Source organism: Staurois parvus, unplaced genomic scaffold, assembly GCF_062004578.1.
Source record: "Staurois parvus isolate SC_StPar_1 unplaced genomic scaffold, SC_StPar_1.0 ptg002140l, whole genome shotgun sequence".
In the NCBI taxonomy this organism is placed as follows: domain Eukaryota; kingdom Metazoa; phylum Chordata; class Amphibia; order Anura; family Ranidae; genus Staurois; species Staurois parvus.
In genome coordinates this window covers 5,842,244-6,111,043 of record NW_028319936.1, presented here as the reverse complement: position 1 = coordinate 6,111,043, position 268,800 = coordinate 5,842,244, and the positions used below count along the sequence as shown (strand labels likewise).

Here is a 268,800-nt window from a genome sequence, read left to right as displayed (position 1 = left end):
GGCTGGGTGGTCTGGACAGTGTCAGTTTAAGAATGTAAGTATAGCAAAGCTGTACAGTGGTCAACAAGATCTTCATAGAAGATAACTGAGCTGCCTCTGCTGCAAGAACACAGTGATTAAATAACTGCTGTCAATAACCACATAAAAGATCCAACAGGTTGATTGTACCCAAGTCGTACAACCATCGAATTGTGTACAATAGGCCTGCCCAAAGGTGGTTTGAATCTAAGCCTGTCCCTGCTGAACTGACTGAGATTTGAAACATCTATGGCCGACATTAGTCAACCTACCAATGTAGCAGCTATTGAGATAAGATATCAGTTATTATGTAGCACTACCCCCTTGAGGGTTGCTTGGTAATTTTTGAGTTCCCTGTCAATTTGGACCTCTTGAAAGCCCAACCTCTGCTGACACCACTGTGCTCTTGTGACCAACATAAATCACACCTGTAAAATGGACTCACACACAAGTTAGTATAAAGCAATATGAAGTTTATATTGGAATTAAAGGTAACTTGGTCAAAAAGAACAAAATTACACTGATATATGCAGCAACTATAATCACTCTTGGCAATTATGAGCAAAGGTACCTACATTCACAGTAAAGCAACAATAACTGTTAGCAGGCCTGCTTTCAGAAATAATCTACTGCCTCCAATCCGAGGAGTCTGCCAAATCCCCAGTGAGCAGGAACAACTATCAAGCAAAGTAAAGTGAATTCTCATTTGGAATTGAGCCATGTCCCTTTAAGATCACTACGGTATCTTCTGCACGCTTGGTGGGGCCCAGTTGCTATGAAGTTGAATTGAGGTGTGTAATATAGTTCCAACACAAATATAGTGAGGGAAAAGGGGAGATTTAACACTTTTCCTCTTGGTGGTACTGAATTAATGCATGGTCCCTTTTAAAGCACTAAACATAGGGCAGTCTTGAAGTAATGAATACCAACAATTGGCAATAGTGTCTATGGACAAAGACAACTCCCTCTCTGAATATTAAGGCAAAATGAACAGTAGTAGGAATCCTGCTTAGTTGAAAAAGGGAAAACGTGTTGTTTCAGTTGACACTGCTGTATGCTGGCCTGCAACTGTATAACCTGCGGTAAGGTTGTATGGTAAACTGTAATGCAGATGTATCCCAATGATAGCGGCTGAGAGAACTAGGCCGCAAACTGGGGCAACTATATGTAATGTTCACAACTATGTGTAGGTAGATAGTTGAGGTGGCAAACTGTCAGTCTCTCACACGATCAAAGTAGTCTGGCAGATTGTAGTGCTACTTCTTTCCCTGCACAAAGGTCAGTCCACGGACTCTCCAGTTCAGACTCGGCGTTCCGGCCTGGTCTCCTGCTTTCAGATTTACCTGCTTGGCAACATGGCGGACTGGGTAGTCAGTAGGCTCTTTCCACTCTTCCTCTCTCTTCAACCCTGGCTCTGAGGCCTAGTTTAGCACTTCAGCCGCCAGCACACCTCCTTCTCCTTCAGTCTCTCCCTGCAGTCTCCTGGCCAATCTCCTTGGCTTTGATGGTTATATGCCCCCACCCACATGCTACCTTTCTTGGGAAATGTAGTTCCTGACTGCTCTGCTCACCAGCTCAGTCCTTCTGTCCATGTTAGTGACCCTGAATGGCAGGCCACCGCCATCTAATGTCCATCTTAATGTACTGCAAATATTAACATTTTAATGGGTTACACTTACAAATAACAACATTTTTTGCTTTTTGCTATTAAACATGTCTAGTAAAAAAATAAAAAAAAACTTTCATCATAAATTTAGGAAAAAATGTATTCTGCTACATTTCTTTGCTAAAAAAAATCCCAATACATGTAAATTAATTGTTTTACAAATAGCAGTATAGCTACTGGAATGTTTTTTTATTTACTAGTAATGACGGCGATTAGCGACTTATAGCGGGACTACAGGACTGAGGCAGGCATTCTGACACTGGGGGGAACTGACTTGGTATCACTGACAACCCCAGTGACACCAAACAGTGATCAGTACTAAAAAAAAGCACTGACACTGTACTAACGGCACTGGGCAGGAAGGGGTTAACATGATGGGCGATCAAACGGTTATCTGTGTGCTGGGGTGTTTTACTGGGGGGGGGGTCATGTGTTGTTGCTTCACTGTAAGCACACAGTTTTGGATGGCTATGCTGTGCACAGTCACCCAGAGCAGTGTGCCCTAGCCAACAGGGAGGAGGACTGTTAGTAAACAAAGCAGTCCTCCTCCCCATCGGAGATGCTTGGTAATCACTAGGCGCCGATGATTGACAGCAGCGGCCGTGAATGGTGGCACACCTGGATCGCGTGCGTCTCTTACCCGGAAATAGAAAATCACGTATATATGCATGATTTTGCACACCCCTACCGCCCTGTAGCAGTATATCTGCTATAGGGCAGTCGGGATGTGGTTAAAGGCTTGTTGGCCCTCGTTTAATAAAGAAAACCAAAAAAAGTCCACACAATGTATGTTTTCCACGCAGAGGTATCCACCATCAATGCAAAACAATCATTCAGTCTCCTGGCTCTCTTTAGCAGCACTGCTGCTCAGGCTTTATGCCTTGGTTTTCTTGACCATTCACATACAAAACGTGTTCCTTGGTTAGCACTCTTTCACAGCATTCCTGCTTCTCCAGCCCACAGGCTTGGGCCCTCTGTCTGCTCTGTCAGACTACACCGTGCCACCATACACGCTTGTGGCTGCTCCCTTGCACCCACATGGACTCCTAGGGAGTGTGGAGCCCAGAACCCTGGTCCTGACTCTAGAAGAGACCCACAAGCACCTGCACAATCGGTCTCCAGGCTATTCCCAAAATTTGGTCCCAGGATTGGAGATTTTCTCCCACCCAGATCATTGTGATATCTCCAGGCTCCAGGTCCCGAACCGAGGAAACTGTGGAGCCCTTCAACCTGTCTTGTTGAGATTCCTGGTCAACATAATATAATTTTTACATCATTACAGATCCCCACACTGTCACATTACCTATTCTGAAGCAGCTCCGGTCCCAGGCTGAGCCATCACCGATAGCTTCTGTGTAGAGCACGGGTGTCAAACTGGCGGCCCTCCAGATGTTGCTAAACTACAAGTCCCATGAGACATTGCAAGATTGACAGTTACAAGCATGACTCCCAAAGACAGAGGCATGATGGGACTTGTAGTTTCGCAACAGCTGGAGGGCCGTCAGTTTGACACCCTTGGTGTAGAGCAAAGGCAGCCACCAAGAGATGCCCCATAGTAAGTCCATGGGTGATGTCCTCTCCTATTAATTTCCCAACCCTTGTTGGCTTTCTCTCTCTCTACACAGAAGCCGCCACTGGGGAACAGACCGAAGCGGCTTTAGAATAGGTAAGTATAGCAATCTTTTCTTTGCAAGGTTAGATAGATTAGGCTTTAAATGGGGCTGGGAGAAGGTTTAGTGTTAGATTTGATCGGAATTCCACTTTAAGTAAAATTTCTGTAACAACCAAAATGTGATACAGTATGATCTACATTCCCTGACAACTCCTTTAACCACTTGCCGCCCTGCCACTGTAGATATATACGGCGGCAGGGCAGCACTGGCAGGCAAAACCACGTTTTAAAACGTGTGTTTTGTAAACAGCTCGGGGGCGCGCGTGAGGCGAGCCGCTACCCTCTCTGTCCCGCCAATCACCGCCGCAGATGTGAGTCGCCGGGTCACAGCCGGTCCTTACCGGCTATCTCCCGGCGATCGGCGGCAAACAGTGACAGACAGCACAGCTGCAGTAGCTGTGCTGTCTGTCACTTCCCTGTCAGCTTGAGGATGAGCTGATCGAGAAAGAACAGTTTCTCGATCAGCCTTGTCCCGTCCAGTACGCACCCCCGCCCCCTAGTAAAACACTCCCCTCACTCCTATAACCATTCCCTGCAAAATAAAGTTAACCCCTTCCTCCCCATTGCCATTAGTACAGTGTCAGTGTTTTTTTTTTTTGCACTGATCACTGTATTAGTGTTTTTGGGGATGTCAGTGACCCCAAGTCAGTACCCCCCAATGTCAGAATGTCCGCCACAGTCCCGCAGTCCTGCCATAAGTCGCTGCTCGCTGCCATAAGTCCCTGATCGCCGCCATAATTTGCTGATTGCCGCCATTATTAGTATAAAAAAAAAACTAAAAATCCCAGTATCTTTCCCGCCATTTTTAAAACGCTATAACTTTCACATAAACCAATTAATTTACACGTATTGGGTTTTTTTTTAGAAAAGACATGTCGCAGAATGCATTTTGGCAGAAATTTATGACTAAATTTGATTTTTGCATTTTTTTTTACTGGACATGTTTTATAGCAAAAAGTCCAAAATATTGTTTTTTTTCCTCAAAATTGTCAGCCTTTTTTTTTATAGCGAAAAAAATAAAAACTGCACAGGCAATCAAATACCACCAAAAGAAAGCTCAATTTGTGGGGAAAAAAAAGATGTAAATTTCATTTATGTACCGTATTGCATGACCACGCAATTGTCCATTAAACTAGTGCAGCTCTGTATAGCAGAAAAATGGCGTAAATTGCAGTATTTATACCATAGTTTGTAGACGCTATGACTTCCACACAAAGCAATCAATATACACTTATTGGGATTTTTTTTACCAAAAACATGTAGCAGAATACATTTTGGCCTAAATTTATAACCAACTTTGAGATTACTATATATTTTTTATAGCTGAAAGTAAAAAATATTGTTTTTCTTCAAAATTTTGGGCCTTTTTTTGTTTATAGCGTGAAAAATAAAAAGCGCACAGATGATCAAATACCACCGAAAGAAAGCTCTATTTGTGTGAAAAAAAAGGACATAAATTTAGTTTGGGTGCAGCATTGCATGACCGCGCAATTATCAGTTGAATTAGTGCAGCGTTTATAGCGTGAAAAATAAAAAGCGCACAGATGATCAAATACCACCGAAAGAAAGCTCTATTTGTGTGAAAAAAAGGACGTAAATTTAGTTTGGGTGCAGCATTGCATGACCGCGCAATTATCAGTTGAATTAGTGCAGCGCCGAGTAGCAAAAAGAGGCCTGGTCATTAAGGGGGGTAAATCCTCAGGAGGGCAAGTGGTTAACATTTTGAAAAGCTATTTTTCAATGTAAAACTCACATGTGCAATAAACATTAAGAGTAAAAAAAACAATGTTCATTGCTTAAAACAACAGTTGCTCAATTTGCAATAATAAAATGTCATATATTTTTTCTCCACAGAAATTTGTGAATTCGATGTGAAATAAAGGTGTGTATTAAAAGCTATCTACTCTGCCAGCTCGTCTGCCAAGTATTATAATAAAAGGTTTTTAGCACACTGTCCTGCAAGGATGTAATTAAAGGGGCCAGCTTTTAATTCACTCCTTTTGCAGAGTGTATTGGGATTTGCAGACTTTTACCATGAGAACAATAACACCTGAAATTCTAGCATTGTATAGACAGCTATCAGCCAATGATGTAATCAGTAATGATGATAATTGCATCATCATCATCATCATCAAAGACACAATACCAGTCTTTTTCTGAACAATAAGCAAATGGACATGGATTAACCTGAGTATATGCAACATGTAATAATTAATGCACATGTTTGTTACTTAACCACTTGCCCTCCTGAGGATTTCCACCCTTCCTGACCAGGCCATTTTTTGCGTTACGGCGCTGCCTTACTTTAACTGACAATTGCGCAGTCAGGCAATGCTGCACTCAAATAAAGTTTACATCCTTTTTTTTCCCAGGAATAGAGCTTTCTTTGGTGGTATTTGATCGCCTGTGAGTTTTTTATTTTTTGTGAAAAAAACAATATTTTTGACTTTTTGCTATTAAATATGCCCAGTAAAAAAATGTAAAATCAAATTTCATCATAAATTTAGGCCAAAATGTCTTTGCTAAAACAACCCCAATACGTATAAATTAATTGGTTTACGTGAAAGTTATAGCATTTAAAAATGGCGGTATAGATACTGGACTTTTTAAAAAAAATATTTACTAGTAATGGCGGCAATCAGCGACTTACAGCGGGACTGCGGCAGACATTTTGACATGGGGGGAACTGTCTTGGTGTCACTGACGTCCCCAGTGACACCAATACAGTGATCAGTGCTTAAAAAATAAAATACTGATGCTCTACTAATGGCACTGGGCAGGAAGGGGTTAATATGAGGAGCGATCAAAGGGTTAACTGTGTGCTGGGTGTGTTTTACTGTGGTTCTTCTCTGTAAGCACACTGCTGTGGATGGTTGTGCTGTGCACAGCCATCCAAAGCAGTGTGCCCGAGCTAACAGGGAAAGAAATGTTAGTAAACAAACCAGTTCTCCTCCCCATTGGAGATCCTTGGTAATTACTGGGCGCTGGCGAGTAATCACCAGCTGGGACCTGGTGATTGACGGCTGCGGCCGCGAAATGCAAAATCATGTATATATACATGATTTTGTGCACCCGTGCCGCCCTGTAGCAGTATTTCTGCTATAGGGCAGTCGGGAAGCGGTTAACAGAGGAAAGAATGAGAGTTGCCACTATTGCAATAGTATTGACCAAGGTTTGTTTGCACGTGTAGTGATGTTTACATGCCATCTTGCCAGGGCACTGATCTTGTGCCAATCAAATAATGTGTGATGGGGAAACAGCTCTCATTGTTTGAACACTGTTTGTGTGGAAGTAAATTAATGTTTTGACTGACATTCTGTGGTTTAGCCACAAGATATCACTGTTTTTCTAACACAGCCTCAGACTGCATAGATATTTGTATATTCATGAAGAGGTGGGGTTTTGCACACAGAGCTGGAGAGAACAGGAAGGAGAGAGAAAAGCCATGTTTTGGAGCATGGTGAATAAGGGGCCGTGTGAGCTGAGAATCTGATGACATCCAGGTGTGAAAGCCTCCCTCAGTAACCAGAGATTGCTGCCAGGAATGCTGATGAGATTGCTGCCAGGAATGCTGATGAGATTGCTGCCAGGAAGGCTGATGACAGCAGAGGAACTAAGCAACATATACGGCAAGACCGCATGCTTGTTGGAGAGACATTTGTTCTGTTCAGAGTCACCAGCAGATGCAAAAAAGGACCCAGGTCGGTAAGATTGTGCACGCACCTCATTTCAGTGTTGGCGCCTTGAGACTGAGTCCAGTCCTATAGTTAGTTAGTTAGGGTCTCTGTTTGTGTCAGGCCACAAGTGTTGTTACTTATTATTGGAAGGACTCCACAACTTAAAGTGACATTTCACATTAGAGAGCTGATAAAATCCTACAAACTCAAGCCAGACTGGCGTTTTGCTCAGAAGGAATACTCAGGCACGTGCTACAGGACCAGTTATGGGAGAGGGAATACTGTAGATTTGTGTAAGATTGTAAGCTGTTGTGCTCCACCACAGGCTAGCCCGTACCATACACCCATACACTGATTCCTGCTCTTTTAGGGTAATAACAGGTAAGGTGTGGCAGCTTAGTTGTACCCGCCAGTAGGTAAATTACTTCACTTTCTACCTTCATCCATCAGAAAGCGCCGTGCTGTGCAGCACAAGGGTCTCAGCCTTTGGGCTGGGTGTATGTAAATTTATTGTATGTTTCCAGCATTTGTGGTTGTGTTTATTTGCCACATCTAAGTAGAATTCTGTTGTGGCAAAAGCTGGTTTTGGGGTTGCTTTCATCGTTCGTGACTTCACTGTATCCTGGGGAGCCCACCCTGGTACACGGCTTACAAATGCCTGCATTGCCAAGCATTTTATGTTTGGAAGCCTGCAAGTTCCATTGTTCAGAGGTGTGAATCCCTCTATGCGATCATTACCTTCTCCACAAATACTACCACTGGCCATTGCTGAAAGACTATCCAGCTTTTTCAAATGGCACAGCTGTTATGCATGTTGCGGGGGGGGGGGGGTATAAGCGGGTGAAAGTGGACCTTACTTCATGCTTCCCAATTAACTCGTTGGGAACCAAGTCTGTGTCACATAAGAGGACTACTCCCTGGGGTGGGTTTTTCTGGGCTATGCTAGGCACCTGAGACAGGGTCACTCCACTAAACACACATGGGGTTCCTTTACTCTGTGCCGCTTTCACCATTGCCCTGGGACAAGACTGAGGTTACTATCCGGGAATACTCGACCTTAGGCGGGCCTCTACTGTTAGGGTCCTTTCACACAGGCGTTCCGTTTTTTCATCAGTACAATTACATTTCTTCAAAGAAAAAACATCAGTTTAAATCCCTTTTTCATCAGTTTACATGCATCTTTTTCATCAGTTTACATCCATTTTTCATAATTTTACATCCATTTTTCATAATTTTACATCCATTTTTCATCCAGTTTACATTCAGTTTCCATCCTTCTTTCATCCAGTTTACATCCATTTTTCATACGCTTACATTCATTTTTCATGCGTTTTTTGTCCCTTTTTTTGTCCGTTTACATCCATCTTTGTCTGTTTACATCCATTTTTCATCCGTTCCTTTTTTTTTTTTCACTGAAGAAAAATAGGGTTTTCTTTCATTCAAAAAAATGGATGTTAATGGATACAGGCATTAACGGACGTAAATGAATGATAATCCGCTTACATTTGCTAGTCCATAGAAATACATGGATTTCCGTTTTCATCCGTAAACGGACAGATGAAAAATGGACATATGGAACGCTGGTGTGAAAAAGGCCTTACACTAGGTTCACACCTAAGCATGGGACATGTTCACATCTGCGTGTTTTCACTCGATGCGTTTTTTGGAAAGGGTCAGGGACTGTTTTGAACTTGCATTTTTGGTTCCATAGAATTCAATGAAAATGCTGCAGAAAAGCATGTATTGTGTTTTTGCTATGTTTTTGCTGCTTTTGTTATGCGTTTTGCGTTTTAAATCTGCCTAGCAAAAAGCAAAATGTAAAAAAATTTAAAAAACCCAGCAAAAAAACATAAAAAGCAGCAAAAATGCAGGTGCAAAACGCAATGCACAAACGGCTCAAACGCAACCTGCATAGGTGTGAACCTAGCCTTAGAGATGAATGTACACAATGCACACTTGCACAACAACTGTCCTCTAGCTACTGTCAAGCATCTGTGTAAATGTACATCTTCAAACTGTAGCTTGCAAGTGGGCGTGCCATACCGAATGTTCGCCACAGCCACCTGTCCAACGTTTCACCACTACCGATCCTGGCAGCAGCATAGAACTCTGCCATACACATAGTGCAAGTTCCAAACGCGCACTTGACTTTAACTCTTGAACTTCCATACCTCTGTACAGGTTGGGGACCTCTTTAGTGCAGTTCCGCTCCTGTTTCTAGGGGGGGCAGAATGCGGCATAGGGAGTGCCAACGGCATCTCTTCTGCGGTTATGGTTAGAGGCAATTCCACCTATAACAGGTACACTGTTATGACAGTCATTGTCCCAAATCCTAACCAGGTTATGTGCTGCCCCGGCATACCTAGAAAGGGTAGAGTCCATGTGAATAAAGGTCCATTAGTGACATCCCCCATAGTAAATGAGGTGCAGCTTCACTTTGCAAAGAATACCCAATCACATGCAGGAGAAAAAAAACTGCATTTTTGCTTACATGTGATTGGATGATGGAAGTCTGCACAGCTTCTGCTCATTTACTAAGCTCTGGAGCAACTGCTCTTGCAGAGTGCAACTGCACTTTGCAAAGTGCACAGCCTATTTACCTTTAGCAAATCAAGCCCTTTAAAGTATACAGACAAAAAAAGCAGCCACTACCTCTTGCAGGAGGAGCATGGCTACAAACAATGTGAGCTTAAGATTCTCAACAACATTTGTTTAGTTTCATTTAATTTATTAGTTTTCAACCAGATTCAAAGATTTCCAAAGTATTCAAAGTATTCAAATTGAATTAGAATAGAAAATATCAAATCAATCCTACATTCTTTCTATTCCACTCTATTTTTTCTATTTTATTCTATTCCTTTATTTTCTATTCTGTTCTTTAATATTCTATTCTATTCTACTCTATTTTTTATTCTGCTTTGTTTTATTCTATTCTATTCTTTTCAAAATTTGAATTTGAAAAGATGGCTGTATTCTCTCTTTTTTTTATTCTATTCTAATTTCCAATAGATTAAAATTATTTGAATCGAAAATATCGAATTGATCCAAATTCATTTCAGAAGGTGGCTATATTCTATTTTATTCTATTCAATTCTTTTTCTATTACATTTTCTATTCTACTCTATTCTTTTCTATTCTATTGTCTATTCTATTCTATTTTATCCTATTCTTTTTTCGAAATTCGAATTTTGGAAGATGGTTATATTCTATTTTATTCTATTCTAATTGAAATTTGAATTTCATTCAAATTCTATTCTACTCTACTTCTTTCTATTCTATGTTTTCTATTCTATGCTTTTATTTTCTATTCTATTCTTTTCTGTTTCATTCTATTGTATTATTTTCAAATTGTGAATTTTGGAAGAGAGGTATATTCTAATACTAATACACACAGTCTTTGAAGGAAATCAGCTACAGTTAGTAATATGTTTACATTTCAAATTTATTTTCAAATTCAATTTCTTTTCTAATTAATTTCAAAAAGTTTAGAATTTGATTTGAATTCAGATAATTCGTTATTTTGGACAACATTTTGTTTCGTTATTTCGGATTCATTTACAGTTGCAAGAAAAAGTATGTGAACCCCTTGGGATTACTTGGAGTTTTGCATGAATTGGGCATAAAATGTGCTCTGAACGTCATCTAAGTCACAACAATAGAAGAACACAGTCTGCTGAACATAATACTACACAAACATTAGATATTACCATGTTTAATTGCACATAACATGTAAACATTCACAGTGCAGGGAGGACAAAGTATGTGAACCTTTGGATTTAATAACTGGTTGACCCTCCTTTGGCAGCAATAACCTCAACCAAATGTCTCCTGTAGTTGCAGATCAGACCTGCACAAGGATCTGGAGTAATTTTGGCCCACTCCTCTTCACAAAACTGTTTCAGTGTAGCAATATTCTTGGGATGTCTGGTGTGAATCGCTCTCTTAAGGTCATGCCACAGCATTTCAATCGGGTTGAGGTCAGAACTCTGACTGGGCCACTCCAGAAGGCTTATTCTGTGCTGTTGCAGCCATTGTTTTGTTGAATTACTTGTATGCTTTGGGTCATTGTCCTGTTGCATCACCCATCCTCTGCGGAGCTTCAGTTGGCAGACAGATGGTCGTACGTTTTCCTGCAAAATGTCTTGATAAACTCTGGAATTCATTTTCCCATCAATGACAAAAATCCGTCCAGGCCCTGAGGCAGCAAAGCAGCCCCAAACCATGATGCTCCCTCCGCCATGTTTTAGAGTGGGGATGAGGTTTTGATGTTGGTGTGCTGTGCCTTTTTTTCTCCACACATAGTGTTGTGTGTTCTTCTCAAACAACTCAATCTTGGTTTCATCTGTCCACAGTATATTTTGCCGCTAGTGCTGTGGAACATCCAGGTGCTCTTTTGCAAACTTCAAACGTGCTGCAATATTCTTTTTTGGACAGCAATGGCTTCTTCCGTGGTGTCCTCCCATGTACTCCATTCTTGTTTAATGTTTTCCTTATTGTAGATGTGTTAACAAAAATGTTAGCATGTGCCAGAGATTTCTGTAGGTCTTTAGCTGACACTCTGGGATTTTTCTTTACCTCATGCAGCATTCCGTGCTGTGCTCTTGCAGTCATTTTTACAGGACGACCACGCCTAGGGAGAGTAGCAACAGTGCTAAACTTTCTCCATTTGTAGACAGTCTGTCTTACCGTGGACACATGAACATCGAGGCTTTTGGAGATACTTTTGTAACCCTTTCCAGCTTCATGCAAGTCAACAATTCTTGATCGTAGGTCTTCTGAGAGCTCTTTTCTGCGAGGCATGGTTCACATCAGACAGTGCTTCTTGAAATCAGTAAATCCAAAACAGGTGTGTGTTTTTTAAGGGCAGGACAGCTGTCAGCAACACATCCAATATCATCACACTGATTGGAGTCAAGGTTGGCTCACTCCTGGCTCCAATTAGCTCTGGGAGAAGTCATTAAGCTAGGGCCTCACATACTTTTTCCTTTCTGCACTGTGAATGTTTACATGTTATGTGCAATTAAACCATGGCAACATCTAAAGTTTGTGTAGTATTATGTTCAGCAGACTGTGTTCTTCTATTGTTGTGACTTAGATGACGTTCGGAGCACATTTTATGCCCAATTCATGCAAAACTCCACGTAATCCCAAGGGGTTCACATACTTTTTCTTGCAACTGTAAATTAATTATTTTTGTAATTCGGAAATTCGGATACATCCAAACTCCAAAGAAAATTGAATTCGAATTTTGTTTTGGAACAAAACGAACCGCATATGTCTAATCCCCAGGTCAGGGGAATCGCTAGTAAAAATTGTGAACAGTGATTGAAAGGGTTAATAGTTAACTAGCTTTAGCTTTGTGCCTACTAACTGGTTTATTTTTCATACAAGATGTTCCCTTGGGATTGAAATGCTGTTATCTATGCACACACTTCTTTTGTTATGACTAGCCATAGAGTAGTTTTCTGAAATATTTTTTCTGTATTCTGATTGGTGCTTTATGGAAACCGCCTGAAATACAGTTGCCATGGTTTTTCTTGCAACTGTATGCTGTGTTATCATTAATTATTTAAGGCCTGATCAATATTAAAGAAGTTGAATTCTGCCTCACACATCTAGGTGTTTGTGCCTCATTGTTCCCAAAGTACTTTGAACTGCATGTTTATTGTATGGAGAAGAGGGCTCTAAATTGCTAACAGTGATTGTAAAGAACTTTGGTTAAGTGTTTGAATAGTTGTAAGTGTGAATCTTATCATTATAGATAAGGAGTAAAACCTACTCTCCATACTTGAGTTGTACTTAAGGACCTTGACAAAAGAACTGCAAAGTTTGTATTCTTCTCTTCATCTTAATTACACCATTTAGTAAATTCCTGGGTAAAATTAGGAGGAAAAGGAAAGATTTCAAATGCATATATAGGTCTTCTAGAAGAGCTTAGTTGTCAATACTTGGATCTGTCCATACTCTGCTGATTTTTGGGAACCTTTGATGACCACAGTGGTAACTAATTTGGTCTTTCGGTAATGCAAGATGAACAAAAGTAAATCACCAAATTCTCCAGCACGCTAGACAGTTCTTGATAGGTGCACCAGACATTTGTAGCTTGTGTGGGGTTGTTGGCTTTTCCAGTGTGCTTAATTGTCACAAGCGATGCCTTGATGTTGGTTCACACATGGTTGCAAAGCATTGCAGGTTCCGATGCAAAAAAACAATAAATGCACAGTTTCAAAGAAAGAAAAACGTCATGTGCTGCCACAAGGATGACAATAAATATAAAATAAGCTGCTGCACGCACCTAAATGTGCTTCCACATAAATTAGGAAAAAAAAAAGATCTATTAAAGGTGTGAACACCTAAATTAATCAGTGCATCAACCCCTTGGAATAAAACCACCGCCAGTGGTCTAATGCAAAGACCGACCAGAGCGCGCACACGCACACATACATATATTTATACATATACATCAGGTTGAGTTCAGAACTCTGTACAGGCCAGTCAAATTCCTCTTCCTCAAACTCGCTCATCCATGTCTTTATGGACCTTGCTTTATGCACTGGTGTGCAGTCATGTGGGAACAGGAAAGGGCCATCCCCAAACTGTTCCCACAAAGTTGGGAGCCAAGCCCAACCCCTGAAAAACAACCCCACACCATGATCCCCCCTCCACTAAACTTTACACTTGGCACAATGCAGTCAGGCAAGTACAGTTCTCCTGGCAGCCACCAAACACAGACATGTCCATTGGATTGCCAGACAGAGAAGTGTGATTTGTCACTCCAGAGAACATGTCTCCACTGCTCTAGAGTCCAGTGGCGGCGTGTTTTACACCATTGCATCAGACACTTTGCATTGTACTTGGTGATGTAAGGCTTGGATGCAGCTGCTCGGCCATGGAAACCCATTCCATAGAGCTCTCTATGCACTGTTGTTGTGCTAATCTGAAAGCCACATGAAGTTTGGAGGTCTTTATCTATTGACTCTGCAGACAGTTGGCAACTTTTGCGCAGTGTGTGCTTCAGCATGCGCTGACCCCGCTCTGTCATTTTATGTGGCCTACCACTTTGTGGCTGGGTTGCTGTTGTTCCCAGTCGCTTCCACTTTGTTATAATACCACTAACATTTGACCGTGGAATATTTAGTAGCAAGGACATTTCATAGATGGACTTATTACACAGGTGGCAACCTATCACGGTACCACGCTTGAATTCACTGAGGTCCTGAGAGCGATCCATTTTTTCACAAATGTTTGTAGAAGCAGTCTGCATGCCTAGGTGCTTGATTTTAGACATCTGTGGCCATGGAGGTGATTGGAACACCTGAATCCAATGATTTGGAGGGGTGTCCCAATACTTTTGGCAATATAGTGTGTGTGTGTGTATATATATATATATATATATATATATATATATATATATACACACACACTGCTCAAAAAAATTAAAGGAATACTTTTTAATCAGAGTTTAGCATCAATTCAACTGCTAAGATATTGATCTGGTCAGTTAGGTAGCAGAGGGGGTTGTCAATCAGTTTCAGCTTCTTTTGTGTTAATGAAATTAACAACAGGTGCACTAGATGGGCAACAATGAGACAACCCCCAAAACAGGAATGGTTTTGAAGGTGGAGGGCACTGACATTTTTTCCTTCTCATCTTTTCTGACTGTTTTTAACTAGTTTTGCATTTGGCTAGGGTCAGTGTCACTACTGGTACCATGATGCAATACCTGGACCCTACAGAGGTTGCACAGGCAGTCCAACTCCTCCAGGATGGCACATCAATATGTGCCATTGCCAGAAGGTTTGCTGTGTTTCCCAGCACAGTCTCAAGAGCATGGAGGAGATTCAAGGAGACAAGTAGTTACTCTAAGAGAGCTGGAAAAGGCCATAGAAGGTCCTTAACCCATCAGCAAGGCCAGCATCTGCTCCATTGTGCAAGGAGGAACAGGATGAGCACTGCCAGAGCCGAACAAAATGACCTCCAGCAGACCACTGGTGTGAATGTCTCTGACCAAACAATCAGAAACAGACTTCATGAGGGTGGCCTGATGGACTGGCGCTCTGTGTTTTTCACAGATGAGAGCAGGTTCACCCTGAGTATGCTGAGTACGTGACAGATGTGTAAGGGTCTGGAGAAGCCGTGATATGTTATGCTGCCTGTAACATCGTTCAGCATGACCGTTTTGTTGGTGGGTAAGTGATGGTCTGGGGAGGCATATCCATGGAGGGATGCACAGACCTCTACAGGCTAGACAATGGCACCCTGACTGCCAGTAGGTATCCTTGGACCCATTGTCAGACCCTACGCTGGTTCAGAGGGTCCTTTTTTCCTCCTGGTGCCCGGCCTCATGTGGTGACAGTATGTATGCAGTTCCTGGAGGATGAAGAAATTGATACAATTGAATGGCCCCCATGCTCGCCTGACCTAAATCCAATAGAACATCTCTGGGATGTCATGTTTCGGTCCATCTGACGCCACCAGGTTGCACCTCAGACTGTCCAGGAGCTCAGTGATGCCCTGGTCCAGATCTAGGAGGAAATATCCCAGGACACCATCTGTCATCTCATTAGTAGCATGCCCCGATGTTGTCAGGCGTGTATACAAGGACGTGGGGGCATACAAACTACTGAGTACCATTCTGAGTTGCTGCAATGAAATTTCAGCAAAATGGACTAGCCTGCTGCATCATTTTTTCACTTTGATTATCAGGATGTCTTTGATTTCAGTCCTCTGTAAGTTGACCATTTTCATTTCCATCAAATGATGGGGCATACTTAGGTTCCTAACACATTGCCCAGTCCATATCAGTATAGATATCCAGCATGATATTTTTCTCCATTGAGATCTGATGTGTTTTCAAAGTGTTCCTTTAATTTTTTTGAGCAGTGTATACAGTATACACACATACATAAATGCATTGGTCACAAATTGGTGCCCTGATGAGCTAGATGTAAGTTCACAGTGTGAAGCAATGTAAAACAATGTGAAACAATATAAAACCATATGATACTATATGAAACAAATTGACAGATAAAGCTTACAGTATGTAAGCTAGATAACATGGGTAGCCCAGAGTGCTATACAACACACTGCTAAACTAACTCTGGAAGTGCTGCTTCATTCTCGCATTGGTGTGCTGTGTGGCTGTAGAAGACAAAAAGAGGGGAGGGGGAGAGGAAATGCAACAACCATAGTGTAGCATGCAAAGTGTGCTTTTAATGGAAAGTGTAAAAAAGCACTTGCACACTTAAATAGGAGCTGAGCATAACAGTTAGGTAGCCTCTGGGACAGAGATCGAATAGACAACCAGGATGCCTTTCCTTGGCCACTGACAAGGGAGCGGAGATGGAATGGAAGCAGGAACTGCTGTCATTGGAAAGCCAAGGCCGTGGGAGGATATGAAACCACCTTATGCTGGAGAATGATGGAGCTGGAACAGGAACGTGTTTCAAAGCCTCTAGGGGCTTAAGAATAAGCAAGGTTGCTTTGAAACCCATTCCTGTTTCAGCTTCCATATGAAGGTGGCTTCATATCCTGGGCCCTGTATTCCGCCCATGGCTTTGGTGGGTGACAGCGGTTTCTGCTTCCATTCCATCTCACCTCCCATATGGACAAGGAAAGGCATCCTGGTTATTGTTAAATATTGTTTTTTATCAAAATTTTCATTTTTTTCCCGTTTATAGCGCAAAAGTCAAAAAACCCAGTGATGATCAAATAGCACCAAAAGAAAGCTCTATTTGTGTGATAAAATGATATAAATTTAATTTGTGTACAATGACCATGCAATTGTCATTTAACCCCTTTGTGCCAAGAGTATGTAAATATCTGGCCTCTTGGCAGGTGAGCCTTAACGTACAGAGACCGCATATTTGTGTACCCAAATGTACAAATAGTCCTGTGCAGTTAGCGGCGCAGAACGGAAAGGTATCAATTGGGATCTTTCCGATCATGTGACAGCTAATCACGGCAGTCACAGGTTCATAAATCCTGCTCTGCATCCCGGCATCAGAAACCTTTTAAAGTGCAAGGAGGAACGGCTTTAAGGGGATAAAGTAACGCAGTACTGTATAGCAAAAAATGGCCTGGCCATGAAGAGGGTAAAATTCCAGAGGTCAAGTGGTTAAAGTGCGACTTCAAAGTAACGCTGATAAACAGTAGACAGGTGTGATTTCAGTGCAATTTACCTTATGCTCTCTGACAGTTAAATTGCACTGAAGTGGTGAAACAGTAATGCAGGAACTATTTTTCAAATCATCGTCTCTTGAAATCACACCTATTCAGGGGCGGACTGACAACCCATGGGGCCCCCGGACAATAGGGGATCATGGGGCCCCTGTGTCCTCGCCCACACTCAAAGCACACCCAAAACGCGTATAAAAAAAAGGTGCCAGGGGCATTTCATGGGGCCCCCTACTGACCCCGGGCCCTCGGCCAGTGCCCGAGTGCTCGAATGGTCAGTCCGCCCCTGCACCTATTAAAGTGGTAGTAAAGCCACTTTGTTACTTTTTACCTACAGGTAAGCTTATAATAAAGCTTACCTGTAGGCAAAAAGAATATCTCCTAAACGTGTGCTGTTTAGGAGATATTCGGGTTTTTCTTACAGCACTCTGAAGGAATGGCATACCCTTGCCATTCCCTCAGAGCACTGTGCCATATCCCGAGACTCCTGTGCGCAGGCACAGGAGTGACATCATCACGGCTCAGCCAGAAACATGGCCGGAGCTCACGAACCTGGAAGGAAGACTGGGTGAAGATGGAAGCCTCTGCAGTGGTGACATCATCGCGGCTCAGCCAGAAACATGGCCGGAGCTCGCAAACCCGGAAGGAAGACTGGGTGAAGATGGAAGCCTCTGCAGCGGTGACATCATCGCGGCTCAGCCAGAAATATTACCGGAGCTCGCGAACTCGAAAGGAAGACTGGGGGAAGATGGAAGCCTCTGCAGCGGTGACATCATCGCGGCTCAGCCAGAAACATGGCCGGAGCTCGCAAACCCGGAAGGAAGACTGGGGAAAGATGGAAGCCTCTGCAGTTGTGACATCATCGCGGCTCAGCCAGAAACATGGCCGGAGCTCGCGAACCCGGAAAGAAGACTGGGGGAAGATGGAAGCCTCTGCAGCGGTGACATCATCGCGGCTCAGCCAGAAACATGGCCGGAGCTCACGAACCCGGAAGGAAGACTGGGGGAAGATGGAAGCCTCTGCAGTTGTGACATCATCGCGGCTCAGCCAGAAACATGGCCGGAGCTCGCGAACCCGGAAAGAAGACTGGGGGAAGATGGAAGCCTCTGCAGCGGTGACATCATCGCGGCTCAGCCAGAAACGTGGCCGGAGCTCGCGAACCCGGAAGGAAGACTGGGGGAAGATGGAAGCCTCTGCAGCGGTGACATCATCGCGGCTCAGCCAGAAACGTGGCCGGAGCTCGCGAACCCGGAAGGAAGATTGGGGGAAGATGGAAGCCTCTGCAGCGGTGACATAATCGCGGCTTAGCCAGAAACATGGCCGGAGCTCGCGAACCCAGAAGGAAGACTGGGGGAAGATGGAAGCCTCTTCAGCGGTGACAGTGCACCGCTGGAGGGCTTCATTGTTTTGCCTTTACCTTGTAGGAGATTTTATTTTTCTAGATGCAGTTTACTACCGCTTTAGGTGCCAAAGAAATACATTAGATGTGACTTCAGGTGTGATTTGTAAATGTCGCACCTGAAGTCGCAGTGCTGTGAACCTCTTTTTAATGCAAAGGCCATAGATCAGAAAGTTTATTTCACCAATCCATTTATTTCTCATTTCTAAATTGTACAATATCCAAACTTTAGATCAAACAACCAACTATACAGCTGAATTAACATTCTTTTGCAAGAATAAAGTTCAACTGCAATGTGTTGTGCAATCGAAAAAAAAAAAAGTAGAAAAAATAAACACTAATAAAAGTTAATTATTTACAAGAATTTCCAGGAGGGCTCATTGGATAAAATGTTATGTAATATATAACCGGTTTGAGCAAACTAAGCATTTACAGAAGAAATGTTGCACTAGAGGAGATAAAATATACTCCGTGCTATTTATATAGGACAGCTTCCAATTCCAGGCTTTCTCATTACACCCACTCCTCCAGCAGCCAATCCTATCACACTCAGTTCCTTCTGTTATAAGCAATTGCTGGCTGTGCTAGAACAATAAAGAGGATATCACTCACCTCTGACAGTCTCAGCCTGGAAAAGACACTCTTGCATGCTAACCAGGAGTCCTGGGAAGAGGAAAACAGAACAATGAGGGACGCTTATGATGTGATCGTCATTGGTGGAGGCATTTCAGGTCTGTTATTGCAGAATGTGTGCTTTGTTAGAGACAATGTGGAATAGCTAGGTATTCACTGAAAATGACAAAATTAGTAAAATGACATGCATACTAAAAGTACTTCTACATATCCACTGTGAATATGTATAAGATAGAATGTTTAGATGAAGGATAATGCTGATTTTATGGAGCATTTGGGAAAGGTGGGTGTGTCTAGTGCTGAAGAATACAGCAAAGCCCATTTCCATTTATGTACATTTTAAGTATTGCACTTTGTGCTAGGAATAGAAAGGGTGTACAACATTGTTTTCTATCCATTTATAGTTATAACAGTATATCGGAAGTGTAACTATTGGCAGCACAAATTGGGTGAAAGTTCCAAAACCCCAGAGGTCAGGATGTCTAATCTGGCCCGTTAGCTCCCTGTAAACTCATGACATTCTTTACAGGATAAAGGAGGATTTCTTTTTCCCTTTTGATGGAGAAACTCTTGAGGTTTCAGTAAAATTTTGACTGCTGAAACTGAATTGAAAAGTAGATGTATTTATTATACAACCATAAAAAGAGACCTGAAAGTGATACTAAAATCTTAACAAAATTGGTGCTGCACTCCCCATATAATTAAATAAAAAATGAGGTTTCAATTCCACCCCTAGTGAATCCTCCTGTGTGTAATTATCCCAAACTCAATTCTTCATATTATTATACAAACTTATACAGTGATGTTTGATAAACCATATGAAATAAAATATAAATGTGCAAAACGCATAAAGACACAATACATAAACCCACTTGTGTCCCTAAACAGGATGAAGTCACAAACATGTGTTAAACCACACGTGATAAAACACTTGGCATAAATAAATGTCCAAAGGTGCAGTGGAAATAGACTGACAAATGGCACTATTGTGCCTATAAAACAAACAATAGGATGGTCAGGGATAAATTTAACCTCACTATAAAACAATCTCAAATCCTTCAACATAAATGATGTACCAAAGTATAATTGTCGTGCTCTTGTCCCTAAACTTGGGACTATACTGCTATATAAATAGCAGGAAGAAGAAAAAAATAAAACAAAATAAATAAAATAATTTAATAAAATATTTATTTATTTCAGGTACTTATATAGCGCCGTCCATTTACGCAGCACTTCACATATATATTGTACATTCACATCAGTCCCTAACCCTCAAGGGGTGTACAATCTAAGGTCTCTAACTTACATTCATACATACACATATTAGGGCCAATTTAGACAGGATCCAATTAAACTACCAGCATATCTTTGGAGTGTGGGAGGAAACCGGAGTACCCAGAGGACACCCATGCAGGCACAGGGAGAACATGCAAACTCCAGGCAGGTGATGCCATTGAGTGAATCCACAAATGAAAATCCAGTGACATTCTATGATAAACACATAACTTAAATTTATAACAAAGTCCACAAAAACACGTGCCACAAATTATTAATAAACAAATCGTCCATGTGTGTAATCTTCAATATGGCTGGATATATAGAAACCTCCAGCGATCAATATAAATCTGGCAGGTAAACAAAAAGTGTAATCCTTCACCGGTAAGATTGCCCCCTCACCTTCATGAAGCGACCACACTGGGTCAAACCATTTTTTTTTTGCTATTAAGCACAGCCAACCACTCAATCCTCCACGTCAGATTCATTATCACAGTATTTAATTATTTTTTTTTTTTTTTTGTTTTCTTCCTGCTGTTTATATAGCAGTATAGTCCCAAGTTTAGGGACGAGAGCACGGCAATTATACTTTGGTACATGTGGGCACTTGTTGAGTGGTGGTCGCACATTTATGTTGACGGATTTGTTATAGTCCTTGTAGTTTGTCTGATAGTCAGGGTTAATTTATCCTGACTGTCATATTGTTTGTTTCTATAGGCACAATAGTGCCATTTGTCAGTCTATTTCCACTGCACCTTTGGGCATTTATTTATGTCAAGTGTTTTATCACGTGTGGTTTAATACATGTTTGTGGGTTTATGTATTGTGTTTTTATGCGTTTTGCACATTTATATTTTATTTCATATGGTTTATCAAACATCACTGTATAAACTTGTATAATAATACGAAGAATTGAGTTTGGGATAATTACACACAGGAGGGTTCAATAGGGGTGGAATTGAAACCTCATTTTTTATTTAATTATTAATATGTGTGGGAGCGCAGCACCAATTTTGTTATAATTTTGATCCCATTCTATCCAGGTGTATAGCCAGGTGTCAGCGGCAACCCATTCCTAGAATAATAGTGTATTCAGGGTAGCGCAGGTGGTTCTCCATTGATCCTAAATCTTATTTTTTTTGTTTTATAAATAACAAACATGTCATACTTACCTGCTGTGTATAATGATTTTGCACAGAGCAGTCCGGATCCTCCTCTTTTTGGGTCCCCCGACAGCGCTCCTGGCCCCTCCCTCTTGTTTGGTGCTCCCATAGCAAGCAGCTTGCTAAGGGGGCACCCGAGCAGGCATGCTCCTGAGCTGCGGCTCTGTTTGTCAATACACACACAGAGCCGCAGCTCGGGTCCACCCCCTCCCTCGCCTGATTGGCTCAATTTTTTTTTACATTTTCCTTGCACCTGATTGGGCATTCTTTACAGAGTGAAGCTTCACCGCAATACATTTACTAAGAAAAAAAGAGTGCAATTGCACTTGCAAAGTGTACAGTCTATTTGCTTTTAGTAAATCCACCCCATAGTATTGAATTCAAAAAGATAGCTAGGATGGGTGGTTGGTAAGCTAACTATTTAACTGTTTTGAAATTCCATCCCTGCTTTTGGTGGAATTCATTGAGATGACAATAATAATCTCCACCTTCCCAATGATAGCTGTACTAAGATTCAGCCAGTGAAATGTTGACAGATTCATTGGAGGCTTGTAGCAATAATGACCTATGGTACACCTGCATGAAGCATTCTGGAAACTATCCAAAACTTTCCCTTCTGCACAATGGTCAAGGTTGTAACTGAGGAGGTGTGCTGCTGTCTGTGAAATCACTGCTTACAATGGCAAGTGACAACTGTTAAATTATTATAGGTGCTTTATAAACTAACTATACATGGTAGTACTAAAGTGATAGTAAACTCTCATTTTTAACTTGTATCTGTAGTATATTGTGTGTAATATATATATTGAAGACATTGAAACACATACTGACAGGCCAGTGATAAGACCACTTTACACACCAAAAGGACACTTTACTATGTTAATGTATGCAGGAAGTAATTACCTTCCCTTTGTTGTGTTGGGTTAACCTGTTTTTGGGTAAATATATGGAGAGTCAGAGGAAGTTTCTAGGTCTAGACACATAAGATCAAACATGCTACTAAAAGTGGCCAATCAGACTGCTTGCCATTGTACTGAATGGGGAAAATGGTCAGGATATGTGGGATAGAATACAGGTTGCATTAAAGCTACCTAGTTGCATATTATAGATTGGACATATGCTGGATGGTGTAGTATCTCTATGCTTGATATGAAGTATCTTGAATGGGACTTTGAGAGCTGTTGTTCATTGTAATCTTTACAAATATTCAGCTGGATTTCTGTCATCTGTAGCAAATATCTTTAGCCGAATAAATGCATCTCTCTGGAAAAGGACTATTGGTTGCTGCGGGAATAGTACATAAATACACCCTGGTCATCCGGAGAAGGGCTGGATCTCCATGCTTGATATGAAGCTTCATTATTTTAAGACAACAGTACCTACGAGTAAGCTTATATTAATTCTTACTTGTAGGTACCATGAATATCTTTATTTTGGGAGATATTCACATTCAGTGGTTCCAGCCATTAACATCACTGCATAAGCACAGTGTTCTCTGCATTCAGGGTACACTCAATGTACCCTGAATGCAGGGAGTGCAGTACCATGATAGTGACTCCCATGCGCATGAGCGGCGTCACTGTGGCCTGGCCATGTAAACAAACCCAGTAGGAAGGCTGGATGAAGATAGACATACAGTACAATATAAACCAATATATCCCCAAAATAAATATAAAAAACTAATAATAGCCCTTAAACCACAGCAAAATGTTTTAAGTAGGGCTTGCTGCAAAAAAATATTTTGACCTAAAATAAAGGTCCTAACAACAAATAATTAAAATATATTCCCCTCCAAAAATAAAACATAATACCCCCTGAAGCTTTTTAAGGAAAGCCAAGGCAACATCTCACATTTTGAGGCCCCTTACACAGCTTTAGGCCTGGCTCCCCCTGGGCCTGACCACCAACATTCCCCAGGGCCCACCCACTGTCCATCCCACTGAATCTGCCCACTGACCGTCCCACCAAGTTCTTCAGTGCAACCACTTTTATTTTACCACTCTTACAACCTAATATATGAAAATGTATTCCAAGTCATCAGTGCTTTCAAGGTTTAACAGTAAGGAATTATATTTTTGGCCAAAAAATATAAAGCCTGTCATACTCAACAATGAGACAGCCCAATCCAGCAGAGTCAGCCCAATCCAGCTCAGCTCACTCATGATTGATAATCAGCATTACAGGTGGGGGAGATTATACTATTTCACCCTCCTGGGAGGGTCGGCAGGCGGTGGCAAAGTCCAGACTGTCATTAGTAACTGGGCCACTGTCGCTTAGCAACTGCTGCCACTTCAGCTCTCCCAGCTCCACCCCCAAATGGTCAGTCTTTCCCTGGTGCTAATATAAAGAGACGATCTAGTGGGGGGTCTATAAGGGCAGTACTGTTGACTGCTGATTTAATGGTTGATCACCAACCATTAGATTAGCAGTCAGCATCCCCCAGTAGAGACCCCCGTTAGCTCACAGTCCCTTTATATCAGTGCCCTCACTTCTTTAGAAACCTCCAGAAAACTTCTTTAGAAACCTCACTTCTTTAGAATCTCTCACTTATATCAGTGTCCCTTGCCCTCTTTAAGACCTCTAAGTTGCCTTACCGTCACGACTCGGAAGTCACTGCAAGCAGAAAAGTGTGAGAGCCAGAGTTGAGGGGGCGGAGCTGAGAGGTGGAGTGGCTCTAGGGCTATTTTCCTCACATTATGCAGTTCTTGCACAGAGTGATAAGTGATGGCTGCATTATGAGTTCATCAAGCGATCATCGAGGTAGTGGAGAAAGAGAGCCAGAGAACTGAACGCAGAGAGCACATGCTGGGGCAGCTGGCAAGAATCCTCACTGGATTGAGGATACCACACTGAGAAGAGCACAGTGCCAGAACCAGGGGCAGACTGACAACTCATGGGGCCCCCAGGCAATAGGGGATCATGGGGCCCATGTGTCCTTACCCAAAATCAAAAAAGCCTATGAAAAAGGTACCAGGGGCGTCTCATGGGGCCCCCTACTGATCCCGGGCCCTCGGGCAGTGCCCGAGTTTCCAAATGGTCAGTCCGCCCCTGGCCAGAACTTGCTGTGGCATTGGCTTCATACCAAGGAGCCTCTCATGGTTACCCTATACTGGCCAGGTGCCTGATGGGTCGACAACTCGTCGGTTGGGGCCTGGGCTCCTCAGGATCCCGGGGCCCCTATATGTGTGTGGGGTCCCCCCCCCCGATTAACCTAAGATAAAGGCCCTATCAAAATCAAATAAAACTAGGGATGCACCAATACTACTGTTTGAAGACCAAGTATGAGTACAGATACATTTTTAAAGTACTCACCGATACCAATTACCGATACCTATCACCTAGGAAGAGTAGGTAGAGGGGTGGTTTGGGAGGTGGGGGTTGGAGTTAGGGAGTTGGGTGAGGCTGGGGTGAGATCGGGGGGTGAGTGAGGGCTGGCCTAGGGTCTTTTAAAGCTCCTACACCTGCAAGCTACAGCAGATTGACCCTGTGTTCTGTGTTGGCATTGACCTTGATTTGTCAAATAGTGTCACAATGAGATCAATCTATTAAAGAGGACCTCTCCATCAGAAGGACAAACCCTTATGTTACAGAATGTTTGGATCTAATGTCTGGAGCTCTGTGCTTTAGCTATTTATTTATCTTGCTAGGTATTTTTGTAGCTTTTCTCCTCAGCATTTGGACTCTCAGGTCTCCATCTGTAGCCTCCTTCTAGCCCCTTAAGTCAAGCCCCTTCATTCAGCTGTTCCTCTTCACCCTTCAGGTATTACTGTTCCCCAACTGTGCATCTTCTCATGTTTGTTTGGGCTCCCCACATCCTGGTTTCCCACATTCCTACACTAGTAGCAGCCTATCCTTGGAAATCGTATCCCACTCAAACTCACACTTCTCCCCACTGGGGGGAATCCTTTTCCTTTACATGTGGTTGCACCCTTTGTGATGCCTAAATCTCTTCAGTCCTATGCCTCTCCTGAGGGAGCTCTTGATCTAAAAGGTCAACAAAGATCAGTCCCTTTGGCTTGCAGAAGGGCCTGACTCTTCTGTGTCCTTCAACTGTTCCAAAGTCCACTCAAGGTATTGGTCTTTATGTACACCCTAGTGCTTTTCCTGGAAATCCCTTGTGGAACACTCAGGAGACATTCTCTGAAGATAGTTTCCTGGATTCTCGAAGTTCTAGAAATGCTGAAGTTCTTGCAATACAGAGGATCCTATTATCTGTAAATCTCAACTAGATTTGAATCGCCAGCTATTTAGTGCTAGTAACCCTGTGGTTCCTTTTGAATGGAGCTGTTCAGCTCAGGCCCTCCCTAAGAAAGTCCTCTCCCTGTGGACCTTCTTCTTTTTCCTTAGGTGTGGCAGACTTTTTCCCCATCTACCCCTTTAGAGTTTGTGCTATTGTTGTTGAATCCCCATTTAGCATCGTCTCCCCTTTTTGTGTGGTCTCTCAGTTATTTTAAACCTCTCCCTCTGGGTTAGAGAGTATGACATTTGGGCAAGACATCAAGATGGTCTTTTTGGAGCACGTCCCAGACACTATTTGGTGTCCTCTGGCTGGATAGGAGACGGTCCTGTCCAGTCATTCTGGGAGCATGCCCCTCCCCTTCCCGAGTGGGTGTATCTCCTTACCTGGCAATTGAGTTTGATTCTCTAGAACAGACAGTTCCCAAGTCATCAAAGAATCTCTATGTGCATTGGCCTTCTAACCTGACCTCTGCTAGACATCATCTAAATACTGCAGGGCTTTACCCTCTGAAAAAGGTTTGAGAATTCACCTTACGATAGATTGGGTGATTTACTCAACTATGTTGAACAGCATTAAATTAGTAATTTCTGACAGCACTACCTTTCCGAGAGTCAAGGTATTTTCATTGTAGAGTGAGAGTTCAGCTCTTGTGTGCCCCTCTTTTCCTCCTTGGAAGGAAGTGTCACTTCAGGGTCCTGTACTCCCCTGAATGGTCAGCAGACAGGACAAATGGGGACCCTACAACAGATTCCCCCTAAGGGGGATAGTGTAAGTCTGGAGGCCATTGTAGAATCTGATCAATGGTGGATAGGTTTACTTTCTGTAGCCAAGCTGCAGTCGTCTGAGGAAGTCTCCTTAATTTCTTCCTCTATTATCTATCAAGAAAAACTTCCTAGTACTAGTACGCCTTCTCCTTGTTCCTCAGTGAAGGATCATGATTCATACAGATGTAGGTTGAATGATTCCTAGAATCATATTCAGTAGTTAGTAAGGGTTAGGCAGTTTTGCAGTGTGGCTATCACACTCCTAAAACATATATGAATGTTGTAAGGAGTCCTGATCATCATTTTGGTACTGGTGTTCTTATACACCTGTCAGGAATGGACTCAGTACTGGTGGTGGGACTCACCTGCCGTGTGGGCTGCAGTACCAGGGCTGACCAGCGGGTGCTCTCAGCAACCAGAAGCTCACTCCTGCAGTCAGCCATCAGCTGAAGCTGATTGCAGGAGGTGTATTTAAGTAGGACCAGGCCTGTGATCAGGGCCTGGGTGTATGTTTCCCATGAGCCCCTGTACCTGGTATCCTCTGTTCCTGCTTATCTGCCTAGTTGCTGACCCTGCCCTCTGCTGACCGTCTCCTGTTGAACCCCTGGCTTGCCTGACCATCCTTCTGCCTGATCCTCTGTACCACGCTGCCCGTGAGTTACTGAACCCGGCTTGTGACCCTGACTATTCTCTGCCTGCTCCTCCGGTACCTCACTGCCCGCACGTTGCTGACCTGGCCTGCCTGACTACGCCTGACGCTACCCAGACGATCCATCCATCTTGCACGGATCCAGTCACTACTGTCCAAACCTGCCAGCCCCTTCACATCAGGCTTTCCCCCGGTACATACCCTCGGCAGACCTCTCTACCACAGTTGGGTGCACTCAGGGGCCGTGACCTGGTCTCAGTCCTGCGCCAAGTCCATCCCCACAATCAGGGGCTCTGGTGAAAAGGCAGACTGGGGCTTAAACTCCGCGCCCTGGGGAATCCTGGTCTGTGGGTCGCTAGAGATCCCGCCGGGCGGTGCCTGGCAGTACCTTACGGCCTGCCTGACCATTCCACCTCTCCAGCCCTGACTACGCCTGTGTTCCTGAAGCCTGCTACTTCCCTGTGTCAGTCCACACATTTCTGGTCATACCCGGATCCCTAACAACACCAGTTTGGGTTACAGTACATCCTCACCTTCAGGAGGGTTCAAGGTTAGTACCCTTGATTTTTTTTTTCCAGCTTAGAGTCATTCCCCTCTATCCAAATACATCTATGCCTGCTTTTCAGGAGCTTGGTTGTTTGTTTATTCAGGTAATATCTTTCCTTATCATGGACCTCCCTTTCCCTGAAGTCAAGGCTTAGGGGTGTTTAGCTTAGGTCTCATACTATTGACTGACTGGTCCTTTCTCCTGACCTACTATGTCTTTCGAACCTCCTTCTCCTGAAGTTAAGGGTTAACTATGCTAGGCTTCAGATACTCTTTTGCAGAATTGTCTTCACACCTCTTGGACCATTTAGTGACTCCTGCACACTCCTCATTTGGACTTCTTTTGGATATCCTGACAGTTTAAGAACTCCTGAATACCTATGTCCCTCAATTGGTGATGCAGATAATAAAATGTTTGTGCTTTACTGTACGTTTTCTTGAAGTTCATTGAGAGATGCATATCCTGCCCCTCTTTGTTATTGGCTCTGTGTACCTCCTGCTTACAAAGCTGAGGTATGACGGTTGGAGGGTTCCATAGGGTTCAATCTTGAGTTGGTCAACCCTTTGCAGCTACAACAGCTTCAATTCTTCTGGGAAGGCTGTCCACAAGTTTTCGGAGTGTGTCTATGGGAATATTTGACCATTTTTCCAGAAGCGCATTTGTGAGGTCAGGCACTGATGTCAGAAGGCCTGGCTCACAGTCTCTGCTCTAATTCATCCCAAAGGTGTTTTATCAGATTGAGGTGCAGACCAGTCAAGTTCCTCCACCCCAAACTAGCTCATCCACGTCTTTATGGACCTTGCTTTGTGAACTGGTGCGCAGTCATGTTGGAACAGGAAGGGGCCGTCCCCAAACTGTTCCCACAAAGTTTGGAGCATGAAATTAGCCAAAATGTCTTGGTATGCTGATGCCTTAAGAGTTCCCTTCACTGGAACTAAGCCAAACACCATAATCCCCCCTCATAATCCACCAAACTTGGCACAATGCAGTCATGCAAATACTGTTCTCCTGGCAACCGCCAGAGCATATGTCTCCACTGCTCTAGAGTCCATGCTTTACACCACTGCATCTGATGCTTTGCGTTGTACTTGGTGATGTAAGTGCTTGGTGCTTGAATGCATCTGTTCAGCCATGGAAACCCATTCCATGACGTTCTCTACACACTGTGCTAAACTGAAGGCCACACGAAGTTTGGAGGTCTTTAGCTATTGACTCTGCAGACAGGTGGTGACCTCTGTGTGCTTCAGCATGCGCATACCCTGCTCTGTCATTTTACGTGGCCTACCATTTCGTGGCTGATTTGCTGTTGTTCCCAGTTGCTTCCACTTTGTTATAATACAGCTAACAGTTGTATTTAGTAGCAAGAAAATTTCACGGATGGACTAATTACACAGGTGGCAACCTATCATGGTATCAAGCCTGAATTCACTGAGCTCCTGAGAGAGACCCATTCTTTCACAAATGTTTGTAGAAGCAGTCTGCATGCCTAGGTGCTTGATTTTATACACCTGTGGCCATGGAGGTGATTGAAACACCTGAATCCAATGATTTGGAGGGGTGTCCCAATACTTTTGGCAATATAGTGTGTACATAATATACTGTATTTTTCACTCCATAAGACGTACTTTTTCCTCCCAAAAAATTGGGGAAAATGTCTGTGCGTCTTATGGAGCAAATATGGAGTGGCCAGCACAGAATTTCCACCTCTGCCATGTTAGAATACTGGGCCGGCCGCTCGGCTCTTCTGTGCTCCTCAGTCCTACCTGTTCCTCGGTCCAGTGCTGTTCTCATCGTCTTCTCTCCTGGGGCCGGCATCTTTAGTATGGGTACCTGGCTGTGACAGCTTGCAGCATCACATCAAGGTACCCACTGCGCATGCTTGAGAAGCGCTGTACTTTGTGAATGGTCCGGCAGTCTTCTGGGTCCTGTCATGTGTCCCAGATGATGGGGAGGGAGGACAACTCTGTGGAAGTGGGGGCGCCTACCTGTCAAATTTGGGTACCCCCTCCTCTACTCCCCAAAGGTCTGCAGTGTTTTGTCATCCCCTTTACTATGTATGCAGTGGCTGGTCATCTCCTGTAGCATGTCTGCAGTCTCTGGTCATCTCCTGTACTATGTCCGCAGTCTCTGGTCATCTCCTGTAGTATGTCTGCAGTCTCTGGCCATTTCCTGTACTATGTCTGCAGTCCATTGGTTCAGAACATTATTTTTATTGTTTTCCTCCTCTAAAACCTAGGTGCGTCGTATGGTCAGGTGCTTCTTATGGAGCGAAAAATACGGTGTATATATATATATATATATATATATATATATATATATATATATATAGATATGATAAGATATTCACTCCACTGTTTTCTGTGTGTGGATTGGTTATTATCAGATCTAGAAAACAGAAGGGGCAGATCACTTCTTTGTGTCAGTTGGTATACTGAAGTGCTATATGCTGTATGTATTCAAGATAATTTTCTCAACTGTGAAATACAATGTTTTGTTTCTATATGAACTATAAAAGGACAGCACAGTTCAAAGAGAGGCATGCTTGGATTTTTTCATGCCCTGAGAAAGCTGTGTTAGCATCCTTCCCACGTATGTAAAACATTCGATAAAAGCTTTGCTTCCAGCTCACCACTTGATATTGGAATGGATAGTGTTTGGCAATAATCCTAACTGCCTAATTATAAGTTGGTTTCTGTAAAGGAAATAAACAAGCAAACATTTTTTTTTCCTGTCAGGTATACACTTGCACTAGAAAACATTGGTCTTTTTTATTTCAAATACTTTTATTTTTATTATGGTGTCTTATGTTAAAGGTTTACCATAAGCTTTTAACATTTATAAAGGATTTACATAGTCTATAACTGGATTACACAGAATATAACTGGATACTAACATTTATAGGTAAAGCTGATCCAGGGAATATTCGATTGCCTCTCGGGGGATCAGGAAGGAATTTTTTTCCCAGCAGGTGCAAATTGGATCATGTTTTGCTGGGTTTTTTTTGCCTTCCTCTGGATCAACTGTGGGTATAGGATTATAATTTTTTTTTTAATGGTTGAACTGGATGGACTTTTGTCATTTTTTGCTGCTCCCTAAAGACTTATGATGGTTTTTAACATTCTAAAGATGTTATAAACCTCAGTTTTGTTCATAAAAAGGAGACATTTAAAACATTCATTTTAATGTTTAAAAGTCCAGTTGAGTCACGGAAATATATATATGATCATACAGTGTATAAACATGGTATAGTAGTTGTGCAGGATGTCTAAATAGAGCTGTGCAGTCCAATAGACATAAGAGATAAGCTGGGTATACACAATCAGTTTTTATTTGTTCAACCAGCGTGTTGCAGCTGTGTGATTTATTTATTATAGGTACTTATGTATATAGCAACGTCAACTCGCACAATGCTTTTACAAATATATTTTGTACTTTTACATCAGTCCCTGCTCTCTAGCAACTTATAATCTAAGGTCCCTAACTCACATTCATGCATACACATACTAGGGCTAATTTAGACAGGAGCCAAATAAATTGGTTGTAAAGGCTCAAGGTTTTTTTCTACCTTCATGCATTCTATGCATGAAGTTATAAAAAACCTTCTGTGTGCACCAGTCCCCTTAATACTTACCTGAGCCCCATCACGATCTAGCGATATGCACTAGAGCCTCAGCTCCTCGGGCACTCTCCCTCCTCATTGGCTGAGACAGCAGAAGAAGCCATTGGCTCACGCTGTAGACCTAGTGCACTTGGTGGTCTGTGTATATGAGGGGTGTGGCGGTTACTCACCTCTGCCAGTACAGAGCACCGAGTTGTGAGCCCAGAAAGCACAATTTTCATTGAGAGAAAAGGGCACATTATTGAGTTTCTAAACAAATATCACTTACAAATAACAACATGTGGATGCAAACAACTATAAAAAGAAATGAAAGGGATGAGATTTTAATTGTGACCTATGTATAATAACGATAGTTAAGAAAAAAATATACCTATGCCTCAATAACACTTTAACTATTTGCACAGTGTTGTTGCGCATTCAAATATTCTGATAACTTAGCACACCATGTTCCGATTTGTAAATGCCATAAATAATATACAACCTTTTTAGAGTATATTTTCACTTTTTAGATATTGAAGCAAATCACACATTTTTAGATGTTAATAGTTAATTTATGCCAATTTTTGATTTAGGACTTTCTGCTGCTAAACTGCTCAAAGAGTCAGGAATTAATGTGCTGCTATTGGAAGCTCAAAACAGAGTTGGTGGACGAACACACACTATACGAGTAAGTGAAACATTCATGTCTCCATTATATTTTATACAGTAGTTTTGGGGTTTAGCTTAATTCCATCATTTTTTTTTGGTTGAAAATGTTTTCTTTGCTTGACCTATTTGGTATTTGGAATTATACCTGGAGTAATAGCAAGGTTTATTAAGTTAAAGTCCTGCCAGTTACTGCTCTTCCCATTGCAGTCTTATTGCTTCATAGTTATCAGCAAAGTTATGATCTTGCCATGAGAGTACCTTCAGTCTACCTAGAAAGGCTATTGGATAGGCAGCCTAATAGCCAATTGGAAAAGCTCACATGGCAGGTTGACAACGCTGCTGCTAATTATAAGGCAATGGCTTAAATTCTGGGTCTCCGTTAAAAAGCTAATAAACAAACTCCAGTCAGAATTTTTTATTTTATTTATGGAAAGGTTTCTTCACAGTAAGAGCAGTGAAAATGTGGAATAGACTCCCTCAAGAGTTCTGGCCAGCTCAGGGGATTGCTTTAAAAAAGGCCTGGATTCTTTCCTAGACACACAGAATATAACTGGATACTAACATTTATAGGTAAAGTTGATCCAGGGAATATCTGATTGCCTCTCGGGGGATCAGGAAGGAATTTTTTCCCCTGCAGGAGCAAATTGGTATATGCTTTGCTGGGCTTTTTGCCTTCCTCTGGATCAATTGTGGGTGTAGGATTATAACTTTTTTTTTTTTATGGTTGAGCTGGATGGACGTCTTTTTTCAGCCAGACTAACTATGTAACTATGTAATTATTTTGGATAGGATGGGAAGGGTTAAGTCTTTTGTCAGGATCTTCTCTCCATCTGTGTTCCTACAGGGGATATTCTCCTTCAGTTCCTGTCAGGACAGGGAATGATGTGAAATTTGCTATGTAGAAATTACTTTTCATTTTTACATTTATGCTGCTATTGTTGAGTAAGCAGCTGAAAAGCAAAAATAGCTGACTATACAGCAAAACCTTCGCACCCAGGAGTGGAGATGTGCATGTCAGAAAATACTGTTTCATTTTGTTTTGGATTTGTTCATTAAGTTAATAACTTTGTGTCGTATGTGTTATGTTATTATGATTCGTTTTCAGAATTAATTTCATATATTCAGATTCGTTCCATATATTCTTTATTTTCAACGCAATTTGAAATTGAAATTCGAAATCTGAATTTCGAAAGACAGTTATAGTTGTGCTATTTTATTCTAATCTATTCTATTTTATTCTTTTCTATTGTATTCTATTCTTTTATATTTTGTTTTATGCTATTCTTTTCTATTTCTTTCTTTTTTATTCTGTTCTATTCTATTTTTTTCTATTCTATAAAGCAGCCTAAGTAGGATTATTCGTCTTATTTCACTTTTATACCTTACTGTATTTATTGCAATATGTTTCCATTTCAAATTCAAATTAATTTTCAAATTCAAAATAATTTTCAAATTCATATCATTTGTTTTATTATAATTTATTTTGGATTTTTTTTAAATTAGTTACTCTTGTGATTTGGAAATTCAGATACATCCGTATCTCTTAATAACAAAAATGTCGTCAAAATTTAAACTCACAATGAAACGAAAAGCACATACCTACTCAGAAGCACTCAACACCAGTCTGTGCATCAACACTGTCTATAATTGTTTAGAACGGCTGAACACACAATTCATTTTTGTGCAGCTTAAAGGAACCATAAAACCTATAGTAACTGCCATATGTTCTCATTATATAGTGTTCAAGCACTGCTTTTCAGTACTACTCATAGTTTTTGTGTCATGGGCCTGAATTATACTGAATTAGGGACCTTTTGTGCTATCTACACTTTCAGAAGGATGTGAGCCCTAAAAAGGGTCAAGGTACAGAGTCTTAATACCACCAGATCTTTACCAGAAATATGATGGAGGTTATTGAAGGGTGATCCAAGGTTGTGCCAACCTGTGCAGGTGGCAGCAGAACCAGAGCGTGGTACAGAGTCAACAGGCAGACACAGAAACAGGCAAAAACAGGGCACAGCACACTATTGGCATAGTTATCACTTTTAAATGTAATTAAAGCAATAGAATAAAATGAATGCACAAGAAGGGAGTAAAAGAATACTTATCTGTGATTCAGAAGTCATTCCTATGTCCAGACCAGAAAACTTTCAGCTGTGACCATCTGAAAGGTGTCTAGGATGCTGGGATTGGCTCAGTGGGATCCACATTGTTAGATGGAAGGTTTGGCATGCAGCGGCTGAGAGGAGTGAAGTTCCTCTCACTCTCTGGGTCACCATGGGTTGCCAAGATGATGCGTTTTTTTGGGTTTTTTTGGGGGGTGGGTATTTTCTTAAACCTAAAAAGGCAGCTTGAGAAATCTCAGCAGGATTTGTATTGGATCTACACCTTATCATTCTAAATGTTAGCAGAATGTTAACCTGTTCTTTTGCACTCTGGATTTTTACCTTTGGAGCTACAACAACAGGGACAGTCCAAAGGTCAGGACAGGCAGCAAACAAGTGCATAAAAGATGATGCTGGTAGCCAGAGAAGCTGGAATGCAGGAGCTTACAAACTGGAGCCTTGGACTTGGAAGTTTGCCTGTTGTCAAGTAATCGGTGTTGGCCTGAGTTCAGCAAAATAGTGAAATTGAGTGAAAGGCTGGGCAGGGTCTGGTTGTGTTGCTGCTGTAATCTGAACACAATTACCTCTCAGTTATGTGGATCAGAGTAGGCTACAGTACAATGTAAGTGAGATTACATGGTAATAGAACTAGATAGAGTTGCAGATCAGCTTTGCTGCTGATCTGTGACATCATTATTTGCTGCTTCTCACAATTCTATAGGTTTTTGTGCTAATGGAATAGCATATATTTATTTGCTGAATTTTCAGTTCGCTATCATGCTGTAATTACCTTGCATATCCATTCATTTGCAAAGAAAATTGTTTTACTTTTTTTTTTAATTAACAAAATCATGTAATATGATGACTGGATCAGAACAGTTTCACTTCATTCACTAAGCTAAGTGAAATTTTACTTTACTAAATAAAGAGTGTATGCTCCTTAAAAGAGCAGTATGGGTTTTTTCTTCCCCAAATTATACTTATCTAGGTGGATGGTGCTTCGATCCCCCACTGGCTCTAAGTGTGAGAACTCAGCGATCACATGACCGCTGATCACTGATTGATCGCTGAGTTCTCACCGCCTCTCTGAGCAGAGAGCAATGACTGTCAGATGGCTGACAGGTTGAGCCGAGGCTGCTCCACTGGGGTTGGATCCCAACTTTAAAGTCGAGATCTTTCCCCAGCTTGGAAGAGATGAATGATATCAGTCGACAGCGGTCTTTACCCTGCTGTCAGCTGAAACAGGGTCACAGGAGTGAAGAACGAACTGCACTCCTGTGAGCTTTGGCTGTACTTTAAGCTAATAAACCCTTATGAGTTGGCTGACTTGTTTAAGCCAATGCCTGACAATTGTTAAAAGACAAACAGTAATTGCACTGTTTCACTGGAAGCTCCATCCAGTTGTAATATAATGGAAGAACAAGCTTCTAAAAATGTAAACCTCATATAAAAAGTTAATGCAGGGAATCACTGCAAAAATAACTAAAAAACGCCCTATACATTCCATTAATGCAAACACTGACAGACTCGGTGAAAAAGAAAAAGATGGTGTATCTAATGATGAACTGCTGCACATGCTTGCATCCCTTGGCAACAGATTACCTATTTGGTATTGATCATATAGGTGGAAAAAAGCATCTGTGAACCTTCTGGAATTCTCTGGATTTCTGCTGGAATGGTTACTAAAATGTGGACTGATCTTTATTAAAATTACAATAATAAATACAGACATTCTACCAACATACAAAAACTTTTCTATTGACATACTTTAAACAATTGGTTGTTATACTAAAGGAGTTGAGAATCTTCACACAATAAATTGTAGGAATATTCACTTTAAAGTGTTAGTTCACTTTTACCAAAAACTGCCTTTGTAGGTAATCAAAAATCAATTAAAAAACAAACTGTGCAGCTTTTGCTAAACTTGGATAATGACTTTGCTATAGAAGCCCTGTCAGTAGTGATAGCGCACCACTGGACGACTTTGTTCTAAGGTAAGTATTTCATAATGTGCTAGTATGCAATGCTTAACCACTTGCCCTCTAGAGGATTTACCCCCCTTCCTGACCAGGCCATTTTTTGCGATACGGCACTGCATTCATTTAACTGATAATTGCACAGTCATGCAATGCTGCACCATAATGAAATTTATGTCATTTTTCCCACAACTGGAGCTTTCCTTTGGTGGTATTTGATCGCCTCTGTGTTTTTTACTTTTTGTATTTTTTTTAGCTTTTGCTATAGAAGTTGTCCAGTAAAAAAAAATGTAAAAATCAAATTTTGTTATAAATTTAGACCAAAATGTATTCTGCTATATGTGTTTGCTAAAAAAAATCCCACTACATGTAAATTAATTGGTTTTACTTGAAAGATATAGCGTCTACAAATGGTGGTATATATACCGGAATTTTTTTTATACTAGTAATGGCGGCGATCAGCGACTTATAATGGGACTGCAGGACTGCGGCGGGCATTCTGACACTGGGGGTACTTGGTTTGGGCCCCTTTTGCAGCAATTACTGCCTCAATGTGGCATGGCATGAAAGCTATCAGCCTGTGGCACTGCTGAGGTGTTATGGAAGACCAGGATGCTTCAATAGCGGCCTTCAGCTCTTCTGCATTGTTCGGTCTTATGTCTCTCATCTTTCTCTTGTCAATGCCCCATAGATTCTCTATGGGGTTCAGGTCAGGCGAGTTTGCTGGCCAATCAAGCACAATAACCCCACGGTCATTGGCCTTTTCCTGACAATCCTCTCCAGACTGCGGTCATCCCTGCTGCTTGTGCACATTTTTCTTCCACACTTTTCCCTTCCACATAACTTTCTCTTAATGTGCTTTGATACAGAACTTTGGGAACATCCAACTTCTTTTGCAATTACCTTTTGAGGCTTTCCCTCCTTATGGAGGGTGTCAATGATGGTTTTCTGCACAACTGTCAGGTCAGCAGTCTTTCCCATGATTGTGATTCCTACTGAACCAGACTGAGAGACCATTTAAAGGCTCAAGAACCCTTTGCAAGTGTTATGGCTTAATTAGCTGATTAGAGTGGGACACTTTGAGCCTAGAATATTGCACCTTTTCACAATATTCTAATTTTCTGGGATTGTGGATTTGGGGTTTTCATGAGCTGTAAGCCATAATCATCACAATTATGACAAATCATGGCTTGAACTATCTTGCTTTGCATGTAATGAGTCTATCTCATATATTAGTTTCACCTTTTAAGTTGCATTACTGAAATAAATGAACTTTTGCACGATATTCTAATTTTTTGAGTTTCACCTGCATGTATGTACTGTACATATATATATATATGTGATTTTGCACAGCCCTGCCGCCCTGTAGCAGTAGTTCTGCTGTGGGGCGGTCATTGCCATTGCCTTGCAAGGGATTTTTTATTTTAAAGAACGCAGTTTTCTACCAATTTATTGGTAAGGCAAAATAGTGAAGCCACAGTGGGAATACATTGCATTTTAATGTATGCCTTTGCTGTACTTTTCTCCTTCCTTAATCACCACAACATCTTGAAAGACTGTGCAGAAGTAGTTTACAGAACTATTTACTATTAATTACAATATATAATATTTAATTGCTGCATGTCAAAAGCCTATGATGTATTTTTCCTTTCTGACAGAACAAGGAAGTTCAATATGTGGATGTTGGAGGTGCATACGTGGGACCAACTCAGAATCGATTATTACGAATGGCTAAAGAACTGGGTGTGCAGACATATAAGGTGTATTTAAATGGCCACCTTATACAACGTGCAAAGGTAAGATTGCTATATCTGAAATATTTTAGCCATTAAAGTGATACTAAACATACAATGTTTAATTGCCATCATACCTTCTATTTATAAATAAAGATAATGAGGTTGCATGATGTTTCCCAGGTCTTTTCTGTCCCCATGGGAAAGGAAGGAGTTTCAAGTACTCTGCTGATGTTTAAATCTGCATTTGCACAGCGCTGATTGGTGCTGTGCATGTCACATGACATTAAAATAAAAGCTTCCAGACTATAAAATTAAAATAAATAATTTATATCAACAAAGTGTTTTAATGCTTCATTTCCTTTGAAACTATATTTCAAAGGAAATGTTTATTATTTTTTTGCCATAACATGGTGTAGATGGAGTTTAAGTTGACTGACAACAGCTTTCACTTTGCAATGTGGAGGAAGTTCTGCCAATCACTAGTTGTGTCACACCCCTAAAGCCTGTGTCTATGGTGTGTATTTGCTGGGACTAATAGGAAGGTAAAACCTCCCTCAATCACCATCTTATATTCCGCCCCCATAGTGTTTAGCAATATGGGGAAATGGAGGGAAGGGGAGTGTCATGTACCACTGTGTATACACCCACATGTGTGACAGTTGCATGGGATGCCCAGATAAGAAAGAGAAGGAAATGAAAAGCTTACAAGGGACCTGAAACTGGAGCATGCTCAGTAGATTTCAACAGCTGGTTTACTCAATCTCAGGCTGCAGTAGGGACACAGAAAAGGAGAGAGGGATAATGAACAGCAGGATCAATCATAATTTTTGCAGTCTACACAAAATAAATGCCCTTGTGTATGAATGAGTATGAACACAATGTAATATAATATAATATTTATTGACAGTTTTTGATGATTAGAGTTTAATGATACTTTAGGTGTAAAATACATGAATAAATATACAAAGAATCCCCCTGCACTCCACAGAACCTCGTAACCAAAAGTTAGCTGCTATCACCTATTCTTTATACCTTAAGATATGTGCAAACAAATTATATATATTATGATGAAGCGCTCAACTTATATAAAGTGAAAAATACCTCCTTCCAAAATTATTATAAAATAATCAAAATATACAGAAACTAAATTATCATCAATCTATATAAGATAACTAGTGCAAAATCCCCACACACAAATTATAGGCCCCCTAGTGGTAAATTGTGATAATCAACTAATAACACTTTAACTGTGCAAAGTGATAAATATATCCAATTATATAAAAAAACAATTCAAAATCAATTCAGAAAAATTTGTGATGCCACACTGTGCAAAATAATAAAAGTGTTCAATACACGGTGGTTATAACTTCACTCCATGCTGCAATTGTGCTCTTCGTGATACTCTGATGTGACTCCCCAGAATTTAGCCAAAATGCCCCCTCACCTTCCACATTCGACCCTTGCGGGTCACAAAGCTTTATATATGTAATATATCTCTGCCAGGTTTTTCATCCTCCACTGCCTCCACCGACTTAATTAAGATCCTCCTCCAAGCAATGAATTCCTCTCAAATCACTTCCCTCACAATATGGACTCAAACACAGGGCGTATATGCAAGAAAAAGACAGACCTCCATAGTGCAACACTATGCATCTTCTCTCTGTTGGAGGATATGTGAGTGCGATTTTGCTTTCTATCTTTAAGTGCATTAAAACAGTGTTGCACTATGGAGGTCTGTCTTTTTCTTGCATATACGCCCTGTGTTTGAGTCCATATTGTGAGGGAAGTGATTTGAGAGGAATTCATTGCTTGGAGGAGGATCTTAATTAAGTCGGTGGAGGCAGTGGAGTATGAAAAACCTGGCAGAGATATATTACATATATAAAGCTTTGTGACCCGCAAGGGTCGAATGTGGAAGGTGAGGGGGCATTTTGGCTAAATTCTGGGGAGTCACATCAGAGTATCACGAAGAGCACAATTGCAGCATGGAGTGAAGTTATAACCACCGTGTATTGAACACTTTTATTATTTTGCACAGTGTGGCATCACAAATTTTTCTGAATTGATTTTGAATTGTTTTTTTATATAATTGGATATATTTATCACTTTGCACAGTTAAAGTGTTATTAGTTGATTATCACAATTTACCACTAGGGGGCCTATAATTTGTGTGTGGGGATTTTGCACTAGTTATCTTATATAGATTGATGATAATTTAGTTTCTGTATATTTTGATTATTTTATAATAATTTTGGAAGGAGGTATTTTTCACTTTATATAAGTTGAGCGCTTCATCATAATATATATAATTTGTAAAATACATGGCCCACAGTTTGGATATTTGTTATTTAATGAGACAAAACAATTCCAAGAAACCTTATAGCTTACAGCGAACACTGTAATGTACCTACTTTTACCTCTGTTGTCTAGGAATTCTCTACTGCTCTTCTGATTTGCTGTACGACTAAGGGTTATACTTCCCCGACTTTGATGTAAAACTTCACCCTTCTCTGATTTGACAGTGGTTCAGTGCCTGGACAAGATTTAGCTCTAAAAAGTTGATATGTTTACTTTAAGTTTGATTTATAAATTTTTTGGTCACTATTTTCATTTTTCAGGGTAAATCATACAAATTTAATGGAGCTTTCCCACCTGCATACAACCCTTTGGTATATTTGGATTATAACAATTTTATGAGAACTATGGATCAGTGGGGAAGTCAGGTAAAATGTTTATATTTCTTCTTATTTTTTGCATATGTTTGAGTACTATACAGTAATATAGCTAATTGTAATAGTATTTTTTTACATAAAGTGATACTAAAGTCTTGTTTTTTTTTTTAAATAACATATTGTCATATTTACCTGCTCTGTGCAGTGGTTTTGCACAGAGCAGCCCGGATCCTCCTCTTCTTGGGTCCCTCCTTCCTGTTAGGTGCCCCCATAGCAAGCAACTGTGTCCATTCACACACAGAGGATGGCCCCACCCCATCTATTTCCTGATTGGCTCACTAGCTGTGGCTCCCATTGCTGTCTCAGCCAATCAGGAGTTAGAACCGAGGCTCTCATGAAAATTACTGGATTGGGATGGGGCTCAAGCAAATGTTAGAGTGGGCTGCTACACACAGAAGGTTTTTTTACCTTCATGCTTAGAATGCACAAAGGTAAAAAACCTTAAGCCTTTATAATCATTTTAATAGGAGAAAAAAATAATTAAACTTAAAGTGGTTGTAAAGGCTCAAGGTTTTTTTACTTTTGTGCATTCTGTGCATGAAGGTAAAAAAAACCTTCTGTGTGCAGCAGCTCCCCCAGCCCTCTCAATACTTACCTGAGCGTCATCGCGATCCAGCGATGTGAATGACAGCTTCGGCTGTCCCGGGTCTCTGCCTCCTCATTGGCTGAGACAGCAAGCGGGAGCCATTGGCTCCCGCTGCTGCCAATCACAGCCAGTCAGCCAATGAGGAGAGAGGGGGGACGGGGCCAAGCTGTGACTCTGTGTGTGAATGGACACACTGAGCAGCGGGTGCCCCCATAGCAAGCTGCTTGCTGTGGGGGCACCTGACAGGAGGAGCCAGGAGAGCTTGCGGAGGACTCCAGAAGAGGAGGATCCAGGCTGTTCTGTGCAAAACCACTGCACAGAGCAGGTAAGTATAAATATGTTTGTTATTTTACAAAAACAAAAAAAAAATGAACCTTTAGAATCACTTTATCCACTTGCCCTCCAGAGGATTTATCCTTCCTCCTGACCAGGCAATTTTTTGCATTACGGCACTGTAGTATATTGTGTGTTTTTATATATATATACATATCTATATCTATATCTATATATATATATATATATATATATAGATATAGATATAGATATATAGATAGATAGATAGATAGATAGATAAATTGATTGACAGATATTGAAGATATTGAAACACATTCTTGGACAGGCCAGTGACAAGACCACTTTGCACATCAAAATAACTCTTTGCTCATGAGAGCTACCTAGGTGCATATTATAGATTGGACATATGCTGGATGGTGTTGTATCTCCACGTTTAATATGAAGTATCTTAAATGGGACTCTGAGGGCTGTTGTTTGTTGTAATATTTACAAATAATATAGATTGGATTTTTGTAATCTTGCAAATATCTTTATCAGAATAAATGCATCTCTCTGGAATAGAACCGTTGGAATAGTTGCTGCTGGAAAATACATTTATAAATACACTCGTCATCTGTCATCCACCAATAAATAAAGGACAACAGGCGCTGCATTACTTTAACTGACCTGACAATTGCACGGTCATGCAACAAATTCAATTTATGTCCTTTTTTCCCACAAATAGAGCTTTCTTTTGGTAGTATTTGATCGCCTCTGCATTTTTAATTTTTTTGCGCTATAAACAAAAAAAGACCAACAATTTAAAAAAAAAACCAAAACAATATTTTTGACTTTTTGCTATAAAACATGTCCAGTAAAAAAATTAAAAACATCTAATTTCTTCATAAATGTAGGCCAAAATGTATTCTGCTACGTCTTTGCTAAAAAAAATTCCCAATACATGTAAATTAATTGGTTTACGTGAAAGTTATAGGGTCTACAAATGAAAGTATATATACTGGAATTATTTTTTTTATACTAGTAATGGCGGCAGTTAGCGACTTTTAGAGGGATTGCAGCAGGAATTCTGACACTGGGGGGGACTGTCTAACTGCCACTGACATCCTAATGACACTAATAGTGATCAGTGCTAATTCAAAGCACTGACACTATACAAATGACACTTGGGAGGGAGGGGTTTAACATTTGGAGCAATTAAAGGGTTAACTGTATGCTGTGTGCTGTTTTACGAAGTGTGCTGTATGTGTTTTACTTGGGAAACATACTGCTGTGTATTTCTCTGCTGTCCTCAGAAATACACAGCAGCATGTTACTTTTGGCAGGAGAGAGACCTGTGTTGTTTATACATAGGTCTCTCCCCTGTCAGTGATTCTTGGCGATTGCCGGGTGCCGGCGGAGAATCTCCGGCCGTGACCTGGTGATCGACATCTGTAGCTGCTAATGGCCCGCGCCCCCTATGTGGAATTGCAAAATCACATATATCAATTTTGCGCAGCCCTGACGCCCTGTAGCAGTAGTACTGCTATAGGGCGGTAGGGAAGCGGTTAAAGTGGTATTGCACCCAAAATGTATTTTTTGCAGCTTACCAATTAGGGCTTGTTTACACAACCAGCCAGGAAGTGGTACATTGAAATGCAGCTGCTCAGTTCTGTACACATGCTTATGCCGAACATGATCCCTGACCCATGAAGGTCTATGGGGTGGCATTTACAGGGTTATATCAATCAATGAGGAGGTGACATTCCCACCAACCATAAGCATATATGCAGCCTTATGGAAGTTGGCTTTTATCCGTAGGGCCACATATATGCGTATCTTTCTTTGTGCTGGGAGCACACCACACAGCACAGAGACCGGACTCTCACCAAGAGTTCCAGGTCTTATACTAACGATCAGGACCTGGGACTCATGGTTCGGGTCACCTGATCGCTGTGATAGCCTCTGATTGGCTATCCCATTGATTAGTCACTGTGCAGTCTACCCATATGTTTACTCCTCTTATCTTTCTGTCCTTGCAGGAGAGAAAAATGTAAACAAACAAAAGCGAAAAAAAAAGTAAAGAAAAAGCTAGATCTAGGTTAGTGTTAGGGTCAAGGTAAGAGTCAAAGGTCAGGGTAAGTATATTTTGGGTAGGATTTAAATTTTACATTTCCAGCAGCAGGTGGAGCATTAGGGTCCTTTTTAAAGGCTCAATAAATCAAGCTGGAATACACAGTGGGATGAATCAGAGCAATAACTCCCACCCCTTTCTCCCCCTGTTTAGATAGGGATTTTTGACATTTCGTTTTTTAAAATTCTGTAAATGAGCCACTGGTGCACCATGCAATAAATGTTTATTTGTAAAATAAATATTTTTGTTTTTTTTCTCTTGTCTTAAATAGATGGTAAGTTTTTTCAGCTCTAGCTCAACAATCTTATTTTATGTATATAAAAGCAAACAACATTCCTTGGGATAGCATGGGCCAAGAAAGGTTTTCTTTATTGGGAGATCTGGGGTCTATTAGACCCCATCTCTCCCCTTTGTCCTTGAAAGCAGTTGATGAAACGGAGATCAGTTTGATCGGCTGCTTTACAAACTGGTAACGACTTGTATACAACAAACAGAAACTGAAAGCGACTAAATCGCTAAGTGTCTTCTCTGATCTGCCCCTTCTTCCACAGACCCCAGTCCATCTGTTGATAGAACAGAACCTTGGAGGCAAGCTGCACATGCTCAGTTTGGTGTGTGTTGCTAGATAGTTTTGTCTTTTCTTGGGACAATTCATGTGATCAGCACAGGATCAATCAGTGCTGTCCAGACAGAGGGTCAGGGGTCCTGCAGCCTCTTAGGGAACAATGTAAACTCCTCCTACAAGCTTTAACCATTGCTCTGCTGGACATTGATAGAAGTCACAAGACTGCTATATACTGCTGATAAGAAAAGGTATTTAGCAGTGTATATTTACTAAAATAATTGCATTTCTATGTTCTGTGTACTGTGGGAGACCAGATATAGTGAATGCAGGGTCCTTGGTTTAGTAACACTTTAATGTTGCCAATGAATTATATAGTGTTCTTTATAGGTATGTATTGCATTTCAAATAATTGTTGAACACTTACTGCTTTTTATAGATTCCTGCTGATTCTCCATGGAAAGCACCACATGCCAAAGAGTGGGATAACATGTCAATGAGAGAATTTATAGAAAAAGTGTGCTGGACAAGGTACATTGTTACAAATTATTTATTTAGGTTGAAAAAGACAAGTGTGCTAGTAACTCCACTTTTGTTGCAATAAAAGCATTCCTCTCTGGGGGATCTATATACATTGCAGGGATTTTAGCACACTTTGTAGATCCTTACCATTTGTTATTCTGAAGAAATGGCTGTTTGTCCGTGTCCATGTACAGACTGAATCTGTATAGGAGTGATTTTATAACTATCAATCAGCTGCTACTCCTGCAGGGATCTATAGAGAAAAGTGGCAATGTCTGCACCCCTTTAGAAGTGATTTCCCTTTGGGAGTATGCCCAAATATGTATATATAAAGCCCACAATAAAGACCAATTGTGGGCATTTGTATGTCTTGTGCACACTTATATCCACCATCTTTGGGTGTATTTGCGGAGCTGGAGTCTTACTTTGGAAAGTTCTGTGATTGTGACAGAATGGGCCTAATCCTATTATCTGGTACACCCATATCTCTTTTCCTTGTTTGTAACTGCTGATTGAAGGGTCTTCTGGGATTCATATGATCATGGCTCCTTGGTTGCCTCATGGAAAATCAGATGCCATCGTCTAAACTATGTGTGAAGCAGTCTTTTGTTCTGCGAAATGCGTAGAAGAAAATTTCTAAGACATTACATACAAGCTGTACATACACCCATTGTACTGAATATGGGAATCTTTTTGAATATTTGGTAAACAAGCTTGATGGTTTTTTTAGTCACAATATGTAATAGCTTTTATACACTGAGTTATATTCATGTTCAAATGTCCTATTTCAATTGTGTTTTTAATGGTGTTTCATAAAGCTATACATCTTTTACAATTTGTGTATGGAGTTTTGTCGATATGATGCCCGATAAAGCCCCAGTAGTGTCTTTTTTATTAGGGCCCTTTTTTCAGTGTCTTTTCATTAAGGGGTTTGGCACCAGTAAAATTCATTATAAAGGGTGGAGACCATTGTATATATATGAGTCTCTCTCTCCCTTTTTCTCTGTAATAATGGTTATGGATTACCCTACTTTTCTCGCCACCATCTCACTGCCATCCATAAAAAGCACAAAAAATAACCAATCCTATACAGCTTCACTTGGTAAAGCATACTCCTCTTGTGGATATTTAGGAAAGCATATAGTTCTTCTTGTGTATAACTCTATATATTTATTTATTCAGTCAAGGCAGGAAGTTTGCAGAGCTCTTTGTAAATTTGGTTGTGACAGCCGAGACTCAACAAGTTTCCACACTTTGGTTTCTATGGTATGTAAACATCTGTGGAGGAACAGCAAGAATTTTTTCAACAGACAATGGAGGACAGGTAGGTATTAAAAGCTCACTACAAATTCAAGATAATATTGATATCCATAGTCCCAGTTTGTAATAAAAAAATAAAACTGAATTGTCTATAATTATAAAACAGAGATTCTAGCACAATTTTTAGGATCTGAAGGCATGGACATTCTTTAGAAGGTGTAGAAGAGGTTAAAGCCCTCTCCCAACTCATTTCTGTCCCAAATTCAGAATAATTATTTTCTATTATCATTTAAACTGTAAATTTGGTGCAGCCATCAGCATTTAATATAATTTGTGGCTTCAGTTTCTTTCTCGTTTGTCTTACAGCACAAATATTAACATTGTCCTCCTCCTGTTTAGAATGTGATGGTATGAGCCATCATCTGAGCACCAGAGGCGTTCCACAGATTTCAGTCATTAGCCCTGACCAACAGCTTGAAGCACAACTAAAGTTGTCTACAAACATTAGATAACAAGCTCCCATTCCAGCTATTTTTCCTTTAACCAGGCAGAATCTATAGAGAAGAGCATGCAGATAAGCATTCTCCACGTACAAAAATAAAAAAAAAAGAGAAAAGTTTGTCTTATTGATTCATTACTTACTGATACCTCTCAATTTCCCTAAATGACAAATCATAACTGGAACATTACTTTTGTAGCCAGAAAAATAACTCAGCGCACAACTTAAGATGACATAATCCAGGGAAACATTGATGTTTGATATTTTTTAATTGCAAAATAATGAGGTTGATTTACTAAAGCTGGAGTGTGCAAAATCTGGTGCAGCTCTGCATAGAAACCAATCAGCTTCCAGCTTAATTGAACAAGTTAGAAGCTGATTAGCTACCATGCACACCTGCACCAGATTCTTCACTCTCCATTTCTAGTAAATCAACCCCAATAACCATTAGGCCCCTTTCACATGGGCGTTCCGTATGTCCATTTTTCATCTGTCCGTTTATGGATGAAAAACGGACACCCATGTATTTCTATGACAAATAATAATGGAAGTGAGCGCTCTTAAAATAAGCAGCTGAACACACAAGGAAACCAGATAAAACCTCATCAAATATATAAAAATGGTGCAGAGCTATGAATAATACAAAATTAATCCAATTAAAATGTCCTAAATGCTAAATAAAACATGAAAGTGTGACAGTCTATGTAGTGTGAATAACATAGAATCTTCAATCCAGTGTTGGGGCTCCCAGTGGTAAAGTAAGAATTGCACACTCACCAGAAGTATAATGAAATATCGCGGTGTATATATCAACAAGGGTCCCCTTCACAGGTCTGGGTCTGGGCTGGAACATGAGATGATTCCCCCTTCAAGAATAAGGATATGAGCCCTCAAGGAATGTGAATGGATCCAGCAAGCCAGGGGTCCCTTTAAGGGATAGATGGGTATGGATGCCTGTTTACAGGTGCTTCCCTCACTGAATGGATGGACTAAAGGCTGGATCGCGACAAGGCTCTATAAATGATAAAGTCTGTACAGTCGTCTGGAATGAAGTCCTCCACCGCCACGGAGTGACCAGGTTTGAGGCCAATGTTACAAAAGAAAAAATGTATTATCTGCCATCCTGCTTCCTTATCAGAGACACTTGTCTCTTCAAAACGGATGAAAAATGGATGAAAAATGGATGTAAACTAATGAAAAACGGAAGTAAACTGATGAAAAACAGATTGAAAAATGCATTAAAAATAGCAGTAAACTGATGAACAAAACGGATGAAAATGGAGGAAACATGGATGTAAACTGATGAAAAACTGAAATGAACTGATGAAAAACTGATGTGAACTGATGAATAACTGATGTGAATGGGTGAAAAACTGATGTAATCGGACAAAATGGATGTAAATGGATGAAAAACAGATGTGAATGGAAAAAGCAAACAGATCTAAACGGACAAAAAAAGGATGTAAATAGATGAAAAACAGATGTAAACTAATGTAAACGGATGTAAACTGATGAAAAACTGATGTGAGCGGATGAAAAATGCATGTAAACAGATGTAAACGGATGTAAACTGATGAAAAACTGATGTGAGCGGATGAAAAACTGATGTGAACGGATGAAAAACTGATGTAAATGGATGAAAAACGGATGAAAAACGGATGAAAAATGGATGAAAAACGGATGTAAACTGATGAAAAACGGATGTAAACTGATGAAAAACAGATTGAAAAATGGATGAAAAACGTCTGTAAACGGATGAAAAATAGATGAAAAATAGATGTAAACTGATGAAAAACTGAAGTGAACTGATGAAAAACTGATGTGAATGAATGAAAAAACTGTTGAAAAATGGATGTAAAATGAATTAAAAAACGGATGTAAACTGATGAAAAACAGATGAAAAATGGATGTAAACTGATGAAAAACTGATGTGAACTGATTCGTTTTTCTTGGAAAAAACGTGACTGAAATGATGAAAAAAACGGAACTCCAGTGTGAAAGGGGCCTAAAGTTTAGTGACAAAGCCAAGTCTAAAATGGCCTATTTCTAAAAGATTCTAAAAAAATATTTAGCTTGACTCAAAATCTTTGCATATTTCACCAATCCATCATGAAAACCTTCAAACTCGCTTTGGAAAAAGCTTTTTTCTTTAACTTAAAAAAAAATATGCATTTAGGTTTCTTTTAAATCCATCAATAGAAAAAACTCATGTTTTATTCAAAGTTCTGCCTAATTATTAGAACCCTGTGGGATTAGCTTCCACAGATGTCTACGCCTTCAATAGCCGATATCATGAGATTTTGATGAAAGGTACATCTGTGTGAAAATAAATAAGTTAGATAGACAGGGGTATACAAGTACATTTTGATTCCTTTGACTAATAGCAATGACATTTTGAATTCTTCCGACTAATAGCAACCTGTCTGTCAGGTTATATTTCTGTATAACATACAAAAATAAATTAAAGCCCTAATGTAGTTTTGCCATAAACTATAGAAATGAATCCATGCTGGATCATAGATCAGTAGTAATTATCTTACCATATATAATGCTGTCTTCTCTGTACAGCAATCTAACACACTCCCTACCTTGTCACCACTGCTGCTCTGCAATCATTGGGCATATAGACCACTATTCTGAGACCACTGTCTTCACACAGAGCACAGCAGTCCACAGCTGCACACTCCTGTCAGTCGTATGGGTTTTCTTCTGGGATCGGGGAAAAAATAAACAGTAAGAAAATAGGCATACCTAGAACCTTCATGGCCCCCATGCAAAAAAACATGAAGGGCCCCTCTGAATCCCCCTTTTCATCGGTAATGAGGCCCTTGAAACTGATCCCGGGCCCTTGACACTCTCTTACAATTGGTCCTGGGTCCCTTTCCATTGGTCCCCGGACCTTTCCCTCTGAGCTTTGGGCCCTTCCCACTAATCCTGGGGCCCTTTACTTCCATCATGGGAGTATTATGGTCCCGCAGTGAGACCCTTTCACATGTTCCTGTCGTCTTGGGGCTCCCTCATGGTGGCGGAACTCCAGCAAGTGAGACCTCTGTGACCCTGGTAGTTCCACCACTGAGACATTTTGTACCTTGCTTTTTGATCCAGCCTGGCTTAATTTCTATATTTTATGGGAAAAATACAATTGGGCTTTTGGTGTTTTACTCTCAAAAGTGACATTTACACATCTTTTTTACTTAGGAGAGAAAGTTTGTTGGAGGCTCTGGACAGATAAGCGAGAGGATAATGGCTCTCCTTCAGGATCGAGTGAAATTGGAGAGACCAGTGATTAGGCTTGATCAGTCGGGGGAAAATGTAATCGTGGAAACCTTAAACCATGAAATCTATCAGGTAAAGTTTAGATACATATACTTGAATATTAGATAAATCATTAGAGCAGGAAAAAAATGACATACTATGCAGATCAGCAGTTTAAAGCCCTACTCCAGTGACAAAAAAAAATTACTCTTGCAGTGGGGCTCGCACACTGCAAGGATTAAGGCTGGGTTCACACTGATGTGGTGCGGAGTCCGCAGCGTTTTCTGTGCAAATTTCGCACCACATCACAGAATTGCACCCCGTTCATGCGAACCGATGCGGGTGTGTATGTTAAGAACACCCCGAAATCAGTCCGCAAAACGCGATGCGATGTACAGATTTGGATCGCATAGGTGTGAATACCCATGCGATCCGATTCTAGTGCGGACCCAAAAAAGAGTTCTGCTCCTTTTTGGTGCGGGTGCAGTATGATTTGAGCCATACATAATGTATGGCTCCAATCGCACCACACACAAATTGCATGTGATTTGCACAGGAATGTGGTGCGGTTCCTGTGCGAATCACATGTGATGTACTGCACCGCATGAGTGTGAACTTTGCCTAAATGCTCATTAACAATTCGCCCTCCAGAGGATTTACCCCCCTTCCTGACCAGGCCATTTTTTGCGATACGGTGCTGCGTTACTTTAACTGACAATTGCACGGTCATGCAATGCTACACCCAAAGGAGATTTATGTAATTTTTTTCTCCTCAAATAAAGCTTTCTTTCGGTGGTATTTGATCGCCTCTGAATTTTTTATTTTTTGCGCTATAAACAAAAAAAGATCGACAATTTTGAGAAAAGAACAATATTTTTGATTTTTTGCTATTAAACTTGTCCAGTAAAAATGTTTAAAAAATCTAATTTCATCATAAATTTAGGCCAAAATGTATTCTGCTACATATTTACTCAAAAGTCATAGCGTTTATAAATGGAAGTATATATACTTTTTTTTTTACTAGAAATGGCGGCGATCAGCAACTTATCGCGGGACTGCGGCAGGCATTCTGACACTGGGGGGGAACTGACTTGGTGTCACTGATATCCCCTCATTGACACCAATACAGTGATCAGTGCTAATAAAAAGCACTGACACTGTACTAATCGTACTGGGCAGGAAGGGGTTAACATGTGGGGTGATCAAAGGGTTAACTGTGTGCTGTGTGTTTTACACTGTAAGCACACTGCTTTGTATGGCTCTGCTATGCAGAGCCATACAAAGCAGTGTACAAGAGCTGACAGGGGACAGATCTTTGTTGTTTATACACAGGCCTCTCCCCCGTCGGAGATACTTGGCAATCACCGGATGCCGGTGAATAAATCACTCTACCCGGAGCTGCAAAATCACATATATATGTGATTTTGCACATCCCTGTCGCCCTGGGTGGTGTGGAAGCGGTTAAGTCTAGAGGTGGAAAAATAAGGTGTAATATTTACCTTGTTCATTGCCCAGGCAGGCTCCCTCCATCTGTGTATCCAAGCCCCTCGAAGTCTCCTCTCTAAGGTACTCCTGGCCATGGTCATGAGCTTAGCTCTTTACAATGCATGGCTAATAGCCCTGCATTGTTCATGATGCAGAAGGGCTGCCCATAATCCAGAGAATCAGAGAGAAGTGGAGAGTGCAGGAGCAAGGGGGTACTACAAGGTTGTTGTTTTTTTAATGCCAGAGATGGGCTTCAAAGCTGAAATCCAGCCTTTCCTTGAGTCTTGCAGAATTGTACAGGCTTCTCTCCTGTACTGAGAATGCTTACTCTTACGCTTAACTGCACACTAGAAGCAGACTTTGCCTAATTTCCTGGTTGAAGGATGTCCAGTATCTTCTAGATCTTTCCACTCCAACCTGACTGTGTCTGGCCTGCCCCTTTCATTTATTGGGTTTTAGTTATTTTAATCATGGAGGCTCAGCATCACATTTGGGTATTACTTAGGTCAGTCTGCATACAAATGCAGCCTGTCTAGAAACACCCACTCTTCCAAATTAACATCCATGCTTCAATGCATTTTGATATTTACATAACTACTCCCAAGCGGTAGTTCACTGCTTGCATCAGGGCTGAGAGCTCTTTAAAGGCATAGGTAGGGCGCAAAGATGTTTTCAGGAGACTTTGTATAGCAAAAAAGGGGGGAACGTGAAAAGAGATTCACAGAAAAGTGATTACATTATGGACAGAATGCGATACTAGAAGTAGTTCCAAAAATTATGCTTTATTTCACAATACCCATGTGGACAATTAAGGTAAATACCTTGATTCACCATCACCTCAGTATGAGATAATACAAAAAACAGACCTAAAATCACATAAAAGCAACGTCAGGACCGGTCTTAGTAATGGTGTGCTGCAGATATAGTGACAATGGTCTAATACATTTGCAGCACTGACACATTGGTTACACCACCATGCATGAGGTGTATCACAAAATTGTACCATATAGGCAGAGCATACATTGCAATAATGGCTAATAACAAGTACCAAGTGATAATGATAAAGTTGCCCATAAACCTGACCAGGTAATGTGGGTAAAAAGTATACATATAGGGATGTGGTTAGCCTCTGTGATAACCAGATAAAGTAATGGCAAAAGTTAATGGCAAGAGTAGGTGGTGAAAAATAAAGCTACAATGAACATGTCCATATTGCTTGAGTATGTAATCAGCAGTGTAATCAGCAGCAGCCACCATCGGGACAGTTATCCAGCGGGCTCTGCTCCCACCTTGTGCTTGTACAGCCATGCACCGCTCGTGGCCAGCGTGTATGGCTGACTTCCTTGATGGTCAGCGTGTATGGCGCCAATGCGTGCGGCCGGAAGTGACGTATCTGACGTATGATGTCAACACGTTTTGCCGACCAAGTCCTGACGAAGCCGAGTGAGATACACCCATTGGCGAAATGCGCTGACATCATACGTCAGATGCGTCACTTCCAGCCGCACAAATTGGCCATCCCTTATATTTACCTGAGCCACATCTCGATCCAGCAATGTGCATGAGAGTTGCAGTTCTTCTGGGTCTCTACATCCTCACTGGCTCACAAGGCAGTGGGAGCCATTGGCTCCCACTGCTGTTAATCACAGACCGTGACCCAGTCACCCTCTGGCTCTATCCTACACTCTCTAACTCACATCTTCAATCTCTTCCTCTTTTCCGGCATCTTCCCCAACTCTCTAAAACATGCACTACTCACCCCCATGATTAAAAAGCCCACATTAAACCCGGGCAATCTTAACAACCTATGATCCATCTCCTTACCCCCCTTTTCCTCCAAACTCCTTGAACGCTTGGTCTACAACCAACTGAGCGACCATCTTAATAAGAATAACCATCTTGACCTCCTTCAGTCTGGATTTTGCGCTCAACAGTCCATGGAAACTGCTCTCTTTTAACTCACAAATGATCTACTAACAGCTAAAACTAATGGACACTATTCTGTTCTACTCCTGGACCTCTCTCCTGCCTTTGACACAGTGGGCCACTCTCTCCTCCTCAAAAAACTATACTCCTTTGGTCTTCGTGTGTCAGGGATCTCCTCGATCCCCGCCGCGATGGTCCCGGCGCAGGCGCAGTGCACCGCCCTGTGCAGGGACACGGGCACTAGGTCCGGGCCGGCCGCGGCGTTCGAGTTTGCGCATGCGCAGTAGAAGCCGCGGCCGCCCGCTGGGCACCAATGGCAGCGCAGGGCGGGATATTTAAATGGCCCTGAGCTGTCATTCAGTGCCTTCTGGTCTTCCCTGCATCCTGTATCCTGTGAGCCTGTACCCTGTAAGTTTTTGACCCGGATTGTACCTGACCTTGCTGTTTTCTCCTATTCTGACCCTTGCTTTGCCTGACCTCTCTCCTGAATGCCCCTTATTGGATTTGACCTGCTGTTGCTGACCTGGCGTGTGACCCGACCATTCTATGCCCGCTGCCTTGTACCTTGCCGTCCTCTCTGTTACCGACCCGGCCCGTCTGACCTTGCTCATCCATCCATCCATCCCTTGCAGTGGGGTCTTCTGACCTCCTCATATCAGACTCTTCCCCGTGGGAGCCCTTGGCGCATACCACTACCACTGACAGACGCACTCAGTAGCCACGACCTGGTCTCGGGGGGCTCCAAGTCCATCCCCACCATCAGGGGCCCTGGTGAACAAGCACCCTGGGACTTAGATTCCGTGCGCTGGGGATGCCTATTCAGTGGAGTGCTAGTGGTACCGCCAGGCGGTCCCTTACAGTACCAGAAGGCCATGACTGAGTCTAGAGGAGGGCCCTCGCCGCTTGAGGAGATCTGCAGGCACCTGTCTAATTTGACACAGGCCGTATCGGCCCTGCAGGATAGATGTCAGCAGATTGAAACCCAATTCCAGACCTGCACTATATCCGTTCCTGCCCCACAGGCCGTGATTCCCGCACCCCCAGCCGTAGCAGCCCCTGTGCCGGTTTCTGGGGCGTCCGCACCACTCCTGGCGGCCGAACCCCGTGTACCCTTACCGGAACGTTTTCACGGGGACCGCACACACTTCAGGTCATTCCGTGAGTCCTGTCTTCTCTACTTTGAGTTACAACCCTGGACCTTCGTGACTGAATCCGTGAAGGTGGGGTTCGTCATCTCCCTCCTGCAGGGTGAACCCCAAGACTGGGCCCACCGATTACGTGGAAAAAATGACCCTTACCTTAGTTCGGTTGACAATTTTTTTGACGCAATGGCCATCCTATATGATGACCCACAGCGGGCAGCTTCTGCTGAAGCTACTTTGTACACGCTCCGGCAAGGCCGCCGAGCGGCAGAGGAGTACGCGTCTGAGTTTAGGCGCTGGATGGGGGACACACGCTGGAACGAGTTCGCACTCCTGCATCAGTTCCGTATAGGCCTATCAGAAGGCCTGAAAGATGAGCTCGCCCGGGTGGAGGTGCCTGAGACTTTGGAGGACTTAATAGCACTGACCATTAAAATTGACCGTAGACTGCGGGTACGCAGGTTTGAGAGGTCCGGCCAGGGTCATGGAAATCCCTGGGGGTCATTTCAAGGTCCCAGTCAAGCACCTAGGCCAAACATCCAGAACCGGCCACCCGGAGATATCCCTGAACCCATGCAACTCGGCCTGGCACGGCCTAAACTATCTCCAGAGGAACATCAGCGCAGACGATCCCAGAACCTGTGCCTCTACTGTGGTGAAGCTGGTCATATGGTACGATCCTGCCCGCAGAAACTGAGTAAGTGCACCTCTTCTTCCTTATCCATTGGCAATGTTGGTCCATCCCAATACTTAGTGGTGCCCCTTTCCTTTCAGCTTCCAGAAAGGACCGTGGAAGTATCGGCCATAGTTGATTCGGGGGCATGCAGCTGCTTCTTGGACATTAATTTTGCTCACCAGCAGGGTATTCCTCTCCAATTTAAACAGAAGAGGTTCAATATTTATTTGGCCGATGGTTCCCGAATAAAATCGGGGGTAGTGAACCAGGAAACCCCCTCCATCGCCACTGTCATTGCCGGCCAGCACCAGGAACTCCTCCGCCTGGATGCTATAGCTTCACCCCTCTTCCCAGTCATTCTGGGGCTCCCATGGTTACAGGCCCATAACCCCCAGATTGACTGGGAGACCGGAGTAATCTCGTTCCCTTCCCCATACTGTTGGGTATACTGCCGCACTTCGGGCCCGGGGGTCCCCCAAATTCTCCTGTGCTCTGAGGGGGAAGCTGAATTAAAACAAGTAATCCCTGCAGCCTACCATGAGTTTCTAGATGTGTTCAGCAAACGGGGAGCCGATATTCTACCCCCCCACCGCCTTTATGACTGTCCCGTTGACCTGTTACCCGGTTCAGAAATTCCTTTTGGGCGAATCTTCCCCCTTTCAGAGCTCGAATTGGGGGCCCTAAAGGAATATATCGAGGACAGCCTCCAGAAGGGGTTCATCCGCCCCTCCACTTCACCGGCGGGGGCGGGAATTTTCTTTGTTGAAAAGAAAGACAAAACCTTAAGGCCGTGTATCGATTACAGGGAATTGAACAGGGTCACGATAAAGAACCGTTACCCACTGCCGTTAGTACCGGAGTTGTTCCAAAGTTTAAAAACAGCAGTGGTTTTTACAAAGCTGGATTTGAGGGGGGCGTACAACTTGATTCGCATAAGGGAGGGGGACGAGTGGAAGACGGCCTTCCGCACCCGCTTCGGCCATTTTGAATATTTGGTCATGCCGTTCGGGTTGTGTAATGCTCCGGCCACGTTTCAACACTTTGTGAATGATATTTTTAGGGACTTTCTGGATGTCTTTGTTATCGTTTATTTAGACGACATTCTGATTTTCTCCCCTTCTTTGGGGGAACACAGAATACATGTAGCAAGGGTATTGGGGCGATTGCGGCAGCATGGGTTGTACGCCAAGGCAGAGAAATGTTGTTTTGAACAATCCAGCGTTGCCTTCTTGGGCCTGATTATCTCCACCGCGGGGGTCGCGATGGATCCCCAGAAAGTCGCTGCAATACTGGATTGGCCTGAACCCACGGACAGGAAAGGCGTCCAACGATTTATCGGTTTTGCAAATTTTTACCGGAAGTTCATCAAGAACTTCTCGGGTCTGGTCTCCCCCATTACTCAGCTAACCAAGCTGGGAACCCGGTTCAGATGGACACCAGAGGCACAGGAAGCTTTTGAAGCCTTGAAGAAGCTGTTCACCTCGGCGCCCATTTTGGGTCACCCAGACGCCGCCCTGCCCTATATCTTGGAAGTGGATGCATCGGAGAATGCGGTAGGTTCCATCCTCTCCCAGCGGAAAGGCACCAAGGAACTGCTCCATCCTGTAGCATTCTTCTCACGGAAGCTTACCCCAGCGGAGAAGAATTATGATATCGGTGATCGAGAGCTACTGGCGATCAAAACGGCGTTAGAGGAATGGAGGTACCTGCTGGAAGGTGCGGTGCACCCCATCTTAATATTTACTGACCACAAAAACTTGGAATATCTGAGAACCGCCAAGCGTCTACGCCCGCAACAGGCAAGATGGGCACTATTCTTTTCAAGATTCAACTTCCACATTACGTACCGGCCTGGATCAAAGAACACTAAGCCAGATGCGTTATCACGTATGTACGAGGACGCCAAGGAGATCCCAGTACCCGACACCATCCTGTCCTCGGGTAACTTCTTGGCCCTTCAGTCGGACCTTCGTTCCAAGCTAATGGAGGCATCCACAACCATCTCTACCCCAGGCGGAGGGCCGCTCCAGAACAAGGGGGGACTCCTATGGAGGGAAGATCGAATTGTGGTGCTGGAGGAAGCCCGAACCCTGGTCTTGGGGCATTGCCATGACCACCCGATGGCGGGGCACTTTGGCCCAGAAAAGACCCTGGAACTTCTCCGACGCTCCTTCTGGTGGCCGAACATGGCTAAATATTGTAAGGGCTATGTAAGGTCCTGTATCACCTGCCAGAAGAACAAGCCAGCAAGAAACAAAGTTTGGGGTCTGCTGCGACCCTTACCGATTCCTGAACGGCCTTGGCAAAAAATCTCGTTAGACTTTATAGTCGAGCTTCCGCCATCACTAGACCACACGGCAATCCTGGTGGTCGTGGACCGCTTGTCCAAGATGGCCCACTTCATCCCGTTGAAGAAAACCCCCTCGGCGGCAGAGACTGCGCGAGCCTTCATTCGTGAGGTAGTAAGGCTGCATGGGGTTCCCGAAGACATTGTCTCGGACCGGGGGGTCCAGTTCACGTCAAGATTTTGGAGAGCACTGTGCAAAGCCCTGGACATCAAATTGTCCCTCTCCTCTGCGTTCCACCCTCAAACTAATGGTCAAACCGAAAGGACCAATCAGACCCTAGAGCAATACTTAAGATGCTACACTTCGTTTACTCAAGATGACTGGATGCCACTTCTACCCCTAGCGGAATTTGCGTACAACAACACCCGCCACTCAGCGACGGGACAGTCCCCGTTCTTTGCCAACTATGGCTTTCACCCAGTCTTCCTACCGGATTTGGTCTCGGAATGCCCAGTACCAGCAACGCAAGATGTGGTAACGTTTTTCTCCGCGAACAATAAGAAGCTTCAAGAGGCCATCAGTCGGGCCCAGGAAGACTACAGGAAGGCAATCAACAGGAAACGGAGGGGAGATCTGGTGTTGCGGCCTGGGGAGAAGGTTTGGCTAGCAACGTCCAATTTAAAGATGCTTTGCCCGTCGAAGAAATTGGGACCCAAATTTATAGGCCCCTTCTGCATTAAACGGATGGTTAACGAAGTGGCCTACGAACTCGTCCTTCCTGACACGCTCAAGATCCACCCAGTCTTCCATGTGTCCCTGCTGAAGCCAGTAGACCCAGATGCCTTCCCTGACCGGGAATCTAGACCCCCGGAAGCCATAACGGTCGAGGGAGAAGAAGAATTTGAGGTAGAAACAATCCTGAAGTGTCGAAGGAGGGGAGGCCAGACCCAATTCCTTATCAAATGGAAGGGCTATGGCCCTGAGGACAATTCTTGGGAGCCAGCCCATAATGTCCATGCACCCAGACTTGTCCGGAGGTTTTTTCACGATCACCCATGGTGGAGAGATCGGGTGGGCATCCGGAGGTTGCCCGTAGGGGGGGGGGGGCAATGTCAGGGATCTCCTCGATCCCCGCCGCGATGGTCCCGGCGCAGGCGCAGTGCACCGCCCTGTGCAGGGACACGGCACTAGGTCCGGGCCGGCCGCGGTGTTCGAGTTCGCGCATGCGCAGTAGAAGCTGCGGCCGCCCGCTGGGCACCAATGGCAGCGCAGGGCAGGATATTTAAATGGCCCTGAGCTGTCATTCAGTGCCTTCTGGTCTTCCCTGCATCCTGTATCCTGTGAGCCTGTACCCTGTAAGTTTTTGACCCGGATTGTACCTGACCTTGCTGTTTTCTCCTATTCTGACCCTTGCTTTGCCTGACCTCTCTCCTGAATGCCCCTTATTGGATTTGACCTGCTGTTGCTGACCTGGCGTGTGACCCGACCATTCTATGCCCGCTGCCTTGTACCTTGCCGTCCTCTCTGTTACCGACCCGGCCCATCTGACCTTGCTCATCCATCCATCCATCCCTTGCAGTGGGGTCTACTGACCTCCTCATATCAGACTCTTCCCCGTGGGAGCCCTTGGCGCATACCACTACCACTGACAGACGCACCCAGTAGCCACGACCTGGTCTCGGGGGGCTCCAAGTCCATCCCCACCATCAGGGGCCCTGGTGAACAAGCACCCTGGGACTTAGATTCCGTGCGCTGGGGACGCCTATTCAGTGGAGTGCTAGTGGTACCGCCAGGCGGTCCCTTACAGTGTGACTGTACTTTTTGCTGGTTTTCATCCTACCTATTCCACCGCACCTTCAGTGTCACTTACAATTCTACTTTCTCTTCTCCTCTTCCTTTCTCCGTTGGGGTTCCCCAAGGTTCGGTTTTTGGACTCCTATTCTCGATCTACACCTCCTCTTGGGTCAGTTGATAGCATGCCATGGCTTTCAATACTCTACCACTCAGCTCACTCCATCAATCTCTACACGCATTACTAATCTACTAATAGATATATCAGACTGGATGTCATACCACTTCCTGAAAATCACCCTATCCAAAACTGAGCTCATAATATTTCCTCCCCTATTTGCCCCTTCCCCCAACTTCTCTGTCAAAATCCACAGCTCAACCATCAACCTGTCCCTGAATGCCAAGGTTCTAGGAGTAATCATGGACTATGAACTATCCTTTTGGTCCCACATCCAATCACTGTCCAGAGCTTGCCGCCACAACCTCTGTAACAACATACGCCCCTTCCTAACCAATGACACCACAAAGCTTCTTACTCAGTCCCTGGTTATCTGCCACCTTGACTACTGCAACTCCCTCCTCACTGGCTTACCTTTGCATAGGCTATCCCCCCTCCAGTCCATCCTGAATGCTGCTGCAGGGCTCATCCACCTCACCAACTATTCAGCATCTGCCACCCCTCTCTGCTAATCCCTGCACTTACTTCCACTAACCCAGTGAATTAAATTCAAGATACTTACAACAACTTATAAAGCCATCCACAACTGAGCTCCCAGTTACATCACTAACCTTATCTCAAAATACCAACCAAATTGTTCTCTTCGTTCCTCCTAAGACCTCCTGCTCTCTAGCCCACTTGTTACCTCCTCCCATGCTCTCCTCCAGGACTTCTCCAGAGCTGCTCCCATCCTCTGGAACTCCCTTGCTCAATGCGTTTGATTATCTCCTACTCTGTCCACTTTTAGACGATCCCTAAAAACTCATCTCTTCAGAGAGGCCTATCCTGCCCCCACCTAGCAAATGTACATTTATTTTCTCCTTCAGCCTACCCCCCACAGTTATTACTAGAGATGAGCGAATCGAACTAGGCGAACCGGAATTCGAGTCGAATTTCAGGAAATATTCGATTCGTGTCGAAACCGAAATTTTGCCTACTTCGGGTGCGCGAATCGAACATTTCCCGATCAGCCGGCAAAAGTGTCCCTGCAGTGAGCTCCGCTATTTCTGACAGTTCTCTGACAGAAGGAACACATGTTTAGCGGTTGAAACATTGTATCTATTAGTTTACATTTAGGATACAGATGTTTCAACCACTGTACATGTGAAGAAGTTGTGAGAGAACTGTCAGAAATAGAGGAACTCTGCACATACACTTTTTGCCGGCTTGGATTTATTCTTCTTTTCATCCTACTTCTTCTTCTTCTTCATCCTCAGAAGAAGAGGATGAGGATGAGGATGAAGAAGAAGAAGAAGAAGAAGAAGAAGAAGAAGAAGAAGAAGAAGTAGGATGAAAAGAAGAATAATTCCAAGCCGGCAAAAAGTGTATGTGCAGAGTTCCTCTATTTCTGACAGTTCTCTCACAGCTTCTTCACATGTACAGCGGTTGAAACATCTGTATCCTAAATGGAAACTAATAGATACAATTTGTATCTATTAGTTTCCATTTAGGATACAGATATTTCAACCGCTGTACATGTGAAGAAGCTGTGAGAGAACTGTCAGAAATAGAGGAACTCTGCACATACACTTTTTGCCGGCATGGAATTATTCTTCTTTTCATTATACTTCTTCTTCTTCTTCTTCTTCTTCTTCTTCTTCTTCTTCTTCCTCATCCTCATCTTCTGAGGATGAGGATGAAGAAAAAGAAGAAGAAGAAGTAGGATGAAAAGAAGAATAATTCCAAGCCGGCAAAAAGTGTATGTGCAGAGTTCCTCTATTCTGCAGATACACTTAGAGGAGCTCTGCAGATACACTTAGAGGAGCTCTGCACATACACTTTTTGCCGGCTTGGAATTAATCTTATTTTCATCCTACTTCTTCTTCTTCTTCTTCTTCTTCATCCTCATCCTCATCCTCAGAAGAAGAAGAGGATGAGGATGAGGATGAAGAAGAAGAAGAAGAAGTAGGATGAAAATAAGAATAATTCCAAACCGGAAAAAAGTGTATGTGCAGAGCTCCTCTAAGTGTATCTGCAGAGCTCCTCTAAGTGTATCTGCAGAATAGAGGAACTCTGCACATACACTTTTTGCCGGAAACCGCTGTATGGAGTGAATGTCCCAGAACTGTCAGAAATAGACTATTTATGACAGTTCTGGGACATTCACTGCATACAGCTGTTTTAACCGCTGTATGGAGGGAATGTCATGGAACTGTCAGAAATAGACTATTAATGACAGTTGTGGGACTGTCCTTCCATACAGCGGTTGAAACATTGTATGTATTTGTTTCCATAAATGGATCCATTTATGGAAACAAATACATACAATGTTTCAACCGCTGTATGGAAGGACAGTCCCACAACTGTCATTAATAGTCTATTTCTGACAGTTCCATGACATTCCCTCCATACAGCGGTTAAAACAGCTGTATGGAGTGAATGTCCCAGATCTGTCAGAAATAGACTATTTATGACAGTTCTGGGACATTCACTGCATACAGCTGTTTTAACCGCTGTATGGAGGGAATGTCATGGAACTGTCAGAAATAGACTATTAATGACAGTTGTGGGACTGTCCTTCCATACAGCGGTTGAAACATTGTATGTATTTGTTTCCATAAATGGATCCATTTATGGAAACAAATACATACAATGTTTCAACCGCTGCATGGAAGGACAGTCCCACAACTGTCATTAATAGTCTATTTCTGACAGTTCCATGACATTCCCTCCATACAGCGGTTAAAACAGCTGTATGGAGTGAATGTCCCAGATCTGTCAGAAATAGACTATTTATGACAGTTCTGGGACATTCACTGCATACAGCTGTTTTAACCGCTGTATGGAGGGAATGTCATGGAACTGTCAGAAATAGACTATTAATGACAGTTGTGGGACTGTCCTTCCATACAGCGGTTGAAACATTGTATGTATTTGTTTCCATAAATGGATCCATTTATGGAAACAAATACATACAATGTTTCAACCGCTGCATGGAAGGACAGTCCCACAACTGTCATTAATAGTCTATTTCTGACAGTTCCATGACATTCCCTCCATACAGCGGTTAAAACAGCTGTATGGAGTGAATGTCCCAGATCTGTCAGAAATAGACTATTTATGACAGTTCTGGGACATTCACTGCATACAGCTGTTTTAACCGCTGTATGGAGGGAATGTCATGGAACTGTCAGAAATAGACTATTAATGACAGTTCTGGGACTGTCCTTCAATGCAGCGGTTGAAACATTGTATGTATTTGTTTCCATAAATGGATCCATTTATGGAAACAAATACATACAATGTTTCAACCGCTGTATGGAAGGACAGTCCCACAACTGTCATTAATAGTCTATTTCTGACAGTTCCATGACATTCCCTCCATACAGCGGTTAAAACAGCTGTATGGAGTGAATGTCCCAGATCTGTCAGAAATAGACTATTTATGACAGTTCTGGGACATTCACTCCATACAGCTGTTTTAACCGCTGTATGGAGGGAATGTCATGGAACTGTCAGAAATAGACTATTAATGACAGTTCTGGGACTGTCCTTCCATGCAGCGGTTGAAACATTGTATGTATTTGTTTCCATAAATGGATCCATTTATGGAAACAAATACATACAATGTTTCAACCGCTGCATGGAAGGACAGTCCCAGAACTGTCATTAATAGTCTATTTCTGACAGTTCTATGACATTCCCTCCATACAGCGGTTGAAACCGCTGTATGGAGTGAATGTCCCAGAACTGTCAGAAATAGACAGAAACTGTCACAGAACTGTCCTTCTTCTCATCCTTCTCCTTCTTCTCATCCTTCTTCTCATCCTTCTTCTCATCCTTCTCCTTCTTCTCATCCTTCTCCTTCTTCTCATCCTTCTCCTTCTGCTCATCCTTCTTCTCATCCTTCTCCTTCTTCTCATCCTTCTCCTTCTCCTTCTTCTCATCCTTCTCCTTCTCCTTCTTCTCATCCTTCTTCTTCTGCTTCTCCTTCTCCTTCTTCTCATCCTTCTCCTTCTTCTCATCCTTCTCCTTCTTCTCATCCTTCTCCTTCTCCTTCTTCTCATCCTTCTCCTTCTCCTTCTCATCCTTCTCCTTCTTCTCATCCTTCTCCTTCTTCTCATCCTTTTTCTTCTCATCCTTCTCCTTCTCCTTCTTCTCATCCTTCTCCTTCTTCTCATCCTTCTCCTTCTTCTCATCCTTCTCCTTCTTCTCATCCTTCTCCTTCTTCTCATCATTCTCCTTCTTCTCATCCTTCTCCTTCTTCTCATCCTTCTTCTTCTCATCCTTCTCCTCCTTCTTCTCATCCTTCTTCTCATCCTTCTTCTTCTCATCCTTCTCCTTCTTCTCATCCTTCTCCTTCTTCTCATCCTTCTCCTTCTTCTCATCCTTCTCCTTCTCCTTCTTCTCTTCCTTCTCCTTCTTATCATCCTTCTCCTTCTTCTCATCATTCTCCTTCTTCTCATCCTTCTCCATCTTCTCATCCTTCTTCTTCTCATCCTTTTCCTTCTTCTCATCCTTCTTCTTCTCATCCTTCTCCTTCTTCTCATCCTTCTTCTTCTCATCCTTCTCTTTCTTCTCATCCTTCTCCTTCTCCTTCTTCTCATCCTTCTCCTTCTCCTTCTTCTCATCCTTCTCCTTCTTCTCATCCTTCTTCTTCTCATCCTTCTCCTTCTCATCCTTCTCCTTCTTCTCATCCTTCTCCTTCTTCTCATCCTTCTCCTTCTCCTTCTTCTCATCCTTCTCCTTCTCCTTCTCCTTCTTCTCATCCTTCTCCTTCTTCTCATCCTTCTCCTTCTTCTCATCCTTCTCCTTCTCCTTCTTCTCATCCTTCTCCTTCTCCTTCTTCTCATCCTTCTCCTTCTCCTTCTCCTTCCTCATCTCCAAGGGCATTTAAATTAAAGGTACAGTGTTCTGCACTAATTTAAAGGCTCTCTGAAGCCTAGAAACCCTTTAAATAAGTCATCTTCGTAGCGGAGAAATTCGCATCGAATCGAATTTCACACTGGAATTCGCCGAATCAGCCGAATCGAATTTTTCATTTCTTCGCTCATCTCTAGTTATTACCTTTTGTATCAAATGACCCTCCTTCTTAGATTCTAATCTCTAACAAGCAGGGCCTCTGATCCCTCCTGTATTAATTTGTATTGTAATTGTACTGTCTGCCTTTATGTTGTAAAGCACTGTGTAAACTGTCGGTGCTATATAAATCCTGTATAAAAATAATAATGAAGAGAAAGCAGGCAGCAGGGCTGAACCACGCTCTGTGTGTGAATGGACAATGTCCTTTGATAGGAGCGTGGCTTGGGAGCACACCTGTATGAGTTCCCCCATAGGAAGCGGCCTGCTACTGGGGGTACCCGAAAGGGGGGAGGAGGCAGGACCAATGGCAGGGTTGTTCTGTGCAGAATCATTGCACAGAGCAGATAAGTTTAACATGTTTGTTTTTTTTTTATTACAGCCTTTAACCACTTGCCCTCCTGAGGATTTACCCCCCTTCCTGACCAGGCCTCTTTGTGCTACTCGGCATTGCACTAATTCAACTGATAATTTTGCGGTCATGCAATGCTGCGCCCATATGAAATTTATGTCCTTTTTTTCACACAAATAGAGCTTTCTTTTGGTGTTATTTGATCACCAGTGCGCTTTTTATTTTTCACGCTATAAACAAAAAAAAAACAAAAATTTTGAAGAAAAACAATATTTTTTTACTTTCAGCTATAAAAAATATATAGTAAACTCAAAGTTAGTTATAAATTTAGGCCAAAATGTATTCTGCTTCATGTTTTTGGTAAAAGAAATCCCAATATTATTGATTGAAAGTTATAGCGTCTACAAACTATGGTATAGATACTGCAATTTACACCATTTTTTTGCTATACAGCGCTGCGCTAGTTTAACGGACAATTGCGCGGTCATGCAATACGGTACATAAATGAAATTTACATCCTTTTTTTCCCACAAATTGAGCTTTCTTTTGGTGGTATTTGATCACCTGTGCATTTTTATTTTTTGCGCTATATAAAAAAAAAGGCTGACAATTTTGAGGGAAAAAAAACAATATTTTGGACTTTTTGCTATAAAACACGTCCAGTAAAAAAAATGTAAAAATCAAATTTAGTCATAAATTTTGGCCAAAATGCATTCTGCGACATGTCTTTGCTTAAAAAAAATCCCAATACGTGTACATTAATTGGTTTACATGAAAGGTTTAGCGTCTACAAATGGCGGGAAAGATACTGGGATTTTTTTTTTATTATACTAATAATGGCGGCAAGCAGCGACTTATGGAGGTGATCAGCGATTTATGACAGTGATCAGCGACTTATGGCGGGACTGCGGTGGACATTTTGACACTGGGGGGGAACTGACTTGGGGTCACTGACATCCCCAGTGACACCAATACAGTGATCAGTGCAAAAAAAAACAAAAACAGACACTGTACTAATAGCACTGGGGAGGAAGGGGTTAACTTTTATTAGGTAATGAAAGGGTTAACTGTGTGAGGGGAGTGTTTTACTAGGGGGCGGGGGTGTGTACTTCACAGGAACATGCTGATCCCGAGAGATAAAGTCTTTTCTCAGGTTCAGCGTGCTCTGAACTGACAGATAGCAGAGCTGCAATGTAAACAATGCAGCCGTGCTATCTGTCAGTAATTACTTGTAATCGCCGGCACCCGGCGGGAAATAACCCGCCCGGGAGCCGGTGATGGACACCCGCTGCCGCGATTGGCAGGCCGGGTAGGGGGGGCACGCACCTCACGCGTGCCCCCTACCTGTTCTGCACAGCGACGATAAAAGACGGCGCTGTGCGTACAGGTGCCACCCTGCCGGAGTAAAAACACTGCGGCGGGTTGGCAAGCGGTTAAAATCACTTTAAATTGACACACCTGTTCCACAAAAAACTGTCTAAGAGGAGATTTATTTTCCGTTGGAAAGATCTCCTTTCACTTCCAATTGTGTTTATGGGACAGAAAGTGAAATTTCCCCAATGAGACACAAATGACAAAAGAAAAAAAAAAGAGGGATTTGAGCATTTCCTACACTACTTAATAAAAAAAAAGTTACTTCTCGCCTTAGATATTTTCAATGGATCTGCTGAGAACTGTATATTTATTTTTGCCATCATTTTATACATTAAATCATCATTAAATCATCTTCTTTTCTAATATTCAGAGTAAATTCGTCATTAGCGCTATACCGCCAGTGTTGAGTACAAAGATTCATTTCACTCCAGAGCTGCCTCCAATCAGAAACCAGTTAATACACCGTCTTCCAATGGGATCTGTTATCAAATGTATGGTTTATTATAAGGAAGCCTTCTGGAGGAAAATGGGTAAATGATTTAATATTCAATTATTATTAATATTATTATTACTAATAATATCATTATTAATATTATTTTTTATCAAACCAAAAATTTTCATTCATTCATTTAACACTTTATTTTCCTATGGAAGTAACTTTTGCTAAGTATCTCACAATGATAATGTAACATTTTATGTGTTCTAATAATATGCATTACCTTTTTTTTTGCTATACAGGCAGTCCCTGATTTACAAAAATCTGACTTTCATATGACTCATACTTAAGAATGGAGGCAGCATGATGTCATGCTGATCCCAGAAACCGCCAGGCAGCCATCTTTGCTGCTCACCGCATGCTGCCACCTACTGTCTGGCGGACCTTTAAGTAATTCCATATCACTGCATGGCCAGATAACCTTTTGCTATGCTATCCAAAACTAACTAAAAATATTTTTTTTAGTTACACAAAAAAAAAAATGTACCTGTTGTAACTTGCATACAAATTCAGCTTAAGAACAAACCAGAACCTGTAACCCAGGACTGCCTGAAGTAATTTTGATCAATATCTGACTTCTGTCAACAATCAACATACAGTATATTATTACATTTGATGGTTTTCCTTCTCCACCTATCAACAGTTCCAACTTGGTTATGACCATAGTCATTTTATGGTGGTATATCTAACACCTTTGTATTACATGTCAGTAGCATATTCAAAAAAATACTTACAGATACTTTTACTGCAAAATAAATGTATACAGGGAAAGAAACTGAAGGGTTACTGACCTGGAATAAGTATGAAGTATGATGAAATGCCTGAAAAAAAACCTCTTATTTGCACTCTTGTTGTGAGTGAGTGGCTCTGAGAACTGAAGCAAAAGCATCAGCTTGACAGATGGGCCATTAAGAATTTTAGAAGGAAAGATCAACAACAGCAACCTCCATATTTGTGTCATGACAGGTTTACTTTAAACTGTCTAAACTCATTTTAAGAGAATTGTGCATAGTTAAGATTCCTAGAGACTTTAGGAAATAGCTTCTCTTAGCTGTCATTTCAACTGTTCCTCTAACCTTAATTTCTGGACTGAAAAAGAGATACCAGATTGAGTAAAAAGCAGCTTACCATACGCATGCATTTTGTCATATTCCAAAGTTCAGGCAGATGGGTATAAAAGAGTAATACTGACCAAATCAGGATGGCCGCCGGGACTCCTCGTGGTGCCGGTGGTGTAGCGTCAATCAGCTGTAGCTATAACTGACGCGTTTCGAGCTATGGCTCGTAGTCATAGGGATTCAGCTTACCTGGCCATCCTGATTTGGTCAGTATTACTCTTTTATACCTATATGCCCTAACTTTGGAATAAATATCCTTGACATACTACACTATTGGCTTCCTCTGTTTTTTGAGCCCCTGTGGGAGCTCATCATGATTGCAGAGCGTATGCTATTGGAGTATGGATTATGAAGCAGTGGAGGCTACATGACCAGATCTGACCAGACCTATGTGAGGGCGCCTGATGTGTTTTTATGATATACAAATGCGCATAAAGATTGCGTATCTGGTGAGTGCGCAGTCTTTACCTTATTTTCTCACCTTTTTCACGTTTCCGGTTATTGGACGCCTGAAGATCATCAGCGATCTTGTTCACATTTTTTGGACTAATTTAGATTGGTTATAGATCTTTCACGATATTAGCCACATAATATAGTGGCATATATGCTTGCACAATGTCACCTTACTTATCTATTTATATACAAGGCTCATTAATTTGTGGACGTCTATGCGTCCGTCAGTGTTCAACCACACTGTCACCTTTTGGTATGCTCAAAATTTTTTTTTTTTTGCAATATTAGTCACAGATTCTAGTTGCATATGAATTTGCACAATGTCACCTTATTGATGATTAATTATCTATATATGAATTTAGCATATATACATTATATTTGTGATTTTTACCAGCGCTGCACCCTTTTAGTATATTACTGTTTACCTGAAGGTCTTATATGGTGCCTTTGGTGCATGGTCGCTATTCCCTGTGTTGATTGAGCGCTCACTTATTTTCAACTTCCTGTTTAAAATATTCATGCTATGCTCCTGTTAGCAGGTGGCAGGCTGCCGTGGGGGTGGCCATAGCAAGCAGCCGAGCCAACCACCAATGTTAACTGAACTTCATGGCAACATGATATCTTTGCCACAACTCTCCCTAATGTGTAGGTGGCAGGTGGAGGCCAATCTTCTTTCCAACCTCCTGCCTGGGTAGCTTCACCCTCTCACTTTCAGGGGCGTCAGGTGCTAGCCTGCCTTCTCAGGTCCAGGGGACACCAGTTCAAGCTTGGTAATGAGTAAATAAAGGCACCATGAGGCTGGTCCCAGACCCTGCTGGACGCTGCTCATGTTTCTGCAGATGGGTTCTCCTCCTGATAGGCCTGCTATTCTCCTTGGGCTAAGCAGGGGAGGGACTGAGGGTTAGACCAACAAGTCTTTCTTTGGGTTTGCACTAACCCGCTGTAGCTGTCTCTTATTTTTTCTTGGGGCTAGGATGGTGAACCCCAAGGCACCCTAACCTTTCTCCTGAAGGGGAAAAACAGGAGTGCAGCAGCTCTAGTCTCCTCCCTCTCTCTCTCTGGCCCTGTGTGGACTCCCATCCTTCTCCCATGGGGAGGAAGCACCTTAAAAAGGGTCTTCTCTGCCACCTGTTTTCACTCCCAAAAAAGTTTTCAGTCTATTGTCCCTACTGCAAACATAAGTACACATGAAGGCTGATTTTGGATGTATACCATGTGGATGAATGTGCATGTGCACAAAGAGGAAACCACATGCGTACAGGGTGAATATATAATCCCTATGCAACTTGTGTATTTGGTGAAAACGAAACTCAGAATCTGACCTCTGCCTACCTTTACTTTTCTATACTTCACCTGTAAAAAAGAAATATAGCTGAAAATCATGGGTGTTGTTTTTCATTTGTTGATAATGGATGCACTTTTGTATTTTTTCAGCCAGACTAACTATGTAACTATGATAGGAGACACACAATGAGTTTTCCTGGTGGAAAATATCTGGCTTGTTCAGACATTCATAATTCAGTTAGAAGAATAATGCTGCTATCTACAGCGTGATAGATCTTATCTCACTTTCTGCCACTTGGCTTCACTTTGTGGTGTAGTCAGCAGGTAAAAGTAATTGACACTACATCCCCCAATCACATATGAAGCTGTTTCAGTATATGTATCAAATTTTTTTCTCTGCAATTATCGCTTTTTACTGAATGTAGAGTCAACTGATGCAACTAACACAAAAGGTCTGATTAGGCTATACCTACATATAAGAACTTTCAAAGGTCCACCAAAAAAGAAGAGGACCACAAATGATGTATGATGCACGATGGATCATGAACTTCGCCAGGACTGTGCCACTCTCAACTGGGGAAGTTTTGTGAAAACTACAAAAAAAAACCAAACAAACAGGAGGGCGCAAACGCCTATTGCATAACCAATGATTTATTGTTCACAAGCCAAAGATACCAAATGGATACTCACAGAAGCAGAAAGTAAAATCACATAAAAACCACTAGATGCCACAACATAAGGACTCACTTGTGTCCAGGAGGCCTGGCTGGACTGGCAAGTTGACGTATTTTGGAGGCGTACCTCCTTCCTCAAAGCTATTCTATGTCTTCTTGAGAGGGGAGTAGATTTGTGCAGAATGAAAAATAAGTTCAATAAGTTGTTTATTCATTTTAGACTAGATTCCAAGTATTCTAAGTGAAGTCGAATTGATATTCTATTCGAAATTTGAATTTTGGAAGATGGTTATATTTATTCAATTCTATTTTTTTCTATTCTATTATTTTCTATTCTAGTCTATTTTTTCTATTCTATTCTTTTATTTTCTATTCTTTTCGAAATTCGAATATCGGAAGACAGCTATATTCATTCTATTCTATTCTTTTTTTTATTCTCTTCTAATATTTTCTATTCTGTTCCTTTTTCTGTTCTATTTTATTCTATTATTTTTCTTTGCAGTCTTTTCTTTTCTATTCTTTTATTTTAATTGATTTTATTTTCATTTCTATTCTATTCCGTTCTGTTTTACTTGATAATATGCTGTTTAATCCATTCTTTTCGAATGTGAGGAGACGCCTATATTCTTTCTATTTTATTCTATTCAGTTCCAATCTATTCTATTTTTTTTTCTATTCTATTAAAAAATATTCCATTCCATTAAAATGTTATGTCTTTATTATTTATTCTATTCTGTTTTATTCTATTCTTTTCGAAATTTAAATTTTGAAAGGCGGCTATATTCTATCACTAATACACATAGTCTGAAAGAAGTCAGCAATATGTTTATATTTCAAATTTGTTTTTAAATTCGATTTAATTTTCAAATTTGATTCAAACTCAATTCGATTCAAATTTCAGATGACATTTTTTTAGTTGTATTCAATTCATTTATATTAGTTACTAATGTAATTTGGAAATTCAGATGCATCTGAATCTCAAAATAACTAAAATTTCAATTTAGAATGAAACAGACTGCACATGTCTAGAGGAGAGTATGTTCTGACAGCTCTCTATCAGGGTGGAGTAAATGATGGATTCTCAAAATGCTTATGAACCCCACCCTCATTGTATCATTGTAATAAGCATTGCATTTACTTAATTTGCAGGAAGGACAACTATGAGTTCTCATGCACAATTGATGTTTTTACAGCTGCTGTTTTTGGCTTTTGACGTTTTTTTTATGTTTTTTTCTACAGCTAGTGTATCCTGTGTCCATGCTGTAAAAACACTGTAATGCTGAAAAACGTGGCAACTCACAGTAAAATGCCACAAACCGTCATTTTTGGATTTTTTTTTATTTTTTGGTAATAAAAACGCTAAAAAACGCAATAGTGGGAAAGCGCCTCTAAACACTAATACAAAAACACTAAAAAAAAGCTGAAAAACTCACGTTTTTAAGGTGACTTTACACAGCTATCGTTACCAGCGTTATCAAAACACCCAGTGTGCATGAAGCCTTAGACAGTGTAAGAATAGTCTTAAAAAAATATAGATGCAGAATATGCCACCTGAATTACAGCTTTGCCTTATGTCCCTACATCCAATCCCATTTAGTTCTGCTGCTGAATTTAGCAAACTGCAAACTGCCTAGACGTTTTGTTACTGCACACATGTTATGTTACTTTATATCAAAGTTTCATATGTGTTTCAGTAGTAATAATATGCACTACTCTTTTTTTATTTAGGGTTATGTGGATGTATGATGATTGAAGAAGAAGAAACACCAATTGGATTCACCTTGGATGACACCAAACCTGATGGTTCTGCACCAGCCATCATAGGGTAATAACATAAATAGGTGATAAACGTCAAATTAGTTTTTTCATATTTTATTACAATTGAATATTAGACATAAACATTTTTCATTTAAATACATACCTCAATAGCAATAATAGATATAAATCCACTTTGTGTGACTAAGGGATTGATTTACTAAAGGTAAATAGACTGTGCAAGTGCAGTTGCTCCAGAGCTTCATAAATGAGCAGCTCTTCTGACTTCCATTATCCAATCATGTGCAAGCAAAATGCTGGGTTTTTTTTATTTTCCTTGCAAAAAAGAAAATTTTATTTTCTTTGCAAAGTTAAGCTTTACCTCATTTACTACGCTCTAGAGCAGCAATGGGCAAACTATGGCCCGCGGGCCATATACGGCCCGGCGGACCTTTTAATCCGGCCCGCAGCCAGGGCAGGCAAACATTGGCTGTCAGGATGTGTGTAGGCGGGGCAGCGTGACGAACGTGAGGGGAGCTAGGCTCCTCTCACAGTCCGCCCTGAAGACCGGAACGGCGCGGGAACACGGCGAGAAGAACGCGCGGAGCAAAGGTAAGTGAATTGACATGGGGGACTTGGCTTACTACTTGGGGGGGAATAGTACTGTGGGGGATGAAATACTATATGAGGGATGAATTAATATGGGGGATGAATTAATATGGGGAATGAATTACTATAGGGGGGATGAATTACTATAGGGGGGATGAATTACTATAGGGGGGATGAATTACTATATGGGGGATGAATTACTATATGGGGGATGAATTACTATATGGGGGATGAATTACTATGGGGGATGAATTACTATATGGGGGATGAATTACTATATGGGGGATTAATTAATATGCTTACTATGGGGGAATATTACTATACTTACTATGGATGAGACATACACATCATTCATCTACTCTTGGTCCAGCCCCCGGGTCCAATATATGAACCCATTGCGGCCCTCGAGTCAAAAAGTTTGCCCACCCCTGCTCTAGAGCAACTGCACTTTGCAAAGTGCACAGACTACTTGCCTTTAGTAAATCAACCCCAATCTATTTGTCTTTAGTAAATCAACAGCAATCTATTTGTCTTTAGTAAATTATTATTATTGTTATTATTATTATTATACAGTATTTATAAAGCGCCAATGGTTCGCTCAACCTGATTAATTATTTAATTGCGGATCATTTCTGTACCAACTAGCATTATGGTAATGTGGGATATGGGTCATTAGAAAAGTGTGTTATGTTGCATGTACACATTCAATTGTTTTTGAATCTCAAAAGAGCATGGGCTTAAAAATGTAGCTTTTTTTGTGCAGATGTTGGGAATTCAGGGAAAAGTTAGAGCAAATTAGGTAAAGAGCATTTTTAAATTTTAAAATATTTAGAGGCATTTGTATAGCAGTGTTTTAAGATCCCGTTATCTATAATCTTTGATATATTTTAAGTTCTAAATCTCCCCACAGTACAGCCTGCTGGGGAGATCTAATTTATGTTCTGCAGTACTTTAAATAAAACATGATAGTGCTTTGTATATGTCTTACATACCTTACCTTGTTTTATCTCTGCTCATTCTGAATATAAAGAATAGAGAAGAGGACATTTTTAAAAATCTGCTGTTTGATTCAGTTTTACAATATGGTTTATAGCATGATAACCTGGATTTAATTGTGAATTTTTACATTAACGGTGTACACTTTTTTGGGTGTGTTTGTAAACCCATGGAATATTTTTCCCCTGGCTTTACACACACATTTCACACCAGTTTTGCTATGCCAATAATTTACATTTTTTTTATAATCTTTTTTGGGGCTCGTACTGGGGACAAAGAGGGTCACACTCACCTGTGCTTGCTCCAATGTTTTTCCTCTGTATGAAGTCACCAACCCATCGCCAATAAAAGGCTGCTGGTGTCGTAGCCATTCCACAGCAAGTTGCTGTCTTAAAGGATTATCACATATGCTGCTTGGCATTTGGGCTACAGTACACTAGCTGCCAAGCCCACTTATGTCTTCAGAGATCATCCTTTGATAATCCTTGTGACTTTCCACATTAAAACTCAGCACGCCTTTGTGTTTAGGCTCAGAGCTCCAGCATTCCTGTAGTTAGTGCTTCCTTAAGACTTCTATGTACTCCAGGAGAGCTTCCAGTGTTTCTATACCTGTGAGCCCTGTGTACTCAAAGAGGGGTTCTAGCATTCCTATACTTGTGTGCCCCGTGTACTACAAGAAATCATCAAGTGTTTCCGGTGTCTTCCTATGCACCCAGCACACCTTTATTTCCAGAGTCTCTCATATTCCTGTGATCACCGGACCGCAGTGCTTTTAGGGTCTCTAAATTTTGTGTTCCTGTGATACCAGCCCCCATTGTTTCCAGAGATTCTCTATCATGTGTTCCCATGATCCTGGGATCTCAGTGCTCCCAGAGAGTCATACTCCTGTGTTCCTTTGATCCCAGCACCTCAGAGATTCTCTATCATGTGTTCCTATTATCCTGGATCCTCCCACAGACTTTTTCTCCTGTTTTCCTGTGATCCTAGCACCCCAGTGCTCCCAGGGACTCCAGCAGGTGGGTTTCTGAGTATACACATGTATGAGTGTGTATTTCTGCACTCAGACACAGAAGGGAATATTCAGGAAAAAATGTATTTCACTGTATTCATCGCTATCTGCCATCAGTAGCTAAGGTGTTTTAGACCAAATTAAAAAATGTAGTGCAAATTCTGCTCAACTAACTACATTTTTCTTCCATGACCTAAAATACCTCAAATAATAATGACAGATGGAGATAAGTAGTGGTGAAACAATAGCACAGTGCTGGGTGGCTTAAAGGGTTTACCTGCTCTGCTGTGGTCCCAGTGCTCCAAGAAATTCTGGATGAACCCTCTGCACATTGCTATATACCCTGTCTAACAAACTTTGCAATGAAAAAACAGGTATTTTTGCTTCACACATATTGCAATACATGTTTAACCACCAGACAAGTTCACCCCCTTCCTGCCCAGGTTAATTTTCAGCTCTTAGCTCTGTCACAGTTTGAGTGTGATCACAGATCGTGTCACCTTGCACCTAAATTACATTTTTATCATTTTTTTTCACAAAAATAGAGCTTTCTTTTGATTGTATTTAATCACCACTGGTTTTTTATTTTTTGCTAAATGAGTAAAAGAAGACCACACATTTGGAAAAAGAACCCACCTTTTTCTTCGTTTCTGTTCCACAATTTTGCAAATAAATAATCTTTCTTCACAAATTTAGGCCAAAATGTATACTGCTACATTTCTTTGGTGAAAATAATCCAAATCAGTGTATATTATTAAGTCTGTAGGAAAGTTATAGAGTCCACAAACTAGGATATACACTCTATTGCCCAAAGTATTTTGACACTGTTCCAAATCATTGGATTCAGGTGTTCCAATCACCTCCATGGCCACATGGATGTAGGCATGCAGACTGCTTCTAAAAACATTTGTGAAAGAATGGGTCACTCTCAGAAGCTCAGTGAATTCAAGTGTGGTACCGTGATAGGTTGCCACCTGTGCAATAAGTCCATACTTGAAATTTCCTTGCTACTAAATATTCCACAGTCAACTGTTAGTGGTAATATAACAAAGCGGAAGCAACTGGGAACAACAGCAACTTAGCCATGAAGTGGTATGCCACGTAAAATGACAGAGCAGGGTCAGCACATGCTGAAGCACACAGTGCACAGAAGTTGCCTACTATCTGCAGAGTCAATAGCTAAAGACCTCCAAGCTTTGTGTGGCCTTCAGATTAGCACAACAGTGTGTAGAGAGCTTCATGGAATCAGTTTCCATGGTTGAGCAGCTGCATCCAAGCCTTAAATCAACAAGTGCAATACAAATTGTCAAATGTAGTGGTGTAAAGCACACCGTCAGTGGACTCTAGAGCAATGTAGACATGTTCTCTGGAATGATGAATCACAATTCTCTTTCTGGCAATCAAATAGACGTGTCTGGGTTTGGCGGTTGCCAGGAGAACAGTACTTATCTGACTGCATTCTGCCAAGTGTAAATTTTGGTGGAGGCGGGATTATGGTGTGGGGCTGTTTTTCAGGGGTGGGCTTGGCCCCTTAGTTTCAGTGAAAGGAACTCTTAAGGCATCAGCATATCAAGACATTTTGGACACTTTCATTTTCCAAACTTTGTGGGAACAGTTTGGAGATGGCCCCTTCCTGTTCCAACATGACTGGGCAGCAGTGCACAAAGCAAGGTCCATAAAGACATGAATGAGTAAGTTCGGGGTGGAGAAACTTGACTGGCCTCCAGAGAGTCCTGACCTCAACTCGATAGAACACCTTTGGGATGAATAAGAGCAGAGACTGCGAGCCAAGCCTTCTTGTCCGACATCAGTGCCGGACCTCACAAATGCACTTCTGGAAATATTCTCATAGACACACTCCTAAACCTTGTGGACAGCCTTCCCAGAACAGTTGAAGCTGTTATAGCTGCAAAAGGTGGGCCAACTCAATATTGAACCCTGTGGACTGTGACTGGGACGCCATTAAAATTCAAGTGCGTGTGAAGGCAGGCATCCCAATACTTTTGGCAATATGGTGTGTGTGTGTATATATATATATATATATATATATATATATACAGTGGGGCAAAAAAGTATTTAGTCAGCCACCAATTGTGCAAGTTCTCCCACTTAAAAAGATGAGAGAGGCCTGTAATTGGCATCATAGGTAGACCTCAACTATGAGAGACAAAATGTGAAAAAAATCCAGACAATCACATTGGCTGATTTGGAAAGAATGTATTTGCAAATTATGGTGGAGGCCAGTCAAGTTATATATAGATCAACCCTGATGTACTGTTTTTGAAGCTTGAAAATGCCAGAGCAGTACATATATCCCTCAAATGACGCCTTTTTGGAAAGTAAATAGTCCAAGGTATGTAGTAAGAGGCATGGCGAGTTTTTTTTTAATTTAATATTTTATTTGTCACAATTTTTTGAAAAATTAAGAAATTAAAAAAATTAATTTTTATCACTTTTTTTTTTATAATTTAAATATTTATTAATTTTCATTTTAAATACATTTCATCATCATGATATACCAACTTATATATAAAAATATACATTATAGTATCCAACATTTCTACTTTATTTACTTTATTCCAAATTTCCCCCCCCTCCTCCACCCCCACCCTAATCCCATCTTCCTACTTTTTCCTTTTCTCTGCGTCATTTTATATCGGCAAGTGCAGTTTTTCTATTATTTTCTTTATTCTTTCTTATATTTCATATATAACTTAGCTTTTTCCCAGTTCTCCTATTTCCTATTATAAATCTCCATCCTATCTTCCTGAATATGACACAACCTTTCCATCTTTTTAATCTGCTCAACTCTTTCAATCCAGTCTTCTTCCTTCGGCACCTCTATTTGCCTCCAGAACCTGGGTATCAGAGCTTTTGCAGCATTTATATAGTACCATATCCCTGATTTTTTATATTTATTGACTGATATATCCATGTTATGCAAAATACACACTTCTGGGTCTAAGCCAATGTCTATTTCTGTTATTTTTCTTATCAAATGGGTTATTGTCTTCCAGAATATCTGAATTTTTGGGCAACCCCACCATATGTGATATGTTGTGCCTATTTCACCACATCCCCTCCAACACCACGGTGAACTCTCTTCACACATCTTATTTTCAACGTTTACTGTAATGTGCCATCTTGTCAAACACTTATAGTTCACCTCTACTTCTCTCATAGAAATGTTTTCGTGAGTTAATCTATAAATTCTCCTCTGCTTCTCCTCATCTATCACAATTCCCATATCAGTTTCCCATTTTGTTATATATGTTGGCTTTGTGTTTGTATCTAATTCAGTGAGTATTTTATATACCTTAGCAATCGCGTGCTTCCCATCACCTTGTGTTCCCAATACCTTTTCAAACAAGTTCCAATTGTCTCTTGTCCTTAAAGGTTTTGGCAGACTTCCAACAAAACTCCTCAATTGAAAATACCACCACTCATCTAATTTAGTGAAAATCTCTCCCTCTTTTTTTTTCAATTCCCCAAATGATCCTATTTTATCCCCCACCAAAATGTCTCTTAATTGAACCTCTTCCTTTTTAAACCACCTACCACCTATTTCTTCTCTACCAGGGGGGAAAAACTCCGTGTTTTTTAGTGAAATCAGTGTTGAATTGAACGTCCATTTCAAACTTTTGTGTAAATTATCCCAAATTTTTAAAACATTCAAAGTGTATGTATTTACATTATCATTTAAACCCCTATACTGTGTTGGTACCCATATCACCTTACCCAAATCTATTCCACTGAGTTCATTCTCTATTCTCACCCAACTTTTTTTATAGTTATGTATCCAATCTATAGTTCTTGCCAATATTACAGCTTTGTGGTATCTTTTAAAGTCTGGGAGCCCTAAACCACCTCTTTCTTTCCTCCTACTCAACAACTCATATGACAATCTTGGTTTTTTATTCCTCCATATGTATTTTGTTATCAGTTTCTTAATTACCTTAAAAAAGATCTCTGGGAGTTTAATTGGTATCATTTGATATCTATACATGATTTTTGGTACTATTATCATTTTTACCAGGTTAATATGGCCTATCCATGTCGGAGTTCCCTCCTGCAATATTTTTAGCTCCTCTCTAATCTCGTTGATCAATGAAATATAGTTTAATTTATATAGATATGAAGCTGTAAGTTTTACTCCTAAGTATTTTATATCTCTATCTTTCCATTTAAAGGGAAATTCCTTTTGTATTTTTTCTTTTAAATTTTTTAAAATATTTATATTTAGAATCTCCGTTTTTGTTGGATTAATCTTTAAATTTGACAGTTCTCCATATTCCTTTAATAGCTTCATTAAATTTGGAAGTGTTATCCTGGGGTTTCCTACGTAGAACAACAAGTCGTCAGCAAAAGTGGCGACTTTATGTTCTGTGTCCCCTATCTGGATTCCCTTTATATCTCTATTCAGCCTTATTGTTGACAGCAGTGGTTCTAATGATATAACATACAACAGTGGGGACAATGGGCATCCCTGTCTTGTACCGTTTGACATCTCAATGGGTTCTGACCTCTCCCCATTCACCACAACAACTGCAGAGGGGTATCTGTACAACTTTCCTATCCACTCTCTCATCCTAGGCCCAATTCCCATGACTTCCAAAGTATCCATCATGAATCTCCAATTCACTCTATCAAACGCTTTTTCAGCGTCTATAGAGAGTAGCACCACTGGTTCTTTTCCCTTTTTACTTTTTTGGATCAACATCAATGATCGTAATCCATTATCTCTACTCTCCCTCCCGGGAACAAAGCCCACCTGGTCCTCATGTATCCATTCCGGCATTAGCTCTTTCAATCTATTTGCCAAGACCTTTGCATATAGCTTAGTGTCAGTGTTTAATAATGAAATAGGTCTATAGCTCGAACACTGTGAAGCATCTTTTCCCTCTTTTTGAATAAGCACCATTTGAGCTTGTAGCGATTCTTTTCTTACTTCCATCTCTCCGCCTAGTGCATTCATATAATTTCTAAGTTTTGGTACTAAGATTTCACTATATTTTTTATAATATCTCACAGTGTAACCATCTGGTCCTGGACTTTTCCCAGACACTGTACCCTTCAAAGCTAATTTTATTTCATCTTGTGAGATATCTGCATCAAGGGAGTTCAATTGGACTTCGCTTAATTTTAATAACCCAGCCATCTCTAGATATTTCTTTCTCTTTTGATTCTTCGCGCTTTCTATATTTTCTGATCCCTGCAGGGGATTTATATTATACAAGTCTCTATAATATTCCATAAAAACTTTGGTGATTTCTCTGTTTCAGTGTTTCAGGTTCCCCTTAACATCTTTTATTTTTTCTATATAATTTCTATTTTTCTTTTTCCTCAGGGCCCTCATCAAATATTTTCCCGGTCTTTCTCCCCATCTATATCTCTCACTCAAAACTCTATCACTTTTTTTAACCACTTGCCCTCTTGAGGATTTACCCCCCTTCCTGACCAGGCCATTTTTTGCGTTACGGCGCTGTGTTACTTTAACTGACAATTGCAGTCATGCAACGCTGCACCCAAATAAAAATTTTTTTTCCCATGAATTGTGCTTTCTTTTGATGGTATTTGACTGCCTGTGTGTTTTTATTTTTTGCACTATATAAAAATAAAAAACCGACAATGTTGAGAAAAAAACAATGTTTTTTACTTTTTGCTATTAAACATGTCCAGTTAAAAAAAAAAAAATCTAATTCTGTCATAAATTTACACCAAAATGTATTCTGCTACATGTTTTTGCTAAACAAAATTCCAATACGCGTAAATTAATTGGTTTCCATGAAAGCATTTACAAATGGTGGTATATATACTGGGTTTTTTTTTAATTATTATTTTTTACTAGTAATGGCAGTGATCAGCGACTTATAGCAGGACTGCGGCAGACTTTCTGAAACTGGAGGGGAACTGACTTGGTGTCCCTGACATCCCCAGTGACACCAATACAGTGATCAGTGCTAAAAAAAACCACTGTACTAATGGCACTGGGCAGGGGTTAATATGAGGGAGCAATCAACGTGTTAACTGTGTGCTGGGAGTGTTTTACTAGGGGGCGGTGTCAGTGTGCTTCACTGTAAGATGCCTAAGGTGACAGGGAGGAGAACTGTTAGTAAATAAAACAGTTCTCCTTGTCCGAGATCCTCGGAAATCACCAGGTGCCGGTGAGTAATCACCGGCTGGAACCCGGTGATTGACAGCAGCATGCCCCCTACCCAGAAATGCAAAATCACGTATATATACGTGATTTTGCGCACCCGTGCCGCCCTGTAGCAGTATTTCTGCTATATGGCAATTGGGAAGTGGTTAACATACTGTACCCAGTACAGTACATTGTCATCATATGTGGTGGTGATCATGGACTAGTAACATACTGTCACTGACTAGTGACAGTATGTTAAAAAAAAAAAATAGCAAACATTTTTAGTACTTTTTTTCAATTTTTAAAAATATTTTTTATTACATTTTTTCTTTTACAATTGTTTTTTGCATACTGTGCCCAGAGCAATACAGTGTTACCATAGCAACACTGTACTACTCTGGGGAGGTGATCAGGAATCTTTTTTTGCTTATAACAGTGATAATCACTGTTATAAGCAACCATTCCTTTTGAATGAAATCCATTCATTCAGTGTGTACTATTGTGATTAGCTGTGATTGGCCACTGCTAATCAAAGGGCATTGGCCCTGTCTATACCATGTGATCACTGTGACCAATCACAGAGATCAACACAATAGTACACAATGACCAGTATGAATAGAAGTCATCCATTGTGTACAATTGCCACGTGATCTGCCGTGATTGGTCACAGCGATCACATGGTACCGGCAGCAGCCCGGTACACTGATCTGTAATCTGCTGTGTCCAGTGGACACAGTGGGTGACAGCACCAAAGTATGGTCCAATCCTGGGTGGACATCATGCCGCTCAGCCATCATATTACAATAGGATGGGAAGTGGTTACCAATTGCATCAAAGTAATCCCTCTATGGTCTGCAAAATGTACATTTTACAGAAGGTATAGTGCCAATATGGGGCAAATAAACACAAGCTGGGGGAGAGCTAAAGCATTTGTCATGGCTGTATCTAATTAAAATCTACCTACAAGGGTTTTTGAGAACTACAACCTTAAAAAGCTTTGGTTGGAGTTCTGTTAATCATTTTGTTCAGTACAGTTTTCTGAATAATTTATTTTCACAAATGTGTTAGTTTGTTTAAGAACCCCTTTTATGGTACAATGCCTGTAGAGCTGCTTACATTCTACAAGTTATGTCTGGATGAATTACTGAAACCCCAAGGAAGCAGGCTTTGTTCCCTCTATGTGCTTCACAGTTTAATTACGTATTTTATTTCCTTCAGATTCATCCTCTCCAGAAAAGCATCTCTGCTGGCAAATCTGAGCAAGGAAGAAAGGTAAAGGAGTTTGCATGTAATACAGTATGTCTTTTCTTTCATGTACAGTACTTTAATATTATAGTCATCCCGCTAGGACAAGAGTAAAAATGACACCCTTTATTAAATCCCATAAATACAATAATCTATAATAACTTGTAGAGCCACTCGAGATGCTCGGGCACAACAGGTCCAGTGTTTCACTGGAAAGTAAGGGTGTAGGCCAGGGGCGGACTGACCATTTGGAAACTCAGGCACTGCCCGAGGGCCCAGGGTCAGTAAGGGGCCCCATGAGATGCCCCTGGTACCCTTTTCATAGGCATTTTTGAGTTTGGATAAGGACACGGGCCCCATGATCTCCTATTGCCCAGGGGCCCCATGAGTTGTCAGTCCACCCCTGTTGTAGGCTGTCAGATGTTTGATCCAGAGAGCTGTGTGCTATGGGGGATTGAATGATGCTGCAATCCACTGGCTCAGCAGATGAAGAGGAATGCAAACAGCCTCAGACTTAGACTCATTCTAAGCCACACATTTCACCCCACCTACCAGGGCTATGTTGTAAAGGTCCTCTATGACTAATCATCAGTGGGTGGGGTGAAAAAGTCTGAGGCTATTTACATTCCTCTTCGCCTATTGAGCCAGCGGTGTACGGTGTCCTTCAATCTCTCATGCCATTGCAAATAAAAATATGACGTGTCTCTAGTCAATATGGGCATTTAAATGGACATTTAAATCTGAAAGCGGTTAAAGAAAATCAACTTTTACAAAAACTGGTATCCTATAAAGATTATTTTTTTGTGTTTCTATATAGAACAATTTAGGCAGATAGTTGGAATTATGAGTATGCCATTGTTTTAACTTTTTATATGACATAAATAAAGGCAAACAAACAACCCAGGGAATAAAACAACGCTAACACCTAGTCAAAACAAAAAATATTTGAAAGTGTACCATGCCTTTAAATTAATTATTGTGTTTTAACAAATCAGGAAAAGAAAAATATGTGAATACTATGCCAAGGTCATGGGAACAGAAGAAGCACTCCATGTAAGTAATGAATATATATTGGAAATAATTAAGAGATTCAGTAACTGTCAATATTTGTCATGTCTCATCATTACTTTATAAAAAAATCAGAGAGAAATATTCAACATATTAGGCAGTAATTAACAGTTCTTTCCCAAGAAAACTATGATTGTATTTTTGGCATTGCCTGAGTATTACCCTGTGTAAAACCACTGTACAAATATTAAGAGTAGTTATTGCAAATCCTATGGTAATGCCCTGTGTAAGATAAGATGTTTAATGTCCTTATTGCTGTTTTGCATCATGCTTGGGGTATGTAACACCCTGTTATCAGTTACCGCCATTAATTCTCATCCCTTCAATTATACTAAGACATTTTTTCACTAATACTTATGGTCCAAGAATATAGATAACTGGTAATAAGAGAACAATCTTGAACATAACTGAAAGATACAAAAAAGCTATTGGGGTAGGTGTGATTTCCAGTATCTATACAAAAAAGAGAGAAAAGGTGCCATAAATTAGGGGTGTATCCACCCATCAAGAAGCATTTCCATGACTCACCATAATTGAGGTGTGGATTTTAAGACAAAAAGCTTATAAGAAAAAAGTTAGCAGCTGACAAGAGCAGACCTGCCAAAAAAGACGGTATATTATATGCGGAGTAAATATTCACTATAAATAGTGGATGCAAATATTTTTATTGAGATCAATTAGATCATGAAAAGGTAGGCATTTAAATCATGGTGAACACACTGTCAATCATGAAAATAAAATCATTAAATAAAAACAAAAAACAAAAAAAGCGTTCTGCGTTTTTACTTAACTGCAGGCTAGGAAGGCCAAAATAGGTATTGGGCAAATTAATCTTCTACAATTGGGTGTAGGAAGTCCAAAACAGTTGAATCCAAATTTAAGTAGATCTTCACTTCAAGGCTGGCCTTACAGAAGGGAGCAGAAGCAGATCTCCAGATGAGCATGTAAAAAAGAAATGTGGAGTAGGCGCCATTGAGTGTAGACTGTAAACACTTTATTACAAATCGATTAAAATTGCACTCACATTTTATGAGATGTATATAGGCACATCTTTGGTGTATGGCTATCTTCCAGGGCAGGTGTGGACTCCCTGTGGATGTAGACACTGCAGAAGCTGGATCTGGAGCAGGCTCGGAGCTGTAAAGGGTGAATCCAGGTCAGGCTGTAGTGTGGAGGAGGCCGGATTGTTTTGTCAGAAATACTACCTGTACCTTAAGCCAAACCAAAGAGGGAGCAAGAGATTACAGTAGTGCTGTGTGTGTCTAGAAACGCAGAGAGCCTGGCTTGGGAGTGCCACCATGGCAAGCAGCTTGGGGTTCAGTGTTAGGGGTGCTGGAAGGCAGGGAGGTTCAGAGTTAGGGGTGCAGTAGTAGGAGTGCTGGGTGGCACAGAGCTGCAAATTTAGGGTGCAGTGTGCCAGGGGTACTGGGTCCCAATGCAAAAGCACACTACTTTTAAGCCTGTAGAGAGGCTTCTCTGACTGAGCATCACCTGATATATTTTAGGCTCCTATACTATCTCACCCACTGATGTGGTTGGGGGGGGGGGTTGTTAGGATTGTTAGGATTAAGACAGTAGAGTAGGAAACAAGACCTAGACCCAGCATTTAGTGACAATGTGACTGATTTTCTCTAAACTTCAATATTCCCTGCACATAACAGCAATCAGCTTCCAGCACAGGAAATTCCCTATTGCTGATAAATTATATCCATCTCTCAGCAGATCATGTGACCTGTAGGAGTCACAAATAGGTTATTGGTGAAGGGAGATTTCCTGTGCTGGTAACTGATGGCTGGTATCTGCGAAGAGTGGTGCAAGTTGGAGGAGATATGCAGCGGGGTCACTAAGTGCCAGGTCTGTTCTGTCCCATCGTCCCAAAAATCCTATATAAATTCCATTTGTTGCCGATACAACTTCCGGGAGCCTATTTTAAAATAATTCATGTAGATTTTGGGATAACCCATAATGGTGCCAATGTCTGGGACATGCACAACAGGAGGTGAGTAATGATATTGTGTCATAATGACATCAACATTTATCTTAGATTGTACCCTCCTTGGGTACAATCTAAGTCAGCCACCAATTGTGCAAGTTCTCCCACTTAAAAAGATGAGAGAGGCCTGTAATTGGCATCATAGGTAGACCTCAACTATGAGAGACAAAATGAGAAAATAAATCCAGACAATCACATTGGCTGATTTGGAAAGAATTTATTTGCAAATTATGGTGGAAAATAAGTATTTGGTCAATATCAAAAGTTCATCTCAATACTTTATTATATATCCTTTGTTGGCAATGACAGAGGTCAAACGTTTCCTGTAAGTCTTCACAAGGTTGGCACACACTGTTGCTGGTATGTTGACCCATTCCTCCATGCAGATCTCCTCTAGAGCAGTGATGTTTTGGGGCTGTCGATGGGCAACACGGACTTTCAACTCCCTCCAAAGGTTTTCTTGGGGTTGAGATCTGGAGACTGGTTAGGCCACTCCAGGACCTTGAAATGCTTCTTACGAAGCCACTCCTTCGTTGCCCGGGTGGTATGTTTGGGATCATTGTCATGTTGGAAGACCCAGCCACGTTTCATCTTCAATGCCCTTGCTGATGGAAGGAGGTTTGCACTCAAAATCTCACGATACATGACCCCATTCATTCTGTCCTGTACACGGATCAGTCGTCCTGGTCCCTTTGCGGAGAAACAGCCCCAAAGCATGATGTTGCCACCCCCATGCTTCACAGTAGGTATGGTGTTCTTTGGATGCAACTCAGCATTCTCTCTCCTCCAAACACGATGAGTTGTGTTTCTACCAAACAGTTCTATTTTGGTTTCATCTGACCATATGACATTCTCTGGATCATCAAAATGCTCTCTAGCAAATTTCAGACGGGCCCGGACATGTACTGGCTTAAGCAGGGGAACACGTCTGGCACTGCAGGATCTGAGTCCCTGGCGGCGTAGTGTGTTACTGATGGTAGCCTTTGTTACATTGGTCCCAGCTCTCTGCAGGTCATTCACTAGGTCCCCCCGTGTGGTCCTGGGATTTTTGCTCACCGTACTTGTGATCATTTTGACCCCATGTGGTGCGATCTTGCGTGGAGCTCCAGATCGAGGGAGATTATCAGTGGTCTTGTATGTCTTCCATTTTCTAATTATTGCTCCCACAGTTGATTTGTTCACACCAAGCTGCTTGGCTATTGCAGATTCAGTCTTCCCAGCCTGGTGCAGGTCTACAATTTTGTTTCTGGTGTCCTTCGATAGCTCTTTGGTCTTCACTGTAGTGGAGTTTGGAGTGTGACTGTTTGAGGTTGTGGACAGGTTTTTTGATTGAAAAGATACTTTTATTACAGAAGCATCAAAAAACAACATGATACTTGTAATCGGGGTACATCTCACCCTGTACTGCGACGCAGCGCACCACATTGCAATACAGTTCCAAACATACAATAAATACATTCAGAAATAAATACATTCGCTCAGCGGTATGATGCCTGACGTGATGTGCGTGGAGGACAAATCTCCAGACCACCACGTCATGCATAACGCCGCTTACCCCAAAAACCGTAGCATCCTAATTAGAGATGAGCGAATCGAAGTAGGCGAAGTGGAATTCGAGTCGAATATTGGAAAATTTTCGATTCGCGCCGAATCCGAAAAATAGCCTACTTCGGACGCACGAATCAAAATTTTTCCTAAAATGGCGGCGGACATGTGCGGCGACGGAGCGGGGATGTCTGGGAAGGCGCGCAGACAAGGCGTGCTGACCCATAATGCATTCCTTAATGACATGTGATCGCATTAGCCAATCAGCAGCCAGGCAGCCAGCACTGTGTAATGGTCGAGCTATAAATAGCGGCCATTTTAGAATTCTTCATTTGCCTCCAGTCATTCAAGAGAGGCAGACCGCTCTGTATTAGGGACAGAGTTAGGGCCACAGAAACGTTACTTGGGGACAGAGAAACGTTACTTAGGGACAGAGAAGCATTACTCAGGGACACAGAATTGTTAATGAGGGCCACAGAATCGTTACTTAGGGCCAAAGAAACGCTAGTTAGGGCCACAGAATTGTTACTCAGGGACAGACAGAATTGTTACTGAGTGCCAGAGAATTGTTACTTAGGGCCACAGAAACGTTAGTTAGGGCTACAGAATTGTTACTCAGGGACAGACACAGAATTGTTACTGAGGGCCACAGAACTGTTACTTAGGGCCACAGAAACGTTATTAGGGCCACAGAATTGTTACTCAGGGACAGACAGAATTGTTACTGAGTGCCAGAGAATTGTTACTTAGGGCCACAGAAACGTTAGTTAGGGCCACAGAATTGTTACTCAGGGACAGACACAGAATTGTTACTGAGGGCCACAGAACTGTTACTGAGGGCCACAGAAACGTTATTAGGGCCACAAAATTGTTACTCAGGGACAGACAGAATTGTTACTGAGTGCCAGAGAATTGTTACTTAGGGCCACAGAAACGTTAGTTAGGGCCACAGAATTGTTACTCAGGGACAGACACAGAATTGTTACTGAGGGCCACAGAACTGTTACTGAGGGCCACAGAAACGTTAGTTAGGGCCACAGAATTGTTACTCAGGGACAGACACAGAATTGTTACTGAGGGCCACAGAACTGTTACTTAGGGCCACAGAAACGTTAGTTAGGGCCACAGAATTGTTACTCAGGGACAGACACAGAATTGTTACTGAGGGCCACAGAATTGTTACTTAGGGCCACAGAATTGTTACTCAGGGACAGACAGAATTGTTACTGAGTGCCAGAGAATTGTTACTTAGGGCCACAGAAACGTTAGTTAGGGCCACAGAATTGTTACTCAGGGACAGACAGAATTGTTACTGAGTGCCAGAGAATTGTTACTTAGGGCCACAGAAACGTTAGTTAGGGCCACAGAATTGTTACTCAGGGACAGACACAGAATTGTTACTGAGGGCCACAGAATTGTTACTTAGGGCCACAGAAACGTTACTCAGGGACACAGAATTGTTACTGAGGGCCACAGAACTGTTACTTAGGGCCACAGAAACGTTAGTTAGGGCCACAGAATTGTTACTCAGGGACAGACACAGAATTGTTACTGAGGGCCACAGAATTGTTACTTAGGGTCACAGAAACGTTACTCAGGGACACAGAATTGTTACTGAGGGCCACAGAACCGTTACTTAGGGCCAAAGAAACGCTAGTTAGGGCCACAGAATTGTTACTCAGGGACAGACAGAATTGTTACTGAGTGCCAGAGAATTGTTACTTAGGGCCACAGAAACGTTAGTTAGGGCTACAGAATTGTTACTCAGGGACAGACACAGAATTGTTACTGAGGGCCACAGAACTGTTACTTAGGGCCACAGAAACGTTATTAGGGCCACAGAATTGTTACTCAGGGACAGACAGAATTGTTACTGAGTGCCAGAGAATTGTTACTTAGGGCCACAGAAACGTTAGTTAGGGCCACAGAATTGTTACTCAGGGACAGACACAGAATTGTTACTGAGGGCCACAGAACTGTTACTGAGGGCCACAGAAACGTTATTAGGGCCACAAAATTGTTACTCAGGGACAGACAGAATTGTTACTGAGTGCCAGAGAATTGTTACTTAGGGCCACAGAAACGTTAGTTAGGGCCACAGAATTGTTACTCAGGGACAGACACAGAATTGTTACTGAGGGCCACAGAACTGTTACTGAGGGCCACAGAAACGTTAGTTAGGGCCACAGAATTGTTACTCAGGGACAGACACAGAATTGTTACTGAGGGCCACAGAACTGTTACTTAGGGCCACAGAAACGTTAGTTAGGGCCACAGAATTGTTACTCAGGGACAGACACAGAATTGTTACTGAGGGCCACAGAATTGTTACTTAGGGCCACAGAATTGTTACTCAGGGACAGACAGAATTGTTACTGAGTGCCAGAGAATTGTTACTTAGGGCCACAGAAACGTTAGTTAGGGCCACAGAATTGTTACTCAGGGACAGACAGAATTGTTACTGAGTGCCAGAGAATTGTTACTTAGGGCCACAGAAACGTTAGTTAGGGCCACAGAATTGTTACTCAGGGACAGACACAGAATTGTTACTGAGGGCCACAGAATTGTTACTTAGGGCCACAGAAACGTTACTCAGGGACACAGAATTGTTACTGAGGGCCACAGAACTGTTACTTAGGGCCACAGAAACGTTAGTTAGGGCCACAGAATTGTTACTCAGGGACAGACACAGAATTGTTACTGAGGGCCACAGAATTGTTACTTAGGGTCACAGAAACGTTACTCAGGGACACAGAATTGTTACTGAGGGCCACAGAACCGTTACTTAGGGCCACAGAATTGTTACTCAGGGACAGACACAGAATTGTTACTCAGGGACACAGAATTGTTACTGAGGGCCACAGAACCGTTACTTAGGGCCACAGAAACGTTACTCAGGGACACAGAATTGTTACTGAGGGCCACATAACCGTTACTTAGGGCCACATAATTGTTACTCAGGGACAGACACAGAATTGTTACTGAGTGACACAGAATTGTTACTGAGGGCCACAACCGTTACTTAGGGCCACAGAATTGTTACTCAGGGACACAGAATTGTTACTGAGGGCCACAGAACCGTTACTTAGGGCCACAGAATTGTTATTCAGGGACACAGAATTGTTACTGAGGGCCACAGAACCGTTACTTAGGGCCACATAATTGTTACTCAGGGACAGACACAGAATTGTTACTGAGGGACACAGAATTGTTACTGAGGGCCACAGAAACTTTAATCAGGGACACAGAATTGTTACTGAGGGCCACAGAACCGTTACTTAGGGCCACATAAAAGTTAATCAGGGACACAGAATTGTTACTGAGGGCCACAGAACCGTTACTTAGGGCCACAGAATTGTTACTCAGGGACAGACACAGAATTGTTACTGAGGGACACAGAATTGTTACTGAGGGCCACAACCGTTACTTAGGGCCACAGAATTGTTACTCAGGGACACAGAATTGTTACTGAGGGCCACAGAACCGTTACTTAGGGCCACAGAATTGTTACTCAGGGACACAGAATTGTTACTGAGGGCCACAGAACCGTTACTTAGGGCCACAGAATTGTTACTCAGGGACAGACACAGAATTGTTACTGAGGGACACAGAATTGTTACTGAGGGCCACAGAAACGTTAATCAGGGACACAGAATTGTTACTGAGGGCCACAGAACCGTTACTTAGGGCCACATAAAAGTTAATCAGGGACACAGAATTGTTACTGAGGGCCACAGAACCGTTACTTAAGGCCACAGAATTGTTACTCAGGGACAGACACAGAATTGTTATTGAGGGACATAGAATTGTTACTGAGGGCCACAGAACCGTTACTTAGGGCCACAGAAACGTTAATCAGGGACACAGAATTGTTACTGATGGCCACAGAACCGTTACTTAGGGCCACATAAACGTTAATCAGGAACACAGAATTGTTACTGAGGGCCACAGAACCGTTACTTAGGGCAACAGAATTGTTACTCAGGGACACACACAGAATTGTTTCTTGAGGGACACAGAATTGTTACTGAGGGCCACAGAACCGTTACTTAGGGCCACAGAAACGTTAATCAGGGACACAGAATTGTTACTGAGGGCCACAGAACCGTTACTTAGGGCCACGTAAACGTTAATCAGGGACAGACACAGAATTGTTACTGAGGGACACAGAATTGTTACTGAGGGACACAGAATTGTTACTGAGGGCCACAGAACCATTACTTAGGGCCACAGAATTGTTACTTAGGGACACAGAATTGTTACTGAGGGCCACAGAACCGTTACTTAGGGCCACAGAATTGTTACTTAGGGACACAGAATTGTTACTGAGGGCCACAGAACCGTTACTTAGGGCCACAGATTTGTTACTTAGGGACACAGAATTGTTACTGAGGGCCACAGAACTGTTACTTAGGGCCACAGAATTGTTACTCGGACAGACACAGAATTGTTACTCAGGGACACAGAATTGTTACTGAGGGCCACAGAACCGTTACTTAGGGCCACAGAATTGTTACTCAAGGACACAGAATTGTTACTGAGGGCCACAGAACTGTTACTTAGGGCCACAGAATTGTTACTCAGGGACACAGAATTGTTACTGAGGGCCACAGAACTGTTACTTAGGGCCACAGAATTGTTACTCGGACAGACACAGAATTGTTACTCAGGGACACAGAATTGTTACTGAGGGCCACAGAACCGTTACTTAGGGCCACAGAATTGTTACTCAGGGACACAGAATTGTTACTGAGGGCCACAGAACTGTTACTTAGGGCCACAGAATTGTTACTCAGGGACACAGAATTGTTACTGAGGGCCACAGAACTGTTACTTAGGGCCACAGAAAGGTTACTCAGGGACACAGAATTGTTACTGAGGGCCACAGAATTGTTACTTAGGGCCACAGAATTGTTACTCAGGGACAGACACAGAATTGTTACTGAGGGACACAGAATTGTTACTGAGGGCCACAACCGTTACTTAGGGCCACAGAATTGTTACTCAGGGACACAGAATTGTTACTGAGGGCCACAGAACCGTTACTTAGGGCCACAGAATTGTTACTCAGGGACACAGAATTGTTACTGAGGGCCACAGAACCGTTACTTAGGGCCACAGAATTGTTACTCAGGGACAGACACAGAATTGTTACTGAGGGACACAGAATTGTTACTGAGGGCCACAGAAACGTTAATCAGGGACACAGAATTGTTACTGAGGGCCACAGAACCGTTACTTAGGGCCACATAAAAGTTAATCAGGGACACAGAATTGTTACTGAGGGCCACAGAACCGTTACTTAAGGCCACAGAATTGTTACTCAGGGACAGACACAGAATTGTTATTGAGGGACATAGAATTGTTACTGAGGGCCACAGAACCGTTACTTAGGGCCACAGAAACGTTAATCAGGGACACAGAATTGTTACTGATGGCCACAGAACCGTTACTTAGGGCCACATAAACGTTAATCAGGAACACAGAATTGTTACTGAGGGCCACAGAACCGTTACTTAGGGCAACAGAATTGTTACTCAGGGACACACACAGAATTGTTTCTTGAGGGACACAGAATTGTTACTGAGGGCCACAGAACCGTTACTTAGGGCCACAGAAACGTTAATCAGGGACACAGAATTGTTACTGAGGGCCACAGAACCGTTACTTAGGGCCACGTAAACGTTAATCAGGGACAGACACAGAATTGTTACTGAGGGACACAGAATTGTTACTGAGGGACACAGAATTGTTACTGAGGGCCACAGAACCATTACTTAGGGCCACAGAATTGTTACTTAGGGACACAGAATTGTTACTGAGGGCCACAGAACCGTTACTTAGGGCCACAGAATTGTTACTTAGGGACACAGAATTGTTACTGAGGGCCACAGAACCGTTACTTAGGGCCACAGATTTGTTACTTAGGGACACAGAATTGTTACTGAGGGCCACAGAACTGTTACTTAGGGCCACAGAATTGTTACTCGGACAGACACAGAATTGTTACTCAGGGACACAGAATTGTTACTGAGGGCCACAGAACCGTTACTTAGGGCCACAGAATTGTTACTCAAGGACACAGAATTGTTACTGAGGGCCACAGAACTGTTACTTAGGGCCACAGAATTGTTACTCAGGGACACAGAATTGTTACTGAGGGCCACAGAACTGTTACTTAGGGCCACAGAATTGTTACTCGGACAGACACAGAATTGTTACTCAGGGACACAGAATTGTTACTGAGGGCCACAGAACCGTTACTTAGGGCCACAGAATTGTTACTCAGGGACACAGAATTGTTACTGAGGGCCACAGAACTGTTACTTAGGGCCACAGAATTGTTACTCAGGGACACAGAATTGTTACTGAGGGCCACAGAACTGTTACTTAGGGCCACAGAAAGGTTACTCAGGGACACAGAATTGTTACTGAGGGCCACAGAATTGTTACTTAGGGCCACAGAATTGTTACTCGGACAGACACAGAATTGTTACTCAGGGACACAGAATTGTTACTGAGGGCCACAGAACCGTTACTTAGGGCCACATAAACGTTAATCAGGGACACAGAATTGTTACTGAGGGCCACAGAACCGTTACTTAGGGCCACATAATTGTTACTCAGGGACAGACACAGAATTGTTACTGAGGGACACAGAATTGTTACTGAGGGCCACAGAACCGTTACTTAGGGCCACAGAATTGTTACTCAGGGACAGACACAGAATTGTTACTCAGGGACACAGAATTGTTACTCAGGGACACAGAATAGTTGAATTAAAGAGTATGTCAGACAACATGCAGAGGAGTGGCAGAGGAGGCAATGTTTTAGGAGCAAGCAGACATGGCAGCAGAGGAAGGGGTCGAGGCAGCACTATTCGCAGCCAGAGGCCAGTGCTCCCGGTGTCATCCAGCGGTCGTGTCTCCACCGACAACCCTGCCGTCGTCGATTGGTTGGCTCGGTCGTCTTCCTCTTCCCAGGTCACCTCTGACACCTACAGCCAACGGTCGGTGGGTACGTCAGACACAACCGTTAGTTGGCATGGCCCGGGACCAAGCCCACTGAAATCACGTGTCCTCTACCTGCCCCTGTCCTTTGGTGTTCCCTCACCAAGCGAAGTATCGCATGCTGTGGGCTCAGCCCCACTGTACAGTGAGGAAGAGCTAACAGAGGGCGGTCAGGAACGGGGGGAGACATCCGCCTTTTCAGCAGCCAGGCGAAGAAGTAGTGGCGAGGAGAGTGGCTCGGTAGCCGGTCTAGAGACAGGTCTGTCTCCTGACCCAGACGCAGCCGAGGGGGCTAGTAGTGAGGCGGAGACCCTACTTGATGATGAGGAGGTTGATCGCACTTGGCAGCCACGTCGTCATCAGGCAATTTCTTCCGCATCATCAGGAGAAGAGGGTGGCAGCTTGGCAGCGAGCGAAATAGTCGGTGGGTTGCCCAGGAGACAGCAGCAGGGTCGCAGCAGTGTCAGTGGAGCCAAACGGCCACGGAGTAGAGCACCAGCTCCACTGCAGCCTACCACCACGGCCAGTAGTGGTGCCGGTGTGCACGGAGGAAGCAGCAGTCAGCCAGTGAGGAGTATCGGGGGCAAAGTTTCCTACTCGGCGGTGTGGCAATTTTTTGTCAAGCCGCCCGAGGAAGTAAACGTAGCCGTATGTCGACTATGTGGCCAGAAAGTCAAGCGTGGCCAGGGGGCCCATGTTGGGACTACAGCGTTGTGGCAGCATATGCAGCGTCGCCATTTGGTGGCCTGGGAAAACCGTGATAAAGATACGGCGGTTCTGCCCGCCCCAGCCCCCGCTCCATCACCCGCTCCGTTACTTGCTCCGTCACCTGACGTCAATCGCCCTCCATCAGCCAGTCAAGGCTCCAACACCTCTGCTGAGGGGAGTTGTCGCTCGTTGGCATCTTCCGCTTGTTCAGATGCTCCTTCTCCTGCTACTCCTCTTCACGGATTCCGTCAGCAGTCTTTCTTGGAATCCGTTTCCAAGAGACAACAGTTTGCGAGCACGCACCCGACGGTGCAAAAGCTGAACGTCCTCCTGTCCAAGTTGCTGGTGCTGCAGTCCCTCCCTTTCCAAGTGGTGGACTCAGCACCTTTCCGAGAAATGATGGCTTGTGCCGCGCCGCGGTGGAGAGTGCCAAGCCGTCATTTCTTCGCCAAAAAGGCAGTGCCAGCCCTGCATTCACATGTAGAAGAGATGGTGGGCCAGTCTTTGAGCATGTCGGTCTCTGCCAAAGTGCACGGCAGCGCCGACGTGTGGAGCTGTAACTACGGTCAGGGACAGTACATGTCATTTACGGCCCACTGGGTGAACGTGGTGCCGTCACAGCCGCACCAGCAACTTGGACAGGTCACGCCGCTTTTGCCTCCACGTTTGCACGTCCTTGGTCCGGCAAAGATGTCCGCCTCTACCACCTCTTCTTCCGCCGTGTCCTCAGCCGCCACCCCCGTGCCAAGTCCCATTACCCGACCGGCATATCACATGTGCAGGGCGCAACGGTGTCACGCTGTGCTGCACCTGGTATGCCTTGGCGAACGTAGTCACACAGGGGAGGAACTTCTCAGTGTAATGAACAGAGAAATCGACAGATGGCTGTCTCCGCGCAAACTCAAAATCGGAACCATGTTGACCGTCAACGGAAAGAACATGGTGTCTGCTCTGCGTCAAGGAAGGTTGTGCCATGCGCCATGCATGGCTCACGTGTTCAATCTGGTTGTCAAGCGGTTCCTAAAATCCACCATCCCACTGCAAGACATCCTTAAAATGTCACGTAAACTTTGCATGCATTTCAGCCATTCCTACACCGCAAAGCACACCCTCCTTGAGCTGCAGCGGCAGAACGGAATTGCACAGCATCGCCTGATCTGCGACGTTGCAACAAGGTGGAATTCAACCCTACACATGTTAGACCGCCTTTACGAACAGCGAAAGGCCATCACCGATTTCCTGATGTTACAAGCGGATAAAGGTACTCCCCTGTGTAACTTTGATGTCAGCCATTGGCAGCTCATGCGTGACACCTGCCGCTTGCTCAGGCCCTTTGAGGAGGCCACGCTATTCGTGAGTCGGCAGGACTATGGGATGAACGACGTCATTCCTCTGTTGCACGTCCTGGAACAAATGCTGTTAACAATGGCTGGTCAGGGTGCGGTAGACGTGGCGCACAGATCTCAACGCCACATGACCCCTGTGGGGGCAGGACAGGAAGAAGAGGAGGAGGTAGAGGAGGACATTTGTGCTCAGGAATTATTGAGTGAAATGGGTGGTTTTTCCACTCAGCGGACAGGAGTGGAGGAGCAGGAGCATCTGGTAGAGGAGGAGGAGGAGGAGACAGAGGACCCAGACGCACCGTGGCAGTATGCTGTGGAGATGGAGGCAGGGAGTCCCTCGCATTCCTTGGCACAAATGGCCCATAGCATGCTCGGTTGCTTGCGTAGCGACAGCCGAATAATAACCATCAGACAGAGGGATGACTTTTGGCTGTCCACCTTGTTGGACCCTCGCTACCGTTCAAAAATGGTGGCCTTTTTCACACCTGCTGAGAGGGAGGCCAAAATAACGTACTATAAAAACCACCTATGTAGTCAGTTGGTCTCTGCCTTTGTGCGCCAACGTCCATCCTCAGACACTGTGGGCCCTGTGCGCTCGCGTTCCGCTGCCATGGCAGCAGGGGAGGGGTGGGGTGGTAGGAGCAGTGGCAGCTCCACCAGCAGCAGCTGCCTCAGTCTGCAGTCGATGATGAGTAGCTTTCTTCACCAGCGCAGTGAGGAAACTACTAACCAGCCGCAGCAGCAGCAGCAGCAGCATCAGGTGGACCTGGAGCAGGACCTCAAACAACAGGCTTGGGCCTACTTGGACAGCACCCTGCTAACCGAGGTAGACAATCCCCTTGACTACTGGGCAACGAAACTTGACCTTTGGCCCCAACTAGCTGAATTTGCCCTTGAAAGGCTGTCATGCCCGGCCAGTAGCGTGGCATTGGAGCGCGTGTTTAGTGTGGCAGGAGGTATTGTAACTCCGCGGAGGACACGACTGTCCACCCAAAGTGTGGAGAGACTCACGTTTGTGAAAATGAATCAGGCGTAGATTAGTCTGGATTTCAAACCACCAGTTCCTGACACAACTGACTAAATCCGCCATGAATCATGCCTCAAACATGTGCCACTTTCAGGTCTCCTCACACACTGCTGGTGTGTTCCATTTTTTGTCATAGGGTGCTGGCAGATTACGGGCCTCCCATAGCTGCTGCCAGGCCCCTAATCTGCCATGGGCCCCTATACCGCCTCCTCATGCTGCTGCCAAGTCCAGAGTCTCTCATGGGTCCCTGTACGGCCTCCCATTGCTGCTGTCTCCATCGCCACACTCTGCCATGTGCCACTTTCAGGTCTCCTCACACACTGCTGGTGTGTTCAATTTTTTGACATAGGGTGCTGGCAGATTACAGGCCTCCCATAGCTGCTGCCAGGCCCCTAATCTGCCATGGGCCCCTATATACCGCCTCCTCATGCTGCTGCCAAGTCCAGAGTCTGTCATGGGTCCTTGTACGGCCTCCCATTGCTGCTGTCTCCATCGCCACACTCTGCCATGTGCCACTTTCAGGTCTCCTCACACACTGCTGGTGTGTTCAATTTTTTGACATAGGGTGCTGGCAGATTACAGGCCTCCCATAGCTGCTGCCAGGCCCCTAATCTGCCATGGGCCCCTATATACCGCCTCCTCATGCTGCTGCCAAGTCCAGAGTCTGTCATGGGTCCCTGTATGGCCTCCCATTGCTGCTGTCTCCATCGCCACACTCTGCCATGTGCCACTTTCAGGTCTCCTCACACACTGCTGGTGTGTTGAATTTTTTGACATAGGGTGCTGGCAGATTACGGGCCTCCCATAGCTGCTGCCAGGCCCCTAATCTGCCATGGGCCCCTATATACCGCCTCCTCATGCTGCTGCCAAGTCCAGAGTCTGTCATGGGTCCCTGTACGGCCTCCCATTGCTGCTGTCTCCATCGCCACACTCTGCCATGTGCCACTTTCAGGTCTCCTCACACTGCTGGTGTGTTGAATTTTTTGACATAGGGTGCTGGCAGATTACGGGCCTCCTATAGCTGCTGCCAGGCCCCTAATCTGCCATGGGCCCCTATATACCGCCTCCTCATGCTGCTGCCAGGTCCAGAGTCTCTCATGGGTCCCTGTACGGCCTCCCATTGCTGCTGTCTCCATCGCCACACTCTGCCATGTGCCACTTTCAGGTCTCCTCACACACTGCTGGTGTGTTGAATTTTTTGACATAGGGTGCTGGCAGATTACGGGCCTCCTATAGCTGCTGCCAGGCCCCTAATCTGCCATAGGCCCCTATATACCGCCTCCTCATGCTGCTGCCAGGTCCAGAGTCTGTCATGGGTCCCTGTACGGCCTCCCATTGCTGCTGTCTCCATCGCCACACTCTGCCATGTGCCACTTTCAGGTCTCCTCACACTGCTGGTGTGTTGAATTTTTTGACATAGGGTGCTGGCAGATAACGGGCCTCCTATAGCTGCTGCCAGGCCCCTAATCTGCCATAGGCCCCTATATACCGCCTCCTCATGCTGCTGCCAGGTCCAGAGTCTCTCATGGGTCCCTGTACGGCCTCCCATTGCTGCTGTCTCCATAGCCACACTCTGCCATGTGCCACTTTCAGGTCTCCTCACACACTGCTGGTGTGTTCAATTTTTTGACATAGGGTGCTGGCAGATTACAGGCCTCCCATAGCTGCTGCCAGGCCCCTAATCTGCCATGGGCCCCTATATACCGCCTCCTCATGCTGCTGCCAAGTCCAGAGTCTGTCATGGGTCCCTGTACAGCCTCCCATTGCTGCTGTCTCCATCGCCACACTCTGCCATGTGCCACTTTCAGGTCTCCTCACACACTGCTGGTGTGTTGAATTTTTTGACATAGGGTGCTGGCAGATTACGGGCCTCCCATAGCTGCTGCCAGGCCCCTAATCTGCCATGGGCCCCTATATACCGCCTCCTCATGCTGCTGCCAAGTCCAGAGTCTGTCATGGGTCCCTGTACGGCCTCCCATTGCTGCTGTCTCCATCGCCACACTCTGCCATGTGCCACTTTCAGGTCTCCTCACACTGCTGGTGTGTTGAATTTTTTGACATAGGGTGCTGGCAGATTACGGGCCTCCTATAGCTGCTGCCAGGCCCCTAATCTGCCATGGGCCCCTATATACCGCCTCCTCATGCTGCTGCCAGGTCCAGAGTCTCTCATGGGTCCCTGTACGGCCTCCCATTGCTGCTGTCTCCATCGCCACACTCTGCCATGTGCCACTTTCAGGTCTCCTCACACACTGCTGGTGTGTTGAATTTTTTGACATAGGGTGCTGGCAGATTACGGGCCTCCTATAGCTGCTGCCAGGCCCCTAATCTGCCATAGGCCCCTATATACCGCCTCCTCATGCTGCTGCCAGGTCCAGAGTCTGTCATGGGTCCCTGTACGGCCTCCCATTGCTGCTGTCTCCATCGCCACACTCTGCCATGTGCCACTTTCAGGTCTCCTCACACTGCTGGTGTGTTGAATTTTTTGACATAGGGTGCTGGCAGATTACGGGCCTCCTATAGCTGCTGCCGGGCCCCTAATCTGCCATAGGCCCCTATATACCGCCTCCTCATGCTGCTGCCAGGTCCAGAGTCTCTCATGGGTCCCTGTACGGCCTCCCATTGCTGCTGTCTCCATAGCCACACTCTGCCATGTGCCACTTTCAGGTCTCCTCACACACTGCTGGTGTGTTGAATTTTTTGACATAGGGTGCTGGCAGATTACGGGCCTCCTATAGCTGCTGCCAGGCCCCTAATCTGCCATAGGCCCCTATATACCGCCTCCTCATGCTGCTGCCAAGTCCAGAGTCTGTCATGGGTCCCTGTACGGCCTCCCATTGCTGCTGTCTCCATCGCCACACTCTGCCATGTGCCACTTTCAGGTCTCCTCACACACTGCTGGTGTGTTGAATTTTTTGACATAGGGTGCTGGCAGATTACGGGCCTCCCATAGCTGCTGCCAGGCCCCTAATCTGCCATGGGCCCCTATATACCGCCTCCTCATGCTGCTGCCAAGTCCAGAGTCTGTCATGGGTCCCTGTACGGCCTCCCATTGCTGCTGTCTCCATCGCCACACTCTGCCATGTGCCACTTTCAGGTCTCCTCACACTGCTGGTGTGTTGAATTTTTTGACATAGGGTGCTGGCAGATTACGGGCCTCCTATAGCTGCTGCCAGGCCCCTAATCTGCCATGGGCCCCTATATACCGCCTCCTCATGCTGCTGCCAGGTCCAGAGTCTCTCATGGGTCCCTGTACGGCCTCCCATTGCTGCTGTCTCCATCGCCACACTCTGCCATGTGCCACTTTCAGGTCTCCTCACACACTGCTGGTGTGTTGAATTTTTTGACATAGGGTGCTGGCAGATTACGGGCCTCCTATAGCTGCTGCCAGGCCCCTAATCTGCCATAGGCCCCTATATACCGCCTCCTCATGCTGCTGCCAGGTCCAGAGTCTGTCATGGGTCCCTGTACGGCCTCCCATTGCTGCTGTCTCCATCGCCACACTCTGCCATGTGCCACTTTCAGGTCTCCTCACACTGCTGGTGTGTTGAATTTTTTGACATAGGGTGCTGGCAGATTACGGGCCTCCTATAGCTGCTGCCAGGCCCCTAATCTGCCATAGGCCCCTATATACCGCCTCCTCATGCTGCTGCCAGGTCCAGAGTCTCTCATGGGTCCCTGTACGGCCTCCCATTGCTGCTGTCTCCATAGCCACACTCTGCCATGTGCCACTTTCAGGTCTCCTCACACACTGCTGGTGTGTTGAATTTTTTGACATAGGGTGCTGGCAGATTACGGGCCTCCTATAGCTGCTGCCAGGCCCCTAATCTGCCATAGGCCCCTATATACCGCCTCCTCATGCTGCTGCCAAGTCCAGAGTCTGTCATGGGTCCCTGTACGGCCTCCCATTGCTGCTGTCTCCATCGCCACACTCTGCCATGTGCCACTTTCAGGTCTCCTCACACTGCTGGTGTGTTGAATTTTTTGACATAGGGTGCTGGCAGATTACGGGCCTCCTATAGCTGCTGCCAGGCCCCTAATCTGCCATGGGCCCCTATATACCGCCTCCTCATGCTGCTGCCAGGTCCAGAGTCTCTCATGGGTCCCTGTACGGCCTCCCATTGCTGCTGTCTCCATCGCCACACTCTGCCATGTGCCACTTTCAGGTCTCCTCACACACTGCTGGTGTGTTGAATTTTTTGACATAGGGTGCTGGCAGATTACGGGCCTCCTATAGCTGCTGCCAGGCCCCTAATCTGCCATAGGCCCCTATATACCGCCTCCTCATGCTGCTGCCAAGTCCAGAGTCTGTCATGGGTCCCTGTACGGCCTCCCATTGCTGCTGTCTCCATCGCCACACTCTGCCATGTGCCACTTTCAGGTCTCCTCACACTGCTGGTGTGTTGAATTTTTTGACATAGGGTGCTGGCAGATTACGGGCCTCCTATAGCTGCTGCCAGGCCCCTAATCTGCCATAAGCCCCTATATACCGCCTCCTCATGCTGCTGCCAAGTCCAGAGTCTGTCATGGGTCCCTGTACGGCCTCCCATTGCTGCTGTCTCCATCGCCACACTCTGCCATGTGCCACTTTCAGGTCTCCTCACACACTGCTGGTGTGTTGAATTTTTTGACATAGGGTGCTGGCAGATTACGGGCCTCCTATAGCTGCTGCCAGGCCCCTAATCTGCCATAGGCCCCTATATACCGCCTCCTCATGCTGCTGCCAGGTCCAGAGTCTCTCATGGGTCCCTGTACGGCCTCCCATTGCTGCTGTCTCCATCGCCACACTCTGCCATGTGCCACTTTCAGGTCTCCTCACACTGCTGGTGTGTTCCATTTTTTGTCATAGGGTGCTGGCAGATTACGGGCCTCCCATAGCTGCTGCCAGGCCCCTAATCTGCCATGGGCCCCTATACCGACTCCTCATGCTGTGACGTTGCAACAAGGTGGAATTCAACCCTACATATGTTAGACCGCCTTTACGAACAGCAAAAGGCCATCACAGATTTCCTGATGTTAAAAGCGGATAAAGGTACTCCCTGTGTAACTTAGATGTCAGCCATTGGCAACTCATGCGTGACACCTGCGCTTGCTCAGGCCCTTTGAGGAGGCCACGCTATTCGTGAGTCGGCAGGACTATGGGATGAACGACGTCATTCCTCTGTTGCACGTCCTGGAACAAATGCTGTTAACAATGGCTGGTCAGGGTGCGGTAGACGTGGCGCACAGATCTCAACGCCACATGACCCCTGTGGGGGCAGGACAGGAAGAAGAGGAGGAGGTAGAGGAGGACATTGGTGCTCAGGAATTATTGAGTGAAATGGGTGGTTTTTCCACTCAGCGGACAGGAGTGGAGGAGCAGAAGCATCTGGTAGAGGAGGAGGAAGAGGAGACAGAGGACCCAGACGCACCGTGGCAGTATGCTGTGGAGATGGAGGCAGGGAGTCCCTCGCATTCCTTGGCACAAATGGCCCATAGCATGCTCGCTTGCTTGCGTAGCGACAGCCGAATAATAACCATCAGACAGAGGGATGACTTTTGGCTGTCCACCTTGTTGGACCCTCGCTACCGTTCAAAAATGGTGGCCTTTTTCACACCTGCTGAGAGGGAGGCCAAAATAACGTACTATAAAAACCACCTATGTAGTCAGCTGGTCTCTGCCTGTCTGCGCCAACGTCCATCCTCAGACACTGTGGGCCCTGTGCGCTCGCGTTCCGCTGCCATGGCAGCAGGGGAGGGGTGGGGTGGTAGGAGCAGTGGCAGCTCCACCAGCAGCGGCTGCCTCAGTCTGCAGTCGATGATGAGTAGCTTTCTTCACCAGCGCAGTGAGGAAACTACTAACCAGCCGCAGCAGCAGCAGCAGCAGCATCAGGTGGACCTGGAGCAGGACCTCAAACAACAGGCTTAGGCCTACTTGGACAGCACCCTGCCAACCGAGGTAGACAATCCCCTTGACTACTGGGCAACGAAACTTGACCTTTGGCCCCAACTAGCTGAATTTGCCCTTGAAAGGCTGTCATGCCCGGCCAGTAGCGTGGCATCGGAGCGCGTGTTTAGTGCGGCAGGAGGTATTGCAACTCCGCGGAGGACACGACTGTCCACCCAAAGTGTGGAGAGACTCACGTTTGTGAAAATGAATCAGGCGTGGATTAGTCTGGATTTCAAACCACCAGTTCCTGACACAACTGACTAAATCCGCCATGAATCATGCCCCAAACATGTGCCACTTTCAGGTCTCCTCACACTGCTGGTGTGTTCCATTTTTTGTCATAGGGTGCTGGCAGATTACGGGCCTCCCATAGCTGCTGCCAGGCCCCTAATCTGCCATGGGCCCCTATACCGCCTCCTCATGCTGCTGCCAAGTCCAGAGTCTCTCATGGGTCCCTGTACGGCCTCCCATTGCTGCTGTCTCCATCGCCACACTCTGCCATGTGCCACTTTCAGGTCTCCTCACACTGCTGGTGTGTTCCATTTTTTGTCATAGGGTGCTGGCAGATTACGGGCCTCCCATAGCTGCTGCCAGGCCCCTAATCTGCCATGGGCCCCTATACCGCCTCCTCATGCTGCTGCCAGGTCCAGAGTCTGTCATGGGTCCCTGTACGGCCTCCCATTGCTGCTGTCTCCATCGCCACACTCTGCCATGTGCCACTTTCAGGTCTCCTCACACTGCTGGTGGGTTCCATTTTTTGTCATAGGGTGCTGGCAGATTACGGGCCTCCCATAGCTGCTGCCAGGCCCGTAATCTGCCATGGGCCCCCGTACCGACTCCTCATGCTGCTGCCAGGCCCGTAATCTGTCATGGGCCCCTGTTGTCGCTTGTTGGCATATTCCGCTCGTTCAGATGCTCCTTCTCCTGCTACTCCTCTTCACGGATTCCGTCAGCAGTCTTTCTTGGAATCCGTTTCCAAGAGACAACAGTTTGCGAGCACGCACCCGACGGTGCAGAAGCTGAACGTCCTCCTGTCCAAGTTGCTGCTGCCAGGCTCGTAATCTGTCATGCGCCCCTGTACCGCCTCCTCATGCTGCTGCCAAGTCCAGAGTGTGTCATGGGCCCCCGTACCGACTCCTCATGCTGCTGCCAGGCCCGTAATCTGTCATGGGCCCCTGTACCGCCTCCCCATGCTGCTGCCAGGTCCAGAGTGTGTCATGGGTCCCTGTACGGCCTCCCATTGCTGCTGCCAGGCCCGTAATCTGCCATGGGCCCCCGTACCGACTCCTCATGCTGCTGCCAGGCCCGTAATCTGTCATGGGCCCCTGTACCGCCTCCTCATGCTGCTGCCAGGTCCAGAGTGTGTCATGGGTCCCTGTACGGCCTCCCATTGCTGCTGTCTCTATCGCCACACTCTGCCATGTGCCACTTTCAGGTCTCCTCACACTGCTGGTGGTTTCCATTTTTGTCATAGGGTGCTGTATGGCCTCCCATTGCTGCTGCCTCCACCGCCACACTGTGGCTCCACACTCTGGTTTTGGCCCCGTGACTGCCCAAATGAGTGAAGTGTGCGGTGATTCTAAGATCGACGGCACTCATCTGCATGTCATACTGACTGACAGTATTATTTCTCTTCCCCAGCAGACTCCAAGGGCATTTAAATTAAAGGTACAGTGTTCTGCACTAATATTAAGTCTCTCTGAAGCCTAGAAACACCCTTTTTTAAGTTAAATTCACAGCGAATATATTCGACTTGAATCAAAATTTTTCCACGAATTCGCCGAATCAGTCGAATCGAATTTTTGAATACTTCGCTCATCTCTAATCCTAATACACAATACTTTTCCTAATGTCACAAAATCATGCAAAAACGAAAACCGAACGTTACATTCTACAATAGGCATCGGGTGTGTGGGGGGGGGAAGGGGGAAAAAAGGGAGAGACACAGGCCCGAAGCTTTATTGAAGGGACAAAGACACGCAAGGGGGAGTAGGGGGAAGGGGGAATCTTCAGACGTCCTCTTCCTCCTTAAAGTCCATCAAGGTATAGTCTCTGAGCAGACTGAGGATCAGTCTGTGGCAGTCCTCAATGGACATCCTCTCCCGCTGGTGGATGAGGCGCTTTCTGGCGCACCATAAAGCGTCCTTAAAACAACACAGCACCCGCCAGGCGCCGTCAATGTCCTCCAGAGAAAAAGTCCCACAGAATAGTCCATTCAACACCCCAAAGTGAGTGATGGCTGTCTGTGGTACAAAGTCCTTGAGTTCAGGTTCCAGGGCCCCCAACAGGGCCTGAGCAAATGAGCACTCCCAGAAAACGTGGTGAGACGTTTCCTCGTGGATGATGCAGAAGGGGCAGTGTCTGTATCTGCTCAGGTTCCTGGCATGCATAAATGTCCTGAGAGGCAACCCCCCTTGGATTGCCATCCAGGACAGGTGTCTTTTATACTGATAACAAGTTCAAACAGGTACCATTGATACAGGTAATGAGTGCAGGACAGAGGAGCCTCTTAAAGAAGAAGGTACAGGTCTGTGAGAGACAGAAATCTTGCTTGTTTGTACGTGACCAAATACTTATTTTCCACCATAATTTGCAAATAAATTCTTTCCAAATTAGCCAATGTGATTGTCTGGATTTGTTTTCTCATTTTGTCTCTCATAGTTGAGGTTTACCTATGATGCCAATTACAGGCCTCTCTCATCTTTTTAAGTGGGAGAACTTGCACAATTGGTGGCTGACTAAATACTTTTTTGCCCCACTGTATGTAAAGCTCTGCATAAATTGACGGCGCTATATAAGCACCTGAAATAAATAAATAAAATAAACATTTAAATGTAGACCAGCACCAACCACTGCAGCCATACCCAACATAAAACTCATCCAGAGTAGTCCTGCAACAGGTGTATCTTGATGTCTTGATGCCACAGCACTGGTGAATGCCTCAGAACTTGCTACCGTTGTTCCAATGGGTATTACTGTGCTTTCCACAACTGCAGTGACAACACACCCTTCCACCCTTTTTTTCAGCTGTAGACTTTTACAAGTAATATTTTAATAATAAACCTTTTTTTCTAATTTCATACAATCTGGAATGATTAGAACACCTGGCAACTTATTATTTCTGCCTCTTTCCCCATTTGGAAGTGTTCTTATTATGTTCAGTCCACTTTGATGGAATAGTAAATTAAGGAAAATTTATCCATATCCCACCTATTTGACAGGTGTCAGGTAGAAAAGGAAGTGAGGTGAAATCCTTAAAAAACTAAATTTTGTAGCAGAATGAGTAAGGTTTAGAACATCTGTCAGAATATTATAGCTGTTTGTGCCCCATGAGGAAAATTTTCCCCCACGTCCTGTTCAAGTGATGGGGTTAAGACAGGACAGGATGCAAAGAAAGAACTTTTCTATGAGGACAAAACCATTAGTCACACCAGCATGCTTAGTTTTTATTTATTTATTTTCACATTCAAGTTTTTATTTGGTTTTTCAGAGAAAAACAGAAAAAGAAATACCTTGAGATAGAACAGAATTAAAATATTATAATGTCTTAATAAAGGTGTTACAATAAAATTTATCAAACAAAGATAATTAGGTAATTCCTAATAGTCGTGAAAGTTAACAGGGTTAATCAATTGAAGCAAAAAGAATAGAGTCTTGCAGAAATATTGAATATAGCTTTTTTTTTTTTTTTTTCTATATTTCAATTATTTTTATTGAGTTTTTCAAGGGTAAACAGGGAAAAGATAAGTGGTTCAGTCATACAATATTACAATAGACAAAATATGATTGATCATTTTGTTGTAATTCCGTCCTTGGATGGATGAGGTGTTGGTCTTGTTTTAGCAATATCATTAGAGGTATTCGTGTATATTTGATGAACTTTGTTGGTGATTAAGAAGGGCAATTTTAGCGAGCGATGACTGGTACCTTGGGGTAAGAACCAGGGTAATAACAGGGGTAAAAAAGCCTTGCAAACAATGCAAGTAACATGCGTAGCAGTGTCTGCTACTTTGTAAAGTGGGGGCGTGAGAAAGCATGAGTCTTCCGAGAGCTCATGCTTGAAACGGACTTGGGCGATCATTATGTTCGATCGATCGGGGGCCGATTGCCAGCTAGTGTTTTAGAGAGTTGTGTCCAGGGAATTGAACGTGGAGGTAATATGCTTGATTGAAGGCTATGATCTTCCTGTTTCCATTTGTTGCAGTTGGTTGGATGTTGATTGATGGGAATCTGCTGGTATAATGCTCCATGTTTTCAGTAATTCGATGCCCCCTTCTAGGGAGTTGATTGTGAAAAATCTGCCTTGGTATTTGACATTCAGTTTCGTAGGAAAGCCCCATTGATATGCGATTTTGTGGTTTCGTAGTGCTTTGGTTATGCTGATGAGCTTCTTACGATTGGTTAGCGTTGCTTTAGAGAGGTCTGCGAACAATTTAATGTTTGCTTGGGCTGGATTAATGGAGGTCGGATGTCTGGCTGCAATCATTATTTTCTCCTTTACGTGGTAAAAGTGTATGCGTGCCAGTATATCTCTGGGAATCATCGCAGGTAAAAATGATGGTTTGGGGATTCGATGTGCTCGATCTATGGCCAATTCCACGTCAGTGAGGGTGGGAATGAGATTTTTCATGTATTGTTGTATGAAAGGTACAGTGGCATCTGTGGTGACGGTTTCTGGGATCCCACTGAATTTAATGTTGTTCCGCCGGGAGCGATCTTCTAAGTCTGCCAGTTTGAGCTTGATTTGTTCGATGTCTGTTGTATGATGTGTGTGTGCATCTATAAGATCGTTATGTGTGGTACACACTTCTCCCAGTTTGTTTTCGATATGGCGGATATGTTTATCTTGGTTTTGGACCGTATTAGAAATTTGGGATAATGTGGCAGTCAGGTCAATATGTAGCGTCTGTCGCAGGTAAAGGAGCATGTTCTTCATGGAAATCTCAGTGATAGGTTGGTCAGAAGCAGGATAGGAATCAATCAAAGATGGAGCAGAAGCAGATAGTGCACTGGTTGGGAGAGAAGGTAGAAGGCTGTCAGGTGTGATCCTGTGTCCAGCCTGGGTCTGGATTTTGCTGCTAGTTGTGGGAGACAGGTGGGGAGAGGACTTGACGGGGTCTCAAGGGGAGAGCTGTCCCTTCAGCCTGGGGTCTGGATGGTATGCAGCCTGGTGGTCTGTGTCCTCTCCTTGCTGCTGGGCAGACAAGCCTGTCAGCAGGGGGCCGGCGCCATCTTGGCTGCAGGGTGCGAGTGCAGGATAAAAGCTTGTCATCTTTGTGGGGTGGCCCGGTGCTTTTCTCCTGCGGGTCATAGCCCTTCCAGATGGCGAGGGGTTAATGGCTCTATTGAGCAGTTAATTACTCCCTGGTGTCGTAGTGTGCCGCGATCGTGCTGGCGGGTGGACGGAGCTCTCTTCACTGAACGTCCATCCCCGAAGCCAGCCACGCATGCGCCCCTTTTTTTTTCCTTTTAAGTTATGGTTTTAAACCAGTTGGACCAGGGTTTCCAATTTTTCTGAAATATGGTAATTTTGTCATTTATACAGCATGCTTAGTTTGTTGAACGTGTATGACAGTTTAATGCAATGAAATGTATTATATGGTTTTATTCCCTTTAAAAGCCTGTGCATTATGAAGAAAAGGACTGGTGTAAAGAACAGTACTCGGGTGGATGTTACACTGCATATTTCCCTCCAGGAATCATGACTCAGTTTGGAAGGTATGTCTTTACACTCAGGCTGAACATGTACACAGTGCACCATAAATATATAGTTAACCCTTTCGTGGCTGGGCAAATTGACAGCCGAGGCCAAGAATGCCAGCGTGGGTAAGGCGCGTGCACGCCCCATAACCGGAACTGCAAAATCATGTGTATATGCATGATTTTGCTTACCCGTGCTGCCCTGTAGCAGTATATTTGCTATAGGGCAGTGCAGAAGCAGTTAATTTTATTATGTACACACTTGTTTGTTTACATATTTCTCCCCTGCAAGGGAAGAAAGATACAATGTATCTTTCTCTCCATTTAGAACAGAAAGAGAACACAGCAATGAGTTGTATAGTGACTTATCACTATGATAGCCAATCAGAGGTGAATGAGAACCAGAAGTCCCAGGTCAAGTTTAGAACAAAACCCTAAGCTCTTGGTGAGAGCCTGGTCTCTGTGCTGGGAGTGTGTTGTGTGGCGCCCTCCCAACACAAAGAGAGGTATGCATATATGTGGTCTCATGTATAAAGACCCAAAAAAGAAAGCTCACATAAATACAGTTCATGTCCTAGAGTGAAAAAGCTTAGTTGCCATACTGTATCTATGTAGGAGAAGGGTTCTCACCCTAGGACAGGTCTACAATAACCTTCCTCTCTCCTTATCTCCCTAACATAGAGGAAAGGCTGCAAGAGGAAGAAGGGTCAGCCGCACACTGGAGGATAGATAAATATAGTGTGTATTTATTGATCCATAGGACACACAAAACACCAGGACATGAATACAGGACCTTTTAAGTGTTTCACAGGATCTCGTGCTTAATCATAACAAAGAAAACAACAAAAGTGCTGTCTTATATAGGTATTAGTTAACAAAGAACACCTGTCCTAATCAGCACTCCTGAATCCTGAGGGTATGCCTACTAATACATTGTAACAAGACATATAAAACCAATGTATCAAAAGTAGTGATCTCAAAAAACAACAAAAAAGGAAGAAAAGAAAAATGAAGTAAAATAAAAATATAACAAAGAAAGAGAAAAAGAAAAATGGATAAAAATAATTGTGAAAAAATAATTATGAAAAAAATTCTATAGAAAAAATTATGAAATTATTAAAAATAGAATAACAAACACAGGTAAAAGTGAGTAAATATCCCAAGAAGATATGGGCTAAGAAGCCACATTAGTAAATGATCAAAATGTAAATATAAATATATGCAAAAAACGCATACAAAAATGCATGGAAAAAAAATATTTTATCTTTTTATTTTACTTCATTTTTCTTTTTTCTTTTCTTCCTTTTTTGTTGTTCTTTGAGATCACTATTTTTGATACAATGGTTTTATATGTCTTGTTACAATGTATTAGTAGGCGTACCCTCAGGATTCAGGAGTGCTGATTAGGACAGGTGTTCTTTATTAGCTAATACCTATATAAGACAGCACTTTTGTTGTTTTCTTTGTTATGATTAAGCACGAGATCGTGTGAAACGCGTTAAAAGGTCCTGTATTCATGTCCTGGTGTTTTGTGTGTCCTGTGGATCAATAAATACACACTATATTCATCTATCCTCCGGTGTGCGGCTGACCATTCTTCCTATTGCATCATGTGTGGTGGCGAGCCAGAGCCTGCACCTGTTGTGGATTGATCTGGATTGTTTGCCTGACGGTATACCTTTTGTTCTTTGGATAGTTCTCAGCGACAGTTAGGATCAATGTAACTAATGACCGTTAACAGAGACAGAGAGCACAGGAAGTTATTTGCTCATAAGATTTCTGACATAACTGGCAGGAATTTATTTGAATTTATACAACAGATAGAGATAAACACTTTCAGTGATATATTTAAAGTGGTAGTAAACTCGTCTTTAATAATTTCATCGACAGGTCAGCTTATAATATAGCTTACCTATAGGTAAAATGAAGAGCTCCTAAACGTGAACCGTTTAGCAGATATTAGCCCTTTCTGATAGTTGGCACCTGCACTCTGAAGGAGTGGGATACCCATGCAGCTCCTTCAGAGCACTGTGCCGTGACCCGGGATGTCATCGCGGCTTGGCCAGTAAGCTGGCCAGAGCTTGTGAACCTGGAAGGAAAACCGGGTGAAGATGGAAGCCCCAGGGAGCCGTGACAGCTCTCTGCTGGAGAGCTTCATTTCAAGGTAAGTCTTTCATAATGTGCTAGTATGCAATGCATACTAGCACATTTCGCCTTTACCTTGCAGGTGGTGGGTTTTTTTTTTCCTTTTTATGTGCTTTACTACCGCTTTAAAGACCAAAATAGAAGTTTATTGTTAGGGTTTACATACATGCAGGGGCGGACTGACCATTTGGAAACTTGGGCACTGCCCGAGGGCCTGGAGTCATAAGGGGCCCCATGAGATGCCCCTGGTACCTTTTTCATAAGCTTTTTGAGTTTGGACAAGGACACAGGGGCCCCATGATCCCCTACTGCCTGGAGGCCCCATGAGTTGTCAGTCTGCCCCTGCATACATGTTATTTATTTATTACAGGTACCTTTATAGCACCGTCAATTTAAGCAGCACTTTACATATAGTGTGCATTCACATCAGTCCCTAACCCTCAAGGAGTGTAAAATCTAACTCACATTCATATACAGTGGGGATCGAAAGTTTGGGCACCCCAGCTAAACATTTGTATTAATGTGCATAAAGAAGCCAAAGAAAGATGGAAAAATCTCCAAAAGGCATCACATTACAGATTAGACATTCCTATAATATGTCAACAAAAGTTAGATTTTATTTCCATCATTTACACTTTCAAAATAACAGAAAACAAAAAAATGGCTTCTGCAAAAGTTTGGGCACCCTGCAGAGTTAATATCTTGTACTGCCCCCTTTGGCAAGTATCACAGCTTGTAAACGCTTTTTGTAGCCAGCCAAGTGTCTTTCAATTCTTGTTTGAGGTATCTTTGCCCATTCTTCCTTACAAAAGTCTTCCAGTTCTTTGAGATTTCTGGGCTGTCTGTCACGCACTACTCTTTTAAGGTCTATCCATAGATTTTCAAGTATGTTGAGGTCAGGAGATTGTGAAGGCCATGGCAAAACCTTCAGTTTACACCTCTTGATGTAATCCCCCGTGGATTTCAAGGTGTGTTTAGGATCATTATCCATTTGTAGAAGCCATCCTCTCTTTAACTTCAGCTTTTTCACAGATGGCATCAAGTTACCATCCAAAATTTGCTGAAATTTTATTGAATCCATTTTTCCTTCTACTCGTGAGATGTTCCCTGTGCCACTGGCTGCAACACAACCCCAAAGCATGATTGATCCAACCCCATGCTTAACAGTTGGACAGAGGTTCTTTTCATTAAATTCTGTGCCCCTTCTTCTCCAAACGTACCTTTGCTCATTCCGGCCAAAAAGTTCAATTTTAACCTCATCGGTCCACAGAACTTGTTTCCAAAATGCATCAAGCTTGTCTATATGTTCATTTGCAAAGTTCAAACGATGATTTTTGTGGTGAGGATGTAGAAGAGGTTTTCTTCTGATGACTCTTCCATGAAGACCATATTTGTACAAGTATCTCTTTATAGTGGAATAGTGTACCACAACTCCAGTGTCTGCCAGATCTTTCTGGAGGGATCGTGCAGTCAAACATGGGTTTTGAATTGTTTTTCTCACAATCCTGCGAGCTGTTCTGTCTGATATTTTCTTGGTCTTCCAGATCTTGCTTTAACTTCCACTGTTCCTGATGACTGCCATTTCTTAATTACATCAGTTTCAGTTTTCTAGACAACTGCTTAGAAGAACCCATGGTGCTGATTGTTGGGGCAAGGTCAGATGAGTCTGGGCATTTAAAACCTTTGAGATTGACATCACCTGGTCTTCCCAGATGATGATTGAGAACAATCCATGACACTGGCAGGTCTCAGCTTTGCAAAGGGGGCAGTGCATGCTATAAATTCTGCAGGGTGCCGAAACTTTTGCAGACGCCATTTTTTTGTTTTCTATTATTTTGAAAGTGTAAATGATGGAAATAAAATCTAACTTTTGTTGACATATTATAAGAATGTCTAATCTGTAATTTGATGCCTTTTGGAGATTTTTCCATCTTTCCTTGGCTTCTTTATGCACATTAATACAAATTTTTAGCTGGGGTGCCCAAACTTTTGATCCCCACTGTACATACTGGAGTCAATTAACCTATCAGCATGTCTTTGGAGTGTGAGAGGAAACCAGGGTACCTGGAGGAAATACACACAACAAAGGGAGAATATGCAGGTAGTGCTGTGGTTGGGATTCAAACCAATGACCCTGGTGCTCCTAGGTGGAAGTGCTAACCACTTATTCACTGTGCTGCCCCACTTTAAAAGGAAAAAGAAAAAATGAAAGCCGAATCCTAGGCAGAAAATATAGAGACTATTTTTACTGGCCTGTTCTGAGAAAGCTAGCTTCCTGACTACATAATTGTCCCAGGTCAGTGAATTGGAAACACTGAAGCTAGAGGGTCAGTATAACTACCAGATAAGTAGTATTTTCAGAGCAAGGACAGCAAATGCAGCCCCTGTTTATCTCTGTTGATGTGTCTGGTTTAATGCATGTTTTTACTGTACAACACCTATTTTATTTCTTATTAAACTTTTTTTATGGTAATGCACTAGGCCTCATTCAGTATATTTAGATTCCCCCGGTCTATTTGAGGGCAGCAAGGTGTGCATGTTCCAGGACATTCTTAATGTGGTTGTAGCCTGCATCGAGTCCATCCCCAAGCGCAGGAGCATTTGTGTTTGCTGGTTCAACATTCTAAACCTATTAGGGCTCATTAAGGCTCATTTGCTATGTGTACGAATGTGCTTGCAAGAGGGGAATACTAGAGGGATAACTCTTGTATTATTTATAACTTGTAAATGAAATCATTAGAGCAATAATGTCTCCCCTTAAAGTGTTACTAAACCCAGGACCCTGCATTCATTATATCTTGTCTCCCAGAGTACCAGGGATGGACTGACCATTTGGAAACACGGGCACTGCCCGAGGGCCCGGGGTCAGTAGGGGGACCCATGAGATGCCCCTGGTACCTTTTTCATAGGCTTTTTTGAGTTTGGGCAAGGACACAGGGGCCCCATGATCCCCTATTGCCCGGGGGCCCCATGAGCAGGGGTGGACTGACCATTTGAGCACTCAGGCAGTGCCCGAGGGCCCAGGGTCAGTAGGGGGCCCCATGAAATGCCCCTGGTACCTTTTATAGGCTTTTTTGGGTGTGCTTTGAGTGTGGGCAAGGACACAGGGGCCCCATGATCCCCTATTGCCCGGGGGCCCCATGAGTTGTCAGTCCGTCCCTACCCATGAGTTGTCAGTCCGCCCCTGCACAGTACACCGAACATGGAAATGCAATTATTATAGTAAATACAGTATACACTGCTAAATACCTTTTCTCATCAGCAGTATATACCAGTCTTGTGACTTCTATCTGTGTCTAGCAGAGCACTGGTTAAAGCTTGTAGGAAGAGTTTTAATTCTGCTCTAGGAGGATGCAGAACCTCTGACCTCTGTCTGGACAGTGCTGATTGGCTGTTGCTGTTCACATGCACTCTCCCAGGAAAACAAAAACCTTTATAGCAATACACACCAAACTGAGCATGTGCAGATTGACACCACACAATATTTCTTGTCAGGAGATAAGAGGGGGACACTGGAAGAAGGAGAGGATCAGAGAAGTCAGGATCTGACAGTGTTTTTACACAATACAGAGGATTAATCCCTTCGGTTGCACAATGAGTATAACAAGCATGCTTTACTGTATATACAGACTGATTTTACTGTTGTGGGTGTAGTAACACTTTAAGACCAGAAAGATGTGCAGGCCTGGGATCTCAAGCGGAGGAAATGTTAAGACTCAGTGTCAGCTCTACCCAGTTGTTTGTTGGTAAACTACTGAAACTTGTCTATTCTCTTTATCTGTACAGTGAGGGAATAACTGTTCTGTAGTGCAAGATAAGAATTGGGAGGTCTCTTTGAGATAACACAGTGTGCATAAGACTGTCAACAGCACTAAATTCCTAACACGATCAATACTTTTTTTTCCTTTTCGAAGTAGATACAATAAAATAATAATAATAATAATAATACTAAACAACTTTATTTGATATAGTGCCTTTAAATAGTGTGCTTCTTAAAGCTCTTTACAAAGACAAGAGAAACAACAACACAAGAAATACACAGAATAAAACAAAAGAAAAGAGGGTCAATTACATGAAAGCTTGTCAAAAGAAAATGTTTTTAGATTTGACTTGAATAAGTTTAGAGAAGATGACTCTCTGGTGTGCTTTGGAAGTGAATTTCACAGTTTTGGGGCATAGTAGGAGAAGGCTTTGTCTTCCATTGAGTGTAAGTGAGTAGGGGGGAAACACAGAAGACCAGAATTTGAGGAGCAAAGGTTATAGTTGGGGAGTAAGTTGATAAAAGTTCAGAGAGATAATAGGGAGCCAAGCCATGAAGAGCCTTATAGGTGAGCAAGAGGATCTTAAAGACTATGAGGGTAGCCAATGCAAGAACAAGTGCTTTTTGTTTCATTAACAGACCAAAGAGAAGAAAAAAAGAAATGTTCATTGCTGTGGGTTACATATAGCACATTTTAGGAAGCAAGGAACTTGTACAAAGTAAATACTATGAGTTGTAGTGATGTGCCTAAGATATAGGAGTGTAGTGTGACTCCTGACGTGATTGTTCTACTTAGCCCAGGGGTAGGCAACTGTAAACCTCCAACTGTTGTGGAACCACATGTCCCATGAAGCAAAGGGAGACTGCCATGCCATGCCAAGCTCAAAGTGTTAATAAGAGAAGGTGATGTTGTATTTGATGTGCTGATCATCATGTTATGCACCAAGGCTTCATAGTGAAAAGTTATGCTCATGACTGCTAGTTAGTACATTACATACATAATACTGCTAAATTGAAAAATAAAACTGTTCTAGTTTTCATTCCCATTCCCCTTTTTTGCTCTACAGCAAATATTTTTATTATTATCGTTTATTAATATTATTATTACTACTATATGTACTAATAGTAATAATAATAATAATAATCAACAACCATTTGTGTGTGTTGTTTTGATTGCTTCATTTATTCAGTAATAGTGTATGTTATATTTTACTTACTACATGCTATAGCTAATCTCTGTTAATATGCTTGGCTAGGTGCCACCTGTCTCCATAGAATGACATACTCATCATTTTAAATGTTCTAGCACGACATTATCCTGTGTTAATATACTTACCTATAGAAAACCACCTGTTGTGTCATCATTAGCAGGAAAGGTACAATGTGTTTGACTTGACATGTACAACACACATGAAACAATATGACCATGTTTTGAATTTAGTTTTCTTCTATAGACATTATAATATATATGAAAGAAAATCTGCATTGAAAAGCATCACTTTATTTTAAACTACAGCTAAAAACCTTGATGAAGAAGCATTGATCATTGTAATCAATCTGATCATTCCCACACGAGTAACAGTGTTTGTATGTTACTGTTTGTGATGCCAAGCGAAAAATCTAATTAAAGAGAAAGGGATATTTTATGTAAAACAACTTTCAATCAGATTAGAAAAATGTCCATAATTGTAGAGAAAAAGTAGGTAACATCCTTGTTCTAAGTTAGCTGGCATTTTGTCTAGAAGAGACTTGGTTGGCTAAATGACCCCTGTACTTTTGTAGGATTGTTAGAAAGTCATAACCTTCCAACAAAGAAAAAGAAGCCACTCTCCATCATAAAAGCCCGCTATGAAGATTTATTGGTATTCACCGGTACAGAGGTTGCTCCCCCTGCTCCTCTGCCCTCTAACGCATTTTACTCTGTGAAGCACTTAATTGTAGACTCATAGGGGTTTATTTACTAAAGCTGTAGAGTGCAAAATCAAGCTCACTTCTGTATAGAAACCAATCGGCTTCCAGGTTTTATTGCCAAAGCTTAATTGAACAAGCTAGAAGTTGATTGGTTTCTATGCAGAAATGAGCCTGATTTTTCACTCTCCAGCTTTAGTAAATAAACCCAATAGAGTCAACAATTAAGCGTGTGACATTGTGAAATGTGTCAGTGAGCAGAGGAGCAAGTGGAACAACTTCTGTACTGGAGAATAACAATAAATCGTCATAGCGGACTTTTATGATGGAGAGTGGCTACTTTTTCTTTGTTAAAAGGCTATGACTGTGGAGACGGTAGTGAGCCTCTTGAAGCCAGGAACTATTGACCGGTGGAGCAGGAGGATAAAGTGCTTTGAGCAGAACAATATAGTTTGTTTGAAAAGTAATTTGTGCACTGGAAAATATTACCTCCGACTTTACCAACCAGCCATTATTTCATGTATACATTACACCAGGAAATAGTGCTTTGAATAATGTAGGTTGTAGTACAAGACTTCATGCTGGCACAAATGTTGTTTTTGTAAAGATTGAGACTACACTTAAAAAGGATATGCAATACATATGCAATGCATAGGGCAGCACAGTGGCTAAATGGTTAGCACTTCTGCCTGACAGTACTAGGGTCGGTGATTCAAATCCCAACCCCAGCACCACCTGCCTGGAGTTTGCATGTTCTCCCTGTGCCTGCGTGGGTTTTCTCCAGGTACTTCAGTTTCCTCCCACTCTCCAAAGACATGCTGGTAGGTTAATTGGATCTTGTCTAAATTGGCTCTAGTATGTGTATATATGAATGTAAGTTAGGGACCTTAGATTGTACCTATCTTGAGGGTTAGGGACTGATGTGAATGTATATGAAAAACACTGTGTAAATTGACAGCGCTAAATTAGTACCTGTAATAATAATATGATAAACTGTATACTTTTTCACTTAATTTGACTAATTAGCATATATTAACCATGTTTGTTTTATATATTGAATTATAGTGGCTAACCAATGAAATCAGGGATCTGGCCAGAGAAAAAATACGTTTTTACAAATTTAAACACAATGTTGTTACCTCTTGCCATGATATACACTCACTCATGCTAGTAGCACCACATCCATTTAAAAACAAATATCAGCACAAGATAATCCTAACAAGAATATTCATTGCTTTGTCAAGTGTTCCAGCTGTATAATGTATTATATAAAAACCATGTCTTCCACAAGAAATTAAAAGTTTTAAGATTGTATTGTATACAGAGCTTATCAGCTGGGTAGATTAAGTCCCTTTAAAATCCATTCTCCAAAAGATCTTCCTGTATCCACATAGGAAGATACCAATATTTTACACAAAGTTTACCAGTTGAGTGATATTGCTCAAGTGGTTATAGATGCAGAATGGGTGCTTGTTTTATAGTGAACCCTGTGCCTATGGAGGATCTCCCCTGTGTATAAGGAGTGAGTACAAATACTCTTGCTCAATAGACTGTAACTTCCAGGGAAGATGGCTGTATCAAGTGAAAGTGTTCTGCACTTGTATGTTCACTGAATGGAACGTTATTAGAAGAAGGAGAGTGTTCTGCACTGTGAACCTCCATCAGTGAGACATGCACAGTGTATTGTGTTGCAATGTGCCCAGGGGCGGACTGACAACTCACGGGGCCCCTGGGCAATAGGGGATCATGGGGCCCCTGTGTCCTTGCCGAAACTCAAAAAAGCCTATGAAAAAGGTACCAGGGGCATCTCATGGGACCCCTACTGACCCCGGGCCCACGGGCAGTGCCCGAGTTTCCAAATGGTTAGTCCGCCCCTGAATTTGCCTGTAACCAACAAATTGTGCTGGAGTGATGCTTATGCAGTAAAGCAGGTAAAATGAAACTGGATTGGACCTTTATTAGTTCAGGGTAACAGACCTCAAGCCGGGAATATGTACGACACAAATATAGTTTCTCTAAAGCAACCTTTCTCAACCAGGGTGCCCAGGCGCCCTGGGGTGCCTTGAGGTTTCTTCAGGGGTGCCTTGGCAAGATGTCTAAAAATTAGCCAAAACTTGTATACTAGCCAGTGGGTGGAACAAGCCTGCCTTTTAGCATTACGACCATTACGACCTTCTAGCCGCTGGCATCCTGACGACCAATCACATCATCCGTTGATAAGGAGGATGTCGGTTGGCTGCACAACATCCTAGTTTGACCCTCCCCTGCCCCTCTCCTTTAGTGCTGGGGTCACATTAGTTGAGTGATGGAGAAAAACTGAGGGAGAAGAGAAATATTGGAACACTATTCTGTCCATAATTTTTAAAGGGTGCCTTAAATGAAAAAAGGTTGAGAAACACTGCTCTAAAATGAAAGGTGGGTGACTGTCTCATGTAAGAAGAGGAGGGGAGGATTTGGGGTCCACATGCGCCCACAGACAACAAGTGTATACCCCACTTACATGTTCAACAGATTTAATCTTCCTTGCCAATAAAGAGTCTGTATTTACTGTCATTAGAAACTGTTTTGTATATTCCCGAGGTACATCTATAAACTTTAAAGTTTAGATGTCAATGAATTGTCTGGTCAGTGCAGTGCTTGATGAAAGTTGTAAATAGATATTTTGATTAGACATGGACTGAATATCCCATTGGTTCATTTTATCTTATAAGGGATCTCTTTATCAATGTTTTTATATAAGATTCATACATTTCTCTAATTGAAACTTATGTGAAAATGTGTGCATCTTGGGAGAAAATAATTTGAACCATGGGTGAAAACAATGATAAATAGACCCCTTGGAGTTTCCAGCTGTGCTATCACTACTCCTAAAGGAAAACTCAAAACTTTAAATTCATTCTAATGTCTGTACCAGGTGGAATTATTTATATGGTGGTAGGAGGAAGGGGGACCAAACAAGAATAACACTGTCTTTTCAGGCTCGTTCACACCGTCTGCACACTAAATACTCTGCTTTAGTATATGTAGGATATTGTAATTTTATATATATATATATATATATATATATATATATATATATATATATATACACACACACACACACTATTTTGCCAAAAGCATCGGTACGCCTGCCTTTACACGCACATGAACTTTAGTGGCTTCCTAGTCTTAATCCAAGGGTTCAATATTGAGTTGGCCCACCCTTTGCAGCTATAACAGCTTCAACTCTTCTGGGAAGACTGTCCACAAGGTTTAGGAGTGTGTCTATGGAAATGATTGACCATTCTTCCAGAACCGCATTTTTGAGGTCAGCAGTGATGTCGGATAAGGCCTGGCTTGCAATCCCCACTCTACTTCATCTCAAAGGAGTTCTATCGGGTTGAGGTCAGGACTCTGTGCAGGCCAGTCAAGTTTCTCCACCCCAAACTCGCTCATCCATGTCTTTATGGACCTTGCTTTGTGCACTGGTGCACAGTCACAATGGAACAGGAAGGGGCCATCCCAGAACTGTTCCCAAAAAGTTGGGTGCATGAAATTGTCCAAAATGTCTTAGTATGCTAACGCCTTAAGAGTTCCCTTCACTGGAACTAAGGGGCCAAGCCCAACCCCTGAAAAATAACCCCACACCATAATCCTTCCTCCACCAAACTTTACACTTGGCACAATGCAGTCAAGCAATTACCGTTCTCCTGGCAACCGCCAAACCCAGACAAGTCCATCAGATTGCCAGACAGAGAAATGTGATTATTCACTCCAGAAAACACGACTCAACTGCTGTAGAGTCCAGTGGTGGCGTGCTTTTCACCACTGCATCCCACGCTTTGCATTGCACTTGGTGTTGTAAGGCTTGGATGCAGCTGCTTGGCCGTGCAAAACCCATTCCATGAAGCTCTCTATGTACTGTTGTGATAATGTAAAGGCCACACGAAGTTTGGAGGTCTTTAGCTATTGACTCTGCAGACAGTTGGCGACTTGTGTGCACTGCGCGCTTCAGCATGCGTTGACCCTGCTCTGTAATGTTACGTGGCCCACCACTTTGTGGCTGAGTTGCTTCCACTTTGTTATAGTACCACCAACAGTTGACCATGGAATATTTAGTAGCAAGGTAATTTCACAGATGGACTTAGTGCACAGGGGCAACCTATCACAGTACCACGCTTGAATTCACTGAGCTCCTGAGAGTGACCCATTCTTTCACAAATGTTTGTAGAAGAAGTCTGCATGCCTAGGTGCTTCATTTTATACACTTGTGGCCATAGAGGTGATTGGAACACCTGAATCCAATGATTTGGAGGAGTGTCCCAATACTTTTGGCAATATGGTGTGTGTGTGTATATATACTATATATATATATATATATATATATATATATAATTATAATATCCTACAAGTAGCTGTCAGTGTTTTTCAGCAGTGAGCTACGGTGGGGTTTGTGTGATGCATGTTTCAACTCATACTGTTTAAATAAAGTTAAAAAAACCCATAAAAAATATAAAGTGCACAAACTGACACTTCATCCATGTCTCTGCACAGGAGCAAGGTCTGTTGCACTGCTGTACAGTGACATGCAGTGTCTACCCGTGTGCTTCATGTCTGCATTTTGACACAGACCATTGCACTGCACCTCTGGGCTGCATTGCAGTGTGAAGGGGGTACATAGAAAGCTATTGTTTACTATGTGTCCTAGCGATGACTAGTGTTTTATCCAATGTGGGAAAACACCATTTACTGCACTATTTGCGAACAAGCCCTTTCTGATTATTATTAATATTTATTTACAATAGTACATAAGAGAACATTCCCAGGTGACATATTATACCTTTGTGTCTACAGTGTGATTCGAAAACCTGTTGGAAAAGTTTACTTTGCTGGCACTGAGACTGCAACACAATGGAGTGGATACATGGAAGGTGCTATAGAAGCTGGAGAACGGGCAGCCAGAGAGGTACTGAGAAAAACAAATTATACTGAGGATATGTAGTACGGGTTGAAAAACAAAAAGCTTATATACACTTCACACAACTACTACAGAAAAATAGAAAAATGAATGTTTCAAATTAAACAATGATGTATATCATCCACAAAGAAAGCTGCAATATAAATCACTTTAATATTTATATACACGTATCAAACCACCTAAGAACACTGAAGAGCAAACAATATGCAATCCAAACATCCATGATGGTATTAACAGGTGGCTGATTGGCAACTTTTGACCCAGGGGGCAAGTACAACCTAGTAACTCGGCCCCCCTCCGGCTCTCCTTCTTCTTACCTGCCCCCTCCCCGCCCCCATCCCAAACTGAAGCACCACTCCAGATACTCTCTGCCCGCCGAGCACATAGGACTGGACAGCACCAGCTGCACCAACTCCAGGTTCCTGAACTGACCGGCAGGGGGCAGCCAGGGGCCCTAGTCGAGACTTCACTCCTCTTCTCCAGAAAGCCTTTAGGCATAGGAGTGCTCATCCTATTGCGTTAGGGTGCGCACTCCAAAGCTGTGTGTGAGTCACTGATAGTCTGTCACACAGTCTCACGACTTGGGAAACACTAGTATGTATTAGTCTGTCATTGGATTAGGGAGATTAAATAGAACCTTTATATCAGATATCCCTATCAGAGTCCCCCTTTAAATCTTGAGTTCTCATAAGAGTCCCCCCTTACATTAGTGTACCCATCAGAGTGCCCCTTTACATAATGTTCCCCAACAGAGTCCCCCTAACATCAGGGTCGCCATCAGTCCCCCCTTATATTAGGTGTCCCCATCAGAGTCCCCCTAACATCATGTGTCCCTGTTAGAGTCCCGCCTTATATCAACTATCCCCATCAGGATGCCCCTTTTCATCATGTGTGCCCATCAAAGTCCCTCCTTACATTAACTGTTCCAATCAGAGTGCCTCCTTACATATGATCAGTTACCCCCATCATTAATTACCCCAGTTACTTACACCAGGTGTCCCCATCACATTGCTTCCTTACATGGATTGTCCCAATCAGAGTGCTCCTTTACATCAACTTCCCTCATAAGACTGGTTCGTGGATCAGTGGATACACTCTCAGAGACCGAGGGGGGAGTGTGGCTTAACTAAAATCTGGGAGGGCATAGCCCACCCCAGCACCCCCCTAGATCCAGCCCTCCTTCGCACATGTGTACCTATGCACAAACTCGTGAAAAGAGCTGTCTTTACCCGCAAGGGATGCCCAGGTATTCTGTGCATCCACCTGAAGATAGGTACGTTTATGTTTATTGGGACACAGCAGCTTTACGGTCGCAGCCACTGGTCCCAATTGGACAACTGTGCAGGTATGTGTCCCTGAGTGCCCAGTGTCTGCATTTGGAGAAACACACCTGCACCTAACTGGCTGTCAAACTGGATCCAGCAGCTTTGTCCATACAGTCTCTGCATCTCAATAGATATGAATAGGGCTCCAAAGTCAAAATGCAAAGTTTCCTGTGCTAGTGGGCTCACAATGGATTATGGCTTCATCTTGGCTTTCATAGATGACACTCGCCTTGCTGCCCTCAAATGGACTGGCAAAGTCCAAAAACACTGTAACCAAAAAATCAAAAAAGAGGGTGCACTGGCCTAGTGCCTTAACCTTAAAACACAATTGTATTGTATAAAAGTGGTAAGTATTATACTCACAAAGATGAGTGAGACAAAAGCATCATTAACAACAGCTGGCTCTGATGAAGAGGCAAGTCCACGAAATGTGTTGACCTGTCAGATGTCCATTTACCCTGTGATGGGATGTGATGTTCTGTGGATTGGATGGTTCTATTAATGATGAGCCTTTGTCTCACTCTTCTTTTGTGAGTATAATAGTTACCACTTTTATACAATAAAATCATATTTTAAGATTAATGCACTAGGCCAGTGCACCCTCTTTTTTTGATTTTTCGGATACATGAATAGGGCTGCCTGCACATGGGTGCACTAAACACCTCTACATCTGTGCAGGCAAAAAATGGCTCTTTGCATTGGTGTATGTATAGGTATTCCCATGTAAATGAGGTCTTATAATCCAATTAAAGAGCCAGTACTATTTCCATCAATAACAATGCTGCATTTGTTATCCAAAGATTGACAAGGGATATATTTGTAATCCTCTGGTTACAGCAAGACAGCTATCTGAATTCCACCTATTCACAGGTTGCATAATTAAAACACAATCTTTACTTGTCAATAGTAATGAATGGCTGTACACTAGCTACTGTATAGGCAAGTCTGCAGTATAACATGCTTGCATAAACTAGCACATGGGTGTAAATCCCTTAATGCACGAAAGCTGCAATTAGGCATTTACACCCGTGCATATGGGAGTGTTTATGAAAGCATGGCATACCCGCATATAGCTTACGTACAGTGGAGAATCAATTACTGCCATTTAAAACATATGGACCCAGCATATTTTCCTGCAGAAAATGTTGTATGTATGTTGAATGACAGATTCTCTGCTTACTCTCTCGCATACTTACTGAGATACAGCCACTTTACCTGTCATGGACACTCATCTTTGCCCACCCTTCTCACCCCCTCTATTTCTTAAAGATGTTTTATAACTTTCATCATTAAAAAGCACTGGTGTATATCCAGTGTGGAAAATCACCATTAACCCCACTATGGGGTTGATTTACTAAAGGCAAATAGACTGTGTACTTTGCAAAGTGCAGTTGCACTCTACAAGGGCAGTTGCTCCAGAGTTTAGTAAATGAGCAAAAGCTCTGCTGACTCCCATCATCTGGTCATGTGCAAGCAAATATTCTGTTCCTTGCATGTTTTTGGATATTCTTTGCGAAGTGAAGCCATACCTCATTTACTAGGTTCTGGAGCAACTGCACTTGCAGAGTGTCTATTTGCCTTTAGTAAATCAACCTCTATGTGTGGACAAGTGTAATAGTATTTATTTACATTATCACACAGGAGGAGGTGGACCTTTAATTCATCTGCCCATCCTCCATTCGGCTTTAAAGCTAGGTTCACATATGTGCGGGTGGTGTCGCTGCTGATCCGCACAAAAATCCGTGCAGCCGCACCACCCCCACAGAAGAATGCGGACCCGCGGGCGGGTGCCATTAGTTCTAATGGCACTCCGCCCGCACTGCAAATCGCAACCGCACTGGGACTTCTTCCTTGCATGTCCTGTGGCACAGGAGTCCATTCAAATGAATAGGCTCTCATACCCACGCAAAACGTGGCCCGCATATATGTCAACCAGGGCTGATTCCTAATCTGCTGCTTACTCCCTCTTTCTGGGTCCTACACCGATGAAGTCCCAATGCCAAAAGATACTGATTAATTCCAAAAAGGTTTAGCAGGTGTTCCAACTCTGCACCACCCCACTTAAAGTCAAAGCAAAGTGTTTTTTGGTGGAGTCACCCTTTAATGTTAGACAAACAATTGGTTTGTTGTATTAGATAAAACCTAGCCAGTAGAAATAAAACAGGTATAGTTAACATTGACTCTATTATTTTGGCTTGATATACATATGTCTGGCTTTGTTATGTATTTACAGGTTATGTGCAAAATGGGATTCATTGGAGAAGCTCAAATATGGGTGCCTGAGCCTGAGTCTGTGGTATGAAACCAACATTTACTACTTTTGTTAAAAGAGAGAGGGAGGGAGAGAGCGATCATCCTCCAAAGTCTCTCTGATATGTTTGACTGTTGAAGGAAGATTTGAGGAAGAAAAGGGCAGCCATTAAACATAGGATTCTTTGCTTAATGTTTTGCTGCTACCTGACCTTATCCTGGCCATACAATTTCCCCCCACCACACACATTGCAGATGTTCAGGAAGTCTATGGCCATAGGTTTTCCCCCTGCAGCTATGCCTCCAGTGTCTTGACTATAATAAAATAAAAAATATTAATATGAAGCCTGTCCATTTCCCCCTCCCAACTGCCAGAACCCTAATCCTCCTCGCATTCCTCCTCTGCTAACTGCTGCCTCATTGCATTTCACATGCTGCTGGAAAGATGACCTTCTGGACAAAATAATGGTGGCATGGTGCCTGTCACTGTGGTGTAGCATAGGCCATAAACTGACATGAAGGGATGATTCCACAAGCTGGAATGGAAGAAGCTGCAAAGCATTAAGATGCTGGGCATATTGGTAATTTAGGGACATTTATTTACTCCAGCAGCAGATATGATGAAAAACAAGGCCTACACTGTAGAGCTCTGTGGACCAGGCCAGAGAATACCAGTGGTCTGTAATTCTGCCAACTCATCACATCCTGTTGGTGGGATTAGCAAAAGGGGAGAACATGGAAAAAGGGTACATTGACACTTGCAAGCAAACGGCTGTTCTGCACCTGTAAGGAGTAAGAATAAAAAAGTGTTCTCAGCCACTGCACTACCTGCCCAATGAGCCACTAAAGCAATGAAAAAAGTCAGTTTCCCATGTCCCCTTCTCATGCTTTTGTCACATAGGAGGAGGAAAAGATGAAGGAGGAATGGGAGAGAGAGGGACAGAGGAAGGAAAAAGTTAAGGGGGAAAGAGGAGGAGGAGATGGGAGAAGGGGAAGGGGGAAGCTCGCCACCTACTACTTCCATGCAGCAGTGCCTTTACTTCATTTTAGGCTTGCCTATAGCTTCCTTTTGGAATGGTTCCTTTTTACGGAAAAGTGGGCAGCCAATGGCTATAGGATTCTGTGTTCAATTTTTGCTTCTGCCTGTCCTTCCCTTTGGTCATAGAACTTGCTTTCTCCATTTGCTGCTGCATTTCCTTCCCCCTGCCTTGTGGAAGAGCAAAAAGCCTATGGCTATAGGTTTTCCCTCTACAGTTATGTCTCCAGTGCCCTAACTTTAAAGAAATACAACTGGCTGCTGAAATGGTTGTAATGTTATGCTAGCAAAGCAGTGGAATTATAACATGTTTACCCTTTGCTGCTTGAAGCCCATGTAATGTATAAATCCATACAAAACAGAAATAAATAACTACACATAAAAATACAAATTTAAAAAAAAGTAAAAAAAAAACAATTTGTGGTTGGCAATCTGCCACTCTGGGGTAATCCAGCTACCTGACCTTATCCTGGCCATACAATTCCCCCCCCCCCCACCACACACATTGCGGATGTTCAGGAAGTCTATGGCCATAGGTTTTCCCCCTGCAGCTATGCCTCCAGTGTCTTGACTATAATAAAATAAAAAAATATTAATATTAAGCCTGTCCATTTCCCCCTCCCAACTGCCAGAACCCTAATCCTCTTCCCATTCCACCTCTGCTAACTGCTGCCTCATTGCATTTCACATGCTGCTGGAAAGATGACCTTCTGGACAAAATAATGGTGTCATGGTGCCTGTCACTGTGGTGTAGCATAGGCCATAAACTAGCATGAAGGGATGATTCCACAAGCTGGAATCTATGTCTCCAGTACCCTCACTTTAAAGACATGTTTACCCTTTGCTGCTTGAAGCCCATGTACTGTATAAATCCATAAAAAAACTGAAATAAATAACTACACATAAAAATACAAATTTTAAAAAAAGTAAAAAAAAAACAATTTGTGGTTGGCAATCTGCCACTCTGGGGTAATCCAGGTCCATAAATTTCCACTAGAGTATATAGGAGAGGGATTTCAGTGAAAAGAGCTTAAACAAAGTGGGGCTCAGACCCCTGGGGTAGGTATAGGGGTTGATTTACTAAAACTGGAGAGTGCAAAATCTGGTGCAGCTCTGCATAGAAACCAATTAGCTTCCAGCTTTTTAGTAAAGCTTAATTGAACAAGCTGAATCTAGAAGCTGATTGGTTACCATGCACAGCTGCACCAGATTTTGCACTCTCCAGTTTAAGTAAATTAACCCTATAGTGTAGCTTTTTGCAGCTCCAGATGACAAATAATGCTTGCTGCGATCTGGAGCTGTACTGTCCAGTCACTGTATAAAATTTGTTGCTATGGTCTCTTAAATAATACACTTTAAATTCTATATTTTCCATGGTGCCCCTGTTGCATTTAAACCAAGCTAAATGGAAATGCCAGAATATGTCAGTGAAAATTGTTCTGTCCTATAACACCACAACTCCCTAGCACATAATTTAAGGATCTTTTTTCATGGGTGTTTTTCCCATTTCACCCTTGACGATGCATTAAAAGGACTCTCTTCCCACTGTACAGTATTTTTTAAAAGTCGTGTGTATATTTAAGATATGTTCCCTAGGGTACCCCAGGTCTTTTAGAATCCTAGCAACATCCTTGGACATAACACAAGTGTTACTAAACAAGAAATACACATATACACTGTCCCTCTGTGACTGGTCAAATAACTTCACATAACATGTAATTTCCTATTGGAAGTAAACAAGCTTTGGTTAGTATATGATCCCATTATCTACATTTAAATTCTGCTTGGAAGTATTAGCCTTTTAAATGAGACTATTTGTATCAAATACATCAAGGCTGAATACTCACAATGGGTTTCACATGATCAATAAACTGTCTAATATACTGCTACCATAATTGTTGGTGCACCCACCATTTTATTGTAAGTTAATTGTTTTAAAGTCTAATTCTCTTTCTCTTTCCAAGTCAGTGCCTGTTTCTCCCATTAAGTCGCTTAGCAATTAATTAAGAAGGGAAATAAAGATTAAACAGAACACTTGTAAGATCAAGAGCTATGAATAAAATTAATAATTTAGAGTGGTTGTAAAGGCTCATGGTTTTTTACCATCATGCATTCTATTCATGAAGGTAAAAAACCTTCTGTGTGCAGCAGTACTCCCAGCCCTCTCAATACTTACTTGAGCCTCATTGCGATCCAGCGATGTGAACAACAGCCTCGGCTGTCCTGAGTCTCTGCCTCCTCATTGGCTGAGACAGCAAGCGGGAACCATTGGATCCCGCTGCTGTCAATCACAGTCAGCCAATGAGGAGAGAGAGGGCAGGGCCAAGCCACAGCTCCATGTAATGGACACACAGAGCAGGAGGTGCCCCTATAACAAGCTGCTGGCTGTGGGGGCACCCGACAGTAGGGAGGGATCAGGAGAGCCCGCGGGGGACCCGAGAAGAGGAGGATCAAAGCTGCTCTATGTGAAACCACTGCACACAGCGGGTAAATATTGCATGTTTGTTATTTAAAAAAAGAAAGTTAACCTTTTAGAATCGCTTTAACTATTGCAAAGCAGCAGACAAGTTCAAAGAATTTCTAAGCCAATACTGATTAAGCCAATAAATATTATGCTAGCCATCACCTGATCACAGATGGCAGTGATGTCTTTAAAAACATTCTCAATATGATTTTGACTGAGCTAGGCAGCAGCATGAGGGAAAAGAGAAATATAACGGAAATGAGAAAAAAGAGGGTAGAGGAGGAGGAGGAGGAGGATGGGGGGGGGGCATGATTTTAGCTGATGATTCACACACAGGGCAACAGTTTTTGCATACAATAAGCATTTAAATGCAATTTTATAGGTTGGCAATAACGTCTTGTTAAGATACTATATGTGTATCCTTCTAACAATGTCAGTTAAATATACCTACCAGTAAGACTTCTATTGAATGCAATCTTTGCTGTCTTTCAGAGCTAGATACTCTAGGATGTCTATATTTCCCCACTGCTCACTATGGTTCCACCCCCTGGCTACCATATTACTCATGTGTCCCTTTGGAGGGACACGCTAATGTGCAGCTCTGAAGCTATACACTAATGACGTAGCAACCGGCAGGTATAACCACAGCATGCAGTAGGAAGACACAGGCATCCAGAGATACCCCCAAGGGTTAATCAGCACCTTTAGTTCAGCAAAGATTATTTTAAATGGAGACAATACTTGTAAGTATAGCACATGCATTTTAAAGAGATAATTGTATGGATACGTATTCTTTTAAACTGCTCACAATCCAGTTGGGTTTTGCTTTCATATGATCAATTAGATCAGCAAATGTCAGCAATAACTATGTATCTATAAACTTTGACAGCGTAGCTGATAACTAATGTGTGCATTGAACAGATGGTCTAGAAGGGCCCTTATGTTACAGGGGATATAAGTAAATTTTTTGGTATCTAGTAAAGTAAATACATATATATATATTTCTTTTCAGGATGTTCCTGCCCTGCCAATCACAACAACATTTTTGGAAAGACATTTGCCCTCTTCTCAAGGCTTACTGAGATTCTTCGGATATTCAGCCTTCTTTGCAACAGCAGCTGCTGGTGTTTTAGCCATTAAGAAGGGTTATGTAACCTTTAACAGTACTTTAACATTAGGTAGATCGTTTAACTTTTGGTAGGCATAGTAGCACTTTTTTGAAGATTTTAAGAAAGTAGACCCTCTCCACTATGGAAGATGTCAGTGATCTCCATCTGCTGTTTGATAGAATGTGAAGAAAAATACATTGATTAAAAGTCTTCACTAAAGAATGTCTTCAATAGAAAATTTGTTATGCATTTATTATTCATGCTTTTAATGTGTCAGTCAATTCACTTTAATCTATCGTACCATTTAAGAAATACGTGAGATATGAAAAGTTGGAACTAATAAGAAAAGAACACAGAAAGAAATCAAACCTGTGTCAGATCTGTGCATATCTGCTTAATATACACTGTATTGCCAACTGTATTGGGACACCTCTCCAAATAATTGGATTCAGATGTTCCAATCACCTCCATGGTCACAGGTGTTTAAAGTCAAGCACCTAGGCCTGCAGACTGCTTCTACAAACATTTGTGAAAGAATGGATCACTCTCAGGAGTTCAGTGAATTTAAGCGTAGTACCGTTGTAGGTTGCCACCTGTGCAATAAGTCCATCTGTGAAATTTCCTTGCTACTAAATATTCCATGGTCAGCAGTTAGTGACAGGGCTTTTTTTCTCAGCAAATAGGTTCAGGAACTCCTCCTTTCAGAGTCACTCTTTGTCTTTGCCCCTACCCACCTTGAAGCACTGTTCCTTGGTTCTACCCCTACCCGCCTCCCAGTAACACCCCTTTTAGAAAATACAGAGCCAAGTTTCATTTTGTGGCACTAAGCAATTTGTATAGAATTTGTTAATGATAACAAAGCAGTAAATACGATCCCCTGCACCTAGGAACAATAGACCCCCCAGTAACAATAGACCCCCCCCCCAGCAACAATGGATCACCAGCAACTAAATACCCCCTGGAGCAACAATAGAACTCCCTGCAGCCAACATCAATAGACTCTCCTGCAAAAGTGGATCTCTTCCAATGACAATAGATCATCGACCAGCATCAATAGTCCCTGAAGCACACCTCAGTACCCCTTGCCATTCCATACATCATTCAAAGTTGGAGGTGCTGGAACTGCATTCCCCCATATTTTCACTGAAAAAAATCCCTAGTTAGTGATATTATAACAAAGTGGATTCAACTGGGAACAACAGCAACTCAGCCATGAAGTGGTAGGCCACATAAAATGACAAAGCAGGATCAGCGCATGCTGAAGCTCACAGTGAGCAGAAGTTGCCAACTGTTTGCAGAGTCAATAACTAAAGACCTCCAAACTTCATGTGGCCTTTAGATTAGCACAACAACAGTGTGTAGAGAGCTTCATGGAATGGGCTTCCATGGCCGCGCAGCTGCATAAAAGCTTTACATCACTAATTGCAATACAAAGTGTCGGATGCAGTGGTGTAAACACGCCACCACTGGACTCTAGAGCAGAGGAGACATGTTCTCTGGAGTGATAAATCACGCTTCTCTGTCTGGCAATCCAATGGACGTGTCTGGGTTTGGCGGTTGCCAGGAGAACGGTACTTGTTACATTGTGCCAAGTGTAAAGTTTGGTGGAGGGGGGATTATGCTGTGGGGTTGTTTTTCAGGGGTTGGGCTTGGCCCCTTAGTTCCAGTGTAGGGAACACTTAAGGTGTCAGCATACTAAGACATTTTGTACAATTTCATGCTCCCAACTTTGTGGGAACAATTTGGGATGGCCCCTTCCTGTTCCAACATGACTGCACACCAGTTCACAAAGCAAGGTTCATAAAGTAATGGATGAGCGACTTGGGGTGGAGGAACTTAACTGGCCTGCACAGGGTCCTGCCCCTCAACCTGATAGAACACCTTTAGGATGAATTAGAGCAGAAACTGTGAGCCAGGCCTTCTCGTCTGACATCAGTGCCTGACCTCACAAATGCACTTCTGGAAGAATAGTCAAACATTCCCATAGACACACTCCTAAACCTTGTGGACAGTCTTCCCAGAAGAGTTGAAGCTGTTATAGCTTCAAAGAGTGGGCCAACTCAATATTGAACCCTACGGACTAAGACTGGGATGCCATTAAAGTTCATATGCATGCAAAGGCAGGCGTCTCAATACGTTTGGTAATATAGTGTAGATGGTGAATGTATCTTTGAGTGTCTAGGGTTGATTTTCCAAATTGTAATCTAATCCTTCTTCAGCACATGTGTGCGCCCAATGGTCTTCTGAATCCTATTTCAACTTGCGACCGCACTTGTGTCATCACATCTTTGCATCTTCAGGTCTACCAGTCTATTTTAATGTTGATCTGTAAGTGCACAGTGACAAGGTAGAACCTCCTGATGAGCTAACTGTGAACAGCACCAGACTTAACAAAAGCCAAACATAAGATAATTCAGCAAAAACCTGCCCATTGCAAATAGCCCAGTGTCTTCCTTCCCAAGGAACAAAAGACTCAGATTGATTACCATGGGGTACTATTACTTTTCTAAGTGGATTGTTCCTGGCACCTCCTGCTGCCTTTTTGTGTTATGTCTACGGTCTCCTGGCCTGGCAACTGCTGATTGGTGAGCACTGAGCCCCAACCCTAGTCACTTCTTTACCTGCTACAAGCAAAGCACATTGAGGCCAGGAGCGTGAGGAAGGGGGTGTGTTCAGAGGACAAAGCAAGAAGAAACAGCATGGGCTGAGGGTGGGGTTCAGAGGTAGGTGGATAGGTAAGGTGAGAGCATCTGTGGCTGCTAAAAGACAATGGAGACAGGGAGATTATTATGGGATGAAGACAGCAATGAGGGGGATTGACCAGGAAAGGTCTGAGGGTCTGGGATACATTATGAATATTATGAAGATGGTGCAGCTTGCCAAATGGCACCCCCTTCCCTAAATGAAAACAATTAATCTGGGACAGCTGCTTCTACCACCCTTTCATCTCTGATGGTGCATACAGGTTATCCTTGCAAGAAAGGGCATCAGCTATGTCTGCATTCAGCTGGTGTGAGCTTGGCATTCATCGTGGACTTCAAACTCTGGCGACACTGGAGAACAACTGGTGAGTGAAGAAGCCACTGACAAATTTCACTGATGACATGGACAAAATGCGTTGCCCTTGCTGCCACTGTTGTACAAGTATTTAACTGCAGTTACCCCACCTATTATATTTTAAAAACACGCTTTTATTATAAATTAATACTGATTAAACATTCAGATGGAGATTTTATGCATATTATAATATAAGGTAATTTCACACTAGTGGTCCAATCAGATCAGATGCGCCTGTCAGTTAGATTTGCGTCCTTTTCCGTTTTTCTGAGCATACCTCTCTGAGGTAATTGCATGTAAAAGTATGCATGTCCATTTACACCTGCCTGTTCATAGACTTAAAGTGTTACTAAACCCAGGATCTTGCATTCACTCTATCTGCTTTCCCACAGTACACAGAACATGGAAGTGCAATTATTTTAGTAAATATAAACTGCTAAATACCTTTTCTCATCTGCAATATGTAGCAGTCTTGTGACTTCTATCAGTGTCCAGCTGAGCACTGGTTAAAGCTTGTAGTAGGAGTTTTCATTCTGGTGTGACTGTCTTCTGAGGCTGTATGACCCTCACTCTCTGTCTGGACAGTGCTGATTGGCCCTGTGCTGAATACATGCACCCTCCCAAAGAAACAAAACTCTCTAGCAATACATACTAAACTGAACATGTGCAGAGTGACTCCTAAAGCTCTGTACTATCAGCAGATGGATTAGGGGCAGTAGAAGAAGGGGAGGATCAGGGAAAACAGAATCAAACAGCCTTTTTACACAATGCAGATGATTAACCCCTTAGTTCCACAGTGAGCATAACAAGCATGCTTTACTACATATATAGACTGATTTTATTGTTGTGGGCTTAGTAACAATGTAATATTAAATTCCAGGAGGGCAAAAATGAATGAACACAGATGTCACAAAAGCAGGGGTTCTGTTCCTCTGCTGATCAGAGCGGACAGGCAGGTGTGAATGGGTTATAAAGCTAAAGAAATCCATAATTGAAGATGTTCTATTTATAAAAACACACAGTTGCTGATGTTGAATTGTCACTTTTTATTTTGAAATTATAATTTGTTCATGTCTCAGATTTATACACAAGCTGTTGCAACAACTGCTTTATTAACAATCAATGTTATAACACTGCCACAGAGGCACTTGAACACACAATCTATTTAAGGCACAAACTACTGTAATACTAGAAGTCAAGTTTTAATCAAATACAAAGGGTACTTTCTTTTGGACAAACATACAATTTTAACACCAAATGTGTTTTTGCGTCTAATGTAGTTACTTTGGATCATCTATATAAACTGTTGGCTTGATAAAGGCCTGACACATGCAGATATCATGAATTCTTAATTAGGTATGGGCTCAAATAAATGTTTAACATTTTAAATTAAAACATTCATATAACCAATCTCCTGAGAATATTCGGTCACAGAGACTCTAAGCTTTTTTTAAAAAGTGCAAAGACGAATGATGTGCTATTATACCTGAAAGCATATCCAAGCCCAAGAATGAAAATGTAAAATATTGCAGCTTACCAATTCTTAGATGTGGTGGCTATATTAGTTTTATTTTTTTCAGACAGTTCCTCTTTTTTTTTTTACCTGGTAATTCTTTCAATAGCATGCTTAGGGTCTATTTATATACATTTTCACACAAGATTCATACAACTTTCACCCAGGATTAATGCATTTTTTAATTTAACTGAATTAGAAAAATGTGTGACTCTGGTGAAAGTTGTATGAATTTATACGTAGACCCCTTTGTGTCCTACAGACTCACTGTTCTGTATTTTTGGTGGAGCAGCGTAATTACCCTAAAGTTACCCATAGATGGATTGAAATTCAGTTGTTTCAGCAGGGACCAGCCAAATTGTGATCCATGTTTGGCCATTCCCGCTTAGCAGTTGATCTATTGACTAATTTTTGTCAAACAGGACTGTCAGAAACTTTTTCTTGATCAGCCAGCTGTAGCCACAGATTAGTGTATTCTAACAGTGGGGTTCTACTGTCAGAATAAAATGGCGCAGTGGAGGAGATTCCTCCATCCACCTTACATGTGTGCCCTCTGCCTGATCGAAAAAGAACAAGGCATCTGTGGCCAGCCTAAAGCTGAATCAACTCAATTTCAATCAATTTATGGCCATTTCTGTTCCACAGAAGTTGATCTAATGATTGACTTCTCTCAAACCGGCTTGTTGAAAATGTTTCCTTTGATCAGCGTTTCAATGCTGATCAGGGTATTCTGACAGCACAGGAGTCCTCGTTGTCAGAATACAACACAGCAGTGAGGATTCCTCCATCCACCTCACTTTTTCATAGAAAAAAACTGAGTCATAGATGGGTCAGGTTTTTTGTCAACCAGTAGATTGAACAAGCAAAATCTTACTTGATTCTCACATCCACGTATTCAAGGTAGATGGGGAATTTTTTTGTGTTTCTTGTATTCTGAGCTCAGGGAAACAGTTAACTTTTTCCAACAAGACTGTTGAACAGAAGTAGATCTGTTGATTGACTTCTGGTCAACTGCAGTGCCAATACATGGATCAAAAAGTGCCCATTCCCTGCTGAAACTGACACATTTTGATCCATTTATGGACAGCTTTAGACAGGACTGTGGTAAACCGCATAAATAACTGGGAAAAATCTAAATGATAAGAGTGCATCAAAGGCAAAGAGCACAGGAAGTTTTTAGCTCACACTTTTTTGCACATATCTAGCATATACTGTATAACAAAACATTTCTGATGGTATATGTAACAGGCTAAAAGGCAGTAGATAAGAGAAGTTCATTGTTATCTCTCCTATCTTATTGGTTGCATTGGAATACTGCACACCACTGTTTTTTTTTCACTATAATTAAATAAAATTCATGTTACCCTTTCCTAAAACAAATAATAAAATTATAGTACATTTGTTTCCTTTTATATTGTATTATGAAGGCTACAATAAACTTCAAAGCTGTAAAAAATGTCCACTGTTTGCAAAGGTTTTACTTGATGCAAACTAGTCAAAAGGGGATACATGACATTTGCTTTGCATCATGCAAAGCAAGGGAATAATCAGATGTGTAAAGACAAAGAAATTGCTTTCAGAGCTTTTCTTTTTTAACATTGCTTACTTTTTAAGGGCCATTCCTTTATTCAAATAATATCAAGCTACGTGAAAATATTTTTACACATGTTTATCTGTTAAATATTAAGCCGGCAGCAGGTGCACTCAGGGGGACTTAAAAAAGGAGGTAAATGTCAACATTTCGGTGGGGCACAGCCTGCCTTTCTCAAGACTGTTTATCTGTTAAATATATTTATGGTTCAAAAAAAGATCTCTGGTATTTAGCATTTTTACAGTTTGCCAATAATATATAATATCCAATAGTAATAATACTTTTTACTATTGGATACTACTTTTGCACAAATACTTTAAGTAGTAATATACTTGCTACTGTGTTGATTTTGCAAAAGCATGAAGATATCAGCAACATCATAGACTCAAAAATAGCATGTACTGTATGTCCAACATTTTTTTTTTTTTGGATAGAGTAAGGAAGAGTTAAAACCCATCAGTTTATTTTTTCCTGTCTTTGTGCCATTGTGGGGGAAGATTACCTATCATAGAGAAGCAGTAAGAAGTGAACATCTTTATTTGGGAGAACTCCATTATTAGTTGTCACTGGAGCAGGTGTCCTCATGGGAGGATTTACCTTCATCTCTTCTAAAGACAACTCTAAACTTCTAGATTTCCAGTCACTTTTTGTCTCAGTGACACTGTTCACCAGGACAGGAAAGGGTAAGTCTACCTAGCACGAACACTACTGATGGGTTCTAACCCTTCCCTATTCTATCGAAAACTAAGAAAGAAAAGATTTTGGCTAAATATATACTTTTTGTTCTATTTGAAACATCTAACATTAAAAAAGAAGTATGGGAATTTACAAAAATAACCATTTATATTCACCAAGGTGGATGCTATATCTGTTCCCTAACCACCTCTAAGACTGAGAACTGAGTGATCAATGACCGCTAATATTTTGGTTCTCAGTCTTCAGTTAGCAGAGACCTAATGACTGTCAGTCACTGGCTCTCTCTACTTGGCCCCTCCAGTGCTCACTGGAGTGCCGGGCTGTGCAGGGGGCAGGAATGGCAGGCTCAGGTTCTCAGCGGCTCACTGAGAGGCTGAGGCAGGTGCCACTCCAGGCATCTTGGAGGATCCCGACATTAAAGTTGGGATAGCTCCAGAGCCTGGACCTGCTGAGTGATGTCAGTCAACAGCATATTAAGCCTTCTGTCAGCTGAATACAGGTCACAGGAGTGCAGAGGTGTACTCCTGTGACCCACAGGAAAAGTAGTGCCCTACTTCTCCTTTAAGGCATTACAATTCTTTCAAATGTCTTTGTATATTCACTATTTATTCCTGTCTTGTGTAAGTAAATATGCAAACAGAATACAAAGAATGCAGAAGAAATATTAGGAGAATATTTTACCAATGAGAAAAACATAATATACATTTTTATTTATCCCAACATCACATTTTAAGACTTTCAAAATGAGATACAGTAAAACAGTAGAAAACTATAGGCCAGAGAAGACTTGCCCTAAACATTGTTTTTTGTTTTTATGGGATTTTTTTTGTGTATAAGCACACAGCTACTGTGTACAGCTTATTGTGAACTGCATGACTTGTTCATTTATCTATCATGCAGCCAAAAAAAAGATAAGTTGTTCCTGTGGACCTAAAGTATTGAAAGTATATCAACTTTATGACTCATTGACCGAGCAAAGTTTGTTATTATCAGCGCACTATTTCCTTGTGTAACTCAAATGAAACTAAAGTGGGAAAGCTATAAAATCAGGATTTGTGTTCCATAGCATTCAGCAGATCTATGTGTACCCAGTCTTTGTTCAAAATACACCATAGAACAAATGCTAAAGGTGCCCAGGTGTGTATGGATTGTCAAAATAGTAGTGCATACCTAATCATCACAGCTGAATTGTTTGTAAACCATATAGCCATAGAATGTAAATGGAAACACTCTGCATGGGTATGCCAGATACACCACTCCCTGTTCTATGTTCATTCAGAACCTCAATATACTTTATAATTCTCTGGTTCAAAGTTTTCTCAATGGGATACATGGTAAGTGAGACAGTTGGTTATGAGTTCACATTGCATCAAGTCCAAATAGCCAGAAAGTCAAGCTCTCCATAAATATGTATACATAATTCACATGTGCAATCCTGAGAATCGTAAGTTGTCATGTATCAAATCTTGCCCATCCACAATGAGTCAGAGTTTGTGACACAAGTAACATATATGGTGGAACTTAACCCATAGAGTAATATAACCGTGCTCTGAAATTGATGTTTCACAACAGTTCAGCCTTGATGAGTGGATGTGGACTATTGTTTTGACAGTCCATACTCACCTGTGCACCTAGCATTAGTACTTTTTAACAAAGACTTGGTACACATGCTACTGTATGATACCACTAGAACACAAATCCTGATTTTACAGCTTTCCTGTCTGTATACCATTTGATTTACACAAGGAAAAATTGGGCACATAATATGAAGCTTTCCTTGGACAAAGTAGTATAGCGTTGATAATATACTCTAAATACTTTAGGTCTGCAAAGACAACAACTTGAAGAAGGTTGTTTTGGTTGCACTGGGAATTTACAATTGACTAAGCCAAACTAATAGAGTAGCTGGGTGCCAAGTATAGCAGCTCTGGTTAAATATCCATCCATATAATTTAAAAAAGCGCAGTAGTCTTTGCTTTGGGAGTCCATAATGCCATGTATGGTGGCCCATGTATGCATGTATGAGGTTTATAGAACTTATGTATAACAATACTATGTTTATGGCGAGTCCAATTTTTTCTATAGTTTTTTATTGTTTTTCATTTTTGGGGGAAATCCTAATAAAGTGTGGTGTTGGAATAAATACAACTATATAATATGTATTTTTCATTGGCAAAATAATCTGCTTTTGGGGATACACAGGGATATAAGAATCATATATCAGTGCCTCTGTTGTGAACTTTAAAGGAGAAGCAAAGCCAAAGCTTTTTTAACTGTATTTCTCCTATGGATCACAGGAGTGCAGTTAGTTCTCAACAGTGCAGTTAGTTTTCAGCCATCAGCAAGCTGAAGCCTGCTGCCGGCTGACGTCACAGAGCTGGTCCAGGCTCTGGAAAGATCCTGACCATATGGTTTGAATCCACCAGAAAGCTTGGATGGGCACCTGTCTTAGCCTCTCAGTGATCCGCTAAGAGCCTGAGCCAGCTCCTCCCACCCCTTCCACAGCCCAACACTGGAGGAACAATCCAATGTGCACTGGAGGAACAGATCAGAAAGCTGGCGACTGACAGTCACAGCTCTGTGCTCAAAGCAGAAGGGGAGAACTGAGAGATCAGTAGTATTTGATCACTCAGTTCTCACTGCAGAGCCAATGCTCCGGATTGATGCTGCATCCACCTCGGTAAGCATAAAGGATTTTTTTTCCAGAAAGCCATACTTCTCTTTTAAAGATCACCTTCTCCACAGTGCCTATAACTATAGAGGTGAATGATACTTGTTTTAAAGTTTTACTTTTAATGTTTGTTCAGAATATGTAAATCATATAACGTGCATTGCCCTGAGCATGGGCTCACTTTAATGTAAACTATTCTGGGCAATTCAATCTAAACATACTTTTGATGAAACAATGCATGGCAAAATGATCACTAGATCTGTAGATATTGGCAGGTGAAATTATATATAGAAATCTCAACTTCTATACAGTCAAGCTTAGCCCTGCCCCTTTGTTCTTCAGCATTCTAAATGGTTCTTTAATTTGAAGAATAGCATGACCTACCAATAAGGAGGTTGTGGCATGGCATGTTCAACCTTGCTTTTACAGGAAAGGTAAACTTTTACATATTGGAGATGGTTTATTAAAGAAGCAGAGCCTGTCCAAAGTGGATATTCAACATGCACAGTGAAGGTTCAGTTAAGCTGGGTATACACATCGAAATTTAACCGGTTCAGCAGGAATTGGACATATTTCAGTCCATATATACTCACTGTTCAACAGAAGCTGATAATTAGACCAGCTGTTTTCAAATGGTCCTGCTGGAAAACTGGCATGCGATCAGGGCTTGCAGCCAATTGCACTGATTGGTGTATTTCGACAGGGGGGTCTCCGCTGTCAGAATTCAAAAGCATGGCAGGGGAGATCCCTGCATCCACATCGTTTGTGTGGATGCGGGGATCTGTCAGTTTTTTCATTCAACCCACTGGTTGAATGAAAAAAAAAACTGCCCATGTTTACCCTGCTTTAGTTTCACCTTAGTTGAACTATCAAATCAGATTTTAATTTCCCATCCACAATATTAGGTATTCAAAGTAAACACAGCTTTACCTTATTTACTCGACTATGTGGACATTCAGTTTACAAAATTAACAGTCTCTTCTGCTTTAGTACGCCAACCTCATTGTCTGCAAACCTAGGTATATTGATAATTTGGACAAAGAGTATTTTCGTCCATTATATGCTCAGTTTGAGTTGCACAGGTTCAGTTTAAGATTTCATAAATCAGGCACTACTATACATGCATAACCTACAAATGACTTTAAGTCCACCTGCCCTCCATACAGCCTGCTGTTAGGAAAACCTAAAAATACCTGCAAAATACTTGCTTGTCACCTACAGTGTATTCCTTTTATGTCCAGGATGACAGTGATTCCTCTCTGTCATCCCTATGAATGCACCCAAAAAACCGCATGAAAGGGAGACATAAGGATTAATTGGATGTTAAGGCAGAGGTAGTCTATCAGTGTCTCTCTACTTCATATTTAAAGGCCCATACTCATGGCATTAGAGCAAATGTAACATTAAATCACTGGTCTGTTGAGCCCTTAGGTGGGATGTTGTAGGTGACAAGTGAGTATTTGGCAGATGTTATTAGGTTTTCCTGACTTTCAGTTTGCTTTAACTATGGAACAGTTTATATCACCCAGTGTTGTCTTTTGCATTTTGTATCTATTGATCTTGTTTTATCAATTTATCATATGCTTTTCAAACAATGGATTCCACATTTATGTTAGTCACAGTTCTTATATTTGGACAAATATTATAATTCACATTTACAACCAATATTTGTACAATTTTTAAATTTTACTACATGGTTATATAACATTTTTTTTTAAATTTTTACTTATTTATCAGCCCGTATCTTGACATATCTAAAAATAAACATTGTGCATTTAGGAATCTTAAAAATTCACCATTTTGTCACACAATGTTCCCAAGTAAGCTCAGATTATTAGGATCTACAAATCAAAGTTCTTTGAAGAATGTTGCCTAAGTTATTATGATGCAATAATACCTCAAAATTTGTCCACTATTAACTCTATTTAGATTTCCACAGACATATTTTATAAGCTCACATACACATTTCATAACCCTACATACAAATTTCAACAAGTGTTATCAGTAACTGACACATACAGCATAAAATAGTATACAGAATACAGACGCTAAAGAAATGATTTCAGATTCCACTGTATATTTCTATTTTTTATATGAAGTAGACAGTTTTAGATCTTTTCAAGGCTTCTCCTTAAATTTCTTAGAACAAAGTAGCAGTCTAACCACTTGCAGTAGCAAGAAATAATTCAAGTAGACATAGAGAACTGTGCACTTTTTTTCATTTTTCCAATCAAAAATATTAGCTACATTACATGTGATTTAGCCATTTAACTGCTAAAAGGTCTATACCAAACTTGTTATTTGGAAGGCCCCAGAATTTTACTCCATTCTCCTTCCATTGCGTATATTTTTTTTCTTTTATTTCTCTATATAATATATATATTTTACATAGCTTAATGTTAATTTACACGTTAACATTTGTGTCTGTGTTCTTCAAATGTTAATTTTTTTCTTAAATTAACAATATAGCCAAAGCAAACTTGGTATTATGTTTAAGGAACTGCTGCTAACCTATTAGTATGCTCATTAATCATAATGAAGGGAATAAAAATACTCATATGAGTATCCTATTCTTTAGCTCCATTTTTTTGGGAGGGGGGGTTTATTAAGTATTTGATATAGCAGAGAATTGTTGGGTTGATTTATACGTTATTTAAAATTCATATTAAAGCTACAACAATTTAAGGCGAGATTAGTTGTACAAAAAATAGGTAGGTTTCTGTGTTGCATTGCACATTTGCAAAAAAAAACATACACAACTGTACTAAAAAAAGTGAGATTGACAGAATTCTGCCTGTTCATTAACACGGGCCTACACTCAGAATTGCTTCTAAACTAAATAGCTTTACTGTACAAGTAACAGTAACTGTGAAAAAAAAAACATGCCTTTCTTTGGGTAAAAGGAACTCTATATGCCCTCTGTTGGCTAGTCATGTATCTAATACCGAGTAACTGGTCACATGGTGTTCACTGTTAGGAAGGATCAGTGATCAACAAACAGTTCTGTCCTAATGTTAGTTCCTCTATTTTTTGGCAGAGCCCATATGACATGTTTTCTCAAGGAAAGGTCATGTTTTCATAGCATTAATTACCATTTACTTGTAAAGTAGAGTAGGATTGCTAAAATGAAAATAAATTCTCTTTAAAGCCCATTTTTATTCTCACACCCTGTTATCACATTAATGTATAGTCCCATACCTCTACAAAGATTTGTGCTTGGAAATGCCTTAGAATACTTTTTCCTGTCAATGTTGCTGAATGCTGATTTCTGAGTACAGTAGGTCTAACTCTGGTACCTATTGGCCTGCACAGTGATATTTAGAAATCCTATGCAACTACTGTGAGAGGTAAGTGGAGGTAAAACTGTGAAAACAGAAATTGTTACTATAATACCTATATGACTGCATATTTATATCTGTGACTTCACTTTGGCTTCCTTAAACAAACCAGTCCACCTTTTTAAGTATTAAAACTCAGACCCACCTAAGAACAAGCATCACAAATTGCAAGCTGTACATTTATCAGTCTGAAACCCTCTACTCTACCCCCATAGAGTGCTGGGGTACACTCTGTCAAATACAGCCCCATCTCTGGAGGTCTGCCCTGCCACTCCCCTTCCATCTAAAGAGGGTGCCTATAGGCACTGACTTGACAAAAAGATTTGGCTTTGTTCAAGGGCCAGGACTTATTCCCAAAGATAGTAGAGTCAGGTTTAATAAAATGAAAGATAGCTCAGTCCATAACATGAAAAAACTAATTGGATTTTAAAGTTACAGCATCCAAAAGGATTTAAAAATAAAAATACACGTTTGTATTGTACAAAACATTACAAAAATTAAGATTAAAATATGAATGCCAAATATTCAGATGATGTTTCAAAACAGTTGCAGTTACATATCATGCCAGTGTTGGTGACTAAATCACAAGTTGATCATAAAGAAGCTCTCACATACATTACCTACTTACTGACATAACATAGTATAATCTATATGTGTAGATGCCACTAAATGTATAATGTACTGTTTTACATGCATTGGTACTCATTCTGACTTTGTAACCACAGAGTTATATGCCATTTCTCCCCGTGGAAGCAGGCTTTGTCCTGCGAAAAATGTCTAATATGAAGATATGTATGTGAGATCTTCTGTATGATCAAGTTGTAATACAGCCACCAACACTGGCAGATATGTAACTGCAACTGTTTTGAAACAACATCTTGAGATTTGGCATTCATATTTTAATATTTTTTTATGTTTTGTACAATAAAAATGTGAATGTTTATTTTTCTTTTTTTTTTTGGGTGTTCTACCTTTAAAGTCCTATTAGTTTTTTCATGTTAGGGATTGAGCTATCTTTCAGTGTCTTGTAATAGAGGATGTGGCAGCAGCAGTGCCTTGGAATGAGCTGAGACGTACAAACTGAAGTCTCCTTCCCAGTTTTTCCAGTATATTGTCAGGTTTAATAAAGGTAACAGCAGGCACCTTGTGTTACTTGTAAGATTTTCTGTTTTAAAAGCTAACAAAAATGACAGGTTTACTTTAAAAAACATCACCAAACATTATCTAGGTATCACATAAAGAGGTATAATGATCCATTATGTATCCTGAGGTAATATATATTTTGTTAATAGAAAGTTAACCATTTAGTAATTCACATATGTTTTCTAATATAATAAGGTAGCTTTTCAGTTTTCTCTAAACGGTTATGCCAAGTATAACTTATAAAATCAGTATTAAAAATAAGAAAAAAAAATCTATTATAAAATTGAGAATGGCCAACTACAGTTAATATCATATTCAGTAAATTAAATATATTCTATTTTAAAAACTTAAACATCACAGTCATAAAACACCAGGGGTGTTTTAAATATAAAATAACACTTTACATTCACGCAATTACGTCTTAATGTGGAAATATTTCACAAATTTGAAAGCGAGTATATACTGGAATCTGGATTGCTAATCAATGTTAATTCCGAAAGAGAAGGCCTTTTCTATAAAGCATCAGACCTAAAGCAGCTGTTGATGTAAGCAACGATGAAAATCCAAGAAGCTTTAGTAAGCCTGGCACTGATGGTATATTTCTTTCCCAAAAGGTAGTTGTTATTGGTAGGGCTGGAATATCCTACAAAAAAAAAAAAAAAGGATCATACTATTTTACAAACTTTATATTATGAAATAACATTGTACTCAAACTCACCAACGACCTGCTAACCGCCAAAGCTAATGGCCACTACTCAGTGCTCCTACTCCTCGGCCTCTCCGCGGCTTTCAACATGGTCGACCACCCCCTCCTCCTCAAAAAACTACACTCTCTTGGCCTCAGAGACTCCGCTCTCTCCTGGCTCTCTTCCTATCTATCACAGCGCTCCTTCAGTGTTACCTATAACGCTGCCACCTCCCCCTCACTCCCCCTCTCTGTTGGGGTCCCTCAAGGTTCTGTCCTCAGGCCCCTTCTCTTCTCCATCTACACCTCCTCCCTTGGCCAGCTGATACACTACCACAGATTCAACTACCATCTCTATGGCGATGACACGCAAATCTATCTCTCTACCCCTCGCCTCACCCCTTCAGTCTCCGCCCGAATCACTAGCCTACTGAACGACATATCGGACTGGATGTCACTCCACTTCCTCAACCTAAACCTTTTCAAAACTGAGTTCCTAGTTTTCCCCCCTGCCCGCGCCCCCCCCGACTTCTCCATCACGACCAACAACGCCACCATCAGCCACACCCCGCAAGCCAGAGTACTAGGTGTCATTCTAAACTCCAATCTGTCTTTCCAGCCCCAGGTCCAATCGCTGACAAATTCATGTAGACTTCACCTCCACAACATCTCCAAAATACGTCCGTTCCTAACCCCGGAAACTACTAAGCAACTCATTCACTCCCTTATAATATCACGACTTCACTACTGTAACTCCCTCCTCACTGGCTTACCTCATCACAGACTATCCCCGCTTCAGTCTATCCTGAATTCTGCGGCCAGATTCATCCAGCTTACTAACTGCTCCACAACTGCCACCCCTCTCTGCCAATCCCTGCACTGGCTTCCAATTGCCCAACGGATAAAATTCAAATGATATAAAATTAAATGAGCGCTGGGTAAATGGATGCACATAAAAGCTGCTTGCAAAAAAGGTAAACCTCTGGAACCTCTTCATAAATATATAGACAATAAACTATGCAGCGCTAAAAGCAACAATAAAATGCAATAAATAATATAAATCGTAGCCATATATAGTGAGCAGTATAGAATGGACCAAATATAAAGAAAGCACTCAATGACGCTGAGATCATAGGTGCCCACTATTTTATATATAGATACTAACCAGATAGCGCAAATTATTGCGCATTGGAGTACATATGGGACCTACTCCTGATCATCTGGATCTGGAACACTGTACCACCAGGGTCATCAGATCAGCATCATCCAGGTAAGCCACATCAGCCACATCAGAGGGGGATATCCATTTGGTTTCTAACATGGATACTGATCTCTGTTTATACGTCCCTCTCCAATGTTTCTTTATTATGTCAATCCCTGTGAATTTCAGGGAATGTGGGTTTCTATTGTGTGTCTGGTGGAAATGCATAGACAGGGAATGATCCTTGAAACCTTTTTTAATGTTCTGCAGATGTTCACGCAGTCGATCTCCCAATATTCTGGTTGTTCTACCAACGTACTGCTTGCCGCATGAACATTCTAAAAGGTAGATCACGTGTACTGTTGCATGTGATAGTATATTGTATATCATAGATCTGCCTGTTGTGTTAGACAGTGCATGCGCGTCATACGATATAAACAGAAGGAGATTTATACTGGCACACTCCCTTTTGAAAAAGTGTTTTTACACGAAACGCGTTAAGGAGGTGCCCCCTAGCGTTGACCACATTCTGCACAGCTTCTCTGAACGGCCAGCATCCATCTTGGAAATTTTTTTGATGTAAGTTCATTCATCTGTTTTTGATTAATACTGTATCAATAAATACTACACTATTGGAGACTTCTTCTTATGGGCTGGGTTTGTTCTGCGAGCCCCCCCCCTCTTCTAAGGTACTCCTGCTGATCGGGCATGTGTGAACGTGTATGATCCCCCTGGTGGCTGATGACTGAATACCCGGAGATGAGCTATCCCCCTCTGATGTGGCTTACCTGCATGCTGCTGATCTGATGACCCTGATGGTACAGTGTTCCAGATCCAGATGACCAGGAGTAGGTCCCAATAATTTGAGCTATCTGGTTAATGCAATCAACGCTTATTTCCCACAACCACAGGAGTCACTGATTTCTTCACCATGCTGTATTGATTTCAGAGAGATTGACTTTGTCACCATTATCACTACATGCACTTTGGACGTATCTACATACGTGGGCACCTATGATCTCAGCGTCATTGAGTGCTTTCTTTATACTTGGTCCATTCTATACTGCTCACTATATATGGCTACGATTTATATTATTTATTGCATTTTATTGTTGCTTTTAGCTCCCCTTAGTTTATTGTCTATAAAATTCAAATTGCTAACATTGACATACAAAGCTGTTCCTAACACTGCCCCAAACTACATCACCGATCTGATATCCAAATACCACCCAAAACGTACTCTCCGCTCCTCACAAGACCTCCTACTCTCTAGTTCCCTGGTCTCCTCCTCCCATGCCCGTCTCCAGGACTTCTCCAGGGCTTCCCCCATCCTCTGGAATTCACTACCCCAATCCATCAGACTGTCACCTCCCCTCCTCACATTTAGGCACACACTGAAAACCCATCTCTTCAGGGAAGCCTACCCCACCCTCACCTAATTGCCGATCTCCTCCACTCTTCCTACCACTCCATCCCCCACAGCTATTTCCTCCTGTACCACTATCCCTTCCCTCCTAGATTGTAAGCTCCAAGAAGCAGGGCCCTCGAACCCCTCCTGTATTGTATAGTATTGTTACTGTACTGTCTTGTGTACTGTCTCCCATTGTAATATACAGCGCTAAGCAAACTGTTGGCACTATATAAATACTGTATAATAATAATAATAAAATACTATACGTAGAAAATACCATATGCTTACATTTTTTTCAATCCTAAACTTAAGTTTTAGCTTTATCTAGAGTGCGGAAGGGTTAAAACCTCATTCACGTGTGTATTGCTGTCTGTCCATGTTGGTTGGAATTTCTCACTTTGGGCGACACACTTTATATTATGAAATTAAATTGTACTGTAAATAGAAAATACATGCTTAGATTTTTATTCCATCCTAAACTTAGGTTTTAGTTTTAGCTAGACCACAGAGGGGTAAAAGCTCCTTCACGTGTATTGCTATTCATGTTGGTTAGAATTTCCATCTCTTTGTTTGGATGACCCATAAATGTTAAATAATCTGTAGTGAACAGTATTTTTCAACAAGTGGAAATATGTACTGTAACAAATGCTATACACAATAGTTGGACTTGTTTTAAATGGCAGATGCAGCTCACTTTCAGGCTCATTTGGATTACATTTTTCATCAGTATGATATACTTCTGAATTCATTCACAATTCATTGAAATGTGCATGTGAACTGCAGCTGACCTCCTTCTGATCTGCATTTGACTTCATTCTAAGTTGTAACAGCCTTCCTCAAGCTGTTTTTGCATTCTTTTTGATTTGTATGGGAAGAGAAGCAGTTCGCACATGAACAAAAGCCTATGGATGCAGCCCCTAAAGCTAAACTCCAGGCAAACAGCTACAATATATAGAAAGATGATATACTGTAAATACAGTATATGGGAGTTATTTGAACTGCTAAAATGCATTGTATTTCTGTCCATTAATTTCTGAGATTTACACAGCCCTGTCTGGTAAGACAGGGGACCTGATTTTCCTCTGGTGTAGTTTCACTTTCCCTGATAGGTCTCCTTTCCACCCCCATTCTGTGAATGGACAGTGAAAGTAGATTTGCCACTTTGAAAAGTTCATCTGTCTGTCAGTCAGCTCTTCCTTCCTATCAGCATGCTTATTGCAGTAACACACCTGATTGGCTCATTGTGCTGCTTCTTCCAGACCTAACGTTTCTTTACCGTAGTTCTGCTTTAACATCAGCAAATTTCATCTTTTTATTAAATCCCCCCTTTGTCTTCCAACTCACTATAGACCTCTCACAGTGAATAACACAGCAATGCATCTTTCAACAAATGGATATACTGTATTTTGGTAATAACAAAGTAATATAAACCAAAGGGATAAAACATAGGGCATTGACAATAAAACATTTCTTTGCACTTAGCCCACTGTGCTGAACTAAATTAAATGATACAGATGGTATATAGATATTGTTCTTACCAAAGACTGTGGTTCTGGCATCCATATATCACTTTCTGGAATTCTGCCCAAGGTAAATAAGATCTAGAATATGACACCAAATATAAAATAAAGAATTTTGCCATCATGTACACCAGAACTAACCAAAACATTGCTTCAAACTGACTTCTCTATTGATTATAACACACATTTATTTAATTTAAAAATGTTTTTTTTGCTTCTTAAATATGAATCTATTACATTTGAATAAGCACTGTACATTTATATTGCCACAAAAATGTAATTTATTGTAAATCACATATTCCAAAGTAAATATATAAAACATTACTTTGATATTACAATATCACTTGCCTCTCTGACAGCCCTCTCTCCTGCTTGTATTGCTCCCTCAAGATAGCCACTCCATTCTGTAGCAGTCTCTGTGCCAGCAAAGTAGAGCCGACCAAAAGGTTGCCGAAGAACCCTATAAAATGGTTAGAAATGCACATGGATCAAACTGAAGCACACCATTCACTGGGCTGTTATATTTACTTCAGATCTAAGATTCATTTCACATATGGCCATGTCCGATCTGATCAGCAGTGGATCCAGTACAGATTCCCTGCTGAATCAGAGTAGAACAGAATGGATGTCACTTTGATATCCGTGTCTGTTGAATTTTTTTGCTGCATTTAAAAACTAGAGCTTTCCTGACTATATTAGATTTATGGGCATCCAAATATAAACTGATTTGCATCCATTTACATTCAGTTACCTCTAATCCACCATGTTTGGGTAAAAAAAAATGGAAAAAGATGCAGACCTTTTCTGCGTATTTTTCTGACCTGGTTAGACTCAAAGGTAATCAAAATTAAATGGACACAAGTCTTTTTACAACTGGCAGTCCATAGACTAATATGGAGGTTCTAAACAGGTCCATTTGAAAAATAAGACAAGTGGACCCAATTGGACTACCCCTGGGGGGGGGGCCTAAGAGAAGCAATGTTGACATTGTTGAGTGTGTAAAACAATAATTAGTAAAGCGTTCTAGTCTGGGCAGCACAGTGGCTAAGTGGTTAGCACTTCCACCTGGCAGCACTAGGGTTGTTGGTTTGAATCCCAGCTACGGCACCACCTGCCTGGAGTTTGCATGTTCTCCCTGTGCCTGCATGGGTTTGCTCTGGGTACTCCGGTTTCCTCCAACACTCCAATGACATGCTGGTAGGCTAACTGGATCCTGTCTAAATTGTCCCGTGTATGTATGAATGTGAGTTAGGGACCTTAGACTGTACACCCCTTGAGGGTTAGGGACTGATGTGAATGTACAATATATATATGTGTAAAGTGCTGCATAAATTGACAGTGCTATATAAGTACCTGAAATAAATAATAAACATTTTTTTAAAGCTTTTTAGTTCAATCTAGATTTGCTAGTTTTAGTTTTAAATGTGTCAAAGGACAAAGACAAAAAAGGAGAACATTTGCAAAGATCATGCGAGGAATTAATCCACCACACAGCGCTGTAAAAACATATATCAGAACACATTGAATACATTACAAAAAGCACCAAGAAACAAGAGAAGTAGGCAAAATAAAGCCCATGCGCCATGAAACCAGAAGAGAAAAAAAAGGGGGGAGGGGGACATGGGAAAATGCTCTCCATGCTTCTCAAACATGGCCAGCTCAGGAGGAAATCATGGCTCTAAATTCCTGTGAATATGGTCCAAGTGGCTGAGGAGGTGCACTAGCCATGCACAGTTCCTATGTTTATGCCAATTGTAGATCAATGGAGCATTGAGATAAATGGTATAAACTGGGCACATGGAATTTGGATTTTTTTAATATCTGTTTTGTAATATTTAAATAATATATTATAACTTACCTTCCATACTGGGTCAAGATTCCTGGTGGGAAATAAGCTGTGTAGCAGCCCCCCGAATACTGCTCTTCACACCAGTTTTTTTCTTCATAATGCACGGGCTAGTGAAATATTCACAATTCATACCTGAATTATACAGTTAGCAAACTAGAAAAAAAAACTGAAATAATACTGCTATTTCAAGGGTTAAGTTTAGAACAATCTTAAGCATCCTGGAAAATCTCTGTGACCAAGATCCAATCATTCCATTTGAAATGAATAGGTGAGAGCTGTTATCAGTAAAGTAAAGAGTTGTTCAAATATCCACAATACAGAGGAAATGGCCACACCCTGGTCTCAATATTTCACACAGGTCTCAAAATACTGTGTCCTAAGACATAAGATGGAGCAATTTTCTTTCCTGCAATTATGGGCTGCAGGAAAGAAAAATACTCAATTCCCCCATCAGCACAGTCAATGTTGATGGGCGAATCCCTCCCATGGAGCCATTGTGTTCCCCCAGCAGGTGGAGCTGCCCCCGCCAGGAGAACAATGATTACTGCTAGTGGTTATATTAGTAGCAATAATCACATGGCAAATCCGAAAGGCTGATTGTACCCAAGTTGATTGATTAACTTTGGTACATTCAGCCTGCCCATACATGGTTCAAATCTGGGCCGGTTCAGCAGGTTCAAGTCTATGGCCGGCTTGTCCCCACAAACACCCTGAAGGGGACACAGACACTCCGTCCCTCCAGCGGAGCTCCGGCGGTCCGAAGCGGCTTGAGGCCTACCACGGCACCCGAAGCCGCGGTGTTTCCTGCCGGCCGTGGCTGGAATCGCAGCGGGACGCCTCCGCTCCTCCGGGGAAACTACCACCACCACCAACGGTCCTCCTAACATAGGAGGGATCCACCTCCACCCCGACGCTCCAGGACATCAGGTACTCCACCAGGGGCACCCACTACCCATCAGGGAGCCCAACCACCATCCCACCACCAGCCACCAGGGATCCCACCACCCACCGGAAACCCTAACCACCAGGGACCCTTAACCACTATCCCTCCAGGGATCGCTACTAACCCACCAGGGATAGCACGGCCACCATCCCACCAGGGATCCCCTGCCCTCCACCCCACCTGGGACTACCAGCCACCTCCCACTGCGTTTCGGACACTGCTTCGCCATCCCTGACCAGCACCCCCTCACCCACCCTGACCCTTCCTGCACCCCGCTCACCCCAACATGCCGCCCGCGCTCCTCCTCCTTGTCCTCCTCTCCTCCATCCCTAAAACCGCCTTCCTCTACCCACCCACCCCCGCTAAGCAGCTCTATATCGCCCCCTCACTTCTCCCCTCTCCCCACTATGGCACCCACCACCTCCTCCTGCTACTCCACTTCCCCGCTGACCCACTTGCCACCACTTTCAGACCCAAGCGCTCCTACACCTCCCGTTCCCACGCCACCTTCCTTACCCTCCTCCTTCTCATATCAGCTGGGGACATCTCCCCAAACCGTGGCCCCTCACCACCTCACACCCCCCCTAGAGCCCCCCCTGCTCACGCCAACCGACGCGACCCCCTCAACCTCATACATGTACCCCTCCTCCCCATATCTATCCCCCCTCTCTCGGTTGCACTCCTGAATGCCCGTTCGGTTTGCAATAAGCTTACCGCCATCCATGACCTCTTTATCTCCCGCTCCCTCAAGCTCCTAGCAGTCACCGAAACCTGGGTACAGGCCAATGACTCCACTTCCCCTGCGGCACTCACCCATGGAGGTCTCATCTGGACCCATTCACCAAGACTGAGCGATCGCAGAGGTGGTGGTGTCGGCTTGCTCCTATCACCGCTTAGCACCTTCCAGGTCCTCCCTAACCCACCCTCTCTTTCCTTCCCCTCCTTTGAGGCGCACTGCATCCGACTCTTCTCACCCACCCCCCTAAGGATCGCAGTGATCTACAGGCCTCCCGGATCCATAGCCCGCTTCCTGGATGACTTCGCCGCCTGGCTCCCCTTCTTCCTCTCCTCTGAGCTACCGACCATCATCCTCGGGGACTTCAACATCCCCATCAACGACAACACCCCGGCTACTTCCCAATTCCTCCACCTAACCTCCTCCTTCGCGCTCACACAGCACACTCAATCCTCCACCCACTTCGGAGGGAACACCCTGGACCTCGTCTTCTCCCACCTCTGTACCCTCAACCAATTCTCGAACACCCCCTTCCCTCTCTCCGACCACCACCTCCTCACCTTCTCCATCTCCCCTTCCCCCAACTCCCCCCCCTCAAAAACGCCAAACCATCACCAGCCGCAACCTCCGCAACCTGAACCCGGCCCCCCTCCACTCTGCCGCCGACTGCCTACACGACAGCATCCTCCCACTGTCATGTCCTGACATAGCCACCACCTTGTACAATGACTCACTGTCAGCTGCCCTAGACTCTCTGGCACCCCTAACCACACGCATCATCAAACCCAGACCGCTTCAACCCTGGCAGACCGACAGCACTAAACGCCTCAAACGTCGCAGTCGCGCACTGGAGAGACTGTGGCGCAAAAGCAGGTCCCCTCATACTTTCTCCCTCTACAAATCTGCATTTCTTATCTACACCTCCTCCCTCCACGCCGCCAAGCAGGTCTACTTTGTTAACCTAATAAACACCCTCTCCTCCTGCCCCCGCCGACTCTTCTCCACCTTCAACTCCCTGCTCTTCCCCCCCCCTCCTCCACTCAGTACCTCTCTCACCGCCCACGAGATTGCCACCCATTTCCACAACAAGATTGACGCTATCCGTAAGGACATCGTCAACTTGCAATCTAACTCCCCACCTAGCCTCCTCGCCCCCGTCACCCCTTCATCTCCCCCCTCCTCTGCCCTCACAACCGCACTGCCCCCCTCCTCTCCCAATGCCCCGCCCACCATAACCCCCCTGTACTGCACTCCCTCAGCCCTGTCACTACTGAGGAAGTCGCTAAAGTCCTCTCAAAAGCCCGCCTCACTACCTGCCCCCTGGACCCTATCAGCTCTCAACTCCTCCGGTCACCCCCCTCTTCCCTCATCCGCTCCCTCACCCACATCTTCAATCTCTCCCTCTCTACTGGCGTATTCCCCTCCCCCCTAAAGCACGCGCATATCACCCCCATCCTCAAAAAGCCCTCCCTGGATCCCGCGGACCCCAACAACCTCAGACCCATCTCCCTGCTGCCACTCACCTCCAAGCTCCTTGAACGCATAGTCTACGATCGCCTAAGCGCCCACCTTACAGACAATAACCTCCTTGACCCTCTACAGTCCGGCTTCCGTCCCCTACACTCCACTGAAACTGCCCTCCTCAAAATCACTAACGACCTACTCAACGCCAAAGCCAAGGGCGACTACTCTGTCCTCCTTCTCCTGGACCTCTCTGCGGCCTTCGACACAGTTGACCACCCCCTCCTCCTTAATAAACTACTCTCCCTTGGCATCGGAGATACTGCTCTCTCTTGGTTCTCATCCTACCTATCCCGACGCTCCTTCAGTGTCACCTACAATGGTGCCACCTCCCTCCCCCTCTCTGTTGGGGTCCCCCAAGGCTCTGTCCTTGGACCCCTTCTCTTCTCCATCTACACCTCCTCCCTGGGCAAACTCGTACAATCTCACGGCTTCAACTATCACCTCTATGCTGACGACACCCAAATCTACCTCTCCACCCCTCACCTCACCCCCACTATCTCCGCCCGCATCACTCACCTCCTAAATGACATCTCAGACTGGATGTCGCTACATTTCCTCAAGCTCAACCTCTCCAAAACCGAGCTCCTCATCTTTCCCCCTGCCAACACCCCCCCCCCCATCCTATCCATCATCACCAACAACTCCACTATCACTCCCACCCGCAAGCCAAAGTCCTTGGCGTCATTCTTGACGCGAACCTCTCCCTCCAACCGCATGTCAAATCACTCACAAACACATGCAGGCTCCATCTTCGCAACATTGCCAAGATACGCTCCTTCCTCACCCCAGACACCACCAAACTTCTAGTACACTCCCTCATCATCTCACGCCTTGACTACTGCAACTCCCTCCTCACTGGCCTACCCAAGTGCAGGCTCTCCCCGCTCCAGACCATCCTGAACTCAGCTGCCAGACTCATCCACCTCACCACCTGCTCCACCTCTGCCACCCCCCTCTGCCTCTCCCTCCACTGGCTCCCGATTGCCCAACGCATCAAATTTAAACTCCTAACCCTGACCTACAAAGCCGTTCACAACACTGCCCCTGACTACCTCACCAACCTGATCACCAAGTACCACCCTACCCGTACCCTTCGCTCCTCACAGGACCTCCTTCTATCCTGCTCCCTGGTCTCCTCCTCCCATGCACGACTGCAGGACTTCTCCAGGTCCTCCCCCATCCTCTGGAACTCACTGCCCCAATCCATCAGACTGTCGCCTTCCCTATTCACATTCAGGCGCTCCCTCAAAACCCATCTCTTCAGGGAAGCCTACCCCACCCTCACCTAATGGCCATCCTCCCTCATTCCTCCCACCACTTCATCCCCCTCAGCCACTTCCTACTGTACCTTTACCCCCTCCCTCCTAGATTGTAAGCTCGTAAGAGTAGGGCCCTCTTACCCCTCGTACGTTGTTTGTTGTTGTTGTACTGTGCCATGTATTGTCCCCCCTATTGTACAGCGCTGAGCAAACCCTTTGGCGCTATATAAACTCGTAGTAATAATAATAATAATAATAATAATGGGTTGATTGGTACCTGCCTGAACCCTGATTCCTTAGTGATAGAATACAATAAATGTGTGTGATCTATATTTGATGTAAATGCCCCTTGGCACGCCAGTCTTGATATTGGCTCAACAACTCCATCTAGGAGCGGAAGAAAAAGGAAGACAAGCCTGAAAGATAATGGTAGAAATACCAGTCCTCAGAAGTCAAAACTTCATGGGCCCTTTATCTTTAGCACTTCCATTCAGCAATCAGCATGACATATCCTGTTTTTTTTAGTTTTTTTGCAGTAGCAGATTGAAAATACATGCAGTGGGCCAGCCCAACTGTTTCAACTACTTGAAAGTTTCTGCAATCTCTCACAGAAAACATGTAAAAAATGTCAATAATTTAAGCCCAATTTCAGGCTCAGCTTAATATATCTATTTATTAGCCCTACACCAGCCCCTTTTTATGGGTTGCATCACCCCTGCCTTCATTGAACCCCCTTCCAGTAAGCTCAGGACATCAATGACCCACTCCCAGGGGGTGTGCAATTAATCTGCCCAGGTCTGTAGGGAATAGTGCTCAAGTCTTTGCATGTGTGTGTTCTCTGCAAAATTCATGATTGACCAGGGCCTAGGAGGGGAGAAAAAGATCCCATGATATCAGGTGACCGGTCAAATACTGTGGGGAGAAACATTACGTATAATAGAAGTTTTAAAGAACAAATGGCTGCTATTGCTCATTAACCTCATAGTCATAATTCAGCTGTTAGTGATGTAGAGTTTATAAGCATTCTTTACCAGGCTACATGCAGCCTGGACTCAGGTGGGAAAACACCTTTCCTCCCCCCACAATATTTTCTTCGAAAACTGATTTTGTAATATAATAATGTTTAAATTTAATGAATTTATGATCATTTAAATGTAGACTTTTAGCTTACATGTAGAGCTTCTTCTGAATCCAGAACTTTTGCATACAACTCACAGATTTTTCTCTTTCTACAAAAAGATTTGACAAATTTTTGTTAACAAAATTACACAGCAGATACCTGTTTGCATGAAATGCATCCAATGTTTTAGGGAAAGTAACAATTCTATTTTGACTTAAGTTCCATTTAATTTCTTCATAGATATCATACATGCCATACATTACAAGAGCTAACAAACTCATTGACTATTTATACACTGACACTAATTGCAATTTAAAAAGCCACAGATGTGGGACATTAACCTCTAATTGGCATTTTAACCCGTGTGGTGTCACCTTGTGTGTCTGTACCAAGGCCAAACATTCCACGGTATGTAAACTTTTGATCGTGGCCATTTGGGTGATTTCTGTCATTATTATGATTTAAAAAGGAGCCAAACAACTGTTTGATAATAAATGGCCACATACGATTATCATCCTTCAATAAAAGAGCATTTTTTGGCATGATCAGTCATATTTTCAATATCAATGCCAAAATGTCACAATTTCTGTCAGGTATGCAAACTTTTGAGCACAACTGTATGTATATATATATCAGTGTTCTTTATTTCATAATTGTGTTAAGTAGGGAACCATTTATTGGGCGTTGACTGCAATTGCACCCTTGTCAGTAATGAACAGTAAGTGTCTCATGTTTGTTAAAAAATAAAGAGTTTCCATAAACCACTGCAGCCATTTCAGCTTCCAGAAGAACACAAGTGAATGTCTCCTCAATTCTTCCTTTGATACACATATGCCTGTAAGTTCTTTCATTGTGTTTGCTAAAGTCACATACATAGCTAGGTCTTATTTCAATGTATTAAATCTGATTTGTAGGTAGCTGTTTGCAAGAAATGTGTTCATTGTATGCATTTGTAAGACAGACATGTGTACAGGCATGTGTACAAGCATACCTTCAGTTTATGTGATTGTAATACAGTTTTACAGAACTATTCACAGAAGTCAGTTTTGGAATGAAACACAACGCTGTGTCTGTCAGTTTTGTTATCTAGTAAGTAGGACAGCACATATAGTGTGTGTGTATATATATATATATATATATATATATAACCACAGTGCTGTGAAAAAGTATTTGCCACCTTCCTGATTTTTTCCCCCGCATATTTGTCACACTTAAATGATTCAGATCATCAAACAAATTTTATTACACAAAAATAACCTGTGTAAATACAAAATGCAGTTTTTAAAAGATGATTTCACGTAAGGAAAAAAAGGTGTCCAAACCTGCCTGACCAAGTATTTGCCCCCGCCCTCTCTAAATCATAAATGAACTGTGATTAATGACGTTTTGGAAAGCTGAATTAAATTTCACTTGTCCCACCCATGCCTGATTACTGCCAGACCTGCTGAATCAAGAAATCACTTAAATAGAAGCAGTCTGACAAAGTGAAGCATGCTAACAGATGTAAAGATAGAACACATCATGCCTCGATCTAAACAAATTCAGGATCAGACGTGAATCAAAGTAATTGACATGTATCTGTCTGGAAAGGGTTACAAAGCCATTTCTAAGGCTTTGGAACTCCAGTGAACCACAGTGAGAGACATTATCCACAAATGGAGAAAACATGGAACAGAGGTGAACCTTCCCAGGAGTGGCTGGCCTTCCAAAATTACTTCAAGAGCACAACAATGACTCACCAGGAGGTCATAAAAGAACCCAGAACAACATCTATGTAACTGCAGGCCTCACTTGCCTCAGTTAAGGTCAGTGTTTATGATTCAACAATAAGAAAGAGATTGGGTAAAAATGGCATCCACAGGAGAGTTCCAAGCCAATAGTCACTGCTGACCAAAAAGAACACAAAGGCTTGTCTCACATTTGCCAAAAACATTTTGATTATCCCCAAGACTTTTGGGCAAATATTTTGTGGACTGATGAGACAAAAGTTGAACTTTTTGGAAGGTGTTAGTACCATTACATTAAGTGTAAAACTAACACAGCATTTCATAAAAAGAACATCATACCAACAATCAAACATGGTAGTGGTAGTGGGATGGTCTAGGGTTGCTTTGCAGCTTCAGGCCTTGGACGACATGCCATAATTGATGGAACCCTGAATTCTGCACTCTTCCAGAAAATCCTGAAGGAGAATGTCTGGCCATCAATTACTTTTCACATAGGGCCAGACAGGTTTGGACAGATATTTTCCCTTAATAAATGATATCATCACTTATATTTATTTGATTATCTGAATCATTTAAGTGTGACAAACAATATATACATATGTAAAGGGATCCTAAAGTGTATGTAAAGGCAATTTTTTTTGTTGTCCTAATGACCATTATCACTGAAACAGAAAGTGAAGAGAAATCAAGAGCAAAAAGTTAGGGAACATTTCTAGTTCCTCTGACAAATCACTAAGGTGGAAATTCCATTCATTTTGGAGAAATTTTATCTAATTTCCTTTTGATATCAGGAAATGACGGTAGGTCTCCCCAGCAGGGAACTTTTTGTGAGGTTTTACCATTTTACCCTTCCCCTACTGTACTATTTTTTCTTTTTTTAAGTTTTGACTTTAATACACTTTAATGACTACATGGAAAGTTATGTCCTCAAAAGGCTAACATTTGTAGCCAAACAGTACACTACACAGCTTTTAGCAAACAAACAAGAAACAAATGTCTCTTTTTTGCTTGTACATATGCTGGTAACCCATTGAAGTCATATGCATTGAAATTAAGTTTTTAGTATCCCAAGAATGAATTCATAGGATAAGTGAAAACTGCAATATATAAACTCTAAAAAAATTGGTTTGTTTCACTTATAAAAAATAGGGCAGTATTTTCATTCACCTTTTAAATAGATTACAATATAAACCATAAGTTACCAAAATGTCCATTTCCATCCATTAAAGATATTTAGTTAGGAAAACTACAATTAAGTGTCATAAAAATTTAGATTGTTATGATGTGTTAGCAAACCGTACAAGCATTTATATAGCATTTATATATACTGTATATATATTTACATTTTTTCACAACTCCTTACATACCCTCATATTAGTCCCTGCCATTAAGGAGATTACAACAGCAGGGGCGGACTGACCATTTGGAAACTCGGGCACTGCCCGAGGGCCCAGGGTCAGTAGGGGGCCCCATGAGATGCCCCTGGTACTTTTTTCATAGGCTTTTTTGAGTTTGGGCAAGGACACAGGGGCCCCATAATCCCCTATTGCCCGGGGGCCCCATGAGTTGTCAGTCTGCCCCTGCCTAACAGCATGGCTTTGCAGTGTGAAAGGAAACCCACACGAGCACAGGGAGGACATGCAAATCTCAAGCAGATATTGTCCTGGCTGGGATTCAGAGGACCCCACATCTTTACTTTTTTAAGTAAATGCAGCAAGCCATTTTTTAGTTGCACTTATTTAGATGATCATGTGCAAAATTCAGTAGCACAAGTAAACCTCAAATGAACTCACAAATGGAATTATTTAATAAGTGCAATTGTCGTGGGTTACTTCATTTAACCACACATGTTGTGTTCAGAGTGTAAACTGTATTGTTGAGCCAACACATTTAAGCTTATTTAATTTGCAGATGCAAAGGATAACAACTATTTGCAAAGTAAAGTAGTCTATAGTAACTTATTGACTTTATTTTCTGTAGTTAACATTTGATTTTCCGCTTACTGTAAAAAAAGTGAAAACTCATGTTGCACGACAGAAATTGGTGAACATGCAAACATTATAGTGTATCTCTGTAAATCATGCTTATTTCCTATATTTTGTCTCTTACAAATGCTGAAAGTACAGAAAAAAATATCTGTTGATCCTGCCTTAACTTCAGTGGACCCATTACTTCTTGTAGTGAGGTGACAATGCTGTCTGTGCTGCACTAAAAGGCAGTATTATTTCCTGGAGATCTCTTCTGTTGCATAGCAGAACATCTCCCCTTTATGTTATGGATATGAGGAAAGGGGGATGTGTTATGTAGCTCCACAAAAAATAAATGGGCGATACTAACAGTACAACACAGTGATAACATTGTCAGTTCACTACAGGAATTTAGCCGCTCACTGTATTTCTGGCAGATCAACAGCTGTAATTTCTGTGTTTGTTTCAATTGTCAAAACATACAAGAATATGCATGAATTGTGCATAGATATCCTGCATACGTTTTTTTTTTTATTTTGCCCAAACAAACTTTTTCAACATTTAATGATAAAATTGCATATGTGAAAAGGAGACTACAGCTCCACCTGTTAGCAAGATTGAAGACTCCATAATATTAAAAAAAAAAAAATAACCTGAAACAAAATAAAATATATTTTCAAAAAATATTTTTTTCAGTCATGGACATAAAATATAAAAAAACATACAAAACCATTATATCTTTCCTTTATAAAAGGTTCTTGCAAAAAACATAAATTATATACATCTTATTTTTAAACACTACCATCTTGTTGATCCCATTATTCAGTATTTATAAACCTTACTAATATTCAGTAATTATTAATCCTCCAGCAAACAAATAATAAACAGATTGGGAAACCAATTTTCACAGAGAAATAGAACAAAATAAATGTTGTGGCACAAAACCCAAAAGGTAGTTGTCAAAGTTCCCTTTTTAGAAGCCATATCAAACATATTTTTCGATACCTATCTAGCCCCTTTAACTTTTGTTTTAGAAGATTTGGGAAATAAGAAGCATTGTTTGGTATAAATTGTTGGAATGGAATATGTATAATATAATATATTGCATTGGTAAAAGATGTACAACTTTAGCCTTAAGGTTTATTTTCGGCCAAACAATAGAGAGGATAAAACATGCATAGATTAAATATGTATGGCTGCCAAAATGTATATTGCTGGTGATATTTAGCTAAGGTTTCTGTTTCTTAATACGACAGAAGGGGCATTGTGGCCCTTTGCTGGATTCTTCCATGTTATTGTCTCACCTGGCTTGGTGACTTTCAAAACTTCTAAGTGGACTTTGCTACCCTGACAATACTGGTACTTTTGATGGCAGATGACAAGGTGATGTTTGTTTTCTGTTTATTTGTACATCATATGCATAATTAATACATTTTAATAAAAACTATCCCAATAAAATGACAGTAAATGTCTGCAATTGATATTTGCCACACACAAACACAAAATCTTTAATAGAAATGTTTACCTTTCATCTTTTGATAGATGTGCCAGTTTCCTTGATTTGCGTGCAAGAATGAATCTATTAACAAATAAATAAGAAATCAGTTTAGCTTTTGCTTCTAAAACACATTTTTACACAACAATTCCAGTAAAAAAATATATTATCGAATTGTGTTTAAACCAAGTGTCCAATTTACCAAAGTTTGCAGTAAGGGAAAATACAAAAATAGTAATCAAACATCTGATCAAGGGCAAGCTAAACTGTATTTTTTTCCTTCCCTCTATTCCAGTGCCTTACTATTGGTAATAGAGAATAGCCATAATGGTGGCGAGCCAATGGTGATATACAAACTCATCAATATTTAAATATTAAAGTGCCCTGGAATTTGCAAATTCAATAAGCTTCTGGTTTTTTTTTCAATAGTTTTTATTTTAATAAAAGGTACAGAAGCCAACAATAGAACATATAGCAAAAAGCATGCTCCAGATGTATACAAAAGTACAAGATTATAGAGAAAATAAATTGTTTTCCATTGCATACAGATTTCCTCATAACACAATGCAGGAAACATGAGTATAAAGGCATAAATCTACACTACATCTTTGAAAGTGTCACAATTGTGTGTGTGGGGGGGTTTTTGAAATTGGAACAGCATTGTGGCAGAAATAGTCTGTCCTGTAGTCTACTTATTTAAAGGGTGAGGGTAGTACAAGGTATACATATAACTTTACTACGATATCTGGGCTTCACTCCCACTGTGTGCAAGCCTATATCCATCACATACTACACATTATGTGGTAATTGTCGGAATAAAAGCCATATAACAAAATCAAGGAGAAAGTAGTAGGAAAGGAAAACAGGAGGAGAAAGTGAGCCCTGTCCAGCCAAAATATGGACCATCAGATCCATCTCAAGAGGAATCCGAAATGTGTTTAATCCAGGAATCCCAGATTTATTTTTTCAAAGAAGACCAATTTATCATTCAAAAGTACGAAAAGGCATTAATTTATCATAATCTAAGCGAGTTTGGCCTTCAATAGTTCAAATGGAATATTGGGAAAGACCTGACGATAGAGATTGTGGCTGCTACAAAGATAAACGCTATTGGTCTGATTGTGTGTCCCTGAGACTCCTCCACTGGGCATCCCAATATGATAAGGTTCACCAGGGTAAGAGAGTAAATGAAAACCTCCTCACTTCCAGGTAGGACCACCACATATGAAACTCTGTACTCTGCAGGCCACATCCCCTAAAGAATAGTGTGGAGGCTCCCGTGACACAAGTTACTATTCTCAATGGCACCATGTACCACCTCAGGAAAATCTTATAGTAGCTTCTGTTTCTTACCTGGCCACATGTTCACTTTGCAATATCAATACACTGGCCGGTTAGTAGTCCAATTAGGTTGTTTTAGGTTCATATGTATTTGCAGCAAACAAATCCTTAATTTAATTGTTATTCATTAAGATACAGAACAGCAAGTATGGGAAATCCAACCACAAGATAACCACACTTAGGCATGCTTATAATCCTTTCCAGTTTCCAGATCCTGCATTTTTTGAAGTTTGCCACAGATGTCAAGTATTGGCCATGTAAAGCATTGACCATTGACCAGAGTATACAGTAGTTATACCATTAAAGATCATGTGTTCACTACTGAACACAGTTTGGGTAGGTTAGACATTGGGGTTGCTTTATTAAAGAAAAATACTCTGTGAGTGAGGTGAATGAGGCAAGCTTCCTTTTTTCAAGGGATTTTGTGACTATTTTTTTTTGCAAAATGTTGAGTACTGGTTATCCTGCATAATCGTTTTTGTTGTTTGGTATAATTAGGATTTCTCTAAAATGCCTGTAAATAAAGAGGCAAATGGGGGACTGTTTGAAACTGCTTTTACTGCTTGTTCAGATATGTGTAAATACTTTACGTGCATAGTCTTGGCAAAGGTTCACTTTAATTATGCCCTGTTGCCAAAACCTAGATGATGATCTTGTATTTTCTCCAGAAGTGGTACAGAACTGTTAAGGCAAAGTGGTTGATCAGTCAGATCTGGCCAAACTTCATGACTATAGAAGATCAGAATAATCTGATCAATGTCTAGCTTTTCATCCACCATTTGGAGTCCAGAAATCCTACAAAGTGTTTTTCTTCCTATTTTACTATTTATTAGTTTACCAGAGCAAGATTGTAGAAAAAAGGGAAACTATCTTAGGAGGTTACAAATTTACTTTAACAATATAATAATATGGCAGGGAGGTTTTGGACTTAGAACTATCTTAGCATTTGAGGCAAGGGTTAGATAATAATGCTGGTTTGCATATTAACATGTTGTTACATTTTACTATGCACTACATTTTTATCTTTGGGTTTGAATTGTATTTTTGAGATAAAAAGGTAGTGAGCTAATTAACTATTAGAAATTATTAAAATGATTTAATCTTCCTAACAATTGCTTATCTGAAACAAATCAGCACAACTGAATTTACAAGTCATACAGTTGTAAACAATAGACCAAATCCCTGCTATGTGGAGTCCAATACAATTTACATAGCAGTATGAAAACAGTGACACAATGTATACCCCATTATAGCAGGTACTGAGCCGTCTGGTTTGGTGTCATCAAGTGTCAGTCCAATTGGTGCTTCTTCATCTTCAATGATCATACTTCCACAAAAATCTGAAGAAACACAGATAATCAGATAAAAATGGATTTTCTGAACAGTGTAAACTAATGAAACCTACTTTTACTGGTAAAAATAATAAACAAATAAACAAAATGTGTACCAAAGCTCATTTTTACACTAATAATATCAATTATTGCATTTTCATCCATCATGTATATCCACTTCTCCATTAATCCTCATGCATACTGGATGTTTTTACAGCTGCTGTTTTTGGCTTTTGGCATTTTTTTCTACAGCCAGTAAACTCCCCAGCATGTTATCCTATGTGTCCATACACACATAGACTGTAATCAATGTTTTTTGGCAGGGGTGTTTTTGGACTGGAAAAACCCCCCAAAACTAGTGGGTTTCTAGTGGAGTTTTCTAGCTGTAATGCTGAAAAACATGGCAAAATGAAGTAAATCGCAGCAAACCAGCGTTTTTGGACTTTTTTTGACAAAAAAAATGTGAAAAATCGCGGCAAAGCGACAATGCAAAAAAGCTAGAAAACGCTGAAAAACTCATGTATATATACGTGATTTTGCAGGTCGGGGTAGGGGCCATGCACCCGACCCGCACCGCTGTTTTCAGGCTCAGCTGTCAATCACCGGGTCCTGGCCGGTGATTACTCACCGGCACCCAGGTGATCGTCGAGTATTACCAACGGGGGGAGAGAACTGTATGTGGCACTGATTGGCAGCACTGATAGGTGGCACTGACTGGCATTGATAGGTGGCACTGACTGGCACTGATAGGTGACACTGAAAGGCAGCTCAGATGGGCACTGATATGTAGCATTGATGTGCACTGGTAGGTGGCACTGCTGGGGCTACACTGATCATCAGGGCACACTGATCATCAGTGCCCTAATGATCAGTGTACATGTCCCCTCTGAGGGATGCAGATTACCTGCTTTCCTTTCCTCTCAAGCTGTCAGCGTGACAGCTCATGAGAAGAGAAATGCTGATAACCAGCATATCCCTATTTACATACGATAAGCTGTGATTGGGCACAGCTGATCACATGACCGAGCCAACATCTTCGGCTCTTTATGTTGATCGGTGATCCACTGTGTCCAAGGGACACAGCGCACCACCGATCGCCGCGCTGCATGCCCCCAGAGCCGCACATGCGTGGTTAGAGTAGGAGGACGTTATATGATGTCCTCCCAGAATGAGAGAACCGCCTTGCGCCCGTCATTTCCTTATATGGTGGGCGGGAGGCAGTTAAAGGATAAGTTCACTATTTTTATGGTGGAACATGTAACTTGTTCCCACTCCTGCAGCTGCTGCCCTCTCTCCCTCTAACATTTTTAAAACAATGCAGCCGTGCGGGGCTCTGCTCACCTGGTCACGTCATTCATTCATAGAGTTCTGTGAATAATTGAACTACAAGTACCGACATCCATTGCAGATGTCGGCTTGTAGTTCTCAATGAACTATCACAGCTTTGTTAAGCGCTGTGGTAGTTCACTGAATTTTCCTGTCAGTATAAAACTGTCTGTCTGTATGAGGTAGAGCACACAGAATCCAATGATAGTCTGCAGGAGACCTGCATGGCACCAGTGATCTGCTGATCACTAGTGCAATGCTATACAGGCTCAAAAAAAAACCCAAAAATAGTAACATCCACCAAGCACACAATTTAAAGAATTTGTGTATTTCAATGTTGCTCTGACAACTGCATTAAATGACCCTCTCCCCAGTGTAATATATATATGTGTGTGTAATTATTATTTTTTTACAGTATGGGCAGCACAGTGGCTCAATGGTTAGCACTCCACCCTGGCAGTACTAGGGTCATTGGTTTGAATCCCAACCATGGCATCACCTGCCTGGAGTTTGCATGTTCTCCCTGTGCCTGCGTGGGTTTCCTCAGGGTACTCTGGTTTTCAGCAATACTCCAAAGACATGCTGGGAGGTAAATTGGATCTTGTCTAAATTGGCCCTAATATGTGTATGTATGAATGTAAGTTAGGGACCTTAGATTATACGCCCTTAAGGGTTAGGGACTGATGTGAATGTACAATATTATGTGTAAAGCGCTGCACATGTCCCCAGTGGCAGTGCACAGATTTCAATGGCTTATTTTAACAGTAGTTTTCCAATAAGCGCTAAAAATTGCCAACATTTACAAACACAATTTCCCCCTCTTAGATTTCCATGGTTTTCTCTGCTAAATTAAGGTTTAATAGAGTTTCAAACAGAATTTACCCCTCAAAAATTGAATATTGAGCCAGAGCAGATTTCCTCATTTCTACCATTCACTGCTGTTCAGATACTGTATGACTTTGTTATCACATGCAGGCTGGAGTTTTAATTCATAGAATAAACCTATAGGTTGGAGGACAGCCTCTAGATGGCAGAGTACCTCAGTACTGAAATTGTCAGATACGATTAAAGTATTAAAAAAGTAACTAGTAATTCATCTTAAAAAATACATTTTCTTTTACATTTTTGTGCATTTGTCAGCATACTGTATAATAGAAAAATGGAGAAAGCTTTTATTAAAACAATATACCAAAAATATAAAATCTACCATAATATAAAAATAATGGTATGCAAATTAATCTTATAGCTAAGTTAAAATGATGCCAAGGCTGCTAAAGGTTTGCCTGAACAGCAAGGTTTCAGTTTTAGCTAGTTTATTCATTCACAGATTCCTGGGTGTAACATGTTTCATGGTGCAAAAGGTGAAGTTAACCTTTAATTCATTGACAGTAATGTGACTGCAGTGCCTACAGCAAGCTATAGCAATGTCATGCTGTGTACATGTGCCAATATTGCAACCATTACGAATCATACTATGGGCTCAGTCAATCAAGAGTATACCCAACTTTAAAAAAAAAGGGAATTCACAGCATATTAGGATTTGACTAATATAAAACTGGGTAAAGTGTTCTAAAAAAAAAAATTAAACACACAAGGAAATGATAAACCCACTAGAAAAATGAGAGTGTAATCTGTTATAAGAAGAAGCTGTACAAGGGAGTTATGTTACTTTTTACTTGTATAGGTTATCAGAACAAATACCTTTCTTTCTCCAGAAGGCCTCCTTGTAATAAACCATGCATTTTATAACTGAACCCAGAGGAACGCGACTGATGAGCTGATTTCTTAGTGGCGGTAATTCAGGATTAAAATGAATCTTCAAACAGAGAGTTGGTGGGATGGCACTAATAACATATTTGGCCTGAAAAAAAAAACACAGATTATATGCAATAATGTAACTGGAGGAAGATTTACTAAAAATGGAGCACTCAGACTCCGGTGCAGCTGTGCATGGTAGCCAATCAGCTTCTGACTTCAGCTTGTTCATTTAAGCTGTGACAATAAAACCTAGTAGCTGATTGGTTTCTATGCAGAGCAGCACCAACTTTTGCACTCTCCAGTTTTAGTAAATCTCTCCCATGGTGTTCATTAAGTGTTATAAAGATATGCAGGACAAAATAACAAGTTCACTTTAAAAAAGGTCAATCATTAAAATTAGTTTTTCAGTTTTTTTTTCTGTGTCCCATGTTTTTTGAGTGTTTCTAGCTGTAAGGATTGACCTGGCCCCTTGCTGTGGCTGATCCAACAATAGCTTTGAAGGAGACAGTTGATTCAGAGCTGCAACTTGTCTTGACTTTCCAGAGACAACAGCAAGAGCAATGCAGAGGGAGAAGGGAGGTTTCAGCCTCTGTTTTCCACTTGACATTGCTTATTAAAGCTATTGTGAGATCAGCTTCAGCAGGAAGGGAGCAGGAGGAGACATCTGCTGGTCAGTTAAACCAAAGATTGTCTTTTGTAATCTTCAAGTTGCTCCAGTGGGAGCTCATTCAAGTTTGAGCACTCTCAAGCCCAAATGTGACAACTCTAGGCCAAACAGCAAGTACAAGAAGTGTCAAACCCATAGTAGCAAATACTGAGCATTTTATTCAGTCTCATTGGCTGAACAGGTAAGGGAAGGTGATTGTATGCTGCTGGGGAGGGGAGACCTTAAAGCAAATTACAGGTTTGCTTTAGAGCAGTGTTTCTCAACCTTTTTTCAGTCAAGGCACCCTTTAAAAATTATGGACAGTCTGGAGGCACCCTTTAAAATTATGGACAGTTTTGAGGCACCCCATTCTAAATTGGGGTACCTCTAGATTGTCCATAATTTTAAAAGGTCACCCCATTTTAAAATATGAAAAACTATTCTAACACTTTTATATAATGCAGCAACATCCACACATGTAGGACACCCAACAGTAACGGTGATTTATTCTTCCAAAGCAAATACACCTTTTGCACACTGGTACTGAATAGTTTCCAATGTTTCTCTCCTCCCCCAGTTTTTATCCATCACTCAACTAATGTGACCCCATCAGAGAGGGGCAGGGGAGGGTCAAACTAGTATGTTGTGCAGGAAACCGACGTACTCCTTATCAACGGATGATGTGATTGGTTGTCAGAATGCCAGCGGCTAGAAGGTCGTAATGGTGCTCAATGAAAGCTTGTGTAACTAAAAGGCTGGATTGTTCCACCCGCTGGCTAGTATAGAAGTTTTGGCTAATTTTTAGACATTTTGCCAAGGCACTCCTGAAGAAACCTTAAGGCACCCCAGGACGCCTGCGCACCCTGGTTGAGAAAGGCTGCTTTAGAGTATATGTCTGATGGGATTTGGGCTTGAGTCAATGACATCAGATCAATGGCAGCTTGAGATTGTTCTTGGATCATTCAGATTTCATTGACAGGTGCATTTGATGTCCTTCTGACCTGCAGTTGACATGGCACATGTGATTTTTGCATTCCCGTAAAACTTGTATATATGAATGCAAAACTTGCTTAAAACTAACAAAAGGCCATCCACTCAGGCCCTAATTGACGTTAACTGCCGTATTGTATGCTCTAAGTTTTTCATTGCTGTGCAATTTTTGAAAAAGTATAATTTTATTCTGAACATTTCATTTTCTTCAGCTTACCTCATAAATTTCATGATTTAGTGTTTCCACTACAATATTTTCTGCAGTTTGGTCAATGCGCACGACAGGCCTTTGTAATTTTACGCGACCTTGTAAATGCTCTGCCATCTTTTCACTAATCTGGCCAGCTCCACCAACAAATTTCCTCTCCTGAAAACAGCATGTATAAAACAAACAATATGTGGTCTAATCAAAAGAGTAGTGGGGATTGCAAACAGACAAGTACAGTAATCAATAACAACCACTTTAGTGTATCAAAATCATATCAGTGAAATAGTGATCAATAATTTTGCCTACTGTCCCTTGTTTTGCAATCTGAGTGCTGCTGTAAAATGGATTATAGAAGTTTCAAGACAAATTTAGGTAAAAAGAGGTCTAAAAAAATAAAATTTAACAATTTTATTGTGAATACATTACTGCATATGGGGTGATTTTTTTTTAAATCTATTTGATATTAGCTTTAATTTAGCAAAGTTAGCTTCCTTTCAGACTAAAACTCTGCTGGACTGCTGCAGCCCACACATTAATCATTTGATTTGTTTAACAATGTGTTGAAAAAAAATAAAGAGGTACAAACTACAAATTCGATGTGGATGGGGAACGACTCCCGCTGAGGTATGTTCTGACAGAGGACAGGCTTCAATGCCACCAGAATACACATATCAGTGCTGCCAACTATAGTTGGCAATGCTAATCGTGCAGAAATGTTCCTAGAGGCTGATTGTAAAGAAGTCAATCAGTAGATTACAACCAGCCTGCCCATACATGGATCAAAATTCAGCCAGTACCTACTGAAGCAGATGAAGTTTGATCCATGTACTGTATGGCCACCTAAGACAAAAATATCCTTTTTATTATTATTATTATTATTATTATACAGGATTTATATAGCGCCAACAGTTTGCTCAGAGCTTTACAATATAACAGGAGACAATACAGCAACAATACAGTTCAATACAAGAGGGATAGGAGGGCCCTGCTCCTTGGAGCTTATAAAAACATATGAACGGGCAGCACAGTGGCTAAATGGTTAGCACTTCTGCCTGGCAGTACTAGGGTCATTGGTTCGAATCCCAACCACGGCACCTCCTGCCTGGAGTTTGCATGTTCTCCATGTGCCTGCGTGGGTTTCTTCTGGGTACTCCAGTTTCCTCCCACACTCCACAGACTTGCTGGTAGGTTAATTGGATCCTGTCTAAATTGGCCCTTGTATATGAATATGAGTTAGGGACTTTAGATTGTACGCCCCTTGAGGGTTAGGGACTGATGTGAGTGTACAATATATATGTAAAGCACTGCGTAAATTTACGGCACTATATATATGTACCTGAAATAAATAAATAATTGAAAACATTTAATGTTCTTTTGTCCTGAGGTTTATTTGTGTCTTTGAGACTGTCGGTTGTGGCACAGTATTTAGTATTTTGTGGGTACAAGGAGTGTGGTATAGGTGTGCATTGTATACAGCAGGAACAGATTCTGTTCAATCCCCCTTTAAGACCCTCCCACTGGACAGCCACAGAACGTATTTCTCTGTTCTTTCCTGGGGTGCCTCATATCTTTCATAATCCCAGTCTTGCTCACATTTTGTCATCCTGTTTTGACTTTTTTGTTGTAAAGCCAGTCAGATTACTTTCTATGGGTATTAATATTGTCAATGTTTACATATTGTTTATACTGTTTAGAGGCTAAATTCACCTTAAAAACATACTATATGTCCTGTGCACTGCTATACTGACCCCTGTACAGTCCTCTGCTGACTGACCATCCTCTGCCCTGCTGACCCCTGTACACTGGCCTACAAACTTCTGACTCCTGCAATACACTACCATACTGACCCCTGTCTTCCATCCTGCTGACCGCCTGGCCTCTGCCCTGCTGACCCCCTGTACACTGCCCTACAAATTGCTGATCCCTGCTCTTTGCTCTGCTAACCCCCGTCCTCTGCCCTGCTGACCCCCAGTATACTCCGCTACTGATCCCTGTTTTTGTACACTGCCCTGCTGTTATCCTATCCTCTGCCACCCTGATATTTTTTACTGCACTCCCATGTCAGACTGGCTAGATCTGGTCCTGCTTTCAGGTGTGTGGGATGACTGGTCTCCCACTGAGCTCCGTGGCTGCATCTGCTAGCCCATACATTACATTGTAGGTCACCCTCCACCAGCACAGTGCCTGAAGCAGAAATCTCCCCTGCCTCTACCTTGCTCCAAACCTGTCTGTTCACACTGAAGATTGTCCAAGTTGCTTCCTTTCCCTCTGACCCTTGTCAATGTAACAGGAAGGGTGGTGGAATCTTTCCAATTCTAATGTTTTCCAATCTTTGGCTTGTGTTGGGCTTTTGAAACTTACTCAAGTAGCTCTGAGTGATCCACAATAGTGTATATTTTCAATCCATTAACTATTGTTGAAAATGTTTTTGCACTGGCCAGAAGAATACCTATAGCTAGTATAATGTATAACATCTGAATTTTGTCATATCATAGCTTAGTTCTAAATGATACAGAACAGATTTTCAGTTTACCTGGCCACCATTAGAAGTTGAAAAAATTCTTGTAGTTCCTCCACACTGTTTTACATACCACAGGAACCAAAGAGCTGAGACCTCATGAGGCTCGGATGTTACATTTACATTCACAAAAAGTGTTGCAAATTTCTTAGCTGTGCTGTAATGTGAAACAAACAAGTAAGTTATACTAAGTACATAAAATCTTTAATAAACCCATGCTTTATAAACTTACTGTACATAAAAGAAAATTTAAAAAAGTATAAATGCACAAATTGTGGAACAAATAATAATTTTAGAGCTAACTTCCTTTCTATATAACAAAAGGAGCACAAAAATGCAGAGCCAAATCAATGTCATATAAACTAGAAAAAAAAAAAATATTGTACTGCCCCGAACAATAACATTGTTCGATCAATAATAGCTTGTGAAAGTTACAGTATTATTTACTTTCAATACACAACAAATTAACACAGGGGTGTAAACTAACATCAATGGAAACAAGGCATTTTGTCTTCTCTATGCATCGGGGCTGCATTGGAACAGCTGCCAACGTGACCACAGCGTATCTGTTATGAATTAGCCCTTTCTCTTTTGGCAGATTTCTTCTTACCCAACAAAGGTTTTAAACATGCCCTATTCTATCCAAAATATTTTTTTAAGTTTTGGCTTTACCATCTAAGTTTAAACACACAACTAATCCCTAAGGGAAGCAAAATAAATTCAAACTCTTTGTTGCCTTGAAGCTTAAAAAGAAATGTTTTGGGAGCAATAAGCTTTGGAGCAATAAGTGAAACATAAAAAGTTACCTAACTCTGCTTTGCTGGGTATACTATTTTAGAAACTGGGCTCTCGCTGTGGTTCTCCTACTGCCTATGCACTGCTAGTCCCTGAGCTCTACTCTGTTGCTAGTTTTGAAGTAATATTATTATTATTATACATGATTTATATAGCGCCAACAGTTTGCTCAGCACTTTACAATATAAAGGGAGACAATACAGCAACAATACAGTTCAATACAAGAGGGATAGGAGGGCCCTGCTCCTTGGAGCTGACAATCTAGGAGGGAGGGGTTAGTGGTACAAAAGGTAATAACTATGAGGGATGGACTGGTAGGAAGAGTAGAAGATTCCATTATTAGCTGAGGGCAGGATAGGCTTCCCTGAAGAGATAGGTTTTCAGAGATCGCCTAAAAGTGAGCAGAGTAGGTGATAGTCTGATAAATTGGGGTAGAGAGTTCCAGAGGATGGGGGAAGCTCCGGAGAAGTCCTGGAGATGAGCATGGGAGGAGGAAACAAGGGAGCTAGAGAGCATGAGGTCTTGTGAGGAGCGGAGAGTACGGTTTGGGTGATATTTGGAGACAAGTTTGCTGATGTAATTTGGGGCAGAGTTATAAATGGTTTTATATGTTATTGTTATTGTTTTGAATTGTATCTGTTGGGCAATGGAAAGCCAGTGGAGGGATTGGCAGAGAGGGGTGACTGATACAGAACGGTTAGTAAGGTGGATGAGTCTGGCAGCAGCATTCATGATAGATTGAAGAGGGGATAGCCTGCGATGAGGTAGGCCAATGAGCAGGGAGTTACAATAGTCAATGTAGTCAAAGTAATAGGTCCAAAGAAGTCTATGTTGATTTCTTGACTACCCTGCTTCCTCAGTGAAATGTGTGCTCAGTGAGAAAACAATTGTGAGAGCCCAATTTTTTAGCAGCATACCCAAAAAAGTATCACAGAGGTGTCACTATAATTATAAGATGCCATGTGATTACAGCCTAAGGCTGGCCATACATTATACAATTATCTTCCAATTTTCTGCCCAATTTCCTTTAGATTTACCTTCAACTGTGTAGTACAAGAGCCTGCCTAATTGGATACAACTGAAAGTGTTGTTTAGGTTTGTCCTCCTATTATATGGTTTTTGGTAAATCTAAATCAAAAATCTCCAGATAATTTTATAATGTATGGCCAGCCTAAGTCTTGGTAGGTCTTACGTGGTCCAGCACAACTTGTCAATAAGTTCTTTCATTGTCATCTTATCCCATTCCTCAGCATGTGGTGCCATCCATGGAGCTTCATTAGGAATCTGTGACATATAGTAAGTAAAAGAACAATGAAAATGTATTCTAAAAATAGAGGTGAAGCAAGCAACACAGTTAGACCACATGCATGAAAATAATGAATAAATAGAGTGGGTCAGGATTTGAACCCACAATGGTGGTTCACGGTTTAACCCCAATCCTGGCTTGGCTGTGCCAGACTGAAATTGGGTTTGTCTTTACAAACTTCCATAATTGCCACCTGGAGTCAATTCAATATAAATTTGTTGTAAAATCCACCATAAGGCACGTGGCTAGTATATTTGTTACCTGTACCTTTGAAGGAGAAGAACTCCTTTTTGAAAATGCTCCTATGTGCCTTATAGACTTTCTGAGATATCAAATTAACACCCTACTCAACCCATAAGGAAAAATGTATTCTTGAGCATGCCCCATAGACTACCAACTATGTGCATTGATTTTAATTCTTTACAGACAGTATTTAAGGATGTTATGCAGTTCCCACAGATCAAATTCCCATTAATATACATTTTACCCTATACTGTACTGGAAAACAAACAATTCACTGTACTTTTACATTTGCATTCTACTAAAATTTTATACTGTATAATCATTATTTTATTATTCTTCGATTACATTAAAAAGAGTAGATTTATTTATTTATTTATGAATAGGCTGTAGTTCATTACATATGCTAAGGCTTCCCCCTTAATACATGCATGTATCTGTGATTTATGACACTTTACCTCTTTTCCCATTTCATCCATGGTCCTCCATAGATTGTTGTAATCCAAGTACACAATTGGGTTCCACATAGGAGGGAATGCACCTTTAAAGGCATATGATTTGCCCTAAGTGAATATAAATGAGAAAAAAAAGTTAACCATAACAGAAAGCATCCAGCAAAATACTGTACACAAAATATGGTATATCTGAATCTGCTGCAATGTACCAGTGTCAATGTGTATATAGTTAGCATATGTGAAGCCAAAACCTTTTTAGCTTTATATAGGATAGTGAAAAGTAAAAACCCCTACTGAGATATTCTGGCTGTCTGTGTTCTGTTGGGGAGATTTTCCTTCACTTCCTGTCCTAGAGAGACAACAGGAAATGAGAGCTAATCTCTCCAAAGTGAATTGAAATCCCACCATAGAGAGTTGTCACAGAATGATGGATGATTTTCCTTCATCTTTTTCTCTGGTTACAACCTAAATTTTTGAAATCTCCCTCACTTTCTGTCTCAGTGACAGTAGTCACCAGGACAAAGAGAGGGGGACCCATCATCATAAAGAAAATACTGTATATATATATATATATATATATATATATATATATATATATATGTACTGCTCAAAAAAATAAATGGAATCGCATCAGATCTAAATGGGAAAAATATCATGCTGGATATCTATACTGATATGGACTGGGTAATGTGTTAGGAATGTAAGGATGCCCCATTGTTTGATGAAAATTAAAATTATCAACCTACAAAGGACTGAATTCAAAGGCACCCGGAAAAGGAAAGTGAAAAAATTATGCATCAGGCTAGTCCATTTTGCTGAAATTTCATTGCAGAAACTCAAAATGGTACCCAGTAGCTTGTATGACCCCCACTTGCTTGTATACATACCTTACAATGTCAGGGCATGCTCCTAATGAGATGATGGATGGTGTCCTGGGGTATTTCCTCCCATATCTGGACCAGGTCATCACTGAGCTCCTGGACAGTTTGAGGTGCAACCTGGTGGCATCGGATGGACGACCAAAACATGATATGTGTTCTATTGGATTTAGGTCAGGCGAGCGTGGGGGCCATTCATTGGTATCAATTCCTTCATCCTCCAGGAACTGCCTGCATAATCTCACCAAGAGCGGCACCAGGAGGAACCCAGGACCCACTGCACCAGTATAGGGTCTGACAATGGGTCCAAGGATTTCATCCTGATACCTAATGGCAGTCAGGGTGCCATTGTCTAGCTTGTACAGGTCTGTGCATACCTCCCTGGATATGCCTCCCCAGACCATCACTGACCCACCACCAAAACAGTCACACTAGCAGTATAACATTCTCCATGGCTTCTCCAGATCCTTACACATTTGTCACAAGTGCTCAGGGTGAAAATGCTTTCATCTGTGAAAAGCACAGGGCACCAGTGGTGGACCTGCCAGTTCTGGTGTTCAATGGAAAATGCCAATCAAGCTCTATGGTGCTGGGCAGTGAGCACAGGGCCCACTAGAGGATGTTGGGCCCTCAGGTCACCCTCACTAAGTCTGTTTCTGATTGTTTGTTTAGAGATATTCACACCATTGGCCTGCTGGAGGTCATTTTGTAGGGCTCTGACAGTGCTCATCCTGTTTCCTGATACTGGTCCTGCTGATGGGCTAAGGACCTTCTACAGCCCTGTCCAGCTCTCCTACAGTAAATGCCTGCCTCCTGGTATCTCCTTCATGCTCTTGAGACTGTGAGACTAATTAAAGCAAACAAAAAGCATACCCCATGACTGTTTATTAGGCCAAAGGAGTGACTGTGACTGTGTGCTTGGCTGGTACCATCAAATATAATGGGGATCCTAATGGTCCAGGAAAATAAGGGACCTTTAAATACTGCTGGATCCTATGGGGGTACTACTACTTTAGAGTTACAGCATTTTGGGAAATGCATTTCAAACTGCTCAGGTGTAAACTGAAGCTGAGCGAGGATCTATCAACACTAGAGCAGTTTATGAGATAAGAGTGCTATAATGTGTGAATTTGCTGTAAATAAGCCTCTCCCGCAATTCAGTTGTCAGAGGCCTAAGCATTACCAGCCACTGTACAATGGTAAAGCACAAGAACTGAACTGCGTCTGTAATTGACTAGTATACAATGTGGACACTTTGGTGGACATGACAGGTTCACTTTTAATAGGAAATGTTCTGATACATTTAGCAATGTGTAATTCTCATAGGCTATAACATCTGAATCTTCTGCCAGGGAACAGATTCCTGTTTACTTTGAGGCAGCTACTGATTTATCTTTCACCTATTGTCAGGTCTATTGAAAAAGGCTTTGTGTACATATTATCCTCACGCTGTCCGTTCTCAGTTGCTATTGATTTCTTAGTGTAAATTTGCTCTTCATTTTGACTTGCTGACGGTGTAAAATAAAATGGTTCATATGTACACTATAGCAAAAAAAATGTCAAAATAGATTACCACTAGATGGAGCCATGAGCCCTCCTACTTTGCTTGCTTCTAGGGATAAATGTGGCCTATTGCTCTTTTCAATTTATGACTTTTTTCCCCTAGAGCGCTTGTCAGCTCCTTTTCACTTTGATCTCCTATACTTTTCTTTATACTCTTATCGGCTGAGACTTTGATTCATTTGACTTCTTTTTTATTTTCCTTTTATCAGTAAGATTACAGTTTTACAGTACTGGAGGTGTGTGTCGGATGCTGAGCATTCAGCATTAGTGGTATGTTTGCAATACAGCTTAGATTTGTGGTGTAGGCAGCAGGACAGATAGGTATGAACTCGCTTCTTTGCAGGGACACTTTTTTTTTTCGAAAATCTTTTTTATTTGGATTTACAGTTATATAATGGTTCTGTATATGGGCAAAATACAGACATTGCTGCTCACGCAGGAGCCGCTACCAAAATGTATTTCAAAAAGTACACAGAAAACAGCAAAACAAACAAAAACTATTTGCAAGGCTCAATCACAAAATAAAGTCACATATAGGAACAATCAGAGACCATGTCACCTAAAATTATGATAGTATACACTTAAGTATCAGATGGGGTAGCAGTGGAAGAATTTTCCAACCTATAGGACCAAACTCTGGTGAACTTTGTCAGGTAGCCCCTGTTATGGTAGGTGTCTTGGTACAAGGGTAGAACTGAGTTAACCAATTTCATCCAAAAAAAAACTAAGGGAGGAGAGGGCTTTTTCCAATGAAGGGCTATAGCTTTTCAGGCGTAAAAAAGAGGAGACTTAAAGGATAAGTTCACTTTAAAAAAACAATTAACAAATGCACATTTTTTGCAGGTAAAAAAATGAGCATTTATTATTTTTTGTTTCTGGAAACTCTAAAGCCATATTTCTCAAGTAATGGGTCGCAACCCAAAAGTGGGTCGTGACCAAGGGCGTACCGGGTCAGTACTGGGCCAGTGTGCAAGTGCTCCCCAGGCCTCTCTAATGTCCCAATAAAATGACCAATGCCCTGACAACAAAGCTTAATAAAAACCGTCAGCCGCACTAATACAAATGTTAAGAAGGCCGGGACTGCAACTATTTCTGGCCTCAATATATTTGTATTATTGTAGCCAGCCAGTCCCATTAAGGTGGTGCACACAGTGCACTTACAAAGCGGTCCCACGGCCCTTGCACTCATTCCTCCTTCCTCCATGGCAGCGCTGGAAAGAATTGGCAAATAACTGTCCTGCCCAGCCAGCCAGGCAACCACACAAGAGGGAAGAAAAGCACCACTGGATGCCAGGGAATGACTCTGCTAGGTAATTCTCCTGGGTTGTGAATGGGTGATGGAGAGAGAATTTTGAAAGGAGTGAAAAAAAAGAGGAAAGCGATGGTGATGGGGGGGGGGGGTGACTGAAAATGTGCATGAAAGGGGAGGACCGAAGGAAACCATGAAAGTGGAGGGCATGAAAAGGGGGTCAAGGTGGGTGTTAAAGGAGGGTGTGAAAGGGGGATAAGGAAAGAGCATAAAAGGGGAAAGGAAGGGGGATTGAAATGGTGGGCTAAAGCAGGCAGGGCATTGAAGGGGGGATTGAATTAAATGGGGGGGGGGGGGGCTGAAAACCCTCACACAAATTTTGCACAGACTATATTGTTTATTTAAAAAGCAACTGAAGATATTAATACTCTTAAATTAGTGTGCCTTTGAGAGAGTGAAGGGCAGAGAGGCATTGCTCAGCTTACTGGGCTATTAGTGTGAGGTAGAGGGGAGATTGCTTAAAGTTAGGGGATATTGGTGGATTTTTGTTATTCTATGTATGCTTAAAACAATTATTTATTTTAAAAGTCTAAAACAGTGTTTTATTATGGTAAATTATGTAGAATACTGCACAAGTTGTTTTGTGTAATAAATTATAATATTTTGGAAATTACATTATTTTTGGGTCACGACTTAATAACCAAGGATAAATGTGGGTCCTGAGGTTCCACAGACTGAGAACCACTGCTTTAAAGCATTGCACAAGCGATCAGTAGATCCCTGGTGCCATGCAGGTCTCCCTCTGACCTGTCACTGTATCTGCTTGCTCGCCCATCCCTTATGGGCAAGCAGATACTTACTGACAGGAAGACTCAATGAACTACCACGGCGCTCCCTGAATCTGGGTGTAATATGTTACGAAAGGTGAACTTATCATTTAAAAGAACTCTTGTTGCTAGCTTGGGGGCCAGTTCTTTGCCAGGCATAAGAGACACAACCTTGGTGATAAGGCAACAGGAACATGAACCACAGAAGTGATAACATCTAGGACCTGCCGCCAATGCATCACAATTGCAGGGCATGACCAGGACAAAAATACATGTATGTAGTCCTCCATAGAGTCTGAACATCTCCAGGAAGCTGGAGATATAGAAGAATACATCTTATGGAGCCTGTACAGGGTAAAATACGCTCTATGAAATATTTTAAACGTAATCAATTTATCCCACTTCTGTTATTCTACCAACAGAGTAAATTTTTAGTTATGTGTATTGTATATCTAAAGGTGTAGGCATGTGAGGGTTGAGCTCCCTACACAGGTGTCACTGTTGCAACCACCATGCAGGGAGAGTGGAGCACAAGGGGAATGTAAATTCCTCTAGGCCTCTGTATGTGTCATTGGGTTGGCTTCTGTTTGCTTGGATGCTGCCGCCGCGGTTGGGCAGTGCTTATGAAAAGCAGTGGCCCACAGCAGTTGGTGTTCAATTTGCGTGTGAGTAGGTCAGGGACAGAAACCCACTGGCCAGGGAGAGTCTGCCTAACATAGAGAGAGGTTCCAGAGGAGAAGAGACAGCATAGAGCAGGGGTCTCCAAACTTTTCAAACAAAGGGCCAGAATACTGTTCTTCAGACTTTAGGAGGGCCAGATTAGGATCAGTGAGGATAGAAAATGTCTTGGCCCCAGCATCGGTGAGAAAAAACATGGCCTCAGGTTTGTTGGTCAGTAGGAGTAGTACCCCACTATTGGTATTAGTGGGAAGACTAGTACACCACCATTGGTTTCATGGGAACAAGTACTGCCCCATTGTTGGTCTCAGTGGAAGGAATAGTGCCCCAAGGGTAGCAAAGGGCCACATCCGGCCCTCGGGCCATAGATTGGAGACCCCTGGCATAGAGACTGCTCACTAGTGCTGCAGTGGAGAACCTTTCTGTTAGTAGTTCTTCTCTGCTTACTGCCTACAGCCTCCTTCTGTGCCAGGTGCTGTTAGTCTCCTTGCATCGCTTCCTGCAAGCGCCACATAATTATGTGTGAATATTTCTGACAGTACTAAGTTGCTGCATAGATTCTTTAGCTGTAAGTTGGAATGTTCTTAACAACACATATTCTACAACTTCAATCACAGTGTGTGCTGTTCCTCCCCTGGGGGTGCCTACCACCTGGTCTTGCTTCTGCCTACAATTGGACTGAAGTACTTTAAGATACTCTGTAAGGCCGTCTTGGTACATCTTGACATGTATGTGAACCCCCTAATGCTATTTTGCCCAAAAAATAAGGAGAAGATAGAGTAGCTTCTGAGCTGATGAGTTCAAGACAGCTGACCACATGCGGTAAGGGCATGGGTGGTGAGAAAATGGAGTGAAGAGAATCCCCAGGGTCCCTAGGGATTGTCTTCATTCACGTTTCTCACCACTTATGCCCTTAGCACATGTGGTCAGGTATCCTGAACTCATCAGCTCAGGAGCTAGGGTAGGACTTTCATTGCAGGAGAGAAGAAGGACCTTTGACAACACTAGGTCAGGCTATAACTGATATCATTATTATTATTATTATACAGGATTTATAGAGGAGGATTACTGTCTGGCAACACAACATTTACTGCTTTCACAACGTGGAGTGTAAGACATGGGCATTTGTGACAGATTGCATTATCAGTGATCAACATTGTGTACAGTTGCAAGAAAAAGTATGTGAACCCCCTGGGATCACGTGGAGTTTTGCATGAATTGGGCATAAAATGTGCTCTGAGCGTCATCTAAGTCACAACAATAGAAGAACACAGTCTGCTGAACATAATACTACACAAACATTAGATGTTGCCATGGTTTAATTGCACATAACAAGTAAACATTCACAGTGCAGGGAGGAAAAAGTATGTGAGGCCCTAGCTTAATGACTTCTCCCAGAGCTAATTGGAGCCAGGAGTGAGCCAACCTTGACTCCAATCAGTGTGATGATATTGGATGTGTTGCTGACAGCTGTCCTGCCCTTAAAAAACACACACCTGTTTTGGGTTTACTGGTTTCAAGAAGCACTGTCTGATGTGAACCATGCCTCGCAGAAAAGAGCTCTCAGAAGACCTACGATCAAGAATTGTTGGCTTGCATAAAGCTGGAAAGGGTTACAAAAGTATCTCCAAAAGCCTTGATGTTCATGTGTCCATGGTAAGACAGACTGTCTACAAATGGAGAAAGTTTAGCACTGTTGCTACTCTCCCTAGGCGTGGTCGTCCTGTAAAAATGACTGCAAGAGCACAGCGCAGAATGCTGCATGAGGTAAAGAAGAATCCCAGAGTGTCAGCTAAAGACCTACAGAAATCTCTGGCACATGCTAACATTTTTGTTGAAACATCTACAATAAGGAAAACATTAAACAAGAATGGAGTACATGGGAGGACACCACAGAGGAAGCCATTGCTGTCCAAAAAGAATATTGCAGCACGTTTGAAGTTTGCAAAAGAGCACCTGGATGTTCCACAGCACTACTGACAAAATATACTGTGGACAGATGAAACCAAGATTGAGTTGTTTGGGAAGAACACACAACACTATGTGTGGAGAAAAAAAGGCACAGCCTACCAACATCAAAACCTCATCCCCACTGTAAAACATGGCGGAGGGAGCATCATGGTTTGGGGCTGCTTTGCTGCCTCAGGGCCTGGACGGATTGTTGTCATTGATGGGAAAATGAATTCCAGAGTTTATCAAGACATTTTGCAGGAAAACATACGACCATCTGTCCGCCAACTGAAGCTCCGCAGAGGATGGCTGATGCAACAGGACAGTGACCCAAAGCATACAAGTAATTCAACAAAACAATGGCTGCAACAGCACAGAATACGCCTTCTGGAGTGGCCCAGTCAGAGTCCTGACCTCAACCCGATTGAAATGCTGTGGCATGACCTTAAGAGAGCGATTCACACCAGACATCCCAAGAATATTGCTACACTGAAACAGTTTTGTGAAGAGGAGTGGTCCAAAATTACTCCAGATCGTTGTGCAGGTCTGATCTGCAACTACAGGAAACATTTGGTTGAGGTTATTGCTGCCAAAGGAGGGTCAACCGTTATTAAGTCCAAAGGTTCACATACTTTTTCCTCCCTGCACCGTGAATGTTTACTTGTTATGTGCAATTAAACCATGGCAACATCTAATATTTGTGTAGTATTATGTTCAGCAGACTGTGTTCTTCTATTGTTGTGATTTAGATGACGTTCAGAGCACATTTTATGCCCAATTCATGCAAAACTCCACGTAATCCCAAGGGGTTCACATACTTTTTCTTGCAACTTTATGTACATTTTCTTAGTGAAGTGCTATACTCTGAGATATTTTACAAAGAATCGATCGCCTGTGTACTCTTTTAATCGTCTGGAACCTCCCTTACATAGAGATTAGGTGGTAGTCTCACTGTTGAAAGAACCCAAGGGAGTGGAATATGAGAATAAATAAACCCTAACAATGAACTTTTCTTATTTTCTCCCTGCTGGTCTGTTAAATATATAATTGACATATTTTTTTATTATTATTATAGTTGTTTAAAGAGATTGTAAAGCCATAATCTTTTCTAAAATTACAAATATATCATACTTAACTGTTCTGTGCAAAAAGTTTCCACATAACAGCCCCACTACTCCTCTTTTGGGGTCCCCCATCAGCACTCCTATCCCCCCCCCCGCAAACTGCTTGCTATAGAGACACTTATAAGGAGTCAGCATACTAAGACATTTTGGCCTATTTCATGCTCCCAACTTTGTGGGAACAGTTTGGGGAAGGCCCTTTCCTGTTCCAACATGATTGCGAACCAGTGCACAAAGCAAGGTCCATAAAGACATGGATGAGCGAGTTTGGGGTGGAGGAACTTGACTGGCTTGCACAGAGTCCTGACCTCAACCTGATAGAACACCATTGGGATGAATTAAAGCAAAGACTGCAAGCTAGGCCTTCTCGTCCGACATCAGTGCCTGACCTCACAAATGCGCTTCTGGAAAAATGGTCAAACATTCTCATAGACACACTCCTAAACCTTGTGGACAGCCTTCCCAGAAGAGTTGAATCCTATGGACTAAGTCTTGGATTCCATTAAAGGTCATGTGCGTGTAAAGGCAGGCGTCCCAATACTTTTGGCATTTAGTGTATCTAAGCGCTCCTTCAGTGTGAACTACAATTTTACCTCTTCCTCTCCTCTTACTCTCTCTGTAGAGGGTCTGCCTTAGCTCTGTCCTCAGACCCCTTCTGTTCTCTCTCCACACCTCCTCCATTGGTCAGTCAATATCCTCCCATGGCTTCCAATATCATCTTCACCCTTTCAGTCTCTTTGCACTTCACCAATTTACTAACTGACATATCAGTATGGATGTCACACTACCTCTTAAAATGTAATCTTTCAAAAACTGAGCTTGTAATATGTCCTCCTGCACTGATTTTTTCATTGAGATCAATAACATATTTATGCTTCTTTTCCCTCATGCCAGGGTACTAGCTGTAATCCTGTACTCTGGCCTCTCCTTTCAGCCCCACATCCAATTACTGTACAAATCTTGTCACCTTCACCTTCAAATGTTTCCAAAATATGCCCCTTCTTAACCAGTGACACCACTAAGATACTAATTCACTCACTTGTGATGTCTGGTTTCTCTCTCTCTCCTCATTGGCCTACCCCTACACAGGCTATCTGACCCTCAGTCTATTACGAATGCTGCTGCCAGACTCATTCACTTTACCAAATACTCAGTGTCTGCCACCTTTTCTGCCAGTCCCTACACTGGCTTCCAATCCAGGTTAGGTTAAAGGGAAGGTATGGTGGCAAAGTATGACCAAACCCTTTATTGGACAATTTTGTCTGAGATTTGAATCAGACAAAGCAGCCCAAATGGTAGTTAGCTTACTCTGGCTGTGTGTTCTGAATATGTGATGATGTGCATGATGACGATTATTTCATTTTAACATCTTACCTTGACATAATGAATGAGACGCTGAACTTCATTTACTTTATACGTTTCTACTCCGAATTCTTTGGCAATTCGTAGGATTCTGTTCTGAGTTGGACCAACGTAGGCACCGCCAAGATCAACATACTTTGCTTTGCTATTCTAATATCAAATATAGAAAGTATTTAGCTTTATGAAACACATTCCTGTGCAGCATGTAAAATGTGCTATTATACCCCAATAATATACATGTAACATTTAAAAAAGCAATTTAACTGTAGTAGATTTCAAAAGTCTGCAAAGGCATTGGTTTCAGCTTATCAGTCCTTTGTCACTAAGAGACAGGGTTAGTGAGTCAACATCATTTCACTTTTCAATGGGAGTTGCACTTTGCAAGGGAATTTTCTCCAAGGCTTAGTGAATGAGGTGAAAATTTACTTTACCCAAACACTTGAAAGAAAAAAAAAACATGATTGGATGATGGAAGTCGGCAGAACTTTACCACATTTGATTAGCTCCTGGCATAATCCCCTGCAAAATGAACAGTCTATTTGCCTTTAGTAACTCAACCATGGTGTTAGTCAGGTTTAGTTTGCAGATTGTCCCATGTGTAGTACAATACTGTGCAGAATCCAACTTTCAATGATATTTCTTAAAAAGTGACCATTTATATACAAAAATGTGTGTGTGTGTATATATATATATATATATATATATTATTGCCAAAAGTATTGGGACACCCCTCCAAATCATTGGATTCAGGTGTTCCAATCACCGCCATGGCCAGAGGTATATAAAATCAAGCACCTAGGCATGCAGACTGCTTCTACAAACATTTGTGAAAGAATGGGTCGCTGTCAGGAGCTCAGTGAATTTAAGCTTGGTACTGTGATAGGTTGCCACCTGTGCAATAAGTCCATCTTTTAAATTTCCTTGCTGCTAAATATTCGGTCAGCAGCTGCATCCAAGCCTTACATCAACAAGTGCAATGCAAAGCATTGGATGTAGTGGTATAAGCACTCTGCAACTGGACTCTAGAGCAGTGGAGACGTGTGCTCTGGAGTGACGAATCACGCTTCTCTGCCTAGAAATCCGATGGACGTGGAGTTTGGCAGTTGCCAGGAGCATGGTATTTGTCTGACTGCATTGTGCCAAGTGTAAACTTTGCTGAAAGGGGGATTATGATGTGGGGTTGTTTTTCAGGGGTTTGGCTTGGCCCTTTAGTTCCAGTGAAAGGGACTCTTAAACAGGGGCATATTTGCCACAAGGCACTTGCCAAGGGCTGCATTTTTCTGGGGGCAGCGGCATTTTTCAGGGGGGCAGACAAAGGTATGGAAGATGGGACACAAGCAGCATGGGGACCAGGTGAGATCTGAGAGAGGCTGTGGGGCTGCTTGATGGTGTATGCAGAGCCTGACTCTTTTTCCTGGATGTCCGGAGCTGTGAAGGTGAGTGTCTTCGCTCTCGCCAGGATGGGTGAGGGGGTTGCCAGTGTATGGGGGGCAGTGGTAGTGGAAGGCTCTCTCAGGTGGGGGGGCTGGGATGTTGTTGGTGGTCAATGGCAGGCTCTCTTTGTGGTGAAAGGGGATGTTGATCAGTGTCAGGGTCTCTCAGTGTGTGTGTGTGGGGGGGGCAGGGGCGGACTGACCATTTGGAAACTCGGGCACTGCCCAAGGGCCCGGGGTCAGTAGGGGGCCCCATGAGATGCCCCTGGTACCTTTTTCATAGGCTTTTTTGAGTTTGGGCAAGGACACAGGGGCCCCATGATCGCCTATTGCCCGGGGGCCCCATGATTTGTGAGTCCGCCCCTGGTGGGTGGGGGGACGATTTTTGTGTTGTCTAGGGCAGCACAAGACCTCAATACACCACTGCTCTTAAGGCGTCTGCATACCAAGACATTTTGGACAATTTCATGCTCCCATCTTTGCGGGATCAGTTTAGGGATGGCCCCTTCCTGCTCCAGCATGACTGCGCACCAATAAAGTTCATGTGTGTGTAAAGGCAGGCGTCCCAATACTTTTGGCAATATAGTGTATATCAAGTACTAATGTTAGACGTTCTAATATGTTATCGGTATTGCTAAAAGTGTTTATTGTGTGTATTATTCCAAACTCACTCACAACTTTGACAAAAGTATGCTGTTTGCTTGATGTAATTTTAAAGTTAACATCACATATGATTTTACCATCATCTCTGCTAATGTTTAATGTCCCCATTTAACACCTTTATATCAATGAAGTGGATTTTCAGAAGTTGGCTCATGTCCAATTCTTAAAAAGGTCAGGGACTGTCTTGTCTATAAGCAAAGGTAATTAGTCTTACTTAATTTAACAGATGACCCACCTTCACAGTATATGTTCTGCCTCCAACTCGGTCCCGAGCCTCAAGAACCACCACGCTCAAACCTGATTCTACTAGTAATTTTGCTGCTGAAAGCCCTAAAAACAAATAATTAACCTTTACTTATCATATGTTGTTCATGTAAGTGTTGATAACATATATCTATTTAGCATGGGTACATGTTTATACATCTAAATAAATAATATTTGTGGGCTCTAGCAAAGTACCCGTTTTAGCATTTGCACTCTGCTAATAGAACAACTCATGCCAAACCTTGAATGGTTTTATTCACCTGTATTCACTTGGCTAAAGGACTCCTCTGCAAATATGGAAATACACATATGACAATTTTTACATTGTTACATTTTGGGGTACAAGCATTTAGATGTCACTGCATGGATAACAATGTACATTTACCCCTAGTCACAGTCTGTAAAGCAACATACAGTATGTCAGCTATCATTGACAAAAGTGGAAGCCTTAAACCCATTGTTTTAGAATTGTGATTCAGGGAAGATAGACTTACACATAATGCATAGTCATGTTTGCAGGTGTTTCCTTTGCCAAGACAGATGCTAAGGATACACTTGTGCACGTGCACCCAGCTAGGGCTGTTTGTGTCCATTGCCACATACAACACCTGGCAAGCCATGTCTTGCTTTCTGCTTCCAGACAGACAGCTGCAGGATCCAATCACTTGCCTATCCTAACCTTCCTCTGCACCCAGAAAGTTTGGGGAGAGGTGCTGATTGTGGAGAACCCAGTGGTCGAGATGGGACAACAAGTAGGTGTTTGGGGATGGGAGGGGGGTCCAACAGGGTACAAAAGAACTGGGGCATTTATTGCATTAATGCTTTTTGAATATATTAAAGTAATACAATGTTTAGCTTTCAGTACACAGTGGCATCTGCAGTGCCATCAGTATTATACTGTAGTTGACCAGTATTACAAAATAGAAAAAAGTGTTAAAGTGTTACTAAACCCAGGACCCTGCATTCACTATATCTGGTCTCCCACAGCACACACAACATGGAATTGCAATTATTTTAGTAAATATAAACTGCTAAATACCTTTTCTCATCAGCAGTTAGAGGAGTCTTGTGACTTCTATCAGTGTCCAGCCGAGCACTGGTTAAAGCTTATAGGAGGAGTTCTCATTTTGCTCTAGGAGGATGCAGAACCCCTGAACTCTGTCTGGACAGTGCTGGTTGGCCCTGTGCTGATCACATGCACTCACCCAAGGAAAAAAAAAACTCTCTAGCAATACACAACCTAACTGAGCATGTGCAGAGTGACTCCACACGATGTGTCTTATCCGAAGATAAGATAAGAGGGGGACACTGGAAGAAAGGGAGGATCACAGAAGTCAGGATCAAACAGTGTTTTTACACAATGAAGGAGATTAACCCCTTAAGTTCCACAGTGACTATAACAAGTATGCTTTAGTGCATATACAGACTGATTTTACTGTTGTGGGTTTATTAACAGTTTTTTTTCTTAAATTTTTGTACGTTTGTCAGCATATATTTAAAACAAAACAGGACTTTTACAAAACAGTTTACCAAATAATAACCCTATATATGTCTTTCAAAATATATAAAATCTAATTAGGTATGCAAAATAGAAACAGTAATTTATCAAGGTAACCAATGCATTCTGTCACTGCTAAACTTGGCCTGGATATATAGGCATTATTGAACATTGGTTATAATAGGATTAAAGCAAGCAGAGTATGGAAGTACTTTTTTGTATGTCTGGTCAGGACTGCTGGAGTTAAATCTTTCCAGCTATATTTCTAAAATTGCAGGCCTGGGACATACAGATTTGGAAAATTCAGAATAATGAAAACAACAATTTCTGATTGTAATGAGCTGCAATGAGAGCTCTGCTCTTGGCATATTAAAAAGGCTCACAATATAAAAACCATGCCTATTTTTGTGCTGATTAGATTTTCCATGTAAGGTTTAGAGGTTACATCTGTTTAGATCCAAAAATAGCACTTGAAGAATTTTGTCTAAGCTTCTGAAAATGAAAGGGCTATTCATTTCCAAAGGAGCTAATTTCCCAAACCTGCCAACCAGAGTAACCATTTCTGGACCAGCAATGTACCCATATGTTGCTGGACTTTCGATGGTTATACCGCAGCTGCAGGCATCACCCCAGTACCATTTCTTCAAGCCGGCAGTTGGCTCTCTTGTACAAGCAATCGGAGTGGCTAACTAGCTGCTCAATTGCTTGTACAAGCAAAGGGAAGTGACTCGCCCCCACTCCCGCCGCTCTCTTGGGAACTCATGTCCCATTGGATTCCCACAGGAATTGGCCTTGATCGGCTCTCCTTTATTGTAAACCGGAAGAAATGACCGGACATCACTTCCGGTTTACTTGGGAACTTTTGGCGGCATTTTTAACAATCTGAAAGCATTCAAAAACACTGATCTTGGTGTTTTGAATGTTTTCAAGTGCAGAGGAGGGATTTGGGGCTTATAGAGCCCAGATCCCTCCATAAAAAATATTTGTCACGTGTCTATTGCAGTCAAAAAAAATTTAAAGTGACACTGTAAAGATACAAAAAATGAATAATTAAAAAAAAATTAAAGTGCCCCCCACCCCATGCTTAAGTGCAAAGGCGACCACATGCACACAAACAAACAGCAATCATTCCACACGTTCCACACATGTGAGGTATCTCCATGTTCGTCAGATCATGGGCAGTAATTCTAGCACTAGAACTCGTCTGTAAATCTAAAGTGGTAACCTGTAAAGACTTTTAAAGCGTCATCTATGAATAGTAAAATGTATGACATTGCGCAGGAGTGTACATTTATAAAGCGTGACATGTTTGGTATCTATTTACTCGGCATAGCATCATATTTTATATTTCACAAACAAATTGGGTTATGTATTGTGTTTCTTTGCAATCAAATTCAGAAAAGTGTATTTTTTCCCAAAAATTGCATTTGAAAAACCGCTGTGCAAATATCGTGTGACAGGAAAAAATGCAAAACCCACCAATTTATTCTCTAGGGCCTCTGCTTAAAAAAAAAAAATAAATAATGTTTGGGGGTTCTAAGACGTTTTCTAGCAAAAAATAGAAATTTTAATATGTAAACAAAAAGTGTTAGAGATGGCTTGGGGCTGAAGCGGGTAATTGAGTAATTTCTTTTATGTATTCGCTCTACCTGGGAATCAGAGACAGATATGTCATGGTTGTGCTTGCTTTCATCATTGAAAAGTACAACTTTACCATGTATCACTATCTGATGCACAACAATCCAAAAACAGGGGACTGACCATTCAGGCACTCGGGCACTGCCCGAGGGCCCGGGGTCACTAGAGGGCCCCATGAGAGGCTCAGTCCGTCCTCTGGATATGCCGCTGCTGAAAGGAGGAAAAAAGGAAGTGTTGCAACGGCAGCGCCGCGGCAGGCACTTCGGACACCTCTCCTCGGAGTTTTCTCAGATCGTCGGGTCCCACATCCGTGCCACAGGACGGGTGGCCAGAGAAGAGAGCGGAGTCATCGTTGTGCTGACCTGCCCTGTATCCTGCAGCAAATCAGTGTGTAATCCCCCGACCCCCTGTGACACTGACAGCACTGCAGCTTAACCACCACCCGCCCGCCATATAAGGAAATGACAGGTTCTCTTGTTCTGGGAGGACATCATATGACGTCCTCTCACTCCAACGATCGGTGGTGCACTGTGTACCTGGGACACAGCGGATCCATGATCAGTGGAAAGAGCCGAAAACGTTGGCTCGGTCATGTGATCAGCTGTGTCTAATCACAGCTGATCGCATGTAAATAAGGAAATACCAGTTATCGGCATTCCTCTCCTCACCAGCTGTCACGCTGACAGCTGGTGAGGAGAGGAGAGCCTGTAATCGGCATTACTCAGAGGGGACATCTACACTGGTCATCAGGGCACTGATCAGTGCCCTGATGATCAGTGTAGCCCCATCAGTGCCACCTGTCAGTGTCTATTAATGTCACCTGTCAGTGTCCGTCAATGCCACCTGTCAGTGCCAATCAATGCACATCAATGCCACATATCATTGCTAATCAATGCCACATATCAGTGACAATCAATGCCACATACCAGTGCCTACCAGTGCACATACATACCACATATCAGTGCCCATCTGAGCTGCCTATCAGTGCTAGTCAGTGCCGCCTATGAGTGCTGCCAATCAGTGCCGCCTATCAGTGCCCGTCAGTGCCACCTAACGGTGCCAGTCAGTGCTGCCTATCAGTGCCATATATGAGTACTGCCTTTCAGTGCCCATCAGTGATATCTGTCAATGCCCATCAGTACCACCTACCAGTGCGTCCTCATCAGTGCCCATCAGTGCTGCCTATCAATGCCCATCAGTGCCGCCTTATCAGTGTCCATCACTGCAACATCATTAGCGCACATCAGTGCAGGAGAAAAATTACTCAATTACAAAATTTTATAACAGAAACTAAGAAAAAAACTTTTTTTTTTCAAAATTTTCTGTTGTTTTTTGGTTAGTTTAGCAAAAAAAAAAAAACCCTGAGGAGATTAAATACCACCAAAAAAAGCTCTATCTGTCTCAAAAAAATGATAAAAATTTCATATGAGGACAGTGTTGCATGACCGCGCAATTGTCATTCAAAGTGTGACAGCGCTGAAAGCTGAAAATTGGCCTGGGCAGGACGGGGGTATAAGTGCCTGGTAGGCAAGGGGTTAATAGTAGTCTTCTATTCTATATTCCCTATATAAAACAGTGATATATGTACACTGAGTGGCACCCAGTATACAGATATCAGTGTTATATACAGTATAGGGAATAGCACTCAGTGTACAGATATCAGTGTTATATATAAGGAATAGCACTCAGTGTACAGATATCAGTGATATATACAGTAGCTTGAAAAAGTTCCTCACGACTGAAATGTCCCCCATGTTGTCATGTTACAATGTATTCCCCCCCCCTGAAATGTCCCCCATGTTGTCATGTTACAATATATTCCCCCCCTGAAATGTCCCCCATGTTGTCATGTTACAATGTATTTATTGGGATTGGATGTGATAGACCAACACAAAGTGGCACATAATTGTGAAGTGGAAGGAAAATGAGAAATGGTTCCAACATTTGTGACCAATAAATCTGTGAAAACTGTGGCGGCATTTGTATTCGGCCCCCTGGAGTCAATATTCTGTAGGACCCCCTTTGGCTGCAATTCCATCTGCAAGTCTTTTTGGGGATGTCTCTCCCAGCTTTGCACATCTACAGAGGGACCTTTCTGCCCATTCTTCTTTGCAGAATCACTCAAGCTCTGTTATTGGATGGAGAGCGTCTGGGAACAGCAATTTTCAGGTCTGGCCACAGATTCTCCATTGGATTTCGGTCTGGACTGTGACTGGGCCATTCTAACACATGAATATGCTTTGTTTAGAGAATTTGGAGACCCCAAATTTAGATCAAAGGGCCAGTTTACTGTCCTTCAGGTTTTTGGGGGCCGGACTGTGGTCTTTGGGATCAGAAATTGTCCTGGCATCAGTGGGAGTAAACCATGCATCTTTAGTATTAGGGGGAGGAATAGCATCACACCTTTGGTGTCAATGGGAGGAATAGCGCCCCATCGTTGGTACCAGTGGGAGGAATAATGCCCCATCATTAGTATCAGTGGGATGAATAGTGCCTTATCATTCATGTCAGTGAAAGGAATAATGTCCTATCATTGGTGTCAGTGGGAAGAATAGTGCCACATCATTGGTGTCAGTGGGAGGAATAGTGCCCTATCATTGGTGTCAGTGGGAGGAATAGTGCCCCATCATTGGTGTCAGTGGAAGGAATAGGAAAAATTCATTAAAACCTTCATTTTGAAATGTACCATTGTTGTGCTCTCTTTAATGTAAGTTTTGTTTTTCTTTATTTTGTGTAATAAACATTTATTTTGAACATACTGTAGAGAAATTCTGTGACAAACGCATGTATTGCGGGCAGTGTAATATGTAGATGGGGCTTTGTGTGAATGTGGCTTGAGTGGGCAGGGACACAGGGGGCCCCATGATCTCCTATTGCCCGGGGGCCCCATGAGTTGTCAGTCCGCCCCTGCTGCTGGGTGACACTGCTGAGCACTGATGGGTGGCCATGCTGGGCACTGATGGGTGACACTGCTGGGGAGCACTGATGGGTGGCACTGCTGGGCGGCACTGATAATCAGAGCACTGATTATCAGTGCAGATCTCCCCTGTCACATTTGTGACAGCGTGAGGAAAGTGCTGCCGATAACCGGCAACTGTATTTACATTGTAATCTGCTGTGTCATTGGACACAGCTGATCACATGGTAAAAGGCTGCTGTGACTGGCCTTTTACCTAATCAGCGATCACCGACAGCGCTGGGTGCACGCTGCTGGAGGTGCGCAGGGGACGCGTTCTGGGAGGATGTCTATAGCACGGTTGAGAAGTGGTTGAATAGGTTCACCTTTTAACAAAAAATAATAAATGAAGATTTTTTTTTTTTTTGCAGGTAAAAAAATGTGCCTTTATTATTTTTGTTTCTGGAGCCTCTAAAGCATCTACTGATCGCTGGTGCCATGCAGGTCTCCCTATGACCTGTCACTGTATCTGCTTGCTCGTACATTCCTTATGGGCAAGTAGATACTTACTGACAGGAAGATTCAATAAACTATCATAGTGCTTCGCAGTGCCATGGTAGTTCATTGACAACTACAAGCCAACTGCCGCAAAGGCTGTCGGAAACTTGTAGTTTTCCCATTCACAGAATACTATGAATGAGTGACGCGGCTAGACAGGCGGAAATAAAGGTGTTATTCCCCTTCGACCCTCGTACTCTTTCAGTTATTAACTTTTAGGCATTTACCTTTGACTGACGATAAAAAAACTTTTAAACTGCTGTGGTTTTTTTTCACACCTGCCTTTCTTTTCTTACAATGCCCTTTTGCTTTACTTACTAGCTCATTGGTGCTCTTTGGTAAAAAGGTGACTTTGATTATTTTATTGTAAAACCCAATGCTTCCCAAAAGATTGAAATATACTTACCATTGCAGTGGTCCATGTGTTGAAAAGCCACCATTTAGCAGCCAGTACATTTATGTATAAAATACCTTCTCCACACCGCACATTGTGGTTCCTCACACCCACTTGTACTACATCCAGGGGCGGACTGACAACTCATTGGGCCCCTGGGCAATAGGGGATCATGGGGCCCCTGTGTCCTTGCCCAAACTAAAAAAAAACCTATGAAAAAGGAACCAGGGGCATCTCATGGGGCCCCCTACTGACCCCGGGTCCTCGGGCAGTGCCCGAGTTTCCAAATGGTCAGTCTGCCCCTGACTACATCACTACAGGAAGTGCACTGGGTGTGGCAGGCATAACAGGTATTTGACCCATCTGAAGGATCGAATACTTTAAATAGCTGGAGAGCAGTAAATTGGCAGTTTTTCAGCACATGGGTCATTGGAAAGGTCAGTATGTTTAATTTCTTTTTACAGGCTGCCTTCTGCGTAGAAGTCACCCATTGGTGACAGGGTCACTTTAGGGGTCCATGCACACTAGGGGCAAAAAAAAAATGCCAGAACATCTGGCATAAAAAAATTCTCATAGTGGCTCCTATTGCACAAGAAGTTATATGTGTTTATGGGCATTTGCTTTTATAAGCGTTTTTCCCACAACATTCCCTCTACTCATTATTTCAATATACACTTGAAATCGCCCACCTCTTCTAAATGTTGCATTTATGCATGTTTATGAGTGTTAAGCATTTTTCTTCTGCCCAAAAACTCCTCTTAAAAAACAAATTCTAAAGTGTTTTTTTGCCTCTAAATGCTCCCCTAAAAATATGCCTGTAGACACCCTAATGTGTATGGACACGTAGGCTAACATAGAGCTGCTTCTACAGGCTGAAAAAACCCACAAAACATCTGTATTTTTTGTGCCCAGAGTGCATGGACTCTAAAGATACTTTAACTGTCCATCATGGGCAATATGTAATTTAAACATTTAAAGTGTTACTAAAACCAGGACCCTGCATTCACTATATCTGGTCTCCCACAGTACACAGAACATGGAAGTGCAATTATTTTAGTAAATACAAACTGCTAAATACCTTTTCTCATCAGCAGTATATAGCAGTCTTGTGACTTCTACCAGTATTCGGCAGAGCACTGGTTAAAGCTTGTAGGAAGAGTTTTCTCTAGGAGGATGTAGAACCCCTGACCTCTGTCTGGATAGTGCTTATTGGCCCTGTGCTGATCACATGCACTCTCCCAAGAAAAAAAAAAACCTCTCTAGCAATACACACCAGATTGAGCATGTGCAGAGTGTCTCCACATGATATGTCTTATCAGGAGATAAGAGGTAGACACTGGAAAAAGGGGAGGATCAGAGAAGTCAGGATCAAACAGCCTTTTTATGCAATGCAGAAGTGTAACCCCTTAGGTTCCACAGTCAGTATAACAACCATGCTTTACTGATTTTACGTTTGTGGGTTTAGTAATACTTTAAGTTTGTTCAATTGATTGATCATAACTGACAATTGAAATTATAATTTTATTATGCATTTGCAAGTGCTTTAATACCTAACTTACGATTGCCTGCTCTTTAAATATGACATATGACATGTTCTAGCCATGCTAGGTTGCTTTGATGTAGCTCCATACAACTATACCTTAATCAAATATTGTCAAATGCTCAATGCCGACTGTCAGTGTCAATTTCCTGTGTTGCCAAATGTACATTGACCTTTCAAGCAAAAGCTGATATGTTATAATGAAACTGTTTAAAATATAAAGTGCACTTTCATCATGTATCTATAATAAAATTTATGTGCAAAATTTTAAAAATAAATAATTTCTTTAACATATTAGTAAATGCAATCAGTCATGGGACTTTGTTGGTACATAGAAAGCTCACAAACTCTATTCACTAAATTCAAAAATTATTATTTTTTTAGCTCATTATCTTAAAATTAATGAACAAAGATTCACACTGTAGAAGAGCCCATTTGAGACTTGACCCATATCTTGTATAATACAATATGTCACCATATTGTGCTCATTAGGCAAATAATGACTATCTACGGCTATCCAAGGTTTTTCTTTCTTTCTGAGGAAGTGAACATTGCTCTGTTGTCTAGGATTTTAGGAGCTGCAGTGGCAAAATGTTTAAAGGAGATTTCCAGCCCAAAACTACATGATAAAAATGAGTAGCCCATTGAAGGGTAAAATATCAAAACCAGCTTTTGCTGCAATATTCACCGTCAGTCCAGAGATGTCCCACTGCAAAACTTTTTTTCTGCCTCTAGATGTCCTCAATCTGATGGCCAGAGTCAATGAACCAACTTCTTCATTGTTGTCCTAGACCTGACCAGCCTGTTACTGGACAGTAAAAGGAGAAGCTGCACATTGATGAGCTCATCTCTCTGTCACTCTGCTTTCCTTTTCTATCACTTTGCATCTTGTTAGCACAGGAACAGGGACTGTAGAAGACTGATACCAGATCAAATTCAGGTACTTAAAGCGGTAGTAAACTGCAGTATAAAAAAATAATTCCCCTGCAAAGTAATGTGCATTACATACTAGCACATTATGAAGGACTTACCTTAAAACAAAGTCCTCCAGTGGCACAATGCCACTGCTGCAGAAGCTTCCGTCTTAACCCAGTCTTCCTTCTGGGTTGCAGAGCTCCGCCATCTGAATGGCTGAGCCGCAATGACGTCACTTCCACGCGATGACGTCACTTCCACGGGAGTCCCGGGCCATGGCACAGTGCTCTGAAGGAACAGCAAGGGTATCCTATTCCTTCAGAGCGTATGCGCCAGTTCTCAAAAAGAGCAAATATTAATTTATTCATATTATTATAAGCCTACCTGTAGGTAAAAGTATAAAAAGAGAGTTTACTACCACTTCAAACTGCTTGCATCTTAAAATATATATATAATGATGTATTACGTTAAATGTAAACCCTAACAATGGATTTCCCTTATTTGCTCCCTTTTGGTCTGCTAATTACACCATTGAAAGTGCTATTGTTATGATCGATCTGTTCAATAACTGCACTATATCTGTTGATTTTGCCAACAAAAATTTGTGTTGAAAACTTCCTGTGCTTTCTGTTTGTGTACAAGGAGAGGTTATGAAGATGAAAAGGGACTAGGCAATGAGAAGAGGTTCCTTGTAATCCATCAGTAATGTAGAAGGCAGGGCTGACACCATATGCTAGATTGTAAGCTCGAAAGAGCAGGGCCCTCGATCCCCTCATGTATCGCATTGTATTGGTATTGTTCTGTCACATGTTCTGTCCCCCTTTGTAATGTACAGCGCTGAGTGAACTATTGGCGCTTTATAAATACTGTATAATAATAATAATAATAATATGCTTAGGAATACAGATCTGTGTTGTCATGTTAGTACACTGTATTCTGACACTCTAGTAAACTATTTTTGAACATCTCAGTGCCCATCTGTGCTGGCTTTCAGTGTCCATCAGTGCTGGCTATCAGTGACTCCTCAGTGCCGCCTGTCAGTGCCCATCAGTGCCGCCTATCAGTGCCCATCAGTACTACATATCAGTGCCTCCTCATCAGTACCCATCAGTACAGCCTCATTAGTACACATCAGTGAAGCAGAAAAATGACTTTATAACAGAAACCAAGAAAAACTTTTTTTCCAAAAATGTTGGTCTTTTTTCATTTGTTTAGCAAAATATAAAACCCCCAGTGGTGATTAAATATCACCAAAGAATGCTCTATTTGTATTAAAAAAAAATTGTTTGGGTGTTGCATGACCGCACAATGGCAATTCAAAGTGCAACAGCCTGGGCAGGAAAAAGGGGGTAAATGTGCCCGATAGGCAAGTGGATAAGGAGAAGTATAGCCAATGCTTGTTTGGCTGTATTTCTCCTGTGGATCACATAAGTGTAGTTTGTTCTGCACACCTGTGAACCATTTTCAGCCAACAGCAGAGCGTCAGACATCACAGAGCCGATCCAGGCTAAGGAAAGATCCCGACTTAAAAGTCAGAATCAGATGAGATTGGGTGCATTCAGGGTGATGTGGCCGTAGGATCTATAGCCAACCCTCAGCTGCAATAAAGGTCAATGGTTCGTTATCAGAGTTATTCAGGATGTATAACGGGACAAGACAGGGGTGCCCGCTTTCACCTCTGTTGTTTATCCTATCCCTAGAACCCCTCTTGGCAACAGTGAGAGACAGTGTAGATATAAAAGGGGTCCGGATAGGGGAGATAGAACACAAAGTGGCTGCGGATGATATTCTGTTCTATGTGACTAAACTTAAGTTGACATAACCTAATTAAATGAAAATAATGAAATATTATGGAGTGCTGTCAAATTTAAAAATGAACCTGGTAAAATCAGAGATCTTAAATGTTAATGTCCCGATAATGGAAAAAAAAATTCTGCAAAGAGAATTTCCTTCTTATGGAGGGAAAGAGAATTAAAATATTTGGGGATAAAACTTACCTCGTCCTTAAAGAACTTATATAAAATATAACTATATCCCACTAATAAAATAGATAAAGGAGAAATTGAGAAGATTATCCGTAGGACTACTTTCTTGGATAAGACGAATACATTTGATAAAAATTATAAATGTCCCGAAAATCCTATATAAATTCCATATGCTGCCTATATAGCTCCCGGGAGCCTATTTTAAAATTATAATAAAAATTATACTGAGATATATGTGGGGAAATTAAAAACTGAGAATAAGCTATGAAGTGTTATGTGGAGATAAGGAGAAGAGGGGTTTAAGTGTGCCTGATCTCAAGAGATGTTATTATTCAATGTTAGTTTCACGTATTTTTGATTGGACATATAATGCACTAAGGAAAAGTTGGGTGAATATAGAAAACACATTAAGTGGGACACAATTGGACAAGATAGTATGGATTCCACATCAATATCATATGTTAGAAGAAAGTACAAGCACTTATACACGAAATGCATTTAGGGTTTGGGATATGATTCACAAACAAATGGGTTGGGAGTGTCACGATATGGGTTCTCTGCCAGTCCCAGCTATTAATTCCTTTATTAATCTCTTGTGTCCAGAGGAAGTGCATCCTCAAATAAGTATTCTACTCCTGTCTGCCAAATGCTCCTAGCTGTAATTAATGCGCCCCCTCCACCCTCCTCCAGCCAAAAGGTCCCCAAATTCAATTAATGTATTCTCCCCCACTGTTATCATGTTTACAGCTACAAATGCAATTATTGTGTTTCCTTCCCTGTCCATCCTGCCCATTCTGTTGTGTGCCAAAATGTAGTACTCTCCCCACTGTCATCCTGTTTACAGCTACAAATTCAATTATTGTGTTTCCTTGTCCATCCTGTCCAGCCTGTTTGTGCCTAAATATAATTGTCGCTATCTCTCCTCAGGGATAGCAGGTTCACACCTCTCCGCGGAGAGGTGCGAACCTCCTATGGGGAATGTCCGAATGTCCTGGTCCCGGCGTCACAGTGACGCCACATGATCCGGACGTTTGTATCACCCGGACAAAGGCCGCGCTCATGTGAGCGTGACCCGTGTCCAGTGCGGCAACGAGGCACGCTGCCCACGGCCTGCCCCGGTTACCAGGATGACCGGGAAGCGTCTAACACCGGTTCAAGAGACCAGTGCTAGTCTTTCCCGGTCATCCACTCTGCTGTGCAGCCACTGATCCCAGCTGCGGCGGGACTCTAGTGGCCAGACTCTACCTAAGCCCCATTGGAGTAAGGGGAACCCCAGAAACCACATCAGCTTTGCCTGAGACCACCACCTCAGCCCTGCCTGAGACGCTGCCAGCTCTGCCTGAGACTACCACATCAGCTTTGCCTGAGACTACTACATCAGCTTTGCCTGAGACTACCACATCAGCTCTGCCTGAGACACTGCCAGCTCTGCCTGAGACTACCACATCAGCTCTGCCTGAGACTACCACATCAGCTCTGCGTGAGTGTATGCTTCCCCTGTGTTATCTGAACTGTTAATGAACTGCCTCCTACCTCCCTGTTGGATTACAAACTGCTGTAGAGACTTTACCTTTGCCCACCGGGGCTGGATTACAAGTATTTTGGGCTCTCTCTCTGCACTACTAACCATTGAGTGACTGTTGTCTGTTTTAATAAAGCTTTAATTGTTTGCCGTCTGCCTTGTATGTTCTGTCCTGCCCACCCTCCGTCACATTAGAGGATGTGGAACGAAGGGCACAATGGCACGTATATGGTGGGAGTATCCCAAAATTCAGGAGTATTGGGGAGAAATAATTGATCAAATTCAGGAGATAACGGAGGTCGATGTCCCAAAAGTGCCAGGCACATGCTTATTCCATAAAACTACAGTAGAAAAATATAAGAACTCGATGGTATTTCATTTGATAAGTGTGGTAAAGGGATTGATACCTAGTTTTTGGCAGGAACAGGAAGTACCAAAAATAAAAGATTGGATAAGTAGAGTTGACTATGTGTACAGAATGGAGGAACGCTACCACTTGGAAGAAGATAGAATGGAGAGATTCAGAGAAAGGTGGGAGAAATGGGAAAAGTTTAAAGAGCAATTTAAAGAACAAACAAAATAGCCGAAAAAGGAAAAATAGAGAATAGACAAAAACGGAAGAAGGAGAAGGGTACCTTGAGAGGGAAGAGAAAAGAGGAGGAGTGGGGAGATAAAGGGAAAATATTAGGGAGCAGACGGGGGAAGAGGAGGAGGGAATGGGAGGGTGGGTTTTTAAAATGAAGACATATAAGGAAATTATTTATTTTTGAATATGTCGATACTTTATTGGTGTAAAGTGATATATTGAAAACTAATAAAATATATCAGAAAAAATAAATAAATAAAAATCAGAATCCGCCCAGATGCTTAGACTGGGAGCTGGCTCAGCCTCTCAGAGGCTGAGCCAGCCACTTTCACCCCCTCCGCAGCTCAGCGCTCCAGTGAGTGCTGGAGGGACAAAGCAGAGAGCCAGTGACTGTCAGTCACTGGCTGTCTGCTCAGTGAAGGATGAAAACTGAGCAATCAGCAGTGTTCGACCACTCAGTTCTCAGTCTTAGAAGCAGCAAAGGATAGATGCAGCATTGGACTGATGCTACATCACCTAGGTAAGTATGTTTTTTTTTTTTTTAAATCTTTTTTCAATACCTGAATTTTAATTGTTTTTGGCTTCTTGTAATACTGTGCAGAGCAATACTAAGACTGGGAGTGGGAAGGATTATATTTGGAACCAAACAGGTATGCAGCATGCAAATGCACTGGCAAGGAACATGCCAACAGGAGTAGAGAGCATAGTGCTTCATCAGTCTTTTGCTTCTCCTTCACTGCCCAATCACAGGTTGTGAGAAGAGAGGTTACCAAGCTGTGTTGCTTTTTTGCTATAGAAAAAAGAGTAAATCTCAAGACTGGATGAACAGAAATACAAATCATTTGGTGTATAAAAAATCTTTTACGTATATATGTTTTTCAACTGTGTATTTTCTGTCACTCTTTCACTGGAATTTAAGTTTAAAGTCAATTCCAGACCTTGGAAATGTTTGAAAAACTGAATGTTCCAGCTTCCAGGTTATTTATTTGCAGCTAATCAGTGTTTAAAATGGTTATAAAGGCAAAAAGGTTTTATTTACTTTAATGCATTCTTTGCATTAACATAAATAAAATTTAAAAAATTGCTCCCCCCTGCCCCCCTTAAACAGTTACCTGTCCCTGATCTTGATCCAGTGCTGTGCCCAGTTGCAGCAGATTTCCCCTTCTCACAAGAGACTCAGCAGTGGAAGCCATTGGCTCCTGCTACTGTCAGTCGAATTCTGTGAGGAGGGAGTGGAGTGGGGCCCCATAGGCACATACAACCCTGCTCAGGATCAAGTCTGCACAACTGCCCCCATAGCAAGTGGCTTGCTATGGGGGAAGTCAGAGAAGAGAAGGAGCAAAGATCACTAACAGGGGACCCCAGAAGAGGAGGTTAGGGGCTGCTCTGTGCAAAACCATTGCACAGAGCAGGTCAATATGACATGTTTGCTATTTTTATCTTTACAATCATTTTAAATCAGGATATTGAATTCCTGCCAATCCTGAGGATTTTAAATTGAATTGTGCTTTTTACTGTACTTAGCTGATAGTAAGAGAAATGTGTCAGATAATACCCAGTTAGGTTCTGGGAAGTCCATAAAGGGTGGAGCCCATGACATGTTTATTAAAACTCTAGTTCCTTTCTTGACTCTATTTGCCTTGGCAATACTATTTATTTTGACATAATTAGCTGTCATGTTACACATGCATTGCTGTTTATTTACCTTTAAATAATTTTGTCCTTTCCTTACTCCGTAGCCAAGGGATGCTCTATATAGTTACCTCTGATACAGCTGGCGTGACTGGCGAAGCCGGTCAGGTTTACAGCCCTGTTTCCCCACAATACCAGACTTTTAGGGTACCTCTTCCCCCTTCCTCCAGCTACAGATGAAACCGTGGACTTCATGGACATACCATTCTAGACCATCACTGTCTTCTAGAAAAGACTGGACCTCTTAAGACCTTTATGGACTTTATGGTCTTTTCCTATTAATTTGGACACTGTATGGCTTGGGACTGTTTCTCATTAAGATAGTGTCTCCCTTATCAGGCAACTATTAGTCAATTCAGTTAAATTTTTGTTATATGACCTGTATGCATCCTATTGCCAATTGGGAAGTAACATATGTGCCAAGTTATACGCTACATATAAGGACATACACGATTGTAATCTATTGTATGTCTGTAATCCTAGGTGTGTGGGCAAGGCTATGATAACAGCATTTACTGACATTATTTTCTCACTGCGTCTTTACTTATTTCTAAGCTATAATTATAGTTGCTTGGCTGTCATACTGACATTTTATACTGACTAACCTGGAACAACAATGCAAAGAAGATATTATGACCTATTTTGATCTGCATATTTATTAGAGGTAAGTGACTTAATGTGATGATGCCAGTCAGGCAACTAGCATTTTAAAGGAGGTCAGCAATGGTATCTCCTCTATGTCTCTCACAGTCTGATATTTTCTTTTTTACAATGTGTACCTTTAAAGGGACTCAAACAATGAGCAAAAAAGGTTGCTGTGATGAGGTTCTCATGGATGCCAAAATTCCCTGGCATTTGCCACATAGAAATTTAAAGTGCTTGTAAACGTAAAAAAAAAATCAGGTTCATACTTACCTGCTTTGTGCAATGGAATTGCATAGAGCGGCCCTGAATCTCCTTTTCTCAGTCCCCTGTCGGTGCCCCTGGCTCCTCCTCTTTTTCCAGTGTCCCCATAGGAAGCCTCTTCCTATGGGGGAACTTGTGCAGGCTAGCTCCCAAGCCCTGCTGTCTGTGTCCATTGACACAGACAGCGGGACTCTGCCCCGTCCCCCATTCCCTCAACACTGGCTTTAAATGACAGCAGCAGGAGCCAAGGACTCCCAGTGCCCGAGCTAAGCCTGTGAGTCCCAGAGCAGAGGCGAGAGAAGAGCTGCAGAAGTGCACAATGCTGGATTGAATGAGGGCTCAGGTAAGTAAAATGGTGGGGGAGGGGAGGAATGTAATTCATTAAGGTAAAAAAGGGTTTGGCTTTAAAGCCGCTTTATCTCTCTGTATAGGTTTAGCTTTAGCTGCTCCAAAACTTTTCATGCCCCAAGTCAGGGAGTGACTGCTTTTGTTTTGTTATAGATTCTAAAAATATTTTTTAAAGTGAATCTATAACAAAGCAAACAGCAGCCACTCCCTGACTTGGGGTATGCAAAGTTTTGGGGCAGATATAGCTAAACCTATATGCTATGAAAAAGTGGTTATAAAGCCTAATTATGTTTTGGTTCTTAAAGTGTTACTAAACCCACAACAGTAAAATCAGTCTGTATATGCAGTAAAGCACTCTTGGTATACTCACTGTGGAACCGAAGGGGTCATTCCTCTGCATTGTGTAAAAACACTGTTTGATCCTGACTTCTCTGATCCTCCCCTTCTTCCAGTGTCCCCCTCTTATCTCCTGATAAGACATATTGTGTGGAGTCACTCTGCACATGCTCAGTTTGGTGTGTATTGCTAGGAGAGAGTTAATGAATGTAGGGTCCTGGGTTTACATTTTAATGCATTCCTTGCATTAGGTTAAAACATTTTTAGGCATTAGAAGGGCTTTTTACTCAGAGAATAGGTGAAGGTGGTCCTCCCTATCCCGAGTCACCCCTTGTCTCCGCCCCAACCTACCTTTGAGCACTGACCACTTTCTCTGCTCCCTATCCACCTCCTAGTACTGCTCCTTTTAGAGAACACAGAGCCAGGTATCACTTTGTGGTGTTAAGTAATGTGTAAGAAATTGGTTAATGATAATAGACCCCCAGCAACAATAGATCCTTTACATCAACAATAGACCCTCCCCCATGAACAAAATGTAACCCCAGTAACAATAGATCTGCTCCAGCAACAATACACCCCTTATGGCAACAAAAGTCCTCCAGCAGCCAGCATCAATAGACCCTCCACCTCAACATTACACCCCCCAACAACATAAGAACCCCAGAGCAACAACAAATCCCCCTCCAGCAAATACAGACCCACCCCCAGCAACACTACACCCATCTGCTACAGTAGATCCCCAGCAATCAGCATTATTAGACTTTCCAGCACACCCCAACCCCCTTTGCCAGTACATACATTCTGTGCTGGAGGTGTCGCAACTGTGTTCCCACGTGTTCCTGATGAAAAAAAGCCCTGGGCATCAGCGCCACCCCCCCCCCCCACACACACACACACACTTTTACTTACCTGGGCCCTCATTCAATTCAGCGCTGGGTATGTCTGCAGCTCTTCTCTTTCTATTCAGTTCTGGGACAGAGGAGTATTTTTGAATGTTACTTTACTTTACCCCAACCTAGACTCTGAAATTTTCTGGATCCATAGGCTGGCCATATACTAAACAATTTTCTGTACAATTTCTGCCCAATTTTCTTTAGATTTACCTTCAACTGTGTAGCACAAGGACCTGCCTAATTGGATACAATTGAAAGTGTTGTTTAGGTTTGACCTCCTATTATATGGTTTTTGGTAAATCTACAGCAATTTTCTAAAGAACATTGTATAGTGTATGGCCAGCCATAGACAAACTCCATGAATGGTTAAAAAAGGTCAGTAGGAATGTACTTTTATGAGTACCCTTCTCTTGCTACCTCCTGCATCACCATTCATGTTCATGCTTTCAAGGTAGGTTCAAATCTGATTGGTGGCTAAAAAAACATCATGGTACTGGCATTTTTCAACAGCAGGTTCTCCGTATGTAAAAAGGGAGGAATTGACCTGCACTGTTTTTTGTTCTCCTAGCCCAGCTACCTTTTTCTTCCCAACATACACACAGCATACAGAACTTAAATCAGCTTAACAAAAATTACAATATTTTAAAAATAGCAAGATCATTATCATATATTTATAAAATTTGATTAAAAAGTTAAATTAACACAATAACTATCATTGACAGCACTGCCAGAAAAAAAATCTTTAGACACAACCAGTACCGTACTGACACTACCAGAAAAATATCCATAGACACATACAGTGCCAGATTGACACTGCCAGGAAAATATCTGCAGGCACAATCAATTACATACTGACACTACCAGAAACATGGCCACAGACACAATCAGTTCTATACTGAGCGTACTGTAAAGTACAATAAAATTTATCAAGTACAATAAATATGTGATACTGCTGCTGCTGTGTGTGGGGGAGGGAGGAGGTGAGGGGATTTAAATGAATTGGTTTCTTTGGCCCTGTGTTACCAAACCACAAGCCCATTTAAAAATAAATAATATACAGTAAAGTATATACAGTATAAACAATAAGTCAATGCAAACAGCAATCTAAGTGTCATTTTATTGTTTCAGCATGCATAAATTCATGTAGCACCTTTGCAACATTTTTGGCACATGTATTGTTGCACCATAGGACATAACTATGTTCACTATTCCATTTTAAATTATATTTGTGCTTTTACTTTAATGTGAATTAAAAACAGACTTCTGATCTTACTGACCCAGAAGAGTGCATTGCAGACAAATGTCAACTGCAGGCCTTCATCATAGAGTGCCTGGTAGCCAGTACCTGCCGTTGATGTGGCACTACCCCACTGCCCAGCAACATGAGACTATTAATGAAACGGAACCTGGGAGAAACTGAGGGCCACCATAAAGAATGAATGGAAGCACTGTTATTGGCAGAAGCCGCCCACTAATCGTGCTTTTCTAAACTTGAAAAAGCTGTAAAAGGGGTGGAAAATACTGCAAGTGGTCGGATTTTACTGTTGCCTAGGTGGCTAGTGCCTCACCCAGCAATCCAAAAACAAAAAATTCAAAATATTGCAGAGTCCATAGATGTGCTGGCTGCATTAGTTTTTGTTTTTCAGGCAAATAACATTTACAGCAAGTACAGAAAATACCTGTTGGTCTTGCCAGAAATACAGTCCTGGTCACTTCTAGTAAGCTGAACTGAAAGTACAAACAAATGTTATCTTTCTTCTGTAACCCATCAATCCCACTACCCTCCATGTATTGGAGATGAAGAGAGGAACACATGGTTGTTGTGTAGCCTAAGTGACAAGCATGGCTTCATTCATAGATACAGTGGACAAGTAAGCATAGCCACCCAGAGACAGACAATGTGTTATTTGCAAAAAAAACAGCTGAAAAAAGAATGAAAAATGAAAACAAATACAGCCACCCCAACTAAGGACCAGGGGCAGACTGACCATTTGGAAACTGCCCGAGGGCCCGGGAAAGTAGGGGGCCCCATGAGATGCCCCTGGTTCCTTTTTCATAGGCTTTTGTGAGTTTGGGCAAGGACACAGGGGCCCCATGATCCCCTATTGCCCAGGGGCCCCATTAGTTGTCAGTGTTCCCCTGCTAAGGACTTGTAAGCTACAATATATTACATTTCTTATTTGAAGTCTAGATATGCTTTAACAACAGTAGTTTTCAGTTATATGGGTCCCAATAACATGAAGATTTTACAGTAGGCCAAGTGTTGCTTCCCTGAAGCCTGGCCAAAAAATCTCCAGTCAATGACACCAGCTATAACATGGGGCAAGGTCCGTTGCCAGTGGGAGTCCCCATTAATATCTACACCAGACTCTCATGCAGGATAAGGGCCTGATATAAATGGAATCCCAGCCAATTGTATATAAACAGAAGTAAAGTAACCACAGCTTTCATTTGCCAGCAATTTAAATGGCATTTTTTTGTTTGTCTTTGTAAATGTCAGAGTTGCTTTAGTAGGTTGTATATATCATACACATGCACCACTTGACAGGCAGGGAAAGGACACCACCCGGGCATGTTATTAAAATGAATTTTGTTTAATCTTGCAATGTAAGTATTTATAAAATTGCTGCTCCCTACCAAATGGAATTTTTTCAAAAATGTTTTTGCTTTGCTATATGATTCCTAGGGTAGTGTCCAGCATCCCATGTCATGCCATTATTGGTTTTCAACATTCAGCTGATTTCAATAAGGTTTGGATTTGGCACCTGAAATTCAGTAAACATGCCTCAAACCAAAAACAAATATGTTTGGCTCATCCCTGCTGCGGTACAATTACACTGAAAATGAGGAGCATTGCCACCCCAAAACAGAAAGTGGAAAATAACAGATCTACTGGTAGGAGCAACAGGTAATTTTATTATGTAACAGGAAAAATTTAAAAAAAAAAAAAAAAAAACTTTGTGTTTGTGATAGTCCAGACTGCATCATATATACTATGTAATTTTTTTAATTGTGCCCATGGTTACACTTTAACTATATTTTGGCAGTGCTCTAAAGTGTAAGAGAAGTAGAAAAGGTGTTTGAATCATGTGTATTCTGTGTTTTCTGTGGCTAGTTACTGGAGAGAACACTGATGGCCTTGGCCTTACATTTTGAATCTAGAATAATTGAACAAGGAACAATTAATTGAATAACTGCACCATTATTTGATTTTTATATCTAATAAATTGCATTTACTTTTATTTCCAATATTGCTACTTGGGGGAATCTTTGTTTTTATATTAGCTTAATGGTTAGAGTAGCAGTTTATCCCAGGGGCAACAAGTGGCTTAGCTGTAATTGAATAATGCTTTAAGACATTACATCTGTCCTTTGGTATCGTCAAATACTATTACTTTAATTAAGAAAAATGGGCCTTGTTAAATGAGAAACTAGAAAGGAAGAAAATAATGTAAATGAAGTCTATGCTGGTAGTAATGAAACACAAAGAAAACCCATCTATGCTTTGCATCTCTATTCATTCTACAATAATCATTTATCTAATTTTCTGTATATACATTAGTATTTTATAGATAATTGTATTGGCAGACTTTTTAAAATGAATATATGTAATAATTTTCAACATATATTACTTGCTGCCATTATACTATAGACATTACATTTCTGGTATCATATTCTTTTTTTTAAGCAACATCTTTAATCAGAAAAGCATTGTTAATTTACCTGTACACCAGCTAACAGGTATAATAAAGCCATCAAACATATAATTTTTCAAAGATCATAGACATTCATAGAATAGTGCATTATAGGCAAGCTCTGAACATAGCAATATGCACAAAGCCAAATCAAAATCAAACTTTAAAGAATAAATGTACTTCCATTAACAGAACACTAAGGCAGGCCATAGACGAGTTGAAAACGAACATTCTGTTGAATGAAATACAAAAATGGCATTCATTTTATCATACAATTGTGCCATCATTGTTTCAAAATTTGCACTGTTAAACAATAGATTTTGCCCCTGTTTTGCATAATAAACATGCACTTCTTCTAGCTATTTTGGTGTTTGTTGTCTTTATTTTAATGTTTACCTGCTATACTGTATTTTCTCCTTTAAAAAAAAAAAACACAAAAAAACTTAAACCTTTAGAATCACTTTAATGTATGAAAGAACTTTCTTGACAGTGAACATTCTTTTCCATCAGATTCATATTTTCCTAGCTCATGCGCAGTTAATTTTTATTTAATGTTCCGAACGATTCCCACATCAACGATTAGAAATTTGTTTGTGTTTACGAAAAAATGCAATATATTGAATCAGACATTGAAAATCGGCTGTTGCAGTGGGCACGCTAATGATGCAAAAAACAAACAAACTAGCTGTCGAAAATTATTTTTATTCAGTTTTTGACTCATCTATGGCCTGCTTTGCCCACCCACTCTTTTTTCTCCTAACCTAAGCTATGGCAATTCCTTGTCCCGAACTGCTTAGTTACATAAGTAGACCAGTCATGTCCTGCTCCAGTGTTTACATCTCCCAAACAAAAGTTTCTTTACCAACAGCCTTGCATGCTCAAAAAAAGTAGACTTGTAAAAGGCCCAGTACATGACTATGGGAGCTCACTGCACTGAGGCCTTTAGGTCCCCCGAGGGGTGGGGTAAGTGAGGTTTTATAGAAAATACAATGATATATTGGTATAATGATTAGAAAACATACATTTTAGCCACGAGATGGCACTAATGACCATAGAGATTACTCTATTACAGAAAATTACAGCCAAAATGTGTGCAGCATGCACAAATGTGTTTGACATTCGTCCAGTGAATGTTTTATAAATAGACCGCCAATTTTCAAGTAAAAATATACATGGCTCTTGTAATTGGACAACATGAGGTTGTATCATACAAACCGTCCTCTCCGCTCCTCACATGACTGCCTGCTCTCTAGCTCCCTTGTCTCCTCCTCCCATGCTCATCTCTAGGACTTCTCCAGAGCCTCCTCCAACCTCTGGAACTCTCTACCCCAATCTATCAGGCTATCACCTACTTTGCCCACTTTTAGGCGATCTCTGAAAACCTATCTCTTCAGGGAAGCCTATCCTGCCTTCAGCTAATAACGGAATCTTCTATTCCTCCTACCAGTCCATCCCCCACAGTTATTACCTTTTGTACCACCAGCCCCTCCCTCTTAGATTGTAAGCTGCAAGGAGCAGGGTCCTCCTAACCCTCTTGTATTGAACTGTATCGTTGCTGTATTGTCTCCCTTTATATTGTAAAGCGCTGAGCAAACTGTTGGCGTTATATAAATCCTGTATAATAATAATAATAATAATAATAATAAAGCCTCAGAGTGCAAAATCTGGTGCAGCTGTGCATGGTAGCCAATCAGCTTATAACTTCAGCTTGTTCATATAAGCTTTGACAAAAAAATCTGGAAGTTAATTGGTTTCTATGCAGAGCTGCACCAGATTTTGCACATCCCAGTTTTAGTTAATCAGCCACTGTATGTTTAGTACAGATTTTAGCTTTAAGTGACCGTGCATATTACAACTTAATTGTGCAATCATTTAGAATTCTGCCAACAATTATGCGGTGGACAGACATACAATAAATACTTTCAAATATTGTCCTGTCAGGTGGATCCTTGTACTATATATCATTTTTGGTCAAGATAAAAAAAATGTACAGATTGTAACAAATATGACCAGCTTAAATCAATAGATCAAAGGTACCATCCATATATTTTTAATCCATTTGATTGTTTATTCATTGATAAGCACTCTTTTGATGTATCCATCATCATTATTATCATCAAGTGCTAGAATGTTTGGGGTTATCTTAAAATCTAACTTCATGCATGGGTACTTATAATGTATTTACTGATTTAGAATGGAATATGTATTAGTAGAAGAATTGGTTTCAAGATGCAGGCTGGAGGGCCAGGGGCTCTCCAAACATTTTGGTGTAGGATCTAGTGAAATACTTATGAGACTATATTTATTAGTTATCTTAGTTAAACATACAGAAAAATATGTTTTCTGACTGCAGCATTTCCAACTGCTTTTTGATTTTACAGATCATCCATAGTGACCACTCCCAATGTTTTATTACAAATACCATTTTTCGAATATAAAAAAGCAAAAATTTAGCATACTGACCCCCTCGACTTTCCAATTTGTACTATTATGACACTTTCCCCTTACTTTTTGATTTTAAACAGGCAACTACTAAAAGTTATACAGTATTATGTATACCTACTAAAAGTTATACAGTATTATGTAGACCTTGCTCTGTCTTGTCATTTGTCAGGACCAGTATACAAACCAGAACTTTGCTTCTTCCAGCGGTAGCTTTTCTTGCTGAGCCACTTGAGATGCTGGGCAGCATCCTATTTGCCCCTTGAATAAGCTTGCTTTGCCTTGTTTCTGGTGAACCTTGATCTCTTTGTATCTCCCATAAACTCCCTATTTTAGCCATGCCTTTGCACATCCTTTTTTTGCCAGACTATTCTGCTCTCTCCAGCTGATATCTTGCTCCTTTGCACACCTACAGCTATCCTTGTCTCCACTGCCACTCATTACTGAACTTTTGGCTTGTTCCTCGAATATGCTTCTGCTTTATCCCAACCTGCAACCATTTGTTACCGATCTTTAGTTTGTTTACTATGCTTCTGCTTGATCCCTACCTGCTATATCTGCTATTGGACCCCGGATTGCTCACCTCCTGGTGGTGGGAAGATCCTCAGGACCTGGTACCTACAGGCAGAAAAACCCATTTCCACCATTAGGAGCTCTAGTTAATGCTTAGACCCTGCGTCTTCCACCAGGATGACCTGCTTGTGTACTTATTCGGCTGGTCAGTGGGACCCTCTCTACTACTATAGCTACTGTTCTCCAAGCCTGACCCCTGACCATGTTCTAATTTGGATGCTAGCTGGGTTTTTTTTTTTTAAGCAGATGGGTGATTATATAAAATTTGCAAGAGATTATAAGATTATTATAAAATATTTAAACTGGGTATAGAATAACCAGGGATTATATTTTCTCACTATTTGCACAATCAACTTCCTGTCTAGAAACCTTATTTGTTGCGTTTTTGCCTCACTTTGTCCAATATGTCAATCATTATATAGAAACAGCCTGCACAACCAAATTGCATATATAATGCACTTCTCCCTTACTATAAAAGTGGGTACTGTTACAATGAAATTTGTAGCTTTTTCACATAACATTTTTATTTTCCTTTTTAAATCCGTCCCACTGAAAAAACAGCATATAACATCCAGGCAAACCATTATTCTCTCACTGCTACAGGTCAAAGTCAAAGGAGAGCAAACCCAGTTTTAATAATACACAAATAGGAGCGCAGAACAACATTACTATCCGGTTTACAACAATGTAGCATGTTAATATGCTGAGGACAGCTGCAGGATGAAAGTAAACATACTGCTATCATTACAATCTCTCCCCATCCTCCTGATCCATGTATGCTTTGCTGAACCACCACCTCACTGAGTCACATTAAACAATGATTAACCCTTACATTCTGGTAGGTAGGATTTCATTTACGATGTAGCTTTTGTCTAAATGTAAACATTTGAGCGGGTCTAGAAGAGTACAGGGAACATTACAAGATTTTGCTTTTTTTTGTGCATGCAAATTAGTATAGCCTGTATTTTGGCTAAATTATATTTTATTGCAAAAAAAGGTTTACATGTATTTACTAATCAATTGTAATTCTTTTTGCAGTTTAAAAACATACTACTGGCATAGAGAAGGCTAAATTATAGTGACAGTATTTATTTATCACAGGCATTATATAGCACTGACAATTTACACAGTTTTTTTTATATACGGTGTGTATATTATATATATATATATATATATATATATATATATATATATATATATATATGCGGCACGTCTGCCTTGCAGTAAATGGGTCATGGGTTCGATTCCCAACCATGGCGCCTCCTCCATGGAGTTTGCATGTTTTCCCTGTGCTTGCGTGGGTTTCCTCTGGTTGCTCCAGTTTCCTCCCACACTCCAAAGACATGCTGGTAGATTAATTGGATCCTGTCTAAATTGGCCCTAATATGTGTATGTATGAATGTAAATTAGGGACCTTAGATTGAGGGTTAGGGACTGATGTGAATGTACAATATATATGTGTAAAGCGCTGAGTAAATTGACAGTGCTATATAAGTACCTGAAATAAATAATATATATATATGGGTTTATTGCTACAGTGTGATTTGTCATTTTGCCACTTGGATATGCAAGTAAAAGAGCATTTTAGAACAATCACATTATTTATATATATATATATATATATATATATATATATATATACGCTATATTTCCAAAAGTATTGGAACACCTGCCTTTACATGCACGTGAACTTTACTGGCATTCCAGTCTTAGTCCGTAGGGTTCAACATTGAGATTGCCCACCCTTTGCAGCTATAACAGCTTCAACTCTTCTGGGAAGGCTGTCCACAAGGTTTAGGAGTGTGTCTATGGGAATTTTTGACCATTCTTCCAAAAGCGCATTTGTGAGGTCAGGCACTGATGTAGGACGAGAAGGCCTGGCTCGCAGTCTCCACTCTAATTCATCCCAAAGGTGTTCTATCAGGTTAAGGTCAGGACTCTGTGTAGGCCAGTCAAGTTCCTCCACCCCAAACTCTTGCTTGTGCACCTTGCTTTGTGCACTGGTGTACGGTCATGTTGCAACAGGAAGAGCCATCCCCAAACTGTTCCCACGAAGTTGGGAGCATGAAATTTTCACAATGTCTTTTGCTGATGCCTTAAGAATTCCTTTCACTGGAACTAAGGAGCCAAGCCCAACCCCTGAAAAGCAACCCCACACCATAATCCCTCCTCCACCATACTTTACACTTGGCACAATGCAGTCAGACAAGTACCGTTCTCCTGGCAACTGCCAAACCCAGACACGTCCATTGGATTGCCAGACAGAGAAGCGTGATTCATCCCTCCAGAGAACACATCTTCACTGCTGTAGAGTCCAGTTGTGGCTTGCTTTACACCAGTACATCCAACGCTTTGAATTGCACATGGTGATGTAAGGCTTGTATGCAGCTGCTCGGCCATGGAAACCCATTCCATTCTATGCACTGTTGTTGTGCTAATCTGAAGGCCACATAAAGTTTAGAGGTCTTTAGCTATTGCCTCTGCAGACAGTTGGCGACTTCTGAGCACTGTGCGCTTCAGCATGCGCTGACCATGCTTTGTCATTTTACGTGGCCTACCACTTTGTGGCCAGGGGCGGACTGACCATTAGAGCCCCATGAGATGTCCCTAGTACCTTTCAGAGGCTTTTTTGGGTGTGGTTTGAGTGTGGGTGAGGACACAGGGGCCCCATGATCCCCTATTGCCCGGGGGCCCCATGAGTTGTCAGTCCGCCCCTGTTTGTGGCTGAGTTGCTGTTGTTCCCAGTTGCTTCCACTTTGTTATAATAGCACTAACAGTTGACCGTGGAATATTTAGTAGCAAGGAAATTTAAAAGATAGACTTATTGCACATGTGGCAACCCATCACGGTCCCACGCTTGAATTCACTAAGCTCCTGAGAGCGACCCATTCTTTCACAAGTGTTTTGTAAAAGCAGTCTTCATGCCTAGGTTCTTGATTTTATACACCTGTAGCCATGGAGGTGATTGGAACACCTAAATCCAATAATTTGGAGGGGTGTCGTAATACTTTTGGCAATAAAGAGTGTATATACAGTGTATATCACATTTACATTAGTCCCTGCCCTCAAGGAATTTACAATCTAAGGCTCCTAACGCACATGCAAACATATAAGCGTTATAAACATATAATACACATACTAGAGACAATTTAGACAGAAGCCAAATAACCTTTGAGCATGTCTTTGGAGTATGGGATGAAACCCACACAGACAAATGGAGAACATGCAAATTTCATGCAGGTAGGATTTGATGCAGCCTACATCTACAGAAAATCTGTGGTTAGTTTTCTAAGATGTTTGGAACAACCTACCTGCCAAGTTGCTTCAAAAACTGTGCACAAGTGTACCTATAAGAATTGAAAAATGTATCCTGTTTATGAAAGCAAAGGATGATCACAGCAAATATTGATTTGATTTGGATTTCTCTCCTATTCACTTCCTTTCTCTTTTGTTAATTGATAAAAATTAACTATGAATACTTCTTTTTATGAAAGCTTTGTTAATTTACAGAATGTTTTCACAGCTGCCTAAAACCTTTGCACAATACTGTATGTGCATTTACCACATTTCATACATGTTATACCTTTAAAAGCATATCTTGATATGCTTCAAAGCCAAGAGGTGGACTGGGCCTCCCCAACTTACAAACTTATTTCCAAGCTGCTCAAATTGCTCAACTTACATATAGCACTGCTAAAGGACCCAACCCCCTCTGGGTTTCAATAGAAGCAATCTCACGCCGTCCCTTAGCCATCAGATCACTGCTATGGCTTCCTAGTCGCCTACATCCTCCTATTTTATATCCTACGTTATCACACTCTAACTATTTGAGATAGGGCATGTCGCCATGCACCCTTTTCATCGCTTCACAAGCCGCTAGCGCCTGTCTTTTGTAATCCAGAATTGGTACCTACATCATTCCAGTGGTGGATAATAAAGGACTTCTGAGAATTGGTGATTACCTCGATGGTGACCAACCATATTCTCTGCAACATTTTAGAGACAACTTATGGATGCCCCATAGCAAAACCTTTCGGTACAATTAAATTATTTCCTTTATATGCTCCAAACTTAAATTACTGATGGGCACTTTTACACTGACCTCTTTTTCAATATCTGGTCAAGTGCAGAATCTCCTATGGGGTAGAGTTTCTGCGGTGTATGCTTCCCTCACTGATCCAAAAGCCAAGCTTCCTTATATGACACGGTGGGAACGAGACCTGAATCTTTCCTTTGAACTATCTGACTGGCAGGATATGGCTTATGCTTTATCCAAAGTGTCCATTATTACAACGCTGATTGAAGCTAATTATAAAATGCTCTTGCGCTGGTATCTGGTTCCCACTAAAGTGGCGAAAATGCACCAATCCTCATCACTTACTTGTTTAAGGCGGTGTGGCCAATTAGGAACCATGCAACACATCTAGTAGCATTGCCCCGTAGTGACAAGATTCTGGATTCGGATGTTTAATTTTATTTGTTCAGTGACGGGAGTTAATATCCACAGATCTCTGGATTTGTCTCTCTTCCAAACACTCCCTGACAAGATTCCTAAAATGTTTGCAAAACTAACTACAGACATGTTCCTAGCGGCAAGAATAACAATTGCTAAATATTGGAAACAGTCAGTGGTTCTGCTTGACTATGTCAAGACTAAGCTGAACTGGATCATGGTCAATAACAGGCTTACCTGTACTCTTTAGAATGATTCTCGTGTTCAAACAATTTTATTTTTTTAACATGAAACAGTATAAAATAATAAGCAAAAGTATGGGTCATTGAAGGTGTACATTAATTGCACAGTAAGAAACCCAATAATACAAAGTCAGGCATCACTAATAAAGAGGACTATCAAATGGCAGTTAAGGCCTAACAAAATGGGGGGGGGGGGAGGATGGGAAGGGGCATACGGCTGCACAGTAGGGGGAGAAGGGGGAAACCCGCAGTATGGTTAAGGAATGGTACCATCAAACATGAAACAGTATAAAATAATAAGCAAAAGTATGGGTCATTGAAGGTGTACATTAATTGCACAGTAAGAAACCCAATAATACAAAGTCAGGCATCACTAATAAAGAGGACTATCAAATGGCAGTTAAGGCCTAACAAAATGGGGGGGGGGGGGGGAGGATGGGAAGGGGCATACGGCTGCACAGTAGGGGGAGAAGGGGGAAACCCGCAGTATGGTTAAGGAATGGTACCATCAAACAAAAGATGCAGATTACGGATTGAGAAGGGAGTCATCAAAATTGGATGGGAGGAAATGCTCTACCCAGGGATTCCAAATCTTCTTGAACTTAGGGATGGAATCTAGGATAGTGGCTTCTATTTTTGCGTGAATCATTGCCTTAGTGACCCTATTCGAAACTGCAGTCATACTCAACGAGGGAGATTTCCATGATTTAGCGATAACCTGCTTGGCTGCGGTGGTGACTTGTAGAATAAGTTTGAAATGCGCCTTAGCGATGCCAGGTGGTCGCAGGTTAAGAAGCGCGATTAATGGATCGGGAGAGAGGGTTACGGTACTGAGTGTAGATAATATTTTAAAAACCTCCACCCAAAATGTACGGACGATGGAGCAATCCCACCAAATATGGAAAAAAGTACCCAGGTCTGCGCAGCCCCTGAATCTTTAGAATGATTCTAAGAAGGTCCCTGGATGACCTCCTTTTTTTTTTTTTGCTCTGGGTTTCTCCTTTTCTTTCCTTACTCTTAGCTACTCCCCTCTTTTCTTTTTAATTCAGTAGATTGATTTATAGGCCTTCGGAGCCTTTCACGGTTCTAGGTTTATTTATGTTCTCTGGCAGGCTGACAGTGACTCTTCCCCTACCCTTTGCCCCTCATCACCCATCCTTTTAGCTTTCCTCATTCTATCTCCACTATGCATCTGGTATTGAGGTTTACATATTGTGGTCATATTATTTGCTGAATTTAATTATTATGTTCATGGTTTTCTGTAGATCAGGTTGTCATCCTGGAACTTTTGTAGAAGTTTATATTCTCCTCTCTTGGAGGAGTATTCATCTGAGCTCCTACTACCATGACTAACTAACTACTTACAATTTGGATGTTAGACTTTGGTCTTCTGTTATAATGTTCACTTATGATGTGACCTCTGTTTGAGTACTGTCTATGTCTTCTGTTATCCATTTCCATAAACATATTGAAATATAAGTGTAGACATTTCAAAGCCTGCAGACTGCTGCTGGATGCCGCCATCTTGGATGTGATGTCGGAAGACCCTGTGGTGACAATCTATAGTTTTCCCCTCCAAAAGAGGAGAGGAATATGATGTGCAAGGAGAAAATGGGCTGTGCTTTTATCTGCAATATGTTTAAGCTAGTGGCGGAGTCTCTTTAATGTAAAAATTTAAAGTGTAACTCAAGCCAACAATTTTATTTTTAGAGAGAGTGGGGAGCAGTTAGAATACCTGTCCGGTTTTAAAGGTGTCAGTCTTCCCATTGGGAAATTTACTGTCCCTGCTTATGTCACCTTGGCATTAGGAACCTGCTTTTTGGGAAAGGTAATAATGAAAATTGGAGGATGCAGGCAAAAGAGGGCACATGGAGTTGCCATTATAATACCTGACTTTTAAGGGAAAGAAGTCACAAAAACTGGTGAAAAATTGGCCAACAGTTAACAATCTATAAATCGTTAGATTAACTACCTACATGCATGTGGATGGATGGCATGTGGGCCAGGTGAGTTAACTATTTTACTTATCAGCAAAACAGTGGCTTAGTGCTTAGTACTCCTGTCTTTCAGCACTAGGGCCTTCAGCCTGAATCCCAAACAGGGCACTACCTCTCTGGAGTATACACTCACCAGCCAGTTTATTAGGTACACCTGTTCAATTGCTTAGTAACACAAATTGCTAATCAGCCAATCACATGGCATCAGCTCAATGCATTTAGGCATCTAGACATGGTGAAGGCTACTTGGTGAAGTTCAAACTGAGAATCAGAATGGGGAAGAAAGGGAATATAAGTGACTTGGAACACGACATGTTTGTTGGTGCCACATTTTTCAAAAACTCCTGATCTACTGTAATTTTCACACACAACCATCTCTAGGGTTTACAGAGAATGGTCCGAAAAAGAGAAAATATCCAGTGAGCTGCAGTTGTGTGGACAAAAATGCCTTGTCAGAGGAGAATGGGCAGAATGTTTCCAAAATCGATGCCACTAAGAATTAAGGCAGTTCTGAAGGCAAAAGGGGGTCCAACCTGGTACTAGCAATGGTGTCCCTATTAAAGTGTACGTACGTATGTATGTATATGAGGTAGGGTTTTTAGATTGAAAGCTCCTTGAGGGCAGAGACTAATGTGAATGTACAATATGTAATGTGCTGCATAAATTGCCAGTGCTATATACTGTATATGTATACCTGTATTAATTTATGGTTATGTGTTTTATTGTAGTTTAAATATTTTATAATTACAAGAAAAAATAGAAGCAAGCAATGTGTAAAATATCCAGACAATGAAATATTAGCAGAGAAGTATAAAAAAATGCAAACTCTCAAAACTAAAGTTAACAAAAATGCAAAGAAAGAGATAAGAGAAGAAAGGAAGAAAAAGAGATAAAGTCTTCAAAAATATTTTGTTCTTTGTGCCCCTAGTGTCTTGTCTCACACCCTTGTTCAAACAGAAACTCTATAGAGAAATTAAAATTTATTTGGCTGCAAGAGGTTGATTAACAACCCAGGGTTGTAAAATGTCTACTACATCTAAACCGTAATCACAAGTATAATGTTGAGAAATTATAATGCAGTTGTTGGGCCTAGAATTTTTCTTAAACCCGATCTGACCACAATGATTATAGAAAGGGAAAGACCAACAAGAACAGTACAGGTTTATCTTAAGTAGGGCACAATTTAGGACAGGAATTCTCACATTCAGCAATTACTCCCATTGGTATACTGAAAAAACAACAAAAATCTTTTTGTCAGAAGACATATCTCTCCGCGTGTAGGCACTTTATCCATGACTGCTCTCTGGACCAATAAAAAAGCCACTCCCGGACAGCCACCTTTTCGTGAATCCTAATACTAACTTATGCCTCTAGGAGTTTGGCTTTCAGCTCTCTATGTTGATAATGATGATATGTCTATATGATGCTGTTATACGTTTACTTTCTACATGTTGTATGCTCCTTATATGTATCCTTTTTGTTGTAGAATCTCCTTTTGCATTAAGCAAGAATAAGAGCACTTGCCACATTTCGTGACCACTCTATATGGTATTGTCAACTTGTTCTATGAGCATAAACCAACAATATAAATGTATTTTTCTTTGACCTCTATAGTTACATTTTTCATTTATATTTTGTAGGGGCTGTATTATGTCATGTATTTTTCAAACAGTTTTACTACCTGCAAAACTTTTTTTTATACCAATAACAATTTTTCAGCTTTTAATACTATTATGTTTTTAATTTATTATATTTCTATATTTCACAGAAGGCCTTTCAACAACTTCAGCCTTACAAGGAAACCCTTGTTAAGAGATGCCATTAAAAAAAAATCATGGCAATAAGGTATTCTGACATTTGTTTCCTAAATGCTTATTCTGGGACAGATATCAGAATTATTAATGCCTAAGACAGACAAGCAGCATTTTCATAAGAAGAATAGCAATGGCAGCTCATGTATTTATCACATGACTAGTATATGGTAACGATGTGTAGCACACACTAGAGAATTAGGTAACTTTAATGGCTTATTCAGTAGTTGGAGTGAGCATGTGGGGGTCAAGTCTAGGTCAGTCCAGGTTAGGCTGGATGATTCAGCAGGTTGGGCCTCTATCGCCTCCACCTGGTTCTGGAGGTCCATGGAAACTTCCAGAAGTCAGTGGGTGGAGGGGTGGAGACTTAGATCTGCATATTCATGGGAGTCTGACCAATGCTAGGCTGGAAGCCCTGGTAGTGTGGCAGACTGGCCCTGGATAGGGAGCCATCTCAGCAGAGTTCTGGGGTCAGGTGGAAGATGGATTACTGAAAGTGCTACTGTGTAGCCTGGGAGGGAACCCTAGAGAAGGGGTGGGGGGTGCTGTCTCAAGGCTATAGGGAAGGAAAGGAAGCTGATGAAGTGAGCGTCTACAGAGGAAGGACAGCCTGCAAGGGGGGACAGAAACTGGCTAAGTGAGAGGCCTGAATGCAATTTACCAAGAGCTACAGGATACAAGGACAGTGTGAGTACCTCTACACCCCTGGGGCCTGCAGGAGAGGGGGCTGCTGGGTGCAATACTTAACCGATTCTCCCTTGGACAGTGCTATTTCTCCCTTGGACAGTTCTACAGGCTTGTCTTGGAATCTCTTGCTTCAGGGTACTCTTCAAAAGACAGCCAGGTGGATGGGTACTTCCTAGCCGGGGTCTGAAGAGAGTTCACTTAGAGGGGACCAGGTGCTCCTTCAGCTAGAAGAGAAAGTTCAGGATCTGACTTTTTTTTACATAATCAGGACATTTCTCCTCAGTTAACCACTTCCCGACCGACCGTTGCATATAAACGGCCGGACGCTGGCAGTGCAGGGTCGGGTGGCCGACCCTCCGGACACAGTGAAACACCGATCGTCGGACGGGACCTCTGTACGAGGTCCCGATCATGTGATCACCGATTGGCCAATCAGTGATCACATGCAAAGTAGTAAGCAAGATGTCACTTGTGACATCATTGCTTACTACGTGTGAAATCTGTGAATGATCACAGAGGTCACATGGTACAAGGCTATTCACAACAGCCTTGTACCATGTGACAAGCTGTGACCAATCACAGCTCACTCAGTACTTCTCAATGAGTGCAAGAATGCACACAGAGAGAAAGAGAAATGATTGCTTTTACATCCTATATGGATGTAAAAGCTATCAGTGTAAAAAAAAAAAAAAATCATCACCCCCCACAAGTAGTACAGTATCACCATGGTGAAACTGTACTGCTAGGGTGACAGTATGTAAAAAAAAAAAAAAAAATAATAATAATATAAAAAAATAAAATAAAAATGTAAAAAAAAATGTTTAAAAATTATAATTTTTGGTTATAAACTAATTTGGATTTTTTTTTACTAAAAAGATAACAGAATAAATTTTGGCAAAGATTTATGATGAAATATTATTTATTTGCAAAATTTTATTAAAAAAACACTTTTTTTCAAAATTTTTGGACATTTTCAATTACATAGCAAAAAAAATAAAAATCCCAGCGGTGAATAAATACCACCAAAATAAAGCTTTATCTGTCTCAAAAAAATGGTAAAAAATTAATTTGGGTACAGTGTTGCATGACTGCGCAATTGTCATTCAAAGTGTGATAGCGCTGAAAGCTGAAAATTGCCCTGGTCAGGAAGGGGGTAAAAGTGTCCGGTCTGGAAGTGGTTAAAGTTATTACTGCAAGTCAATCTGGGCATCCCTTATGCCCCTAAATCCTATCCAAGTTATTCATCCCCTAAATAAAACAACAAAAACAAGTTCATGGACTGGTTACTGACTCTGAGTGGAAGTCTGAAAATGCGTGCTGCTTGGCTGTGCAGGATATAGGGGTCATTTGGTGAGATATACATATGCCACAGTATTTCTGAGAAATCACCGGTTTGGTTTCTGCATCTTTTACAATACGTATTTCCGTCATCTCTAAGCTATATTTTATGTTTGTTAATGTAGCCATTTTTTCCTTTAGTCACCCCCTACAACGCATGGCATCTTTGTATTTTCTGCTTCTGGTTTTGCTTAACATTACATGGCTGCAGATGATCATGTCAACAAGCCCTTATGATGCATTAGGTATCTTTCATCCCTATTTTTTTATTCCTGTCTAGACTTTGTACAGCAATAAGCAGTATCATTTGACTTATGTCTGCCATTCATTACTGGGGTTTTCTATGATGTGATTTCAATTGCTGTAAATTTATATGGATCATTACTAGGGCATTCTGTGATGTGATTTAAATTGTTGTAAATTTATATAGATAGCTCCTCTGAATGACCTTCATATGATTAGTTGCAAAAGGAAAGTAGTACATATCTCTTGTTGGAAGCCCGAGGCTGATTACCGACATATGCTTAGATCATCATACCACTGCTATTGTTGCTTCGGGTTCTCATATGTTGCCATGGCAACATTAAACCAAGACGTACCCACTTGTAGATACAGTGACAGGGGTCTGTCCGCAGCTGCATCTTTCATTCTGCTTCACATGCAATAATCAAGCTGCAAGCAAACTTTCAAGAAAGACAAATATTTATTATTATCTGAAATCAAAGTCCTGCTGCTGGTTATTGAAAATCAAATCATGTTTCATTTGGATTCGAGTAGTCATTTGTAAGTAAATTAAAGCAGGCTTTTTAGCCAATTTGTAGTATAATTTAAATAAGAATATGGAAGGCAAGGGCCTTTAATGTACTTTGTCAATCAATTTTCTAATCTGCTTTAATGCTTTTACCAGATATACATAGAACCATCAATCCTTTAACAAGAACATTACGAGAAATCAATGGATCATTAACAGCAGGTCCTATGCTGTTGCAAGGATCTACCTTTATCTTCCTATTTACTATAGGAGATACATATCATAAGATGTAAAAATATTTGAAATATTAATTGATAAGAATTTTTTTGAATATATGGAAATATATGTACTGTATGTACTAATCAGAATCTTATGCAGCCTTACTGGAAAAGTGACGTGAGCAGGGGCGGACTGACCATTTGGGCACTTGGTGGGCTGGAGCTGGGAGTCTTTGCCTTCGTACACGTGGAAGGCATGCACATATCCAATGGCTCTTTCACAGAGCTAGGTGAGCTTTACTCTATACCTGGCCCTTTTCTGGGAATGTATTGCTTGATTCCAGGGGCAGACTGGCCATTCAAGAACTCGGGCACTGCCCAAGGGCCCGGGGTCAGTAAGGGGCCCCATGAAATATCCCTGGTACCTTTTTCATAGGCATTTTTGAGTTTGGGCAAGAACACAGGGGCCCCAGGATCCCCTATTGCCTGGGGGCCCCATGAGTTGTCAGTCCGCCCCTGGACGTGAGGCCCTAAGTATCACAAATTAAATAAAAAGTATTAAAGTGGAATTCCAGGTTATACCTAATCTTAAAAATACTCCCCCCCCCCCCTCTAAAAACCTCTGATGACTAACCTGTGGAAGAAAGATGTACATTGTATATAGTTATTCAGTTATATGATCCAGCTCCCCTGTGTCAGCCAGCAGCGGCTGCAAGGGAGAAGAGGGAGTGCCAACAATGGATGGGCCATGGCAGCCTATGGGTGATGTCACCACTGCCAGGCATTCCAGCCATCGTTGAGCATGCTCCCTTCTATTCTGAAGCTGCCACTGGTTGACACAAGAAAAATCACATGATTGGACTAGAGCAGTGGTTCTCAACCTGGGGGTCGTGACCCCTTTGGGGGTCGAACAACCATTTCACAGGGGTCGCCTAAGACCATCGGAAAACACATATTTCCGATGGTCTTAGGAACCGAGACACCGCTCCTCTGTCTCAGGCAATGTGTGGGTGGGATGATATGCTGCCCCTGTCACCTGGCCACACCTCCGGGATCACTCAACAGCTCCGCCTCCTCCCCACTGATTGGCCACCGGAACTGTAGCTCAGGAGAGGCACACAGGCAGGCAATCACCGGCGAGGAGGTGCAGCATGGAGAGGAGGAGCCGAGCGGCAGCTCGCGTAGTTCAAAGAAGATCGAGGGAGCTGCCGGAGCAAGTGAAGAGGAGAGCGGCCAGAGAAGGAAGACAGCTGACAGGTAAGTGCAGATTTTGCTGCTGCAGCCAGGTATGCAGGCTGTAGATGGGAGAGGGAGAGAGCGAGCCCAGGCTGGAGCAGGGGTCAGCAAGGTAAGTATCATTGGTGTCAGTGGGAGGAATAGTGCCCCATCATTTGTGTCACTAATACCAACAATGGGGCACTATTTCTCCCACACATACACCAACGATGGGGCACTATTCCTCCCCCCACTGACACCAACGATGGGGTACTATTCCTCCCCCCACTGACACCAACGATGGGGCACTATTCCTCCCCCTACTGACACCAACGATGGGGCACTATTCCTCCCCCCACCGACACCAACGATGGGGCACTGTTCCTCCCCCCACCGACACCAACGATGGGACACTATTTCCCCCCCCCCCACTGACATCATTGATGGGGAACTATTCCCCCCCTGACCCCAATGATGGGGCACTATTCCCCCCTCCACCACACTGACACCAATGATGGGGCACTATTCCTCCCACTGACACCAATGATGGGGCACTATTCCTCCCACTGACACCAATGATGGGGCACTATTCCTCCTACTGATACCAATGATGGGGCACTATTCCTCCTACTGACACCAATGATGGGGCACTATTCCCCCCACTGACACCAGTGATGGAGCACTATTCCTCCCACTGACACCAATGATGGGGCACTATTCCTCCCACTGACACCAATGATGGGGCACTATTCCTCCCACTGACACCAATGATGGGGCACTATTCCTCCCACTGACACCAATGATGGGGCACTATTCCTCCCACTGACACCAATGATGGGGCACTATTCCTCCTACTGACACCAATGATGGGGCACTATTCCTCCCACTGACACCAATGATGGGACACTATTCCTCTCACTGACACCAATGATGGGGCACTATTCCTCTCACTGACACCAATGATGGGACACTATTCCTCCTACTGACACCAATGATGGGACACTATTCCTCCCACTGATACCAACGATGGGGCACTATTCCTCCCACTGTTACCAACGATGGGGCACTATTCCTCCCACTGACACCAACGATGGGGCACTATTCCTCCCACTGATACCAACGATGAGACACTATTCATCCCACTGACACCACTGCAAAATTACAGTTATGAAGTAGCAACGAAAATAATTTTATGGTTGGGGGTCACCACAACATGAGGAACTGTATTAAGGGCTTGCGGCATTAGAAAGGTTGAGAACCACTGGACTAGAGTGACATGAAAATAGGTAAGTATATACATACATCTTTCTTACATAGGTTAGTCAGCATAGGTGTTGGGGGAGGGTTCAAGGGGGGGAGTGATTCACTGCTTTCATTTTCAAACAAAAATGTGAAGCCCACATTTTTAGTTGTGGATTCAGTGAGAAACCTGTGTCAGACTTTTATTGTTGTTTAGTTTATGTTCCCTCTGGGGAAAGCTCCTCTCACTTCTGATGAGAAATATAATTATAAATATGGGGACCAATAACACAATTTGATGCCCCCCCCCCCCACATTAATTACTTGCTGATGTTGATCTCATGAAGTAGGTCAAAATTAAGGAGAGGTAGCAGGACAGCTTTCAGCACATGACTATAGACCAGTGCTGTGGACAGTAAAGGAATATACTGTATACTACTTTAGAACTAGTGTTCCCAAAGAAAAAAGGCAGATTTTATCAGCATAACCTGAGGCAACTTCATACAATCAGAATTTTTTTTATTTCCACATTATTAAAAGTAAAAAAATATATACAATCAATGCAACACCATCTAAGTACAATATGTCTGAGATAGCAATCACCCAACTCTGAGATGGAGTCTAGAATTAGGCATACATATAGGTCATATACCAAACACTGCATCATTGTATTAGTTAATTGTTGTAGCATAATTGGATTCTCGGGGTAATGCCACCAGCATCTCCATGCTCAAAATGTCAACGCGTTATGCAAACATTTCTCTCTTCCTTAGAACTGGTTGGGTAGGTGTTGCCATAAACCGATCACGGCATATGTAGAAAAAAGATGGTTAAAAAGGTCTTGGGGGCGGATGCAGGAGCGATCAAGGAAGACATACCACCCCAAGAAGCAGATCCCCAATGGACTGAAAGGTGAATCACAGCTTAAGGGTGCAAATATCATAGGCCCAGCACATACATATGGTAGCATAGGATCATACCAGCTTACATAAGTCCAGAATGGCTCCAGGGGGAAGATCACTATATTTCACCACTTTTCACTTCTAACAAAGACCCCTACATTAGCTTTAGAGCTTGTAAAGTGGGAATAGAATAAACTTTCCAAGTATTGCACTTATATCTGTATGGTTTATAAGTTGTATCCCTTTAAAAGTGCTTTGAACACAACAGGTAAAAAGCCATGCCATATCTTCAGCCAAAAAACTTTAATCATTGCATTTTAAATGCCTGAGGCCCATATGGATATCTCAGACAAATTGTACTTAGATGGTGTTGCATTGATTTTATAGAATTTTTTACTTTTAATTAACACTAGTTCCAAAGTAGTATGTCCAATTTTTTGGATGTGGTGTGGTGAGGGTCTACATATTTTTTATAAGGGAATAGAGGGGCAACAGTGCAGGGTATTAACTTTTAACATTAACTTTTTAGCTAACTGCTTCCTCCTCAGTAACTCACCACTGTTTTTCAGCATCTCGAGACCTCAGTGAAAATTCTGAGACACAGCAAGCACTGAGTGAGGTGGTATAATAGTCAGTAAAAAGAAAAAAACAAAGCAACAATGACCATCACAATATATTATATGATTACATTAATTGATAATACTCAATTACTCTATAGTACTAACATGATCTTCGTGTAGAAGTACAAAAAGCTGTCAGGAGAATTTTTACTGCCTAAGGAAGACTGCGTTAGGCGTACAGGGTTAATTTCAGTGCTGGCTGGGTTGACCAGAAGTTCTCAGAGCAATAATTCTACACTGCTAAGACAAATAAGTAGTGTCCACATGTGTGCCTGATGTCAGCTTTTTTTGATTGGAAATGTTACGGAGGTGCAGGATCAATGCCAAAGGCAACCTCTGCGAACCTAATAATACAGAAATTGATATGTGTTATCTCTAGTGCCCCCAATGGTCCTCCTTTCATCCCCAGGTGCCATAAGTGTCACAATTTAGTCTGCAGTTTCCTGCCTGGTGCGATTCTTACCTCATTAGTGCACTGCTTCTCTTAGACCGGTATTCCTTTCACATGTGTTGTTTGGCTTCTGTGCTCACGTTGCCTGCTATTCTGTGGATTTATATTTCTTTTTTCTTTCTTCTCTTCCTAGCCTCTACCAGTTTGCTTTCCTATATGAGACATGTGTAGCCTGTGTTGCCTGAGCAACTTCCCTGTTCTCTGAGCTCCTGTTTGCCTACTATTTGCCTACTGTATTCAGTGTTTGACTTCCTATATACTGACCCTGTCTTTGTCTTCTGCCGCCCGCCCCATTTCCTGGATTTCCTTCTGTCTCCTGCCGCTTGTACTCAGCTGGGTGTACCTGGAAGCTGAGACCTGGTTCCAGCTTGCTGCAAATCCATCCCCACCCTCAGGAGCCCTGGTGAAGAAGCAGGCTGGGGCTTAGGTTCCACACCCTTGGGAACCCCGAGTTGGGATCTACAGTGGCTCACTATTAGAGACACGTGACACATAGCAGCTGTGTAGGATACTATGGCTATCTTTACAATACTGCTTCTGATTTTCTAACACCTATCACTGTAAGTGAGGGGAAATCTCTTTTAATGTTCTGTGATCTGCACTCACCGACCAATTTATTAGGTACACCGGTTGAATTGCTCATCAGTCAATCACATGGCAGCAACTCAATGCATTTAGGCATCTAGACGTGGTGAAGACAACTTGCTGAAGTTCAAACTGAGCATTGGAGTGAGGAAGAAAGGGGATTTAAGTGACTTTGAATGTGGTATGGTTGTTGGTGCCAGATGGGCTGGTCTGAGTATTTCAAAAACTGCTGATCTACTGGGATTTTCATGCACAGCCATCTCTAGGATTTATAGAGAATGGTCCAAAAAAGATATCCAATATCCAGTGAGCGGCAGTTGTGTGGACGAAAATGCCTTGTCGATGTCAGAGGTCAGAGGAGAATGGGCAGACTCGTTTAAGATGATAGAAAGGCAACAGCAACTCAAATGGAAATATATCAAAATGGACCAAAATCTCTGTGGAATTTTTCGAATGTGTTTTTATATTTTATATATATATATATATATATATATATATGTGTGTGTGTATATATATATATATATATATATATATATATATATATAGTGTATTCGCTTGAGGACTGGCCCCTGTAGCTTTACTACTACAGTGAGGCCGCTCTACATTGGATCACGTATATACAGTATATGTGATCCAGCATTTCCGGGTAGAACTTGCACTTGTGAGTACCCACTGCCCCAGCTGTGCCATCAATCACTACAACAGAAGCCAATCTGCAGGTCCCAGCCAATGTTTTATGGCCAGGACCTGCTGAATGCCTGCGCGAATGATAGAACAAAGCTCTGTGTTGACAAAGCAGAGAGTAAAAACAGGTACATCACTTACTAAAAGCAGCACATACTACACACAGTACATATTGTCAGGCACACAGTTAACCCTTTGATTGCCTCTAGATGTTAACCCCTTCCTAGCCAGTGTTATTAGTACAGTGACAGTGTATATGATTAGCACAGATCACTGTGTTAGTGTCATTAGAGATGTCAGTGTAAGTTAGTCAGTTCCCACAAATTGTCAGTTAGTGTCACGTTGCCCGCCGCACAGTCCCACTATAAGTCTCTGATTACTGCTATTACTAGTATAAAAAAGTAAATCAATACAAATTCCAGTATATATCCCAAAGTTTATAGACACTATAACTTTCACGCAAACCAATTACTATACGCTTGTTGGGATTTTTATTTACCAAAAAACATGTAGCAGAATACATTTTGGCCTAAATTTATGAAGAAATTTGATTTTCTAATTTTTTTAATTGGATGTTTTATAAAGTAAAACATATTGTTTTTTTCAGTCTTTTTTGTTTATATAATAAAAAATAAAAATGCAGTGGTGATCAAATATAAAACATAAATTAAATAAATGCTGCGCTGCAAATATATTAATCAAAATAGCAGTAAAGTGAAAAAATTATCTAAATAATAAACAAAACAAAGCAGTAAGTGTCCATAAAGCAAGTCCATATAAGTGAAATAATCAGTAATGATTCAACTCAATAAACATACATCTGCTAGTACATACTGTGTGATCCCTCTGTATATGGTGTTTTTACTTGTTTTCACATGTGAGTACAAAACCCTTTTAACCCATAGACGCTGAGCGCATGCAAATATGCTGCCTACCGGTGTCTGGGCTTTGATGCTGAGCGACCATATATTTGCGTGAAATTAGAAAATACATATGTGCTGAAAGCGCGTGCCCTGCGCGCTCCCAGCACATTTGTCTGTGACTCACGGAAAGGTCCCGATCTTCCCTTGCGATTGGGACCTTTTCCGATCATGTGACCGCGCGAATCACGGCAGTCACATGACCCTAAAACCCCGCCCGCCTCCCGGCTTCTGAAACTCTTAAAGGGCCGGGAGGCGCCGGCTCAAAGGGGTTAATCAATAAAAATACATCTGCTAGTACATACTGCACCATGGGAGTGTCCTTTTGTCTCCTCCACTAAGGGCTATAATGCCAGACCTCCAAACTCCCTTAAACGGACTTGAAGGTGTCTGACCATTTCTACATGGTTGATGATCAGGAGAGTGAAGGAATCTGTACCTATGTGGTAGCACAAAGCGCAATTTTATGAGGTGAGAGTTCTGTGAGCACTAAGGTTACACCGTCTGCATGCGCCATAGCACTTTATTTGATGGTGTTGGTGTATGAGCACAGGAAGAAGCTTCATTATTTGTGAAGAATTACATGATTTGAATCATGACTGATAATTTCACTTATATGGACTTGCTTTATGGACACTTATTGCTTTGTTTTGTCTATTATTTAGATAATTTTTTCACTTTACTACTATTTTGATTGATATATTTTCAGCGCATTTATTTCATTTATGTTTTATGTTTTTGTTGTGGGAACACAATTTAATGCTAGCAGCATCTCCCCATTTTCAATATTATTTATTGGGTAGCGCAGGAGAATTTTATTTTTAGTGGTGATCAAATACCACCAAAAGAAAACTTTATTTGCACGAAAAAAGATAAAAATTTCATCTTGGGTACAGCATTGCATGACCGAACAATTGCCAGTTAAAGTAGCGCAGTACTGAACAACAAAAAAATGGCCGGGGTAAAACTTTCCAGAGCTGAAATTTATATATATATATATATATAATATATATATATATATATATATTTATTTTTTTTTTTGTAATAAATACATAATCTATTATAATCATAAAGGTTACTCCAAAACTAGATAACATTCTGGCTATGACTTTAGCGCTTATTGCTTCACAGAGCAAACCACGTGTCTGGTTAATCATTCAAACTAAATTAAGGAGTTGGGTTATCCAGACAAATGAAAGGATTGAGTTATCCAGACCATAAAAGCAAAAGGTGAGTTGGGTATTCACTCTCCAAACCTCACAGTCACAAACCTGACGCTCTTCAGAAGTAGCATACTTGCCATTAGATAGCAGCTAGCAGCAGGGGCAGACTGACAACTCATGGGGCCCCCGGGCAATAGGGGATCATGGGGCCCCTGTGCCCTTGCCCAAACTCAAAAAAGCTTATGATAAAGGTACCAGGGGGATCTCATGGGGCCCCCTACTGACCCCAGGCCCTCGAGCAGTGCCCAAATGGTCAGTCCGCCCCTGGCTAGGAGCACATTTAAGTCATAGTACTTGAGCAAACACACACTAGTGAAAGAATAATGTGAAGATGAGTTTAGTTTCCTGCAGGTGTATTTTATCTTGCATCCATTTTTCATATATTTATCCATATGGGTAAGGTTACCTTGTCTTTGAAAATGTTCCTCTCTACAGGGTGAGCCATTGTGTGTGGAGAGCTGCAATCCATTCATACTTGATTTATTCAGACAGTAAGAAAAAAAAAAAAGCTAGATCTACACAGGTGATTTGTGGAAGCTCTGTTGCTAAGAATAGTGAACAGATGGAACAAATGGCTCCCTAAGGTGTAAGCTGTACAGTCGCATGTAGTAGCAATCAGTCACACATAAATTATGCTGGATTATTTGCTTTTAAGATTTTCCTGTGTAGTTTACACTATAGGAAGCCATCTGTTCCATCCAGTTAGTGATAGACTGAAAAAAAGAAAAATACCAGTATAGGTCTATCCAAAGAACAAGCATGGGCAGTTAGGCTCAGAACCTCACAGTCTCACATCTGCCACTTTACAGTCACTAGACTTATTACATCCTGTCCTCATTAGATTCATGCAACATGCAACTTTTTTTATCATCAAAACGACATTCACAATGTTTAAATTTCCTTTATTTTCTCACCTACATCAGTTTATTATTTTTCAAAGAACAAATGCTACATCACCAGCTTTGTCTCAGAATACCAACTAAATGCCCTCTCCACTCCTCCCAAGACCTCCTTCTCTCTAGCTCCCTTGTCACATCCTTCATGCTCACCTTCAGGACTTATCCAGAGCCTTTCTCATCCTCTGAAACTCCTTATCCCAATCTCCTACTCAGTTTAGGTGATCCCTGAAAACCCAACTCTTCAGTGAGGCCTATACATCTCCTAACTAATAAAATTTACTTTTTCTTTTTCTATCAGCTCATCCTGCACAGTTATTACTTTTTATATCACTTGACCCTCCCTGCACAAATTGTCGGTGCTATATAACAATGATGTTTACCAAAGATTAAAAATTGATAGATAGGGGTATCAATACATTTTTAATTCAAGAACAAAGTAAAGTGTTACTAAACCCACAACAGTAAAATCAGTCTGTATATGCAGAAAAGCATGCTTGTTATACTCACTGTTGATCCTAAGGGGCTAATCCTCTGCATTGTGTAAAAAGGCCATTTGATCCTGACTTCTCTGCTCCTCGTCTTGTTCAAATATTCTTATCTCTGATAAGACAGACTGAACTGTAGCCATTCTGCACATGCTCAGTTTAGTGTGTATTGCTAGAGAGGTTTTTTTTTTGTTTCTTGGGAGAGTGCATGCGATCAGCTCAAGGCCAATCAGCACTGTCCAGACAGAGGTCAGGGGGTTTGCATCCTCCTAGAGCAGAAAGAAAACTCCTCCTACAAGCTTTAACCAGTGCTCTGCTGAACACTGATAGAAGTCACAAGACTTCTCTAACTGCTGATGAGAAAAGGTATTTAGCAGTTTATATTTACTAAAATACACTTCCATGTTCTGTGTACTGTGGGAGACCAGATATAGTGAATGCAGGGTCCTGGGTTTAGTAACACTTTAAGAACAATTGCCAAAACCATTTGACAAACATTGTGAAAAACCATAAGCAGTTTTGGAGTGAATGATGTGGCAGAGAAAGTTGTCTCTAAATTTCTGTGGACACATCCATCGTCTGTTCTGCCCTTTGCCAATATTCCAAACTACTGCTCTGGAATGGAGTTTCCAGGGAAAGTAATGCACATCAGTGGCAAGGTATAGCCTGCTCCATGGAACATTCAGATAACATTCCCAGGGAACATGAATTCCTTAGTTTCCTCCCCACAGGAGTTCAGAAAGGCAAAACATGATGAGGCAGAGGTATTTTAGAGCCTAATAGCACACAGTTTTTCCAGAAAACCCAACTACTATGGGAAGCCCCTCCTTATTTTCTACTAGAGTACTCTAGTTCTAGTACTCTAATTCCAGTATAGTTGGGTGGCCCTTTGACCTTGGGTCTTGATTATCTCCATCTGTTCACCTGTGTTACTAGACCTACCCTGTACTTCAATGTGATGGAAACTATTTAGGAATAAAGACATTGCTATGAAAAGTCCATGTTTATGCAGCTTTCATAGTCAGATTCTGTAGTAAATACACATTCTTAGCTATCTTGAACCTGTTTTGCATTATTGCTTCTAGCTTTGTAGCTCTTACTAAACTACATATTCCAAACTCTCACTGTCGGATCATTTAGCTAATCGCCTATGCCGCTAAACTTGGACTGCTATGAAAAGTCTATGTTTATGCAGCTTTCATAGCCAGAATCTTTAGTGTATGCATATTCTTGGTTATCTTGAACCTGTTTTACATTATTGCTTCTAACTTTGCAGATGTTTCTAAACTACATATTACAAACCCTCCCTGTCTGATCATTTAGCTGATCGCCTATTCCAGTAAACTTGGACTTGGCATCTATGAACAGGATTGGCCATGTTAAACAATGGTAATGGTAGTGGAGCAACAGTGAGTTCTAGCAGTACTACTCCAGGCAACCTACCACTCCTGCAATAATGACTCCTTTATTACTGGCAGATTTCCTGACAAAACAATGACTCAAATACACAAGGCCAGGTAAGGACTTGGGTCATGAGATTATGGGGCCTGGTCAAATCATATGGGATTCCCTCCACTCAGCAGGCAGAACCTAGCCATTACCACTTTATAAGGGAAAGCAATGTTAATTCTATGCCTCTCAGTGGAAGACCTGAATTCCCTTGAAAAGATCATTACATGTTTAGGTAACATTAGAGGACCACAAGGCCCACTTCATCAGCAGAAGGCAGAAAGCTGGAGAATTATTTTTACAATTTGCACTGGAACTGAAAGACATAGCAGTAGAGAGACGCCATAGGGAAAGGGGCTTAATATGGCTTGGCTATAGTGATGAGAACATATGACTGAAGGAACAGTTTGTAGATGGTCTGCTTTCCAATAAAGTCAGAAAAACTTTGTAAGAGAGAGAAATAAGCAATCCCAATTCAAAATCCCACAAACTGTTAGCAGCCATAGCGTGTCAGGAGCAGAAACATACAGAGGTGGATCACTTTTACGAAACCTAATGTTGTATACAAGTTACTGAATTTTTTATTTTTTATATTTGATATATCATGAAATATCATGTGACATAAAAATTGCAACTACAGTCTTTTTATTCCACAGAGTCTCTGCATTCAGAAAATATATATGGGTTGATTTACTAAAACTGGAGAGTGCAAAATCTGGTGCAGCTCATCACAGAAACCGATCCAGATTTTATTATCAAAGCTTCATTGAACAAGCTAAAGTTGGAAAACTGACTGGCTACCATGCACAGCTGCACCAGATTTTCCACTTTCCAGTTATAGTAAATCAGCTCCATAACGTCCTTAACCCCTTGGGGGGCGCCTCCTGGCCCTTTAAGGGTTTCAGAAGCCGGGAGGTGGGGCGGGGTTTTAGAGTTATGTGACTTGCCGTCATGGCGGTCACAGGATCGGGAAAGGTGAACGAAAATGTGAACGAAAGAGGAGATCGGGACCTTTCCATGAGTACCGGACATGTGTGCTGGGAGCATGCAGGGCACGCGCTCTCAGCACATATGTTTTTCTTAATTGCACACAAATGTGTGGCCGCTTGGCGTCTAGGCCCAGATGCTGGGAGGCTGCACATTTGTGTGCGGCCGGCGTGAAGAGGTTAAGTAATATTTTAGCCAATTCTGGTTTTAACATGGGTGTGAAAAATAACAAAAAATATCTCCAGAGGGGAAGTAGTTAAGGTTTAAAGCATATGTAAACCCTAAAAACCCTCCTCTTATTTGCTCTCTTTTAGTCTAATAAATATACATTTGCAAGTGTTTTGCTAAATCTGTTTGATAAGTGCAAAGCAATACCTACTGATCCTGCCAAAACATCGGTGCTTTACTATGCACTCTGCATTGTTCTTTCAAATAATATTATCATGAAGTGTGCTGGGACTACAAAACATCTTCCCCTTGATATAGAGAAAAGAACCATGGGGGGAGGGCTGTCTATAATCCAACACACTCCCTGTCCTGTTAAACCGGCCATACATGGATTGAAATACGGCTGGTTCAGCAGGAATCAGTTGAGATTCGATTTATGTAGGGCAGGCTGATGGTATCCAAGTTGATTCACTGATCAAACTGAGAAAAATCCGCCTGTCAGAATTTTTTACATATCATTGGATTCTGCCAGCCAGGAAGGCTCCCCGCAGGACTCCTCCCAGCTGGGCATTCCCCCATCAACACTGACTGTTGTAGGGGAAATCAAGCAATTTTCTTTCCTGCCATCTGTGGTGGAAAGAAAGACAATTGAGTCATCTTTGTAAAAGAAAACAAAGGTAATCCTGAGGTATTCCTAATAGATGCCTACATCCCTAGAGTACAAATTTGTATAGGAGAAAAAAAATTGGTACCTTAAAGGCATCACAAAATCCATCACAACTCCAATTGTAATAATAGCTTGTCTCAATACCCTCCCCTAGGGCTTGGATGAATTTGGTCAAGAACAAGAAATCGATTTCTCAGAAATTTACCATTATGCACAGAGATCGTATGTCGCCCCAGGGGCAAATCAGGATCACATTTTCATACTTTTGATATGGGTTTAAACAACCTCAAAAGTTTTGCAACCCAAAAAATTTTTGGAACCCAAATTGCCCAATGGGGACTGTTTTAAACCCAAACATTTTGCCAATTGCAAAACTTTTGGGGTTGTTTATCTTTTGATGTATGAATGTGGATGTTTCTATGTGGGTAAGACCAAATTGGGATTTTGGAGACAAGCTTATAAACACATAAAAGGTATGAAAACATGTGAAACTGATTTGCCCCTGGGGCGACATACGATCTCTGTGCATAATGGTAGGATTCCGAGAATTCGATTTCTTGTTCTTGATCGGATTCATCCAAGCCCTAGGAAAGGGGATTAGAACAAGCTATTATTACAATTGGAATTGCAATGGATTTTCCAATTACATGCTACATCCCCTCCTGGCTTCAATGAATCCATCAGTTATTAGCCCTTTTTACAGGGTTTTGTATCTGGTGGCATGGAAAAATAGTCATCCTGTTGCTGATATATTCTCTCCCTTTATGTATTGTATGCTGCTATGTTTCATTAGCATGTATTGATGCCCTTTTCGTATTTTATATCATGTAAATTATTGTGAGAATCTAAGTACCCTCTATCCTAGATAGGATATAATGTACCAACATATTCCTATTAGTGTTTCCCGGAACATCATTGTATTTGAAAATATTTTGGTGGCCTCTTGGATGTACAGAAGTGAGAGTTGGGCTCTATATTTGTGTTTCAGTGATGTCATCATTTTGTCCATAATAAAGATATTGTATATATCTTCCTTCTTAAGGCGCTCTCTTCCATAAATGGATCTTGTGTTGTACAGTTATTGGTGTTTTTTTGTATATTTCATTGTGCATTGGTGTGTGGCCTTGTTTTGCTGCTCTCCTGGCCCGTTCTTGGTGGCTGGAATTGAACCTGGTTTCATGTGGGCCTTTTAGGTGGTGCCCGACACACACAGGCCACACCACCACTACTGTGGTGGGAGCGGCCTTTGTTGCGGCCCCTAGGACTTGGGGATGTCTCCTTTCAGGAGACTATGTTCCACCCTTCCCCGTCTGGTGGCCGTCTCTGTGTGTGTTGGCGATCCACCAGTGCGTGACGTCATCCCGCATGAGGGTCAGGGTGACTCTGCGCACCGATACATCGGGGGCGAAGCCTGATGCCTGGAGGTGAAGGAGTGGAAGCGCTCTGGCATTTGGCGCCTTCTCTGAACTGGGGGGTGGTGATTCAATTGATATGCACATTGTTGGAGATATGAATAGATTCCCCTCTCTGACCTCATTCTCTTTTCTGTATACTTGGGTGACAAGCCTGACATATTTCTGTGCGATTTTGCTGTTGGTTCTTCATTTAGGTTTTTCTCTTTGTTTCTTGCTTTGCTACACGGCTCCCTATGGGGTTTAATGTGTGATCACATGGGTATATGCCTCTCTGTGATTTCAATATGGGCTTTTTGCCTTTGTTTTGATATCCTTTTCAGGGTCTTCTGGATGAACCTTGTCTATAAAACTGGAGGATCTTATTGTGTATGGAGCTGTGTTACTCTACTAAGAATAGTGGCCATAACAGAATTTGTATTTGCCTGAGCAACGGTGGGTGTTTTTTTAGATCTATTAGTTATCATGCATCTCTTATTTATAAAAAACAATATGATATTCTTCTCTCTTTGCCTATTTGGTAGTTAATACTATTATATTTTTTCATATAGCTCACCTCTGTGGCTATCGAGGTGGCCTCAGTTCCCTCTTGAGGGGCCCGGCCTGGTTGGTGCTTGTCCGGATGTGGTCTGGGGAGGATATGCAAACCTGACTATACACCAAATACTTTTAATGTGGCGGAACTTAGAATTGTTTCTGTTTTGTCCTCACTGTAATATGCTGTGAGTATTGAAACTTTGACATCTACCAACGCTGTATATAACTACCGATAGAATTGCTGCATGACTCTAATATATATGTTTCAGCTTTTAGAGACCATACCTTGACCTGAAGAAGGAGTAGACTTACTCTGAGACACGTTGGATGCTAGTTAGGAACTCTGTTATACTGATGCAACTTTGTATGGTATTGTTTTACTTATCTGTAGATTACCTCCTGCTTAATGTTTTATGGCTGACAATTTTCAACACATTTATGTTCAATAAAGATTGATGTAACTTTTGCTCACTTTTGTGATGCCTTTAAAGTCCCAATTTTGAGTCATCTTTGGGCTGCTTTAACAATGCTGCTCCTTCATACATACAATAGTAGAAAAGGAAAAACATTCCTGACACCTCCATATCTAAGGACTGATAAGCTGCAATATACTAAATTTGTGTGCTTAAATTTAAGTAAACTTTAATAATGTGTTTAAAATTACAATTTGAACTTTAAGTCAGATATTTTGCATTGAAAACATTCATACGTATTGTGTCGTGCTCATTCTTTGGCAATGACCTACAAAAAAGGTAATGTTGATATTAAGTTTCTTCTATATCTAGACACAGTTGCCTTAAATAGCACCTGATTTGAGAACATGCATTAAAGTTTATGCCTAACATATGCCACACTGTTGAGTTATCCCCATGTGAGCTTTTACAGGATAATTAATCTTTCTCAATCACTCGCTCTCAATTACATTACTTCACACGTGCACAACCACTAATATCTCTAGACATGGCTTTGCTGTTAAAAATACAGATTGAGGGATCCTAATACACCACACCCTGGTCTTCTTCCAAGTGTCCTGAAAGGGATTTTCTTTTTATTTTAACACTATAATTAACTGATCTTGTTAATCGTTAATCCCCCATGCTAGAACTTGGCCTAAAACAACGTGATTTATGATCACATCAAATAAAACCCAGCTAATATTCTCTGGCCTAACAAAATTATTGATATTTTTACCTTAACTTATGTATTTATACTTGTTTTCTACCATTTTAGTGGGATCACCCACAAGTTTTTATAAGTGATTATTATTCCTAGAAGACCTTTTCCAAGATATATTCATCCTAAATGTTGCTTCCGCCTGCTGGAATAAAAATCACTTAACTACTTTATGACTAGCATGTTACACCCCCTTGCTGTCCAGGCCATTTTTCAGTTTTCAGTGTTTTGATAGTTTGACTAAAAATTATGCTGTCATGCAACAATGTACCCAAATTAATTAATATCTCTTTTTTTTAGACCGAGCCTTCTTTTGGTGTTATTTAATAACCACTGTTTTTCTTTAATACTACTATAAAAAGGGCAAACATTTTGAAGTTCTTAGCCTTTAAAGTGATACTAAAGCTTTGTGTTTTTTATAAAATAACAAACATGTTATACTTACCTTCTGCCCCGATCCTCTTCTTTTCGGGCCACCTCCGGCGCTCCTCTCTCCTCCCCCTCGTGCAGTGCCCCCAGAGAAAGCTGTTTGCCCTGGAGGCAACGCTGCATGCTCACTCCCAAGCCTCTGCTCTATGCGTCCATAAGACCCCACCCTCTTACTCTCTCCCACTGCTGTCATTCACAACTAGTAAGCCAAAGAGCACCTGCTCCTGTCTCAGCCAATGTATTATTATTATTATACAGTAGGTAGCCAGAAGGTTTTTTCAGCGCTGTACATTATAGTGGGGGACAGAACATGAGACAATACAGTAACAAAACAATACACGAGGGGTTCCAGGGCCCTGCTCTTTCGAGCTCACAATCTAGGAGGGAGGGGGTAGAGGTACAGAAGGAAGTGGCTGTGGGGGATGGAGCCGTAGGAGGAGTGGAGGAGATCGCCTGTTAAGTGAGGGTGGGGTAGGCTTCCCTGAAGAGATGGGTTTTCAGGGTGTGCCTAAAGGTGAGGAGGGTAGGTGACAGTCTGATGGATTGGGATAGTGAGTTCCAGAGGATGGGGGAAGTCCTGGAGAAGTCGTGCAGTCGGGTGTGGGAGGAGGAGACCAGGGAGCTAGAAAGTAGGAGGTCTTGTGAGGAGCGAAGAGTACGGGATGGGTGGTATTTGGGTATCAGGTCGGTGAGGTAGTTTGGGGCAGCATTATGGATAGCTTTGTCAGTGTTAGTATTTTGAATTTAATGCGTTAGGCAATCAGAAGCCAGTGGAGGGAATGACCAGGGGGTGGCAGAAGTGGAGCGGTTGGTAAGGTGGATGAGTCTGGCCGCTGAGTTCAGGATAGACTGGAGTGGAGATAGCCTGTGTTGGGGTAGGCCGGTGAGAAGGGAGTTGCAGTAGTCTAGACGTGAGATAATGAGGGAGTGAACGAGTTGTAGTAGTAGTGTCTGGGGTTAGGAACGTACGTATTTTGAGATGTTGCGGAGGTGGAGCCTGCATGAGTTTGCCAGCGATTGGACATGGGGTTGGAAGGACAGGTTTGAGTCTAGAGTGACACCTAGGACTTTGGCTTGCGGGGTGGGACTGATGGTGGCGTTGTTGGTCGTGATGGAGGGGATGGGGGGGCAGGGACTAGGGGGAAAATTAGGAGCTCAATGAGGAGGGAGAGTCTCCATACAGCCGAGACTATTGCAAACATCGCTGGATCAGAGGGGAATAGGGGGCCACTGCACACAGGTTTTTTTTTTACTTTCAAACATAGAAGGCATGAAGGTAAAACCACTTTAAATGTTGCCCACTGAAACCAAGTGCAAGTCTTCCATTATTAATGGAAAAAAGTTCCCTGGAGAACTGAACTTGCACTGCACTGAAATTGCATTGTGTGCAGTGTCCACCCTCACTGCTTTTTTTCATTCACCACAGCAGAGGAACAGGATCTTGTCAGCCTGAAGCTCCTATGTATGCATGTTTACTAGAAATTCTACACACTGGTATTCCAGCAGCAGCTCCTCCACATCCAACTGCACTTACACCAGCTGCTTACTTTGTTTTCCTGCCTGTTACAATGTACCTGTGGTGGCCAGAGATGGTGACATCAGAAATGGCTCTTTGCACTTCGAAGTGTGAAGATGGCTGGAGACATATTAAATGTAGCTCTGGCACCTTGTATTTCCCTCTATGCATATGAAAGGTATATGTCACTTATGTGTTACATATGTTTCACACCACTTGTCTGTTCATTTCAGCACCCAAAACCTATCATAGTTCAGAGCAGAGCTTGGTCTGCAGTTATTTTTCCATACCAGGGGTCCTCAAGCCATGGTCCATGGAATACTTCTGGCCCATTGCAAGATGTTATCTCAGAAACTGTAGGTAAAAACAGCTTGGCTGGCAGTGAATGTGCTGGTCGGCGTATTATAAAATTGAGACTGGTGCATCCACTGCTAGCCAGCTATAACCATCCCCCAGTACAGATTTCCCCCCTTTTCTCTGCCATGGTAGATTACTAGAAGGCTAGCATCCTAGCAACTAATGACATGATTAGCCTGCCCCCAGGATTTACAAGAGGACCGGGATTCCTCCATGCAGACCTGCTCTGCCCCAGCTGCACACACTTACCTTCCTTTCACTCCCCTGCTAGTCATTTCAGCCACAAAGAGCGAGAAAAAATAGCCCTGTGTAAGTTTCAGTTGGATCTCTAGTCAAAGCTTACTCGGGGATGGTGGTCTTCCCATGTGTCAGTCCTGGGCCCAAAATCAATCACAAGTACAATCACATGGAGTAAGTGACATGCATCTCGATACCTGGGAGTAGTGGGTATTCTCTTTGCTTCTCCCAAATGAACACTACCATAGCTAGCAAAGAAACTGGTTAAAAAATATATTTTGTAAGTATTAAACACTGTATAAACACTGTTGAGAGAAGCATCTACATGGGAATAACTAAGTGCTAAGCAGAGAGCAGGATCATTATTATTATATTTGCCAAGATAAGAACTGATGAAGCAAGAAATATTATAGATTTACAAACACATTGTTTAACAAATACAATTCATTAGAGTGCGATCACATGGCCACATTAAAATTTAAATCTTCTCTCATCATGAATAAGGGTCTGTTATGACTCCATGCTATTTGTTTTGTTTTGGTTTTTTTTTTTATGGAGTTCCGCTGGATAAGGGTCTGGTATAAAATTGTTTCCAAACAAAACAAAACCAATTAGAAAATGCCTTTTAGTGGCAATTTGTTTCCATGGTTGGATCTAGGGGGGTGCTGGGGTGGGCTATGCCCCCCCAGATTTTAGTTGTGCCCCCCCAAAGCCCACCTTAACCTGTCACTATATTGCCACTTTTCTACACTAACCTGCCACCCTCCTGCCCTAGACTGACACTATACTGATCTCAGTTATGTGTTGTGTAGGGAGGAGCAGCTCTGCTACCTGTGCATTGTATGGGAGAAGGAGCTGTGCCCCTGTCTTTTGCCCAGCCAGCATTTAGCCCTGTTCTCTCCCCTGTTGACCTCTGATCCTCTTACCCCTGACATTTTTTACAGCACCCTCACATTGGACAGGCTAGATACGGCCCTGTGTTTTTCCCTGTATATCACTTTTGCTGTAGTACATCCTACAGATGCACCACTTCATGCGCATATTAAAGGAAACCCCCAAGCATGTTATTTAACCACTTGCCGACTGTCCATAGTACTTGTACTGTGGATGGGCGGCATATAGAGGCGACATTCTGAATATGAATCCCAGTAATTGGGACCCGGTGATCATATGATCGCTATGCGATCACATGATCACAATGCTAGCAAAGCTGTTATGAATTAATCTGATTCATAGCAGCTTTGCGTCTCTTCCTGAGGAGCTGTGATTGGCCCACAGCTCTTACATGGTACATGGGCCAATCACAGCACCCTGAAGCATGTGATTAGCTGTAGCCAATCACAGATCACTAGTATTTTGAACTTAATCCATTCCTGACAGTTCAGAGCAAGCACTGCATTGCATTGCAGGAGAAATAATCCCTTTGATCACCCCTGTCACCCAGCCAGTGCCATTAGTGCAGTGTCAGTATATAGAATTGTTCACTGATTATTGTATTACTGCCACTAGCACCATCAGATAACATCAGCATCAGTTAGCGCCCTTCCCAGCCAGGGTCAGCTAGTGTTAGATTTCCCATACACTATCGCTATCACGCTGATCACTGCCATTACTAGTATAGTGATTGTCCGGATCAAGATATTGATCATGAACAGAACTATACTAGTGCCCCCCATAATATAGTGTCCCTAAAAACACAGTGTTAGTAGGATCATCCCTGTTCGCTGCCAGCACTAGCTTTTAGCCCCTCTGTTTTTTTTCACTGAAGATTTACATCAATTGATTGTGGGCCAAAGCAATTTATATGCACAACAATACATCATCGCCCACCCAAATTCAACTCTTGCCAGACAATTTGCGTGGAGCCTATCATGGTTTTGGAATTTAGATTCCAATAGTTTTTATTGAACTTTTTTTAAATTAACAGATATAAGAAATGAACAATATTCATATCAAAAAGGGTAGGTTTTGACACAACTCAAAAGAGCATGGGCTAGCAGATACAAAGCAAGCAACAGGAGACCGGGGCTCCGTAGAATAGAAATTAGATAACCCAAACAGAAAAGTCCACATCATTATCTAACAATATACAGAGAACTGACACAGTAGTGTGGTATGGGAGGAGATAGGGAATCTAGGAAGGAAATAGGCAGGGGAAAGTTAGGAGACATAGGGTAAGGGGAGAAACCACTGTTCATGGACCTGAGAGTCAATGCCATTTAAGGCATAACAAATGTTGCAGAACAAACAGGGATAAGGTATAACCAATCACAGAGAACAGAAGAAAAAGGAATAGTAAAGAATAAAGAAAAAAAGTGTAGGAAAAAATAGAGAGGGTCAAGTCAGGGCACATTAATGCACAGAAATATACTGAATCCATGGGTCCCATTGTTGTGAAGAATACAGGTGAGTCTGTAGTTAATCATAATCCAATTCAGTTTATTCTTAACATAGTCAAGCAGGGTGCTTCCAATGTCTAGCTATGGTAATTCTCGCTGTCAACAGCATATAGGTTATGAATTTAAGTGACTTTTGGGATCTGCGAATATTCACCCCCATCACCGAATAGATGAAATTGAACATGTGGATTCAAAATCAGGTCGCTATCGGACATTGCCACCATGTGTGGTACATAGTTCCCATCTGGCCGCAACGCCGCAAGCAAGTCGGGGAAACAGATGGATGCATCTTCACATCCAGGTAGGGACCAAATATCATCTTAATAAAGTTTTATAATTTGCTTCAATTAGAGTAGTGTTGATGGATACCTTAGATAATGCAAAGGCAATATCTTGCCAGTCAGACAGGTCAAAAGTAGGGCATAGTATAGAAGGGCATAATCGGTTAGGAAGGCAGAGTAAAGAGTCAACAGCAATGAGGTGGCAGGACAGAGCTTCAATAAAAACTCAAAGGGGTGTAGGTCCCTTAGCAGTGGTTTATTCCAATTGGGCAATTTGAGCAGCTTGCAAATAAGCTTAAAGATTAGGAAGACCGATCCCGCCTCGTGATTTGGAGGCATACAATATCTGGTTCATCCAAGGTCTTCTATTGTCCCAAATAAAGCGAAGAACCTCAACTTGTAAATGCTGCAATTCACTTCTTGGAACTGGTATCGGTAGCGTTCTAATATAATATAACAATCAGGGCACAAATATCATTTTAATCGAGTTGATTCTGCCAAACCATGATAAGGAGTAGTCAGCCGAATGGAGAAGATCATCTCTAAGTTTTTTATAAAGGAGGTGTAGTTAGCTTGATAAAGGGTCTCAAAAGAAGCAGTTAATTGTATCCCTAAATAAGGCAAGAAATTGCTTGCCCATTGAAAATTATGAGTATTCCAGAGCTGCTATTCCACAGAAGGTAGGAAATGTTAAGGGCTGTCATTTTTTGAGAGTTTAAGGAGAGCCCAGAAAGGTCAGAGAACTGCCACAAAAGAGACAGTAGATTAGGTAAGGTGAACAAAGGGGAGATATTATACATAAGAACATCATCAGCAAATAAGGCACATTTATATTCCTGTTGTCCACAAAGGACACCATGGATATTGGGGTGGGAATGGATCGCCATAACTAAGGGTTCAATCACCAATGTGAAGAACAATGGGGAAAGTGGACAACCCTGTCTAGTTAAGCATCGAATTGGGACCACGGGGAATTTGTAGCCTCTAATGGAAACTTGAGCTGAGTGAATCTGATTCAAAGTTTGGTGATCAGATATAAAGCCCGACTGGTCCTTAAGAACATACCGTGGCAAGAAGGAATTAAGAAGCAGAGCCAAAAGTTTTGTTAGAATTTTCAAATCACAATTCATTAACGAAACAGGGTGATAATTGTGGACATCAGTAGAATCTTTATTAGGTTTGGGAATGACAGAATGACACTAATATATGCCTTGTTCTTGTCTAGAGGAACCACACCCTCATCTCTTAAAGAATTGAAATAAAGAGTCATATGGGGAAGGAGGTGTTCAGAAAAAGATTTTATAATATTTATTCGGGAGACCATCAGGGCCAGGGGATTTATGCAATGACAGAATTCTAATTACCCTGCTAAGCTCTTCACTATTAATAGGTTGTTCCATTAGCTCTCTATGGGCCTTGGTGAGGGAAAGAAAAGGCAAAGTCCCTGAAAAGTTTTGAATCAAAGAAAGCTCAACAGGTTTGGGCTGACTATATAGAAGTCATGAAATTCCCGAAGGATCTTCAGAGGATCCTGTGAAATATGACCCCTGAAAGCCTGAGTTTAGGAAGTGCCAAGTGAGTATGTTTAGGGGTAAGTTTTCACACTCAAAAGAAATTTGTCTCGCCACGTGAAAAATGTATGGTTCATTCAATGCAGTTTCTTTTCTGCTTTCATTGTGAGACAGAGGTTAAGTTCCAGACGAACTTGCACTACCTTACGTAACATGTCAGAATTCGAGTCAGTTTTGTGCAGGGCGACTAAGACCTTGTATTCTTTATATTTGGCAGAGATCAACTCTTCATGAGATCTTTTGAGTCTGGAGGACAATTGGATAAAGAGGCCTCTAAAAGAGGCCTTGTGTGCTGCCCAATTATTAGCAGGGGTCATATCTTCTGATTTATTAATTGCAAAGTAAGACTTCAGGTGTTCCGCCACTTCCAAACAATAGGACTCGTTACCAAGAAGGGACTTGTTTAATCACCAGTGCCACTTGGCCAGTTTGGCTGTCAAACTATAAAGCATCAGCATCACAGGGTCATGGTCTGACCAGGGCGTCGAACATAATTTAGATAGCAGTTCCGAGGGGAGGAAAATGTGGCCTATACAAGAATAAGGGTTGTGAGTTCTAGAAAAAGGAGAATCATTTCTAGAGGTGGGATTGGCTAGATTTGAATCCCCCTCCAAAATAACGCCACCTTCCAGTTCAGGGGATAAAGATTTAAATAGGGGTTGGAAAAAGGCCACCTGATTTGTATTAGGGGCATAGAAAACCAGAAAAGTTACCAAATTCTCCCCTAAATGTCCCTTAACTAGAAGGTATCGCCCTTCCTTTTCCCTGATCACTTTAGTTTTGGTGAATGAAAGCCACCTGGAAAGACAGTGTGCTATCCCTCACTTTTTTTCAGAGGCATTAGCAAAAAACCATACAGGAAAATCCTTGTGGATATATCTAGGTGTAAAAGAAGGGGCAAAATGTGTTTCTTGTAGAGCTTTAATATCAGCTCCCAGGAACCTATAGTGTGAAAAAACCTGGAGGCGCTTAGAAGGGGAGCCCAGCCCATGAATTCTATGGGAGAGCAACCGGACAGCGTTACTGTTGTGTGTTAACTTAGACATGGAAAGCAATCGATACTATTATTAATAGACAGACTCACCCACCAACATGGGATATCAAGTGTCCGAAAGCTTCTTGGGAGTCCCAGGATGACCCTCAAATAAAAATAATAAAAGAGGTTAAGAAAGTAGAGAAAACCGAAAAAAAAGAAACAAGAGATGCCAGGGCCAAAGAATGACCAGCATCAAACTAAATGGCAAAAGGGTAATATACAATGTAAAGTGGAAAGGCAAACAAATAGCCCAGATGCAAGGTCAGGGAATGGAAGAGTCTCCACCAGAGCTAAGCAATGGGAAGAGTCTTTTGAGTAGGGAGAGTGCACTATGGGATCAACATGATACATATATAAAAGACTCCCAAGGGCACAAGAAATTAAATATTTAGCAAAAAATGGACAGGACAATACTGTTAGGGTACAAGGTACATAAAAAACAGTTCAAAAACGTATGTGGTGGCCAATGCCCCATGATGGGACCACTGAAAGGCCACCGCCGAAGAAAAAGAAAGCAGCAAACAGAAAGTCCTCACGTAATTCGGTGTGGGGTTGCAGATTTCTTCATGGGAGAGGAAGACCAAAGGGGTGAGAGTAGAGGAGGTGGCCCTTTAGCTTTGGGTTGGCTCCATGAGGAGGGGCTAAGGGCACTAAAGCCCAAGTTCAGCAAGATTTTCTTTCTTTCGGTGAACATGGAAAAGGAGTAGGATTTGCCATTGTAGGTGAATTGCAGATGAAATGGATAGTTCCATCTATAGTGGATGTTCTTTTGGATTAAGGGTGATAGCAACAGTTTGAAGGCCCTCTTTGTTTGAATGGTTGCTTGCAAGCAATCCTAGCCGCTAATTAGCCACTAGATCGCTTTTACAAGTAGCAGAAAAGGACCCCCCTCCTCCCCCCACAACCACAGCTTCTTTGGGCTCTCCCGTCCCATCGAGGACCCCAAGAATGCAGCTGGCAGTTCCAACGGCTGACCATGGAGACCGGAATAGCTCCAATCATCTGTATGGTCTAAGAAACCGGAAACAACAAGCATTTCATCATTTCAGTTTTGCAACACTCACTGTTTTATTCTCTAGGGCTTCTAGTGGTTAAAAGAGGTGGTGTGTGGCATAAGCTTCTAATGTTGGTCCTGAAATGCCAGAATAGTAGAAGAACCCCCCCCCCCCAATGACCCCTTTTTTGAAAGTAGTCACTTCAAGGTATTTGCTAAGGGATATGGTGAGTATTTTGCAGATCTCATTTGTTGTCACATTTTTGTAAAATGAACAAAGAAAACAAAAGTTTATTTTTTTCTTTTTAAAAACCTTGTGACAAAAAAATGATATCTGTAAAATACTCACCATGCCTCTTAACAAATTCCTTGGGGTGTTTACTTTCCAAAAAAAAGGTCATTTGGGGGGAGGGGTGTTTGTACTATGCTGGTATTTTAGAGCCTCCAAAACTGAGGAACTAACATGAGTAAGTATGCCCTTTGAAAGCCTGAAGGTGGCTATTGGATTTTGGGGGCCTATATGTGGCTAGGCTGCCAAAAAGTCTCTCACATGTGGTATCCCCATACTCAGGAGAAGTAACAGAATGTGTTTTGGTGTGTTATTCCACATATACCCATGGAATGTGTGAGCAATATATAATTTAAGTGATAACTTTCTGTAAAAGAACATTTCTATCATTTTCCAAGAATTTGTGGCAATAAATAAAATCTTCCATGAACTCAACATGCTTCTCAGCAAATTCATTTGGTATGTCTATTTTCCAAAAAGGGGTCATTTGGGGTTTTTTTTTACTGCCTTGGCATTTTAGCATTTCAAGAAATGTGATAGGCAGTCAGAAAGTGAAAGCAGTGTAAATTCCAATATACACTTAATTGCCAAAAGTATTGGGACACCCCTCCAAATCATTGGATTCAGGTATTCCAATCACCTCCATGGCCACAGATGTATAAAATCAAGCACCTAGGCATGCAGACTGCTTCTACAAACATTTGTGAAAGAATGGGTCGCTCTCAGGAGCTCAGTGAATTCAAGCATAGTACCGTGATAGGTTGCCACCTGTGCTATATGTCCATCTGTGAAATTTCCTTACTGCTAAATATTCCATGGTCAACTGTTAGTGGTATCAGAACAAAGTGATAGCAACTGGGAACAACAGCCACGTAAAATGACAGAGCGGGGTCAGCGCATGCTGAAGCGCACAGTGCGCAGAAGTCGCCAACTGTCTGCAGAGTCAATAATTACACTGGAGAGGATATAAGGGATTTGCAGACTTAGGTGTACCCTCCCCTTCTCTGTGACTTGGGGATCTCAAATGCACAGGCTATATCAATTTGTTGTATATGCCAGTAGGCCATTTCTTGCAGTAATGTTTGACAAATTTGTCCCAAGCATGTTATGCTTTTTAAACAAACATGTGTATATGTTATGTTCAACCATTTTGGTGGCTCATTTTTAACAACAAAGTGATAATTGTTATACAAATTTTGTTTTTGTATTGTTCGGTATGGTACCTTCAAAACCCCATTCGTTTTTTCTAGTTAGGGCCCCTATTTGCTGCAGAGTCAATAGCTAAAGACCTCCAAACATCATGTGGCCTTCAGATTAGCACAGCAACAGTGCGTAGAGAGCTTCATAGAATGGGTTTCCATGGCCGAGCAGCTGCATCCAAACCTTACATCACCAAGTGAAATGCAAAGAGTCGGATGCAGTGGCATAAAGCATGCCACCACTGGATTCTAGAGCAGTGGAGAAGTGTTCTCTGGAGTGACAAATCATGTTTCTCTGTCTGGCAATACAATGGGCGTGTCTGGGTTTGGCGGTTGCCAGGAGAACGGCACTTGCCTGACTGCATTGTCAAGTGTAAAGTTTGGTGGGGGAGGGATTATGGTGTTGGGTTGTTTTTCAGAGGTCGGGCTTGGTCCCTTAGTTTCAGTGAAGGGAACTCTTAAGGCATCAGCATACCAAGACATTTTGAACAATTTAATGCTCCCAACTTTGTGGGAACAGTTTGGGGATGGCCCCTTCCTGTTCCAATATGAGTGCACACCAGTGCACAAAGCAAGGTCCATAAAGACATGGATAAGCAAGTTTGGGGTGGAGGAACTTGACAGTCCTGATCTGAACCCGATAAAACACCTTTGGGATGAATTAGAGTGGAGACTACAAGCCAGACCTTCTCGTTCAATATCAGTACCTGACCTCACAAATGCCTTGCTGGAAGAGTGGTCAAACATTCCCATAGACACTCTCCTAAACCTTGTGGACAGCCTTCCCAGAAGAGTTGAAGCTGTTATAGCTGCAAAGAGTGAGCCAACTCAATACTGAACCCTACGGACTAAGACTGGGATGCCATTAAAGTTCATGTGCGTGTAAAGGCAGGCGTCTCAATACTTTTGGCAAAATAGTATATATACCATAGTTTGTAGATGCTTTAACTTTCACACAAACCAATACACACATATTGGGATTTTTTTTACCAAAGACATTTAACAGAATACATTTTAGGCCTCAATTTATGACTAAATTTATTGTTTAGTTTATTGAATATTTTTTATAACAGAAAGTAGAACATATCATTTTTTTTTCATTTATATCAGAAAAAATTTAAAAACCCAGTGGCGATCAAATACCACAAAAAGAAAGCTCTTTTTGTGTGAAAAAAGGACATAAATTTCATCTGGGTACAGCATTGCATGACCACACATTTACCAGTTTAAATAGCACAGTGCTGAATAGCAAAAAATGTCCTGGTCAGAAAGGGAGGAAAACTTTCCGATGTTGAAGTGGTTAAAGGAATTGTGTATTTTTAATGTTGCCTTTTAAGGGGCCAGAAAAAATTACAAGATTTTGCTTGCCTAGATTTCAATGGGCTTCAGGTTTTCTATGTTCGGGGTTCGTGAATTTCCATCTGGGTTCGCTAAATGGCCTGCAAAATAAACCCAGACCAAGTCACTCATCACTATTCAAAAGATTTCCATTCACTTCCTATCCTGTAAGAACAATAGGAAATGATCTTTGCACCTGTTCCAGGTCACTGACTCACCAGTTCAGCATACCATCCAGGAAACTAGCTTTTTAATAGGTCAGGATTGGTGGCCAAAATATTTCTCTCAGGAAAAATTTACTTTCAAAACCCACATCATATTGCGCGGATTACAGCATGCCTTATGCATAATGTACTCAAACTGCTGCTTCTCACTCTATGCAAATACAGCCAGCCTTAGATAAAGTTGTCAGCATGCTGGTTCCAAACACCTATTTATTACTGCAAGTTGTGTCTCAAGACATTAGGGGCCATTCATATAGGGCACTTGATTGCATATCCCCTGCAACTCCGTGGTTTCCCAGTCTGGGGATGCATAGGTGCATCCACACCCACATGCACCTGCATGTCATATTGGGGCACAGAGTCTTTGTCCATACATGTCCCAATCAGGGGCGGACTGACAACTCATGGGGCCCCCGGGCAATAGGGGATCATGGGGCCCCTGTGTCCTTGCCCAAACTCAAAAAAGCCTATGAAAAAGGTACCAGTGGCATCTTATGGGTCCCCCTACTGACCCCGGGTCCTCGGGCAGTGCCCGAGTTTCCAAATGGTCAGTCCGCCCCTGGTCCCAATAGACTTTTGCAGACTGCCGGCACAGGATTACACGCAACACTTGTGCATCCTCGTGTTGGGAAAACATGGACCTGCACGGGGTACACAGTCAAGCACTGGAACTGGCCCCTAAAGTAAACCTGTCAGGAAAGAAATAGTCCAACAGTCCAGCGATGTGCTCACCTGTGCTGTCCCTTCTCACTCTCTTCTCTCACTGACTCCAGCATCTCAACTGTGGGCACCAGTCTGTGGCAGCTTGTGGCTTCACATCTGGGTGCCCAATGTGCTGTGCAACCTGATTGGTTTGACAGTCTTTTGGGACCTGTGAAGTGTCCCCAAGACTGCGGGAGGAAGGAGGGAGGCCAAACTTCTGTGTCACTTCGCGAACTGAGCCAGAAGTGGGAGAGGGTACCAGTCAAAAACAGGTATCCCCCCCAAAAAAAAGTGGCAAATATGGCAGTGGAGGGGGGAGAGGCAAACAAGCAGATGTTCCACTTTTGGGTGGAACTCTGCTTTAATTATGCAGGGACATAAGGGGCAATAAGTAGATAATATAGAAAGACTAAAGATCTTTTCTTCTCAAAGCACTCATGTTCATTGCTGTAGGCTCTGTCACCTTCTTTTCTATGCTTTTCCTTTTTCTATAATCTTTTAGTTTCGCCCTCAAATAGAATTTGTTTTTCTACTTGTTTCCCTTTATTTGGTGTGGAGCTCCAGCCAAAACATTTTTTCTTTTTAAAAGACTAGAGCTTGAAAGTTTAATGTTATTACTTTATCATCACAGTGAGGGGAAATATTTCCAATCTGGATGCAATAAATACTTGCAACTCTTTTCTAGTCTTATCATCAGACCTATCCCTTAGTCACAGATCACCAGTCTTAAACACAAGCATTCTCATCCAGTCAATAGTGGTTGACCTATGCTTGAATGGGGTGTCTTTTTACCCACAACCTATAGCTATTTGTGATTGCAGGACCTTATATCCTAAACCTACTTCCAACCAAAACATTTTATTTTGTTTTGGTTAAAACGAGTAAGGCTTCAAGTACAGGAGCAGCTTCTAAACTCGAGTTTAAGAGCTTTTGGCATTTTTTTGCCAAAGCTCCTAAACTCAACTCCAAAAAAGCCTATGTACATAGGCTTTTAGCAGAGTTTAGGAGCTGCCGTGTTTAGTTGAGGTTAAACCTCCCCCTCCTGAACGAAGAAGAATCGCGTTCAGGATAGGAACGTTTTGACTTCTGACTGCGGGAAACCACAAAACACGGCAAAACCATGAAAAAATCACGGTACCGCGGTTGCCGCGTTTTGCCGCGATTTGCGTTTCAGGGTAGGCTCTTGTACATGGAGCCCAACAGTTATAGCCCCTTTGACGTTTTTATAGCTGTCTACAACTTTTGAGGTGATTTCCTCGCATTTTCTATCACAATAGGAGAACACAGGCAAAATAGAAAATATTGTGGGAAAGCTACAGAACCTCTGGCCATGTTTTTATTGTTGCCAGTGCATTTCTTTTTCAGTGATAACCTCATTTTTTGGCATGGGCTTCACAAAGATAGGAAGTAGGAGAAACCGATCACTAAAACTTCCATATAATCATCAACATATTAATTTATTTTAAAAGTTGTTTTCAATCTTACAAAAGCTTCAGCGCTTGTATAAATAATATCTTATGGAAACTACAACATTATTGGTTCTCCATTGTCACTATCAGGGAGTCGATCCAGAGCACTGATGCACGGCTAATTCTGGAGCAAGTGTATGTAGACAGGATGTGGCTATAAAAGGCTTGAAGAAACAGCAGCATGAAGATGCAAGAAGGGATGAAAAGGGTAAAACATGCATTTATTTAGGCTAGGTTCACACTAGTGCGGCTGTGATTTGATCTGCTTTTCAGTGCGATTATGTAGTGCGATGTTGTTGTGTTCTGATGAATTTATGATGCATTTTTTATACTACTGCGTTTTGTCAGCCAGCAAGGATGAGTCAGTGGTTGCTAAGGAGCCAGCACCCACTTCATCTCTGCTGTCAGTCGGGGAACTTCCGGCTGACAGCAGAATGTAAACAAAGGAGCTGTCAGTGAAAAATAAAAAAACAGCTGTGGGGGGGGTCTTCCCCAATCCATAACAGGCTCTGCAGGCCTGGTATGGATTTTAAATGGGACACCATGCCAAAAAGAAAGATGCATGGCATCCCCCAAAATCTATACCAGGCCCTTAGGTCTGCTATGTATTTTAAGGGAGATCCCATGCTAGATGTTTTTTAAATGGCATGGGGTCCCCCAAAATCCATACCAGACCCTTATCCCAGCATGCCGTCTTGAAGGCCAGGAAAGGGACAAGCGTGCAAACCCCCCTCCTGAATCATACTGGGACACATGCCTTCAACATGGGAGGGTACTTTGCCAGGGCAGACACCCCCCCCCAGCAAAGCACCTTCTTTCCATGTTGATGAGGACAAGGGCCTCTTCTCCACAACCCTGGTCCGGTGGTTGTGGTGTCTGTGGGTGGGGTTCTTATCTGGAATCTGGAACCACCTTTAAGAACAAGAGAGCCCCCTAATCCTGCCCCCCATGAATGAGCATGGGGTACATATTACCCCATACTCATTCACCAGGAAAAGTATAAAATGTAAATAAAACATAACACAGGTTTTGAGAAGTCCTTTATTACAAAAAAGTCCCCTGATGTGCATCTATTGTTCGGAAATGTAGGTCCATGTCAATCATGATGAATGATGGCCACCAACATATGGACATGTTCATATATGGTAAATGATGTCACCTGGTGACCCGACCCTCTATTTACTTAAGCGTCAGGGAAAGCAGTGTGTACTTTGGTGCCAGGCAAGCATCAGGTGTCAGCTGGCGGCGGATTGCCAGCTCTACAGATTGGCAGCCGTCGTTCATCATGATTAATGTGGACCTACATCACTAGATGACGTGATTGTTGATGGATGTACATTGGAGGACATTGTCAAAAAATGACTTGTCAAAGATTAAGTTGTGTTTTTTATTTACGTTCCAGTTTTTCAGTGAATCAATAGGGGTACAATGTATCCCATACTTATTCACATTGGGGGCAGGATCTGGGGACCCCTTTATTGCTAAAGTGGGGTTGCAGATTCCAATAAGCCCACCTCACCTGCAGCCCCCCCACGACCACCAGAACAGGGTTGTGGGTAAGACTCTTGTCCTCATCAACATGCTGACAAGGTGCCTTGCTAGGGGGGGTCCCTAGGAAAGAACCTCCAATGTTGAGGCCATGTTGTCTGTATAGTTCAATAGGGGGGAGGGGTCACATGCTCATTTTCCCCCCTCGCCCCCTTTCTCTGGCCTGCCAAGCTGCATACTTGGATAAGGGTCTGGTATGCATTTTGGGATGATCCCATGCCTTTTTAAAAAATGTTTGGCATGGGTTCCCCCTTAAAATCCATACCTGACCGAAGGACCTGATACGGATTGGAGGGGGAACCCCATGACGTTTTTATTTATTTATTACTGACAGGCTCATTTGCTTACATTCTGTTGGTGCAAGCTCCTTAACAACCAGTGACTTATCCCTGCTGATGAGAGAAGGGATAAGTCACTGGTTGTTAGGACACCTTCGGGTGCTGGCTCCTAACAAACTCTGATTTCATAGCACATACATGTGTCCTGTCATATGGATTATGATTTTTAATTTTAGGCCTACTTTAAACGGTGGTAATAATATGTAATATACACTTCTAGCAAAAATCTTTGTGCACACATTTTAAGTGACTCTAAAAGACATGTATTTTTTTTTATAAGAGGTTATACTTGCCTACTCTGTGCAAAGATATTGCACAGAATGGTTGCTCTCCTCCTCTTCTGGCACTCCTTCCGGTGCCACCTTTGCTAAAGAGGCACCCACGTGTCTGTGGGTCTATAGACACACACAGCGCTGGTACGCCAGTCCCCGTTTCTTCCTTGCAGGAGTTTGAATGATGGCCCTTAGTTTCTCCTGTGAAAGTAGGAAGTGAGGGAAGCTGTGCGGGAACTGGAGACAGCACTGGAGAGGTGGCATGGAGCCAGGTAAGTGTTTAGCGACAGAGAGAGGGTAGGAAAGGTAGTTGGACATGTTTTACCTTAATGGAGAGAATGCATTAGGGTAAAAAATATGTAGACTTTAGTACCACTTTAAGCTTTGCCTATCTACTATCCAGCTCTACTATGTACTAGTATGGCAAAGAGAAGACAGAGCAAGACTACATATTTTGCATATGCTGCACCCACGATTGGTTGTTTATTGAAAAAAAAATGCCTCTTTCCCATATATATTCTGTTATTAAAAACATGAACTGAATAAGAACAGAAACTTGGTTTCCTAACTCAGTCACATTACTCAAACAATTATATACACAGTATACAGTATATGTTCAAAGAAGGGTAGACAGCACCTGCCTTGCCTTCCAGGCTCAATATTTAACAATGATCCAAAATTGGGGATGCAGAATACAATTAAAAAAAACAAATAGTATTTAAATGTCCATAATTTAAATGTCATAAGTATTGCTAGCCTTACTAGTATATATGTGAGTACTGATATATTAGTATCTGTCTTTCTTGGCCTGATGAAGGGCTTCTCGCTTGAAAATCTAGCCAAATTGTAACTTTTTTTGTTTGATGGACATTTAAATAAATCTCACGAATGCTGCAACACCTCGTTTGGGATCTTTGATCTTTCTCGCTATATACATATATATGATTAAGCTATTGTTGTGCGTTACAAAGAGGGTTACAGACATTTACTTTTCCTTTGTATTGCTGACATTTTAACAAATTAATCCAGATTCATATTAAACAAGAGCAAAGCTTTCACAACCTATGTGCAGGTGGCGTCACCCTGTGTGGAAATAAACGGAAGTGTGTTCCAGTGAATCCTCTGTGCCTTTCCTTGTGCTCCACCCTTACAGATGGCCATTCATCTATTTTTTCAATGTAGCAGACTTGTTGCTGTATCTTAGCATGTCTCCGTTTCCATCAATCACTTCTGCAGCAGTCAGTCTCCAGTGTGTACATCAAATAAGTACTTATAACTGATTCGTTTAAACCTGCTTCTATTACAAATTTTCACTCAACATTGTGAATTTGTTGGCAGTAACAAATACTAATATTGATGTACAATCCGCTGTTTTTAATATAGCATTATATACTAATTATAAACACATTGTTTATGTTTACTTGAACCACCATTTACTGCATGTCCTTACAAAATAACATGGCATCTGTTTTTTTTTAAATCCTATACATTGCAAATAAACAGTAATCTGACTACACTGATGTTCTTTGTCAGTTTGAGCCCAACAGCCTAGACGGATTATACAGATAGTTTCTACAGGATCATCATGGATTAAGCAATGTGTACAGAGAAGAACAGATCCTAATTTTTACTGACAGTATTAGGATATGCATATATAATTAATATCAGCATCTATGGTGAAAATATTAAAGTTAAGTTCTTATAATGTCATAAGTATTGTAATATTAATCAAACTATATTACGCACCTGAAATGCCAGCTCCTATGACAATCACATCGTATTTGTTGCTCATGGTGGAACTATTTTTTTTTGTCTCTCTGGATTTGCTCCTTATTCCTCTGCAGCTAACCTGATGCTGGAGAGCTGAGTGAAGCTTCCAAGGATCTCCCCTTATCAGCTGTCAGCAGCTCAATCTTCCAAGAGGTGGTTTTATTCTTCCCATTGATCTGCCTCTAGACTCCACCTTCTGCCTCCCTGATGTTGCAAGTGAAATGATCCTCTTAGAATAAAAACCTAGCTCAAACCTCTTGTGCTGAGCAAACAGCAGGCTGCTTTAGGCACAATCTATTTGGCTAATCAAATCCTTTGCAGAAAACTCCCTCAAGTGGCGAAAGCGGAATAAATCTCAAAATGACATAAATAAAGCAAGGTAATACATGTCAAAATGCACATTGCAGCATATTTTTTATTTTTAAGTTATTTCAGAATAAAATTATGTAGCTGTATTTAATAAAATGGTTTACTATTCTTCCAGTCTGAACTAGAAGTGTCCGCAAAGAAATTGATTTAAAAATAATTAACAGTCAGTAAACTTGTTTTTTAAAACTGAGAGCATACGCATCCTACAACATACAAATGATTTGCTCCATTTTCTTGGCAAAATTAATAATTCTATGCTAACTGTGCACAAATACTTACAATTATTGTAAACCTTTGCACCCTCAAACACATGAATATGTAACATAATATGTTTTCCAGAAGCATGCTTGGGTATGCTAGGTTTATGGTTGCCAACAAAGATGAACGAGCCTAATCTGATTATATTTACATCTTACCTGAATCAAACCAGTCTTGGAACAATATATTGCCCAAAGTATTGGGACACCTGCCTTTACACAGTCATGAACTTTAATTGCATCCCAGTCTTAGTCCTTAGGGTTTAATATTGAGTTTTCCCACCCTTTGTAGCTATAACAGCTTCAACTCTTCTGGGAAAGCTGTCCACAAGGTTTAGGGGTGTGTCCATGGGAATGTTTGACCATTTTTCCAGAAGCGCATTGACGAGAAGGCCTGGCTCGCAGTCCCTGCTCTAATTCATCCGAAAGGTGTTCTATCAGGTTTAGGTCAGGACTCTGAGCAGGCCAGTCAAGTTCCTCCACCCCAAACTCGCTCATCCATGTCTTCATGGACCTTGCTTTGTGCACTGGTGCGCAGTCATGTTGGAACAGGAAGGGGCCATCCCCAAACTGCTCCCAGAAAGTTGGGAGCATGAAAGTGACCAAAATGTCTTGGTATGCTGATGCCTTAAGAGTTCCCTTCACTGGAACTAAGGAGCCAAGTCCAACCCCCAAAAAACAACCCCGCACCATAATCCCCCCTGCATCAAACTTTAAACTTGGCACAATGCTGTCAGGCAAGTACCTGCCCATGCCCATCGGATTGCCAGACAGAGAAGCATGATTCGTCACTCCAGAGAACATGTCTTCACTGCTCTAGAGTCCAGTGGCGGTGTGCTTTACATCACTGCATCCAACGCTTTGCATTGCACTTGGTGATGTAAGGCTTGAATGCAGCTGATCGGCCATGGAAACCCATTCCATGAAGCTCTCTACGCTCTGTTCCTGTGCTAATCTGAAGCCCACATGAATTTTGGAGGTCTTTAGTTACTGACTCTGCAGACAGTTGGCGACTGCTGTGCTTCAGCATGCACTGTCCTCGTTCTGTCATTTTACAAGGCCTACCACTTTGTGGCTGAGTTGCTGTTGTTCCCAGTTGCTTCCACTTTGTTATAATAGCACTATCAGTTGACCGTGGAACATTTAGTAGCAATGAAATGTCACGGATGGACTTATTGCACAGGTGGCAACCTATCATGGTACCACGTTCGAATTCACCGAGCTCTTGAGAGCGACCCATTCTTTCCCAAATGTTTGTAGAAGCAGTCTGCATGTCTAGGTGCTTATTTTATACACCTGTGGCCATGGAGGTGATTGGAACACTATAATCCAATTATTTGGAGGGGTGTCCCAATATTTTGGCAATATAGTATATGATCCAACTCTAAGGGGGAGATTTCATAAGGACTGGTTCACACTACATGCAGTCCAATGCATTTTTTTTCTGCATCCAAAACACACAGAAAGTAGGTTACATGGTTGTCAATGGCATGGTTCACACCAGTGCTTGCAGTTTCAGTACGTTCCATTTCCAGAAAAAATGTAAATGTCTAAATCTGTCTTGACTCAGTTTTTCAGTTTTTATTTTGGGGAATGTAAAATGGTTTTGCATATATTTTCTTCTATTGATACTGTATTTATTATTTTAAGGCCTAAAAAGATTAAAATGTAAAAAATGTTTTTCTTTTTTTAGTTGTGTAAATATTAAATATTGCATATGATGATTATGTAGTCTTCTCTCCAGCCAGCAGTTTGAGCTTCCTATGCTTCTCACATTTTCCTCTGTTTCCTTTACTTTATTTGCTTGTTTGTTATAAAACACTTGTTGCTTACAGAACTTAATAGCTGAAGCTAACATTTACATGGACAGAGAACTAAGTCATCCTTTCTTAGTTCTACCTAGGGTTTCAGTCAGAAAACGTGTGGTAAATATCAGCAAATTCTACTTTTCTCTCTTTTATCTAAATCTTAGGGGTCGATTTACTAAAACCGGAGAGTGAAAAATCTGGTGCAACTCTGCATAGAAACCAGTCAGCTTCCAGGTTTTTTTTTTGTCAATACTTAATTGAACAAGCTGAAGTTCCTGCGTTCCTCGAAATCTTCCTCCTCTGATGCCCCTCTACCCCATTGACATAATTTCCAGTGCTGCCAGGGTTAATAGCACTGGAAGTGCTGTGACAGTCACTCATCAAGAGTGTCCAACTATGCCCACCCTTTCTACCCAACCCCTACATTCATGAAGGAAACATGGTCTATGAATGGAGGAGGTAGACCATTCACAGATCAAGTTTTGATTTTTTTTTTTTTAACCAAACCTAAGATTTAAAGAAACCTGTCAGCACAGGAATTTTAAAGTTGAGTCTTACTAGGCATAATGCCAATAATTAGTACCTGCCAGCTACAAAAAAAATATGTGGTAATTGAGACTTTTTCACATTTTCCGAGCAACATAAGGAGTCTAACAGAGTTCCAATGGAGCAAAATACTCTGCACAAATTGGATATCTGTCAGTAAAAGTGCAAATGATTTAATATTATAAGAGAAAAAGTCTCCAAAGCAATAACACATTGGGCAGCACAGTGGCTAAAGGGTTAGCACTTCCACCTGGCAGAACTAGGATCATTGGTTCAAATCCCAACCACAGTACCACCTTCCTGGAGTTTGTGTGTTCTGCCTGTGCCTGCGTGGGTTTCCTGATCCTGTATAAATTGGTCCAAGTATGTGTATACAGTATATGAATGAAAGGTAGGGACTTTAGATTGTAAGCCCCTGGCGAGTTAGGGACTGATGTGAATGTACAATATATATGTAAAGCACTGCATAAATGGATGGTGCTATATCAGTACCTGTAATAAATAAAATACTAAACTTGAACAAACTGTACTGTAAAAAAGGAACAATGGTCACAAATTGAAGCACCCCATCAGGGATGGATTGATACTTTGATGATATTTGCTAAAAGCCACAAAAGCACATACTATACATTTTCTTTAAATTTCTATGTTTGAAATAAATGTGTAAGCAAAGTGATATTTTTTAAATCCAAACTCTTTTTATTCAAATTATAAAGCACAATTGACAGAGCATTTTGACAAAAAGGAAGTAGAAGAGAGAGATATTGCTTTGGTAATGACCTATTACATGCTCCATATTATAAAGAAGAAGCAAAGTGATTTTAACCTGATATTAGCAACACCTCAATCTCTTTACCACTCAGGGAGCTTTTTACAGATAAATGTCAAATTATCAAGCTGTTCATACATAAGCTGTTGCTAAAAATATAAAAGAGCAATTATCACTAAATTAGCTTCTTTGTGACTCCCACAGCACAATCATCCATGCACATGTCCTATTCACCGTGTTACAACTACTTGTTAGATACTTTGTACCCGTAGCTGCTTTTTTTCAACTAACCAGATTGCAGTTTCAAAAATGTTTTTGCATATACAGTGTAGGAAATAAGTATTTGATCCCCTGCTGATTTTAAATGTTTGCCCACTCACAAAGAAATGATCAGTCTACAAATTGAATGGTAAGTATATTGTAACACTGAGAGACCGAATAGCAACACAAATTTCAAAAGAAATGCATGTCTAACAAATTATGCACTGATTTGCATGTTCATGAGGGAAATAAGTATTTGATCCCCTATCATTCAGCAGGATTTCTGGCTACCAGGTGTCTTTCATACAGGTGACAAACTGAGATTAGAAGCAGTCTCTTAAAGGGAGTGCTGCTAATCTCATTTTGTTACCTGTATAAAAGACACCTGTCCACAGGAGCAATCAAACAATCAGATTCCAAACTCTCCACCATGGCAAAGACCAAAGAGCTGTCCAAGGATGTCAGGGACAAGACTGTAGACCTACACAAGGCTGGACTGGGCTACAAAACTATTGCCAAGCAGCTTGGTGAGAAGGTGACAAGAGTTGGTGCAATCATTCGCAAATGGAAGAAACACAAAACAACTGTCAGTATCCCTAGGTCTGGTGCATAAAAGATCTCACCTCATGCAGTGTCAATGATATTGAGAACAGTGAGGAATCATCCCAGAACTACACGTGAGAAGCTTGTCAATGATCTCCAGGCAGCTGGGATCACAGTCACCAAGAAAACAATTGGTAACACACTACGCCGACAAGGATTGAAATCCTGCAGTGCCCGCAAGGTCCCTCTGCTCAAGAAAGCACATGTCCAAGCCCGTATGAAGTTTGTCACTTAACATCTGAATGAGGCAGAGGAGGACTGGTTGAAAGTGTTGTGGTCAGATGAGACCGCTCTTTGGCATCAACTCAACCGTGTTTGGAGGAAGAGGAATGCTGGCTATGACCCCAAGAACACCATCCCAACTGTCAAACATGGTGGTGGAAACATTCTGCTTTGGGAGTGTTTTTCTGTTAAGGGGACAGGACAACTGCACTGCATCAAAGGGACGATGGACAGGACAATGTACCGTCAAATCGTGGGTGAGAACCTTCTTCCCTCAGCCAGAACATTGAAAATGGGTTGTGCATGGGTGTTCCAGCATGACAATAGCCCAAAACACATGGCCAAGGCAACAAGGGAGTGGCTCAAGAAGAAGCACATTAAGGTCTTGGAGTGGCCTAGCCAGTCTCCAGACTTTAATCTGATTGAAAATCTGTGGAGGGAGCTCTGGGATTGCCAACAAGGGATTTGCCACCAAGTACTAATCATGTTTTGTGAAGGGGATCAAATACTTATTTCCCTCATGAACATGCAAATCAGTGTATAATTTGTTGGACATGCATTTCTTTTGAATTTTTTGTTGCTATTCTGTCTCTCAGTGTTACAATACATCTACCATTCATACATCTACCATTCGATTTTTAGTCTGATCATTTCTTTGTGAGTGGGCAAACATTCAAAATCAGCAGGGGATCAAATACTTATTTCCTTCGCTGTATGTACTGTATATACAGCGCTAGACTTTACAACAGTGTTGGTAACCCCTAACTCTTAAGCAAAGCAATTTGCACAATTTAAAAAAAAATACTCCATAAAAAATGTCCATGCTTATTTTTCAGCAATGTTTAACACTGATGAAGTGACTGAAGTTACAGCGGCTTGGAGGAGGGAGCCATGTTGGAATGCTGGGAGCTGACAACTCATGGGGCCCCGGGCAATAGGGGATCATGGGGCCCCTGTGTCCTTGCCCAAACTCAAAAATGCCTATGAAAAAGGTACCAGGGACATTTCATGGGGCCCCCTACTGACCCTGGGCCCTTGGGCAGTGCCCGAATGGTCAGTCCGCCCCTGGAATCAAGCAATACATTCACAGAAAAGGGCCAGGTATGGAGTAAAGCTCACCTAGCTCTGTGAAAGAGCCATTGGATATGTGCATGGCTTCCACGTGTACGAAGGCAAAGACTCCCAGCTCCAGCCCACCAAGTGCCCAACCTATATCAGCACAAGTGGAAAAATTGTCTGGGACTTGGTTTTTCCATTATTCCAAAAAGGGTATCACATCTACCTAGATAAATATTCCACAAGTCTGCCCCTTTTCCGCCACCTGTACCGCAAAGAAACTTTGGCCTGCAGTACCACCCGAACAAACAGGAAGGGCTTCCCACAAAGTCTTGTGACCACAAGGCTACAAAGGAGGGAATCAGCAAGCCTAAGGAGCAAGGAAGTGTTGGCCGTGAAGTGGGGGGATAAGAGAGGTGTCTATGTACTGTCTACCATCGATAATGACACTTAGGTGGAAATTCACAGAAGATGCGGTCCCATTACAAACCATGAGTCTATCCCCAATTCTAATTGTTTCATGGGGTTGTGGATTTACATGATCAGATGCTACAGCCCTATTTATTACCAAGAAAATCCCTCTCCTAAGAAATTTGTAATTTACCTTTTCTATTTGGGCAATTTTAATGCAAACGTCACATGTCAATTGTCAACACCACGTTAATCAAATTTATAAAAGATGTCATCCCTGCCCTAATGTACCAGCAAGGATCTCCATCAGAAAGCATTCACTCCAATTGTGTCAGCAGACATTATGAGTGCTATTTCCCTGAGAACATTCCACCAACAGAAACAGGAAGAAGACGCCAAAAATAAATGTAGGGTATACAGCAGAGGGTTCCTGCTTCTGACTTTATCACACGCCACTACAATATTAGTTCCCCTTATTTTTAACAGCCTGCCATTTCCCTGTTTCTAATATCTGTGCTGATCATTTGCCTGCTGCCTCGATTGACCATGCCTCTGCCTTCTGCATTAACTGGCCCTGGCCTGTTTACCAACGATGCCTCTGCCTGTCGTCTGGCTTGTTTCTACACCACATTTCTGCCTTCCACCTGAACTGACCCTGGCCTGTTTACTGACGATGCCTCTGCCTGCTGTCTGCATTGTTTATTAACAACATTTCAGCCTTCCACCTGCACTGACCTCGGCCTGTTAATCAACCATGATTTTTGCTTGCCACTTGGAATGATCTTTTACCCTGCTACTGTAGTTGTGGGATTCAAGGTAACACAGGGGTCTTACATGAGTGAGGGGCTTAAGAGTAGACAAAACCAGTTTATGGTTTTCTCTGGGTTTTGTAATTCCTGGATCATGGTCTGTTAGTGCAGAGACTTCGAAGAGATTGGGTGGGAAGAAGCCTCTACTCCTGTGTCCAGGTCTTACCTGACCGAGGCCCTAATCCTGATTTTCTTTCCTGCTGCCTGGACCAATACTTTGACTTTGCTGACCATATCTCTGCCTGCTATGATCCAGGATTTTTTATGGCCCACGTTCCTGCCTGCTTCCTGGACCAATACTTTGGCTGTGCTGACCATATCTCTGCCTGCACTGATCCAAGACTTTTTATGGACCATGTTCCCACCTATTGCTTGTAACAATACTATGGCTGTGCTGCCTATATTGCTGCCTGCTGCCTGAACTGACCATGGACATTTTATGAACCATGTTCCTCCCTGCTGTCTGGATAATTCCTTCCTGGACCAATGCTCTCCTCTGTGGACAACTGCTCTACTAAAACCACAGGTAATCTTTTGTTTACCCTTTGTTCAGCTAGGCTGAGAAAAAGTGTCACACATGTGGTATGGCCATATGCAGTAGGAGTAGCAAAATGCATTTTGGAGTGTCATTTTGGTATGTCCATGCTGTGTGTTAGAAATATCTTATAAATTGACAACTTTGTCAAGTAATTTTTCATTTTCTTTCCACATTTCCAAAAACTTCTGGAAAGAGATGACATGTTCAAAAGACTCATTATGCCTCATAGAATATACCCCAGACTGCTTTCCATAATAGGGTCATTTTGATGGTGTTTCCATTGTCCTGGTGCTCCAGGACCTTCAAAAGTGTGATAGGTAGCCAGAAATTTGAAGTTTAATTTATGCTCTTAGAACACCTCAAGGTGCTGCTTGGATATTAGGCCTCTCTATGTGGATAGGCTGTGAAAAAGTCTCAGACATGTGGTATCGTCATACTCAGGAGAAGTAGAAGAATGTATTTTGGGGTGTAATTCTTGCTATGTCCATGCTGTGTTTTAGAAATATATTATAAACTGACAAATTTGTGTAAAAAAAAAATTATTAATTTTCTTTTCACATTTTCAAAAGCTCGTGGAAAAAAAATGACATTTTCAAAAGACTCACTATGCCTCATAGACTATACAGTATATTAGGGTGCTTGCTTTCCGAAATGGGGTCATTTTGAGGGTGTTTCCATTGTCATGGTGCTCCAGGGCCGCCAAAAGTGTGATAGGTAGTAATGTGTAATTTATGTCCCTAGAACACATGAAGGTGCTCTTTGGATGTTGCGCCTCTCTACATGGCTAGGCTGTGAAAAAATCCCACAAATGTGGTATCGCCATACTCAGTTGGAGTAGCAGAGTGTATTTTGTGGTGTAATTGCAAGTATGCTTCTGCCGTGTGAGATAAATAACTTGTTAATGTGACAATTTTGTGAAAAAAAACTCACCATACCTCTTACTAAATACCTTGGACTGTCTACTTTCCAAAAAGGGGTAATTTGGGAGGTATTTGTATTGTATTAGCATTTTAGGTCCTCAAGAAATGAGATAGGCAGTGAGTACATTAAGATTGATCAATTTTAAATGATACGCACCATAGCTTGTAGACTCTGCAACTTTCACACAGACTACACTGTAATATACACTGATTTGTTTGTTTTTTTGTTTTTTTTTATCAAAGAAATGAAGCAGACAGGGGCGGACTGACAACTCATGGGGCCCTTGGGCAATAGGGGATCATGGGGCCCCTGTGTCCTTGCTCAAACTCAAAAAAGCCTATGAAAAAGGTACCAGGGGCATCTCATGGGGCTCCCTTCTGACCCCTGGCCCTCGGGCAGTGCCCGAATTTCCAAATGGTCAGTCTGCCTATGGTAGCAGATTAAATGTTGGCCTAAATGTATGAAGAAAAACTTATTTGCAAAATTTTAGAATAGAAACTAAGAAAAACACGTTTGCTACAAAATTTTAGGTATTCTTTGCTGTTGATGATTACATACCACCAAAAGAAAGCTCTAGCTGTCTCCAAATAAATTATAAAAATTAGTTTGGGTATAGTGTTGCATGACTGAGTAATTGCCATTCAAAGTGTGAGAGCACTGAAAGCTGAAAATTAGTCTGGGCAGGAAGGGGATAAAATTGCCTTGTATTGAAGTGCTTAACAGACCAAAAGGTAGCAAATTGAAAACTAATTCCTAAAATGTATTCAAAGTAATTGCTGTAGTTTATCTCCCCCATCTCGAGTGACTAATCTAATTAATAATTTACAAACAATTTAATATATTGCAGCTTAACAGTCCTTAGATGGCTGCAATACTTTTATTATTTAGGCTTTTTTTCCCTTTATATTCCTACAAATTTCTGTCCCTTCCTGGCTACATTCGCTACTCAATTGTATCTATGGAAGGAACCATGTGAGCAAGGGACAAGCACATTTCTGCATTTCTGCCAAAATCAACAGATATTTTCTTTACTTGTTGAAAAGAAAGAAAACAAATGCAGTCATTACATCTAAGGATGGGTAAACTGCAAAATTAAAATTGTTTTGTAAATTAGTCATTACCTTAGTCACTAGAGTTGGTATGGATAAGCTATACCATTTCCTCTGCATAATTGTTTAACTGATTTTTTTATCGGCTCCCCTTTAATCTGTTAACCACATCAATACTGAGCACTTTTACCTCCATGGAAAATGAAGAAACTAAAAAAAAAATTCACATTTTTTTTTAACATAATGTCATCAGTGCAGTATAACATCATCATATAACTGGTGAGGCGGTGATCAGGGACACTGACTGGTGACAGTATGAAAAAAAAAAAAATTACTTTTTTTTAAGATTTTTTTTTCATAATACACTGTGACCAGAGTAGTATAATGTTACCATATTAACATTGTACTACTTTGCAGAAGTGATCCATTTTTATTTATTTACATCTTATGATTGCTTATAGCAAATTTCTTTGCTATAAGCCAGCATTTAACTGAATGAAATCGATTCATTCAGGTTTTTTTGGTTGTGATTAGCTCCAATTGACCAGGGGTAATCACATGACACAGATGGGTTATGATTGACCCAGTCTGTATATGTGATGATTGTGACCAATCACGGCTTGTGGCACAATTGTTTACAATGGATGGCATGAAAGGAAGCCATCCATTGTGTACAAATGTCATGTGACCTGCTGTGATTGGCCACGGCAGGTCACATGGTACTGGTAACGGTACATAGATCTGTCATCGTCTGTGTCTGAGGTTCACAGCCAATGACAGATCTCACCACAGCGCGGCCCTGCGGGCACGATCCGGAGGGACGTCAGATGACTGCCCGAGCGAGAATCGCACTTGGTCGTCATTCTGCTATTGAGCACCTGCTTTCATGCTATCGAACAGGTTAAATAAACTATTGAAAGCATTCTCTTTTATCTGATCAATACATGACAAAAAATCTTAACCCTTCCAGAAATCCAGTAAGCTTGTTATTTCGTATGTTATCTCAAGCACCCTTTCAGCACTACCCAATTAAACTGTGTGAACCAACTCACTCTCAACGTTATAAAGATGAGAAGAAAGTGATGTGCTTTGATGATCCTGTCCTAGTGTGACACCCCTGCATAGAAACAGTACAGTAAGTAAGCATTGTTTTCCTGGGACAGAAAGTGTATTACTGATAGTAACACTAGGTGAAAATAAAGGAAAAAAGCCTGAAAAAAGAAAATGAATGCAGTCACCACATCTAAGGACTGGAAAGCTGCAACATACTGTATTTAAAGCTGAGTTCCACTCGACCTATCAAAAAATAAAAGTCAGCAGCTACAAAAACTGTATCTGCTGACTTTTAAAAAACAGCCACTTACCTGTCTTTCGGTCCCGTGGTGTGTCCCCTGCAGCCCGTTTCACCGGCCGTCCTGTATTCAAGGAGGCCAGCATCTTCAGTGTGGGCACCCGGCTGTGATAGCTTGCAGCTTCACAGCCGGGTACCCACTGTGCATGCGTGAGTAGCGCTGCGCTTCATGAATGGTCCTGTAGTCTTCTGGGACCTGTCACGTGTCCCAAAAGACTACAAGGAGGGAGGGAGGACATCTCACGCTTCCGATCGCCTAGGCGATTGGACCGGAAGTGGGAGCGGGTACCTGTCAAATTCGGGTACCTGCTCCCCAAAGGTGCCAATCCTTAACTTGTTGCCGACCGCAGATAGCCGAATGACGGCTGCACTGCGGCCGGCCAGTTCTGAGTGGACGTCATATGACGTCCCCCCAGAACGCGCTCTCCTGCGCGCCCCAGGGGGCGCGCACCCGGCGATCTCCGTGATCGCTGTGTCCTACGGACACAGCTGATCACGTGATGTGGTAAAAGGCCAATCACAGCGGCCTTTTACCACCTGATCAGCGGTGTCCAATGACACGCTGATCAGAGGGAAATGCAAGTGCCAGTGCTCGGCTGCACTTTCCTCACGCTGTCAGATCGTGAGGAAAGTACTGCCGAGAACCGGCAGTTGTCAGAGCGGGGATCGGCACCGATCATCAGGGCACTGATGATCAGTGCCCTGATGATTGGTGCCCAGCAGTGCCACCCGCAAGTTCCGCCCACCTGTGCCCTGCAGTGCGCCCACTAGCTCCGCCCACCTGTGCCCAGCAGTGCACCCACCTGTGCCCAGCAGTGCACCCACCTGTGCCACTCTGCAATTTCACACACCTGTGCCCAGAAGTGCCACCTACCTGTGCCCAGCAGTGCCACCCACCTGTGCCCACCCACCTGTGCCCACCAGTGCCACCCACCTGTGCCCACCCACCAGTGCTGCCCACCAGTGCCACCCACCAGTGCAGCCCAGCAGTACTGCCAGTCAGTGCCCAGCGGTTGTGCCAGTCAGTGCCGCCAGTCAGTGCCCAGCAGTGATGCCAGTCAGTGCCGTCTATCAGTACCCATCATCAGTGTCACCTATCAGTGCCGCCTATCAGTGCTGCATATTAGTGCCGCCTATCTGTGACACCTCGTTAGTGCTGTCTATCAGTGCCGCCTATCCGTGCCACCTCATTAGTACTGCCTATCAGTGCCCTTTAGTGCTGCCTATCAGTGCCCATCAGTGCCGCCTATCAGTGCCCATCAGTGCTGCCTCATCAACGCACATCAGCGAAGGAGAAAAATTACCTGTTTGAAAAATTTTATAATAGAAACAAAGAAACTTTTTTTTCTTTTCAAATTTTTGGCAATTTTTTAGTTATAGCGCAAAAAGTAAAGCACCCAGAGGCGATTAAATACCACCAAAAGAAAGCTCTATTTGTGAGAAAAAAATGATCAAAATTTCATATGGGTACAATGTTGCATGACCGCGCAATTGTCAATCAAAATGCGGCAGCGCTGAAAGCTGAAAATTGGCCTGGTAAATAAGGGGGTATAAGTGCCTGGTAGGCAAGTGGTTAATGGGGAGCAGGCGAGCAGTCCGTAAAGCGGAACTTCCCTTTTTGGGTGGAGCTCCGCTTTAAGGCATTTTAAACCTTCCTACCTGCACAAGATGTGCGTTGATCATGTAGTTTCGTGGTAGCATGTGTTGTTCTGACAGCACAACCTATAGCAAAGCAAATCTTCACATTCCTTTGTCAGAAGTTTCTGTTTGGGTTCAAACATGTGGTATGGTTCTACACGGGCTAATGCAAGACTTTTGTCTGTAGTCTAAGAAATTACACTTCCTGTGAAGAAACTACATATACCACAATAATTGGAACTCTCGGTCTAGTGCTTTTCAGGCGAAAGCTGCAGAGTAATTAGATCTGAAAAAGACACAAGCAGGCAGAACAATGAAGGGAAAAGGTGTGTTTTCATCACATCAGCACTCCTACATTGGTGATGAAACACAGAGGAAGTGACAGGGCATGGATTGGATGCTGTTTTACCCAGAAAAAGAAGTTGCCCATCTGTTAGGGTGCATTCACACTGGCTGCGATTTTCTGCAAAATCCCCAGTTGGGGTTCCCACAAATACCTGCTGGTAGACAGCCCCATTGAAAGCAAAGGCTGCCTACTAGACATGTGCAGTTTGTTTCGTTCCAAATCAAAATTTTTGTAATCAGAGATACTGATATATTCAAATCTCTGAATTACAATAGCAACGGATTTAAATGAATCCAAAATAATGAAACAAACTTTTATTTGAAATTCAAACTGAATTTGAATCGAACAAGAAAACGGGAATAGAATAAAATACAGTAGAATAGAAAATAAAGGAATAGAATAGAAAATAATAGAATATAATAGAGTAAAACAGAACAGAATAGAATAAAATAGAATAGAATAGTACATAAAGGAATAGAACAGACAATAAAATAAAATAGAAAATAAGGGAATAGAAAAGAATAAAAATAAAAAATTATTTTTACATTTTACTTAAAGTTTTTTTCTAGCGCAAGATATGAACAACATCCCTTGTGAAAGCATGGGGCACGACAGGCCCTCTTTATGTAGAAATGGTAAAAATCCTCCTGCGCTCAAAACGGGTCCTAATTCTCAAGCTGCTGGCATTAACCTCTTTACCAAAATGAGTGAAGTGACTAAATATATATACAAATAGTGCAGCGCTACAAATGACAAAATGAATACAGATAAATACAAACCCCCCCCAGTGCATACAGGGAGTAAAATATACACAGTGCAAAACGTGTAATCAAGTATACATGTGACCAGTGTCCAATCCAACACTCGTGAAAAACATATCCAACAAATATT

At 41.9% G+C, this 268,800-nt stretch overlaps 2 protein-coding genes across 3 annotated transcripts; one reads left to right on the top strand and one right to left on the bottom strand.

Moving 5' to 3' along the window:
• The first annotated feature begins 19,109 nt into the window (after positions 1-19,109).
• Positions 19,110-129,330, top strand: LOC149432482 (amine oxidase [flavin-containing] B-like). 2 transcript variants are annotated; one of them, XM_089665158.1, is made up of 15 exons: positions 19,111-19,339; positions 32,071-32,165; positions 37,886-38,023; positions 40,582-40,686; positions 44,687-44,778; positions 45,952-46,093; positions 49,727-49,876; positions 66,424-66,583; positions 71,807-71,903; positions 81,808-81,861; positions 82,830-82,887; positions 108,075-108,172; positions 120,801-120,912; positions 124,483-124,545; positions 129,012-129,330. In XM_089665158.1, exons 1-15 carry the CDS (start codon positions 19,294-19,296, stop codon positions 129,198-129,200), a joined length of 1,599 nt encoding a protein of 532 aa, XP_089521284.1. In that variant the 5' UTR covers positions 19,111-19,293; the 3' UTR covers positions 129,201-129,330. The 2 variants fall into 2 exon arrangements, with proteins under 2 accessions (XP_089521285.1, XP_089521284.1); XM_089665159.1 differs by lacking the exon at positions 40,582-40,686 and having other exon boundaries at positions 19,110-19,339.
• A 14,125-nt stretch (positions 129,331-143,455) lies between these two features.
• On the bottom strand, positions 143,456-255,137 carry LOC149432481 (amine oxidase [flavin-containing]-like). Its single transcript, XM_089665169.1, has 15 exons — positions 254,932-255,137; positions 185,428-185,522; positions 183,109-183,246; positions 173,472-173,576; positions 172,660-172,751; positions 170,688-170,829; positions 168,164-168,313; positions 166,254-166,413; positions 163,139-163,235; positions 160,585-160,638; positions 155,417-155,474; positions 149,793-149,890; positions 148,283-148,394; positions 147,953-148,015; positions 143,456-143,760 (listed from the first exon to the last, which is right to left on the bottom strand). Exons 1-15 carry the CDS (start codon positions 254,975-254,977, stop codon positions 143,605-143,607), a joined length of 1,566 nt encoding a protein of 521 aa, XP_089521295.1. The 5' UTR covers positions 254,978-255,137; the 3' UTR covers positions 143,456-143,604.
• Positions 255,138-268,800: the final 13,663 nt, after the last annotated feature.

What these genes read in the sequence shown, in the direction of transcription:
- LOC149432481 (XM_089665169.1), bottom strand. Translation starts at nt 254,977, where the DNA reads ATGAGCAACAAATACGATGTGATTGTCATAGGAGCTGGCATTTCAG. An exon ending in GCAGAACATATACTGTGAAG is followed by an intron (nt 183,247 to 185,427) that starts GTGGGTCATCTG and finishes ATTTGATATTAG; the next exon opens with AATAGCAAAGCAAAGTATGT. An exon ending in CATCTATCAAAAGATGAAAG is followed by an intron (nt 155,475 to 160,584) that starts GTAAACATTTCT and finishes ATCTTTTTGTAG; the next exon opens with AAAGAGAAAAATCTGTGAGT.
- LOC149432482 (XM_089665158.1), top strand. Translation starts at nt 19,294, where the DNA reads ATGAGGGACGCTTATGATGTGATCGTCATTGGTGGAGGCATTTCAG. An exon ending in TGGATCAGTGGGGAAGTCAG is followed by an intron (nt 40,687 to 44,686) that starts GTAAAATGTTTA and finishes TGCTTTTTATAG; the next exon opens with ATTCCTGCTGATTCTCCATG. An exon ending in GAAAAAGTGTGCTGGACAAG is followed by an intron (nt 44,779 to 45,951) that starts GTACATTGTTAC and finishes TTATTTATTCAG; the next exon opens with TCAAGGCAGGAAGTTTGCAG.